This window comes from Zootoca vivipara, chromosome 8 (genome assembly GCF_965207765.1).
Source record: "Zootoca vivipara chromosome 8, rZooViv2.hap1.1, whole genome shotgun sequence".
Classification (NCBI taxonomy): Eukaryota; Metazoa; Chordata; class Lepidosauria; order Squamata; family Lacertidae; genus Zootoca; species Zootoca vivipara.
In genome coordinates this window covers 63,687,657-63,963,363 of record NC_142591.1, presented here as the reverse complement: position 1 = coordinate 63,963,363, position 275,707 = coordinate 63,687,657, and the positions used below count along the sequence as shown (strand labels likewise).

At 44.4% G+C, this 275,707-nt stretch overlaps 6 protein-coding genes and 2 long non-coding RNA genes across 23 annotated transcripts; 3 read left to right on the top strand and 5 right to left on the bottom strand.

Moving 5' to 3' along the window:
- Positions 1 to 20,805: 20,805 nt before the first annotated feature.
- Positions 20,806 to 42,594, bottom strand: NDUFAF6 (NADH:ubiquinone oxidoreductase complex assembly factor 6). 2 transcript variants are annotated; one of them, XM_035124494.3, is made up of 9 exons: positions 42,363 to 42,594; positions 39,527 to 39,630; positions 38,284 to 38,406; positions 31,785 to 31,841; positions 30,718 to 30,820; positions 28,627 to 28,760; positions 25,617 to 25,718; positions 21,656 to 21,712; positions 20,806 to 20,950 (listed from the first exon to the last, which is right to left on the bottom strand). In XM_035124494.3, exons 3-9 carry the CDS (start codon positions 38,368 to 38,370, stop codon positions 20,822 to 20,824), a joined length of 669 nt encoding a protein of 222 aa, XP_034980385.1. In that variant the 5' UTR covers positions 38,371 to 38,406; positions 39,527 to 39,630; positions 42,363 to 42,594; the 3' UTR covers positions 20,806 to 20,821. The 2 variants fall into 2 exon arrangements, with proteins under 2 accessions (XP_034980385.1, XP_060133681.1); XM_060277698.2 differs by having other exon boundaries at positions 39,531 to 39,630.
- A 127-nt stretch (positions 42,595 to 42,721) lies between these two features.
- On the top strand, positions 42,722 to 68,276 carry LOC148684877 (uncharacterized). The gene is made up of 4 exons (XR_015951547.1): positions 42,722 to 42,840; positions 64,905 to 65,013; positions 66,823 to 66,935; positions 68,120 to 68,276. It is a non-coding gene; the product is annotated as an uncharacterized LOC148684877 (long non-coding RNA).
- Positions 67,845 to 86,444, bottom strand: LOC148684876 (uncharacterized). Its single transcript, XR_015951546.1, has 3 exons — positions 86,307 to 86,444; positions 70,244 to 70,274; positions 67,845 to 69,650 (listed from the first exon to the last, which is right to left on the bottom strand). It is a non-coding gene; the product is annotated as an uncharacterized LOC148684876 (long non-coding RNA).
- On the top strand, positions 85,958 to 97,582 carry TP53INP1 (tumor protein p53 inducible nuclear protein 1). 3 transcript variants are annotated; one of them, XM_035124518.3, is made up of 4 exons: positions 85,958 to 86,069; positions 91,536 to 91,814; positions 92,935 to 93,355; positions 95,205 to 97,582. In XM_035124518.3, exons 2-4 carry the CDS (start codon positions 91,703 to 91,705, stop codon positions 95,452 to 95,454), a joined length of 783 nt encoding a protein of 260 aa, XP_034980409.2. In that variant the 5' UTR covers positions 85,958 to 86,069; positions 91,536 to 91,702; the 3' UTR covers positions 95,455 to 97,582. The 3 variants fall into 3 exon arrangements, with proteins under 3 accessions (XP_034980409.2, XP_034980410.2, XP_034980412.2); XM_035124519.3 differs by having other exon boundaries at positions 85,958 to 86,103; XM_035124521.3 differs by having other exon boundaries at positions 85,958 to 87,727.
- An 8,777-nt stretch (positions 97,583 to 106,359) lies between these two features.
- Positions 106,360 to 123,034, top strand: CCNE2 (cyclin E2). 3 transcript variants are annotated; one of them, XM_088675721.1, is made up of 12 exons: positions 106,360 to 106,489; positions 109,981 to 110,018; positions 110,178 to 110,280; positions 111,567 to 111,617; positions 112,140 to 112,291; positions 114,785 to 114,920; positions 115,488 to 115,634; positions 117,447 to 117,542; positions 118,354 to 118,488; positions 119,907 to 120,018; positions 121,111 to 121,265; positions 122,042 to 123,034. In XM_088675721.1, exons 2-12 carry the CDS (start codon positions 110,005 to 110,007, stop codon positions 122,138 to 122,140), a joined length of 1,200 nt encoding a protein of 399 aa, XP_088531847.1. In that variant the 5' UTR covers positions 106,360 to 106,489; positions 109,981 to 110,004; the 3' UTR covers positions 122,141 to 123,034. The 3 variants fall into 3 exon arrangements, with proteins under 3 accessions (XP_088531847.1, XP_034980407.1, XP_088531848.1); XM_035124516.3 differs by lacking the exon at positions 106,360 to 106,489 and adding an exon at positions 107,279 to 107,362; XM_088675722.1 differs by lacking the exons at positions 106,360 to 106,489; positions 118,354 to 118,488 and adding an exon at positions 107,284 to 107,362.
- INTS8 (integrator complex subunit 8) lies at positions 121,084 to 148,035 on the bottom strand. 5 transcript variants are annotated; one of them, XM_088675719.1, is made up of 28 exons: positions 147,899 to 148,035; positions 146,855 to 147,037; positions 146,122 to 146,296; positions 145,508 to 145,648; positions 144,702 to 144,773; positions 143,906 to 143,957; positions 141,579 to 141,761; positions 140,901 to 141,008; positions 139,760 to 139,909; positions 138,219 to 138,319; positions 135,882 to 136,023; positions 135,323 to 135,393; positions 134,542 to 134,717; positions 133,208 to 133,341; positions 132,656 to 132,766; positions 131,463 to 131,664; positions 130,956 to 131,077; positions 130,064 to 130,248; positions 129,334 to 129,367; positions 127,888 to 127,944; positions 127,736 to 127,797; positions 125,939 to 126,057; positions 124,499 to 124,602; positions 124,069 to 124,119; positions 123,818 to 123,891; positions 123,676 to 123,740; positions 123,365 to 123,408; positions 121,084 to 123,194 (listed from the first exon to the last, which is right to left on the bottom strand). In XM_088675719.1, exons 2-28 carry the CDS (start codon positions 146,982 to 146,984, stop codon positions 123,078 to 123,080), a joined length of 2,982 nt encoding a protein of 993 aa, XP_088531845.1. In that variant the 5' UTR covers positions 146,985 to 147,037; positions 147,899 to 148,035; the 3' UTR covers positions 121,084 to 123,077. The 5 variants fall into 5 exon arrangements, with proteins under 5 accessions (XP_088531845.1, XP_088531844.1, XP_088531846.1 ...); XM_088675718.1 differs by having other exon boundaries at positions 146,122 to 146,299; positions 147,899 to 147,970; XM_088675720.1 differs by lacking the exon at positions 147,899 to 148,035 and adding an exon at positions 147,608 to 147,840 and having other exon boundaries at positions 146,122 to 146,299; positions 146,855 to 147,033.
- Positions 148,036 to 149,740: 1,705 nt separating this feature from the next.
- Positions 149,741 to 206,375, bottom strand: LOC118090207 (neural-cadherin-like). The gene is given in 34 exon segments (XM_035125620.3): positions 149,741 to 150,084; positions 150,086 to 150,327; positions 153,066 to 153,220; positions 155,098 to 155,351; positions 157,037 to 157,217; positions 158,266 to 158,530; positions 159,874 to 160,040; positions 160,555 to 160,735; positions 160,839 to 160,962; positions 161,865 to 161,992; positions 162,278 to 162,405; positions 163,487 to 163,701; positions 165,587 to 165,864; positions 167,192 to 167,424; positions 169,082 to 169,266; positions 170,740 to 170,833; positions 176,901 to 178,518; positions 179,139 to 179,422; positions 180,238 to 180,381; positions 180,511 to 180,697; positions 182,391 to 182,518; positions 182,619 to 182,868; positions 183,485 to 183,652; positions 183,925 to 184,097; positions 185,898 to 186,068; positions 187,655 to 187,823; positions 188,151 to 188,323; positions 188,869 to 189,011; positions 190,161 to 190,410; positions 191,545 to 191,656; positions 193,143 to 193,347; positions 194,153 to 194,378; positions 196,011 to 196,205; positions 205,292 to 206,375. Coding segments are annotated over 34 exon segments (8,712 nt in total). The 3' UTR covers positions 149,741 to 149,882.
- A 1,261-nt stretch (positions 206,376 to 207,636) lies between these two features.
- On the bottom strand, positions 207,637 to 265,528 carry DPY19L4 (dpy-19 like 4). 7 transcript variants are annotated; one of them, XR_015951545.1, is made up of 19 exons: positions 265,390 to 265,528; positions 228,813 to 228,920; positions 227,306 to 227,430; positions 226,348 to 226,438; positions 225,009 to 225,130; positions 224,285 to 224,430; positions 222,755 to 222,878; positions 221,946 to 222,080; positions 221,592 to 221,723; positions 220,490 to 220,588; positions 220,086 to 220,159; positions 218,743 to 218,901; positions 216,496 to 216,651; positions 215,550 to 215,670; positions 214,782 to 214,838; positions 214,137 to 214,245; positions 213,366 to 213,498; positions 212,605 to 212,763; positions 207,637 to 210,838 (listed from the first exon to the last, which is right to left on the bottom strand). XR_015951545.1 is itself a non-coding variant. In XM_088675712.1 (19 exons), exons 1-19 carry the CDS (start codon positions 265,511 to 265,513, stop codon positions 210,674 to 210,676), a joined length of 2,313 nt encoding a protein of 770 aa, XP_088531838.1. In that variant the 5' UTR covers positions 265,514 to 265,528; the 3' UTR covers positions 207,637 to 210,673. The 7 variants fall into 7 exon arrangements, 6 of the variants coding, with proteins under 6 accessions (XP_088531838.1, XP_088531840.1, XP_088531841.1 ...); XM_088675712.1 differs by having other exon boundaries at positions 214,137 to 214,219; XM_088675714.1 differs by having other exon boundaries at positions 214,137 to 214,219; positions 216,496 to 216,615.
- Between the last annotated feature and the right edge of the window lie 10,179 nt (positions 265,529 to 275,707).

Here is a 275,707-nt window from a genome sequence, read left to right as displayed (position 1 = left end):
GTTTCTGTGCTTGTTGGAGCCGCTTGTGCCCACACATCTATTATTAGCACTGAGGATGGGGATGAACATGAAACACCTTGCCTATTAAGTGCAATACTTTTCCTGATGGGAATTCGCCTCCACAAAGGCTTGACTGCCGTAGCACCTGGATGTCTTTGGGTAAGTCTCACCTAGAATGTGATTGGAAGTGTTTTAGGCTGCAAGTGAAATTTCCTTCGCACCAGCATTACTGCACTAGTCATGGGCATAGCCAGGATTTTTTTTGGGGGGGGGGGATAACGACAAAACCTCAGTTATTCTTTTTATTAATGGGGGGCAGCTGCCCCTTCCTGTCCTCCTCTTGGCTAAGCCCATGCAAAATATTTCGCTACATCCGCCTAGCAAGTGCACTACACACTGGTAGGTAGGCCACAGAAAGCCACAAAACACTGAGGGGTTGAGCTATCCACAGTCCACTGAATCTCCAACACTGGGTCCATTGCTACACTAACTCCAAGTTGGCAAAACCATTTGTCTGTCCTCTTGCACTGAATGGTGTAAGACACAGGGCTGCAGATGCGGCAGTGGCCACCCATCCACTCCATTAAGCCCTTACCAGGTAAAGTAGGAGAGGTTGAATGTACAGAACTTACTCTCTACTTTCAGTGTGTGTGTGTGTGAAATCTTCTCTCAGACCTGTGCATAATTTGATGTAAGATCACATTCTGTCTCTCCCTTTGCAGCCAAGACAAGCATCTACAGTATTTCACATACCTGTATATTCCTGCGTATAAGACTCCTTTTTAACCCAGGAAAATCTTCTCAAAAATCGGGGGTCGTCTTATAAGCCAGGTCATATTTCTTATACGGCAAGTATATCCCAAACTCTATATTTAACTGGAAAAGTTGGGGGTCGTCTTATATGCCCAGTCGTCTTATACGCCGGAATATACGGTACATATATCCACATATTGTTATTTCTGAAGTGGATTCCATTCAGAATGACTGCTGTTCCACACTTATTTGCTGGTTTACTTACTGTATCTGAATTATAGCCTTTTCATGAAGGGATAGATTGTGCTATATCCCATAATACTACTCTTTCAAAAGTAGTAATACTGGGATTGTTAGTACCGGTAGTTGAAATATATCTGGATTCAGACCTAATTCAGACCTTTCTAAATTTAAGAAGTCTAATAAGTTCAAATATATCGACCTTAATATTTAGGGCGTTATGCCGTTAAATTGGTACAATGATAGTCCCTTCCCCCCCCCCAAAAAAAGTCATGAGTTCAACCTGGTTCAGGGTATATGACAATAATTTGATTACTAAGTCAGTTGTCTTGGTGGTCCTCTTGCATTTTACATAAAGGGAGAGCCACTGTCACATCTATGTATACAAGACAAGGCTTTACATAAATACAGAAAATCTTTAGCGGGCAAAACCCTACAGGGACAATCCCCCAAAAAAGGCACCCCAGTCCAATAAGAATTGAAAATGCTAAGTGGCCACAAAATGTTGACTAACTGGGGAAGGAATGGGAAATGGAGTGATAATGGAGTAGAGTATCATGGAGGACAGCATGGCTTACTGGAATACTGAACAGGAGCCCTCCACACTTCAATATTTTGTTGCAGGTCCCACTTATAAACATTTAATATTCAAATTATCCAATCCAGTGTATGTTGTGGCAACCGCAGACACATGACACTGTGGTCTACAACCACAGTGATAAGCCACACACACACTGTGCCTCCAGTCTCAAACCACAGGCAACCCTCACACCACCAGATCCACAACACACACACACCCGTTATTCACCACTCACAAAGCAAAATTCTTAACAGAATAATAGTAATAATTAGAACATCTTTTTAAAGATGATTGTGATCAATACTTGATTCTGACACTCTAGGAAAATGCAGCCTTTCTTTCTCTACTAATTCATCTACCTAGCCTCAATATTATTCAGCCTAAGTTGGGCTTCTTGTATCCCCTTGTTTCCACTAACTGATTTTGTCCTGGCCTTTCAATGCCTTTATGTTGCTCCGTTGAGTTTTCATGCCTCCACCCCTCAAAAAATATGCCTTTCAACCTTTTCCCTAAAATGAGACATCAAAGTTTGCTTTATAATATATCCCCTTGTGCTCGTTGTGACTCTGGTAATTTTATTTTCATTTTCATTTGCCCTGTTCATTTTCTTTTCATTTCCATTTCCTCAAGCAGGATCAAAAGGAATGATTTAAACGTTCTTTTCCCCCGGGGGTGGGGGTGGGGGGTGGGGTATGCACCTTGATGTTAGGTGGCTCAAGTTTACCTTGTTTTTATGATCGTAATATATTCTTGTTATGGTATTTAACACTGCTCTTTCCACTCAGTTGTTTTACTGCTCATACAGCTACACTTTTTGTTTCTGGGAAACTAAGTGCTTGAACTTCAAATCCAAACTGCATATCAAATGCAAGACAAATCTAACGAGCAATCAATTTTTGTTCTGCTTAATCCTCCAGCAGAAAGTGGTGGTTGGGCTGCCTAAACCAGATGTTATAATAGTTACTTCTATTTTCAAGCTTCAGGCTGTATCACTCTTATGTAGCCAAAATGACACCACCTACATACAAGAAGTGGGGTATCAGCAGGCTCAGAGGAACCCAGAAAACAGTTCACTGAGAAAGAACCATGTATGCTCAGTAATTATGGAATGCTCACTGTACATTGGGGAGAAATAATGGAAACCTGATTGGGGAAAAGGGAATGGAATGGAGAGTCCTGAACAGAAGCAGTCCATGTAGCAACATTAATTATTATCAATAATTGTTAATGTTATTAAAAGCAAGACAATACAACATACAAAAATAATCGACATTACATTGTACAAATTATGTCACTTCTATTATGTTCTAGTGCCCTGCTGCAACAGTTAAGTCTTACTGAACATAGTGTGGAGGACAATTTGATCTCTTCAGGGAGGGAGTTCCATAGCCTTGTCCCTCTGAGCCATATTGCCTGAGGACAACACAAAGAAAGCATTCCCTGCAGATCACAAAACTCAGGCTGGCTAGTTCTAGGCTGGGTTCTCCTTGAGTCCTAAGTCATGTATGGCTTTGCAAGCTGTTTGCAGTTCCCACTTGTAACAGTTTACAATTACCGGTAATTACATATTCACATAGCTTCAGTTTGTATAAGAACTTCTTCCTCATAAAGCCCAGGAATTCAAAAACCTTGTATTAGATGTGTTGTGTATTGAGTCAAAGGATTTTATATCTGCATTACTATTGTCTGTATGTGCTTTAGGGTAAAGTAACCCAAGTAATTGGGTTTATTTAGCCCGCATAAACACCTCAAATTTTGTCCCCACGCATGCTCCAATGGTCCATTTTTTTGAATGGCTTCCAATACGAACTGTGTCATGTGAAGGGTAAACTGTTGTGCCATGCGGATGCGCTTAGCCGTCTGCCTCTGCCTGGAACGGTTGATGACGACCCAGCCCCGGCCGAGCATGTGATGATGATGGAGGCACTTCCCGGACCACCTGTGACAGCTACTGAAATTGCTGAAAGAACGAGAAAGGACCCTGTCCTCACCCGTGTTCTTGCTTGGGTGGGGAGGGGATGGCCCAGGGGGCCACAGGAAGAGAAATTCAGACCCTTCACGGCAAGACAACACGAACTGTCACTCCACAAGGGCTGCATTTTGTGGGGCGACAGGGTGGTTATTCCAGGGCTCTTACGTAACAAGATACTGGACACTCTACACATGGGACATCCGGGCATGGTGCGGATGAAATCATTAGCCAGGTGCTATGTGTGGTGGCCAGGCATGGATAAGGACATTGAACAATGGGTGCGCACCTGCCAGGCATGCCAGGAGGTGCGCCCAGAAATGCCCAGGGCACCTGTGCATTGGTGGGAGCGGGCCCGGAATCCGTGGAGTCGGCTTCATATAGACTTTGCGGGGCCATTTCAGGGGAAGGTGTTCTTGATCGTAGTGGACGCCTATTCAAAATGGCTAGAGGTCTCACTTGTGCCAAACATGACGTCAGCCGCCGTGGTCAAGGTCCTCCGCAAATTGTTCGCGACCCAGGGGCTACCCGAAACCATTGTGTCAGACAACGGGGCAGCATTTGTGTCCCACGAGTTCAGGGCGTTTTTGGCTGATAATTTCATTAGAGGGGTCACTTCTGCGCCTTTCCACCCGTCCTCGAATGGACAAGCCGAACGGATGGTGCGCACAGCCAAGGAATCGGTAGCACATCTTCTGGAAGAGGATTGGTCTGCCCACATTGCAAGGATGCTGTTCCTGCAGCACACAACACCGTGTGTATCCACGGGCAAGTCACCGGCAGAACTATTAATGGGAAGAAGGCTAGCCACAATTCTGGACTTCGTTCACCCCGACAAGGTGCCCGCCCGCTCTGCACGAGAGCCACCTGCCATTGAGGCCGACAAAACACGATACCTGACATCGGAGGAGTTGGTTTGGGTCCGGAACTATGCCAGGGGGCCAACATGGGTACCAGGTGTGGTTACGCGGCCCAGCGGGCCAGTGTCATATTTCGTAACCTTGGAGGATGGCAGGGTTATGCGCCGCCACATTGACCAGCTGAGGCGCCGGGCTCCTAGCAGGGTTAATGCTGGTGGGGAGGAGTCGCAAACAACTCTGCCTGCGATCAGTGAGTCACCGCCGCCAAGCCAGGTAGGCCCAGGGCTACAGGAGGTGGAGGACTCAGAGAGTCAGGAAGCTGAGACCACCACAGGTGGACCGGACCCAGTGATAACTAGTGAGTCTAGGGAATTGACTAGTGAAACCGTACCCACTGAAGTACCGGAAGTTGCTGGCGAGGGAAGCCTGACCACGGATAGGCCTAGGGATGCTACACCGGTGGTCAGGCGATCCAGCAGGATTCGGAGTCCACCGCAACACTTGAACGATTTTGTACATAGTGTCAACATGGTGCGGGGGGGGGTGTTGTGTATTGAGTCAAAGGATTTTATATCTGCATTACTATTGTCTGTATGTGCTTTAGGGTAAAGTAACTGCCTTTTGGTTCAGCTACTATTGGTTCATTTAAGCTGCTGTATTTGGATCCTCTGTCTTATTGGTTCCCTCCAAAAGGCAGCACTGTGATTGCCTGATATTGTTCCCTCCAAAATGTATCCCTTTCTAGCTAGTTCCCTGTCCCTATAAATGTAGCTTTCCTGCCCTCAGAGTCAGTCCTGTTTTGCCCTGAATAAAGAACTGTTCTATTGAAGATGCGTATCTGGACTTCTTAAGCCACGACACAACAAGATGCCTCACAGTTTTGCTTTTTTCTGATCTTATGCTCTCTTCCGTTTCACTTCTCCTCCAACTTCCTTTGATGGTTTCCTTTTGAAAGCTCTCAACTGGCAAGATAAAATGCTCTGTCAACCTTCTATAAACACTTCCACCAGCACACTACTTAGTTGACTGTGCCTTAAATTTTACAAAGCTTGTAAGAGCATGGTGCCATGAATATGGTTATTTTTATGTCAGTGATTTAGAGGTCAGCTTTCTTGAGACTGGCATATGTTTTTTCACATACTTCATCTCCTTTTATGGTTCCCTCCACCACCACCACACCTTTTTAACTATGTTTATCAAAGTAGTGTGCTGGATACAACAGAAGATATGCAAAACATAAATTCAGCTTTAAAAGTCAAGCCAAAAAAAAAATACATCATAGCATATAAATTATACAGCTTTTGGCAACAGCATACTCTTTACCATTCTTTTTTACCATCTACATGAAGCCGCTGGGAGAGATAATCAGGGGGTTTGGGCTGGGTGTTCATGAGTATGCAGATGATACCCAGCTCTACCTCTCTTTCAAATCGGAACCAGTGAAGGCGGTGAAGGTCCTGTGTGAGTGTCTGGAGGCGGTTGGAGGATGGATGGCGGCTAACAGATTGAGGTTGAATCCTGACAAGACATAAGTACTGTATTGGGGGGACAGAGGGCGGGCGGGTGTGGAGGATACCCTGGTCCTGAATGGGGTAACTGTGCCCCTGAAGGAGCAGGTGCACAGCCTGGGAGTCATTTTGGACTCACAGCTGTCCATAGAGGCACAGGTCAGTTCCATGTCCAGGGCAGCTGTCTACCAGCTCCATCTGGTACGCAGGCTGAGACCCTACCTGCCCGCGGACTGTCTCACCAGGGTTATCTCCCACTTGGACTACTGCAACGCGCTCTATGTGGGCCTACCTTTGAAGGTGACCCAGAAATTACAACTAATCCAGAATGTGGCAGCTAGACTGGTGACTGGGAGCAGCCACCGAGACCACATAACACCAGTCTTGAAATACCTACATTGGCTCCCAGTACATTTCTGAGCACAATTCAAAGTGCTGGTGCTGACCTTTAAAGCCCTAAATGGACTCAGCCCAGTATACCTGAAGAAGCGTCTCCACCCCCATCATTCAACCTGGACACTGAGGTCCAGTGCCGAGGGCCTTCTAGCAGTTCCCTCACTGCGAGAAGCGAAGTCACAGGGAACCAGGCAGAGGGCCTTCTTGGTAGTAGCACCCTGTGGAATGCCCTCCCATCAGATGTCAAAGAAATAAACAACTGTCTGACGTTTAGAAGACATCTGAAGGCAGCCCTGTTTAAGGAAGTTTTTAATGACTGATGTTTTAATGTATTTTTAATCTTTTGTTGGAAGCCACCCAGAATGGCTGGGGAAACCCAGCCAGATGGGCGGGGTATAAACAAAAAATATTATAAATTATTATTTCCACTGATCCAGAAAACAGAAAAATAGAACAATATAAAAGAGGATCAAATAAAATCAGAATGGAAATATTCAGCAGTTACTTGTTTTATGATTTAAACTTTGTGTTTGTGTGCACCCCCACAAAAATGTATTTTTCAAACTTCAACCTGGATATTTATCACAGGATGAAATATCTGCATAAAACGATTTCATTGTTTTATGTCACAACCCACATTGAGGTGGTGGTGGTGGTTGTATTTTGCATAATCAGTGGCTGCATTCATTTAAAAGCAATTGTTTCATTGTAATTTTATAGAAGTTTCCCCTTCAATACTAATGTACTATATTACAATACTAATTTAGTGGCAACATTGTGCGCTTCTAACCAATATTGCAGAAAAGTCCATTTTTATTGGTGACCTGGGTCCAGAACATTTGAATTCAGAAAACTCTTATGAGATATATGTATCCATATTTCTTGCATTCTTTTTAGCCTTTTGAATTATAAGAGTTGGCATATACTTCTGTTTTACAAGGGCGACACACCACCGACTTAAACATTTATACTGCATTTCTTTTAAGCCAAGCTGAATGGAAGGAAATGAGAATATTATGGATTTAAAAGATGAATTTAGATTTGGGGCATTCTGCCCTGAAAATTTAAAAGTATTCCAGTGAACAATAAACTTCTGTAGAAATGAACAAAATGTGCCTCAATTCAAGATACTGATAAAGAGGAAGATTCACTATGTGAGACAAGTATTTGAACTTATCAAACTCCATGGCACTGAAAGCAGAAAGATGATGTAACATTTTGCGTAATTTTGCTGAAAATCCTTGAATCATTTCTTCATAATACATTTCAGAAAATAACACTATTGTTATAAATAGCTATGTGTTTCTCCCATTTAAACCACATAAGTAAAGTATCCCTAACACTCCAGTTTCATTAAGCTTTATTAGGTAAAACAAATTCTAAAGGCGTTACTCTCTTATTACTATCTTGCAGCCAAAGCAACACAAAGTTTTATGGCACTTTGGAGACTTCACAATTTGTACAATCAAATAAAGACTAATGAGGTTATTTACAATCAAGCAGTGTATAAATTTTATGAAATAAATAAAAACAATAAAGCAGATTACTTCCGCCTTCATGGACAAACCCACTTTGCCAGGTGAGTGAAGTGAAATCTATGTTGGCAAGTGCATAAAGGAGAAAATTGTACTGTGGGAGCTGAATGGCAGTGAGATGCAAATGTCATTAGTAAACTGGCACAAAGCCACACAGAGTGTCTCTAAATGATGAATCCCAAATTTCATCTCCATCCTTTCTGTTACTAGAATATGTTCTGAGCTGGCCCAATATATTTTGCCGCTTGGAGCAAAGGTATTTCGCTTCACATCTGCCATTGTGGCAATTTGGTCTTATTTCAGCACTGTTGACAGGAGATAGTCCTCCACAGCATTTGAGAGTAGCAGGCTAGCTAAAGAGGGTGTAGGCTGGCCACCCACGTGGTATATGTAGATCTCCCTTCTAACTTTACTCACTGACTTCTCTGCTTCCTGCTATCTGTTCACTGCCTGTTCCAATACTGCAGTGCAGCACCATTGTGCAACACATGAATGGAGGAGCACATGACCTGGGCTGGTTGCCTCTGACTGACTGACTGACTGACTGACTGACTGACTGACTGCTTGCATAGGCAACTTTCCTAACAGTGTGAGGTTAGAGCATGTCATTTTAGGGGGTGGATCTTAATTTTTGCAAATTTCTTCAGTGACACGTATTAAAAATATGTTTTTGGGGGGGGGGGTAAGGAATTCAAATCTGCTTTTTTGTGAATGGACAACATTTAGCTTCGTAAGCCGACATTTGACGAAGAAGCACATAAACTATTCTTGGAGAAACAAAAGAATTTTAATTTTACCTTCTGAAAGTGTCAGGTAATATAAAATATGTATAATATATAAATGGAAAAAGTAATATTAATATATAATACGACTGCAAGTACTTGGCAATCATTTTTAATTATTTCTGTGCAATTTTACATACATACTATTTACCAAGCAAAACTACCATTATATTAATGTAACCAAAATATCTTTTGAATTCCCAAGTCATGTTGCAAACTTTTTAGCACCCCTCATTTTTTTGCAATTTGAAAGTTGAAAAATTCAACACACCTTACAGGTGGTGGAGAAATGTGACCATGCAAAACAGAAAGCCCAGCCTGTAACAGGAAAGCAACACTGCTGCTGAGATACCAGTTCAGGAAAATGGCAATACCTGTAAGGAGGAACCCGTAGAGAAGTGGCCATGGGCAGCCACCGTGTCCTTCAGCATCCGCCACATGAGGAAGCCCTCTCAATATGCCTCCAAGAGTACAGCAAGACCCAGGTATGAGAGCTCTTGTTCTAGATAACATGAAGTATTTTGGTTTTGTCGCTTTCATCAATGGAGGCCACCACAAACTAAGAACATGCTAGGTAAGCAGTTTATCTGAGCTGTTCAACCAAGCACCCTTGCAAATTGGTGCTGGTTCAGCACCGGATCATAGTCTAGCATCCTGTATGATCTTAGATTATTCCCTCAGGCGCAGTTCTTCAAGTTATTAATGTTATTCTTAAGAACACATTATTATTATTTTAAAAAATTCACTTTCTTGTACCACTATCCCTGCCCACATTTTCTCAGTGAGCAGTCATTTGTTGTTGTTTTCCAGAGAAATTAACTACATCACCATTTCAGCTGTCACACTCTCATTGCTTGCCTTAGAATCTGGCTTGGAATTTCTGCTGTATTCTCAAGTTCCTTTTCACCTAGGGTTGCCAGACTCAATAGAGGACAGGACTTCTGTGCCTTTAATTGCCCTGCTCTCTTTTGAGTCTGGAAACCTTAAAGATAAACCAGCAGGCCCTTTGTTTAATTTCCAAGCAAAGGGTCTGCTAGTTTCCAGACTCAAAAGAGAGCAGGGCAATTAAAGGCACAGAAGTCCTGTCCACTATTGAGTCTGGCAACCCTATTTTCACCTGTATTTGGGGCAGCCTTTTTAGGTTCAAGGCCTACATCAGAAACTGAAGCCATGTCTGATGCTTTAAGAGAGTCTTGAAAGTTTCTGGCAGCAAGATCTTTGGTCAATTCTCAGCAGGGCTCTTCTAAAGTTAATCATTGGCATCCTGTAACAAATAACCAAGGTGGTTGTATATGTGTGGTGAACTATAAATCATAGTACTAGTTACAGGTAGGTAGCCGTGTTGGTCTGACGTACTCGATATCTGAAGAAGTGTGTATGCACATGAAAGCTCATGCCTATGACAAACTTAGTCGGTCTCTAATATGCTACTGGACCAGAGCACGCCAGGCACTCCTGTCTTCCACTGCCTCCCGCAGTTTGGTCAAACTCATGTTCGTAACTCCGAGAACACTGTCCAGCCATCTCGTCCTCTGTCGTCCCCTTCTCCTAGTGCCCTCAATCTTTCCCAACATCAGGGTCTTTTCCAGGGAGTCTTCTCTTCTCATGAGGTGGCCAAAGGATTGGAAGCTCAGCTTCACGATCTGTCCTTCCAGTAAGCACTCAGGGCTGATTTCCTTCAGAATGGATAGGTTTGATCTTCTTGCAGTCCATGGGACTCTCAAGAGTCTCCTCCAGCACCATAATTCAAAAGCATCAATTCTTCGGCGATCAGCCTTCTTTATGGTCCAGCTCTCACTTCCATACATCACTACTGGATGTGCTCTGGTCCATGCTCTGGCGTGCTCTGGTCCATGGGGTCACGAAGAGTCGGACACGACTAAACGACTAAACAACAACAACAACAAGGTGCTACTGGAAGGATTTTTATTTTTGATTTTTTTGTTTTAAATCATAGGTCAGAGTGTGACCTAGTACTGGCTTAACTCAGATTGTGTTGGATTTGAAAAAGTAAGGCTGTGATCAATCATCCAGTGGGTCTTATCAGCATATATACAGCTACATTGAGACTTCCCCATTCATTTCTGTTCATAGAGAACTGCTGCTGCATTTCACACAGACTGCTTCCCTTCAAGGGGGAGAACAGCGAGCCCTTGTGTATGCAAGGGACTTGGGACTATGGCCAAGGTCCAATGTACTTACATCTACTATTTGTGCCAGAAATTGTGTTTGCAAGCACAACTGACTTGCTCATTTGCTGGAACAAGGAACTATCTCAGAAATGAGCTCAAGAAGTCACACAAATTATCCCAATCAACAATTTATGTCACATTTCCAAACTCAGCCTATATCAATAACATTGTCAGTAGAACTGCCTCACCCATACATGTTACTGCTCCTAATGTATTTCGATGCTCTAAATCCCTGAGAAGGCTTCAGCTAAAGTATCTCCTGCCCGGGTCCTCAACCCTGACCAATGGCCATGCTGGCTGGGGCTGATAGGACTTGGATTCCAACCACAACTGCAAAGCCACAGGTCGCCCATCACTGATAACCATATAAAGGGCCTTTGGACAGAAGGGGAAATTATTGGTGAAAAGAGTGCGGGGGGTTACTGGTTCTGTATGCCTTCTGTTTCCTTAGAAATATTTGCATAACATCCTAGAAAAATGAGCATAGTCTCTCAGGAAGAATATGTTCAGTAGGCACACATATGGTGTTTGGTTAGAAGAAGGAAAGGCAAACAGTTCTGAATTTAGAACAATCCAATTAGTATAAGCTTCTCAAACGTCCACACATCCAACTGCTGGCATTTGTCTACAGGTACACCAAAACAAAAACAAAAAAAATTCTTACAGGGGAAGTACTTTGATATGAATAAGATGTAACCGACATGTGAGTGTAAATCTAAAAAATGTATGTAAACGTGTGTATGTGTGTAATACGACACTATGCAGGATGCACTCTTGTTTCCTGTGCTGATGTATTCTCCATATATTGGTTTTTCCAATTGCAGTGTAGCTAAAATGCTCTTTATGGTAGGTTATACATTCTATGCACACTGCCTCGTTGCTTGTATGATTTTCCCCTTTCATGAAAGACAGTCAGACAGATTGGGAAAATCCCGTTTCCTTGGTTCATACAGCTCACCAGATAGCCTTGTGCCAATCCCAATCTTTTAGCCTAATTTACGTCTCGGGATTGGCATGGAGATAACTCCCATACACCTCCCTCAGATCTGGATCCAAACAGGATAGACTAAGATTAAAAGGGAACCTGTGCCCTGTCAGATGTTATGGACGCCAGCTACCATGAACTGTATGGTCAGTAATCAGGGGCAATGGGAGCTGGGAGTTTGAATGTGGGGTTCATAATTTGCCCCAGTAAACAAGGGAGTTGTGTACAGAGATAAACAGTCTAAATGGATTTCTGTTAGCAACAGAAGACCAGTGAATGCAATTTAGTATGTGAAAGATGTAAGCATAGTCCACAAATAATGTCAAAGGAAAATCAAAATAACATTTTACATGAATTAATTTTGGAAGAAGAGAAAATATAAGAAGCTGTGTATACAAGAGGCAAAAACTGTAACACAGTGATTGCAGGAGAAAATGTGAAGCAATCAGGCAAACTGGCTTTTATGTAAGATTGCAGCATGCACGATTAAAATTAAATGTACTCTCGCCACCAACCCACCTAAACTCCAACAACCTTCTAGTTAAGGTTTATACACTGCACGCTGCATAGCAGATAGAAATAAAGGTTAAGGAAGGCAGGTTGATCCCAGTGTGATATTTTGTATAAATCAGCCCAATATATGACCCAAGAAAAATTAATTCAGTGGAAAATTAAAAATAGAGGGGTGAAATTTTCACAGGGAATAAATTAAATAAGGAGAAGGGGGAAGCAACATAAAAATTAAACTTATTCAAATCTGTCTATAGGCCAAAGCCCAGAAAAAAAGATCACAAGAAGCAGTTCAGAGAGGTTAAAAAGAAAACCACCCAAGCATTAAAAAACTTAATCCAACCTGCACAAAGGACTATGGAAAGCTCAGCATAGATGCATGTAACCTAGTGGAAAATAACTACAAACGGCAAGAATGAAATGTAAAACCAAAGCTTTCTTTGAAATGTAAATTTGAAAAATAAACTTTGCTTTGTGTTGCTGCAACTGATGAGCTCTAAAGAACTGATCACTTTATGTATCTCACTTTGTATATTATTCACACTATAGGTCATTCTAGCATAGCATGAATAGTAAGTAGCCCTTTGTCCATCCTTCCCTCTCATTTCAAAATCCAGAGGCCCAGGGTGAGAAACATACCTGTCCTCTCTCCTGCAACAGGCAACAAGACTGAGCTACTGTACATTTTCGAACCAAAGATCTTCCATGCCATTGATCTGGCATGGACTCCCCCCAAATTAGAGTAGACCTACAACATCTGGAGGACCACAGGTTCCCCATCCCTAGTCTAAGGCACACAACACTGAGCAATTTAGTTGGTTCAGAAACATACCGGTGTTTGTCTTTTTCTTCTGGTGCATGCAGCCCAAACTGTGCTTTTGTTAAATTGTACAGTGGGACATAAGATATATAAAGCATATTTACCTAAGTTTGAGCACAAAGAACATCTGTTGATGAAACGTCTTGAATAATGTTTCCAGGGAAGCAGCCAGACATTTAAATCTGAGAATAGAGCCCTTTTAACAGTACGGTATGAATTGTCTTGACTGTTTCTGTAAACAAATATGCCAAGTTGCACTGGCATCCTTTTAGTCACTAGAAAATGAGCAATTATGTCTTAATTACTCCCCTACCCCTGTATTCTTGCATTCCTCGCATGCTTGCTGAAGGGTGACAGTCTCAGCTGAATGAAGATGGATGGTTGAACATATTATTATACTATGATGACATGTGCTAAGAATACACTGTTCAGTTGCACCTTTCTGCAACATGTAACAGCAGCTCCTCAAATGCATACACATACAGACACTTCCATCCTTTTATGAAATTAATGTCATGCTTTCATTATATTCCCATCAAACTCGGTTCCAAAAGCTGTACCACAAACAGAAGCGATGTCCAAACATAAACAAATTCATAGCTAAGTGTACAGATATAAATGTCCATTTTGGCCTACCTTGCACACTGCAGTGCCTCATGTCCTCGCCAATTGTAAGGTCACAACCCTCACTTTTCATACAAGTGGTTGTGGGTTCGAATGCTTTGAATCCGGGAATTCACCACATGCCCTGCCCTGTCCCTGCATCTAAAATAATTATTTTAAAATCCGTCCAAATCACCTTAAGGGATTTCGTGGAAGGTACTTGTATGGGAGAAGACGAAATTGTGTCCCATTGTGAACATACAAAATCTTTTGAATATACATGGGTTTTTTCCAAAAGGCCTATAATTTATACTTCAACTTCCTTAATATAGTAGCCAGCCACAGCCCTATCTGTTGTCTATGCTCTGGTAACCTCTAGGTCAGATTACTGCAACGCATCATACTTGGGACTGCCTCTGAAGACGGTTCAGAAACTTTTAGGTGTTGCAAATTCAGCAGGCAGCTTGCTCACTGAGGCAAGACACTTTGAGCATATAACGCCAATCCTCGCCCAACTGCACTGGCTGCCAATTAGATTCCAGACCCAGTTCAAAGTGCTGGTTTTGACCTATAAAGCCTTAAATGGCTCAGGACCACAATACCTAAGGCATTGCCTTTCCCCATATGAACTGGCCCAGACTCTGCAATCATAATCTGAGGCCCTTCTTTGTGTTCCTCCTCCATGAGAGGTCGTCCAGAGGGTGGCAACACAAGAATGGGCCTTTTCTGCAGTGGTTCCGCACTTGTGGATTGCTCTCCCCAGGGAAACTCACCTGCAGCCTTCGTTACACATCTTTAGGTGCCAGGCAAAAACATTCCTCTTCTCCCAAATCTTTGGCTAATTAAACTATGGCCTTTCAACTGGGGTGTGTGTGTGTGTGCTGTTTTTGTTTGTTGCTATGTTGTGTATTTTTGTGCTTTTATGTTGCAAACTACCTTGTGATCCTCAGGTGAAGGGCAGTGTAGAAATTTAATAAATATACAAAATAAATAAAGGTTGGGTTCATATTTGGCCGCTCTAGTTTCAGTGGCGGCCGGAGGGACTGGGAGGACCAAAAATTAAAAAGACTTAACAGTGGGACCTTGGTTCTCAAATGGCTTAGCTCCCGAACAAATCGGCTCCTGAACAGTGCAAATCCGGAAGTAAGTGTTCCGGTTTGCGAACGTTTTTCAGAAGCTGAATGTCCGACGCGGCTTCCGCTTGAGTGCAGGAAGCTCCTGCAGCCAATCGGAAGCCGCGCCTTGTTTTTCGAACCGTTTCAGGAGTCGAACGGACTCCCAGAATGGATTAAGATCAACAACCAAGGTATTACTGTACTTGCAGGGCTTGGTGGAGGGGCCCCACTCCTGGTGTAAACCTTGAGTTCACTTAAAGTGGGTCTCCTGGTTACCAACATCAGTATGACTGTGCTGTAATGCAGATTAAAACATATATATATATATATATATATATATATATATATATATATATATATATGGATAGTATTGTGCTGAAGATAATCAAATGTTTTTACTTTCCAAATGCATGTTTTAATTAAATACTGCAAATAGAGAAAGCACAGAGGCTTTTGCATATGTGGCTCCAGGGGGGGGGGGGAGAGATGAGCGATGACAGCGTTGCCAGAGGACAGGCTGACTCACTCGAACAGAAGGGGCTGATGAGTTAATGAATGAACCAAGGAGGTACGGTACAATCGGTACATCCTCACCTGTCACATGCTGCCTACAATGCAATCTAATCTAATGGGAGTTCTATACATCACTCTCAGAAAAGAAGTACTGTAAAATGTTTTATTTGGGGTAGAGCAGCACGCCTTCAAATCTCACAGCTCTGTTGTTGACTATTATAAGATTGTCGTGGCATTCCCCCCCCCCCCCAGCATACTATACTGTATGCAGAATGAGAGGTTATGCCTGAGTGCACTATCAGGGTTTTAGCATATTACCATATGACCTCTATGACCATATAATTGCACATGGTGATTGCAAGCTGTTGTAACTGCTTACATCCTGTTTACTTATTCCTCAGCATTCTCTCTCTCCCTCTCCTCTGCTTACCACACATTTGCTTCCTGACATCACAATAGACACCCCTTTTTTTTCTTTTGCAGCTACATGTCTTCCCATAGCTGGATTTTACGCACCTGCTAGATGTTCTCCATTAGCACTGGAATGTTTTGTCTGCTTTTCCTCAGTATTATATAAGATCCACACACCTTCCACCATTTATTTCTCAAGCCACAAGCTAGTTTCTCAAGCCAAGTTTCTCAAGCCAAGCTAGTTTCTCAAGCTAAGCCAAGGTAGGAGCACACGGAAAGCTGCAATTCTACAGTCAGGCCATTTGTGCTTGCAGCTCAGAATTGGCTAAACTACCAGCAGCTAGCCTCTGGGCCCTCCAGATATTGTTGGTTTGCAGCTCACAAACCAACTAAGGTGGCTGGGGCTGAAAGCAGTTGCAGAGGGACCTTCTGAATGCAAAGCAACTTCTGCACCAGAACCATTCACCAAATTACACATGACCAGAGTGAGGCAGTTGGTGGGTGTAGTTTCACGGAACAAGTGATATGATTATTCTCTTGCATCAGCTAGTGTTTTCACAATATTGGAAGTGGGCTTTTGATTTATACAAAATTAGTTGTCAGGCATCAGCTGTCAAAGCAACGTATTTGATTTTAACATGCACAGCCCAATGCTGAGCCTTCTTTAAAAGTAAGTAAGTGCATAGGGGAGTTTAAAGCCGGAATTATATTAATTGTATTCTTTTTAAACCACCATTTATTCATACTTCCTGGCTTAATTTTTCTCAACAAATTCCCCTGTTGCAATTTGTTATACTTCATTTCTGAGCGATCATATAACTGGAAGGACAGCATCGACTTATCATTGTTCCTGAGTAAATTTCCTACCCCCAGTGATTTTTAAAAGCAGGCTGGGCATATAATACTTTTATTTTTGCTTTGAGCACATATGGAAGAGGCCTGTGTCACTGAAACACTTGCATCCAGTATCTTGGACATTTGCCTCTCCGATAAAATAACTGTTGTTGTTTAGTCGTTTAGTCATGTCCGACTCTTTGTGACCCCATGGATCAGAGCATGCCAGGCCCTCCTGTCTTCCACTGCCTCCTGTAGTCTGGTCAAACTCATGTTGGTAGCCTCGAGAACACTGTCCAACCATCTCATCCTCTGTTGTCCCCTTCTCCTTGTGCCCTCCATCTTTCCCAACATCAGGGTCTTTTCCAGGGAGTCTTCTCATGAGGTGGTCCAAGTATTGGAGCCTCAGCTTCAGGATCTGTCCTTCCAGTGAGCACTCAGGGCTGATTTCCTTCAGAATAGATAAGTTTGATCTTCTTGCAGACCTTGGGACTCTCAAGAGTCTCCTCCAGCACCATAATTCAAAAGCATCAATTATTCGGCGATCAGCCTTCTTTATGGTCCAGCTCTCACTTCCATACATCACTACTGGGAAAACCATAGCTTTAACTATACGGACCTTTGTCGGCAAGGTGATGCCTCTGCTTTTCAAGATGCTGTCTAGGTTTGTCGTTGCTTTTCTCCCAAGAAGCAGGAGTCTTTTAATTTCGTGACTGCTGCCACCATCTGCAGTGATCATGGAGCCCAAGAAACTACCCCATGCTTTATCAAAGACAGTCAAAGCTGCCTCCTTGATGACCAGCACAACATGCTAGTAATTCATCAGACTATCTCTCCCAGCATTGATCACTGGTGGGGTTTGAACAGCCACTGGGTCTCACCTTGATCTCAGCTGTGTTATACCAGTAGCAGCACACCCATCATATCATTTCCTTGTTAAAGTTTAACAGAAAAACAAGCAAAAGCCTAAAAAGCTACCTTACACATCTCAGACACTTTGCCATCTCTACTATGTACTTAGGCTCCGACTGGCAGCGACTGCCCACAGTCTCTGGCACAGGTCTTTCAGATTTTTCTGTTAACTAGAGATGTCAGTGAACAAACTTTTCCTGCATGCACACAACATGCTTTACTACTGCTACTGTGTTTTGACCTCTACCATGAAAACAGTGGTAGTGAACCACAAGGAAGGGTGAGCATATATGGGGGGCAGGGAATAAGATGGAGCCCATGTTCCACTTCTGGGTTAATAGCTGGATCTCCACATTGCAAAAGAAAAATTGAAGCTTAGGAGTGTAGTCTAAATGTTTAATTTGCTACAGTATTCTGTAAAATTCTCACTCTACACCGATAAAATGCGTGCCAGCTTGTGTTTGGCAGGCGGTGTACACATTACAAGTTTAGAATGCAGGTAGGTCATCCCTTTTCTCCCTTTGGAACAATGTTGGTTTTGAGGGAAAGAGTATTTCATAAGAAACAAGATAGGCATGGATTGTGGCTAACAGTCATGTGTACACCGCTTCCCAAGCCAGCAGGAGGAGTACACTGAAAGTAAAGTGAAGGGGCCTAAATCATACCTGGTGCAGGCAAAACATTGGGACACCTGTAGTTTCATATTTGGAGTATTTTTTAAAAAACTCTATGGAACACCTTTCCAGACGAAAGCTCATACCTATGACAAACTTAGTTGGTCTCTAAGGTGCTACTGGAAGGTTTTTGTTGTTGTTTTGTTTCGACTACGTCAGACCAACACGGCTACCTACCTGTAACTAGACCTGTAACATGCACCGATGTCATCTATTGAAAGAATTTTAACATTTAGGCTACAATCCCAACCAATCTGCAAGGATTATAATATCACCTACCTATTTATGAGCCTGTATTTGGGGGAAAGAAAATGATACAGGATTAATTTCTAGCCCAGTGCGCTTTCTTATCCGAAATCATTTTGAAAGTGATTTTGGCCAAAAACAACAGCTATACTTAAATAATAATAAAAAGTTCAACAACGTGTACCAGCCAAAAAAGTTTTAAACTATTCTGAAGTTAAAACAACAGCTAAGGAAGTACTTGTTTCTGCAGGCAATTTTGTTAATGATATTGAAGAGATCAACAGCATTAAAAAAAAACAGTCCTTCAGGGAGACCAAATGCACATGTGGCTTGATGGCAAGGTGTCATGGCATCCTTCAGAATACATCCTCTTTCAAACTAGCGGTGTGCCACATGAAAGAAGCACATCCCTATGCACCTATGAGCCCCAGTGAGACTTGCCTAGTGGGTGCACAGTGGATACTGCTGTACATCCCACTGAGTTCAAAGAAACTTGCTCCCAAATAAATGAGTACAGTAAATATGCATAGGATCGCACTGAAAGTGTACATTTTATCTTTTCACTATAGACACTTGAAGAGTGGGGAACCAATCCAGCTGGGGCCCTCGCTATTCCAGAATGTCAGGAAAGCTCTTCCTCACAAATCGACCAGGATTAGCACATTCCAAACAACGTAGAATAAGCAGTTAAATAACTCCTGCAATTAGCCATTTCAATGAGATACAAATCAGTAGGCAACAATGCATTAAAGCACCGGTCCCCAAAGCGCAGCTTGTAATGGCCTTCACATTAAGTTGTTATTTTGGGATTTTCCAAGTTTCCTTCGGTGCAATAGGCCCTCTGATTGAAACTGCAGTAGGATCTTCCGCTTAGACAAATTCATTATGTGGCACACTGTTCACTTAGAGCACTGGATGATGTTACACAACAAAGCAGCTGTGGGGATTACTTCTGATTAAAGTGGGGGGGGAGGTAAGAGGGGGATTACATGCGGAATTTCATTCAACAACTCAACGATAGCTACAAAGTAGTAAGGTGGAGAAGCAGATAGATGTCTGGGTGAATTGTGTTATACCAAATTGAGATATTTTGCGCATCTGGGGCTTTGCTACAAACTGTTCTACTGCTCATTTGCAAGATACAAGGGCACCAATTCTTCCCTCCACCCCTCCTATTGTGACACTACGGTACCTTCAACTCACTATGGGTAGCTTACATATGAAGGAGGGGCAGCTTTGCTGCAGGAGCAAGTCAGCTTGGTCCCAAATAAGCTTCCAGCCCAGTCCATTTAGGAGAAAGAAATTACTTTCCATATATATTTTTGTAAATAGCATATGGACCATGGCCAGGTTATGGTGTAGTCGAGTGCTGGGGAGCCTGTCGTGTGCCAGAAGTTGTTGAACTACAATTCCCAATACCTTGCTTGAACCATTTGCTATTCTGGCTGGGGCTGGTGGGACTTGGAATCCCACAACTTCTGAAGAGGTTTGGCCTAAACACACATGATGGAACAGGTGGCAAAGCTCTGCAGGTCTGGCTCTGGTGAATGTGGCGCTTTCAAAGACGACATATCGTTCAAGTTAATTGTTTGAGAAGACTCTCCTCTTGTCCTCCTCTTTAACAACCTTCTGACAGATGGTTGCACAGCCATCAGCAAATGCTCAATTAAGGGTTTACTTTTAAGATATTTGTTTTCACTGTTAAATAAATTTAGCAATCCCATTTGGGGGACTTTTATCCACTGTCCGATTGGAACGTTTTGCATTACTTCCAAATGCCCTCTCTGTGAAAGCAGCTACCTCAGGACAGGTCCAGTACACATAAGTGGTACATCCCAACGTTTTGGCAGCTTCTCCAGAATTTGTCTCTTTTTAAAATCTTGTTTTTATTAATTTTTGTAATTTTGTTTTTTATCTGTTGCTATCCACAAAAGGAAAGGCAAGACATGATTTAAATAAACAAATAGCTAGCCAGGGTGTTAAACATAAACAGCACATATGCTAGGAAGTCAGCAGTCAGAGGGGGAGGCAGCTGGCCAATGGGGGGGGGTCGGAGGCCAGGCACCCACAGCAAAAAGTTTGTGGGTGCCCATGGGCCCCTAGGAATTTGCTCCCCTGCCAGCAATCAGTCTAACCTAGAAATACAGCCAGTGTGGTGTAGTGAAGCATGGTGGACATCAATGGGGAGACCTGGGTTCAAATCCTGGTTTAGCCAATAAGTTTACTCTGATACTAGTTCAGTCTAACTCCCCTGACATAATTGTTGTGATCGTAACAGTGGGCAGGGAAGGAGAAGAGGGTTAAAAACTCGCTGCAAGGTGAGTGAGGCTAAAACTCAGCCAACAATAACCAGAAAGAACTCGGAACTCATGTAGAATATACTTTAATATGTTTTTTTCCAGGATCTAATATACAAATGCAAAGGTAGTAAAGTGCTCTTCCTCTGCAAACTTGGATGAAATATATCAAAGTCAACTTTCTGTATTTTATTCAAATAATCCTCAACAGCAACCTGGAAAAGAAATGGATTTGTTGTTGTTGTTGTTGTTGTTGTTGTTGTTATTATTATTATTAAAGTGAAAGGACAAGAGATTAACAGCAGCAATGGATGGGGGGGGGAATCACATTGATGGCAAAAAAAAATCACATTGATGAAAGTTAAGATGTCAAAAGCCAAGCCTGCACCAAAATGTTGGCAGTGTAGACTGTGCCTGATCAAGATAAATACTTTTCTTCCACCCCTCCTCCTGGTTTTCTACCCTACCCCCCCCCTCCCCATGTTGTGCTGGGCATCCACTGAGTATGCTCAGTCTTCACTGGGATTTTTTGGTGTCTGTTCCACTCTCTTTAGCACACTCCAAAGAGATTTTGTACTTTTGCAAACCCTGGGATACTCAAAGCCTGTGGTTTCCTCCCTCTTGTGCAAAAATGGTGCCATTCTTGTTACATAACCAACAGCACCCACAGCCTGAACATTGGCTATAGAGAGAATGAAGCTATCAGAAGCAGCACTGCAGAACACATCAAATTCCGATGTGCATCTAAGAAACAGGAGGTCTGGATTTCAAAGAAGGCCCTGGGGCACACTTGGGGGGGGAGCAGAGCCACCCAGATTACAAGCAGCACCCCGACCTTTCTTGAAGTATCCAGGGAAAGATCCATATTGCCAATTGAAAAGTTATTTTCAAGGGGGTAAAAATGCAGTAGCCCCACTTACGGTATAGAGAAAGGCAGGAAATGCTTTAACAGGAACATTCTTCCTGAAGGACCTAGCCTGCAGACAGACAGAAAAAAACACATTAGATTTCAAGAGGCAAGTCAAAATACTGAGCATACCGCAAGATTTTTCACGAACTGGGCACTGTCATGCCATGCACAACCAGGTTTATCATGTACATCAAAATGTAACAACAGACCCGGGAAAACATGTCAGTCCCTGCAAAATCTAACTGTGCTTCTTTACACTCTCTGTAACCTTTTGACTGCCAGAAACATGATCCTGTAGATTTTCCCTCTTCTCTGGACTATGCCATCACCATAGAAACACAGGAAGTTGTCGCACACCATTAGAACATCGAGCTCAGTATTGTTTACACTGACTGACAGCAGTTCTCCAGGCTTTCAGCCCAGACACAGAGGTCCAGCTCCGAGGGTCTTCTGAGGGCTCCCTCACTGTGAGAGGTGAGGTTACAGGGAACCAGGCAGAGGGCCTTCTCAGTAGTGGCGCCCGCCCTGTGGAACACACTCCCATCAGATGTCAAACAGATAAACAATGATACAACTTTTAGAAGACATCCGAAGGCAGCCCTGTAAAGGGAAGTTTTTTATGTATTTTTAATTTTTGCAGGAAGCTGCCCAGAATGGCTGAGGCAACCCAGTCAGATGGGCGGCACATAAATATAATTTTTTTATTTCAGGCAGGAGTCCTTCATAGCAGTAGCTAGGAATACCAGGAACTGAATCTGGGACCTCCTGTATGCAAAGCAGATGCTCTGAGCTACATCCCGCTCATCTAACAACAACAGCAGCAACATCAACAACATCAGTTAATTTCTATTAGTGCTGTGGTGACAATCCAAGCTTTGAACAATGAAATAGGCCAATGCCTGATCTATGCATGATCAAAGTTGTTGACTCACACTCTTAACTGTGTTGCTGGATGTAAAAGGAAGTTTAATTCTGAATTAATTCATTGGTCGCCACAAAAAACATGGCAAAGAATTGCACTACTCTCAAGCTCTAACTGAGGACCAACCACCAAACACTTTTGCTTGATTTGGAGTTGCCTTGAAGGTTTACAACCAAAATGAGAATATGCTTCACACATCAGCTGCATCCCAGGTGTAAGACGAGCACATTAAGTAATGCAATAAGACAGAGGTGCCATTTGCCCCCCCGACTCAATGGCTCAGGTAAGTAACCAAATTCCAACACACCCACAAGGCCAAGCTGAAAAGAGCACTGTATTTTCTCCTTAAGTGCCAATCTTGGAAGACTGACAGAAGCAGCCAAATGTCAGGGCAAAAGAGCAAAGCCATAATACTGCATGCTCTCTCCCATGCTTGACAGGAAAGCATACAGAGGCTTCACAGCACTGAACTGCTATTTCTGTGCTGGAACACAGAAGAAGACTATTTCAGCTGTCCAGGCAGGCAGCTGAAGAAGCATGAATGACTAGGTTGTGGTGTGTGGGCAGGAAGGACATCAACAAACAACAAGAAAGAGTGGGAAGCAATGGACTCTTCAGATTATTTGCATGGCTGAAGTAAATATTTCAGCGTCATCTGGATTGCAAGTGCAATTTTTTAAAAAAGGTTTCCACCAATCCCTTAAACAAAATCTTAATACAGTGGACCCTCGGGTTACGTTACCTTTAGGTAACGAAACTTTCGGGTTGCGAACGCAGCAAACCCGGAAGTGTATACTTCCAGGTTTCGCCGCGTGCGCATGCTCAGAAGTGCTCTGTCATGCCGTGTGCGTGCGCAGAAGTGGCGCCTGTAGATGCGGACTTTTTGGGGTACGTTCGGATCCCCAGAATGAATTAAGTTTGTATCCAGAGGATCCACTGTATCAAAGAACAATGACTTGCTTGGTTTCTAAGAATCCCTTTGTAGGCCAAGTTCTCCAATAACAGGAATATTTAACATGTCAAAGCTAAAAGACAGCCAATCATTACTGTCATTGATAAAGCACCATCAAAAAGACTACGTCTGAGCCCCAAGGAATTCACAGAAATCAAACTGCTCAAGCGTCCCTAGTCAATTTGCCTTTTCCAATATTGTTATATTTGTTTGGGGTAAAGTATTGTTAATTGCTTTGCCCACCCCCACCCCACCCATTCTTTTTTTTTGAAGGAAAAACAAGTGTTAAGAGATGAAATTAATAGTTAATTGAATTTCAAGGTCTGGCTGACAGCACATTATTTCACTTTGCAAACACAGATAGAAGTTAATCAATCAAGTGACACACAGAACTAAATCAGGATGCTAGCAGGAGTTACAACATTTCCCCCGGTTAAAGTCTGCAATTCTGAGGACATCAAACTGAAAGAAAATCTGAATCATCTTACTCAGAAGGTTCATTTTGCCCCCTGCTGGCCATAAATGAAGATTCTCTAGAACACCAACTTTCATCAAGCTTTGCAGGCACCCATCCATTTAGTTCAATTTGCATTTACCACGGTCAATAATTTCATCCCGGTTACAGCTCAGTATATTGCCTGAAAATACAGTCCAATCTTGCCTCAGTTACCAAAAACATGAACTGGCCCTTCAAAGCTCACTCACTGTAAATCATTTTTTCCCCATCCATTCTCAACAGAATTAACACATAACCTTTATGGATTATGGATTTGTATACCTAGCTATCGCCTTTGTCTGTGTTAGTGGGTGGGTGGGGAACAGGGCTGGGACGAGAGAGGATGCCAATTTATTTAATGGTTTGCTGAGAAAGGAGCCTTCGTCCAACCGTGGAAGCAGCAGCAGAGCAGCTTGCAAGTGGAGACAGGGGGCATCCAACAAAAGTGCCAGCTGAGTCTTCAACAAAAGGCCCTGTCCACACCGCATCGCATTACCGTCAAACAGGACAAGTAGAGACCGCAGGACAAAAAAGAAATGGGCCTCGTGGTTTAGGCTATGCTGCCTGCGCCATTTACAGCGCCTTCTCTTTTGCTGTGTTTTGTCTCGCTCAGTTTGCCACTCGTTATATCGGGTGTTAATGACAGCGCAGGCACCAAGAGGAGCACAAGAAAGCCTGTGCCTCTTTCCATTGGCTTTGCAAAACCTGAAAGTGACAGCACTAATCAGGGATACCACCTGGGCTGAGCTGCAAGACAGCACCAGCTGCTAGTAGGAGCAGGTTTCAGGAGGCATCCCTGCGAAAAGTATCTGAGCAGGTGTCACTTTTGCAGGGGCCAAGATACAGGCCGTGTTGTTCATGCTTTTAAAAACATGTAATTATACTGGGCATTTATAATTTTGAAGGGAAAGCATCTATGGGGGCCCTGATCTGGAACAAAGCCATGCATCAAAAATCTATTGACACCCCCCCCTCCAACCCAACTGCTATTTGCCCCTAATGGGGTTGTTTCCAGCAAAACAGCACCTCTGGGAACAAATAGCAGTCAGGGAGGGGACTATTTCCCCCAGGTTTCTTGAATACTCTGAATTGGGGCTCGAAGGCTGCTTTTTCTTCAAATGGAGGTGGCTCACTTAAACACAGGACTCAGCTATACAGCTGCAAATAAAACGTTTTAAATGTGCCGTAAAGTGCAATATACAAATGTGACCCTAGATGGCAACAGTGAGCTACGCCAAATTCAACGAGAAAAGCAGTTTTTCACAGCGTTTCTCTATGTGTGTGTGGGTTCCACCACACTTTTAAAAAAAACATGAACATTTATTTATGAGAATATTTCCATGGCACCCTATCATAAAATATAGAATATCATAAAATATCCATGTAAGACTTCTGATCACATTCAAAGCTCATTTTTCAGCCCCCATCCTAGGCAAACAGGGTGGGATCCATCGGCTCAAAGCCACCAACAACCAAAGGCTATACTGTCTACCATCAAAATGCTGGATGCTACAAAAGTCTAAAGGGAGGAATTGTTTTGCACAGCCATTGTTTACAATAATGTTCTTACAGAGATACCAGGGGAAAGGGCAGAAACTCACGTGCTCCAGATGTACGTGGGCCTGACTGGCAATGTCATATATTACATCTCTCATTTTCTTCTCCTGATTACGTCTGATGAAATCCTCTTGCGAAACACCATGCTAATACAACCAGGAAGGGGGTGAGGAGGAGAAAACATCACAAGTTAAAAACATTTCTGGTAAATAAATTAGGAATGGCCTGCCTACACAATTGCAGCACGATTATCATTTTTAATTTGGCACTTTCAATCGCATCATGTCAGCACATGATCCCACACTCTTCCTCTCTTATGAAACATCCTCAGGCTTTGCATACCCTGTACAGAAATGTCATTCTACCTGCTTCTGATCAGGCAAAAATAGCAAAGGAAAAATAAATGCTTCAAGTCAGCAACCATTTTTTAAAGAGGGGGCATTTGACAGAGGAAGTGGGGCAGCCTGATGGCTGTGAGTGGCCTAGTGCAGGGACGCCCAACTCCCAAGAGACTGTGATCTACTCACAGAAAAGAACCTGGCTCAGTGTTGAGCTTTCTTTAGGGGAAAAAGGGAAAAACACTCACCAAAATATCAACCAGGAAACATACAGCCTCCCAGAGAAAACTCAGTCTTCTGTTCTAGTGATCATGTGCGAATTGAGGACGGGGCGAGGGGGCAGGGCCGGAAAAAGAGCCCACGATCGACTCAAACCTCCCGGGGATCGACCAGTCGATCGTGGTCGACCGGTTGGACAACCCTGGCCTAGTGGGCCCAATTCAAAGCATTGGCGCTAACATATAAAGCCCTAAACAGCTTGGGAACAGGGTATCTAACAGAGTCCCTTCCCCAGTATTAACCATCTTGGATCAACAGGTGAGGCCTTCTGGGGTTGCCCTGCTGGCGTTGTCGCATGACAGGAATTCCTCATTAGCGGTTCCTCGCTTGCAGCGCATCCTACCCTGGTGAGGCCCACCTGTCTTACCCATTATTGACTTGCAGGGGAAATTTAAAAACACATTCGTTTACTCAAGTATTTGATGGCTGAAAGGCATGGTTCCTGACAGCCCTGAAGTCACCGGGCTGAGAGAATGTGATTGTTTTAAAACTGTTCCTGGAACGTTTTTAAAGATATTGTTCTAGTGGTGTGTTTGGGCTGTTTGGGAAGAAGGGTGGGATATAAATTGAATTATTATTATTATTAATAATAAGTGTGCGCCAGTCACTCCAAGGATCAAGCCAAACCTCCCCACCCTCGAGTGTAAGTTACAACAGAGGCTTCCTGTTGCCCAAGGTCACACTGTGACGGAGGCCAGTTGTGTATTTAACAAAGCACCTGGCTGCTGCAGGAAACTAAGGAAGTCCATTCAGGCAAGTGACTGGGTTGACAGAGAAGGGACAGGCCATTCCATCCCTCCTGCATGGCCAGCATGGAAACTGGCGGGGCAGGGTGCGTGATCCATCTCTCTTCCACCAGCCCTTTGGGTACAAGTGGCTTTGAAAACTAGCCTACCAAGAGGCTACCAGCCCACATTCCCAGCTGGCCTGCAGAGACAGCAGCCCCCCTTCCTCCATGGCCTTTTAGCAAACTAGGGGGTGGGAACTGCAGGCAACTGTGGGCTCTTTATGGCACTAGGTCAGTGGTTCCCCATTGCTGTGGACTCCCTGTTTTTCAATGGCCAAGCCACAGACCCCCACTTTTGAAAATGTCAAAATCTCCAAGGTAGTTTTTTTATTATGTGAACGATGCCACCGTACACACCACTGTACGAGGCTGTGACAAAGCCAAGCCACATGTTTAACTGAAACTGTCACATCTTGCCACCCTGTTTCCCCCTGCTTACCCTTCCTCTGTAGTTTTCCTGTGTCAAATTATAGGTTGCAGGTACGTTGGTAGAGAGGTTCAATTGTGGGGAAGGGTTATAGCTTAGCAGTAGAGTATTTGATTCCCATGCGGAAGGATCCGGTTTCAGCCTGCAGCCTAGGTAGGGCTAGGGGAGACCCCTGTCCAGAACTCTGGAGAGTCACTGCCAGTCAGTGTAGGCAATATGAAACTAGATGGACTATTGGCCTGACTCAGTATAAAGCAGCTTCCTATTACTGGAGGGAATAGTATTCCACACAGATTTTCTTCCCCCTCAACAGGTAGCACTGCACTCCACGGGTATCAGCAAAATATCATCAAGAAGCAATTTGTTCCAAAGATTAAATAAAAAGCCTGCCTTTCACTTCTTTCCTGCTCATTATCAGAACAGAGTCGAGCCACATGACTAAGAGAAGCCCTTTCAAGAAAGGAGCGATACTTGAATGTATGATAATAGAAGTGGATGCTAATAAGCTATCACATTTTACATCAATGCCCTGATCAAATACAGATGCTGTTACAGTACCACATGTCATCTTAAGGGGGTGAAACTTAATTTTTGCAAATTTCTTCAGTGAGGGGGGTCTTTAAAATATGCTTTTGGGTATGAGGAGTTCAAATCTGCTATTATTTTTGTGACTGGGCAACATTTTGCCTGTTAAGTCTATGTTTGATTAAGAAGCAAATAAACTGCTCTTGGAAAGCCAAAGAATTTTAATTTTATCTTCTGAAAGTGTCAGGTAATATAAAATATGTATAATATAGAAATCAAATAATAATATTAATCTGTATTATAAGTACTTGGCAATCATTTTTAATGATTTTTATGAAATTTTATGTGCATTTTATTTACCAAGCAAAACGAAATTATATTACTTGCAACCAAAATATATTTTGAATTCCCAAGTGATGTTACAAACTTTTTAGCACCTCTCATTGTTGGAATGTGAAAGTTGAAAAATTCAATATGCCCTACTGTTACAGTCTGGAGCAAGCTTCCTCAAACTCGCCCCTCTGGGTGTTCTGAGACTACAATTCCCATCATCCCTGACCAATGGTCCTGCTAGCTAGGGATCATGGGAGTTGTAGGCCAAAAACCCCTGAAGGGCCAAGTTTGAGGAAGCCTGGTCTAGAGGGAAAACGCAATTGTGATTACTGCTATGAGTTTGGATCCCAGCTGTATTGCCTTACCAGCATACATATGTCCAAGGGCAGAAACACCTTCCCTCTGCTAGCATGGAACGGAGTCGCTCTTAAGCAGGTTACAATGCCTTGTGCTTTCCCGATGTGACTGGCAGCGTGGTCGGCATGGAGGTCCTTCACACCTGTCCTTGCAGAAACAGAAGATCAAAACCACCTTGTGAATGAAATCCTGAGCAGTTACTGGAAGGCATGCCCATTTGCAAAGCTAAGCAGGGTCCAATATGGTTTGAACCAGGATGACAGACGACAGGTTTGTTGGAAAGGCTGCCGGGGCTAACGCCAGACTGCCCCAGGCTCCAAGAGCTTTCCAGTGGCCCGTCCCTGGCTGCCGCTACCGAGGCAGTCCAGAGGGCCGACAAATACGCAATCCTCCTCCTCTGAGAAGAACACACACGATCCATGCATATTTCAGCAGGAATGAAGAAGCCAAAAGTAGTACTAAAGCTACTTTATTGTAAGGCTAATTACACAGTCCAGTCTCTTGTTTCTCTGCTCATAAAAACTCCAACAGAACAGAGCTAGGCATCTTGCTTCTTACTCCATTGAGAAGCAGAAACAAAAGAAACCAAAACATCACATGATCAGGAGGAGATAACATAGACTTCCTCTCTCATGCTGTAATCACTGTGTGAAAACCAACAGGCACATATGCTGCTGCTGGAGCAGCAGAGGTTATATAAAAATCATAACATAACTCCCCCATTTTTAGGCAACCGATGATGTGAAAGCAAAAGCAGCATCAAGTGACATAAACAATTGTCAAGGTTGAGATTCCTGCATTGCAGACAGTTGGATCAGATGATCCTCAGGATCCCTTCAAACTCTACCATTCTGTGATTCTACGTTCCACCGCACCCAGTGGGAACTCACTTCTAAGCACAAATGATTAGCTGCAAAACACAACTAAAGTCACAAGCAAACAGGAGCTGTCAGAGGACAGAGGATGTCATAGAGCAAACGCGAGGTTTCCCTACTCTACGTTTGCTTAGTGGGAAGTGGGGATCATTTGCAAGGAAGTTCAGAGGGGAGCAATGTTCAGCTGTTCCCTCACCCAGCAATTCTGCCATACAAATGACACACCCGCGTTTGCAAGATCTAAGCAAATGCAGGTTTGGAAAAGTGTGTTTACCAAGGTGGCATGCAATCCCACTGCTGGCAAAGTAGCACGGCTTGGGGAGAGATCACATGCTTTGCATGCAGGAGGTCCCAGGATTAATTCCTGGTAGCTCGAGCTAAAAAGATCAAGCGGCAGATGATGGGAGATGCCTTTCCCCAAAGCCCTGGAGAGCTGCTGCCCGTCAGAATAGAAACTTGGGTCTCCAGCTATTGTTGGAGCACCTCCCATCATCCTCGACCACTGGTCCAGCTAGCCTGGGATGACGGGAGTTGTAGTTCATCAATAGCTGGAGACTCAAATTTGGGAACCCCTGGAATAGACAATACTGAGCCAGATGGGCAAATATCATTTCAGCATTAATATTAGAATATTTTCAACACAAAGATTCTCATTTTGTATTGATAGTAAATACCAGGGCTAGTCTCCAAAGACTGCCCTTAAGACCTGACAGTAAAAACAAAACCTTTTATCCTTATGATTTACCACTGTACCGGGCAATGCCTAGGACAATGGTAGGCTCATAAACCAAGAGCTCAACCCCTTCTTTTGCTACACTTCTTCCATGCAAAACAGCAGGAATTAGGTTCTCTGTGTAAGCAATGAGAAATATGAGTGCCTACGAGACAACTGAAAAATCATGAGCGAGGTGGCTCCAAAAGCGGAGGCTGAATTCACTGTACCATATTTCTCTTGTGCTAACTGCAACTTTTGTGATTATAGTGCTGTGTGAAATCAAGTGTCAACACCAAGTCTATATATATATAAGCCAATTTTTCAAAAAATGCTGATATGCCTCACCAGCCTTATATCTGCACCATATATCTAAAGCACATGGCTTGCCCCAAAGAATCCTGGGAACTGTAGTTTGTTAGGGTGCTGGGACCTGTATGCTACGGTCCCCAGGAATCTGCACCCATTGATAAAAGGCTATTGACAGACATGGCAACTAAAGAGGCACTTACCAAGCATTTCCAACGTCAAATAAAGGATAGCACTTTGGGTGTTTTCAGCATATGCTTCAAGCTCACCGATATCCCGATAGGCTCTATCATCCATGTTTTTTTCCTAGGAGTTTGAACACAGAAAACAAACACTGGGCTAAGTTGGTTGAATGGATTGCTGGTCTCAAAGCAAACTCTCATCACGGAAAAATAGCGAATAGAGAGCAACAAACCACAATCCCTGCTTCAGATGAAATGGGAAATCAAGGCTTCCTGGTTCGTTTTATCCTGTTCATTACAGGAGAGGAGCAGAACAGGAGCAAACAGGCATGCTGCTCATTCCCAATAAACATCACAATACGCCAAGAAGTATGGCTTGTCATTATGTATGAACACAGCTATGGTATGAGGTGGGCTTAATTCGAAACTAATCATAGCTCTCATCGCAGTTTAGGGCTCGGGGGGGTGGGGGGTGGCGGCGAATAATGGGTTGTATCCAATGTTGCCTAACAGAGTTCCAATTGCATAACAGGACTTCTCCTTCCTGTCCCAATGCACCACCCAAACCTGCTCCAGTGGATCTCCCAACCCTCTAGAGCAGTGGTTCCCAACCTTTTTTTGGCGATGCCCCACCTAAGCATCTCTAAAATCCTGGTGCTCCCCCCACCCCCAGTGACATATAATTCTTATTCTTCAAAAAGGGAATTCCTATTCACATGGAGGAAGACTAAAAGGCCATTAACTTGGTCTAAACAAGCTTCCATATTGCCCCCCATAAAAATCAAATTTACCCACATTGGTAAGCACGGCTCTAGAGCAAATTTGGAGGGTGTGAGGAAGGGATGTTTCATTGCACAAGTGGAAAAGCAGAGCTGGATACAAACAATGACTGTAACTCAAATGTAAATACGGTATGCTCATTCATAGTATAACGAAAAATCCTGTATAAAAACTTTATTCCTATGTGGAGGGGGTATTTTGTTTCCCACAGGCTTTCTGGCAACACAAGAACACAGGCTTTCTGGGCAGAGAATCAAGTAGAATAAAAACTCACATGGATGAACATTTTAAATGGGGAAAAACCTTACCCTTTCATCAATAATCTTCATAAGCCACCTTTTGGTTAACTTTTGCCTCTTGATTGCCTGGAAATGATGGAACACAATGTAATCGTTTGAGAACAAGGAAAAGCCAAACCAGAATATAGTTAGGTCAGAACAGGGAGCACATGGGGAAGAGCAATATTGACAATACCAGCTTTTATCAGAAGGTCATATTTTATTTGCATGTTGTTTTGTTCTCATGCGTCTTAAAGCTACAGTACTACTGATTTATAGGAAGTTCCCTTTCCATCATCCTATCATATAAATCAGCCACTAAATAAAGGATTGTTTCTTTTTAAAAAAGGAGGAAAAAAAGCCAAACCTTTCCCCATAATCCTATTTACTCCAGAGAGACATCTTGAACTCATCAGGTTTTCTGCCAGATGCGTAGCTTAAATTGGGATTTTAACATTAACATCCAAGCTAATTTAGAGAAAGAATGGAGAGTGAAAGCATGGGCTGAGACAACTCTCTTGCTCATCAGTGATAGCGGCTGAGTGAACTATCAATTATGACAATAAGAGATAAATATCAGAAGTATTGATTATTGCACCACAAGCTGCTGGTGAATGCCAACCAAGATATTAAAGAGACATATCCTATGAGCATCCATGTTCACCTCTGTAAAGGTGAAGAAGTGTGCATGCACACGAAAGCTCATACCAATGACAAACTTAGTTGGTCTCTAAGGTGCTACTCGAAGGAATTTTTTTTTATTTTTTGTTTCTGTAAAGGAAGACAGACTCTAACATGATACTGCTGTCATGTTATGTTGTTTCTTTTTGTGTTAACTGGCTTATACCCTGTTTCTCATATTTTAAGACATACCCATAAAATAAGCCATAGCAGGATTTTTAAGCATTCAAGGAATATAAGCCATACCCCGAAAATAAGACATAGTGATAGGCGCAGCAGCAATGCTGGCCGCAGCAGCAGGAGGAGGAAAAAAATAAGACATCCCTTGAAAATAAGCCATAGTGTGTTTTTTTGAGGAAAAAATAAATATAAGACATGTCTTATAATATGAGAAACACGGTATTTTATGATGTTTTAAAATCATTGTTTACGCTGCGGTCATTGGAGCTTAGTTTTATGGGGTAAAAGGTAAAGGTACCCCTGACCATTAGGTCCAGTCGCGGAAGACTCTGGAAGGAGCCGGCGTTTGTCCGCAGACAGCTTCCGGGTCATGTGGCCAGCATGGCTAAGCTGTTTCTGGCAAACCAGAGCAGCACACAGAAACACCGTTTACCTTCCTGCCTGAGCGGTACCTATTTATCTACTTGCATTTTGACATACTTTCGAACTGCTAGGTGGGCAGGAGCTGGGACCGAACAACGGGAGCTCACCCCTTCACAGGAATTCGAACCGCCAACCTTCCGATCGGCAAGCCCTAGGCTCTATGGTTTAGACCACAGCACCACCCGCATCCCTTTTTTATGGGGTGGCATCCCCTAAATCTGCTCCGGAGGGTTGGATGAAACCCGAAAACATATTCAGGGGGGGTGCTGGGAGAGGAAGTTCTGCTGTGTAGTGAAAACTGCTTGCACTAGCAGAACTGCTTAGCTGCGTATCACCCACAGACGTTATTTTATTCTGTAGTTAATATTGTAAGCCACCTTGGATGAGCGATGGCCACCAAAGGAGGGATGTAAATACAGGTACTTTTATAAGCAAAAAACAGACTTGGAGGGTAGGGAGAGAAACTTTATCTTGGGCTCACTGCAAGTTGCATATGAAAATCAGGAACCCCAGGGAGTTGCAGAAAGGGTATCCTGCCCCCTTTACTTTTTTCTTTACAACCCCCTCATAAGAAGGCAATCTATTTTGATGTGTGCTATATTATAATCTGCTTTAAGGTGCCTTGGAGATGATTTGATCAAAAGGCTAAGTATAAATCTTGAAAACAAATGCCGGGAAAGACACAATAAAGACTGGCAAGCAGAGACATGATTTTTTAAAAATAAAAATAAAAATAATCTGTGTGTCAGAAAAACGTGAATTACACCCATTTTAGAAGTGTATAAAGTCTGGTACGCCAACCAGCTTGGAGGAAGAGTTGGCCCCACTGCACAGTAAATACTTTGACTAAACAATAAAATGCTTATCAATAACACATGCAGAGTATCAAAAATATGGTGCGCAATCTGCAGCAGCAGAAGAAATGTTAATTGCTTGAATAACACCACTCTTCTGAGAGACTCTCTTCCCTCTCTGACTCACAAAAGAATAAAGTTATGACTCATCTATAAGGGGCACTCAGAAAAACAAGTCTGGACAAGTCCATAGCCAAAAAAAAAAGTATAGTAAACAAGCTGTACTGGACTTGGAAAGGGAAACAGGGGACAAGAGCCAAGCTCACGAGGAAACCATTGAAAAGGAACTTGGCACAATTATTCCCGTCCCTTCCTGGAGGGAGACACCAAGGACTGGAGAGAACAATAAGCATTCTGCCATCTGTTGAAACTTGTACACTAATACATGGCAGCAGCCTAGTAGAGTGGTTAGAGTGTTGGATTAGAACAAGAAAGATCCAGATTTGAGTCCCTATTCAGCCATGACCTTTTCAACGTCTCTCAGCCTAATCTATTTTTTCAAACACACACACACACACACACCATTATTTATATTTTTCAGATATATATATTTCACTGGTTTTACAATCACTTTGACATTTTAAAACTTCCTTCCCCTTATTTCTGCGGTTCCTAATTTTTTTTTTTAGTATCTTCTGCATATTCAAATCAACTTTTCTTACTCATTTATTTATCTTCTTTAAATATATACTCTTATGTAACTGCAGGTTATAACAGTAATCCTGCCAGTGTTTTTATCTGTTTGAAAAATTATCTGTAAATATTCAACAAACCATTTCCAGTCTTGCATGAAAAGTTTGTTATCTTGATTTCTTATTATTATTCCGGTAAGTTTCGCCATTTCTGCATATTCCGTAAGTTTGTGTATCTCAGCCCAATCTACTACCTCATACGGTTCTTGTGTGCATAAAAGGGGAGGGATACTTATGTACCAGAGATCTTTGGAGAAAGGGAAGGGGTTTAATTGGGGAGGGGGCATCCCTCTTCAACCAGGCCTTTGGGGTTACTGTTCTGTTGCTTCTGTTTTGAGTATTTATTTGTGCTTTTACCTTGTTTTTATCTTGCAAACTGCCCTGAGATCTTTTGATGAAAGGCAGTATATAAATCTAATAAACAGATAAATAAGAGGCATGTGTGGAAATGGATGCTCTGGAAATGCTTCTCTGAAAATTAATCCAAAGCATGCATAATCCTCTCTACAAGAGAGCAAGGAAGGAAACCTTTAGTACTTTCGAAGACTATTCTGCTGATTGGCCAAACCCTCCTCATATGAACAACTGGCCCTTTGCACCCCTATATCAGTTATGCCTTTAAACAAAAAGGTGTACTTAAAAAGAAATCAAGATTAATGGACAGACAGATAAGCATTCACACTAAAAGACAGGAAGTCTGCCAGAAGCATAGTGGGAAGTCTGCCAGAAGCATTGTGCAGAACCCAAGACAATGCCTGATTTGCTGGTATATATTCCGTTGCGGAGCCAAGCTCACCTTGTGGTTGAGGGACACAATACAACATCTTTTTTTCATACATCTGCCTTTACCCGCAAAGTAGTATAGAAACTTGAATATCTAGCCAATAAAAGCATTCTGCACTGAAGATTTGATCACTCATACAGATTTGATTATTCTTCTATTATTCTTGACTTTAATACCATTTACATACATTTAAAAAGCAATATGGCCAGCTTTTATAGTAATTGCTTTCTAGTACAACATTGGATTTAAAACACTGTATATTGACATGCAAGTTAATTAACTAGGAAGCAAGTTTCATCTTTTTAAAAACAACAACAACAACAACAACAACTGGGTGACTGTCAATAAAGAATGCTTAGAAACACAGCCTTAATCTACGGTACTCCTGAACTGCACCAGGTGGAGGTCACATTGATTTCAATGATTTCAAATTCACACCTGTGTTTTGTAATTTGGTTGCAAAAGCCATAGCTCTATGGCAGGCCATAGCTCTATGGCAGGCATCCCCAAACTGATCTAGCCACAGTGATCCATGCGATGGTCACCTCTAGGCTTGATTATTGTAACTCGCTCTACGCGGGGCTGCCCTTGAAACTGACCCAGAAACTCCAGCGGGTGCAGAATGCCGCGGCGAGGCTCCTTACGGGGTCCCGGCCGCGGGATCATATTCATCCAGTGCTTTACCAACTGCACTGGCTCCCGGTGGAGTACAGGATCAGGTTCAAGGTGCTGGTTTTGACCTTTAAAGCCTTATGCGGCTTAGGACCCTCGTACCTACGGGACCGCCTCTCCCGGTATGACCCACAGAGGACATTACGGTCCACAAATAATAACATATTGGAGATCCCAAGTCACAAGGTGGTTAGGCTGGCCTCGACCAGGACCAGGGCCTTCTCAGTACTGGCCCCGACCTGGTGGAACGCTCTGTCTCAGGAGACTAGGGCCCTGCGGGATTTGTCATCTTTTCGTAGGGCCTGCAAGACAGAGCTGTTTCGTTTGGCCTTCGGACTGACGCAGTCTGACCCCACGGTTACCCTCCCCTAGGGTTTTATTTATAATGGTTTTATCTTATTCGTAGATTTTTAATTTTAAAATTGAATTTTAACATTGTATTATTCTGTTGTTTTAACTGAATTGTTTCTTTTATATTTGTGTTGATATTATTTGTTGTTAGCCGCCCTGAGCCCGGTCTTGACTGGGAAGGGCGGGGTATAAATAAATTTTTTTAAAAAAACAAACAAACTGCGGCCCTCCAGATGTTTTGGCCTACAACTCCCATGATCCCTAGCTAGCAGGACCAGTGGTCAGGGAAGATGGGAATTGTAGTCCAAAACATCTGGAGGGCCGAAGTTTGGGGATGCCTGCTCTATGGCAAACCACAAGCATCAGGGTCCAAGTTCAATTCCTGGTATCCCCAGGTAGGACTGGGAAAGATTTCTGTCTGAAAACCCTCGTGAATTGCTGCCACTATGGTGTTTGATGGTCTGGCTTGGTAGAAGGCAGTTGTTTTTTTACTGTTCCTCTGAAATTTCTGGGAATCACGTTGGGGGGGGGGGGACTAAGCCAGCCTTTGGGAAGGGTACTCTGCTCACCAGTGACATTTGCCACTGATGAGTGGATTTGTGAGCATCTAGAGATCAGCAGAAGTGTCTCCTTGGCCATTTCCCCTCCAGATTGGCAGGTGATTTCGTGGAGAGCTGCTTAACTTTTAATCTACTTCACTTAAACCAGATGAATCATTCTGCAGATTTCCTAAATTGGGGTATCTAACTTTTTTCAGCCTGATAACATTATTGTCCCATTGCAACCCCTCTGGGGCAGATTCTAGCAGCAGGTGTGGCCACACCACACTCTCTCACACATGCAAGCACGCATCAAAGCAGACACACACCAAACACAGCATTCACTGATCAGCAGAGGAACGGGTGGGATGGTAGCAGTAGTAGTAGCAGTAGCATTTTACTCCACATCACAGCCCTAGGCTGGGTGGAAAGGTTTTAAACCATTCTGCTAAGCCCCATGGAATTACCCACCAGCCCCTGACCCAATTTACCATTTCCGGCCCTGAACAAAGCACCTCTCGTCTACTTGCTGCAATCAAGAGCAGGTTGAAGGTCTCCAGAAAGAAGAAATTACACCCCAACCTGCGGCAAACGATTCCTTGCTGTTTCTCAGGGCTCTCAATGACGAAAAGTAGGGGTGAGGTGGGGGACTTCATTCAGCGCTGCCAATGCCACCATTGGCTTGGTGGGCCTGGATCTGGCTTGTGGGCCAGTGGTTCACTGCCCTTGATTTAGATCAGGGGTTCCCAAACTAAGGCCCGGGGGCCGGATGCGGCCCAATCGCCTTCTAAATCCGGCCCCCGGACGATCCAGGAATCAGCATGTTTTTACATGAGTAGAATGTGTCCTATTATTTAAAATGCATCTCTTGGTTATTTGTGGGGCCTGCCTGGTGTTTTTACATGAGTAGAATGTGTCCTTTTATTTGAAATGCATCTCTGGGTTATTTGTGTGGCATAGGAATTCGTTCCTTTTTTTTCTTCCAAAATATAGTCCAAGTCTGAGGGACAGTGGACCGGCCCCCTGCTGAAAAAGTTTGTTGACCCCTGATTTAGATGCTTGAAATAAAGCAGGCCCAGGGTATCTGACTGAAAAATGCTGAGCTTAACAGGTCAGTTAAAATGCCTGGCCTAATCTTCCCATAACTTTCCAATGCAAGAAAATACCAAAATTCCCACTCAGAGGCAAACCACAGCTGTGCTTATGTTTCCTCTTTTAAACATCTGCATCACCTTGAATTCAAGCTGCTTGGACCAAGTGCATCAAAAATGGCTGGTTTGCCAACAGCATGTCCCGAAAGATTAAAAGAATGGCGAGCACACGTGAATTGTAGTACAAATATATACTTCTTACCTTCCACAGCTCTACGGCTACTGGCTGTTGTGGTGGGTTGTCATGATACATGTCTTCCACAGCCTTCCTCCAAAACTGTATCCTCATCAAGCCGATTGTCTTCTGAGTTACGGATTCTTTAATCTAGAACAGCAGCGATGTTATGTTGGCAGTGAATGATGCTGCAATGTATTGATCTTAAAATAATCAAGCCAACATTTCTTTCTTTGCGTATACCCAATTCCTTGAGTGCCACCTGCTACATTTATTCACCGCACAATCAAGCTGGCTATCAGCACTGCACAAAACAAAGGTTTTAGACATTACAAAGGGACAGTCCAGATCATAGAATCATAGAGTTGGAAGGGACCACAAGGGCCATCCAGTCCAACCCCCTGCCGAGCAGGAAACACCATCAAAGCATTCTTGACATATGCCTGTCAAGCCTCTGCTTAAAGACCTCCAAAGAAGGAGACTCCACTACACTCCTTGGTAGCAAATTCCACTGCCGAACAGCTCTTACTGTCAGGAAGTGCTTCCTAATGTTTAGGTGGAATCTTCTTTCTTGTAGTTTGAATCCATCGCTCCGTGTCCGCTTCTCTGGAGCAGCAGAAAACAACCTTTCTCCCTCCTCTATATGACATCCTTTTATATATTTGAACATGGCTATCATATCACCCCTTAACCTTCTCTTCTCCAGGCTAAACATACCCAGCTCCCTAAGCCGTTCCTCATAAGGCATCGTTTCCAGGCCTTTGACCATTTTCGTTGCCCTCATCTGGACACGTTCCAGCTTGTCAGTATCCTTCTTGAACTGTGATGCCCAGAACTGGACACAGTACTCCAGGTGAGGTCTGACCAGAGCAGAATACAGTGGTACTATTACTTCCCTTGATCTAGATGCTATACTCCTATTGATGCAGCCCAGAATTGCATTGGCTTTTTTAGCTGCTGCATCACACTGCTGACTCATGTCACGTTTGTGGTCTACCAAGACCCCTAGATCCTTTTCACATGTACTGCTCTCAAGCCAGATGTTGTGAACTCCGACTCACAGACAGAATGGCCAATGGGAATTGTGGTCCACAACTTCTGGGTGACATCATGTAGGCTACCCTTGCTGCAGCCACTCAAGAAAGAGATGTGGGGTACATTATGGAAAGTTCACTGAACAGATCAGTGTAACATGGAACTGGAAAAAGGCAAATTTAAATGTCACTTTTTAAAAAAGAATTCAACATTTTACTAATGTATAATTTAATACCTGCCTGGGCTAGTTCTACATTGAAGGCTCTCAGGGCAAAAGCAGAGCGACGGCACTCTGCAGGCAACAGTAACGAACAGAGGAACCCTTCATAATCACGTTTCCTAGAGAGGAAAACAAAAATAGATACAAGCGTTATGTTCCACTACAAGCTCAATTAAACAAAAGCAAAGTAAATACAAACTTTCCCCAGTTCAGGGAAATCATGATGCAATTTCAAGCACTCTTCCTGTCAAGACCACCCACACATACATTAGCAAACAAACCCCCTGTGGGAGAATTTGTGGTTTAAACTTAGAACCCATGGAGATGTTTGCAGTTATATTCCCCATCCAACCGCTCCTGCCTAGAACACTGCCATTCAATCAGCCCTTGGAAATACAGGAAGTGGTCTTATACCAAAGGAGACTATTGGTCCATTTAACTTATTATTGTCTACACTGACCGGTAGTGGCATTCCACTGTTGCATGAAGGAGTCTCTTTCAACCCTACCTGGAGATGCTGGGAATTGGACCTGGGAGCTCCTGCACGAAAAGCATATGCTCCTCTTTCAATCCCTACACTGGCTTCCTGTTCAGTCCAGGGTGCAGCAGAAACTCTTTGTTCTTACGGCATCTCTATGCTGTCTTATCCCAATATAATGCTGCCAAAAACCTTTGCTCCTGCTCTTTCACCATTGAAAAAACATAATCTTCTCCCAGTGACCTCTGCTTCCTTCTCCCTGTCCCCCCTGTATCAATTTTCAGGCTGGAAGTTCCATAGGGCAGGAATCTCTTCTACTCTATAAAACAGGGGTCAGCAAACTTTTTCAGTAGGGGGCCGGTCCACTGTCCCTCAGACCTTGTGGGGGGCTGGACTATATTTGGGGGGGGGGAGAATGAACGAGTTCCTATGCCCCACAAATAACCCAGAGATGCATTTTAAATAAAAGGACACATTCTACTCATGTAAAAACATGCTGATTCCCGGACCGTCCGCGGGCCAGATTTAGAAAGCGATTGGGCCGGATCCGGCCCCCGGGCCTTAGTTTGCCTACCCATGCTATAAAAGGAGCAGTGCACACTCATACCGGTAGTAGACTTTTACACTACCAATGCTGAACTCTGGGCTGCAGTGCTATGCAACGTCAGGGGTTCCCAATACTATTTTAAAAATCAGCGGTGTGACAGGATTGGGCATTTTCCTCTCACTCCGTAATTATTTCCATCAAGTTTTGGGGAATCACTTGAAAGCATATCATGGACCACTAAACTAGCAATATTGCAGAAAATCACTAAAAAGAAGCAGCAGCAGCAGAGATTATACTGTATACAATTCTTCCACCTGCAGTATGGAGTGGTGGCAGTTCATTCTACCACTTCAGCACTGAAGCCTCCTGCCTTTTGCAACATGAGACAGAACAGAAAAATGGCTCATTGCCACTAGACCCCAAAGTCAAGGTGAATAATCCAAGGCTGCCCAAGTAATTTTGGCAGCCAAGGTGGAAAATTCCACAAACACCTCCCCCAGGGAGTAAAACTACTGTAACAATCAATTACAGTACATAAGTAGCAACTTGCTTCACCCTAAATCAGCCAGCCTCAAGCCAGCATTTCGCCATCTCATTCTGCTGTACGTGTTTTGAAAACTTTGATTCTAAAGAAAAGCTGTGCCTGCCTTTGTTCATAAGAACATCGGCAGCTGTTTCATTCTGAGTTAGGATTTCATGCCATGGTCTTGCAGCCCCACCTGGAGATGCTGAGGATTGAATTCAGGACCTTCTGCATGCAAGACAGATGGCTCTACCACTGAGATACTGCCCTTCTCTATCAATCTCACTGTCTGGTAGGTTAGTTCAGATGCAGCATCAACTAGAGAGCGAAGAACTTCTGACAAAGCTCTTCACAGAGCAACAAACTTTATTAAATGACTTCTGGAGTAAGGATTATGGTGTCATACAAGGACTGGGGAAACCCAGTTTCAGGTCTCCACTTAGCCATGGAGCTCAGTAAGTGAGCTTGGGCCAGTCAGCAGCAGCTGCCAGGCTAACCCAGCTCACAAAGTTGTTCCAAAGCAGCCATCACCAACCTGGTGCCCTCCAGATGTTGACCCTGACCATGACCTGGGTCCAGCAGCTCACTAACAGCCAGCACATTGCTTTTGAAGGTAAGCATAACATGATTCCCCATCTTGTCCAACACATTGCTTGGGCAGAGACAGCATTCTGTACCAGCTACAGCTTCTGGACTGCTTTTAAAAAGGAGGCCTGCATAAAGTGCATTCATTGCAGTAATCCAACCGGAAGGTTAACACAGCTTGGGCGGGCAGCCAGTGTGGCCTAATGGTTAGAGTGCCAGACCAGGACCCGGGGAAGCCCAGAGTTCAAATCCCCCCCCTCTGCCACGAAGCTCGCTGGGTGACCTTGAGCCTGTCACTGGCTCTCAGAATCGTTGTGAAGATTAAAGGAGAAGCGGACAGAACCATGTTCATCCACCTTTCGCTCCTGGGAGAGAGAAAATGGAAAATAAATATTAACTCCCACCAGGCCCAGCCAGCACATCTGGAAGGCACCAGGCTGGATAGAATTGGGGTGGGCTGGAGGGGGAGACACCATGTGCTCCACCAGAGGCGACCCCCAAGGAGGGAATGTACACGGGTCTCCCTCTTTTCACACGATCGCAGCCCAAGGTCGAAAACCCTCCTGGGGGCCCCGAGCAGGCAGCGCCGAGTGCGCTGCACAGATCACATGCACCAACAGCACATAGGCACCAACATATCATCGGAGCGTTTCAAAAATAAACGAAACGAAATTTCCGAGCCGCGAGTAGGAGGAATCTGGGCGGGGCAGCGACTCACCGCAGCAGCTCCATGCAGTAGCGCTCGCCTTCCCCGGCCCCCGACTGGTGAGAGGCAGCGGCCACAGCCGGCGCGCCCCCTCCGCAGGCGGCGGGGCAGAGCAGCCGGCTGCGGCCTGCGAGCGGACCTCGGAGCTGCCAAGCGGAGGGAGACGAACGCAGCCCTCGGCCCAGAGCCGCCGCCGCGACTGCAGCCACGGCCGCCGCCATTCTGCTCAAGCCCCGCCCCGCCTGTCAATCAGAGAGGGATTCTCCCGGGCCTTCTCCTCGCTCCGACCAATCGGACGCTCCGCTGGGCAGCTCCGCCCCCTCCTGTTAATCAGCGCCAGGCTAAGTCCCGGCCTTCGCTGCTTTCCGTACTTAAAGGGCCAGGGTCCTACCACCGCCTCCACCTCGTGAAAAGCTGCAGTGTGTTCTTGTGCATGACTCCGCAAAGGTTAAGTCCTGTCGTGCTGTGTCCCACGGGGCTTATTCCACAGGTAAATGTATCTAGAATGGCAGCCATAGGCTACCCCACCTGCGAGCGCTGAACTCAATATGGGCTTACCTCTGAGTAGACCTGCATAACATAGGATTGCGCTGCTAAATGATTGGCTTCACATTTCTATTGATTTCATAAAAATTATGCGCCGTTTGACTGTGTTTTTTTTTAAAAAAAACACACCTCAAAGCGGTTTACAAAAAGATAAAACAATACCATCGAGATAAATTTACAACTATACTTTAAAATATGCAGAAGTAAAAATACAAAAGCAGATTAAAGTTGTTGTGACGTGGGGTTTGTGATTTCAGCTCTCTTGACAAAACATGCTGGAGACAGTTCTCTAGTAACAGCTCTTTATTAAAGTGAACAAGACTGAAGACTGAGGAGAGGAAAGCTACATTTATAGGAACAGGGGACTAGCTAGGAAGGGATACATTTTGGAGGGAACAATATCAAGCAATCACAGTGCTGCCTTTTGGAGGAAACCAATAAGACAGAGGATCCAAATACAGCAGCTTAAATGAACCAATAGTAGCTGTACCCTCTGGAACCAAAAGGCAGTTACTTTATCCTAATGCAAATACAGACAATAATAATACAGATATAAAATCCTTTGACTCAATACACAACACCCCTCCCCCCCTAGTGAGCACAGCAGACGTAATCCCTCAGGTACTGTGGGGTCCTACAACTTCTACCTGATCTCCTGACAACAGGTGTTGCAGGTTCTGGATTGGGTGTTACCTGTGGTGGAGGGGCTGCTATAGGGGTTTCATCAGGAACAGATGGAGTCCCAGACATCTCAGGGTCCCCGACCTGTACCTCGTCATCATGAGGACTAGCAGACCCTGGTTCATTTGCTGAAGCCCCTGGTGACTGTACCTCTGGACCATTTTCACTCTGGTCTTGCAGCTGTGCGTCATTAGCCAGGGATGAATTATCTGACTCCTCCCTGCTGAGCGCCCGGCGCCTCAGCTGATCTATATGTCTCTTCCAAACTTGCCCATTTTCCAAGGTCACATAATAGGACACAGGTCCACTTGCCCGGGTGATCACACCGGCCACCCACCGCGGACCTCGTGAATAGTTCCTCACCCAGACCAGATCTTCAGGGGCGAGATACCTTGTTGTGTCAGTCTCAGCCTGGGGGGTTGCTCTTGAATTACGGTTTGGCATTTTATCTGGGTGGACATAATCCAGCACCGTTACCAGTCTTCTACCTAAGAGCAGCTCGGCTGGCGACTTGCCCGTCGCAGTACACGGCGTCGCATGCTGCAAAAATAACATTCGCGCAATGCGAGCCGACCAGTTACCCTCCATTAAGCGCGCAATGGATTCTTTGGCTGTTCTTACCATGCGCTCAGCCTGCCCATTGGAGGATGGGTGAAAGGGCGCGGATGTGACCCCTCTTATAAAGTTATCAGCCAAGAATGCCCTGAATTCTTGGGATACAAAAGCTGCCCCATTATCTGATACAATGGTCTCAGGTAACCCGTGGGTAGCAAACAGCTACCTCAACACCTTGATTACGGCAGCTGATGCCATGCTAGGGACCATCGCCACTTCTAACCATTTGGAATATGCATCAACGATAACCAAAAAGACCTTCCCTTGGAATGGCCCAGCAAAATCTATGTGCAGCCGGCTCCAGGGAGTCCTGGACTGCTCCCACCAGTGGATTGGTGCTCTGGCCACTTCTGGCCGCACCTCTTGGCATGCCTTGCATGTTCGTACCCATTGTTCTATGTTCTGGTCCATTCCAGGCCACCACACATAACATCGGGCTAGCGACTTCATCCTGACCATTCCCGGGTGTCCCATGTGAAGCGTCTCAAGAACCCTGTTTCTCAGTGGTGCTGGGATTATCACCCTATCTCCCCATAGGAGACAACCCTTATGCATGGACAATTCGTGCTGCCTTGTCGCATAAGGCCTGAATTTTTCTTCATGCGGACCACCTGGCCACCCCCTCCCCACCCAAGTGAGCACACGGGAGAGAACAGCATCTTTCCTAGTTTTCTCAGCTATATCCGTAGCTGTTACAGGAGCCCCCGGAAGTGTTTCTAGCATCATAATGTGCTCCGCCGGAGCAGGATCCTCATTGCTCCCGCCAGGAAGGGGCAATCGACTCAGCGCATCAGCATGGCACAACTGTTTCCCCGGCACATGGGTCAATGTGTACTGGAACCCATTCAGGAATATTGACCAACGCAACATTCTGGGGGAGAGAATTTGTGGCGTTTGTTTGTTTGGGTTGAACAACCCTAACAGTGGTTTGTGGTCCGTTTCAATGGAGAAATGGCGACCGTACAAATAATCATAGAACCTTTTGATTCCGGACACAATAGCCAGTGCCTCTTTATCAATTTGAGCATAGTTGCGCTCTGTGGGCGACAACGTACGGGAATAGAAAGAGATGGGCTTTTCCGACCCATCCGGTTCCCTATGACTCAGCACAGCCCCCAGACCGTATTGAGAGGCATCACATGCCAGGACCAGCGGCTTTGACTCATCATAATGAGCAAGGACGCTCCTGCTACTCAGCATTCCTCGCAAGGAGTCAAAAGCCTTCTGCTGCTCCCGCCCCCATCGCCACACATTCTTTTTCTGCAATAGTCTATGTAATGGTTCAGCTACCGAAGCTTTCTGGGGTAAGAACGAATGATAAAAGTTAATAAGTCCCAGGAATGACTGCAACTCAGTCTTGTTCTGTGGTCGTGGTGCCTCGATGATGGCCTTAATCTTAGCATCTGTGGGGTGGATGCCTGATGCATCAATTTTAAACCCCAAGAAATCCACAGTTGGCACCCCAAAACTGCATTTTTCTTTTTTCAGTTGCAACCCCACCTCCTTGAACTTGAGCAACACTGCACGGACACGCGCAACCAGTTCCTGTGGGTCTTTTCCAGCAATCAAAACATCATCAAAAAATGGCAAGACCCCCGGCAGACCTCTTAACAGGCGTTCCATGAGCCCTTGAAAAATCCCTGGGGCCACACAAACTCCGAACTGTAATCTGTTAACTCTGAACGCCCCTTTATGTGTGACAATAGTCTGTGCTTCTGCTGATTGTGGGGTTACTGGCAGCTGTTGGTAAGCTTGTGCCAGGTCAATTTTGGCGAACACCTTGCCCCCAGCCAGTTTAGCCAACAGATGTGATACGACTGGAATGGGGTATGAGTTTCCCCTGAGTGCCTTATTGATAGTACATTTGTAATCTGCACATATCCTGACTTCCCCATTTGCTTTAAGGGGTGTGACGATTGGAGTCTCCCACTTAGCAGAGTCCACGGGTGAGAGAACTCCCTGCTTGACCAATTTATCCAGCTCTGCCTCGATCTTGGGTTGCAGTGCAAATGGCACTCGCCTTGGTTTGAGTCGGATTGGAGCCACCCCGGGGTCCAACTCGAAGTCAACTGGGGGCCCTTTATAACAACCCAGTTTTCCATTAAAGAGACCAGCAAATTCCTTGCATAATACCTCACTCATCTCAGGGCAGGTTTGGATTGAATTAAGCCCTGAGATACTCAGTCCCAGGGCAGGGAACCAGTCAGTGCCCAGGAGACTGGGGCGACTGCCCTTCGCAATCACCAGTTTGAGTACAGCCTGTTTGTCCCGGAACTGTACTCTCACGGCACACATTCCCATAACATGGATGCGGCCTGCTGAGTACGACTGCAAGGTTGCCGGAAAGGGCTCCAGAGGGGGCAACTTACCCCTGGGGAAGAATGTCTTCGCGGTCTGGTCCGACACGATGGTGAATGCGGATCCGGAGTCCACCTCCATGTCGCACTGCTGACCCTCAATCTTCACCTTGACGTGTGCCTTGCCTTGCGCTGGAAACTGCACGGCCCTCCCGTTGATCTCCGTTACGTAGTGGCAGTCCTTTAGAAAACGAGTTGCTGTGGGCGGTCTGCGATGCTCCAGTCTAGGTGCTCCTGTCGCTCCCGACGCCGCCGATCTACAGACCCTGGCGATGTGACCCGTCTTTCCGCACGTCCGGCAGATAGCATCCCTGAAACGACAACTCTTCCTTTCATGGTTTCCGCCACAACCTGGGCAACTGCCTCGGCGATCTCTGTGCACTGTGCAGGCCTGACGCACCGACTCGACCCCACGGACTGGGCTCTGGCTCGGAGTAGCCTCTAGCTCGTCCATGGCATGCGCAACTTCTATCTGTGGCTTAGTGGCCTTGCGACTGGCATCAAGCTCCTCTCTTTCATAATTCTCCGTGGCGGTGGCCTCTTTCAAGGCTGAAGCAAGGGTAACCTCTTCTTTAGCCACGATGCGTCTTCTGGCTTTCTTGCTGCTCAGACCACCAATAAACCGATCCAGGAGAGTCTCTTCCAGATTTTGGAAGCCGCAGTGCTGAGCGAGCTTCCGGAGTTCAGCCAGAAATGTGGATACAGACTCCCCAGCATGCTGCTGCCTCTTATGGAACTCCATCCGCCGGGCCATCTTGGTCTCAGTAGGCGCCAAGTGGCTTGTTAGGCAGGCAAGAATATCTTTGAGAGATGTCTCACTCAGCTTCGCTGGAGCAAGTAATGCCTTGGCCAGCTTGAAGGTCTCGGGCCCACAGTAGCTCAGGAATGTGGCCCTTCTTTTGCTGGCATCGGTGATCCCTTGAGCCACTGCAAAGAACTCGAAGCGTTCGACGTAGTCTTCCCAGGTGTGGGGCTCTGATGGCTGGAAGGGCTCCAATACCCTTGGACTCTCCATTGTCCTAGCGGGCAGGGTCGTCTTCTCAGCTGGCCAGTGAGTCTTGTTCTCAGCTGCAATCCGGACTCTGAGGCAGGGTTGTGTTTAACCGCTCCTCAGCATTCCGGATCCCATCCTCGTCGCCAGTTGTTGTGACGTGGGGTTTGTGATTTCAGCTCTCTTGACAAAACATGCTGGAGACAGTTCTCTAGTAACAGCTCTTTATTAAAGTGAACAAGACTGAAGACTGAGGAGAGGAAAGCTACATTTATAGGGACAGGGGACTAGCTAGGAAGGGATACATTTTGGAGGGAACAATATCAAGCAATCACAGTGCTGCCTTTTGGAGGAAACCAATAAGACAGAGGATCCAAATACAGCAGCTTAAATGAACCAATAGTAGCTGTACTGTACCCTCTGGAACCAAAAGGCAGTTACTTTATCCTAATGCAAATACAGACAATAATAATACAGATATAAAATCCTTTGACTCAATACACAACAAAAATCACCTCAACTTTCTAAGGACCTGGGTAAGGTAAAGGTAAAGGGACCTCTGACCATTAGGTCCAGTTGTGACCGACTCTGGGGTTGCGGTATTCATCTTGCTCTATTGGCCGAGGGAGCCGGCGTACAGCTTCCAGGTCATGTGGCCAGCATGACAAAGCCGCTTCTGGCGAACCAGAGCAGCACACAGAAATGCCGTTTACTTTCCCGCCGGAGGTATTTATCTACTTACAGTATTTATCTACTTGCACTTTGACGTGCTTTCAAACTGCTAGGTTGGCAAGAGCAGGGACCGAGCAAAGGGAGCTAACCCGTTGCGGGGATTTGAACCACCAACCTTCTGATCGGGAAGCCCTAGGCTCTGTGGTTGAAACCCACAGCGCCACCCGCGCTGGGTAGGATCTGGGTAGGCTTGTCTAAACCAGAATGTTTTAGCAGGTGCCCAAAAGAGTACAATGAAGAGGTGCCTGTTTGCTCTCAATAGGCAGGGAGTTCCAAAGTGTAGGCACAGCTGCATTAGGGTAACGGTAAAGGACCCCTGGATGGTTAAGTCCAGTCAAAGACGACTATGGGGTGTGGCACTCATCTCGCTTTCAGGCTGAGGGAGCTGACGTTTGTCCACAGACAGCTTTCTGGGTCGTGTGGCCAGCATGACTAAACTGCTTCTGGACACTGTGACTGAAGCCAGAGCGCACAGGAACACTGTTTACCTTCCCACCCTAGCAGTACCTATTTATCTACTTGCACTGGTGTGCTTCTGTTGGTCTGTCCCAGCACTTGCCAACTGCTATGTTGGCAAGTGCTGGGACAGACCAACAGAAGCTCACCCCCTCGTGGGGATTCGAACCGCTGACCTTCCAGTTGGCAAGTCCAAGAGGCTCAGTGGTTTAGACCACTGTGCCACCTGTGTCCCAGCGGGTGTCCTGCATCCCGCGTCACAGCTGCATTGAACGATCAAGTTCTTATAAATACAGAACAGGTGTTATGTGGCACCTGTAGGAGTGCCGGTTTTGCTGATCGCTGCAGTTTTGTGGGTGCATATTGTTATCTCATGGGTAAACTGGCCCCAAATTGTTAAGAGCTTTATATACTAATAGAAACACCTTGAACCTGGCCCAGTAGCAAATTGGCAAACAGCAGATCTCTGAGCACGGGTGTTATACGCTGACAAGGCCTCACTCCTGTCAGCAGTTGTGCTGCGGCATTCGGTACCAATTGCAGCTTCAGGATCAAGTACAAGGGAAGCCCCACATAGAGCTCATTGCAGTAATCCAGTAACCGACACATGAACTACTGTGGCAAGGTTTTCCTGGTCCAGGAATGGCTGTAAGCTGTCGAACCAGCCACAGTTGGTCAAAGACACTACAGGACTTGAACCTCCAGTGACAGAGCTGGATTCAAAAGCACCCCCAAACTGCAAACCTGCTCCTTCCAGGGTTGGCAGCTGACCAGTTTCTCAGACACAGGAGCTACTCACCCACAGTGGAATCAGATGTTAGCACTCTCCCAACTTTGAGAATATATTGCACTGAATTTAGGTAATCTCTGAATGCATCCAGTTGCCAATGTGCTTGCTAAAAACTCCTGATCTTATTTTCCATGTTCCATACTAAATTTTCCACGTTACATTTTACACGCCCACATCAGACACTGCAATCCTTTGCATGTCTTTTGGAAGTTAGCTCCATTGAGTTCAATGGGACTTACTCCACTCCTGTGCATAGGGACTGCACTATTAAACAAATGATGGACACTGAATTATTTTTCTTTATATTAAAGTAAATCTATTCCCTAAATTCACCCTATTTCAATAAATTGAGAAGGGCCGTAAAATGATGATACTGGCATAACATTCCTTTTGTCATCAGTTGCTGCTTCCTGCATGTCACATAATGTTCCTGTCACTTTATTCTAAGCATATTAACTGCCCACACACATCACAGGGGGTGATATAAGACTTCCCAGCAGTGTTCCATAAAACAATTATTCCAACGGATGGCATGTGTGCTGTATTGCATGTTTTGCCAAGGCAAAGGTATGAGCGGAATGGATAAGGGGCTGACATTTACCTACTACTGCCCAAAGTAAATTTTGAACCAAACGCAACCAAATCATTCATTCCTGCCATCAGAACACAGTCGAAAGATTCATGTTAGCACAATATGATTTAATGTATGTTGGCCCCAAGCCAATGCATAAAAATAAAGTCCATCTCAGTTTAAGCCTTGAGACACCTCAAATCAAACACCCCCTTTCAGATATCTTAGCACAGCCTTCTCCAACTTGGGGCCCTCGAGATGTTTTGAGCATGCTGGCTGGGCCTTGTGGAGCTGTATTCCAAACCATCTGAAGGGTCCCAGATTTGAGAAGACTGTGCCCCAGCACTTCTTCCAGCCTAAAGCTTCATCATTTTATTTTATGTATTCAACTTACATGTTGCCTCATGGAAAGTATTCTCTAAAAGATAAAATCAAAACAAACCCTACAACAACTCCATAAAACCATAAATCAATGAAAGCCAACCTGGCAATAATATAACAATAAAATCCGGCCATAAAATCCCATGTAGCCAGACACAAATGAAAACCTTAGCAACCAGTCCTGCAAACCTCAGCCTAGCTGCAAAAGCTAAGAAACGCCCAAATTGCCCTTCTGCAGAAACTAGAATAAAATTAATTATTCTGCTTACTGCCTCAGGTGACATGGATGACATATTTAAAAGATATTAAGGCCTGGGAGAACTCCATACCACCAAATGAATTTGTTACCACCAAATGAACTCCATACCACCTGAGATTGTGTGTGGGCTTGTCCACATTAAAGCATTGTTGAGCTATTAAAATTCATTTACCCTCCACAGAATTAGACCAGAGTAGTCCTCACCTGCACCTATTTGAACCTATATGAGGAGCAACTCATACTTCTCTTTTGTGTTTGGCTCTGCCTTCTAATTTGTTGATATTGTTATGTTGTATGACTATTGGCAGGGTACGTGTATGGATAGCTGCTTGCACACTTTGAGTTTTTTTGGGGTTTTTTAAACCCACCCAGGAAGTGTGCAAAAACAGATAGTCAGGCAACTGTTTTAAAAAATGTGCATTTTTCTGGTTTTGTGAAAATATAAGGGATCAAAAGAATAGTATGACTATGTTGCTAGCAATTGTAAATTTTTAGCACACATGATTTTTTTTTAATTGCTGCAATAACTGGTGCAGAAATTTTTTTAATGCACTTTGCTTGTACAATTTTCTGGTTTTGTGCAAATCTGAGGAATCAAAAGAATATAAAATAAGACTCCATTCAGGACCGTGCTGGAAATATGAACGATGCTGGAAAATAATTATAAGCATAGAGGAAGTAGGGGACGTGGGAAGAGGCGTAAACCTGAATTTACAGGGGGAAAACATGGAGACTGGTGTTGTTTGAGGGAAACATCGTGTGGATGACACAATCCTGCAGGAGGGCAGGGCAGAGATGTTTTACTGCCATATTGTGATGTAAGAAGTTCTTTTATCCCACGCTGGTTCCCAAATTCTGCTCCCACAGAACACTGAGGTGTTTCACCACTAAAATCAGGCAAAGATTGGCTTTTCCCAGTCAGCAGAAAAAATAGCTAATGGCTAGATTTTTTTCCCCAAATCTCATTTTTTCATATGATATCTTAATATATAATAATATGACCATAATATAATATGACATCATATTATCTACTATTAACATTTTTCCTAGTATGAAAGATGACATTAAAGAATATTCCTTGTGTTTTGCAGAGAGCACTATGCTATCCAGGTGCTCTGCAAACTGAGAAAGTTTGGGAATCATTGTTGTAATGTTAATTGTTGTGACAGCCACAACTAATGGGAATCACATGAAAACATTTTGGGGGAGGTTTTTTTTTATAAAAAAATTAATAAATCTGACTTTTAACATTATTTTTCTTCCTGTCACTCTCTGCAGGAGTGCAGTAAGTGAAGGATATGCTGTTTCGTTCCCTCTTGTTGCCTGGGGAGACATGGCATAAACAGCAGATGGAATTAAAGAGAGCACATGAGTGGCATTTACACAGGTTCTAATGAGATAAGAGTCATTCTGGCTGTGTTTGATGCAAATATATTCATTGTTAATACTGTTAATGCTCGCTTATCCTGCACCTGGTATTATGTATTATAAAAGTTTTGCATAAATGTTTGCAGGTGATCTAGCCAAACAACACAAACTCTTCCAACAGGGAAAAGTAAGCAAGGCTATGTGCTTCTGCAGGAAGGACTGTGTACTGTATACCAAAACTGAACAATCCTTTGCGTGTTTGTTGAGAAGTCAGCATTGTTAGTTTCAGTGGAACCTTTCCCCTAGGTGTCTGTAGGATTCCAGCTTAAAAGTCCTGTTTAGACAAAGATATATCAGTGCATTTTTGCAAAGCGCAATGAAACAGTGTGTACAGTATTGTGTTATTTCAGAAAAAGTGTCAGTTGTTAGCTGAATGCAGTGGTTCTTGCACAAGAGAGTCAAATTTACCTGAACTGCACAGTGTAAATTTGCTGGTAAATGATTGAACACCACCTACAAAATAGTGACAGTCTGGAAGCAGCACAGAGGTTTTTAACTAGTTCATGAATAACTGAGGTTTAGGGTTGAGCAGTGAGGCCAGGTTTGATGCTGGTGACACCAAACAATTTGGTAAAAAAAATGGGGATTGTAAAGAACTCCAAAGGATTTATGCAAGTGTAAAGTGATGGAGAGTGGGGTAGAAATCCATAAATTCACATAATCACTGATGGAGTGTGTCAGCAGTGACTGACCAGGAAAGTGATCTTGGGGTAATGGTGGCTAGCTTGAAAAAAGTTATGCCAGGCAATGTGAAAAAGGCAAATGCCATGCCAGGAATCATTAGTAAAGAGATCAAAATATAAAACTTGGAATATCACACTTGGAATACTCTGTATAGTTCTGGTTGTTGCATCTCAGAAGCAATTTTGTTTGGTGCCTCCTAATCTCCAAGCAGTGAGAGATTTCAAGGACGCCAGCTCATATTAAAGGTTCAGCTTCCTTAGAACGAAGGTCACTGGAGAGGGTGGTGTCTTTGTTCATATCTTTTGATGAAGTTCATATCTTTTGATGAAGCATGGAGAGAAAGTCCAGGCAGGGCTGTCTCTTCCCAGGGCAGTCCAAGACAGGACTGGCCCCAGATCTTCTCTTTTACTTGCCAGTGACGTGACCTCCAGGGCTGAAGTCCTGTGCCATTTATCACAATCTTGGCTAGAGCCAGAGAGACTGGATTTACCAGTGTAGTACTGTAGTCTGTTTCTGCAGAAACCCATCTTATAAATATAAAACCACAAGATATGCAACCCCAAATATGACATCCAGGCTAACCACCCAGCCTATAGCAATATTATGGAGATGGAGCGGGAAAGGCCAGCCATAGTACTTATGGGGCTGAAACATCTCCCTTACCAGGAAAAGGTACGCGGCGTTTTAGATTAGGAAAAAGGTAAGTAAGGGATGACATGGTAGAGGTGTATAAAATTATGCATAATAAGGGGAAGTGAACATTGGAAGCTGCCTTATGCTGAGCCAGACTACTGGTCCATCTAGCTCAGTATTGTCGAAGGAACGCAGGTGGTTCTGTGGTCTAAACCGCTGAGCCTCTTGGGCTTGCCGATTGGAAGGTTGGCGGTTCAAATCTGCTTGACAGTGGTGAGCTCCCACCCAGCTTCTGCCAACCTAGCAGTTCAAAAGCATACCAGTGCAAGTAGATAAATAGGTACCGCTGTGGTGGGAAGGTAAACCGTGTTTCCGTGCGCTCTGGCACTTGTTACGGTCCTCCACGTGCCAGTGGAGGTTTAGTCATGTTGGCCACATGACCCGGAAAGCTGTCTGTGGACAAATGCCAGCTCCCTTGGCCTGAAGTGAGATGAGTGCCACACCCCATAGTCGCCTTTGACTGGACTCAGCTGTCCAGGGGTCCTTTACCTTTACCTTTTTTAGTATTGTTAGCTCTGACTGGCAGCGGCTCCGCAGGATTTCAGACAGGGTTATCTTCCAGCCCTATCTGGGGATGCCAAGGAATTGAGCCTGGCACCTTTTGTATGCAAAAAAGATGCTCTACCAATATCTTTCCCCAAAGTGGGTAGAGACGTGTCTTTATCTCAGATGATGTCATCTGATAAAGCTGAATTGTGTGAGAGTCAGGATTGACCAAAGGAAAAGCATCTTCACACACTACATGGTTAAACTATGGAATTTGCTACCAATTTAGATGTATTTAAAAGGGGATTGGACAATATTCAGGGCAGATCAGACTTTCAAAGGCTGCTTACTGCCCATGATGACTATATGGCGATTGCTCAGTCGGTAGAGCATGAGACCCTTAAACTCAGAGTCGTGGGTTTGAGCCCCCTGTTGGGCAAAAGGTTCCTGCATTGCAGGGGGTTGGACTAGCTTGACCCTCTTGGTCCCTTCCAAGGCTACAGTCCTGTGATTCTGTCTTTGCATGCCAGTTGCTAGGGAGCTACAGCAGATGAGGGCTATTGGTCTCAGGTCCTGCTTGTGGGCTTTCCAGAGCCATCTGGCAGCTGGATGAGACATGTCTTTCATCTGATCAAGCAGGTCTTTACTTAAAAGTTCACAAGTATCCTTTCAAAGATAGGTGGGGCAGTTTGGAGTTAGCTGTAAGCTGGGACGAGGGAGCTCAATCACGATTTCCAAAGCCTTGTGCACCACTCACTGAAACAAATTAATTAAGCACATATATGCATATTTGTTTAATTCAAATAAATGATGCAGGCTACACATTGTAGCTTTTATTGATGTGATTCATTAAGGGCACTTTTTAAGTCAACTAAGGCTAAGTGCGCATTAGCTGATTAAAATGTAGCAAGGACGTTTCGCCCACGTTGCCTTTGAAGTCACACGGGAGAGGGAGCAGGGATGTCTTCACCCAATGCATATTATGTCATTTGTTTCCTCATGCAAGCGCCCAAAACTATTCAGTGAAGCACTTGTCTGTGCATATTGTTGTCATCTGCACACACACTACAGGTGTCTCAAATGTACACACACCTCAGCTTAACTGCAACTTGCGTTTTCAAATCAGATGGAAGCTGGTTTGAAGGAAAATGCACTGAATAGCGGTGTTTTTCAAGAAACTACAGAATACATATGGATTGTGGCTTATGTCACATGAACACCAGTAGTAAGAGTACACTAGAACTGGAATAAATTGTGATATATGCCTAGCACTGCAATCCTAAAGCCAATTACTGGGAACTCAATGGAATTTACTTTTGTGTAGACGGTTGTGTGAAAATGTTGTAGCAGGAAATATACAGAGCTATTGAGAATATTCTAGCAGATTCTTGATTCAGCACTGCAGTCCTGGTACTTACTGAACCTTCTTTTTCATGTCTGAAACTTAATCCACCACCCCTCTCCACCTAACATAGATTTCTACTAACTGGTGTTAAAGCTTTTCTCAGCATTGTTTAAAAAATACTGGTATGGGATCCCAAGCATTATGCTCTGCTGAATGAGCGTTGTGAATGGCCCTCCAAACTGTGCGCAAGGGTGGGGAGGGGAGGTTCGATAACCTAAATGCACTGATGACAAAACACCCTTAGACATCCCAGTGGAGGGAAGAAAGCATTTAAGTAAACAGTGATTTATGGCGACTCTGTGTGTGCTGCTGAAACAGACAAATTATTGAATGCCTTAAAGGAAAAAAACAGAGGTCTGCTGGGAGATTGACGATTAAAAGCCACGGGGAAGTAAATCTTTTTTCACCAGAATGGGAAACTGTGCTTTTAGTCCCAGGAAGCAGGTCAATATAGGTCAATGCCTGAATTGGAAACATTAATTCAAGCAACTCTTCTGCCCCTTTTGTTTCGTTCGTTTGTCCGTCCCCCCAGCTCCTCGCTTGATCCTCCACCATTGGCAACCAACTGAAACCAGTTTGATATTATTTTGGTATTTGCATAGCCCCCAACAGAGGTTATTAAGTTTGGACAGTTACAGAGTAAGACCCGTCCTCTCGGCTAAAGTCAGGCTGTATAATGTTGCTTGCAGTGTGCTGTTGCAGTAACCTAAGCAGTATTTGCACTGTGCGTGAGGCTGGCTTCTCTGTCAGTAATACTAGCATTCTTCTAAGAAGTTCATTAATTTACTGGGATTTGGTGTGAGCAGTGAGGAAGCCAACTCTGCTTATGATACCAGATTGTATAGGGTGGCTAAAACAGAAAGGGATTGCAGGTAACCCCAAAAAGGATATTTCCAGACTGTGTAAGAAAGTGCAAACTGATGCATATTGGGACAAAAAATAATAATCATCTGATAACTTGACATACACACTAATGGGGTCTGGAACAAGAGCTTGAGATTGTAGTTGTCAGCTGTGAAAGGGACAGATTAGCATGCTAGGGATCGTTAGGAAAAATATTGAAAATGAAAGTCAAAATCATAATGCCAGCATAAAAATACATGGTGCAACTGCACTTGGAATACTGTGTATCTTCTCTCTTGGTGATATCTCATGGCTCAGGAGCACCACTTGTAGCTACTACTAGAACATCGTCCCACTTGAGATTAGACAGGCACCCTCCTTGCTGAACTTTGGGTGTGTGACCAATATTTTCTTATTTCAGCAGGCATTTTAAGGTAGCGTTCGGCTTTATGACGCATTTTTACTGGTCTTTATTGTTTGAATTGTTCGGGTGGTTGTGTTTTTTTGTAATTTTATGTACACTGCTTAGTATTGTTAATAGGTAAACGTAAAGGTAAAGAGACCCCTGACAATTAAGTCCAGTTGCGAACGACTCTGGGGTTGCGGCGCTCATCTTGCTTTAAAGGCCGAGGGAGCCGGCGTTTGTCCGCTTCCGCAGACAGTTTTTCCAGGTCATGTGGCCAGCATGACTAAGCCGCTTCTGGCGAAACCAGAGCAGCGCACGGAAACACCGTTTACCTTCCTGCCAGAGCGATACCTATTAATCTACTTGCACTGGCATGCTTTCAAACTGCTAGGTTGGCAGGAGCTGGGACCAAACAACGGGAGCTCACCCCCGTTGCGGGGATTCGAACCGCCGACCTTTCAATCAGCAAGCCCAAGTGGCACAGTGGTTTAACCCACAGCGCCACCCACGTCCCTAGTATTGTTTATAACTGATACATAAATACTTCAAATAAATAAAGTTCTGCCTCACCTCTAAAAGGAGCTGGGAAAGGTTCAAAAAAGAGCAACCAGCATGATCAGTGGGGTGGAGCAACTTCTCTACCGTGTTTCTCATAAAATAAGACACGTCTTATATTAATTTTTCCTCCAAAAAAAAACACACCATGGCTTATTTTCAGGGGATGTCTTATTTTTTTATTACCTAAGTAGGGTACAGCATTATTAAGTATGGTACAGGGCTTTCTTGCGCCACCCGCTGAGCCTGCTGCCGGGTCCCAGGGCTTCACGCAGCGTGGCTGAGGCTGCTGCTGGCTGCTGCCGGCTCCTGCAGCTTCGCGTGCCGCCTGCTGCCGGCTCCTGCGGCTTCGCGCGGGTCCCAGGGCTTCACGCGGCGCGGCTGAGGCTGCTGCCGGCTCCTGCGGCATCGCACGGTGCGATGCGGCGCGGTGTGGCTGACGCTCCTGCGCCGCCGCCCGCCGCCGGGTCCCGGGCTTCACGCAGCCGGCTGAGCCCGCTGCCGGGTCCTGGGGCTTCACGCGATGCGGCGCGGCTGAAGCTGCTGCCGGCTCCTGCCAGGTCCTGCGGCTCTGCGCGCCGCCCGCTGAGCCTGCTGCCAGGTCCTCCCGGGTCCTGAGGCTTCGCACAGCGCACGCCAAAGCTCCTGCTGGGGCTTCGCGTGGCGCGCATTGAGACTCTTGCCAGGTCCCTGGGCTTCACCTCTCTCTGGGTCCTGCTGGGTCGGGGCTTTGCGCTGCACCGACAGGCATCGTCCTTTTCCTCTTTCTACCGTAACGGGAGCGCCATCCAGACCTGCTCCCAACACTACCCGGTATGGCTTATTTTCGGGGTATGTCTTATATTGATTCTACTCATGAAAAGCCTGCCATGGCTTATTTTTAAGGCCCGTCTTATTTTAGGAGAAACATGGTAGATATCCTACATGGGTTTTTGAAGGCTCTTTTTATAGCACTACGTTCAGTATGTCAACCAAAATACTGTAACACATTGTTTCCTTGTTTACACCTCCACTGTATCAAATTGATTGTAAACCCCATGGAACACAGTCCTCTCCTCTCATGCTCTGTAGGAGGCAACACACAGCGATAGAGCAGTAATTACGATGAAGATAATGTAATAATAATAATAATAATAATAATAATAATAATAATAATATTGTTCTGAAGACATCTCAGTGAATCTGAATGCAAAATGAACTTGCACCCAGAAGTTATATTTTACCTCAGCTACATTCCTCTTTCTGGTTTAAATGCTCTTCAGCTCCCTAATAAAGCTATTAGTTTTGTTAAAACAAGATGAGACAGTAACATTCCAGTTAAATATCACTTCTCAGATTAATATGTTAGTCCATGGTGTACTTTAATTTCCTCAGGGACAAAGAGTGTTGTTAAAAAGCATTATGGTTATATGCCTGTTATGTACTCTAAAAGTATGAGTCAGTAGTCCTTTAAAAAAAGTTAACAGACCTTTTTGTTCCGGGATGTTCTATCTAGGAAAAAAAAATACTGCAATCCAAACAACTGAAACAACTAAATCCTTTGGTATTCAAGCACAATATAATATATCAATCATAAAACAATAATTTGATGCCTGGCATTCTTCAAAGGTAAATTATATTTTGGGAAAAACAATGCAGCGTCTCACACAAGATATATGTGGTTGAAGCTTGTATTGTTTTGGAGGCTAGCCTGTTTATGAGAAGGTTGTAAATGAAGACTAGTTTCAACCATGCAAGCAAAGCTGTAAAATGATCATGGTTGCGGGCTGTGTACACAACCGTACATTTGAAGCACATTTCCTTCCTCTCAAAGGATCCTGGGAACTTTAGTTAAAGGTGCTAGGAATTGTAGCTCTGTGAGGGGTAAACTACAGTCCCTAGGAATTTGGGGGTGGGTGGGTATGCCCTTTAAATATATGTTATGCAGTGCTTTTTTTCTATTAAAAAAAATGTTAAGGGGTACTCTCATTTTCCTACTCATATTGAAATACTGCCCCTCAATGAGGCTAAACTTAGATTCACAAAATGTTTAGGGGGTATGCGTACCCCTGCGCCCCCCCCAGAAAAGAGCACCAATGCTATATATGCAGCCATAATCATACATGGACATAGCATGAGCAAGGGAAAAGCACACAAAAAGCGTGTGAAAGGGTTTACTGTCCATTGATGATAAACGGGCAGAATGAGCAAGCCTGTCTTTCATTTCAAACCAGCTTTCCTGTTCAGTTCTGGGTAATCAGGAGCAGTAAAATCCCAGGCATTCTCCTGTCATGTTAAGTAAACGGGTGGCATGTGTGTGCAGGGATGAACATGTCATCACCACACCAGTTGACATTCTCCACAGTTGAGCAATACATTTATTATAGGGTTGCCAGACTCAATAGACGAGGACAGGACTTCTGTGCTTTTAATTGCCCTGCTCTCTTTTGAGTCTGGAAACCTTAAAGAGAAACCAGCAGACCCTTTGTTTAATTTCCAAGCAAAGGGTCTGCTGGTTTCTCTTTAAGGTTTCCAGACTCAAAAGAGAGCAGGGCAATTAAAGGCACAGAAGTCCTGTCCTCTATTGAGACTGGCAACCCTAATTTATTATAACCAACTGAAATGCCATGAAGTAATGAGCAAGCACTCATTGTCTCCTTCCTTCCTTCCTTCCTTCCTTCCTTCCTTCCTTCCTTCCTTCCTTCCTTCCTTCCTTCCTTTCGGACCAGCTTTGCTTTCTTATAGACCTTTGTTTTGTTTTTTAACATGTCCTGGAAAATCAAGATGCTGTACACTGGTACAGGGGCAGCTGCCTATTTCAGTTAGGTGCCCTCCAATTTATGGAGTGTATAGTTAAACTATGGAACTCACTTCCACAGGAGGCAGTGATGGCCACCGACTTGGATGGCTTCATTTATTAAATAAAATGGAAAATGTAAGCGGTGTGTGTGTGTGCTTGTGTGCGTGTGTGTTATTGGGGTTTGTTGTTGTTCTATGTATTTTGTGGTTTTTATATTGTAATTTTACGTTGCTTACTGCCCTGAGATCTGCAGAGGAAAGGCAGTATACAAATTTAATTAAAAAGAATAAAAGAGGATTAGACAGATTCTTGGAGGCTTTGGCTATCAATGGCCGCTAGCCACAGTGGTTAGGTCAGGGGTCCCCAAACTACGGCCCCTGGGCCGGATGCGGCCCAATCGGCCTTCCAATCCGGCCCGCGACGACCCCCGCCGCCCGCTGCCGCCGCCCGCTCTCACGGCACGCGGCGCAGCGACGATCTAAAAAATCGGCAAAAAATCGCCGAAAATCCTTTGTGCGCATGCGTATGGGCCTCTCCCGACCCGGAAGAGGTCATTTCTGGTGCACTTCCGGGTCGGGGGAGGCCCATATGCATGCGCACAAGCGATTTTCGGCGATTTTTTTCCCGCCCGTGTGCGTGTGCGCATGCGCACGGGCGCGCACTCCCCCGCCCTCCGGCCCGCTGCGCGCGCACTCCCCTGCCCTCCGGCCCGCCGCGCGGTAAGTCTGGGGACCCCTGGGTTAGGTTCTGCCTCTGACGGAGGCAGTATGTGTCTGAATGGCAATTGCTGGGAATCACAAGTGCTGTTGCTCTCAGGAGCTAGCTGCTTGTGGGCTTCCCATCAGCAGCTGGTTGGCCACTGTCAGAACAGGATTCTGGACTAAATGGACCACTGGCCCTCATACAGCATGTTCTCATGATGGTGATGAAAATGACAATCTGGAGGTTGGGGGGGGGATAGAGCTAGCACACTCATCTTTGTGGCCTACTAAGAGAGCTATGGCCTTCCAGGACTTTAAATTGTGTTTTAGGCACAATTGTGTTTTAGGCACAATTGTGTAGAGGAGGCTCGCTTGCTCACACCTTTGCCCTCCAGCTCAGGGTGGGGTGGCACTGAGAGGCAGAGCTTCTTGGCACAACTCACCCCAGCTCTCCTCCACATGATGCCACTTCTGTGGGGAGTCCTAACTCCTGAAGAGAGTTTATGTTTTGGTGGTAATAGCCCTGGCATAGCACAGCCACCTGGCATGGCATGGCATGCCCGCCATCTCTCCTACCCCACCCCCAAAGTCTTTTTATAGAAGACACGTAACAAGTGCTCGCTCTATTTCTCGGAGCCTGAGAAGCAAACGGACTTCCAGATTTTAATGGAAAGCTACAACACGTCAGTGAAACGTAGCTAACGAATGCAGAACATGGCAATTATTGCACATGGAAGTTGCGGCAAGTTTTTTTTATTTAAAAAAAGGCTTTTTTAAAAAAAACACTTGGGAGTGTGAAGTTTTCCTTCTGCCAGACCTTAGACTGCACTTTGCACAGGCTTTTTGTCATTAAAATACTCTTATGTAAGCCTAATTGACACAGTTAAAAGAGCTGTTACTCACAGATGTCTGTTGCTATAGTAATGGGGGAGAAAGGCAGAATGCTCTTCACCCTTCTCAAAATAATAGACATTATCATATGTAAAGGCATTGTGTCTTTTTTTTTTTTGTAAAGCTCCTCTTCAGAAGCCAGGCACTTTGTACATGTTGTAACAAGGATGAACCCTCATTAAGGAGTTCATAATAATTTTTAACACCTGCCAAAATGATGGAGAGGGAGAATGAATGCAAGTGTAAATCATAATGTTCCAGGATATATGCTTTTCTAGTGCTCTCAACTTTTTTTTAATGGGGTTTTTAAGGAAATCGGTATTGTTCCCATGGAATTGAAATTAGTATCAAAAGCTCTAGAAAGAGAAAACGTGGTATTATTTTATGTGGGGTTTTTTTTTAGCCTCTCCTATTCCCCTCACAAAGTGGTTCAACAATCAGTCCCTCTTCCCAAGGAATTCTGGGAACTGTAGCTCTGTGAGGGGACTAGGGGTCTCCTAACAACTCTCAGCATCCTTGAAGTCACAAATGTGGGTGAAACATTGTGTTAAGTATGGCCGCCCTGTGTACATGTCCCGTGTACATGTGAAACCTGAGGAGGCGCAGGACCCTAGACATTTGGTAACTTTCTTCCACCAACACTGCCGCCAACCTGTCTGCTATTGCCCCTGGAATACAGCAGTAAAAAAAAAAATGGATAGCTGTGAATATATTTTTGCTTTCATATTTATTGTCCTGGGGGAACTCTACTGGTGCCCTTCCAGAATGAAACCCAATACCTTCAGCATGAAGAAAGATGCTTTGTTTTTATACATAAGATACTGAAACGCATTTCAGGATCGATGTCAAGTGCAAGTGCCAGGCAGACAATATTGCTTATCTTTTATTTGCAATGCAACCTACTATGTCGCTATTTACTTGTGCAAAGCCTTTAATGAAACGGCTCCAAATCAGGCTGCCCAGCCAACCAGAACATGTCACTCTTGCCTTAACTTTTCTCCCGTGCTACAAATGGGTAAGCTGTTGGAGGTAAATACAGGTTGAGGCAGGCCCCACCCGTCCAGGCTTTTAAATGAGTTTTTGAAGTCTCATCATTTCAGGTTGCTTTTTTTGCTTGAAGGATTTGTTGTGCGGCGTTTTTGAAACCGTTTCAGAATTTGTAATGCCAGCACGTGCTGCTTTAACTGCTTATGTTTATTGAAATGTGAGGTTGTATTTTATTATTGTACAGTGGTACCTCTACTTACGAATTTAATGCGTTCCGAACGCACATTCGTAAGTCGAAAAAAATTGTAAGTCGAATCCCATAGGAATGCATTGGCAGAAAAAATTCGTAAGTAGAAGCAACCCTATCTAAAAATTCATAAGTAGAAAAAATCCTATCTAAACCGCATCCAAGATGGCGGACGGAGCTCCATTCGTAAGTAGAAACATTCGTAAGTACAGTGGTACCTCGGTTTATGAACACAATTGGTTCTGGAAGTCTGTTCATAAACTGAAGCGTTCATAAACTGAAGCGAACTTTCCCATTGAAAGTAATGGAAAGTGGATTAATCTGTTCCAGACGGTCCACGGGGTATTTAAACTGAAGCGTTCATAAACTGAAGCGAACTTTCCCATTGAAAGTAATGGAAAGTGGATTAATCCGTTCCAGATGGGTCCGCGGAGTACTTAAACTGAAGCATTCATAAACTGAAGCATGGGTGTAATTGGTTCCGGAAGTCTGTTCATAAACTGAAGCGTTCATAAACTGAAGCGAACTTTCCCATTGAAAGTAATGGAAAATGAATTAATCCGTTCCAGATGGGTCCGCGGTGTTCGTAAACCGAAAATTCATAAACCGAGGTGTTCATAAACCGAGGTTCCACTGTAGAGTTATTTGTAAGTAGAGGTACCACTGTATTATGTTGTCAGCTGCTTTGCTTTTCCCTGAATAATAATTGTCCTGAGGTGGCCGATAAATATTTAAATAAAGGAATAAAGTAGGGATTTGAACCAGGGATGTAGCTAGGATTTTTGATGATGGGGTAGGCTTTTGTTGGGGGGGCAGAACCTCATATTTGTATTGGTTTTTATTTTATTTATTTTATTTAGGGGGGAAGCCCCTGTCCCGCTGGCCACGCCCATGATTTGAACCTGGGTCTGAGGTAGGACCACTGAGAGGTGGGTACACAGAATGTATGGATGTACTGCAAGCCTTCAGTCAGCTGGACCCCCAGACCCTGAACTCCCCCCCCCTTTTAAAGTAAGTCTAGTCTTCTTGGAAATAAAGTGATGGAACAAACTGTACATGTACCATTCACAGCCATTTCTGTGAGATAAGCCTTCCTGGTTTTGCCCACCTTTCAGTATTTTTAGCTAATGAGTGAAGTTGGGGCTGTGGGTGTTAGCAGCAAGTCAGGTTAATTTTATGTTTCATTTTATTTTTCTTTCTATACTCTCTCTTCTTCCTATAACTAACTAGTGAATTCTCAGACTAAAAGCAAAAAAGGGAAAGGGAAAAGTGATATTATTACTATTTTTAAAGTATATTTTAAAAAATTTCAGATGATGACAATCTGTGTTGTTTTTAATAATGTCTTCTGTGGACTTTATAGCTTTGCGTTAACTCTGATTCTTTAGATGGAACTTGTGTTCTACTTTATCCATAGAAGCTGCATGTGTACACCACCTTCTGTTTATTACTCAGAGATCTAGAAAATGGTATCTTTGTTCCAGCTCAAGTACAATACAGTATGTTCATGCTAAGTCTATACACAGGCCCTCCATTTCAGATACTGTGGTGTATTTTGACCTGGCAGCACCATTAACAGCTTAGTTTGTTCTGATAGCAGGACAATGTTTGCTGTCCTTGCGAGTCTGGCAATTACATCTGCTTACAGCACAGTCTGCCTGGTATTTACAAGTTAATATTTGCTGCTTTCACTTTTTCAGGTTTCACTGCTAATGCTTTAAATTAAGCCACAAGGGAAGGCTTGACGCTGAAGAGCATTTTGCCTAACACCTTTCCCAAGCTGTCACTTCTGCCTTAACAATGCATTCCTGATTTTGCCACAGCTATGCTACTGGTGTTTGCTAAAATCCTGGAAGTAAAACTTCAATTTTTAATTGTTAGATCTGGCCACTAAAACTTTGGCTGAGGACCAGTTTTAACCAGAGGGGTTAAAGGTAAAGTCTCTCTGTGTGTATATGGACCTGGTGTGTCGCTGTACTAATGAATGAAAAAGAAAATATTAAAAATGGCCTTTCCTGCTTTTGCAGGGAGCCTTTGCTTATTACATGTCTCTGTTTTATTTCTTTAAAGTGTTTATTGGCCTCTCTTCTGCTGAAGCTGCCAGAGTGCCTTAAGCATAAAACAACACTGCAACCCAGCAGTTATACCACTAATGTTCAATGAACAAGCTTACTCTCAGGTAAGTTTGCATAGGATCGCAGCATAACAGCAATTGTGTACTGGTGATGTGCTAGCTAAGGGACAATAGGATTTGGTGAGTGCACTGCTACCAATGTTTTGGTATTTTAATGATTGTATGTTTTAAAGTAGGGTTGTATTTTTTAATTGACCTTACTGATTATCTTTTGTAAACCGCTTTCAGGTGTATAAATTTTATGAAAGAATTTTTTTTTTTAACTGAAAAAGCAAACACACCAGCAGAATGCAAAATTCTACGCTGTCATAGTGGCAGAATGCCTAAAGCGGGACAGAGTAAAGGATGGGACGTCAGAGGAACAGGGAAGAAACACACAGGTCTCTTCCACCAGTGTGGTGTAGTGGTTAAGAGCCGTAGACTCATAATCTGGGGAACCGGGTTCGCTCCTCCACATGCGGCTGCTGGGTGACCTTGGGCTAGTCACACTTCTCTGAAGTCTCTCAGCCCCACTCACCTCACAGAGTGTTTGTTGTGGGTGAGGAAGGGAAAGGAGAATGTTAGCTGCTTTGAGACTCCTTAGGGTAGTGATAAAGCGGGATGTCAAACCCAAACTACTCCTCCTCCTCCTCCTCCCCTTCTTCTTCTTCTTCTTCTTCTTCTTCTTCTTCTTCTTCTTCTTCTTCTTCTTCTTCTTCTTCTTCTTCTTCTTCTTCTTCTATGCTGTGGGCACATCCCATCAGTGGCACTTCTTTAGTCCAGATCTGGAAGAATAAATGTCCCTTCCATAGTCTTGCCCCAGGCAGGCTCACTGGGCTGCCTCCCCAATGTCCCCTACTGTTGCTGCTGCTCCTTCGCCATGGAAGGCTGCTGAGCATGAGAGAAAAGGAGCCAACAGCTACTGCTTTTGGCTTCGTTCCCTGGCTCCTCCCAAAATGCCATGTCACATCACATGACATGTGTGTGATGTCACCCGGCGCCTCAGTCTGGTGCACATTGGTGCCTCTGTCCAGAAGTCAAGTGTTTCTCATTGCCTCCTGTACTTGAATTAGACAACACACAGCGATCCCCCTTTCAGTTTCCAACTCTGGCCAAGGGCAAGTCCTTTATATGACCCGGAAAGAAGATTCTAGAAAATATTGGAAATACAAAATGAACTCATACAGGTGTGGATGTTGGGGTGTGTGAGGGTGAAGCAAAGCAAATCAGGTGGGGTAATACCAGCCCTTTAAAACCATAAAACAGCTGTCTGCTCCTCAGCCAACAGGAATGTATGTACAATCTTTAGCAGAATAAGCTGCTTGTCTTCCTGGCCAGCTTGCCTCTGTTAATGTTGCCTTTATGGGAATCAGAGAAGTTCTGTCCACAGCAATCTAGTTGTTGCAACTCTGCAGGGATGGTAATAAATGTAATGGAAACAGGTGTCCAATGGAACGGAGAAGCAGATTCCACACACAGCTGTGTCTGCCTCGAATAAAGGTTATTTGTTTCACAGTCAGAAGGCACTGCTTAATGGACAATTGAAAATGGATCATGGTTAATGTTTCCATTAAAAAAACAAAGAAGAAAAGAGTCTTTAACTGCGTAAAAAGCAAAAAAATCCAGTGTCACCTTAAAGACTGACAAATGTGTTACAGCATAAGCTTTCTTAGACTAGAGTCCACTCCATCAAATGCATGGTGTTATTCTAAGTTGCCAGGTGGGAGGGGGGGAGAGGGAAATAGAGAAGCAGTGAGGTCTGTAGGAAATGAAATTCAAAGAGGAGAGATTGTGACCATTAAACCTTAAATGTACGTAACAATCTTTGTGACCAAACACAAAGCAATGTTGATGAGAGCACAAATATCCTGGCAGAAATTCAACTGGAAATGATGGGGAAAGATTTATATCCGTTGTCCAGAAAGGCTTCACCTGCTTGTTTCTCCACCCTCAACTCTCCTTAACTGTAGGCCAAACTTCATGTTAAGGTAAGGCTATTTTCAGGGGGGGGGACATTCTGAGATGTTCCTGCCATTGATTTTTATGGCCAGTGCATCAGGCCCTAAAGGCATTATTTGAGCTCTTATGCAAACAGGCAGTGCAGTGATTCCACATAAGTTGTATAAGGATGCCAACTTTTTACTACTGTAGCCCTCTGCCTTTAACAGTAGCTTGACACACAAAAATTAAACAGGTGTGTTTTTGTCAATGCAAAAAGGCGCATATATATATCTGAGGTGGGGAACCTGTGGCCGTGAAGATGCTGAGCTATAATTCCAGTCATCCCTGATTACTGGCTGAGACTGGTAGAAACTGGAGTCCTAACAACATCTAAAGAGCCACAGCTCCCCTCCCCCTTCCCTGCTTTAATGTAAGGTAAAGAGACTTACACGAGTCCATATTATAGTTCATATTAAAGTGGACAGAGGGAGACCAAGCATCCTGAAAAGATTCACTGACTATAAATATCTTTGCTGCCAAATCCGATAATAGTGCTTTCATGTATACCAGTGTTTCCCAGACTTGGGTCTCCATCAGTTTTTGAACTACAACTCCCATTATCCCTAGCTAGCAGGACCAGTAGCCAGGGATCATGGGAGCTGTAGTCCAAAAACAGCTAGAGACTCAACTTTGGGAAACACTGACATATACAAATCCATTCAGAGAGCCCTATAGCACATTTCGAGCATTTAAGGGCACTACACAGTCAACTTACCTGCACAATAAGATAAAGCTCGTTTTCCTGAAGTACACTGGCTTCAGTTCTATAATAAGTGTTGATATGGAAAATTGCCCCTAAAATGCGCAGCCTTTTAGGAAGGACAGACGCGGGTCGGAAGCTCCAAAATTTGCACTAAGTTCAGCTCCGCCGGGAAATGACAGAGACCACACGATGCTGTCAGGAAAAACAAACTGATCCTTTTATTACAGAAAAGAAAGAACTACAGCTGTAGGGTCCCTGCCTCAAAGAATGTAGCAAGGAACCCCAGGAAATGGTGCATCTCCCTTTTATACCCTTCTGTCCCCACATGGAAATCCCTGGACTGGGAGGGACGGGAAAGACAAGGAAAATGGGTGCTGATGGGATTAACTGGATGTTGATACGACTTCATATGGTGAAATGTCAATCGCTCTCCTCCCGTTGTTGATGGTTTTCCCTTTGTTTGATCAGTCTAGATGGGAGTTGAGCTGGGGCCTTTCCTGGCGATTGCCGAGGGGTTGGGGTCCATCCGGCAGGTGTTTCCCCCCAGGTCACGCAAGGATGATCCCTGGGATTATGTAAAAGGTGACACTTCTGGAGGTTTGAATAAACTGTCCCAGTTAATCCATCTTTGTCCATGTGTCTTTTGAATCAGGATGGCGATGGGGCAAGGTTCAGGTGGGCTGGGGTCATACACGGTTCAGGCAGCATTTCCTTTTACAGGAGACATATCTAATACAGAGAATTCTATGCAAAATGTAGTAGCCCTGATATATAAAGGTTCTGAGACATAAAACAGCAATTCTAATACAGAGAGATCCTAGCATACGTCATGAATATGACAGCAATTCTAATACAGAGAGAATCTAGCATTTGTTGTTGTTTAGTCGTTTAGTCGTGTCCAACTCTTCGTGACCCCATGGACCATAGCACGCCAGGCACTCCTGTCTTCCACTGCCTCCCGCAGTTTGGTCAAACTCATGTTCGTAGCTTCGAGAACACTGTCCAACCATCTCGTCCTCTGTCGTCCCCTTCTCCTAGTGCCCTCCATCTTTCCCAACATCAGGGTCTTTTCCAAGGATTCTTCTCTTCTCATGAGGTGGCCAAAGTATTGGAGCCTCAGCTTCACGATCTGTCCTTCCAGTGAGCACTCAGGGCTGATTTCCTTAAGAATGGATAGGTTTGACCGTCTTGCAGTCCATGGGACTCTCAAGAGTCTCCTCCAGCACCATAATTCAAAAGCATCAATTCTTCGGCGATCAGCCTTCTTTATGGTCCAGCTCTCACTTCCATACATCACTACTGGGAAAACCATAGCTTTAACTATACGGACCTTTGTCGGCAAGGTGATGTCTCTGCTTTTTAAGATGCTGTCTAGGTTTGTCATTTCTTTTCTCCCAAGAAGCAGGCGTCTTTTAATTTCGTGACTGCTGTCACCATCTGCAGTGATCAAGGAGCCCAAGAAAGTAAAATCTCTCACTGCCTCCATTTCTTCCCCTTCTATTTGCCAGGAGGTGATGGGACCAGTGGCCATGATCTTGGTTTTTTTGATGTTGAGCTTCAGACCATGTTTTGCGCTCTCCTCTTTCACCCTCATTAAAAGGTTCTTTAATTCCTCCTCACTTTCTGTCATCAAGGTTGTGTTATCTGCATATCTGAGGTTGTTGATATTTCTTCCGGCAATCTTAATTCCGGCTTGGGATTCATCTAGTCCAGCCTTTCGCATGAAATCTAGCATAATTTAAGGCAAAAGGTTCTGTAGTGATAATCTAAAGGAGTCTGGGGCAGAGGGGAAGGTGGAGAAGGGAAATGTGTGAGCTTATGCTAACTGTTGCGCATATGCAGATCCTTAAGCCTTCCTTAAGGCAGGGTTGCGTCCAAGCAGGAGGGGTGAAGGTCTCTGGAGTGGAGCAGAGGTGAAGAAGGTGGCGTAGCGAGGGATTCTGGGTAACTTGCAGCTATCAGATTCGGTCACCCCTCTCTGTTCATTAGTAATGGTGTCCTGCAAACACCCCCCCCCAAAAAATATGATTTTATAACAGTGTACTTAAGGAAGTTTGTGGAAAGGAAGTTTCCTATTCCTTCTTTGCCTCAACAGCCAAATCATGGATAAATGAATAAACTCTCCTAGGGAGGAGAGATGGCATCACAGTGAAGCAGCAATACAGTCCCTTAGCTTATTGATGACCAGGCAGGTGAAGTGGGAAAAGGCCTATCCATTTGTCTCTATGGCAACAGGGCAACCTCTTTGGACATGCAAATGGCAGGACTTAACTGGTCAGCTAAGACCACTGCCTTAACAAAGGATCTAGTCGGATTGGTTCACCAGGTTTCCTCTTGTAGATTCTAACAGTCACAGGATCACAGTGTTGGAAAGAACCCACAGGTATCATCTGCACTGCCCACAACCTATTTAAAATACGTTTTAATATGATTTATAAATATACATACTGTACCACAGTTAAGTTTAGAAATTACTGTATCAGGGTGGTTCACATGATGATAACATACTGCTAAATAGGACCATAAATACAGTATAAAAGCACCAATGAAACCCTGGTGGTCTGGAGGCACCTGAAGTAATGTGAATCTTACCATTGGCAGCTGGGTCTTTTCATCCTGGCATCTGGAACAGACAAAGTATAGGTTGTGAGTATATCCAGGAAGAATTGTGTTTATTTACTTTTCTGTAGGTTCAAACTGAGTGATCTTCCCAAAGATCATTCCAAAATGATCTTCCAAAAACAAAAACAAAAAAATCTTCACGACAGCTGAATTTTTATTTCTTTAAAATGTGTGTTTAACAGCGCAACTGTATACACACACACACAAAAAAAAAGTAAGCACCATTGAACACAACTGACTGCAAGCCTACAATATGCATGTAGAGAGAAACTTCTTTCCAATGCATGTGTTCAAGAGAGAGACTCGAGTCTAGGCTGTGAATGATTGTTTATTCCAGTTCACTGACTTGGGCTATACACAGGAAAAGAAAATCCCATCAGCCTCCCTATGCTATGTTTATATGAGTGTGTGTATACAACGACTATTTCCCAATCTGACTGGGAATCTGCCAAAACTATTAGGTATTCAGTGCTGTTTTTTAAATTTATTTTATAAAATTTAAATACTGCATGATTGGTTTTTTTTAAATAAAAAACCCCACCTCAAAGCAGTTTACAGAAAGAACATATAGGACATCTGCTGAACCAGAAAAGATGGGAAAGCATCACAATTCCCATAATGTATTCTGGCCTACCTAAAAAAAAATACAGAATTCTTCTGCAACCTCTTTTGTGTGGGAAAAGCATGATATTTTATAGCCTCACATCTAGAGAAAGTGCCAAACCAGTTGGCTGAAATCTTTGAGGTTTGCAACAGTCCTAGCATGTACAGTGAATAGTCTGTGTTTTCACCATAGTAAATTATGTTCCCAAACTTTTTACCTTTCTTCGTAACAAGGCCACAACGTGCATGTATTAAGAATAGCGTACAATGTGTGTACTATGAACTACCATTCTGGATGCAACTGATCCATGCACACTGTACATAAGCCTGTGATTAGAATTTTGTGGGTTGTTGCTGCTAGTGGGGTTGTTTTTTTAAAAAAACAACAACAACCACAACTGTTTTATCAAAATGTTAAAAGTCTATTGTAGTCAACTTGTAAACACATCAATTGTGCACAAAAGAGATGCAGCAGGGGGGAAAAATAATCCTTTAAGCAGCTGGTTATCTTGGTTTAGATTTGGAACACTGCAAACTGTTTTAAACATGCAAGTCTAAAATGTGGTTTGTCTGCTTGGCTGGGTGTGGGGGAAACAGCTGGATCTAAATAGAAACTCCCACCTGGGCATACACAACTTTTAGTATCCACAATAAGAGTTTTCTGGCCATTTCAATTTGTCAGTGTTTATTCTGGGCACCCAAGCTAAAAAGTCTTCGAATCCTCTTGGACCATATCTATTTTTCTTCTCTTCCCCCACCCATTTTTAGAATGCATATAAAGGCAGAGAATGAATCCACAGGAGGATTTTGGATTTGTTCAGGCATTACTTTCCTCTTGCATGGAAGCCATCTGTATAGAAAATAATTCAAACATGTTTTTGTCTGAAGGGCAACTTAAGTACATGAATTAAGAAGTCACCAAGCATCATCAAGTTAATTTATAAGCCACTTTTCCAACTGGTGATGCTCAAAGCAGCTCACAAGAACCGTAAACCAATCAATAATATATAGGTACGAGAAAAACAGCTGTAAACATATCAAACACATTTCACAGAAATAGTGTTTGGTATCCACATGAGCAATATCGCAAAAGCATTCATGTTAAGGTACATTCGGCAACTGGAGTCTGTGTGCTTAGTTATTATTTAGAGTGAGCTAGACCAAACTGATTGAACTAGTAGACATATGAGTTTCTTGGCTCATTTTAGGCAATCAATCAATCAATCACTTTATTTCAGCTTTAAGCTCGTAGACAGACAAAGACAAGAACAAATACACGGACAAATTGGATTAAGAATTACTAACAATAAAAGACTTAATAGGTATACAAAATTAAATATGAATATAATAAGGAAATTTCAATTTCCATACAGCAATCCATTACGTCTCTTGTATGACAAAACAGAAGTTAAAAATTTTCCCATTTGTAAAGTTACAAACGGATCTATATCTTGCAATAAAAAGGCAAGATGAAAATCTGCCGGCTGCCCAGGAAATTTTTGGATTAATAGTAGCAATAAATTATTCCGGACAGCACAATATAAAGGACATATCAACACTACTGTATGTGCTGAAGGGTTTCAATCAAACGATTATCACAGGAACATAAAACCGAAACTTGGCCCCTAGAGAATCTATGAAAAAGGGAATTTGAAGGGAAAACATTAAAACGCGCTTTAATAAAAGCAAAACGATGAATGGCAATAGGAAGAGATGATAAGTAAGATGGCACATAATTTGGAGGAGTAACGCCTAAATGCCATGGGAAGCATGACCCCCCCCCCCAAGCATAAGATTGCGTTGCAATCTCTATATCTCTATATCGTCCAATCTTTGATTGATAATTTTTTTAGCTATGGTAAGATCGTAATTCAAGGATTCTAAGGCTGAGATTCCGATAAGTGAAAGTTTAGCATGGATCTTGCTGGGGAGCAGGGTTGACTGAGGGACTCTATTGCAGTCAACCACTTTTTTGAGTGTTTGGCACCTCCTGTTTGTGCCTAAGCGGATTGGCTTGCCAGTGGCTGCTAGCCTGTGTTAGTGGAGACCATCCCAAGACATTGGGAGGAGTTGGCCCTCTGAGTTGGCCCAGAGTGACTCTGGGAACAGCTATTTTACTCCAAGCCTGTTAGTGAGAAAACCAGGGGTGAGCATCTGAACAGAACAGGGCTGATGGGGGATTGTCTGTCTGTCAGGGCCGGCCCTACGTATAGGCTGGGTGGCGCAGGGCACCATGGCGCCGGCCTGCCAGGAGGGCGCCGGGAGCAGCTGCGCGCTGCGCCCACCCGCCCACCGCGCTGGGAAACGGGATGGGAGGGCGCCGTTTACCTTCCCGCTGTAGCGGTACCTATTTATCTACTTGCACTTTGACGTGCTTTCGAACTGCTAGGTTGGCAGGAGCAGGGACCAAGCAACGGGAGTTCACCCCATCGCGGCGATTCGAACCGCCGACCTTCTAATCGGCAAGCCCCAGGCTCTGTGGTTTAACCCACAGCGCCACCTGCATCCTTGCAAAGAGCAGTATGTTAGTACAATTACTCACAAAGTGGTCATGTAAGGTACCCTTCCTTTGTTGCAGAGATAGCTCTCTCTCTCTCTCTCTAGCCCAGCTCACTCTCCTCCCAGCTGTGGAATGTGCTTGCATGGAAATTCCCTGAGCTATTAAGGAGCCCTGGAATTTATCTTCTTTCTCTGAAAGTGGAGTGATCTGTTTAATAAACTTGACAACTTACCCAATGAATAGCAGAGACTAAAGGGTGGGTGAAGAAAGTAGAACAGGGGTTCCCAACAAAATTTTCTCGAGGACCCCTCATCGAGCCGCTATTGTGACAAGGACCCCCATTAATTGACTTACTTGCTTGAACATCAAATGCATTATCTTCCTCTTCATCTGTAGGCCTTTGTCGTTTTAACGAACCACTTTTTAACCAACGGTCCATTTTTAACTACGCGAACTGTAGCTTCCACGAAAAACAACACTTTGTTTACAAACACTACTGTTTTGCAAAGAGGCAGCATGCACCAGGGGGGAGGGAGAGGAATGGAGAAGACAGGGTACCTGCGCAGTAGCGCACAAATGAAGCCGACGCGCGCAAAGCATCTTGGGGAGGTGAGCGTTAGTAGAATGCGCGCGCTGCCTCTTTGCAAAACAGTAGTGTTTGTAAAGCGCCACCTAACGGCATACAGCAGAACTACTGCCTCTATCTAATTCTAGTTTTGCGCTAGACTCTGCTCATGCAAAACAAAAAAAATCTGTTATCATACGAAATAAATTTAATATATTTTTTATTCTAATAGCATCTTGCGGACCCCTCTGGCATAGCTCGCGGACCCCTGGGGGTCCCCGGACCACCTGTTGGGAACCACTGAAGTAGAAAGTAGGGAGCCAACCATAACATACTGACTCTAATGTGGTGGTTGTTTTCATTCACATGAGGCACTAAGAAGCTTTGTTTGCCCCACATGTGATTGCTGTTAATGAAGAAGAAAAACAGGTGCAGGCCTGATGTGGGCACCTGCCATCCTTAAGTAGCAAGCCCCACCAGAGCTGACACCTGCCTGCCCCAGAGCTCCCCATTTCACACTACTGTACTGAGTTGGCTAGACTCTATTAAGTTCCCTGCAATAGCATTACTGATGTTCCTGGGCATTGTGGGAATTTCAAACAGCAACTCATAGCCCTCTGCCCCAGTTTGGAGTACTGTTGTTGCCACTGTCAGATAAGCCAAGTGTAATACGGGGCTCACCAGAGCGCACTTTACATGGGGCCTGCGCAAAGCTGGAGCTGGTCCAATAAGTGATACATTTTTTTGTCAACATTAAGACCAATTAGGGGAATAGAATCCAAACTTTGTGTATGAAAGTTCCCTGGGTGCTGAAATTCTGTGTTGTCCAGGAACAATCACAATGCTTTTGGCATTATTTTAGCTTGTGTGAGTTCTCTGGCTAAACTAGCATTAAGCACAGGTCCAAAAGCTGCCTCTGCTGTCCAGGAAGGATTTGTGGGAGAGCACCCTGCAAGACTTCAATTGCAAAATGCTTCTGTCACAATGTATTGATTCCTACTAAAGGCATGGAAAATAACCCTATTGCATTATGGGTTCAAGCCTTAGTTCCATTATTATCTCCAGTAAAAACTTGAATGACAGCCTGCCGACTAGAGATTTATAGGTGCAAACCATTTGTCTTTAGCGGTGCAGTCAGATTGCTTTGCTCGCTTATTAGTCTTGACAGCTCCACTGTGGTGGGCCATAAGTCATTCCCAGATCAATTGTAGACAATGAATGGATTGGAAGCCGTCTAGGGTCAGCATGCCAGCCCAATTGACCAGCTATTATTTGATTGCACTATATTGTCAAATTTTCCATACAGTCAAGAGTGCCCTTCTGTAAATGCATTTCTTTCTTGACTGAGTCGTGGGGCTGTTCAGAATTCCAAAGGCTACCTCACTATAGGCTGGAGAGGTTTCAAGGCAGGGAAGGGAAATCTTATGGCTGGCTCCAGCTCTCGGAATGTGGCTCTTCTAGAACTTGTACGGATTCCTTGAACAAATTAATGTTCAAGCATATACAGTACGCAGTTTCACTGCATTAGTGGTTATAGTGGAAGGGAATGCAGAGGAGTGCAGCTCTCAGATGTTTTTAGAGCAAGGAGTGGTGATGTCATCGGCTGGAGTGCCAGGTTAATCTATAGACTCTCCTTGCTCTGACAAGTGAATGAGGCATTCAGGTTTTGCTTTAATTGCATGGAGAAAGTCTGAGAATAAGGTCACTTCCAGATAACCTGTTTATTGAGCATTCACCCTGATTTGTTTGAACAAAGTTCGTGGGGAGGTTATGCAACATCTAATTGTTTATTGAACAATTGTTCTGATTTATTTGTGGGGAATTTACACGACAAGCCATTGTTACCCACCATTTCCAGCGCATTTTCCCATCAGTTTTCATATTGCAAAAAAATATATATATGGGGGGGGGAGGGTTGGAAGAAGTTTGTTGCACAAAAAACAACAAACAAACAAACAAACAAACAGCATCAAGCCCACTTTAACTGTGTGAGCTGAATCTTCTGGTATGAAATTGCATTCTGTCTGAAAAATAGTGACAATCAAGCAGCCTAAGAAAAATAATCAAGGTTTGGGGTGGGTGGGTTAGGTCCTCCTTAATGGTCACAGTTTAAATGGTAACACTTATTTGTATATCTAATGAAAAGCCAAGGGTTGCATTTCACCTGCCTGAGGATCTCTTGTTAAAACTCAGTGTGGTTTACAAGACAAACGTATGCAGCCAAAAGAAAGTGCCACTGAATGCAATTGAGTGTATTCCCAGGAAATGGCTACTAGTCATGATAGCTCCAGTATGTTCTACCTCCACTGCTGGTTATCTCTTGTGGGCAGAGTGCTGTTGCACTCATGTCCTGCTTGTGGGCTTCCTACGGGCATCTGATCAGCTGCTGTGACTAGATGGACCATTAGCCTCATCTAGCTGGCTTGTTCATATGAAACTATCCATCAGGATTGCAGTCACGCCAGCCCTTATAGATTTGGCATTATGTTATCTACTGCTGTTCTTTTTGGGTGGGGTTGATGGACCTGCATTTTATACTTTCCATGGGATTGTGGCTATGAATGCTGAAATGATGAGCTCCCGCAGGCAGCTCAAAAATTTCCACTACACAACTTTGCATTACATAGATTTTCAGTTTGGACAGAACAGTTATTTCCAGTTTGACCCCTCCAAAAAACCCCTTCTGTACTGGCAAATTTTGACAGACAGACAAGAGAGAGTTGATCTTGTCATTCCAGAAGTACAAGTTGTGACCTCCCCAGGTGTATTCCCTGAAATACCAGACATAGTGCAAACCTTAACTACTATGCAGCCGCTGGAAATCAAGTAACACCAGCCAGACATAAAATAAAATAAATCCACTCCTGTCTTGCAGGGCAAAATTCCCTGTCTCAGTAATGTTGGTTTCCGTCATCACATATTAACTTAAGTTGATCAGAAAAGGCATTGGCTACAAGGGGTGTAGTTCAGTGGCAGAATATATCCTTTGTATGCAAAAAGTCCAAGGTTCAATCCCTGACATTTTCCATTAAGTGTAGGAAAAACTCTGAAACACTGCTGATCTGCTGCCAGTCTGTGTGGATGACACTGAGCTAGCTGGGCCAACAGTCCAACTTAATTTGGTAGCTTCGTATGGTCATAAAATCCACCTTCAGGCAGCCATCTTCTGCCATGCCTTCCCCTCTTTGCCTCTTTGAATATGACTTGATAAGGATTCACGTGAGCCTCAGTCTCTATACTTTAGAACAAAATCTCTGCCCTTTTTGCATCAGGGAACGACACACAGCTGGGCATTCTTTATATATTATACAAATTAAATACATCTGCATTTTTCTTGCTTTATCATAATTCAGTTTGCATCAGGGAATGACACACAGCTGGGCATTTTCTATACAGTGGTACCTCTGGTTACGAACTTAATTCATTCCAGAGGTCCGTTCTTAACCTGAAACTGTTCTAAACCTGAGGTGCGCTTTCACTAATGGGGCCTCCCACTGCCGCCGCACCATTCCTGTTCTCGTCCTGGGGCAAAGTTCTTAACCCAAGGTACTACTTCCGGGTTAGCAGAGTTTGTAACCTGAAGTGTCTGTAACCCGAAGTGCTTGTAACCCAAGGTACCACTGTATATTATACAAATTAAATACACTTGCATTTTTCTTGCTTTATCATAATTCAGTTTGCTTCTGTTTATCCTGGAAAGGGGTCAAAAGAGATGCAGAATTCGAAAGCCCCACCTTCTCACCATCAGAAGTCATGTCCAGACATGTTGCATGTTTTTCTCTCGCCTTCTCTCAGAGATTATAAATTTATACATGGAGTCTGTATGGGGCATTTTCAAATGAGAACATTGAAATGATACATGCTGAGAGACCTAAAACACTTTTATCTCAGTGTGGGTCCAATATATTTCACTGCCTAAAGTCAAGTAGGAAATGGCGTGTCCTCCCTTCCAGGTCAAGTTGCACAAAATTGGGCTTAAAATAATATTTTATTCTAGATCAGTAGGTAGAGCATATATAATCCACACTAGTGTGCTGCTTGTTTTCTCTACCTATATGGTCCCCCAAACCCAAATCACTGAGGTGGAGCCATAGGTCAATATCTGTACTGCATATTCTATGGGTTTATGCATGCTTTGTTCCACCCTCTGTTCTTTTTGGAGAGGGGGCACCACATTTACCCATGAGGAATTTCTGCTGCCAGCCCCTAGCATCTGCTTTCTAAGATGGCTGCTGCATTTGCCTAATGGTAGGACTGGCTCTAGTTAACCTTGAGGAGACACATACCATTTATTTATTGGCGCACAGGCTGACAACCCCTTTTCTGAGGCAATTGCATTCTGATGGACATACTGGTTCCTCAGAGCACCGTTTACCCTCTTGAGTCATCCATTAAGTCTCACTGGACATTTTCCCAGTGAGGACCTGCTGAGGTAATTTCTAATGATTCGAACATTGGCACCAGAGGTCTGCTGAAGTAATCCTACTAAAAATGGGATGGATCATTGCAATCTGTGAATTTAGAGCTCCAGCAAACTCTGCATGTCAATGAAGTCACATTCTGTTCACATGGCCACTTTTAACAGGAAGGAAGCCAAAATATTTGAATTGGATCCCCTCTATGCCCATATCAAGCTGGGTAATGGTAGCTATCCCCTTTCTCCTTAGCAAGTTGGGGGTATCAACCTGCTACAATTACACAGGAAATGTTTAACTGCACTAAATCCAGACATCCTGGTTTCCAAGTTGACTCCTTGGTAATTGCCTAATCCACCACACTTAAAGGGCAATACTGTATGCAAATACCCCTGTAGCCAAAAACTTAATGTTATGTACACAGTGGAAAGCTCAGATCATTATCTCCTTTATTTCCCAATACGTATGGTATATTATGAAATGAGAGAGAAATAGATGTCTGGACTGCTGATTCATGTCCATGATGAGGACGTGCCAATAACGTGTGTCTTCTGTACGATTTGGATAAACATGTTGCCTTTAGAATGATAAAGCTCACAGCAGCATCAGAAAATATTATCCCGCGGTTTGTGCCCATGAATATGAAGAATTGAATGTGAACCTACCAGAAGGCTGGAACATGGGGAAGGCTGGGCTTTATCCAGGAAACTGCTTTACTTGCCAGCCACAATAATGCTCTCTGGATATTGCAACCACCATAAAGGTGGGAGGCCAAGGGGTGGGGGACACAGGGTGGGACAGAACTCAGGCCACGTGGGGCATGCTCAGCAGTAGATCCTGGAGCAGACCTAGGCAGTGGGGCACAGCAGGGGCATAGCAAGGTGACAGAAAGCAGTAGGAGAGATTTCTGTGGTGCCTGGGGGGGTCAGCTGGTGGCATGTGTACTGGATGGGCCTGAGGCCAGAGTACACAAACAGCATGATGGGTCACAGGGGAGAACTGGGGCAGGTAGCATCACAGCCCAAAGATCTCCACAGCAATATGGACATGGGGCAGTGCCAGAAAGGCACGGTCTCCGCATTGTCTCCTCTGGCTCACCCCCTGCCAGTCCCAACAATGTCCATATTTACGGGTAGCTGCCACAGCAACACCATGTTGAGCAGATGGCACAAGCCATTGTCACCTTCTTAGAGAAGCGGGCCATGTGCCACCACTAGCCCAGTGTCACAGAGGCAGCAGAACCACATAGTGAATGTTAAACAGTGTGCCCTGTTGGAGCAGTCCATGTAGTCAGGGAATGAGCTCCCGACTGAACTTAGGTAAGCGCCTTGGCCTCTTGCTCTTAGGCAGCTATTAAAACTTTACAATGAGTAATGTGATGCTGTGGAACTCTCCTTTCCCTTTCCCTGCACCATTTCCTGCAGTATGTATATTTTTAAATGGTGAGGAGCCTAGCTCTGTTGTAGAGCACGTGCTTGGAAGGTCCTGGGTCTTATCCTGGCGTCTCCAGTTCAAAGGATCAGGTAGCAGGTTATGGGAAAGTCCTGTAACCCGAGACCGCCCAACAGCAGCTGCCCATTAGGAGACAATACTGGGCTAGATGGATAAATATTCTGCTCTTGTATAAGGCCACTTGCTGCGTTCCAAAAATGCTGCCCTTCTGCTAGCTGCTGTTTTATTATTATGTTTCATTGAACTTCAAACCACTCCCTTTGTGTGTTCTAGCCTATTTCTGCATCAACAGCAAACTACTTTGCATTCTTTTGACAAGGGCAGGTGTGGTCAAGAGCAGAGCTGCTTTTTTATTTTTGTGGTGTGAATGTCATCACTTATTTGCATGTCGTGCAAGGTTGTTGGGATTTTTTAAGCGGAGGTGGTGGTGGTGGAGTTGTCCAAAAGATTGCGCACTATCAATGTGTCAGTCTGTCTTTTCAAGGGTAATCATCCACAAATAGGCAGGAAGAAAGGGACTGGAGAATGCACATATTGGAGCAGACTGTAGAGATGTGCATGCGCAGGGTATAAGACTGTACACACCCCATACATTGAAACCACATGGGTTCCGCCAAAGAATCCTGGAAACTGTAGATTACAGAGCTACAAATGTCAGCACCCTTAACAATTTAGGCCCCAACAGTTTAGGCCTTGGGGAAAGTAATGTGCTTTAGATGTATAATACCTGCTAGTGTGCCTCACTAGAGCTAGACACACTGGCTAAAGTCGCCTGGATTGCATTTTGAGACTCATACCCATCTTGGAATCTAAGACTTGTGAACCAAGAGGCTGCTAATATTGCCACCATAAGAGTGGGGGGACGCGGGTGGCGCTGTGGGTTAAACCACAGAGCCTAGGGCTTGCCAATCAGAAGGTTTGGCGGTTCGAATCCCTGCGACAGGGTGAGCTCCCGTTGCTCGGTCCCTGCTCCTGCCAACCTAGCAGTTCGAAAGCACGTCAAAGTGCAAGTAGATAAATAGGTACCGCTACAGCGGGAAGGTAAACGGCGTTTCCGTGTGCTGCTCTGGTTCGCCAGAAGCGGCTTAGTCATGCTGGCCACATGACCTGGAAGCTGTACGCCGGCTCCCTCGGCCATTAACGCGAGATGAGCGCCACAACCCCAGAGTCGGTTGCGACTGGACCTAATGGTCAGGGGTCCCTATACCTTTACCTTTAAGAGCAGAGTGGAGTCCCTTAGGCAGCTGGATGGCGCCTTGTACACCTTCTTCCAGCAACTCCTGTGGCTAAGCTGGTGTCAAACACATTGTTCTGCTTTCCTCTGGACCACATCAGTGAGGCCAAGGGGGTCTTGTCGTCTGGGCAGCCCAGGACCTCCCTATGCACTGCCCAAGCTTGTGCCCTAGGGCAGTCACTCCAGTGCTGATGACGCAGCTCTTTGACTTCACCCCGGGACGTGCACTCCGTTGTCTCTCGAGACAGACGGATGCCAACATGGTTGATGCCAATGTCAATGATCTCCTGTTATTAATAAAGGGACTGGAAATGGTTCTAATTTCCTGACATACAATAAAACAAGAAATAAATATATGTATGGATTGTTGATAGCAGAGGCAAATATGAAGAAAGAACTGCGGAGCTGCAGAGACCTAAAGGCAAAATCTCAAGTTTCCAGGTCAGGTCATTTCTTAAACTGAACTTCCTTTTAAAATGTGGTGTTTAATCTTAGTTTGTTCCTGCCAGCAAAACTGCAACACCTCCTAAATGCTTTGTCCTATATTTGTTCCTGTCTTCTTCAGTACCACTCAAAAAAGATTTTCCAGTTCAGCATTCAAGTAGGTCACTGTGACACCAGGTAAAGTTAAGAGAACACTGTTACTACATTGGAATAGAAACGGAGATTCAGCCTTAAGTGATGTAGCAGTTACTACTACTGCTGCTACAGCTGAGTAAAGGCTGCATTCCCCTATAATACTTACTTGGGAGTAAGTCCCATTGAATTCAGTTGGATTTGTGTCTGAGTAAGCATGCGGAGATGTGGGTGGTGCTGTGGGTTAAACCACAGAGCCTAGGGCTTGTCAATCAGAAGGTCGGCAGTTCGAATCCCCGTGATGGGGTGAGCTCCCATTATTTGGTCCCAGCTCCTGCCAACCTAGCAGTTTGGAAGCATGCAGTGCAAGTAGATAAATAGGTACCGCTCCAGCGGGAAGGTAAGCAGCATTTCCGTATGCTGCTCTGGTTCACCAGAAGCAGCTTAGTCATGCTGGCCACATGACCCGGAAGCTATACGCCAGCTCCCTTGGCCAGTAAATCAAGATGAGTGCCGCAACCCCAGAGTTGTCCGTGACTGGACCTAATGGTCAGGGGTCCCTTTACCTTTACCTTTAAGCATGCATAGAATCAGGCTGCCCATCTACTATGACACTGGTTTTCATCTACTATGACACTGGTGTGCCGTGGCACCCTGGGGTGCCTTGAATGATGGTCAGGAGTGCCACAGACAACACTGGCCTCTGTCCCTCTTTTCTTCCCTTCCTCCTCTGATGCGGTCTTGCGTCTCTGCCTTCCAAAGGCTTGCACAGCTGTTTGCTGCAGCAGCCCTGGCTACAAGCTCCGCAGGCAAATGGTGGCTCTGGGGCTGGCCAGAAGGTACTGGTTGCCAGGAGCTGAAGCGGCCTTGGGGTAAGCAAGCAAGCAGGCAAGGGAGCCGAGCCAGCCAGTGCGTCAGCCCTTGCTGTTGGGAATGGAGAGACAAGTGTGAGGCCAGGCAGGCACTGTGTTGGCCTTTCTTCTGCTTGCTGTGTTCAAGGCCTGCCTGGAAACTGAGTCTCTTTCCACCTTGCAGACCCAGCAGTGCCTGCTGCTGCCTCCCAAGGTAAGGTGTTGGCCTCATGTTTACCTTTGGCCAGTCTCTGTTGGGCCACTAAGACTGGGGGATCCTCTTCCCAGACCCCTGTGGGGCAGTGTGAGAAGGCACCTTTCTTTGGGGCAGTGGGGGGGGAGGCAGCTCAGAGACCAGGGGCGGCAGGTTATCTGACCTATTTACAAAAGGTGTTCTATAATATTTACCCTCACAGCACCCCTGTAAGGTAGGAGGAGCTGAAAGCTGGCGGCTTACCACTCAGGGTAACCAAGGTTTTGGCTAACCAAGGATTTGGTGTGATGTCTCCTATGCCCTGCATCCTCTCTACTGTATAACAACAGCTCACAGGGAGCAGGGAGGGGTTCACAGATTGATTAGATGCAATTTGGTCTAATTAAGTCACTACATCACCTCACAGGACCCACCAAACCTGTTTCTCTGGCCAGTCAGATAGAACATGCAAGGTTTCCTGAAGGGAAAAAAAAGGCAGCAGTTATGTTTGGGCCTAAAGATTCCCTTTTGGAGCTGCTCTAGATTTTGCATGCTTTGGATGTTGTTGTTGTTTTGCAGATGTGGGATGAATTTCTACATCTGCACCAGCCACATATAATGCAAGCTGAAAAGCCACAAATCACATCATTGCCTCTGTTCTGCTGGAATAGCCTCCTTATCTCAGATATGTCTCTTCATGGTTCTCTCTCTTCCTGGACAAGAGGCTTACCAGCACAAGAGCTGGAGACTCAGAAGCTATTACATGGGAAGCTACCCAAGGGGGTGACCAGACCATCAATATTCTGCAGTAGAGAGTTAAGCGGGAGGCAGTGCAAGAAAGGAGTGCCTGGCGTGCTATGGTCCATGGGGTCACGAAGAGTCGGACACGACTAAACAACAACAACAAGAGAGTTAAGCACATACCAGAGCACTAGGTTTGTGAAATTAAAGTGGACTGAAGCACTCTATCACCCAACTGCAACAAATCCACTGGACAATATACTACCGAGTTCAACTTCTGGCAGTGCAAGGATCTCTGCTTGCACAATGAACCTTCCCTCTTCCTTTCCCCATGACCCCACGTACCCCCCCATCTGCTCTGAAAGGTTGGGGGGGGGACCCAGTACAGATTTACGGGTGTGCAGGGAGAAGGGAGGGGAGGCATTCCATTGCACAAGTAGAAATCCTTGTGCTGATGGGATGTTGTACTTAGTGCTACAGAGAGAACCCACTTTTTATTTTTACTTTTTTTAAAAAAAAAATCAGTCTTCTGTGGTTTCAAGTGATTGCAAAATGCATCGAAAACTATGGGATGAACAAAAAGACATGTAAACACCATGCAAGCAAACCAGGTAACTAACTCTAGAAAGATTGCCCTTAACTTTCCACTTTTCATGAAAGAGGAAGCAAAAACCTATATTGAGTGTCCTTATATGACCCCTTCCTTGCTTTCTCTTTCTTCCCTGCAGACTTTGGCTGCAAAGCACAAGAATTTTCTCCTGCGAGTTGCTATTTGCTTTCTTTTCAACTGGACTTCTGCAGACGTTCCTTGGTGGACTCTACTTACACAGTAATATTACTCTACATTTAAACAAAAAAAAAACCTCCTGCATCAAAATGACATGTATCAATTAGTATTATTTTATTTTCTCCTCACATCTGCATTTCTCCTCACATCTGCAAGTTGTTGCATCATAAATATAGCTCTCCTACCCAATCCTATTCCCCATCTTCAAATTGCCTCCTTTTAATTCTGAATATACGGTACTTCAATGTAATTCCCCCCCCCCCGAACTTTAATCCTCACCTCCCCTCCAAATCACAAACAGGACTCCTGTTCCACACTAGTTAGAGCCCTGAAAAGGAGTATTCCTGTTAGAGGAATTAATTAAAGCTTAATTAAAAGTTCGTTGTTTTACCAAAAGCGTGCCATCTAGGCCAGCAGAGTCTCAATGTGAGGAACTTGTTGGCATAAACCAGGCATCCCCAAACTGTGGCCCTCCAGATGTTTTGGCCTACAACTCCCATGATCCCTAGCTAACAGGACCAGTGGTCAGGGATGATGGGAATTGTAGTCCAAAACATCTGGAGGGCCGAAGTTTGGGGATGCCTGGCATAAACCAAAGTGAAAGACCTTAAGTCACAGATGAACCCAAACCGGAATGAAACAGACATGAATAAGTTTCATTCCTTGGCCACAACCCTCCTGGGTTAGAGAGGGCTTTCAAATACTAACAATGTTATCCCTGCGGGAGTGAGATGGTAGGCAACAAGAGCCAGTGTACACATCTAGGACACATGCACGAAGGAAATGCAGGCTTTTGATTTAGCACTACAGAACTCCTTTTGCGAGGGTTTGCCAAGAGATTCAGGGCCAGTCTTAACTGACAGTTCTGGGGGTCTCATTAACGGGCACCCAAATAACCCCTACTCCGTTATTTTTAACCACTGGATTTTCTGCCACAGGCATGAAAAGCATATTGTGGTATTGCTGCAAGTGGCTCGTAGAAAAACATACTTAACGTGAGGCCCTGAATAATTGGGGTGCATGGGTGTAAGTGTGTGTTCCCAATCCTTCAAGACCTTGCTCACTTCCAAATTGAGCATGCTCCTAGCATGCCCTCTCTCTCTCTTGGTCAAGAAGACAGGCTGGAAAATGGTGTGGAGACACTTGAGTGCAGGGGACTTTCCAAAGTGGTCGGGCCCTTTGGTCAGAATGACGTCTCCTCCGCTCCCTTCATGTTCCCCCGTCACCGGGGTGGGAAGTGGGTATTCTTCTGAAGACGAGAGGGTAGCAATAAAAGAGGGCTGTGCATTTCCAGGCTCTTTCCCCGCAGCTTGCCCAACTTATCTTATATTTTTCCACTTGGGCCATCCCTCTCCCTCTCCCTCCCCCACCCCTCTCCACATTTCTTTCCGCGCACCCCTTCTCCTCCTCTTCCTTCCCCAGCTCTCCTCTTATTCTCTCCTTCGCCTTGCCTTCCTTTTGTTGCCCGGGCTCGCTATTCCGGACTCTGCAGGCCGCCTCGTCTGGCTCCGCAGCTCGCAGAGACGCGTCACGTGCGTTAGTGACAGCCTGTCCCGGCGCGTCCCGGAGCACCGCGGGGCTCCCAATTGGTGCAGGCGCGGCTGTGTGGCCCGCCCCCTTTCCCTTCCTTCATGCGCCCCCTGCCAGCAGCGCGCCGCGGGGTGGGAATGGCGATGCAAAAGAGGCGGGCGGGGCGGGGCGAGGGGGCGGGCGCTGCCGATCAGCTGTTCGCCGGATTCTATAACAACAAAAGGCTCTGCAGGGAGCGGAGACTGGCCGGTGCAACAGGGCTCGGGGCGCCCGCAGGAACAGCCTCCCCGCCATCTACCTCACTCCGCCGCCGTCCAGGCTCCGGACTTGCCCGGCTGCTTTGCGGACGGTGAGTGAAGGGCTGCGGGCGTCCTTTGTACCGGGTGCGTGTGGGTGTTTTTTGGCCACAAGTGACCTTAGGCGCGATACTCTTGGCGTTGGGTGCGCGTTCCGTTTGGATGCGGCCGGGGGGGGGAAATCTGGTCTATTTTAAGAAGTAGGCAAGGGGGATTCCCATCATCTCCTCCGCCTATAAACTTTAGTATATTTATATACTTTTATCTGGCTGCGGGGCAGAATCGCTTACCCACTGGCCCTTTCCTGCGTTCCGCTTTCTGGGAAGGGTCCGTCTCGTCCCTCTGCAAAGTTGTATGCAGAGATGCGGGGAGGGGGGAGCGAATAACACCGGAGTTCATGCAGGGAGAACTAACTCTCAAAGTCTCTCTCCTCTCCTTTCCTCTTCTCTTTCCTTCTCCCCCTCCCCCCGGCCCTACTTCCTTAACGGTAAATTACTGCGCGATCCTCCTCCCAGCTTTGTCCGTTGCTCGGCAGCGCCTTCCGACAGGGCTGCTCACAAACCACTTGTGGCGTAGTTTTGCCAGCCAGCGAAGCCGCTTCCCTGGAAGCGAGCCCCGCAAAATTCAGTTCTTCCAACTTCCTGGGTAAGCCTGCTGCGGGTTTCATCTGAGACTGAGATCGTAAAAAAGAAAAGAAAAAGCGTCTTATAACTTGCTGTCCTCTCGAGTACCTTAAGGGGTGTTTTCGTTTGTTGATGGTGGTGGGGTTGTTTTATTAAAATTCGCGGAATTAACTCTTAATTTCGCGAGATCTAGCAGTCCAGCCCATAGCCCGTTAAATATAAAGTAGTAGGGTTTTTAAAAAACAAAAAACACAACACTATCCCTAACATACTAACTTGAAAGAAGAGCCCCACTGATTTCGGTGCGACTTTTGATTTCAAATAAACGGCTCCGCGTTGCAATCCTGTGAGCGCTCAGTGCCAAGTGATTTTATCCCGATGTGAGCTCGCATAGGATCGCAGCCTTCAACCTTGCTGTCGCCCGATCTGTAGGATCGGGGCTCGGGATCCCCTTTTCAATATCAAATGCGAATCGGGATCCCCGTTCCGCGCGCGCTCCTGCGGAATAATAATAATACGCAGCGGGCAAACTTTATGTACCCGCGGAGAAGGGCGGAAGCGTTTGCCCGCCTGCTCTGCGCTCTCAGTCCCCGGAGCGGAGTTTCAAACTGCTGGCGTGAGAGGCGTAGGGTGGAGTCCGGCGCCGAGTCGGGCGGGCGGAGAGTAGGGGACCTCCCTTTTCCCCCTAAAGGGCGGGGGTGAAGGTCGTCTTGCGGCCAGGGCCGTGGGGCGTGGACAGCGGGCTCTCCGGCCTTGGAGATGCCCTTTCCAAGCCAACTGCCTACGGAGCGCAGCCAATCCGCGCGCCTTGTGGATCTCCCCGCTTTCTAGCCGGCCTTGCGGTTGTAGCAACTTCCCCTCCCTTTTGTCTCTGTCCTTGCCCGCCCCCTGGAGAGGGAGTGGGGAGACTGAGGCCGTGGAGGAGCTGGGGTTGCCTGATCCGCCCAAGGGGATCGGGTTGCTTTCCCTCCGCCTTTCGCATATCCTGTTTTGTTGACAGTGCGGAGAGACCGCCCTTTCCTTGGTGTAAGGCTTCCGTCTCTTCCCGTCGGGGCGGATCTTGGACTCCGAAGTTGAGTCGGGTTCAGGTGTGTGACTAACCTCGCCGGAGCAGCCAAGCGGCGCCGCCCGGGAAGGAGGCAACTTGCGCGATCAAAACAAACCAGGAACCGGTGACTCACGGCCGCCAAGGGAGGGGAGAGGGGGGCAATCCGGGTCGGCACCCCGAGGCGTGATTGCGGCCGAGGCCCCATCCTGAAGCCCGATAGTACATGAACAGACAAGAGCAAGCTATGTGCTCTGGTAAACACACACAACCCCCCGTGCCAACTTAAATAAAATATTGGGGGGGGCAGGTAAGCCCTGCCCTACATAATTGATCACAAAATGTGGCTGGCACACACCATTTGAATGACAGTGTGTCCATCAAATTTGGGGGGCCCCTGACCCCCTCAAATATTCTATGGGGCCCCGAAGGGACCTCAGGCCTCAGCTCATAGGAGTTGGTTCCTAAGACACACACACACACACTGTGGATAAGCAGACGCACGCACACACACCTGTGGATAAGCAGTTCTGTAAGTCACTCTTTATGTAACTACAGATAGGAAGGTGCCTTTGGCAGTGGTTCCCAAATTTTACACACACACACACTGCCATAGATCACTTGAAAACTGGCAGACCACTCAAGATTTCTCTGCCTGTTTGCAGAAATTGTGATGTGTCATGCTAGATTACTATTATTCTTAATTGCAGTTTAATTGCTTCATATGGTATTACGATTTACGTTTTCCAAAATTCAGATTGCAATGCAATGCAATGTAAAAGCAGCAATAAAAAGCAATGCGGTATGGGCACAACCACAGATCCACACTGTGGACAACCTGGATGAAGCTCTGGTTCATTGACCGCAGTTTGAGACCCCAGCCCATTGGTCCACCCAGGCTCTGCACTGATTGGCAGCAGCTCCTCAGGGTTTTTAGAGGGGGATCTTTTCCAGCTTTTCCTGGAGATGCCACCAGAACAAAGCTGGGACGTTCTGCTTTTGCATGCAGCTGCCGAGCACAGACTTTATGGCTCCTCCCCACTGAGTATAGTGGGCATTCTCCTGTCCTGTGCAACTTTCCAATAGGAGTTCCTGATGCTTTGTGGGGCAAGGAAGTTAGTTGTCCCCCCCCCCCTGTGTGTTTTAAAGTTTCACAAGTATTTATTTTTCCACATAAGACGCTAGTCTTTGGCAAACTGTTCTGGACTTGCATTTGTTTTGCTTTGCAAGAACATTTCACATTTGATGCAACCTCCGAGCATTTGTCTGATGCAACCTCTGAGCATTCTGGTAGGCTTCCGAGGGCTTTTGGAGATGGTTTTGGGTGGGTGGATAGAAAATGCTTGTACGATTGCTTTTCAGCGCTTGCAGTAGGCACTTTCAAACGTCAAAGTTCTCTTTAAGACATTGCCCGCCCATGTAGGTGGAATGTGGTAGTAGAATTCTTCCATGGTAAAATTAACAATACCACTTCAAACTCCACACGGGGCAGGAATCATTTTTTAAAATCCTTCACTATGTTTATTGTAAATGTCATTAGATTTGCAATTCATTTTTCATAGCCATCTTTTCCCTGTCCTTCAACATATCTGTGTCTCCCCTTAATTGGTGTCTGTTTCTGTCTCAGTGGTAACAAAAAACAAAATGCAAATACAGTACTTTTTTTAAAAAAAGATGGCACCCTCTAATGGCAGCCTGAAATAGCACAGCCTCTTCTTTTAACTTCAATCTCCTCCATATGCCATCAGACCAAAGTTGTGCTGATTGGATTAGGGGGAGCCAGCCATTGTTCAAGCTTTTGCAACCTGTTTTCAGTTTTCATAGAGCTGCCTTTGAAAGCAGTGAAAATCAACAAGAAGAAAAGTCCTGAATGGCGCAAACAAATATTTTATCAAATGATTTACCTGTTGGCTGTTGCCTGCTGCTGCCCGACTTTGAATGAGCTATCAGAAGTGAGACGCTCAGCTTTGCGATGAGGTCTCCTCTGAGATGCATCTCACTGCCTTGAGACTGATATCATTTTGGCAGCAGACACAGACATACCTCTTTGCCCAGTCTTTGGTGGAGGGCTGAGGTGTACTGCACATTTGAATTAATGTTGCGGCTGCATATTTGGTTTTATGCTGTTTTAGTAATAGTACTGTTTCATTTTTATTTAGAATGTGCATATTTCTGCCCTGGGACTATCGGGTGAAGGGCAAACAATGCTTTACACTAAATAACCCACTCAAGACAGTGCCCCCTCTCTGAGAGACCTTGGAGAATCTGCCAGCCTGAGCATAGGCTAGATTGGGCTAGAATCTGCCCACCCATGTCTGAGAATCTCTCTACAAGGCTTTTGCTTTTGGATGTTTGGGTGGCTGCAGAGTTAAAAACTGAAGGGCTTATGGGGAAAAGGTGGAGGTGTTAACTGTTCTATTGGTGCCTTTTAATCTATTGTTCTACCAGTTTTTGTGTGAGTTTCTTACTTGGTTTCCCCTCAACATTTTAATACTGCCCATTAACAGTAACTTTGGGAAACATAGATCAGGCCTGCTGAGATTATGTAAACTGTATAATGTGCCATTACTTTCACGTATCTGGCTGTCACATGCCCTCAAAGAGGACAATTTCCATAAGCTAGTGAGATTCCCTACCTGTGCAACTGGAATCTCGCCACAGAATGCTATCCTGATAAAGTGAAGAGAGAGAGGGGGGAGGATGCTACTTTTAACTTAAAAACTGAGCTTCTGAGCCCCCTGCTGGAAACAGTGATATTGCTGATCTTTGAAACAGAGAAGGTGGTATAGAACTACAGTGGTGCCTCGCTTAACGAATGCCCTGCTTAACGAAATTTCCGCTTAATGATTTTCCGAGCGGAGCTTGCCTCGCTAGACGAATGCATTTTACGAAAAACTCGTCTAGCGAATCGCGGTTTCCCATAGGAATGCATTGAAATTCAATTAATGCGTTCCTACGGGCAAAAAAAAAAATTCGAAAAAAATTTCAATGCATTCCTATGGGATTCGCTAGACGAATTTTTCGCTATAAGAAAAGACCCGTGGAACGAATTAATTTCGTCTAGCAAGGCACCACTGTACTGGACTTTCGTTTCCATAAAGGAGCAGGAGCCAGAGCTCATCCCTAGAACACTTAATAAGAGATGAGAAGGAGGGTGATAAGTTTGCCCTTGCAGCTGAGTTGAAACCTCTCTGAAGAAGAATTTTGCATTAAGAACCAGGAGTTTCAGAGCACGGACTGTTCTTTAGATACAACCTTAAGCCCTAGCATTTCCGGGAAACTAACTACTGTTGGAGACTAGAGAGAAGGAAAGCATTCTAATTTGGTGATAGAGCACATGCTTTATATGCAGAATGTCCCGGGTTCAAACCCTGGCACCTCCAGGCAGGACTGGGGGGGCGTGCCTATGGAGCAGTGGGGGTGGCAAGCACAATATGATGGTTCAAGGGGCAGAGCTGATTACTCCTGTGAGCCTGGTTTCACCTGTATGGGCAAGTATAAAGATGAGAGAGATGAGGGGTCTTAATTGCCCTGCAATTATCTCAGATTTGCTGTAGTGGTATTGTTTTCTCTTTTTTTAAAAAAAAAATGGAACTGATGCTTTTGAAAAGCCACTGGGTGTTTTGTACCTGAAGACACAGTTGGAACCAGCTCCCCTGTAGAAATTTGAAACTGCCCTTTTATTGTGCCAGTGAATCTACTTGAAAATGGTGTCTGCAGCTCTACGTGGCTCGGTGGCAAATACAGGTTGCTGCCATGTAATGTGTGGCATGGCCCCTGAACAGTATATGTTTTCTGTGTGTGTGTGTGTCTAGCATTAAGACTTATTTTTTCTTCTATCTTTTTTGCAGGATTTTGTAGCAACCGTTTACAAAGAAAACCATGCCTCCCCATGTTCTGTGCCTAAGCAGATAAAAGTATTTGTGCACTTTAATCTTCTACCTGCGCCCTTGGCTAGTACATTGTGAAACTGTACATACGAAGACGTTCCAGCCAGAGTCTTGTTATTGCCTTAGTAATGTTCCAGAGGCTGAATAATATGTTCGTGGGAGAAATCAATAATTTGCCCAGGCAAGAGCCAGAGTTCAGCGAGAAAGAAGAGGAGGAGTGGATTCTGGTGGATTTTATCGGTAAGATCTCTGTTTCAATATAATTTCTGCATTAGGAAGCAATATTTATTTTCTGTTTACAAACATATTTTTTAAAAATTGTAGGGAATATTTCATGTTAAACATGAAATTGTGTAAGGGGGGGGGAGAATAAAAAAACAGCTTGGTCAAGCTGGGACAGTATCTTGCCCTCATCACAAGGCTTTTTCCTGGGCCAAGTTGCATATAGCCAACCAATTTCCACAACTCAATAATTTAAAAAATGGTTGATCTCTCTTCCCCCTTCTCTTGCCCCAACTTTGTTCAGCTATTGTAGACTGTAAGCCACAACCCCCACACCCTCTGGAAGGATTTGTGGGTTGGTTCAGATGCTTACCTTAGTGTAAAACAATGACCAGTTGACGTGGTTGCTATCACCAACATGCGGGTCCTTTTGGACCCAGAAGAGGAGGGTGGCGGGTGTAACAGGGCAATGCATGCTTATGCATTGGGGCTGGGATTGGAACCTCCACCCGAAATGGTCGCCACCTGTATCCTTATCCCTCTACCATGGAAGGAGAATCTTCATCCCATGTAGGGATCTGAACAGATTTTGTCATTCCTGTGTTTTTACACTGCCTATTGCACTAGTGCCCCTATTCTTGTGCTAGCAAGAAGTAGTGCTAGCACAATGGGATTTCGCCCCCATGAATGTCCACGCCGTACCCAAATCTACTCCAGGGGTTAGGGAAAACCCCAGGACACATTTTGGGAGCATGTGGGGGGGGGGAGAAAAGGGAGAATATTCCATAGCACTACTAAAAAAAATTGCACTGACAACAATAATCATAGGTGAGTACAACCACTTATTATATTTATTAGACACTTGTTACCTAAAAGGTCTCCCAAGCATCCATTAGCGGTATAAAATTGTGGATATTTTGTTCCTTTGCAAACTAAGGCTGGGGAACCTATGGCTCTCTGGGTGTTATTGGATTCCAACTCTCAGACGCGGCCAGAACAGCCAATGCTTGTGGAGTTGTAGTCCAACAACATCTTGAAAGGGGAACATATTCTTTGCACCTACTGTAAAACATCTGAACTCTGGCTGCATCAATCAACCTCGCCCATCCATCTCAATGGCTGTTGTACCTCCCAACAGACACCTGTACTAACTTCTCAATGATTGAAGAGGAGGAGGAAGAGGAGGAGGAAGAGGAAGAAGAAGAAGATATCCATAAAGCATCGCCTGTGGACAATTCACCTGTCTGCTCTTTTCTGCCTCCTTCTTTGGAATGTTTGGCTGATGCCAGTGAATCTTGCTTTATTCAGTTTGACTCGTGCCCCATGGAAGAGAGCTGGTTCATTACACCACCTCCGTGTTTCACTGCGGGTGGCTTGACCGCTCTCAAAGTGGAAACCAGCCCCTTGGAGAACCTTCTGATCGAGCATCCCAGCATGTCTGTATATGCAGTCCATAATACCCACCACAGCCTCAACAAGACGAGCTCTGGTGGTGGTAATGATGAGGAGGAGGAGGAAGAAGAAGAAGAGACAGAGCCTCGTGATATAAACAATCCTAGGTAAGATATTTGCTCCTTGATTTGTACAGAACATCAAATAATGTTCACTAGGGAGAAAATATTCCTTGAAAATTAGCACATTTTGGAATACAGTCAACTTCATCAGACGTATGAAATGTTATCCTCCGTTGGCGGTGGGGTTAGCCCAAGACACCTAGCAAAACTCCCTGTGTGCAAAAGAAGCTTTTCAAACGTGCAGAACGCCCCGCAGATCATCCCATGACTAATTTCCTTAGTATTTCCTCCTCCCCTGATTCTTCCCACTGGTACATTTCCACTATTTCTCTGTATTTGTGACACTACTCCCTCCCCCACCAAATTTCCCATTTGGTATATGCCCATCCTCTCCCCCCATGATTTTTTAATCCTTGGTACATGCAAGGATTTTCCTCTCTTCTCATTATGGTGCACCCTCCTTCCTACCCACCCCTGTCATGAATGCTCCTATTACAATTTCCTGATCTAATTTAATCAACCCTATTTCCTCTTCTGCCTTCTTCTCCTTAACTTTCTGTTTACCTTTCACAAACACACACATGCACAATGCATGTCCCCCTCTCTTTACCAAGCACAATCAGATCACACATCCCTCCCTTCCAGACCATATATGCATACATAAATCCTTCCATCCATCCTTTTGCAGGTACACACAAAGAATACTCTGCCCATCTATCTCAAGAGTACACCTTCACATGATGAAGAAAGAGTCCACCACTAGATGCATTCAGGCCACATGCATCCAGCGCCAGCCCAAAGGGGGTTCACGTACATGGAACTCAATAGCGAACATTAATCTGTGCAGGCCCTTTGCCTAAAGCAGAAGCAGGGCACAGGGTCCTCCATATATTGTAGGATTTCATCTCCCATTCACCCTAGGGAGCTTGCACTAGTAATTCTTTGGGATGGGCAAAATACGAACTGCAAGAATAAGGATCTAATCAGCATTCTTCTGTTAGCAGCTAGTTAATTTTTACAAGATGCTGGAAATATTTGGAAAATTCCACTTTAGAATATTGGTAGGATAGAACCGTGAACTGGACCCTATCTAATACAAAGTTCATGTGTTTACATAAAGGCATAAAAAAAAAATTTAACATGGTGTGATTTTATTAAATATATCACAGAAGAAACAAAGGCTTCAGTAATTCCAGCTAGGTATGGGAATATGTGGCACTTCACAGCAGCAACAGATCACCTCACACTTAAGTACGGTATTTCCCACTTCATTTGCTGAATAGTGCCAAAAAGATGAAACAGTCAAAAATATAAACAAGATTTGTTTAACCTTATTCTTTTATGTAGTAGGATAGGATAGGAAGGGTGTCTTTGTTTTAAACATTTTGTAATGCCAATCCACCATCGCAGCTTTTCTTTTAAAAATTGCCCACCCTCCCTGACCATGGGCTATGCTGGCTGTGACTGATGAGAGATGTCATCCAGCAACCTCTGAAGGGCTCCATGTTGGCTCCCTGGGACCTTTTCATTTGCCTCTCCCTCTGGACCCAACCCAAAGCACCTTTCCGAGGAGAAAAGGCAAAGGCATATGTAGAGGTCTCTTCTCCTTGCTCTCAGGAGCAGCAGCAGGGCCAGAGATCAGCAGAGACGCCCACCCACCCACCCTCCGAGACACACACACTGGGGCAAGGCAGCTGCCCAACTATGCCCACCCTTGATGCTGCCTTTAAGCAGGATTCTCAAACCCACAGGACCAGATCTTTACCACACGACAAAGAGCTACCTTTGTCCCAACCACACACTGACTTGTTTCGCCGTCACCAGAGCGTCTTGACACGCAGACCGTCAATGGTTGTGCAATAACACCTCTCTCTCCTTACGCTTTGAATTCTAGACCAGAAGCCCAAAGTGAAAGGGGTCAACAGATCCGATGCTATTTTGCAGCAGTCACTGCTCACTCAACCTTTCTCGAACAGACCAAGAGTTTTCGTCCTTCCCAGTGGATCAAAGAACACAACGAAAGACAATATCTGAACAGAAACTGCCTCCGTCGCCAAAACCTCACCAGGGGTTGCTACTCTCGGCAACTCAAGAACAACGGGTTGTTTGTTCACCAGCCTTGCCAGCGTCATTATAATTACTGAGGGCACCTTGCGTTGTTGTTTTTCCTTCTTCAAAAAAATATTATCGGTTGACTTGCTCTTTGTATTTTTCACGTGTAGGCAATGAAGGCGAGATCAATCTTAGGCTGATCAACAGTTATTTCTACACAATCACTAAAGTGTTACATTTAGGTTGTAAACCACATTGTTGTAACCGTGTGCGCCTCACAGAATGACTTTTCTACATTTTATTCATGGCTCGGAAACATATCAGTACAATAGTGTTTGTGTGATTGGGGGTTTGCTCTTTTGTTTTTTGTACATGACTTTCTAGAAACTTTTTATGACGGATGGATGGATGGATGGGCGGGTTTGTTTTTATATTGGTCCTTTTAACCAAGGCAGAGCAGGCGACACATCACTTTGTAGTCCAAATGCAGTTACAGAACTTCTCAGGGTCAGCCATACACTTGCAACGATCTGTGTATACTGTATATCCTCTTAACCTAACGTGTGTGGCCAACCTTTGACCTGCCAGGTGTTGCTGGGCCACACCTCCCATCATTCTTGGCCATTGACCAACCTCGCTGGGGCTGATGGGAGTTGCAGGTTAGCAACTTGTGGAGGGTCACAGGTCCCCCCACCCTTGCTGTTAACGTTTGAACACAGCTGTTAAAATGTGATAGACTGTATGGTATTGAACTCTGAATGACGAGAGAATTGTCTGTGGGGCAGGGGAAGAATATTGTGTGACCTGACTTCCTCCCATCAACTTCTACTTAACCTCCATTGCTCAATGTGGTTTAGCCAGCTTCCTCCACAGAGCAGGGCCTGAAGCAGGCATGCAAGTGAGGGTCATTGTGGTATGTTGGACCTTCTAGACCCAAAAGACAGCAGCAAACATTTACAATGTCTCAGGCATAAAATATAAGTATAGAGACAGATGATCACCTGACCAATACTCTCCTTCACTTGAAATACTACCAGCTTAACTAATATTTTAATGAGTTAAAAAAACAACAACCATTCTACTATAAAGTGGTCTAATTTGACCATTTAGTCCAAATAACTTAAGAAGTTTTAAGAAATATGTGGTGGCAGTCTTCATCTGTCTACAAATTAATATTTGAGTCTAATGCTTGATATCTGGAGTTCCTCAGAGCCATTTTTTCTGTTTACTTTCATACTAGGATACCAATTTCAGCCAGTTGTTCATTTTTTTAAGTTACACAAATGTTTTACCTTATTTCAGTGGTTACCCAATACTGTTAAGCTTCTTTCGGTTTCGTGGACAAACACCACAGATATATTTATAAACTCAGGAACGCTTCAGTGTTTGACTGTGGTCCTAGGTATACTTGTTTAGAGGTTTGCCTAACTGAAATAAAGTATTAGCAAATAGCTCTGTGTAGGTTCTTAGCCTTCATCTTATGTCTCCAGAAACCATTCTCCTTCCTGTTAATAGGAATATTAAAATGAAGATTACCTTGCCCACCTTATTTGTGTTAGCAAACGTTTGAAGTTAAGCTTTCTAGTTGAGATATATAAATATTCCGTACCATTATTTTACTGGATAACTTGCTAGTGATGGAAGCTTATCTTTTTTTGAGGTAGACACACAAGCTTGTTCCACAAATATATGTGCTTTTTGGTTCTTAATATTGAAAATAGTACCGTTGGGAAAGGAATGATTGCATTACATCATTATGTTTGACTCTTAATTGTCTTGCATATTTATGTTACTAGTTCTATAATGTGCCTGGAAGTCTTGGACTGTTAGAATTTTTTTGCTTTTCTAATGCTACCATGTGTTTTGTGAGTAGGTATGACTTTTTATATAGTGTATGTTGTTGTTTTTTTTAAAAAAAATTGTATTAACTTGTAAAAGTGGGGGGCTTGTGCTGTGCTGAATGGTGATTCAATAACTTTGCTTAAACTGTTTTTTCATACGTATTGTAAACAAAACTGTGCCTTTTAAAGTGATTTGTATACAGCAGACTTGAAGACTTTTAAAAAAGGGATATTTCTGTTGGGATAAATACTGTACACCAGTCTATGCATTACCAATGGCAGCTTCTTTCTAGAGACATTTTTGTTTTGTCCTTGTAGCAGTTCTTTACGTTTTCAAGGTTCTAGCACCCTGATTCTACAATATACAGTAATATCTCAATGTAGCTTGTGCTTGCGTAGTTACTGCAAGTCTGTTTCCTGTGCAGAAAATGAGACAGATACGCTATTACGGTATTTATTAAAGGGTAACCCCTTTGGTTATTGCAGTATAGTATAGCAGGTGCATACTTCAGCTGGTTCTGTATACCATTTAGTTTTGTAGTGGGAACCTGTCGCCCTCCTGGAGTTGCTGAACTGTAACTTCCATTATACCTGACCATTGCCCATGTCTGCTGGGATTGATGTCCAACAAGCAGCTCAATGGCAACAAGTTGTCTATAGACTTTGATCTGTTTATATATTTCCCCCATGTTCCATCACGTCTATAGGGTCTGGTTTATACTGGGGTGGAGTTGTTTTCCCATTTAATTCCATATTAAGTTTCATTTTCCATTTATATTAATTGCATTCCTTTTATTTCTTGATGGTTATTCATGTTTCTTTTTCTGCATTGATTTCAATGGGAGATCCATCCAATCTTCGGCAGACTGCAACTTTTTGGTGATCTCCTAACTAGCATAGGATTTGCCTTTGTTCATATATACAGACCTGCCACATTTCAGATAGCTTAGACCAGGCACCCCCTAACTGAGGCCCTCCAGATGTTTTGGCCTACATCTCCCATGATCCCTAGCTAAGAGGACCAGTGGTCAGGGATGATGGGAATTGTAGTCCAAAACATCTGGAGGGCCGAAGTTTGGGGATGACTGTGCTGGCGGCTGCTGTTGGGATTGTAATTCAAAACATCTAAAGCAGACCAGGGTGGCCAAAGCTAAAAGCACCCAGTACAGAAATAGCATAAGGGTTAACTACATACAAGGTAGATCTTTACAGTTTGTCTTACTTGATTTCACACGCGCTGTATGCCCCAGAGAGATGCACATATCCATCACATTTCAGACACTGTAGCTAATGCAAAGCAACTTGAAAATGAATGGGGGGGGGGAGCCCTGAGTCAGGCACCCGCAAACTGGCCCGCCAGGTGTTTTGGGACTACAACTCCCACCATCCCTAGCTAACAGGACCAGTGGTCAGGGATGATGGGAATTGTAGTCCCAAAACATCTGGAGGGCCGAATTTGGGGGTGCCTGCCCTAAGTGGATTTCATCCCCCCCCTTTCCCCACTTTGCAATTTGTTTTCTTCCCCTTTCATTTTCATTATAACAATGAAGAGAGCTCATTTATTTCACTGTGAATATCAATGCACACCTCTACACAGAGTGCCACCACAACTTGGCGACTGCACAAACCTACAGTCTGGGTAGGATGGGGAGGGGAGAGAAATCCTTACACTTAATAAACCGGATGGGATGAGGGTTTCCAGCAGAGCCAGTCTTTGGCTGGATATTCTTGTAGTCTGCGCAGAGGGACTTCTACCCCATTACCTGCTGTCTGTTTTGACAAGCTTGCAAGCAAGAACATTCCCTTAATAGCGCCAGCCCATGACGGGACATGGAGTAGAGCTCCTGCAGGTGGTCTGCCCCCTCACATTGAGAACTTGCTTCCTTTGAAAACTCAGGTAAACATGTAAGCATTTCCCCAGTCATTTTGCAAGGGCTTTATCTGTAAGACTGGCTTCAAGTGGTTTGGTGGTGATATAAAACCAGACATTACCTTAACATGCCTCTTGGAACAATGAAATTTTGGTCATGTACCTAATGTTCAGCCATGAGGGTGCTTCTCTAATTTTGGGTGGCGGAGAGTACCGCAAGCTTTGGCCCACAACCCTGAATACACTGAATTTTTTTAAAAAATGCCAACTGAATTGATGGCATTAAAAATGTATTAATGAAGTTTGTATTATGCCAAACAGGAGATGAACCCTGCTGAATTAGAAGTCCACCAGGGAAGTCCACCAGGACATGGAAGGCAAAATACCTCTTCTGATTTTGCTCTGCAGCAATTTGTATTTAGAGGCATGCTGCATTTGGATATTTGCATACTCTGTTCCTGTAAATGGGCGTAGGGGGAAGGGATGGTGTTGCAGAACTGAAACATAAAAAGATGTGTTTCAGATCTAATCCTTTATACTGTTGTCCAAAAACACCAGTATGAATCCATTGGCCTTTGCAAAAAATATTAAATTGCTGCCTGGTTTCCATAATCATCATTGCATTTACTTCACCTGTAGGGCCCTGGGGCAGAGTACAACAATTAAAAGCTAAAACCAGGTGAAACAGATTACAGTCACAAGGATAGGGTGGAAAACACACACCTAGGGTAACAGATAACACTTTTCAGGGTCAAGAGACTAGCCCAGCACAATCCTAACCATGTCTACTCTGAAGTACTCGGTGGATCTGACTGCTAGGTAAGTGGGTTAGAACTGTAGCCTTAGTGGGACTCAGAATTTAATTTATAAGTTGAACTGTAGTAGGGCTTAAAGCCACCTGAAAGTTACTAGCCTTCTCTCCCTTAAACCTCTTAATGTAAGTTGATGGAGAGCCAATTGATGTGATGGTGAGAGGAAAATACTTCAGGCATGCATGCTTATTCTTTCTTCACCTGTTGCCAGCTTTCAAGGATGGTCTGTGGCTGTGGCTGATTCTATGACCTTGTAAAACTTCCACTCTTCCTTTTAACCAGCCCTCTGGCAACCAAGTGACCCCCGGATGTTTTGGATCACAAATCTCATCAGTCCTATGCAGTTGTGGTTGATGGGAGCTGTAGTACGAAGAGTGCCAGGTTTGAACCAGAGCCACACTGATAACTTTTTCAGTTGCTGTTTCTCTCCCAGCTATGAGTCATCACAAGTTCCTTGTAGCGGCTCATTTTTGACAGCGTTATCTTATGATTGGGCAGGCTAATCTCCTTATCTGCAAACTGCACCACATCAATGCACTTCTTATGGCTAAGGCGATGGAATATGGATGGCCTTGCTGTAGTATTTTGGCCACACCCAGGAGCTGAGTTCTGTTGGCATAGTGATGCAAATTGTTCTGATGGGAATGACCTCTTCGCCAGCAGTTTCAAGTGAAATTCAGCTGCTGTTGTATTTTTTAAATGAATATAAAGGAGGGGCAAAAACAAAACAAAAAACCCACATTGCATTTAAATGCATCCCAAAGGTGGTAGGCAATACCTACAGGTTTTATACAGAATACAGCTGCTTTCTGGTCCTTTAGAATTATTTCCTATCTTACATCCAATGCAAATACCAAGTTACTCAATTTTATATTCACAACGGTCCTGTGAGGTAGGCTAGGCTGAGGGAGTAGATAGGCTTAAGCATCTCTATGCTGAGCAGAGATTTGGGAATGGGTCTCCAGGGTTTTGCCTCGATTCTGATCACATTGTTTGGCAGCAAGTTCCACAGAGCTTTAAGGAACTTTTATTTCTTTTCTTTTCTTTTTTGGAAAACAGGTATGCTGAGGATTGCAGCCTCAGCTTGGGGTAGGCTTTGGCAATGCAGCTTTGTGCACTTTCAGCTCAAACTTATTAACCCTGCTTCATTCTCTCTGCTTACACCATCAGCCAGTCCTGAATGCTGTTTAAGCACACAATGGAACTGTTTCTTTAACACAGATTGGCAGTGAAGCAGTTAACAATGATTGCAGTAGGTGTAATCCACACCATCCTACTATGACAAGATTTTCACTGATTGCATTTGCAGGAGGGCTTCTGTCTTAAACCAATTATGCACTCCCTAAGATGCCATAATGCCTTTTGTCTTGCTACAGTAGACTCAACACAGCTTCATAAATGGCATTTCTTTCTCCTCTCTGGGATTTCACATTGGCAATGCCTGCTTTTATATGCCTGTTGTCTTTGTCCATGGAGTTTTCTTGGCAGGGATACTGGAGTGGCTTGCCAATTCCTTCTCCAGGTGGATCACATTTGGTCAGAACATAACTTCTCCAAGTTATTTAAGCCCCTTCGCCACGACAAGGCAGTGATCCATGAATATGTCAGCAAGTTTGGAAAACTCAGCAATGGCCAGAGGATTGGAGAAGATCAGTCTACATCCCAATTCCAAAGAAGGGCAGTGCCAAAGAATGCTCCAACTACCGCACAATTGCGCTCATTTCACATGCTAGCAAGGTTATGCTTAAAATTCTACAAGGCAGGCTTAGGCAGTATGTGGACCGAAAACTCCCAGAAGTGCAAGCTGGATTTCGAAAGGGCAGAGGAACCAGAGACCAAATAGCAAACATGTGCTGGATTATGGAGAAAGCTAGAGAGTTCCAGAAAAACGTCTACTTCTGCTTCATTGACTATGCAAAAGCCTTTGACTGTGTCGACCACAGCAAACTATGGCAAGTTCTTAAAGAAATGGGAGTGCCTGATCACCTCATCTGTCTCCTGAGAAATCTCTATGTGGGACAAGAAGCTACAGTTAGAACTGGATATGGAACAACTGATTGGTTCAAAATTGGGAAAGGAGTACGACAAGGTTGTATATTGTCTCCCTGCTTATTTAACTTATATGCAGAATTCATCATGCGAAAGGCTGGACTAGATGAATCCCAAGCTGGAATTAAGATTGCCGGAAGAAATATCAACAACCTCAGATATGCAGATGACACAACCTTGATGGCAGAAAGCGAGGAGGAATTAAAGAACCTTTTAATGAGGGTGAAAGAGGAGAGCGCAAAATATGGTCTGAAGCTCAACATCAAAAAAACCAAGATCATGGCCACTGGTCCCATCACCTCCTGGCAAATAGAAGGGGAAGAAATGGAGGCAGTGAGAGATTTTACTTTCTTGGGCTCCTTGATCACTGCAGATGGTGACAGCAGTCACGAAATTAAAAGACGCCTGCTTCTTGGGAGAAAAGCAATGACAAACCTAGACAGCATCCTAAAAAGCAGAGACATCACCTTGCCGACAAAAGTCCGTATAGTTAAAGCTATGGTTTTCCCAGTAGTGATGTATGGAAGTGAGAGCTGGACCATAAAGAAGGCTGATCGCCGAAGAATTGATGCTTTTGAATTATGGTGCTGGAGGAGACTCTTGAGAGTCCCATGGACTGCAAGAAGATCAAACCTATCCATTCTGAAGGAAATCAGCCCTGAGTGCTCCCTGGAAGGACAGATCGTGAAGCTGAGACTCCAATACTTTGGCCACCTCATGAGAAGAGAAGAATCCTTGGAAAAGACCCTGATGTTGGGAAAGATTGAGGGCACAAGGAGAAGGGGACGGCAGAGGACAAGATGGTTGGACAGTGTTCTCGAAGCTACCAACATGAGTCTGACCAAACTGCGGGAGGCGGTGCAAGACAGGAGTGCCTGGCGTGCTATGGTCCATGGGGTCACGAAGAGTCGGACACGACTAAACGACTAAACAACAACAACAAATGCCTGCTTGTGCTGCAAAACAGACATGCAGTATTTAAGCAAACCCCACCCCCCACCCCGATTTCTCTCTTTCTCTTTTAAATGCTATGGTATTTTATGATTGGTTTAAATCGCTGTCACCTTTTCTGGGTGGTGCATAGCCAACAGAATGGCAAGATTTCAGTTTTCATATGAATAAATACATTGATGAAGCAGCCTCAGCATTTATCTTTGGCAACTGATTTTAATATCTGTGAAGGGCCCCACCACTAAAAGAGGCTCAGCTGGTGCTTAGGGCACAATAATTGAAGCACCAAAGTGGTCTTCAAGGGAAAATCTGACATTTGTCAGACTTCCTTACACATTTTCCCCTCTTTTTTTGTATTCTCATTACTTAAAAAGGTAAAGGGACCCCTGACCATTAGGTCCAGTCGTGACCGACTCTGGGGTTGCGCGCTCATCTCGCATTATTGGCCGAGGGAGCCGGCGTATAGCTTCCAGGTCATGTGGCCAGCATGACAAAGCCACTTCTGGCAAACCAGAGCAGCACATGGAAACGCCGTTTACCTTCCCGCTGTAGCGGTTCCTATTTATCTACTTGCATTTTGACGTGCTTTCGAACTGCTAGGTTTCCCACCAAAACCAAGGGGCAGACTCCTAATGTAGCCTGAATTAATGCAAGGATGACACGCATTAGCACCTGACATATGTGCATTTACATCTCTGCATATATGTAAATTTTGTCTCATTTGGAAAAGTAATATTTATGTTTTATGTTTTATTTCTATTTTGAATTACCTATTGTGAGGCACCATAATCTTTTCAGCATTTAGGGTCTCTAATGGTCTAAATCCAGCCCTGAATTTAATCAAAAGCAAAGGATATCAACACCTAGTTACGAACACAATTGTCAATTATATAAACAGGCATAACCGGCTGCTGTAACAAGTCATTCAAGAATTTATAAAGACAATGTAAAATAACATAAATAGCACAATCATAGAATCATAGAGTTGGAAGAGACCACAAGGGCCATCCAGTCCAACCCCCTGCTGAGCAGGAAGCACCATCAAAGCATTCTTGACATATGCCTGTCAAGCCTCTGCTTAAAGACCTCCAAAGAAGGAGACTCCACCACACTCCTTGGTAGCAAATTCCACTGCCGAACAGCTCTTACTGTCAGGAAATTCTTTCTAATGTTTAGGTAGAATCTTCTTTCTTGTAGTTTGAATCCATTGCTCCGTGTCCGCTTCTCTGGAGCAGCAGAAAACAACCTTTCTCCCTCCTCTATATGACATCCTTTTATATATTTGATCATGGCTATCATATCACCCCTTAACCTTCTCTTCTCCAGGCTAAACATACCCAGCTCCCTAAGCCGTTTCTCATAAGGCATCGTTTCCAGGCCTTTGACCATTTTCATTGCCCTCTTCTAGACACGTTCCAGCTTGTCAGTATCCTTCTTGAACTGTGGTGCCCAGAACTGGACACAGTACTCCAGGTGAGGTCTGACCAGAGCAGAATACAGTGGTACTATTACTTCCCTTGATCTAGATGCTATACTCCTATTGATGCAGCCCAGAATTGCATTGGCTTTTTTAGCTGCTGCATCACACATGCTGACTCATGTCAAGTTTGTGGTCTACCAAGACTCCTAGATCCTTTTCACATGTACTGCTCTCAAGCCAGGTGTCACCCATCCTGTATTCGTGCCTTTCAATTTTTTTGCCCAAGTGTAGTACTTTACATTTCTCCTTGTTAAAATTCATCTTGTTTGCTTTGGCCCAGTTGTCTAATCTGTTAAGGTCATTTTGAAGTGTGATCCTGTCCTCTGGGGTATTAGCCACCCCTCCCAATTTGGTGTCATCTGCAAACTTGCTCCACATGTTGCGAAGTATCAAAAAAGGACTTAGTCCAACATAAATGCAATATGGACTGTGGACATTGCATTTATGTTGGACTAAGTCCTTTTTTATATACATTTCAACACGTGGTTGTGCTATTTATGTTATTTTACATTGTCTTTATAAATTCTTGAATGACTTGTTACAGCAGCCGGTTACGCCTGTTTATATGGATATCAGCACCAGCATGGGGTAGTTAAAACAGGAAATGCAGAAACAATCTTGTCACTGTGCTGCTGCAGTTTGAAAGGATTATATAGGGAAAGATGATTGGCGATTATAATTTCCTAAATGGTAATTTAGCAAAATGTTCATTCAAAAGCCTTGGGGTGGTATTCAATGAATGATGTTGTTGTTGTTTAGTCGTGTCCGACTCTTTGTGACCCCATGGACCAGAGCACGCCAGGCACGCCTGTCTTCCACTGCCTCCCGCAGTTTGGTCAAACTCATGTTCATAGCTTCGAGAACACTGTCCAACCATCTCATCCTCTGTCGTCCCCTTCTCCTAGTGCCCTCCATCTTTCCCAGCATCAGGGTCTTTTCCAGGGAGTCTTCTCTTCTCATGAGGTGGCCAAAGTATTGGAGCATCAGCTTCACGATCTGTCCTTCCAGTGAGCATTCAAGGAATACACACATTGAAATTAATGAATTTATGTTAGTAATATATATTGACTTCAACCAGTCTATTCTGAGTAAGACTAGCTTTGAATTGGTCTGAGTACAGTACTAAATTTGCTTAAATGATCACTGTTGGGAAGTGTTTTAAACATCTAGGGAGCAAGGCCTGGTTTTGTTTGTTTGTTTTCCTTTCCCTTTGCAAGCTACTTTGAGGTTTGTTTGTTTTTAAACAATCAAGTGCTGTGTAAAATTTGGTAAATAAATGCCAGTTGCAGGAAACTGCAGGAGGAGAGAGTGAGAATCATAGAAATGTTGAGTTAGAAGGGACCCTGCGGGTCATCTAGACCAGCCCCCTGCAACACAGGAATCTTGAGGAATCTTTAATTAATCTTGAGTTACAACGCCTCTAAGATGAAGAGTCTCATGCTCTACGGATTGAGCTATCTCGGGTTATTCTTGCACTCAGGTTCTGCTTGAAGGCTTCCCGCAGGCAGGCATCTGCCTGGCTATTGTGAGAACAGGCCGCCGGACTAGGTGGGCTCACCTTAAGTTCTCGTCCTCCTTATAATGACTTACTAATAATTGTATACGGTACTCGTCAGGATACTGCCAGTACGTACTGATTACCTATAGATCGTATTCTATGACATTCTCAAGGACTTTTTCATTTCTTTTTCTCCCCACCCCTGCGAGAATTCCCCCCCACACACTATTACATCGAACATTTCTCGTGTTTCTGACCACATGCCAAAGCCTGGACAAAGCCCTGCGCGCTGCAAGAAGGTCCGGCACCCCTTAACGCTGCTTTCACAGTCCCCCCGCTCCCTCCATCTTTGACAGCTGCCTTCCTCCTTGCTTCCCGCGAGCCGTGTTTACATTCTGCCGACAGGTCCACGTTGCCGAGCCATTCGCCCTTCTGATTGGCCGCGGCGCGCGGCGCGGCTCCGCCCAGAGGTGGAGCCCGGCGTGGCGAGCTGTCTAAGCGCGCGTGTTGCTAATGGGAGGCCGAGAGCCGTGGCCGGCGCAGGAGCCAGTCTGCTTGCGCGGAATCCCGGGAACGCAGCAACCGCGGCTGTCCAGGGTTAACGAGGTGTCCGTGGCGTGCGGCTGGTATGTGAGAGACGCGCAGCAACGGGCTGAGAGGACGTTTGGGGAGGCGGGGGCGTTTGGGGAGGGAGGAAGGCTGGTTGCTTCCCCCACCTGCTTTGGCGGGGGGCTTCTTCCCTCCCGCCTCGGCTGCCAAAGCCCCATAGGTGCCAACTCCTTGGGGCCCTGGGTGCCCGAGCACCCCCACCCGGTTCCCCATGAAGAGGCCGGGCACCCACAAATTTCGGGGCCAGGGCCATCCATGCGCACTGCATGGCACCCACGGCCCCGGAGAACCAACGATCACGGGGTCAAGCTGGCACTCTTGCAAAAGCCCCGTCGCGTCTGCGAGTCACGGGCACAGCCGGTTGCCATCTACGAGGAGGAGGCCGGGCTCAGAGGCGAGTGAGCATTTGGCGGAATTGGCGGGGGAAGCGGGACGTCCTCCTCTAGGGACACTCTTACGCTATGCGCCCCCGGGGGGGGGGAGACGGATGGGGCGCGGGTGTTGTTGGGTACCTAAAAAGCTGTCCTGCTGTCATTGCATATATTTTATTGGTGTGTGTGTATATATACTGTATATATATTTAGTAGTGTTTCCTTCTCCGAGGGAAAAAAAACCGGGAAGGAACGAGTCGGGGGTTCCTAATGTCTGTCCGCGGCCGGGAATCGGCAAGGTTCGTTCTTTTTGCAAGGCGCGGAGTGCCGGGCGCGCTCCACGTCGGGGTTCCGGGGCGGTCGGGCGGGAGAACTCGCAGCCCGGGAACTGCACAGGCGGCGACGAGAGGGCTGAGCTGGGACCCAGGCCGGCGCATGCGCAGGCGGCACCCTATATAAGCGACTTGGCGCCGGCGCCAGCTGAGAACAGTCCAGGTTTGGGCGGCAGCAGCGGCTGAGGTGCGGTATTGGGGGGTCATCTCTATGGGGCGGGAGGGCAGCGATGCTCGGGAAAGAGCTGGATGGCGGGCGAGGGGAACTCGGGCTGCTCGCGCCCTGCTGCTTTCGGCCTATATGGGGAGGGGGGGCTGGCTTTTTTAAAAAATATTCCCCCTCCCTGCGTGTGGTGAATGTCCTGGAGAGGAGGGGGGTTGGGGGCTAAGGGTGTCGGGGCGCTGCTTAGGGGGCCGCCCCAGAAAAGCGCTGAGGGGGGAAGGCAGCGGGCGGCAGGGCTCCAGCGCCGGCTGGAGAAGGAAGCGGAGCCAGAAGGCGGGATGCCCGCCCTCCCAGCTCGCCGGCCGGGCTTTTTTTGGAGGGAGAATGAGGCGGCGGCAAGGAAAGAGCGGGGATCCCCGACCCATCCGGCCCGGGGGGGCCTCTCGGGGGCCGAGGTGGGGGGTGGCGAGGCGGGAAAGTGAGGTGTCTCCCCTGCAGCACATTGTGGTGGTGGTGGGGGGAAGATGCTCCCAGTTTTTCCTAGGGCGCCTCTGCCTTTTTGGGGGTGGGGGCGATGTGGGTCTCCCCATGGGGTGCAGAGGGAACCCTTTGCACCCCCCACCCCCCGGCAAACCTGTTCCTCTCGTCTGTGTGGTCTGGGAACTGGCTCGGCCGGCCTGCCCTTGCTGGGCGTGTGAGGCTTTTTTGGAGGGAGAGCGACTCCCTCCTCCGGGGCGGGGGGCGGGGAGCCCGCCTGGTGGCTTCCCGGGCTGCCCCGAGAGCACTTGCCTCGGTCTTTCGCCCCCTGACCGTTCGGGGGTTTTTTTTGCGGGGGGGGGGTCTCCACGGAGGAAAAGGTGTGTTTTGGGCGGCGGAAGGGATATTTCCCCTCCCCTGTTGGGCTGGAAGGCGGGAGAGGCAGGTTAGGGTGTGGGGTCCGTCCTGCAGAAGCTCCCCGCTTTGGCTCTGGACTCGATTTATTGGGGGACGGCGGGAAGAGAGGGGGGGCTTCTTGCCTGGGGAGGGGGCTGTGTTTGTGTGTCTTTCCTTCTCATGATGTCTTGAAGGAGGGGGAGCAATCGGGGTTTCTACTCCTATCCCGTACACCCCCTCTGTAACATTGCCTCTTTTGCAACCCCAATATATAGGGGGTCGTCTTCTCAGCATGTGTAAGTGTAGGCGGGAAATGCTTTTCTTAAAAAGAGAGAGAGAACGCTCTTGCCCGCCCTCCCGCCCCCCAAACTCCCGCCGGTATCCCTCCCCCACTTTTTATTAAACACTGTGCTCTTTTCTTTATTTTTTTTACGTTTTGCCCTCTTAGGGCCAGCGGGAGTTTCACCCGCATGCTGGATGGAGGGTGGTGGCAGAGTCCAGCCTGCTGTTGCCGCCTCCTGCATTTACCCGCTTTCTGTAAATTGGCGCGGGCCGGAGAGCCGCGTATAGCTGGCTCAGCAGCTTGGGGGTTGGGGGGGGGGCTCCTGAAGCTGCTGCCCCCCCCCTTCCCGCTTGGCAGGGAGAACAAATGGCAGAAAGAGGAGGGGGCAGCTCGAGTCTTTGTGGTTTTCTTAGTTCATTCGAAACAAAATGTGTGTCTTTGCAACAAGTCATCATAAGTGATAAGGTCCCAGTGAAAGTAAAGCTTGCCAATCTCCTTGCACGTAGGATTTGTGTGTGTAAACTATATTCATGTACAGTGATACCTGTTTATATACATGCAAGTACTCTTGGTTCCTGACAATGCTATGTATGGGGTTTGATTCTGAGCGCATGGGACATGCATATTTGCAAAATATGCAAACCAGCATTGCTTATGATTGATGGGGATACAAAACTTGCACGTTCACAAATCTGACCTTGGGACTACATGCTCATAGCAGAGTTCTCTGAGGAAGCAAATGGATTGGTGCCTGGAGCAAGGCATGAAGTGGAACAAAATGGCTACTGGCATTGATGCTGGGAGGGCAGCAGATGGAAGCTGGTTGAACCTGAAATTGACCAGTGAGCACATGGATGATGAGAAAGGGTGACCTTCAGTTTTGTGTCTGTAAAGAACTGTTGCTTTGAGCTGAGATGGAGGGAATTAACACAGACCACCCTTTACTAAGAGGGATTGCGGGATAATGTACTGCCAGTTCACCCCTTAATTCAGGTGTGCAGGGTTTTTCAGGGACTGGAACATGACTAATTTGGGCAGTTTGCCCAGATTTCCTGTTCCAAGCGCAGGATTGTCATGAGGTAACAGGTGCCTGCCTCCCTGTGGAACACTTGTAGGCTCCTGGCTGTACAGAAAAATGCCTTGCCCACGATGTTGGGCAGTTGCCATTTGGATGTTCTTGGTCTCTGCTAATTTCTGGAAATATCTTTGGGGTTTAGGCAGCAGGCACGCACACACTGGGAGCTGGACTTAATTTGAGGGGAAGGGCTGTAGCTCAGTGGTACAGTATCTGCTTTACACATTCAGTCCCCAGCATTTCCGGGTAGTGCTAGGAGACAGCCCTGCCTGAAGACCTGGAGAGCCACTGCCAGTCAGTGTAGACAGTACTGAGCCAGATGGACCAATGGTCTGGCTTGATGTTAAGTCATGAGCTAAACAGCGCTTTGTATGTACTTTGGGTTAACCTATAGTGTTCTCTCATTTGCAGGCAACTATCTGGAATCCTAATAAGATGTCAAGGCGCAGGTAACATCACTTTTATAATATGCTAACTGTATACAGTCAGACTGAAGCCCATAAATATATGCCATCGTAAAAATGGTTAGTCTTTAAGGGGCCACAGTGTATGTGTAGCAATGCTCTCCACTGCTGTCTTGATGGGAAAATGTATTTACACTTCCACAGCAGTCGTTTACAAGCCAAGCTGCACCAGCCCTGCCAGGATACGTCTCCTCAAGAACTGCAGGTGCCAGAGTCTCTTCAGAACAGAAAAAGGAAAGCAATGCAGGTCAGTAGGAATTTAAGCAGTCTCCTGGAGCCAGATGTAGAATAGTGGTTAAGAATATGAGCGGGATTGCCTTGTTCAAGCTGAGACAAGAATTCACAACATTGATATTGGTAAAACCACCTTTCCCTTGGCGTCATCACATCTGAAATGTAGAGATAATGGGTGGAATTCAGCATCACACTATTACAAATGTTCCGTCTGTGCAAGCATATCAACTTGCCAGATGGGACAGTGGCACACTGTTCTAGGGGTTCTCCCACCCACTCCAGAACCAATTTCAGGGACGTACAGTACATGAGGGGTGGAGAGGGAAGCCCCATTGTGGAAGCCTTTGAGCAGGCCTTCTGTAGATGGGATTTGTTAGGTGAGCCCCCCCCCCCCAATATTTGTAAACAAGGCTGACCTCGGCACCTGGCACTCAGGTGGTTGCCAAGAGCCTGCTGATGTTGACGTCTCAAATTCCTTGGTCTGCTTCTTCCCTCACCCCATCCCAATTTTGGTTTGTGTGGAGCTTCCCCAACATTTTATATTTTCCACTATAACCAAAGCAGCTCATTGTTTCGGTGGTTTGCAGGCACCTGCCACAGATCACAGCTCTGTTGCTGCCTGCCACACTGCCAAGTCAAGGGGAGGGGTGGTGGTTGGTGGCTGACGCTAAGCAGCAGTTTGTCAGGGAAGATTTTAAACCTCGTGCTGGCTCACTTTGCATATCACTTTTTAAGAATTCTGGCATAATCTGTGAAGGATCTGAGCAGCAAGACCACTATGGCTGTTATTTTTTGTATGATGTTGGATGCTATTAAGAGCATTATGTTACTTGCATAATGTTTCCTCCGTTATCCCTTTTTTTTGGTTAGGGCAAGTGTTTGAATGATCACTGTTTAATACAGTCAAACCTCCGTTTGCGACCGCTTCGGTTTCCGACCACCGCGGACCCGGAAGTGTTTACATCCGGGTTCCGTGGCGCTCGGATGTGCAGAAGCTTTCTGTGCAGCGCGCGCAGAAGCGTGCCTTCAGGGAGCGACCCAATTCGGGGAGCAGCCGGCTCCGTGGAACAGATTGCGGTCGCAAACCAAGGTACCACTGTAGCTGTGATCGGTGGTTGTGCATATGTTGCCAATAAATGACCTTCAAAAATGAATAGTTGTGCACTGACTGCTTTAATGCTCCTATTTTTGAGGGAGGGATTTGAAATGGAGGGAGCCCTTGATGTACCAGGAGAATTTGGCTTCACTTGGTTGCTGCTTTGCTCTTAATCAAGGTGCATCTGTGTCTGTTTTCCAAAGGACCCCACGAAAACAGAAGAGATCAACATGAGACATCAGTATGAAATTAAGGTAAGAATGACCTGCATAACAATTGATTTTTAACTAAGTTGGTCTCCATTCTTCAGTATGTATGAGAGTTTAGACTGTTAACATGGTGCCCATTGTGAGCAGGAAGTTCTTCACTTTTTGTCAGGGAAAGCAACTTCTTTCTTTTTAACTAAATACATAAGGGAGAATTAATGCACACACTGCATAGTGTGATTTGTATTCATTTTGTTGTGTTGGCTGCTGCAATTTGTGTTCAATGAATATTTCACCACTGAAAAACTTAACTTTCAACTTCCAGGAATGTATAGTGTTAATTATGTCCCTTCCCGATATCCCACCTAATGTCTTACTGCTGCAAGGGTTTGGATAAAATGCTTTGGGATTTGATTCACAAGGCCTAGTAAACATTAGCTGGTTGATGATCTATTCTATGTGACAGTGAAAAGGTTTCAAAAGGCTGGGACAAATTCTGCTACTCATAAACTATCTTGCTTGGTGTTGTATGTATTTTTCTCATGCTAGCTCTTAATATCTCATTTGTAGAGTTGTTGGCCATCTACAATATCAGGCGGCATCTCCCCTTGTATTATAATAGAAACTCCTCACAAAGAAGCAACAACCACTGATTTTTCCAGATTCAAAAAATACAGGTTCAGAAACCTCTTCATAAATCCATCACCTTTACCGGAACTAAGGTGAGTTACCTATAACCAAAAGCAATTGTGATGCTGCTATACTTTGATATGTTAGCATAGTGAATGTAGTGCAAAACCCATTTCTTATGTTGTTCACCAATTTGTATTGGTGGGTAGTCTTTGACCTGGAGCTAGTGGCATATAGAAAACACAATGAATAAAACCGCTAATATCTGGTCTTGTTTTAGTCCTTGTTCTGAATGCTTTGCCTATCCAAGGGCATTATGTGAGCTGTGAAATTTTGATGGACAAATTATATTCCAATTTGTCATCTGTGTTTGATGGAAATTGCATATAAATCTGGCCCTCCAACTTGGATATACTACCTCCCCATATAGACCACCTCTCCCCATATAAACATACCAGGACTCTGTGATTATCATATGAGGTCCTTCTTTGTGCCCCCCCTCCATGAGAGTCCCTGAAGGTGGCAACACAGGAATGGAAACACCAGGTGAAAAGCGTTGATAACCATGCTGTGAATATTTTATGACCTTTGAAATGGGTTTGGGGGAAGAGGGTTATTGATTTGTTTTTGTTCTATTACGTATTTTCTGTTCTCATATTTTTACGTTGTGAACCACCCTGTGATCTTCAAATGAAGGGTGGTATACAAATTTAATCAATAATGGGGGGGACTCATGGGAATTGTAGTCTGAAACATCTGAAGAGCATTAAATTGGGGGAGACTGGACTACAAGAAGGTGGTGAGATTGGGAAAAACGCATTCATGCACACAGTAAAGAGAAGCCGTATTTCTACCATATTTTTCCGTCTATAAGACGCCCCCATGTATAAGACATCTAATTTTGGGGACTCCAAATTAAGAAGATGGATAGGATTGCCCAGAGTTGTTGAACTTTTTTTGGTGGTGGGGATTGCCGGAAATCGCTCACCTGCCGCTGACAATCGCACGCATTGCCGAAGACACGCAGCTGCCAAATGGCCGCCCTATTGTCGCAGCAGCAGCAGCCAATCGCCAACAGCCCTTCTCACAGCTACCAATCACCCACACTATCGCTGCTGTGTATCTCCTGCTCATGGCTGTGACCAATCGCACAACCCCCTCTGCACTACCCATGTATAAGACGAGGGCTAATTTTAAAGCTCATTTTTAAATTAAAAACCCTCGTCATATAGACGGAAAAATACAGTATGTGTTGGTTGCCATGTCTTTTCTCTCTCCCCGCCCTGCTTAAGTGAAATCGACCAGAAATATTGTAAGTTCCATTGTTCTGAAACTGCCCAGTTGCCAACCTTGTAGTCCTAATATAGTTCTTCATTGTTGTCAGTCAGAAAAATCATCTCTCAACTTACCTGATGGAAAACTTGTTGAAGTGTTTTGCTTAATGACAGAATGACAATAATTTGAAACAATTGTTGAAAACTTAATGTCTTCTGACAAGTCTCTATAGCCACTTAAAAGATCAGTGACTTGATTACTGAGTAATATCTACAGTAGTACCTCATTTTGCGAACGCAATCCGTTCCACCGAGGCGTTTGTTTGCCGAAAGCACGCTTCTGCGCGTATGCAAAGCGCTGATAGAGTGCTTCTGCACAGATTGCTTCTGCACATCCGAGCACCGCGGGACCCGGATGTAAACACTTCCGGGTCCGCAGCGTTCGTAAACGGAGGCGTTCATAAACGGAGATAGGCGTAAACCGAGGTTCCACTGTACCTCTTTTCAGTTTTTGCCCTTGAAGGCATGCAACATTGACCATCCTTGATTGGATTTACAAACCTTAGCAGCTGAAGGAAGAGCATTTATTATGCTTGTCATTGGCATAATTAAATCATAGAAATGGTGCAGGGGTGAAGGATTGAAGCCTCACCCCATAAATACTACCTCAATCTCTTATCTTGCTGGGACTAGGAAGTAGCCATGCTGTGAGACCTTTCAGCTGAAAGGTGCTAAAATGCTATAAAGAAATGTTCTCCCACCTCTTCAGCTCCTTTGAAGTCTGAAAAGTCAGATATAGCCACATACATCATATGTAGTCGGAAGGCAAATGGACTTTTCTTTATCTGTTCTACCTCATTTTTATTTTTTTAAAAAACTTACTTGGCAGCTATGTTTCATGAAATCCAAACAAGCTTTGAGTAGAACCCCTTTGGAAAACTAAGGTCATTAGATCTAGTTACAGGTAGGTAGCCATGTTGGTCTGACGTAGTTGAAACAAAATAAAAAAATTCCTTCCAGCAGCACCTTAGAGACCAACTAAGTTTGCCATTGGTATTAGCTTTCGTATCTGAAGAAGTGTGCATGCACACGAAAGCTCATACCAATGACAAACTTAGTTGGTCTCTAAGGTGCTGCTGGAAGGAATTTTTTTACTAAGATCATTAGAGTTTGGAGACTAGAAATAATACATTGAATGCGTTAAATCCAAACATTTGGCTTCATCCCACTGGTCCAATTTTTGCTGAGACCACACATTTTATGACTTTTTAAAAATAATCTGGAATTTAAAATGCATGTCTTTCATTTTAGCTGGGGAAATTCTAAAGATGTCTGGTTCAACATTCTCAAAAAGGAGAACAAATATTCTCACTGTAAGCATTTCACATCTCTACACTCCAACTTGCAGCCGCACATGAGATCAATCCTATTGGACTGGCTTCTGGAGGTGAGTATTGAACTTATAAATGTAATTTGTGTATAAAGAACAGTCCTGAGAAGTAGCAAGACTGACCCAGAGTGCTTCCTCTCCCCCCCCTTTTAAGTATTAAGCTTGTTTATATTCTGCTTTTCCAAATCGTGCTGAAAGCAGCTCACAAGGATAGTCAGCATATCAATATATAGCAGGGGTCAGCAAGGTTTATCTTGCCTGGGCCAGATCGGTCCCACAGATTCCTCCGTGGGCTGGATTGTGTGTGCACGTGCCCGTGATTTCCGGCGTCTGCACGTGCGCAGACACAATTTTCGGCGCCGCGAAAGCAAGCCTCCACGCTGCATAGCTTTAGCGCAGCACACAAGCGGGTAGCTCAGTTGGGGGGCGGCTTATGGGCTGGTCAAACAACCTCTGCGGGCCACTTCTGGCCCATGGGCCTTAGGTTGCTGACCCTGATATATAGGCACAACAAAAACATAGGCATAAATATATCCCCTGCTGAGTTACAACTTTTTTAAAAATGTTTTGTCTTGCTGTTTGTAGTGTAGTGACCGTGATTAAGCAAAGCTTATTCTGTAACAGGTATGTGAAGTATACACGCTCCATCGGGAAACTTTCTACTTGGCACAAGACTTTTTTGACAGATTCATGCTGACTCAAAAGAATTTAAACAAAACCATGCTTCAGCTCATAGGAATTACAGCCCTGTTCATTGCTTCCAAGCTTGAGGTAAGTAGCTTTCAGTGAAACCATTCTACCGTTGACAATATAGCATTTTAAACCCATATTTGTGCTGCATATCCTTTACAGACAAAGGCCCATCCCAGTATAGCAGCTGAGGAAGAATTGGGTCTTTTTCTTTTGATTAAAGTAGCTTGGCATATTACTGAGGAAAATGGAAGGTCTGAGTTGCACAGTTTGCACACTGATATAGCAGCTCTTGGAAGTGTGTGTGTGTGCTCACAAATGATAGCCCTAAATGCCATTAGCAAATAGCTGCCTGTGTTCTTAACCCTCAGAGTTCTTACTAGGATTCTGATCACGGGGAAATGCATCCCTCAGTAACTGAAGGCTGGAAGTTTCCTAATACTTAGCTGAGACCAAACACTTTATTTTGTATCCTGTCTGCTTTACAACTTGCCTTTTCACCAAGAACCTCAAGATGACCTGCATCATTTTTCCCATTTTATTTCCACAACAACCCTGCTAAGCTGAGAGGTGATGATTGGTATAAGCTCCCGCAGTGAACTGAATGCGGGTTTGAACCCGGGTACTCCCAAGGGACGCGGGTGGCGCTGTGGTCTAAACCACTGAGCCTAGGGCTTGCTGATCGGAAGGTTGGCGGTTCGAATCCCCATGACGGGGTGAGCTCCCATTGTTCGGTCCCAGCTCCTGCCAACCTAGCAGTTTGAAAGCACGTCAAAGTGCAAGTAGATGAATAGGTACCGCTCCAGCAGGAAGGTAAACGCCGTTTCCGTGTGCTGCTCTGGTTTCACCAGAAGCAGCTTAGTCATGCTGGCCACATGACCCAGAAAAACGGCCTGCGGATAAACGGCTCCCTCGGCCAGTAAAGCGAGATGAGCGTCGCAACCCCAGAGTCGTTCGTGACTGGACTTAACTGTCGGGTCCTTTTTGCTCCCAATTCTAGTCAGACACTCCAACCACTACCACACTGGCTTTTGCTAAGACTTGCTAAAAGAAGAGCACCGATACGTATGCCTAGCAGGCCAAACATCTCAACATGTTTTGGGAAGCTTTTAATGTTTAATAAATTATTGTATTTTAATATTTCTGTTGGAAGCCGCCCAGAGTGGCTGGGGAAACCCAGCCAGATGGGCGGGGTATAAATAATAAATTATTTATTATTATTATGACATCATTTGAATAATGCAACATGTTTTGTTTGTAAACTTCAACATCTTTTAATGCACTCTATGGGCTGGGCCTGTACATCTTCATATCTTTCAATTAAGCTGGCAACTGATGAGATCCTTAAAGATTTCAAGCACAGCTTAGGTTGGGGACACGGTAAAGGACTTGAGTCTAATGGTCTGGCTTCAAATTTCACCTCTGACTCCTGCTTTGTGACAGTGGTGCTTTGCAAGTCAGACCTGAGCAAGAGACAGTGGTTCAATGAAGAAGCTTTTAGACTGTCCTGTGCAATTGGCCTTAGGATTTCATGGCGTTGCTAGTGGGCTCATGATATGAGACTTTGCACAGTAGTGCCACTTGTGTGAAGTTTCTTTTCCATGTGTGGGGATCAGTGCATAACTGTAGTGGCTGAGGATCTATCTCAGTGAGTGCTTGGCTCTTTGCTTTTTCAACTGCTTGCCCACTCCTACATGGAAGCGAGGATTTGCAGCTGAGCCTGTAAGTTGGCATGCTATTGACTGCTCTCCCATGGGTGAGAACAGGAGCCTAAAAGCATCTGAATATAATTTGTAAAATTGAAATAGCTGTGGTCTGCAGAATAGGGTTGTAAGCCCTGATGGATTTGATGAGGTCTGTTCTAACATTCTGTCTTTTTCTTTTTCCTTTAAGGAGATTTATGCTCCCAAACTACAGGAATTTGCCTATGTTACTGATGGTGCTTGTAGTGAAGATGATATTATAAGAATGGAGCTCATTATATTAAAGGTAATAAAATGAAGATGCTGACCATTTCAGCACATATTTAAGAGTCTGCATCCTAGGAATTACTCGATTGGATGGGTAGCTAACATGGTGCCTTCCAGATGTTTTAAGTGCAATTCCTATTACTCTGACCATTGGCCATGCTGGCTGCTGCTGATGGAAATTGAAGTCCAAAACATCTGGGGGGGGGCATCATATTGCCTCCTCCTACTCTGTTGGCTTCTTAGGCAGAGCAGATCATGTTTATTTATTAGCAATGTCTCCTAAATCTGGAATCTGACTGATGTGTGCTGTGAAAGCTGCTTGGATACACTCTGAAAAGAGTGGATCCATTTTAAGCTTTGTATTTTACAAAAGATATTTCTTGACCTCGGGGCTGGGAAGAGTTCAGGCAGTAATGGGGAATCTGTGGCCCTCCAGATGTGTTGATGGGAGTTGGAATCCAGCAACATCTAGAGGGCAACACGGGCTCTCCATTCCTGATTTAGAGCATTCTGCAAGGGTTTAGTCTTGCAGAGCAGTAGATGAAGAGACCGAGTGGATTTCTGTATCATAGGATGGCATGAGGGGAGGGCTCACAACTTGAATTCTGCTTCATTCTACACGAAGAATGCTGAGCATGTTGGGGAGAAGGAAAAAATAGAGAAAAGTTCTCCCTGGTGTGTCAGTGATACAGATCTGATTCAGATCTGCACACTGCTGTGTGAGAACTTGTGCAGGGTTTTGGGCTGTGTGAATAAAAGTTTACTTGCTAAATTTGTAGATGTAATTATCATGCTCTAAAGCCTTTGTTATGATGTTCACACACATGTAGGCTCTAAAGTGGGAGCTGTGCCCAGTAACAATCATCTCTTGGCTGAACCTTTACCTCCAAGTGGATGCTCTGAAAGATGTCCCAAAGGTGCTGCTACCTCAGTATTCTCAGGAAAAGTTTATTGAAATAGCACAGGTAAGTTCCTATTCCAGCACATTGGTGCATAAGCGCATCAAAGGATCAATTCAGATATATAGATGCAAGATTTCAGCTCAGATAGGCAACTTGCAGGGTTCATGTTTGAACACCAGGAAGATTTGAGGTACAGGACAAGAATTGTGTGCTGGAAATTACTTGAGTGCTTGATCATACAACTGTCTCCAGTGGTGGTCTCCCGCAGACAACTTGAAAATTGTGGAGGGTCTTTGCAGACCACTTAAATGATTTTTTGCCTGTTGTAGCAATGGTGCTGGATGCTGTATTGTTTTTAATTGTATTTTAATTCTAGCTTTTCTTATATATTGTATTGTAATACAGTAAAATGCAGAATAAGAGAGCATGCTTGTTTCATTGCTCATAAAGCCTGTATGATATAACACACACACACACACACACACACACCGCCCAGGCTTCAGGATATATGGAGGGACCCAGTTCACCTGGTCTCTGGATGATTTAATATGTTTCTCAAAGCAGTGCTTGGTTGCAAACACATAATAAGATGAAAAACCTTTTGTGCAGCACACTGAGCTCTTGGCAAGTGGATACATAAGACAAGTGGTTTGGACTCTAAAATGTGATGAGCTAGGTATGACAATAGATGGTTGGATGGATGTCCTCCTGCGTACTGCCCTGGTTTGCTGGAGCTCCCTGGTGGCAGGGGGGGCTTTGGGGTCAGGGGAGGGGGAGGAGGACAGAAATCCAAGCATAAAATGGATCATCTCTGACTGTTCACCTACATGGGATACTTCTGTGGCAGGGGAGGATCCATGTGGGTGGGTAGGAAGGAGGTGGAAAAGGTGTTTATGTATGTACCGTTTTTTTTTTTGTAGTTTGTAAAATTAATAAAAAGTATGTTTTAAAAAAAATAAAATGTGATGAGCTAGCATCAGTGCAGTGTTGCCCTCGAGGACTCAAGAAGATTATGTGAGACTGTAGCTTGCAAATGTTTTCTAAATGCATTTGATCTTAATTTAGTTAATTTAATAAAATCCAGATGTTAAAATATTTTTGATTCATCCTGTGGATAATTCTACTCAGGCGCAGTAGTCTAAGTGTTATGAGAAACTTCAGTGTATCAGCTGAAGTAACATAAGCTTAGTGAAACTGGTGCTATTCCTAAACTCTAAGCAACCGACAGGCATTATTTGTAATCTTGCACCCTCATAATCCAAGCAATGGACAAGCAGCCATCCATCATGGATGCTTTAGTTGAGATTCCTGAATTGCAGGGGATTGGATTAGATGACCTTCCACATCCCTTCCAACTCTGATTCAGTGAGTTATTTCAGCTTGTAGTGATTAGCTATTAGATTAGCTATCTAATATACCAATATAAAATTGGTTATAACCAAGTATTTATACTAATAAATGTGGGTTTTCCTTCCTTGCAGCTCTTAGATCTATGTATTCTAGATGTCAATTCTTTGGATTTCCAGTATAGAATATTGGCGGCGGCTGCACTCTGTCACTATACCTCAATACATGTAGTTACAAGAGTCTCAGGTAGGATGGAACATCTTTTTTGTTACTCAGGTTTTCATGTCCTGGCTATTGTAAGATGTCTGAGGCTGTAATAAATATGTGGGCATGCAAACTGGCAGTTAAGGTGCTGGAGACCTTTTTATTTTAGAAATAAAGTACAAGCAGGGCTCCTCAACAATATTGTATCACTGGTGTGTTACCCAAAATTGTGGTTGAGGGGGCTGTTGGCTCAGGATTGGAAGGGGTAGTTCTCACTCTCTGGAGAGTTAGTTGTGGAGCCTGCTCACAACTTGTCTGTGTAACTCTCAATAGGCTAATTTTCCTCTGTTTCCTCCCTTCCACCTCTGCCCTTAGCTCATGCTTTCTCATAATTTTCTGCTGCCCTTTGAGCTTTCTCGCATCTGACCCCTTTTTTAGCTTAAACGTGCTACATTAAATTTTGAATTCTAGGGTTACCTCTCACTTTATCCCTGGGCATATTTAAAAATTGCCTACCCAAACAATGGGATTTTTCCTGTCTTTTATACAAGTCTCTTCATCCTGTTCTGTTCCACTTCTCTCTTCTCCATGTGCAAACTGTGATTACTCCAAGCATGATAAGATTGAGAAACAAGAGGGAGTTTTATCTGCAGTTGTCACTAGCTGAGTCTATTGTGAGTTATCCTTGGACATGTTGTGTACTACCTGTACTTTCTCCCTTTGCAATAGGAATAAGAATTGCTAGATCCTCTTGTCAACACACTAGCCGCTACAGTATCTTGGAAATAATATTTGGGAATATCTTGCACTTATGCTCATCTAGCTTCTCTGGGCTATGGCTATTTGTATCTGAAACGAGGCTGAAAATCTTGTCTCTGCCATGAACTCAGTAGTTGGCCTGTAACAAGCCACTGTTCCAACAGATTTGTTCTAGTATTATTGGCTTAATAATATATGCAGAGTGCCATATAAATACTTACAAGCTTTTATTTGTAATCATGTAATTTTATTTACATTCTGTAAGGATTCTGTCAACTGTTTATGTAAAATAGCAAGTGTGTAACTCTTGTATGTTGTAGAGCAGTGAATACGCATTATGAAGACCGGGACTCAAAATTTCTCTTTTATTATTAGGCTTGGAGTGGGACAGTATTGCAGAATGTGTAGAGTGGATAAAACCATTTCTTAAGGTTGCAAAAAAATCACCAGTGAAACTAAAGAATTTTAAGAAAATTGCAGCAGAAGACAGGCATAATATACAAACCCACACAAACTACTTGGACATGCTGGTGAGTTGTTTCTCCCGCTCTTGAGTTTCATGTTGTACCTCTGAGTGTTAAAGTGATGCCATGTATCTTGCCCACTTCCAGTGTAACAAGTTATTTGGGCTGGCAAGACATATATATGTATAGCACTACAGAGATGTTTAAAGAAATTGGTTCAAGGTCAGGAGCTAGTGAGTTCTGGGCCAGATCCAGCTGCTTCCTTCTCCACTTGAGATTGTTCAGGACAAACCTCTGACCATTATCCGTACTGACTAGGGCTATAAAGACAGTGATGTACATTTTTGGCAGTTAATATAGTTGCATTAGAAAGTAAAACTAATCTATAAAGATCACTGAAATTTGAAGATGCAGCTAGTTTTAAATACATGAACACAATAAGAAATAAGCTGTGTTGGAGCAGTAGTACAGTTGGTCTTTTATCGGTAGAAAGACGTATTGTAAACAGAACCAATGTGCCCCCAACTCAGACTAGGTGGGCTACTGGCTTGATCCAACAGGGCTATTTTGGCCAGTCATTAGGGTTGTTTAAGGGCATAGAGAAAAAGGAAGGAAATTCTTGCGTGTCAAGTAAATGCCATTTGCATGAAAGATGCAGACCTTGAGGTGAGGGCACCCCAGCTGTACCAGTTCCTTTGCAAGGAAAGGGGGACTATGTGTAGGAATACAGATGACCAGAAACTCACTCATGAAGGAATTTGCTCTGAACCATAGGGGAATAGCAAAGCAGAAATTGCTTGGTTTACCATTTCAGTGCATTAATTTAAATATTAATTGAATAGGATGAAGTCAACTACGAAGTAGCTGTTGCAGCACCAGGCCAGCTATCACCAGTGTCTACAGGAGGAATTATTACCCCGCCCAAGAGTTCTGAAAAATGAAATCCTTACACGACAGGAGTGTGTGCCAACCTGAACAATATTGTAAGACTGTTGGAAAATGCATCCTGGACTTTTTACACTTGACAAGTGGCTGGGAAGATTATCAAAAGGAAGCTCACATGCAAGTTTCCTGACTTTGCAGCCCAGTAAAGAACAGACTGACTGCTGAACAGTTAAATTCATAATGAACTACGAATTTTAACCTGTTGAATGGCCTCAGGTAACTGAGTTTTTTGATTAGCTATGTATGAACTTAAGATATATTCTGCTGACTGCTGTTGAAAGCACATTGTACAGTCAACTTCTACACTCAACAGCATTAGTCAGATTTTAGAAGCCTGCATAGCAGTGTAATTGTTACTGGGAGATCAATCTTGCTTCTATACTTGTGTAGTATAGATATGAGATAAGGTGAAACTGGTTTTAAGCATTGACATAGGAAAGTGGGGGTGAGAAGAGGCTGCAGTTAAACACTGAAACTACTTCTAAAATCAGCAGGCAACTTAAGCAACCAGCATGTAACTGGAACAACACCTGCTTTACCGTGAATAAATGTCACATACTACCTCTTTCCTCATGAGGTGCTATCTTTCCTTTTATACAAGAAAAGCTGCCAGAAAGCAAGGGTGAAAAACAAGCAGGTGAAGTTAAGACTGTTCTGCAACAGCTTAAGTACAAGGGAGAGTCATGCTTGTCCAAGGTAGTTTACTGTCCCTCTTTATGCCAGCTTGTGTTCTTGCTCAAAATGAATTACAAAAGCTAACTTGCTTCTGTATACTCTTGTAAAAACAAAGGAAGAATTTTTAAGTTTTCTAAATAGGAAAATGCCACACAGTATGTTTATAAATTTGTAAAAAAAAAAGTCTTATGCGTTAAATAAAGTGTTGGAAGTAACTTGCAGCTGCCATCTTTATCTCACTCTGTTAGAAATGGTGCTCTAAAAGTAAAGCTTTGCCATTGCTTGAAGAAACTTCTTTTTCCGTCTTTGAGCAGCGAGCTGTAGCACTTCTTCTGGATTACTGGAATTCAGCTCAGTCTGCCCAATAGCTTTAATCTGAGTATTGAAACAAGCATCAAATAAGTACTGGCAATAAGCAAGTTCGGAGAATAATCTCAATGTTTTATATGCAATGCATATTGTTTACATAATGGCTGCACAGAAGAAAGCACATAGTAGCAAAAGGTACTATTAAGTAAAGAGAAGAAACTTAAACAGCAACTTACTGCTATTTGTTTCTTGTCTGTCTCTCCTCGCTTATGATGAAGGTCTGAAATACAATTAAGGAAACCTGGAAATACAATTATTAAAACAGAACTTCCATTCATAGGAGTATTTCTTATCTTTTTCATATTAGTAAAATAAACCATTTAAACATGTCAAATACGGCACAACAAAATATAAACATGCAATCACGATAAATAAAGTGAAGGTTATATACTTTGATGGAAAGGAGCCTTCTGTGAGCACAATTCAACTGTATAAGCCACACTGGTTTTCAAACCAAGCCCATGTGGCTGTTTTTATAAAAGGATACATGTCAAGTATTCCAAGATGGTAATATCCCAGATGTAGTCATAATAGGAGTCCATAGCATCATGGCTAAGAAAGCAAGCTCTAGTTAATGTATGTCAGTGCATTCACATGCAGAGTATGTGGAAATTTAAAACCTTGCTTACCTGTTTTGCTCCTGAAGTGCTTTAAATGCAGTTTTATAATCTATTTCTCTAAGAAACTGGCACAAAATGGCTACCTAGAAAAATTGAGAGTTGATAAAATGTAACTATGTCACTAACTCCTGATAAGGGAGGCTCATATTTCGTTTATATTATACTGCAATATATATTAGACTATACAAGCCTGCTTTTTATTCTAGCAGACTTATATTGGTAGGACTTGTTTCTAGGTACACAGCAGATATATGCCTTACCTGTGTATGGCAGTTGAGCAGAGAACAACATTTTATCATTCGTTTTATCACCTGGAGAGAAATGGATATACCCTTTTTAGTGAGTCTATAATGTATCCAATCATCTGAGATAATCATCTGCTACTCCAGATACAACTAACCCCTCCACAAAGCACTTAGCCTGCTACTTTTTTTGGCTGAAGCTAAAAATAATAAAGTAACACAGAGCAAATATATCTGGCAACTATATCAATTATCCTTTTGCTCAACATGAATTTCTACAGGCTTCTGGTTTACCTAGAACTAGATTTCTTTGGCTCTGGAGCTGCTCAGAGCCTAGGGAAACCCATCGACTGAACTTGTGTTATCAAACTTTGAAAATCAGAGCCCTATTTTATGTTGAAGCGAAACATCTTTTGCTTGTTCGCTGACATGTAACAATGCATCTCACCTGATCTGTATATACATCTGGCGGTACCATTTTGGTAAAGAAATCCGAACACACGGCTCCTGCTTGAAGATAGTAATGAAGAGCAGCAGAGTACTGATTGGTTGCTGCATTGGAGAGAGCAATAAAAACAAAAGCAGTAAATGCCACGCTAATTCACTAAGCATTTATTTCAATTTATATCCTGACTCTTTTGAAACAGCATGCAGTGGGTAAGATTAATTGAAAACAGAAGTAGTTAGTATTTATTATGGCAACTAAGGAAGCAAGAAGGGTAAAAAACAAATTTTCAGTCAAGAGTCCAGTAAGCCTACATTTCTGTACTGGCCGTGGAGGAAGAAGATTCCTTTTTGCATGAAAGTGCAGCTACAAACCTTTTAAGCAGGCTGGTAACCTGTTTATTTTTGAAGCTGCTGTGCAAGAAAAATGACTACAGTGGTTACCTTGGATTACAAACGCTTCAGGTTATAAACGCTTCAGGTTACAAACTCCGCTAACCCGGAAGTAGTACCTCGGGTTACGAACTTTGCCCCAGGATGAGAACGAAAATTGCACTGCAACAGTGGAAGGCCCCATTAGCGAAAGCATGCCTCAGGTTAAGAACGGGTTCAGGTTAAGAACAGACCTCTGGAACGAATTAAGTTCGTAACCCAAGGTACCACTACTCATGAGATAGAACGCCCCACTTGTGATTCCAGGCATTGCTTCCACAGGAGTCTCAAAAACTACTACAGTGGTACCTTGGTTTACAAACTTAATCCATTCCTGAAGTCCATTCTTAAACCAAATCCGTTCTTAAACCGAGGTGCACTTTCCCTAATGAGGCCTCCCGCCGCCAGTGCCCTTCCACCGTTCAGATTCCATTCTTAGACCGAGGTAAAGTTCTCAAACCAAGACACTATTTCTGGTTTTGTGGAGTTTGTAAACCAAATCGTTCTTAAACCATACTGTTCTTAAACCGAGGTACTACTGTATTCGGGACGTGGGTGGCACTCTGGGTTAAACCACAGAGCCTAGGGCTTGCCGATCAGAAGGTCGGCGGTTTGAATCCCCGCGATGGGGTGAGCTCCCATTGCTCAGTCCCAGCTCCTGCCAACCTAGCAGTTCGAAAGCACGTCAAAGTGCAAGTAGATAAATAGGTACCGCTACAGCAGGAAGGTAAACGGCGTTTCCGTGAGCTGCTCTGGTTTGCCAGAAGCAGCTTTGTCATGCTGGCCACATGACCAGGAAGCTGTACACCGGCTCCCTCGGTCAATAATGCGAGATGAGCGCTACAACCCCAGAGTCGGTCACGACTGGACCTAATGGTCAGGGGGTCCCTTTACCTTTACTACTGTATTCACCAAATCTTTCCTTATATCTTACATAACAAGATATATATGTGTTTGCGTGAAGACAGCCAGCAACACAAATGAATGATAGAAAGAAGTTCATTCAACTTACCAAAATAAATATCTGCCTGAATTATCAACCAGAAGTGATTATTTGAATTTATAGTCAGTGCATAACTGACCAACTCTTTGATAGTAACAGCTACAGCTTCGAAATCCACTGACTGCAAGCTGAAAAGACAGAACATTTTATAACATTTGTCACCTACTTTAAATTTTAAAGATGTAATTAAACTCTCACATCGTCATGCACTATTGAAACACATTTCCTGTGTATGATTATAGTATCCCAGGATCACAGAAATACCATCATTTGGGCATGTTAAGTGTGTTACAGCCAGGCTGCAGCATGAACAACTTCAGCTTTGTCTGCAGCTGGTGCAGAATTTGGCAGCCAGGTTGCTCACCAGGGCAAGTTGGTTTGAGCATATTACACTGATCCTTGCCTGACAGCATTGGCTGCCTATTCATTTCTGGGCCCAATTCAAAGTGTTTGTTTCGACCTATGAAGCCCTAAATGACTCAGGACTGCAATACCTCAAGGACTGCCTCTCCCAATATAAACTGACCCAGACTCTGCATTCATCATCTGAGTCCCTTCTTTGTGTGCCTCCGTCACATTCTACAGCCTTTTAAATGTGTTTGTGGAAAGGGGGGTTATTGGGTTTTTTGTTTGTTTCTGTTTCAACTAATTATTTGTGCTTTTGTATTTTTATTTTGTGAACTGCCCTGAGATCTTTTGAAGAAGGGTGGTGTGTAAATCTGAAGAAGGAGAAGAAGAATGCAATCTCATTACAGTGGTCTAGTCACACAGGAAAGAAGTCACGTGCAATTCTCCATTAATTCTCCTATTCTCCCTCACCATTATCAGCCAGGATTAAATAACTCTCTTTCCAACCATTCAGAATGCATTTCACAGCCATTCCAACAAAACACCTCAACCGGTCTCCACCTCCATCATTCTGCCCGGACACTGAGGTCCAGCACCGAGGGCCTTCTGGCGGTTCCCTCGTTGCGAGAAGCCAAGTTGCAGGGAACTAGGCAGAGGGCCTTCTCGGTGGTGGCGCCTGCCCTGTGGAACGCCCTCCCAACAGATGTCAAAGAGGAAAACAACTACCAGGCTTTTAGAAGACATCTGACGGCAGCCCTGTTCAGGGAGGCTTTTAATGTTTAATAGATTATTGTGTTTTAATTTTCTGTTGGAAGCCGCCCAGAGTGGCTGGGGAAACCCAGCCAGATGGGCGGGGTATAAATAATAAATTATTATTATTATTATTATTATTATTATTATTATTATTACCAGGAGGTACATAGAGCAGTCAGGGATTCCATTATTGGTGCTATACTGTTACCATCCTACATGATGCACTGGCAAAACTGGCTTGAGCCACCCTAGGAAGAATAGGGAATTGCCCCATAAGGTTCCATATATATTCATTTGTCAGAGTCTCTCCTGGCTGATCATTATCCAATTCCACTAACAAACCCAGAGTCCTCCCTCAGGCATCACCCGCTGTCACATAAGCTTTAAGAAAGGCTCATTAACACACGAGAGTAGTTAGTCAAGCACAACCAAAAGGCATCAAGCCCTAAATATTCTAGATTTAACAAACAGGCATTGCTCTCTCCGGGGAAAGCAGAATGGGAGGTGTAGTTTCTTGCATAATTGACAGGAAAGCCATGTTATTCTTTAAAATGGAAGGTGCAGAGTTGCTCCTGAAAGACTGTTAAAATATAATTAACACAAAGACAACCCTTGAAACGAGACACTCAGGACCAAGAAGCAATCTGCAGATCCCCAGAAAAGCACATTTCGCAATTATAACTGGAGCAAAAACAATTTTCTTACTTAGGAATGGATGATGGCCAAATAGAAATATGTTCTGCGGTAATATCATTCACAATGTCTTCCTAGAAGAGGAAAGAATATGATATGGGAAATGAGTCTGAGAGGCAGACATCAAAGTCAAATATTTATGATAAGGAGAGTACTGCACTTACCCGAACATTATGAAGCTTGACAAACAAAGATAATATTGTTGTCAAAACTAGAGGCTCCTATAGCGGAAAAACAAAAGTACATGATACAATGCTTCTTTTCAGTGTCAGGGAAATCCAGTTTTTCTTCGCAAACTTTCAAAATGCTTATACAACTTTGAAATGAAATTTATATACATAGCCTCTTAGATTATTGATAAGGGTGTATTACATGTCGTAGAAAATTATACAACTTCACACACAGGTTAAGGCCATTTTGCAAGAGATGCTTGTCACTCTTTGCATTTCTCAAGTCTAAATATAAAAAAGCTGCATGGACTATGGTGCACACTTGATTAAAATGACTGTCTTCCGAATCTTCCCAACATTTTAAAATATGGCACTGTACAGAACAGGCCAGGGCCTCATTGTGCACAATGCCTCCGGCGCGCGCCCCCCCCCCGCTTGCTAGGCGCCGTTGGAATGGCGGCTAGCAAGCCTGCTCTTGCGAGGGGGCTTGGTGGGAACAGCGCACCAAAATGAGCCCTTTCGGGCGCTGCTCCCGCCACGTCCCCTCGCCTGGGCGGGCTTGCTAGGCTCCATTGGAACGGCGGCTAGCAAGCCTGCTGTTGCGAGGGGACGTGGCAGGAACAGCGCACCGAAAGGAGTTCTCTCGGGTGCTGCTTCCGCCGCCCCCCGCAAGCCTGCTGTTGTGAGGGGGCGTGGTGGGAACAACGCACGGCGGAGGATACAGTTGACCGCTCCCTGCAAGTGCAGCGGCGGAGGGGCAGTGGTAGAGCTAGGCTGCTTCAGCAGCAGCGCCTCACTCGCTGCCTCGAACATGAGCAGCATGCAGGGCTGCTGGGCGCCCCAGCCCAGCGCCCCTGATGGGGAGGCGCCCTGGCGCACCGCGCCAAAAGCCTAATGGGAATTACGGCCCTGGAACAGGTGTTCTTGCAATTACTTGCGAAAACATATTTAAGTAGCAATTCTTAGGTACAGTAAGTCACCCAAACTATTTATCTGTAGGGCCACACCATAGCAAAAAATTATATGGCCAGCTGCATGTTTAGGGTTGGGCTGGTAGTATTCCTTCTATTCAGAACAGGGACCTTTATTCCTACCACAGCACTGTTGTTTCTAAAAAGTCTGGTGCATATTATTGGTAATATACAATATATAGCTAAGCCTGGATAGCTCAGAACATGGTGCTGATAATGCAAATGTTGCAGGTTTGATCCCCACCCAGATGGTATAGCTGCATATTCCTGCATTGCAGGGGGCTGGACTAGATGATTCTCAGAGTCCCTTCCAACTCTACAATTCTGTGATTCTATAATTTTCATTCTATGTACTTCTCAGTTTGTGGAGTCAAAGGCAGTCTCTTTGTTAAATAAATGATAAAACAAGCAACCTAAACAATAGAGGCAGAGTCAATTTGAAAAAGGGGACTTTTAGCTCCAAACTCACCCGCAACTTTTTGATAAAAGAGAGCAGTTCACTCCTAAATAATAGAAGACATATGGTTACTGTATCAATTATTAAAAGTAATTCATTATTTATATTTATTCAATTTATTTGTAAAAGATTTTAAAAGCAAATTTTAATACAACAGGAACTACAATGTACAATCAATCATCAGACCCGAACCAAAATGTTGAAGTGTATCTTCAACCCCAGAACAGAAATGTTCCTGTACAGGATTCCAGCTGGCCCTGCCATCTTTCGGGGTGCTATAAACTGTAAGGGGCTCAAATAAGCAGGCCAGTTTACTCTTTCCCCTGTCCACCTATATATTAAATTAATCCTATGAAGAAGAGAAGAAGAGTTTGGATTTGATATCCCGCTTTATCACTACCCGAAGGAGTCTCAAAGCGGCTAACATTCTCCTTTCCCTTCCTCCCCCACAACAAACACTCTGTGAGGTGAGTGGGGCTGAGAGACTTCAAAGACTAGCCCAAGGTCACCCAGCAGCTGCATGTGGAGGAGCAGAGACTCTAACCCGGTTCCCCAGATTATGAGTCTACAACTCTTAACCACTACACCACACTGGCTCTATGCAATAATTAATTTAATTAGAATCAATTTAGGGGTGGAGCAATGTTGTAGCTCTTCCTAATGTTGGCTACAGGTACACCCATGTTCAGAAGACACCTATTTTGGCTTTGAGTTGTATTTTTAAAAAATTATAGCAACTTACCTGTACATTATGCCTAACGTTGAGTCTCTCTGCTTTATTAAGCTCACTCTGCCATCATTCCCTCGTTTGTGTTGGTTGGTTACACTGCAGATCTGCACAACCACCTCCCAAAGGTCTTTCGCTGCCCGTCTACTTTCTTTGGGTCCAGGAAGATCTTTACATGTGGCAGCCAAAAGCTGTCCAAGCTAAGCAAAACACATCACCAAGAAGAAGGAACAGTCAGTCTTTGAAAGCTTTCAAGGCACGCTGTTTCTTTTTCCAGCAATCTGTGCCTGGTTACAGCTAGGAAATCAAATCTGGCAATGAAATCCTCAGCTACACAACCCGGAGACCTACTTCGGGGAAACCCAAAGTTGCTTGTGCATGTCCAGAATAAAAAAATTCCTTCAGTAGCACCTTAAAGACCAACTAAGTTTTTATTTTGGTATGAGCTTTCGTGTGCATGCACACTTCTTCAGATATGTCCAGAATGTTTTACTCTTTCCTGGCAGCAGACAAAGTCTTACACCTCATATAACACGTGCTTTTGAAATTCAGAATTTCAACAAGTTTAGCACATACCACATTTTGTGAATCTTTGCACCTTTGTCCATTTACTGTTTTTGTTTCCCAATTTGAACTATAAAATGGTGGTTTTCTTGAGTCAAAATGAGAGTACCCCTAAACATTATTTTAGAAAAAAAGCACTGTGTGTATATGTATATGTATGTGTGTATCGAGATCTGTATCTATATGTAATCTATATCTATATCTAGGTAAAGCAAATGTTGTGGAAAAATAAAGTTCCATTAATTTGGGATGCATTTGAACAGAATAACAGGTAAGTCTGGAGACAGTTTAGGATTCATACAATTTCAAATGTATTGGTAGTCAGTTCCAAAACATGCCTTACCTTCACGTAAGGATTGGTCTGAACCAGTGGGAGAGGGACTTGCATTGTTAAGTACTCATTCTCCCTCCAATTCAACAAAAAGGCAACGCATTCCTCTGCTACAACTTGTCGAAGTGGAATATCTAAAACAATATTTTTAAAGAGCAACTGATTAGATACTTTTAACATCCTATATGTTTACAAGCATACAATGTTTATTTGTGTAAGAAAATTTATATACTGCGTTATTGTAGTCAAACCTCTAAGCTGTTTGTTTACAATAAACATTAAAATGATCATTAAGAAGTTAAAATCAGTTAAAACATTTAAATATAATTAAAATCAACAGCATCAGCGTTACTTCAGCATCCTGTTGCCATCCTTCCCCCAAGCACCAGGATTGGGGAATACAGGTAAAATCATTCACTCTGATTACAAGCTAAGATCTATCAGTTGTGGAGTATCTCTCCCCCTCTGGTCCTAAGCTTCTGAAGAAGTTTTCTCACATAATTAGCCAAGCATTCTTACCAGGAACCCTCATTTCTAAGTAGCCTCGAACTCTGCTGATCAGGTTAGAGGGGGGTGTTTCTCCCAAAAGCCCTGCTCCTGCTTCATGGGAATAAATGTCCAGAAGTAGCACCTCGTTCAGCATGACTTGGCGTAACTTTGGAGAAAACTCTGTCACAAGTTCAAGGCAAGCAGCAAAAAGCTGTTTTGCATGGACAAAATCCTGTAAAAATAAAAACAAAAATCAAATGTGAGGAGTTTGCCTATTTCTCTTCTAGTTGCACATATGATTTATTTATTTTGGGGGGTGGGGTGGGGTGGGGGAACAGTAGCTACATTCATGTACTACAACAAAAAGTCTAGAGTCCTTTAATAAAACATTTAGCCTACAGAAGCTCATACTGCAATACGCTTGCTAAAGTGGTGGTTTGTTTTGGTGGAGGCAAAGGGAATAATTAAATTCTACACTCATGATTTGGGTTGCTGCTAAGAAGGATGGGATAAAAATCAAAGGTGTCCATGCCCCCCTGCGGAGATCAATGTGCTGCACAATGACTGTCTACGGGTATCACTTGACTATCACTATCCTGTCTTAAAGGGCTAGTAGGCTTTTAAAATTATTATATTTTGAACCATATAAACTGAAATCAACCCACAGAAAATAAGGAAAGTAAAAGTAGTAGTTTTTTAAAAATCTAAATACTGCATGGAGCACAATGTTTTCATGCTTACAATTGCCTTGCTCTGCGCAGCAATGCAAACTATGCCATGCAAACTACCCCTCTTTCTCAGTCGTGAGAATACATCTGCCCGGAAAAGGCAGAACAATTCCAGAGCACCTATTTCCGATATACAGTGGAACGCCGTCCACCTATCCCACACCATCTGAAGGGCCAGTAGTCTTCAGGCAAAAGGAATATGGAGCAAATTAGGCACACAGCCTAAAATTACAAAAGTCAGCCACATTTCCCTCTCATAAAGCTGGTGGCTTTATGTGCAACTCAAATATGCCATTTGGGCCCTAAGACCAAGACACTGAACATCACAGTGAAGGGAACCACCACGGCGAATAGGAAAGTGGCACCATCTTTTTTAAAAAAATCCCACCTGCTTAATCTCCAACAACATAATACTCAGTCCTAGTAATAGTTATTAGTAGCATTCCATAACATTAATTGGCAATACTCTTATTAGCAAGATAATGATTACCTCACCTTGACTGTACTGCAGTGCAGCCCCTTTGCCATGAGGATGTAGACCAAATCCCTGGTCAAATTATCTTTGATCCCTAGGATTACATTGCCGTAAACATTTGGCACTTCCCACTAAGAAAAAGCAACAAACACAGAAATCAATAACTGTAATATAGCCCACATTTAAACAATTTACCATATTTTTCTCTGTATTAGAAGAGTTTTTTTGACTCAAGAATCGTGTCAAAAAAACTGGGGTCGTACTTTACACGGATAGTTGTGGCATGGTGGGGGGAAAGCTGCGCGGCGCCAGCCAGCTGGTTGGTGCCCGTGCTCTAGGGAGCTTACCGCCTGCAGTGGCATGGGGGGAGTGGCTGCCCACTTTGCCAACCCCTAGCAAAGGCCCCTGCTGGGGTGATGGCGCTTGTGCTATTCACCCTAAAAAAAAGCTCAACAACTTTGGGCACCTCCCCTCATTTTCTTTAAATTTAGTCCTCCAATTAAATTTAGTCCTCTTATACATGGGGGGCATCATAAACACGGAAAAATATGGTAGTCAAAAATAAAAAGTACCTTGTTAGAAACTGTCCAGAACTGGCGTTCTGATGTCATGCCATGCAATTCAATTAAAATTTGGCGGATCCTCCAGGGATCGGCTGATAATATAAGCTGGTGTTCAAGCTGACCAATATTCACACTTGCTGAGGCTGGAAGAGAAAGTATCAAGGAGGTCAATGAGCAATTTATTATACTGAGTTTTCCCTGAACCAAGCTATAACTAACTGGAGGCAACAGACAAAAGATTAACATTTTAAAGATAAGATGGATCAACTAAAGATGCTTTTATTTTACACAAAAATGAAATCACTTTAATTAATGCTATCCGCCATATAAATGTTTGAATGTACAGTGCTATTGTCACTGCCATACATAAGACACAGGCATACACAGAAACCTTCAGGGGGCATCAAGACTCTTTGTAGTCATAGCCCTCAGGACACATTAATTTTGGATTCCCTAAAAATGTACACTTCTGTACCTACCTACCTACCTACCTACCACACATCCACACTGTGTTTGGTCAGCCTTTTCAAAACGGGGAAAATGGAATTCCTGCATTGGGTTAAAATAATAAACGAATAGACTCTTGGGCTCGATAAAGAGTCTCAGAGAGAATCTCAGTCTCAGAAATACTGCATGACAGCAATATCCCACTGTTTCACATACTGCCCATGGTGATGATGCCTCTCTCCTGCTGTAAGCTCTACAACTCAACTCCAAAGTAAATATGGGTCATCTTGGCTGCAGCTCAGAAAGCCATGTAAGTCCAATTCTGTGTCTCCCTGAATGAAGCTGGGAAGACAAGGCAGAAAGATCTCTTTCCTGCTCCCAGGAGCACCTTGAGATCGCATGCTTGGTTCTACCACTCTCATTTCTGCCCTGAAGGGCCAGTAGCCCTTAAAGCAAAAGAAATTAGCACCATCTTCACAACCTAGCAGCAGCTAGTCCCATTGTCTTAACTCTTTTAAACCAGAGCGCAGCAAGCAACAGTACTCTACTGGCTACAGGTGTGCCGTTTAGATTTTTCAGTCAGATGCTTGCCAGGGAGATAATTATCGCAGATTGAGTAGTGAACTGCAGGCCTGTTGATATCCCATATTGAGCTGGAAGCACTAGCACCTGGTAGTCAGAAGTGCATGGCTTCTGAATATGTAGGTTGCAATTTACAATAACTGCAATTTACAATAACAATAATTTACAACTGGAATTTACAATAACTGCCAAAACACATACTATAGCAACTTGTTGCAAAAGCCGATTACTTCTTCGCTCAGGGCTTAACTTACTGCAGGACTGTCATTTTTCTTCAGAAAAAAGCTATGACTATTTTAGGGGGGGGGAATAACCTGGAATGTCATAAAATGAAGTTATAGGCTTAGTGCCTAAGTTGACTCGAGGCGACCTTTTCCTCATTTGATCAATAAGCAGCTTTCGTTCATCATCTTTCAGCAATGCTATGAAGAGCTCGTGGGAGGAAATCATGAAGACAAGTTGGAGGTCTTCCAAACCCAAACAGAGATTTCTGTAAAATATATATACATATATCAAAGGTCTCATTAAGCAAAGATTAGCAGAAAGAGAAATTGCAGCACTTTTTGTAGTTTGTAGTGTAGTGGCATGACATTTGGAAAATTCATTCAAAGATGTTTTTAAACAAGGGGCTATTCACTAATCACTGCACTTACAGTGAAGCATGCCAAGTGACCAACTGACCACATGAGAAGGGTAGTTGTTGAGACACTGGGATCTTGTGTAGCAACAGTTAAGGAAATCAGGAGGTCTTAATTACAACTGCCTTTTGAATCACCTACCTAGAGTGGATCATGGCAAGTAACAAAAAACATTCTACGTAAGAGTTATTTCGCTTAGGTTTGACCACAAATTACACCAGCAGTTATCCCCCCACCTTTTAGAAGTGGCACATGTGGGAATTTGTTGAAGGTGAGAAAACGTCTGAGGGCTATTTAGCTTACAGACAAACACTATTATGTGCTTGTTGTTGTTTCTTCCTTGGTACCAATGATATCTTAGGACCTAATATACTTAGCACTTAACTACTTCCCTGAATGAAATATGCTACTCAACTTTTTAAGAAGTAGTGCAAGTAATCTAGTATTGCATACTTACTTCAGAAAATAGGCCATTTTCCGTTTTGAAGATTCTGAAGCACTTTCTACTTGTATTGATTTTGAACATACCTGCAAAGTTGAAGTATTGAATTGAGATTTAGTGAAAAATTAAGCAAGCTTAAACAAAAACAAAACCACACACATTTAATTTTGTGAACATCTCTTTTTTTTGCATTTTGTGTATACTCCTTCAGAAAATAAACATTTTCATAGGCTCCCTCAAAAGAGTATGCAAAAGAGGAGTAATAAAGATAGCATGCTAGCCACGGAGGAAAAACCATTCTAATAACAACTGTATGAAATATTATAAGATCCCAGATGGATTTGGTGGTTCATGAGAACAGTACTTCTACACAAATGCTGCACGCTACTAAATGCCTGAATCAACCCCATGAAAGAGCACACAAAAAAGTAGCACCCATTAGTTCAGATGCAACGCTGAAAAGCATAGCATTTTAAAAGTGCATTAGGATCAATAAGCTGTGTTCAGTAGCTTTAAAAAGCAGCTTAGAAAACAGTTTAAGCAGATATGCCTAAAACTGAGGACAATTCCATACCTCTAGGAGAAAGTCTATTTTTTCTTTGGTGGGTCTAAGAAACATCTGGTTGAAGTGGACACCGACTGGTCGGCCTTGCATTACATCACAAACACTGTTGCACACACAAACCTTGAAACATATTTCTTCCGAGACATCATTCCTATAAAAATACAGAAAGTTCACGTGCTGTTAGAAGAATAACACATAAAGGGACACAAGGGACAGTTCTTACACTCCAGAATGCAGCTTGACTGCCCAGAAGGGGCTACTGCAGAAGCAAGTTTGAGAAAGGCATTGATGATGGACAGTAAGATACGGAGCAAACCATTCATCCTATGCATTCCAGCCATTCTCTTATTTATTTGATTTATTTCATAAGATTTATGCACCTGATGGTAAAAAACCTCAAAGCACATTTGTCATCAGGATAAAAGACAGAGATGATGACTGTGGTGTCAGGACTGTGGATAGAAACTCGGAGGTGAAACTCGGAAAATTAGAATATCGTCAAAAAGTCCATTTATTTCAGTAACGCAACTTAAAAGGTGAAACCAATATATGAGATAGATGCATGACATGCAAAGCAAGATATGCCAAGCCTTTATTTGTTGTAATTGTAATTATTTGTCGTTAGGCGGGTCAATTATAAATGGAATGTAATTAATGAAATGTAATAGCGATGTTTATTTTTTGTATTATTGTAACTATTTGTTTTATTACTGTGGAATTTCCAAAAGAAAGCGTTTGTAAAAATTAAAAGGAAAATAAAAAATAATAAGTTACATTACTGAAATAAATGCACTTTTCGACGATATTCTAATTTTCCGAGTTTCACCTCTACACACTCACTCTAAAGCTTGTCACCAAAGAACTAGGAAATTTCTTTATCTAGGTGCCTTGATTCTTTTTATACCGTGTCACAACAGTGTACTTCCCTGGAATCACCCAATTTTGCATCTCCTTGCTTTTGGCGTATAAAAACTTTTCCATCTTAAATCTGCACACTTCAAGTCAGAAATTTCTATACATACACACACACGCAAGTCACGGACATAATACAGTCAGGCGTAAGCACTCAAAAAGGGCACAGAGCAGGCCTGTTGAGGTGTGTAGTCTGAGAAGAGAGGGTATGGTCTAGGGCAGGGGTCCCCAGACTTACCGGGCTTCGGGCCGGAGAGCAGGGGAGTGCGCGTGCAGCAGGCCGGGGGGCGGGGGAGTGTGCGCCCGTGCGCATGCACACACGCACACGCTCGGAAAAAAATTGCCGAAAATCGCTTGTGCGCATGCGTATGGGCCTCCCCCGACCCGGAAGTGCATCGGAAATGACCTCTTCTGGGTCGGGAGAGGCCCATACGCATGCACACAAAGGATTTTCGGCGATTTTTTGCCGATTTTGAAGATTGCCGCCGCGCCGCGCGCCGTAAGAGCGGGCGGCGGCAGCGGGCGGCGGGGGTCGTCGCGGGCCGGATTGGAAGGCTAATTGGGCCGCATCCGGCCCGGGGGCCGTAGTCTGGGGACCCCTGGTCTAGGGAGAGTCTTGAGGTTGACACTTGGGCCCTGCACCTGTGGTTCCCTAACCCTGAACTACTAGATAGCAATGACATTATATTCAAGTACTCCTAGGTGACTCACGTTAAGTATCTGCTTCACTGGAATATGTTGCCAGGTGATACGTTTCTCCCTTCTGTTAGGGAAGCTTTTAATGTTTGATGGACTATTGTATTTTAATATTTTGTTGGAAGCCGCCCAGAGTGGCTGGGGAAACCCAGCCAGATGGGCGGGGTATAAATAATAAATTATTATTATAATATCCTCTTTTTTTCATATTCACTCTTGCATTCCCGAGGAAATCCAATCCTTGCCCCATTAACCATATGTAGCAATAACACGTTCGCAGTGCCAGCTCTCCCGTGCCTGAGAGGATTGTTTGTACACCCATAATTTAGTCCCCTAAAAATTGTTCCTCAACATGAAGGTAACATGAAATACAGCTTAACTCTCTTTTTTTTGGGGAAGAAATAAAGACAGAAAGCATATGCTTCAAACCTAGTTTTTTTTCGTAATTCTTTTCACACTAAGGGAATAGTAGGGACCAGACACCTAGGATTATTCAATTCCTGCTTGAAATGCTGTTCTAATAATGAAAAGCAAGTAGCTCAACATTTTAAAAATAATGCAAACTACAAGCAAATCAGGCCAAATTACCTGGGAGTTTTAAGTTGTCAACCGCGAGCTGAAAGTACCAATTGGCTTGGAATTGGTCTGACCCAACTGCTCAGAAATCTATACCTTCTGCCCGGCCTTAACTGTTAAGCAACATGTGCATCCGAATGATTCATTCAAGCTATTTCTCACCCTTGCTGAGCTTTCTGGGAGAGTTCCCTGAGAACTGATTGCCTGAACTGAACGGGTAAACTGGGTGTTCGGTTATCTTCAAGGAAAATCTTCACTAGTTCCTGAAGTACAGGCAGAGAGAAGATGAATCAGTTTGACAATATATAGCAATTGGCACAACACCAAGACAGAATAGTTTCAAAGTTAGGTAAAGGTAAAGGGGCCCCTGACCATCAGGTCCAGTCGTGTCCGACTCTGGGGTTGCGGCACTCATCTCGCTCTATAGGCTGAGGGAGCCGGCGTTTGTCCGCAGACAGCTTCCAGGTCATGTGGCCAGCATGACAAAGCTGCTTCTGGCTAACCAGAGCAGCACACGGAAACGCTGTTTACCTTCCCGCCAGAGCAGTCCCTATTTATCTACTTGCACTTTGAGGTGTTTTCGAACTGCTAGGTGGGCAGGAGCTGGGACCGAACAACGGGAGCTCACCCCATTGCAGGGATTCGAACCACCGACCTTCTGATCAGCAAGCCCTAGACTCTGTGGTTTAACCCACAGCGCCACCTGGTTTCAAAGTTAGCTGGAACTAATTTACTGGACAACTCAAAGTCAACTCAACTTATACAGATATTAAATTAACTTATACAGATGTGAAATGTTATTTTTCATTGTTTTGAACTTAAAAACATGTCAATATATAAAGCGTGCTGCGAAAATCAGAATACGAAAAGGTTTTAAAAGTATAATGAACTGCTTTTTTGTTCTTTAGGTAACAAATTGATTACAATACAAAATTAAAAGAGGGACAGCTTTGGTTCTATCTGGTTTTGATTCTCAGGAGAATAACAATTCCTATACAGCTATACCTCATGTTGCATCTGCTTCAGGGTACGTCTTTTCAAGTTGCATCACCGCTCATGCATGCGCAGAAGTGCTAAATTGTGCCGCGCGCATGCGCAGACATGGCGCTTCTAGATGCGAACACTTCGAGTTGCAGACATGCCTCTGGGACGGATTACGTCCACAACTCAAGGTTCCACTGTACATAGCAGACTACTTAATAATATTCTGGTTACTACTAATAATATACTTGAGGAATAGGGGCGTGGGTGGCGCTGTGGTCTAAACCACTGAGCCTCTTGGGCTTGCTGATTGGAAGGTTGGCAGTTTGAATCCGTGCAATGGGGTGAGCTCCCAGTGCTCTGCCCCAGCTTCTGCCAACCTAGCAGTTCAAAAGCATGCCAGTGCAAGTAGATAAATAGGTACCGCTGTGGCGGAAAGGTAAATGGCGTTACCATGTGCTCTGGCTTCTATCACAGTGTTCCACTGCACCAAAAGTGGTTTTGCCATGCTGACCACATGACCTGGAAAGCTGTCTATGGACAAATGCCATCTCCCTTGGCCTGAAAGCAAGATGAGCGCTGCACCCAATAGTCGCTTTTGACTGGACTTAACTGTCACGGGGTCATTTACCATTTACCTTTTTAACCTTACTTGAGGAATAAACAAGCAGACTAATATAAAGATCACATGCTGTGTAATTCAAGCTTTGCAAGTCATTTACCTGATAACTGCCAGATCTTAAACAACTATGGATTTGACTGTAAGGAGTTGATGGCTGTGAAGTATTGTCAGAAGGGGCAAGAACTCCACAAGCTTGGCAGTAACCAGCTAACCTTTTTTCATCTATGATGAAATGAAGCGAAGAGCCAATCTGTAAGAAATATCCAATTTGTATCAGTAACTTTAAAATAATTCATGATTTAAGACAAATGTCTTCAGAGGCTATATATGATGAACTCATCTCCTAAACGCATATACATTGTACATTACATGTTCCAATGGGGTCATTACATGTTGCAATAGAAAACTCAGCTTTCTTGTACTTAAGACAAAGGATCAGGTAAACCCAAATAGCTCATAGGATATATCTGGTTAAAGTGAGGACTAGATTGCATTGCATGAATGTGAAATATTTGGTTTGTTGTTTGTTGTTTAGTCTTGTCAGACTCTTTGTGACCCCATGGACCATAGCACGCCAGGCACTCCTGTCTTCCACTGCCTCCCGCGGTTTGGTCAAACTCATGTTCGTAGCTTCGAGAACACTGTCCAACCATCTCGTCCTCTGTCGTCCCCTTCTCCTAGTGCCCTCCATCTTTCCCAACATCAGGGTCTTTTCCAAGGATTCTTCTCTTCTCATGAGGTGGCCAAAGTATTGGAGCCTCAGCTTCAGGATCTGTCCTTCCAGTGAGCACTCAGGGCTGATTTCCTTCAGAATGGATAGGTTTGATCTTCTTGCAGTCCATGGGACTCTCAAGAGTCTCCTCCAGCACCATAATTCAAAAGCATCAATTCTTCAGCGATCAGCCTTCTTTATGGTCCAGCTCTCACTTCCATACATCACTACTGGGAAAACCATAGCTTTAACTATACGGACCTTTGTAGGCAATGTGATGTCCTCTGCTTTTTAAGATGCTGTCTAGGTTTGTCATTTCTTTTCTCCCAAGAAGCAGGTGCCTTTTAATTTCGTGACTGCTGTCACCATCTGCAGTGATCAAGGAGCCCAAGAAAGTAAAATCTCTCACTGCCTCCATTTCTTCCCCTTCTATTTGCCAGGAGGTGATGGGACCAGTGGCCATGATCTTGGTAATATTTGGTTACACATGCAGAAACTGAAATGAGCTATCTATTGTTGAATGGCTTACCTTCGAAATCAGTTCCTTTGTTCGAAAAAATTTCTCCCTGGCATTTCCATAAAGAGCAGAATCTGTGGAACCTTGCTGAAAATAGATAGCACCTAAATCATAGCAGACCTGAAACACAAACAAGCAGCATTTCTTTCAAATTTATACTTTTTGTTTCTTACGCTGTGGGAACATAAATCTATGTTGAAAGTGCAGGATATAAATTATCTAAACAAACAAAACTATGGTAGATATATAAAATCTCTGTGTCTGCCACAATCTTTGAGAAAAGCTTGAAGGAAAAGGTTGACCATGCTCAGAGTGTTGAAGACTCTGTGGCACATATTTGCTTAAATATGTGTTTTCCTTCTGTTTCCAACAATTGGGAAATATCCAAATTGAACTTAGTAATAATTGGGAAAGGAACACAGGCCTAGGGATAATTGTGAGACTTCATATTTGAAGCTTACTTTTTGTAAACCACTTTGAGGTTTTGTTTTGTTTTTTAAAAAAATACACATTCAAGTGATATATACATTTTATTAAATAATGAAATGTGAAATAAGCTTAGAAGCCACAGGTAAATCAAGGAAGCTTGAATAACGAATAACAGTGGTGCTTTGAGGCGCCATGAATTGCATCATAAGCACCAACACCACATTGCAGCAGCTATGTTTTCAGGCAAAATGTCTGGCATACCTGACACTGCAGTTCCTCAGCGCTGATGTTGAATCCGGCTGTGGAACCCTCTGTTTCTCCATTAACTGCACCAGGTTCCATGGCTAGCAAATCTAGAGTCCTTATTGTGTGAATATAAAGATCTTTATTTAATTTGAGTGCTCCTTCTAAGACCAGAATGGAATCAGCAGCCTGTTCTTTTAGCTGTAACGACCCAAAGAAATGTATGTATCCAGTTATTAGTGCCACTTATTTATTCAATGTGTTCATTATATTTAGAATATTTAGCAGAAAGTTCTCCTTTATTCCATAAGCAGCATAGGATCAGCCTTAAGATATGCACCTATAAAGGCAGATTCCTATCTTGGTCCACATTTTGACTACGTTTCCGAGCACAATTCAAAGTGTTGGTGCTGACCTTTAAAGCCCTAAATGGCCTCAGTCCAGCATACCTGAAGAAGCGTCTCCACCCCCATCATTCTGCCCGGACACTGAGGTCCAATGCCGAGGGCCTTCTGGCGTTTCCCTCGTTGCAGGAAGCCAAGTTTCAGGGAACCAGGCAGAGGGCCTTCTCGGTAGTGGCACCCGCCCTGTGGAACGCCCTCCCACCAGATGTCAAAGAGAAAAACAAGCAGACTTTTAGAAGACATCTGAAGACAGTCATGTTTAGGGAAGCTTTTAATGTTTAATAGATTATTGTATTTTAATATTCTGTTGTAAGCCGCCCAGAGTGGCTGGGGAAACCCAGCCAGATGGGTGGGGTATAAATAATAAATTATTATTACTATTATATTTGATCAGCTAAAAGACACACAAGGTTTTTATTAGGGGAGCAAGCCTGGTTAATTTGGAGTCTCTGATCTGCCCCAAACAAACACAGAAAGTTTTACTATCTTTCAGGAGTACCAGTATCCTGACAATGTTACAACATGCCAAGTCTATGTTGACCGCTATGGAAGTTTTTCCAACACAAGTTTCTTTTTTTTAAAAAAATTGACTATATTGCCATTATTAGCTAACCCTAAAGCAGCCGGCCGTCACAACAACTGGACACCTATAGGGAGAATTCAAAATAGCCTAAGCAAACATCCCTCAGAGGATTTTATCAACTGCCTGGAATCAGAAGATTTAACCAAAGACAACTGCAACCAGGAGGAGAATTTGAAAGGCTCTTTTAAAGACCTCCTAATGGAAGAGCAACAAGGGATTATCGAAAGGCTTGAACTTTTGAAATCTAGTCTTTTAAAGATTTCTGCAGAGTTTGAAATTCCTACAACGTAATCGATTTTCAATCCAAGGAGTCTTCATGACTCCATTATACTCAATACCACCCCACACAAGGAACTATCCATCGAAATACGAAACAACACAAGCACACTCCAGTCCCCTTCGGCAAGCAACATCTCTGATTCAGTTGGGGGAAAATGTTACAATGAGGCAGGTATGGTCACAACATCAGCCTGGCTCTCAATGAGGGAGCTTGAGGATTGGGAATTGGGTTCAGCACATAAGGCAGTAGCATCACTGCTTGTTGGAGTCCCTCATTTTGCTGCATTTTGCTGCATTGATTCACCCAGAAACTTGGGTGAAGGACTTAGCAGCAGACTTAACAGCACACCTGCCTGCAGAGAAGATGCAGCAACCACGTATAGTATACAGGACACTTAATAGCGGCGTGGATCAGGGACTCAGGAACTGTAGATCCTTAGCAGAGGAAATCTTAAAAACTAGTGTCCAAGAACCTGCCTTGCTGACATCGCCTGCACAGTGACGGCAATCGCTCACTGCTATCTGCTATAATGATAATAACTTTACAGAACAACTTAATGGGGGGGGGGATAAATAACCACCTGTCAGAATGAGTACTGACATCAACATAATTACATTAAATGTGAAGGGACTGGGAAATGCAGTAAAACAGGCCAGAATGGCAACATATTTATACAAAATGGACCCACACATAGTATTCTTACAAGGAACTCATAAAGCAGACAGTTATTTACACAGTCATGGGTTGGGCAAGAATTTATAGCCAGTGTCTCCAAAAAAACAAGAGGAGTTGTTGTGTTAATACACTCACATCTTAATTTTCACTCACATCTTAATGTATTCCTTCCTTTTAATGAGATTGGAGCACATGACGTGTTATTCTATGGTTTTTAAGAGCATGAGAAAGTTTGAAATATATGCTATGGCAAATAAACTATTAAAAAGAAAAGAAAGTTACGAAGGGCCATATTTATCCAGGAAGGGTTTAAATTCAGTACACTGATCCAAAGTTCCACATTTTTTTCCTGAAATATGTCAATCGACTCACATTCACATCTAGCAAAGAAAAAGGCACTTACTACTTTCAGGATATTTTCTGTTACTTCCTTTTCTTGCTGAATCTGATTCATTCTAAATAAAAAAGGCAAAAGCATCAATGAGCGTACCATTCAAAGCACTATTAAATGGAAGCCTCTATATTTCTAAAACAATTTTTTTTTGTTTACAGCATTTTAAATTTCTCCAACAACACTTCAGTAATGGACAATTGATTCAGTTTTTGAATTTTAGGCATTTTACAAAGCTTTTCTGAATATAATTTGCTCTAATAGGACCAGAACCTATTCTCAACTACAATGAATTCAGTGGAAGGGTACTTAAAAACAACAACCCAAAACCCAAAAACTTTAGCAGCACAAGAGCACCCCCCCTTTTTTTAAAAAAAAAAAACACAGTAAAGTTTTAATAGACCATGTAACCAACAATAATATTTAACTGCTGAACAACATTTATTGTAATGATCTAAGACAGGGGTACCCAAACTAAGGCCCGGGGGCCGGATGCGGCCCAATCGCCTTCTAAATCCGGCCTGTAGACGGTCCAGGAATCAGCATGTTTTTACATGAGTAGAATGTGTCCTTTTATTTAAAATGCACCTCTGGGTTATTTGTGGGGCATAGGAATTCATTCATATATTTTGTCAAAATATAGTCCGGCCCCCCACAAGATCTGCGGGACAGTGGACTGGCCCCCGGCTGAAAAAGTTTGCTGACCCCTGATCTAAGATGTTAAACCACTACTATGCCTTGCTAAAAATTAGGGTTAAGTTGATTAATGTATTGTTTGTAAGGGTCTGAAACAGATGCACAAACTTACACATTTAACTGAGGTGGACCAGGTTTCACTTGTTTGACAGGAAAACTGCTTTTGACTATGGTTCTAATAGCCCTATTAAAAGAAAGTCAAATAATAAGCATAGAGTTCAGTCATGGAATCAACCTGATCAGCTCTATCCATTACAGCTTCAAGCAAAAGTTTGTGCTACATCAAAACAGCACTCAAAGTGTGATAGAGTCACAAGTTATCAAAAAGCACCAGCAGCCTATCTGATTCTAAAAAATATGAAGTTGCCAACTTTTTTCTTGCATGGCTCCTATGTATCAAACAGCTATTTTACAAGGAAAAATATGCGAAACTTTATCCATGACTGGATATGCCCCACCCACAAAAAATGGCAACAAACCTCTCCTCCGATTCAATAACTTGACAGTATATCCCTATAATTTTCCTTGATCTTTTATGTAAAGTTACAAAGGGCTGTTATAGTTAGGGATCTACATCAGGCATAGGCAAACTCGTCCCTCCAGATGCTTTGAGACTACAATTCCCATCATCCCTGACCACTGGTTCTGTTAGCTAGGGATGATGGAAGTTGTAGTCCCAAAACTTTTGGAGGGCCGAGTTTGCCTATGCCTGATCTACATACACATTGAAAATAATGATTTATTACAACTGCTGGTTTAAATCTCAAAGAAAACTGCAAACCAATGTGCATATAACATTTTTGTCATAGGGCTATCGAAAAAGACCAGTTTAGTTTAAGCAATATAATCAAGATTAATTTAATCTTAGCACTTTGTATTTGAATTACATCAATGACACTCAAACAATGAAGGTCTCACCATCTATTGTAAAGTAGTATCGCCATTGCTGTGGTTGGAGGTAAACTGGCAAGGTCCACATCTACATGCTTAGTTCCTGGAGGAACCTTACTAATGCACAGCAGTTCATTCAGCAGCATGTTCAATACCGGAACCGATAAACTGAATAAAAGTACAAGGATTGTTGAAGTTACAGAATGATACTTCGTTACAAAATGTCCTTAAAGCAATACAACTTAAGGTACCATACAACAGGTTTCCAAGTGTTCTCCCATGCAAGCCCTGAGCAGACTTGTTTACTTTCAGTAGGCTTGCTGAATCATGATTAATAATTATTACTATGGCATTGTAGTTCCTTTTTAAAGCATACATTTGCATTAGCATGTGCTCCTCTAAGGCAACAAAAACAATAAAAACAAGAGAACATGCACAACAGATCTAAATAAATTTTAAAAAATGAATGCTGTCTAAATCCTGGGAACCTCCAGATGATGTTGGACTACAACTCCCATCAGCCCAAGACAGTATGGCTAATGGTGGGGGATAATAAGATGTCTCTGGACTACAATTCCCAAGAGCTGCAAGTTCCCCATTGATTATATATTAACAACATTAACCAAGAAGCCCACTGATACCTTTTCTCCAGTACATCCAAATCCCACTTCAAATGTGCTGCAACTTTCAGAGCAAGCAATTTTAAAATGCGGTTTCTTTTGTTATCAGGTGGAGGCTGGACCTGGTTCTGCTCATTCACCAAAGGTTTGGAAGCCTGCTCCAAAAACTGAACGATTAGCTGAACAGGTGATGGATCTACTGGGCAGAAAAGACAGGCTTAAAAAAGTTTGGTCTGGATGAAAACGCTAGAGAAAAAGAGGTAACCAATACGAAGCAAACAGCATTCTTTCCAGGATGACGCACAGCCATGATTTTTTCTTTATAGAAAACAAACTTGTCTGATTATTTAATACTGATGAAGATTACAACTCTGCATTTATGGCCCTTCCACACATCACACAAATGCAAACTCAGGTCTACCACCAAATGAACACTGTAACCAATCGTGGCTATGTTTATGATATGTGCTTGCAAATGTTTGCTCTATTTCTATACAATATGATACCTTTTATACATTTTTGCTAAACATGAGCACACATTCGTAATGTGTGGCATTCTTTAGGCTAAAATGCCACTGATTTAAATGGGATTTAAGCAGTTTAACTGTACAGCCACATTTAAATGACAAGTAACAAATTTAGCTCGCAACGAAAGAATTCCTATACATAGAACTAAGGAGAATCCTAACAATTCCAGCAGAAACAACACAGTCAAGCTCTCTTGTTCTCTGTAGATTTTTTTTATATTACTAACCAGGCGAAACTTTTTTCAGATGTTTGTCCAGCAGAGACTCCTCTAGCAAAAACTCAAACCAGGATGTTTGGGGAGGTGTGCAAGGTCGACTTGAAGTGACAGCCTCCCGGTCAGCAGCTTCTGCACTCATCTTCCTCTCTGCAGATTCTTTCCCTTCCTTCGAGCATTTACTGGGCTCAGCAGCTGCACCAGATTTAAAAGCAACATCATAACAGAATGTGGGTGCTCCATACAATGCAATATATTCCTATGACTGCAGAGTATCTAATCCTCACTGAGATCCACAACACAAACACAACAAATGGGGATCCGGGGTGGATCTCTCTTTTGTTTGTTTGTTTGTTTGTTTGTAAAACTCTGCACCAAAGCAATACATCCCAGAACCCTCAAACCAAATGCAAAATAAATAAAATGCAAAACAAATAAACAAATAGCTATTTAATTATTGATTGATTGAATTTGTCTGCAGCCCACGATCCATAGACCTCAGGGGCGGTTCACAATATGAAATACTTCTCATTTCAATTTCATCTGCATCCTTACATGAAAACCAAGAGTTCCTCATTAAAAAACATACATGAAGTGACGCCTTTTTTGTTTTTAAAATGATTTCATTGAGGCCTTTGCTTCTGTGCACCGGAGCTGTCTTCACCATGTGCACTAGAGCTGTTATTATCAGCTGACACGGATACACGTACAAATGTTGCAAAGAGGAGACAAATGTTGCAAACAGTGAGCTTTGCGTAGAAGCGTCACCTTTCAGGTGTGTGTTGTTGGCTACCACCCCGTTGCATTGATTGCATCTCACACACGCTGGGGGGAAACCATTCCTGGATCCAGACCCCGTTTTGGAGGGTCCACGGCAGCGATGCAAAGCGGCACATTCCGGGTCCTGCGGCACCAACATCCTCCAGCGCCTCCTCCTTTGCACCCCTTTTATTTTGCAACACCTATTTAAACATCCCATCCCTTCAGAGGACCCCCCCCTCCGCCTCACCACACCACTGGAGCTCAGAGAAGCGGCAGCCCCTTCGCCCTCCTCACCTTTTTCTTTGCCTCTGACCTTTCACAGGCAAACGCCTCCCCTTCCTCCCCCTCCTACCGCCACCAACCAAAATGGCCGCTGCCTGCGCCGCTTGCTCTTATCCTGCCCGCCCTGCTTCGATTGCTGGATTCCGACCAATGCAGAAGCGGCTGCTGGGCGGGCTCGGAAAGCGATTCGTCGCTTTCCAGGTGGCTCCGCCTCCGTTGCCGCTCGCCTAAGCAAGCCTTTGGATTGCTTGCTCGCTCGCGCAGGATTCCACCCGGGAGGACCACGGAGCTTGCAAGTGCGCGGCGAGAAGCAGAAATTCAACCGGTAGAGCTTCTCCTGGGGCAGCTGTGCGGCGGGTGAAAAGGTTTAATGAGGTTGCTAATCCTGGCCGGGGGGGGGGGAAAGCTGGAGCATGTATGCGTGTATGTGCTTAAAACGGTGGAATCCTGCGCATAATCTTGGCGCGAGGTTCAGGCCGGTGCTGCGTTCCGTTAAGTTGCAGGGATTTGTCTTATCATTTCTACACCGCCTGATTGCAAATATACAGATCCACTATCCAATCGCGGAGGATTTTTATAGTGGGCTGAGCTGACATTGAGCAACAGCACCGACCCGTGGGCGAGAGGCCGAGCAGTTTACAAACGTCTACTGCCTCATTTATAAGATTGCCTACCACACTTCCCCAGGAGGACCCTGGTAATAGTGGTTCACCATCTGCTCTCTCTGACCTAGGTACCTGCAGCCTTTTTCTGATTTTCCCTCTTTCTTCCAAGTGAACTGCTCAGCCCAACAGGAGAGCTCAATACCCCACATTCCCACCCATCAAGCATGTATTTGTCAATGGAAGCCTACCAAAGTCACTACTCTATCACAAACTTAAAAATGAAAAGGTGGTGGTCAACAAAAGAGGTTTAAGGACTCTCTCAATGCAAATCTTTAAAAATGTAGTATAAACACTAATAACTGGGGAACCCTGGCCTGCAAGCGCTCCAGTCGGAGAACAGCCTTTACCAAAGGTGCCATGGACTTGGAAAAAGCATAAACTCAGGGTGAAAAGGAGAAAAGAGCACATTTGGCAAAGCCTCACCATGATCAACTCCTGGCCAGAAACCAATGCCCCCACTGTGGAAGGACGTGTGGAACCAGAATTGGCCTCCACAGTCACTTACAGACTCACTGTTAAGATCGTGTTCATGGAAGACAATCATACTTGGCTGTGAGTGATCGCCAAAGAAGTTATGTGTCAATGGCTTGTATGTTCTCACCAGCTGGCCATTCCCCAGCACTTCATATGTCTGCAAGAATCTAGTCACATACACACCCCTCCTGCTTGCTTCTGGCTCTTACACAGGAATCAACCTAATTAGCATCCATACTTGGGGTGGGGTGGGGGTGGGCTCTTGAAGGAACAATGCCTTTTGGTATCAATCATTCACAGACAGGCCCAACAGCATCAGACCCACCACCCAAAGCAGTGCTTCCCATATGCCTATGTGGAGCTCTAGTTTAATTCTAAACTAATTCTACATTTTATTTGTGGTTCCTGCTGCCGCCCAGCTGTTATTTTCTTCCCCTTATTTAGAAAAATGAGTGAAGATTTTATTGACGCCCAAGTACAAAAAGAGAGGGGCAAGTGAACAAATGTATTTTACAATATCTACACAAAACATTTAGCATTAAGAGGGTTAAATAATACAATATGGTGGAAATTTACTTGCACATCTAGATTATTACTAGAGATTCACACGTTACAGGTACTTTAAAGGCTACTCTTCAGTGCTACAGAATTCCTTCATTTCAAAGCATTTCAAAGCTTCACAACAAATATCCCTCTAATGTTATTTGTACAACAGACACTAAAATATTGTATACAGATAATTTAAGGGAAGGTGAGGAGATCAACCACACTACCGTTCCCAAATAACCAGCATGAATAAATAGAACTAAAATTGGATTGTTAAATAAAATACTAAAATGTTTCTGAAGTGTGCTCTCCTAGGAGTAGGATCCATCACACAGCGATGTGCTAGGTTCCTGTCTCCCATGTTTTAACAACTGTTCAGTTGGAAGTTCATAGAGCTCTTTTAACCTTACAAACTTTGGTCTCCATTCTTGGAGGTAATTATAATTTAGATCTTCTTCTATGCTGGAGAGGTCCAAGGAACGCAAGCTTCCACTCAAAGAGTGTTGGCACTCGGCAATAAACTTGCACAGTATCAGCTGGAAGGCTCTGCAAATCTTTGTCTGCATCCTGTTGTATTTGAGACACATAATACTTGAGGTCTGGGACCAAAGAAGAAGATTCTTTCAGGCATGTGTGATTCACAAGTGGGTTTCTTTGTGGTCCAGAATGTGATCTGAGGAGTGAAGCAGTGTTTCCTGAGGAAAGATGAGGTATACTTTGTAGAGGTTGCTTCAATGCATCTATATTATAAGCACTCTGGGGAGGAAATGGAAAGGAAACATTAAGCAAATATAATTATTACCTTTAATTACTTTATCACACTTCTCATCACTTTCAAATCTTTGTTCTGTTTTCTATCCCAGTGCCCTGGGAGGTCAGTCACTATTTGTCCTGTTTGACAGGTGGTGACCACGGTAGTGAGATGGTGGACTTTCTTGAGGTTTCAATGTCACATTCAGACCATGGTAGAGGAAGGGTGGTCTTGCACTTGTTTTCCAGATCCAAGGCCATCTCTCCATTTGAGTCTTCCCCAATGTGGTGGCCTCCGGAAGCTGTTGGACTCCAACTCCCATCAGCCCCAATCAGCATGGCTGATGGTCACAGGTGATGGGACTTGTGGTCCAAAACATCAGGAAGGAACTGGTTTGGGAAAGGCTGCTTTATCTACTGAATCACACTGATTCTCAAAAACTCAGTCAAATAAGTGACAGTGCTTTACATATTAACCCTTAGCCCCACCCATCAAATACGCACTTCTACATACAATCAAGGTCACTTCATACAGTGTTACCTCGACTTACGAATTTAATCCGTTCCAAACAGACCTTCATAAGTCAAAAAAATCGTAAGTCGAAGCCAATGGGGGATTTTTTTAAAAAAAAATCGTAAGTTGAAAAAATCCTATCTAAAAATTTGTAAGTCGAAAAAATCCTATCTAAACCGCATCCAAAATGGAGGACGGAACTCTGTTCGTAACTCGAAACATTCACAAGTCGAGTCATTCGTAAGTCGAGGTACCACTGTACAAAGATTTCTGCCCCCCTTCTGTAGGTCCACAGACATACTAGCCAATGAACATACAGACTCAAACCTCATGTACTGATGGTTGGGGAGAACCACTCATGCCAGACTTCTTAATTTACAGTGTCTATAGTTTTCCCCACATGAAGATCAAGCTCTAAGAAATTTTTATTATATGAAAAAGCTTTCAGAGACTTCTTATGAGGGAACGTTTTGGCAAAACGTCATTCCTGGAGCAAGACCTCTGGCTGATTCCAGAGAAACAACACCGTTAAAATGCACAACGCCAGTTTTTTTTAAAAAAAGTTAGTACTAATTAATATTAAACACAAGACAGGAGAGACAGTGTTAAGTACCTTTTGTACTCAGAGTTGGTTTAGCCTCAGCTGAAAGTACTGTATTCAGTTTTATCTCTTCCTTTAAATGTGGCGACCAATAAAATTTGCGAGTACTCCAGACCCGGCTCTTGGATTTTGGGGGGCGCTCAGACAAGGCAACCCTGGCCCTCTTAACCTGGAAGAAGCAGGTCATGCAAACTGAGAATCCTCTCGTGCTGCCACTGGGAGGGGGAGGACTCCATACAAAAGGAGAATGGTGGGATGATGGGCCCTTCACCCATCTTGAAGCCTCCTCAGAAGCACACCTCATCATCCCCTGAGCCAGCCCTGGAGTACTCAAAGGGGGATTCACAGAAATGTCTCCGTGCAGTAAAGGACGACATGGAGGGTCTGTGTGGGCTAGCACAGTTGTGCATTACTACCATCACACTCTGTAACATCCATGGGTTCAGTGGCATCAGGAAGAGTTGTGCCCACATATAGATGTACGCAGGTAGAACTCCTTCCAATTTCAACTGAACATGAAAACTTCAGGGGAATGTGGCAGTGACCGATGAGGCTAGGGGCTATGATGATCCCTTCCATGTGGAGGGGTTCATGTGAACCACCCTAAAGGAAAGTGACAATGACAAAAAGGGGAGAGACATGAAACACAAGGGAGGTCTATGGGAACTCACAGTGTTTACCTCAGACAAATAAGTCTGGGCAGGTGAATGTGGTCCAGGATGCTACGAAGTCAGGGCGTGGGGGTTTTTTTTAATCAATGTTCATGAGAATATTTGAGGGATAGGCATCAGGGATAAAACCAAGGGCAAAGAGGGTCTTATCACAAAGGCAACATCTCTTTCCCATTACAATTCTGGAAGTGGTTGTGAGACTTATTTCCTCGCTGACCCACCCATTCCCAGCCTCCCAGTTTTGTTTTTTAAAACTTTCATGACTTACGTCCTGTATCAAACCCACAGCCCATGCTTTGCTAGTCAATTAACCCGTTCCATTTGGAACCTCACAGCAAGAGGCTTATAAAGGATGGACTTCAGTACCTGTTCAGGTAAGCTGCATACAGCTTGGCAGGGGCTGCATTGTGCAACTGTAATTTCTAATCTCTTCCAGTTTTGTAAGAATATAACTAAGATTTGTTTTGTAACACAAAAGCAGTAATAAAAACTAATTTTAAAAAAACGGAAGCACAAATATTCTTTGCAATGATAGTTCTTGTCTGGGGAGAACATTTTTTGGGGAAGGGTGTATGTATTTTACCCCTAATTATCTTCCCCCCTATATTCACTCTTCTTCATCTCCCCCCACCCCACTACACTCTTATCCATATTGTAAACAAAACTTGAAAGCAATAAATAAATATTAATTTTATGCAGTCCTAAACCTGCACACTAGGGCGTAATTCCCACAGAACGCTGTGGGGCTTACTTTTGAGTAAACATGGACAGTATTATGCTTTAGCTATGGTTAAGTATTTCATTTACCAAACTTTTCCCCTGACAAAGCAGTTCGCAGTCATCCCTTCAAAATGTTTATTTTACTTCTTTTTTATGTCCCTGATGCATATTTGAATCTGGCCTATTAAGGAATTTAAAATGCTGTTGTGATGCCATACCAGGTCATGCAAAACCATACCAGGTCATGCTCCCCTCCACCCTCCTCATTATAATGGAAGATGTTTTCTCTAACATCTTCCCAACTTTCGTGTTCCTCAGGGATGTGGTAAATTCCTCCTTTCCGAAATCTTGATCTCCCCCACTGACTCCACACAGTATAGGAAACTAATAAACCTGAGGAAGGAGAAAGAAAGAAGGAAAGAAAAGAAAATAAACTTTGGTTATGAGCAGCCTTCAATCTGCAGAGCATAGCTGTATATAATTCATAAAGAAGAAAAGAAAAGCATTTAAGGTTTATATTCATATGGAGGAAATTCCGTGTTTTAATTTAAGGGTCAAATAAACAAAAGTACATTTTTCAGGAGTGTAATGAATCATCTATATCTTAACATCAAGCTTCATTAAAAGGGTATTTTACTTACCTACAGGAATCCACTAGGACATTTAAATAGAGGGCATTTTGGCCAGTCTCTGGCCTTTCACCAATCCTGAGTAAATAAGATACCCAAAGTAAGTAAAACACTGTTTTAATGAAGATTAAAGTGGTATTATAAATTGAGTCATTACTTTTCTGAGACATGTACGCAGTGGCCGCATTTGTATGCTCGTATCTTGACTTAAGCTGAGGTGCATGAGCTTTTTACTCATGCCTGCAAGCCCATTCCTTCCTCTCCCCTTGCTGCAAACCACGATGAAATGAGTAAGTCTGTAAATAACCATAGTTTTCCATTTCATCTACATCATGAAACTATTGGTGCCAGCTTCAGAACAAGTCAGGATATTAAATCGTGGCTTGAATTTGGTTTAATATATCTTGGCTTGTTCAGTAGATAATAGTCTTTATACAGGCAAAACTCGGAACATTAGAATATAGTCGAAAAGTGCATTTATTTCAGTAGCGCAACTTAAAAGGTGAAACCAATATATGAGATAGATGCATGACATGCAAAGCAAGATATGTCAACCCTTTATTTGTTGTAATTATTTGTCGTTAGGCGGGTCAATTATAAATGGAATGTAATTAATGAAATGTAATAGCGATGTTTATTTTTCTATTTGTTTTATTACTGTGGAATTTCCAAATGAAAGCATTTGTAAAAACTAAAAGGAAAATAAAAAATAATAAATTGCATTACTGAAATAAATGCACTTTTCGACGATATTCTAATTTTCCGAGTTTCACCAGTAGTCTCTGTATACTAGTCATTTGGGGAACAACAGTGGGAGAGAGCAATTGCCCTCATCTTGTGTACTTTCCACAGGCATCTGGCTGGCTGCTGTGGAAAGCAGGATGCTTGGCAGATAGGCTCTGATCTAGCCTGGCTCTTCCTATATCCAAAGAGAGAAGCGAAGGGGCTGCAAAAACATGGGCTTGTGCTTATATCAGCAGAAATATCACCATCCAAGCTGACTCTTTATTTGAGAGAGGCTTTCATTTTGCTTTATTTCCTGCCTTTCCTCCAGGCAACGCATATGATCCTTGGCCTCATTTTTTCTTTCCCGAGTTAACAATTCATTCAAAGCCGAGTTCAGTTTTGCATTTCGGTTTTCAAAGTCCTAAGCACAGGGTTAAATCCAAGGAGGCAGCCTGCATTTGAACAGAGGTTCAAGTGAGGATCTCTCACTGCCAAGCCTCATGCATCTATGGAGCTCCACTGAACACAGCAGGCAAAGAAGGGGAGCCCTGGGTACAGAACCAGCTCTGGATCATAGCTTTAGCAATACTGCTCAGCTGTTTTCCAAATGCACACAGCAAGGGAGTAGAATCATACCCAGTTGCCCTTCCTTTCCCTACAGTGATTGCCCACAGTGCCTAACACAGCAGCGTTCCAAGGTCCTGTGGGAAATGTCAATGCCAGGTCTTGGACCCAGTTGCCCAAATGGTGATCTCAAATGGTAATTTTACAGGGCGCACAGAATGTAGCCAGATCTCCATGGAGTATATTTTACTAACATTTATTAAGGCAGTACAGGAAGGCAGAGGCGTTGCTAAGCATCCTCATTTCAATACAGTATTAAGATGTAGCACAAGAGAGGTGAAACTTTCCTACCTAGAAAAACAAGCAGGCACATGCTGATAGCCAAGATGGAACCAGAGCTGAGCCCCACGGGTCTTCCTGCTTTCACGGGGCCGACTTCGCACCATTTCCCTTTATAACCTTCAGGGCATTGGCAGACGTATTTGTCTCGGGACTGGGCCACACAGGTCCCTCCATTCCTGCAGTTCCAGTGCCCACAGGGCGACGATGTGCACTGTTTCAGGCCCGTGAGATTATCCATCACTTCCACTTTGCCAGCTGGGCACCTGGATAAAGAAAAACCCACCGTTTTTATAAAACAGATACAACATGAAGCCACTCAGTTATTTTGCAATGTTTAAAAATGCAAAGGAAGGATCAGAAATCCCTTGCTGGGGCAATTTAATAAGCATCCACTTTGGGGGACCACAAGTTCCTTAAGGGGAGCGAGCAGAGCCAGTGGCTGAAATAACGGGAGGTAGCTCTTGGGTCCCACCTGAGCTGCTTTTGTCTCTGGATGTCTCCAGGCTCCACTACTTTGTGGGAGGGATTCAAGCATATACCAGAAATTCAGGTTTGCATAATTCAAGTGGATATGGGCACTCTGTTGCCCTAGCCCAGGGGTCAGCAAACTTTTTCAGCAGGGGGCTGGTGCACTGTCCCTCAGACCTTGTGGGGGGCTGGACTATATTTTGGGGAAAAAAATGAATGAATTCCTATGTCCCACAAATAACCCAGAGACGCATTTTAAATACGGTAAAAGCACACATTCTACTCATGTAAAAACACCAGGCAGGCCCCACAAATAACCCAGAGATGCATTTTAAATAAAAGGACACATTCTAATCATGTAAAAACAGGCTGATTGCTGGACCATCCACGGGCCGGATTTAGAAGGCGACTGGGCTGGATCCGGCCCCCGGGCCTTAGTTTGCCTACCCATGCTTTAGCACAACAAACCCAGTTAAAAGCAACCACAAATGCACTGAAAATGTGTTAATACTCCACGAGCAAAGCAGTGTGATTGTTCATTGTTACATAACTGCCGTGTAAATGAATTGGAATGCATGCTCAACAAAGGCCAGGCACAGCGTAAGCTTTGTGCAAGCAAACCAGGATCGGTGCAGAATACAGTGGTACCTCGGTTTGCGACCGCAATCCATTCCGCGGAGGCGGTCGCTCCCTAAATCGGTCGCTCGCCAAAGGCACGCTTCTGCGCGTGCGCGAAACACCGATAGAGTGTTTCTGCGCACGAACGCGCTGCGCAGATAGCTTCTGTGCATCCGAGCGCCGCGGAACCCGGATGTAAACACTTCTGGGTCCGCGGTGGTCAGAAACCGAAGCGGTCGCAAACGGAGGTTTGACTGTAAATAGATTGCCTGGCTGTGTCACTGTGCTCCTGAAATGAATGACCAGAGGCAACACTTCCTGTGGAACCTTGGTGATGTGTGCAGGCCAATAAGGACCCTGGACTACTTGGTGCCCCTCTGTAAACAAGGGATGGGAACGGAGTGATTTTTTGAAAGTGGTGCAATGCTCTCCAGCCCCCTTAAGCCAGTGCTTGCCTGCTCTACATTCCCTCTACAGACAAAATCTGGAACGACAGCAGGAAATGTTCTCGAGAATAGATGACGTCCCAGAAAGTAAGCTAGCCCCAGCTCCCAACTAAAGCAGAGATGCAGGTGGCGAGGTTCCTTTCTTGTCTGTGTGCAGGAGTTCATGCACACTGGTGTTGCAGCAAAAAGACTTTACGAGGGGATGCTTACATTCTGGTGCTACGTATGGTAGGGTTACTGCTGGCTTGTTTCCCTTCACAGATATGACCATAAGAAGAAGAGCCTTGGTGGATCAGCCCAATGGACCATCTAGGCTGGCATTCTGTTCTCACCATGGCCAACCAGTTGATTTCACAAAAGAAAAAAGAATTCAAAAGGAAAAGAGAACAAAGCAAGACAAAGGTATATATATATACCTGCACTCATACTTCCTCCAGAGGTCTACGCAGTGGAAAGGGCTGTAACAGGGTTGGCTGCTGCAAGAGCTGGAATGGCAACCTATGGTGATTCCCTGCTGCTCCACAATGAAGCCGTATTCAGTGCTTTTGCCATCCACAAGAAGAGGCTGGCCATTCAGGCGGACATCCCTCATACAGCCTGCAGGGGGCACCAGAAGGAAGAGAGGCTTAAGTGAGATTCGTTGTAAATGGTCCTCCTTTAACGGGAGTGTGGTGCGACATCAGAAGTGGTGAAAGTGCATTGCACCGATGTTAAGTGAACCCTGGATGTCACTCAAGTCAAGAGCATCATGCTGGTGCAGCAATGCAGGAAACTGCTAGTCTTGCCAAGTACAGCACAGTGCAAAGCTGTCCCATAACAGAGAAATGGGCGGAGACAATAAGAACCACTTCCCAATCTTGAAAGGTTATTCCATTGCTATTGAACAAGCAGTAAAAGTGCAACACCTATTACCTCTTACAATTGGATTCCATTGATACAACATGGAAAAAGCCAGAGTTATGGGGAGGAATCAGCGCCGTCTTAAGCGCCCCTGTCGCCATGGTGCGCCGGATCTCTCCGGCGCCCTATGGCGCCCCTGTCGCCGTGGTGCACCGGATCTCTCCGGCACCCTTCCGCCCCGTTTCCCGGCGCGGTGGGCGGGTGGGCGGGGCACTGCTGCGCGGCGGGCGGGCAGGCACAGCGCGATCTCTCCGGCGCCCTCCCGCCCTGTTTCCCAGCGCGGTGGGCAGGTGGGCGCCGCGCGCAGCGGACCGGCCGGCCAGCGGGCGGGCGCAGCTCGCGGCGCCCTCCTGGCAGGACGGCGCCATGGTGCCCTGCGCCACCGGGGGTCTACGACGAGCCGGCCCTGGGAGGAATGATGATGATAACTATTTTTAAAATGAATGGCTTCCTAGGAGTTATCCTAGGATGGCATGGCATTTTCAGTGGGGGCCCCAAACATGGAAGAAATGGGTAGTGCAAATTCTTATAAGCTGCCTCTGATCTTAGATACACTGTACAAACCAGAACTGGTATTACTATTAGATTAGTGGGCCCATTTCTGGTCCTGAGGCCCTGGGAAATGCCCAGTGTAGCTACCCTCTGGAGGAAGTTCTGAGCTGCACATCCTTAGTGGTTCTACAAAGGACATGAGCACTTTTTACTGGTTTTCAAATTTTCCGAGTCCATCAGACACACCACCTACCTTGGAAATCACTTTCTGAACCGTTAGCAAGGCGGTTTCCGAGCACAATGCTTGCCAAATTCATTTCAAACTGTCCGCTCGATCCCAGAATGGCCGAAGTCTCGTGATCGCCTCCACCATCATTGATACGCAAATAAAATTCATTGTGATACCGCTGTAAGGCTAGTTCAACCCACTGACCATTGTCTATGTGCACAGTGCTTAATTGAAGCGTGTGGTCTTTGTCTCCCAAATTGAAGCTCACACCAAAATGTCCACCAATTACCTGCAGGGAGACATGAGAATCATGGTCTTGATATATAATTTTATGGGAGACGCATACAGCATACTTAAAAGATCTGTGTTTAATGGGAGCAAACTGTTGTTCTTTGCACTGGGAAAAGTGCTCTACTCCAATTAAGTTTTTATAAGATTAAAGAAACTTTTAAACTGGAAACCCATTAAACTGGGAAATTAAAAGAAAAATAATTGTTGTGTTGTGTCTAACATAGTCACAGGAAAAAACAGCTGTAGAATTATGGAATATGTAAAAGCAACTTTCTTTGTTAAGTATCTGGGATGGTCATGTAATTAATCCAGAATGCGACAGCTAGACTGGTGACTGGGAGCGGCCACCAGGACCACATAACACCGGTCCTGAGAGATCTACATTGGCTCCCAGTATGTTTCTGAGCACAATTCAAAGTGTTGGTGCTGACCTTTAAAGCCCTAAATGGCCTCGGCCCAGTATACCTGAAGGAGCGTCTCCACCCCCATCGTTCAGGCCAGACACTGAGATCCAGCACCGAGGGCCTTCTGGCGGTTCTCTCACTGCGAGAAGCAAAGCTACAGGGAACCAGGCAGAGGGCTTTCTCGGTAGTGGCACCCACTCTGTGGAACGCCCTCCCATCAGAGCTCAGAGAGATAAACAACTACCTGACATTTAGAAAATACCTAAAGGCAGCCCTGTTTAGGGAAGTTTTTAACCTGTGATATTTTAATGTATTTTGATGTGTGTTGGAAGCTGCCCAGAGTGGCGGGGGAGACCCGACCAGATGGGTAGGGTATAAATAAATTATTATTATTATTATTAATGCAATTTGTGCTTGAAAGATGGATGCTGGCTGCAGCCAGAATCTCAATAGCACAAAGGCAGCTGGATAGCTCAGCTGGTTAGAGCATGGTGGTGATTGAAGCCAAGGTTGCAGACTCAATCCCCGTAAGGGACAGCTACATATTCCTGCATTGCAGGGGGCTGGAATAGATGATCCTCAGGGTCCCTTCCAACTCTATGATTCTATGAAAGGTAGAAAACACTGAAGGCCTTATAGCTAACACATTGTTATAGAAATATCCATTTCTGAGAGGATTACCCACAATTTAAAGGTCTCCAATGGGTCAAAAGACCCAGATTGTTTTTATGCTTTATTTCTTGCAGTTTTGGAACTGATGTGAACTATTCTCTACCTGCACTGATGAGGGAAATCTGGTTTGTCTTTTCCTTAACATCGATGTATGATGTGACACTTACTTTTACTTAATTTTTATTTTCTGCTCCTGTAATCAGTTTTTTTTTTAAAAAAATTAAAATAAAAGTGTTTGTGGAAAAACAGTGGATTAATTGCTTACCTCCACTCTAATGTATCCGCTTCCATCCGAAGATGCCATACTGAGAAGGGTGCAGAAGGACATCCTTGTGCGTACTGCAAGCTGGACACGTGTGTTGTATGCATTAAACAGCGTTTTCAGTTCATAGTGAATCCAACTATCCTTTCCAAAAGTCCATTCTGGAAGAGCTAAATGTGAAAGGACAGACGAAAGTCATACTGTGTAATAATTTGGACTTTCCCACCTCCCTTTTACTTCCTAAGTGTCTGGTATGAATTTATATTTTCTTAAAATCAAAGAGCCACAAGGTTTTGTGGACCACAGCCAACGACATTGCTGCAGGAAGGTGTTCTAGTAAGCTGGCAGGCATAAACACAACACATTTATTGACTAAGAATATTGCATTTTATTTTGGTTAGGGACAAAAATGTATCTAGTCCTCAGCACCTCCATGCTCCATTTACCAAAGGTCCCTATTCCTTGTTATGGAAGCAGAATAGATTATGCAGCGCTTAAATAAAAAAATACACAAAATTAGGGGTGGGAGCATGGTGCAAAATGCACTCCTAAAGGAAAAACTAACAAATCCATCTCATTAAAATCAAAACCGAAACCAACTCTACTCCGTGATGAGTCCACTGCTTTGTTGCCAGAGTCTTTTCCTTGGGATTACTGAGATTTTCCCCACAATGCAAACCGAACCTTTGTCACATCTTGCTCCTGTGTAGCCAGTGAAACAGTCGCAGTTAAAAGACCCCCAGTCGCCAATGCATTTGCCATGGGTGCCACAGGAAGACACCCCAGCTTTCTGGCACAGCCCATCAGTCAGAGAGCAGCCTGGCGCACTGTTCAAGGACTCTGCAGGATGCTCTAAATTGTATACCTATAGAAAAATAGATAAGCGAGAAGAATGGCGGTAAGCAGCTGCAGGTAGACTGGGATGGCAGGGAGCTGGGGAAGAATGTGCGATGCCTTGATGGTCTTACCTGGCTATCGAGGACAACATTCCGGATGCAGCCAACAAACCCTCTGAAATGCTTTTGTGACGTATGGTAGGGCTGGGCCTTCTTTACTCCACCCAGCTGGAGAGGCTGGTGAACGTTGAGAAATCTACCAACAGCAAATGAATGAGAAAGGTAGAAAGCAAAAAAGCAAAATACACCCCACAATTCTAACAAGCCTACAGCCAACCTAGATAAGGATAACTGCTAGCCTTTGAGGAAGGGAACACAGGAAGATGCCCTATACTGAGTCAGACCACTGGTTCATCTAGCTGCCAACACTGACAGGCAGCAGCTCTCCATGGATTCAGACTATGGCTGCGTACACACCATGAATTTTAATAATAATAATAATAATAATAATAATAATAATAATAATAATAATAATTTATTTGTACCCCGCCCATCTGGCTGAGTCTCCCCAGCCACTCTGGGCGGCTCCCAATCGAATATTAAAACAATACAGCATTAAATATTAAAAACTTCCCTAAACAGGGCTGCCTTCAGATGTCTTTTAAAAATAGGATAGCTGCTTATTTCCTTGACATCTGTTGGAAGGGTGTTCCACAGGACGGGTGCCACTACCGAGAAGGCCCTCTGCCTGGTTCCCTGTAACCTCACTTCTCACAGTGAGGGAACCGCCAGAAGGCCCTCGCCGCTGGATCTCAGTGTCCGGGCTGAATGATGGGGATGGAGACGCTCCTTCAAGTATACAGGACCGAGGTCGTTTAAAGTACATGGCTTTCCCCAAAGGATCCTCAGAATGGTAGCTAAGTTAAGAACCCCAAGACAGAAGGCAGGTTGTTGACAACTGAACAGTATGATATCTGAAGTGGCCCAAAGAATCAAAGGCTATCTTTAAACAAGTCACTAACCTGCATGTCTCGCGGCATAATGAAATTTGCTGACTTAGCCCACGACCCTACCGATTCAATTGGCCTGCATCAATTAACCAACCTAAACTCAAGTTGATTGATCTACCAGTCAAAGCTTATACTTCCAGTATTTTACCTCTCACTTCCTGGAGTCTCGGAAGAAACTTTACAGGCAGATTTATCTGCCTTCGACACTCCCTGCAGGGCACCGATGCTGTTCATAATAGAGACATTTACACAGTGGTCCAAGATCAGCTGTACTTTCTAAAGTGGAAAAGATATTTATGTTGACTCAGATTGGAGCCGGAGCACTGGAGATTCCTCTCCCTTGCCCCCTGTGCCAATTCCCCAACCAAATTATTCCACCTGAGAAAAAATGCATCTACCCATGTAGCATCTAATCACAAATCTAATTTCCTCCCTTAGTTACTCTACAAATGTGACTTCCATCCAGGATAAACTAACATTAAAAAAATGCTATGCTCAAATAAAGATTGGGTGTGAAAGCTCAAAAACTTCTAGTCCTTTTGGGGCACACTTTACACTTGCCTTTCCATCATTTATTATGTTTATGTTATGCCAGCGCCGATCCGCAACATTGACTTTCTCCGACAGCTGCAGAAGCAGTGCCCCCGAGCCATGGCTCAAAGTTAGCAATGGAACGCCCTCCAAGAGCTCTGTTTAATGAAAGAGGAAAGCATATTGGGTGGTTTTCTTCCTTGAGAATTACAATTCTGTATTTTGCATGGCTGACATGCACTTCTTGTACCATCTAAGAGTACAAGAACTCACATTACCTTCATGCAGGAGCAGCTCGCCCAGTGGAAGAGAGTCGGCTGCAGCAACAGCCTCCCAAGGAGAAGCATCACTGTCGCTAACCAGCAGGGGATACGACTTAGAGGATGCACACCAGCAGGACTGCTCAGTTGGCTCCACCAGTGCATCTGTGCAGCCCTGACCTTGCTGCTGCCTCGCCCCTCCCTATAAGTAGCAGGGATACTACTTTGGAGAGGCTATTCCTGTGGCTGCACCCCACCAGCCAAGCCAACACCTGGCTTTGCATACCCTCAGCTGGGATAGCTCAGTTGGTAGAGAATGAGGCTCTTAATCTCACATGTCGTGAGTTTGAGCTCCACGTCGGGCAAAAGATTCCTGCACTGCGGAGGCTTTCACCCTTGCGATCTCTTCCAATTCTATGATTCCAGTATAAATACAGTTGGAAGAGGAATATACCTTAGGTGTACATAACAAAATGAGAAATAATAAGTTTGTCCCAGCCATTCTGGGCAGCTTCCAACAGAATAAAACACGGCAAACAAATATCAAACATTAAAAACTTCCCTATGCAGGGCTGCCTTCAGATGTCTTCAGAAAGTTGTGTAGCTGTTTATCTCCTTGACATCTGGTGGGAGGGAGTTCCACAGGGCGGGTGGAGCTACCCAAAAGACTCTCTGCCTTGTTCCTTTCAAACTTCACTTCTCACAGCGAGGGAACTGCCAGAAGGCCCTTGGAGCTGGACTTCAGTGTCTGTACTGCCATAGTCCAGAGGCCTTTGGAATCACTTCCACTGCTCTACTCATTTTGCCTCTGGCCCTACCCATCACTAGCATGCGGCCCTGAGGGAATGCCGGGGTGGTGGTAGTTCCCAAACCCTGCTTTATGACCCAGTAGTACAGAAGGGTTGGGTCTCTCTCTCTCTCTCTCTCTCTCTCTCACACACACACACGGGGTGGGGAGAGAGAAACAGAAGTCTTTTACCTAGGGCAATGAAATCCTCTGCTTCCCCTGGCTTCAGGCGTGCCATGGGCCCGTTGTAGAGCAGAAGTCCATTGGCTGCTTCGGTAATGAAATCGAGTGAGATACGGCTCTGAAAGCAAGGCTTGAGGGTCGGGAACCAGGCATATCCATGTCCTCGGAAGGTGTGCTGCGTCTGCTGGCATTCAGGCCCATGGAAAGCCATGGGGCACTTGCAGCTGCAGAAATAAATAAGGCGTGTTAATCCTGCCCCTCTCTCCACCCCTAGGCAGGCACACATTGCAAGTCAGCAGCTACCCTTTGCCATTGGAAGCATGGTTTCTAAGACTCACCTTATTCTTCCTGTTGGTTAGTTGTTTAAACTGATTTTAATATTTTATTTGTACATTACTTAACCTGCCTCGAGATCTTCTGGTGAAGGGCAGGCAACAACCCCCTTTATTTTTTAAGATTATTGTTAGTACAGTAGTAGTAACGTACAGGTGGAGTTATTCACACAGCACATAGTTAAACTATGTAACTCACTCCTGCAGGAGGTGGTGAGGGCCACTAAGATGGGTGGCTTGGCTAATGTCTTTGTGGCTTGCTGATGGGAGTTGTAGTCCAGCAACATTTAGAGGGCCACAGGTTCCCACCTTGGGTTATGGCAGGCATCCCCAAACTTCGGCCCTCCAGATGTTTTGGACTACAATTCCCATCATCCCTGACCACTGGTCCTCTTAGCTAGGGATCATGGGAGTTGTAGGCCAACAACATCTGGAGGGCCGCAGTTTGGGGATGCCTGGGTTATGGTGTCAAATGAGGGCAGGGAAGAATTCTCCTCAGTCGTTAAGCTCAGGCTGAGGTTGATGACTCTGAAACAGCAGTTATTTCACAGGATTATCTACCTCACAGTGTTGTTGTGAGGATTAAAAAAGGGGGGTTGGGGGAAGGGACTATGTACACTGTCTTGAGTTCCTTGGAGGGAAGGTGGTATATATCTCCTACATACACACACTAAATCTCTAACAAAACAAATTTTTCCTAAATTCTTTAGAGTAAGGGTAGATACTCGGCTGTATCTAAAGGGCCTAATGGACATCCACAAATAAAGAAATGGGAAAGTTCACCGTACAGTGAGAAGTACTCAAGAGATGGCAGACAATGTTTCAGGAGAAGAAAGGAGACAAAACCCCGAAACTTTTTTTTTCCCCCCAGGGGAATAATTTCCTTTCAAATTTAATGGGTCCACTTCTGTTCATTGGTTGTAGGAAAGAGTTGATCAGGGGAGGCAAGAGGAGCTATCCTTAAGCTTGAAACCATTGAGATTTAACTTCAAAGCCCAACATTGCCATCTTGTGTCTCGGAAAAATATGACAGCCATGAAGCCATTTCAGAAACAGGTCTGCAGTCAAAGATGTATATAATTCTGCAAACCCTGGGATTCTCCCAAGCTTCAAGATCAGGCATCCCCAAACTTCGGCCCTCCAGATGTTTTGGACTACAATTCCCATCTTTCCCAACCACTGGTCCTGTTAGCTAGGGATCATGGGAGTTGTAGGCCAAAACATCTGGAGGGCTGCAGTTTGGGGATGCCTGTTCAAGATACTTCCCTCTTGTGTGCAGATGGTGTTGTTTCAGCTACGTTAGAATTGGTTATTAGCATACAAGGTGACCCGAGTCATAACCTGTGAATGGTATTTCCTTTATTGCGCTTTTAGTTGGAATTTTTGTAATGCACCTTGAACATTTCTTCACTAATAAAGCCTCTGAGACTTGTCCGGTCTCTAAGGGCGGGTCACTAGGTCATTTTGTGTCAACCGCACCCACATTTTTCAGACTTGATGTCAGGAGCGGGAAGTTCGTGATGCAAACCTTCAAGCTGTGGCTGCAAAGGAAGGAGGGGGAGCCCATTCTTCCTTTGCAGCCGTTCAAATCACATGGCTTTATATGATGCCAAGTGATTGGCAGTTGGGTGGCCCACCCACCTGTCAAAAGAGGCCTGCAGACTTTCAGGCTACTTTCAAATTCGGAGCTCTACCCTGATCCAGTTCCCCACCCCTGTTATAAAGGTTGGCACTTTTTTAAAACAACAACAACACAATCATGAGCCAGTCTACTAACCTGTAGCCCAGGTCTGTGTCCGTACAGGTACCACCATTAAAGCATGGATTGATCCGGTAGGAGGAACAAGAATGGTGCTTTCTCTCCCGAGCTTCACAAGTACACTGGGCACTGCTCAGTACTGTAATGGAGGCCAGCAAAACACTTCCGGAAGAAGTAATCGTGGGAAGAGCACTGAATTCATTTTTGCTGGTGCATCCGGCGCTATGAGAGCAGTTTTCAGTTGCACATTCATCTATGCCAACTTGTGTGATGCTGATATTCAGGATGGTTTCCAGCTGTTGTGGGTTAGATCTAGTTTTCAGCCTTTTTTTAAATAAAGGAACCCCAAATGCGCAAGAGAACTAGACTAAAAATACCTCTTTGAAGACTCTACAGGTGCCTTCACAAATGATACCTTTTGGGCTCTGCTGCAGTTGTCTCATAGCAAGCAGTGCCCTGGAATGTATTTGTTCTTAAAAAGTCTCCTCTGGACTGAATTGGATTAAACCCAATGTTCAGTTTAGTCTTAAGCTGGTGCAGCTTTCAGCAACCCTGGTACCCTCCAGATGTTTTGGACAACTACCACCAGCTCTCCTCCAATAACCCACTGGACCCACCCTGTCAAGACTCCTTCAGCTAGCTCTAAGAAGCCAAGACGGGAAAGGGTCAAGGGGGCAGGTGAATGACCTCGCTTCTCCAAGCAGCTTCCCCACAGCCTCAGGCTCCAATAACTGAAACTGTCTGTTCACTGGGCAAGCTATAACTGTGGTGTCCAGCTCTGTGTGACTCTGAGCCATTTTGTCCCTCAGGAATTTTTTATTTATTATTGCATTTAGAAATCTGTAAAATTGTTACAGCAGGCTGCTGAGGACGTAAGAGCAACACACTCTTGGCCACATGGCAAGAGTCCACTCACCACTTGGAAAAGTTTTGCTGGATGACTTTTCCTGCTATCATCACCCTACGGTAAGAACGGCAATACAGTCACACCTTGGAAGTCAAACGCCTTGCGACTCGAACCTTTTGACTCTCAAACACTGCAAACCCGGAAGTGAGTGTTCCGGTTTGCGAATGTTCTTTGGAACCCAAATGTCCAACATGGGTTCTGCAGCTTCTGATTGGCTGCAGGAGCTTTCTGCAGCCAATCGGAAGCCACACCTTGGTTTCTGAACCTTTTGGAAGCCGAACGGACTTCCGGAACGGATTCCATTCAATTTCCGAGGTACGACTGTATACCCTCAGGTTGAGACTGGAATTCACACTACCTATGATCCAGCTGCCCCCTCCCCCACACCATTTTTTTTTTGCCTGCACACCACCAGGTGTTTAGGAAACCATCAGATTCCACCAGTCCCCACAGGCGGGCCATCTCAACAGGTCCACCCCCCCCCCTGCAGAGTGAAGTTCTTGGAGGGAAAGACTATCTTCAACCTGTTTGATCATGAAGTAGCTGACGTGTTTTTCCCATGTAAAATTGCACTCTCAAAATCTGGAATAAAATTTAGAAGGAAATCCACAAAGATTCCATCAGATAGGTTCTGTAGAGACTTCATTAAAAATGTTGCCTAGAATTGCAAGTTGGGGGGGGGGGCGGAGAGAGAATGACAAACAAACACCACTTACCCGTGCTTTGGACACAGCGACATTTCCGTTAAGTTTTTCTGCTTTGTAATAGGGTGATCCATGAATTGCAAACCACACATCTACTCCTTGTGTTTTGCCTGGGCTGTTCAAGACACTGAAGATGTGGACATTTTCGAGTTGGGCTGGTATGATTTCCGAAAAAAGTTTCTTCATTTGGTTGTACTTACTTTCACTCTCGGATGACTGATATATAAAATCCTCCGCAGTGATATCTGTAAATATATATATACATACATACAAATTTCCAAGCCTGACACTGAAGCAATGGCGAAATAAAAACCTTCAGGCATCTCCTCTCTAAAATGCAAGACCACCTCCAGAAAGTTCATACGAATTCATCCTTTGAAAATTTATCCAATTGCACACCTAAACCTTAATTTTTTTAAACACATACTACTTTACCAACATCTTGGTACCCCATGGTTACCTGCGGCCTCTGCCAAGGGGCAAGACATGTTGCAGGGAACTTTGGGCTATTAAACTGACCTGAAATCCTGGATTTGGGGGATGCCATGACTAGGTATGGGGGAGATATTTGATTCAGTTCATATGTAAAGGAGGACATGCCAAATTTTGCACGCACAGAAAAAATTCACTACCTGAAACACAGCCATCGTTTTAAATTCACACTTCTCTGAATTTTTGCAATGCAGCTTTCTAGCCAAGTGATGTATACAAAAATGCATAAACCAGGGTAATATTTGCATAAAAATGCGCTCTTATTAGGTAAACTGCTTTGCAGTTTAGGCAAAATTGCATACAAACACGGGCATAGAAAAATGTACCCTAAAATGCTGGTGAATTTTCATAAGAAAGTTTTGTTAAGAAGGAGTGGCAGCCCGATTTGGAAATGAGAATGGAAAAAATGTGAACTTGACAGAAACCATAATTGACAGTTTTCCCCATCACTAGTCATGGCAGCATCTGAGGGTGCAAACCCCTCTCCTCCTACTGATACTGGGGACCAGTTGTGTTAGCTTGTGCTGGAATCCAACCAGGGAAGGTTGCTGACAGTGAGCAATCACTTTCTGTCTTCTATACCAGGGGTGGGGGACCTCCGGCCCTGTGCAAAAGCTTCCTTTGAAGCAACGTGCCTGCATTAGCTACCTCAAAGAGGCTTTTGCAAAGCTTTACGACAGCTGCTCCACTCCTGTTTGTTTGAATGGCTTTGTCAAACTGCTCCCTGAAGCAGCCTTCTTTGCTCTTTAAACATCACTGCAGCAATGTTTACAGGAGAGGGAGACCCCTTCGGAGAGCAGCAGCTTCGCAGATGTCCTCTCTCCTGCTGCCGCGCAAAGTTAGAGGGGGAATCTGCACTTCAAACTGCAGGCTCTTTCCCTCTCCCTTTTCAAAAGATGGCAGCAACCAGGGTGGGGGAGGAATGTAGTAAATAAAGCCTTCAATTCCCCATCCACACACTTCTCCTTTAAACACATGTGGAGGTTTGAAAGAGAAGCATAAAGGGGGATTTATCTGAAACCCCTTTGTAAACAACCCAGGAAAGCCAAATGGTTCACCTTAAAGTATCGACAAGGTTTCAAGGGATGCCGCTATGTTGTCAGGTGGCTGACATGTCAGAGGTCCAGCCCGCCTTGTCAACATTGGCCCGCCAGAGGTGGGGTTGATAAAGATCGGGCACTCCAGCCAGAAAAGGTTCCCCACCCCTGTCCTAGAATATCACTCTTCTGGGCCCTGGGTCAACTACCTTCCACCAAGAGAACAATGATACCCTTGTGAACCTGTTACATTGCAACCTTTGATACCCCTGGTCATGAGTTCTTAGTGACTCAGCTGCAGGCTTTGGTGGGCACTCAGGAGTCCCAACAACGTTAACTGATCTCCAGAAGATGCTTACAACTCATCTTTTACCTCTTATTCGGATAGATCCTGCATTGTGGGCAGCTTCTTCCTTGATTTCTTTCACAACCACCCTTACAGTGGAGACCACATCAGGCCAGATGCCATCTGTAACTTTCACTCTTATGTCATACGTTCCTGAAGGAGTTCCTTCTTTGATACTTAGTAAGCCAGAATTGTCATTCAGGATAAAATACCTGAGAGGAAGAAACCATTCATGGTATCACCCCATCAAATTGTGGCTAGAGCTCTCTGTTGACTTAAGTGGTGTATAAATTTTGTTAAATGAAATAACAACAAATGCATGCATTCACACCATCTGCTTAATTTTCATTGCTGTGTTGGCTCGTTGCATTTCATGTGAATTTACCCTCTGGAAAATTCATCTGCTCCCCAGTATAATTGGTTATGCTCGCCTGTTAATCCTTATAAAATAAAATAAAATTGTCCAGGAGCAGTAAGTGAGAAGGGGTGGCACTCACGCAAGCTGACCTCCTGGCAGCGAAGTTACTGCCCTCCTGGAGGGAAAGGAACCCAAATCACCTTGAAGTATGGAATTTGCATATCAATGCACTGCAAAAACACACATCATCTCTTAAGGACTTTCCTTCTAAAGAAACCAAACCTGTGGTACATACTTGCACCCCTAAAATCTCTCATAGTTTGAAGCCTGGGGTGCACATATTATTTTTTTAATAGGTAGATTATATTGTCTTGTGCAAATTGCGCCGTAAGTGAAGCATAGTGCACAGCAATTTATATTTAAAAATCTCCTCAATAGTCCTAATAAAGATAGCCAAAATATTTTCCTATGTCCACCCTTTCACTTTATGCATGTCATACTTAGTTGGTCTCTAAGGCATAGCTGCCAAGTTTTCCCTTTTCTCGCGAGGAAGCCTATTCAGCATAAGGGAAAATCCCTGTAAAAAAGGGATAACTTGGCAGCTATGCTCTAAGGTGCTACTGGAAGGTTTTTTTTTTTTTTTGTTTCGACTACGCCAGACCAACACGGCTACCTACCTGTAACTTAAACTATAGCATAGTGCAGGCATCCCCAAACTTTGGCCCTCCAGATGTTTTGGACTACAATTCCCACCATCCCTGACCACTGGTCCTCTTAGCTAGGGATCATGGGAGTTGTAGGCCAAAACATCTGGAGGGCTGCAGTTTGGGGAAGCCAGTTTGGGCAAGTGGGCACTATGCCTCTGGTTACCCCCTACCTTAGCAGCCTACCTTTAAAACAAAACAAAACCCAGAAATAAAGTGTGCATACATTTCACATTTCTAAGAGCTGGGTAAAAGTCAGATTCAGCAGAATCCATCTGAGCCTTGAAAACATATAGAGCTGAAAGAGGAAGTGGGAAAGAGATTCCCCTCCTCTAACTTCCTTCTTCAGCTCTATGTTGTTCTTAAGGTAGAAAAAGGAAACCACTCTTGCCACCTTAAGACAATGGGGATAATGTGTGTGTGTGTGTGTGCGCGCGCGTGCTCAGAGGTATCAGCCACCATGTTGGCAACCCTGATTTAGTATGATGTGTGAATGCAGCCCATGTGTTCTGTGTGCCATGAAGCTATACTGCATTAGTTTTCAGAACACCTACCCATTTTTGATGCTCGACTCTCTCATTAAGAGAGAGTTATTTTCAAAAACATAAAAACTTGACATTTACCTGGGTGCTTTCCCTTCAAAGTGATACGTCTTGTGGTCCCAGTCATCATTATCTGGGGCATGAATCTTACCCAATACAGTTGTGGGTAGGATACCTTTAAAAAAGAGAAGAAAAATGAGGTGGGGGGGAGAAGAAAAGCTACTACTTATGTAAATGTGAGAAGGCATTCTGCACGTGTAAAAAATTACTATTCATTTTATTTTCCTATCATGTTTGCTTTTCAGCTATTCTGGAAGCATGTTGCGCTGTTGAGATATCAGCGCAAGATATCGACACCTGCAACCTGACACACACCTGTCATCCAGGCTGTGCAGGCTGCATGCCTACGAAAACAAAATTCTGGTCAAGAAAACTCTTGTTCCAAGGTGAACCAACGAACATCAAGTTTAGTGAATTGAGACAATCAAGAAAAATTTGCATATGCTTGCTTATAGCAGGCACCTGTTTTAGAAACCCAGGTTTTTTAAGTGAATGGCGTGTCTCAGCAAAGGAAATACAGAGACTCAGAAACCAGCCAGGTAAAGACCATGGGAACTATGCCGAGCTCATCAACCACCAAAATTCCTGTTCAGGCCCCTATGCCACCTGAGGCTTGGATCTAACAATTCCTAGGGAAGAGCAGAGGGACCTGGTTTTATGCCTAGTCGGACCACTGCTCTCACTATTCTCTACACTGACTCACCATTGCTCTCCACAATTTCAGACAACAGAAGTCTTTCTCAGCCCTACCTGAAGATGCCAGGGATTGTACCTGTGACCTTCTGCATGCAATGCATGAGCTCCACCACTGAGGAATGATCCATGCACTGGGGGAGGGATGTGCCAGTTCCAGCTACCCCCCCCCCTGTGTAAAGTCCTCTCATCACCATCTGGAGTGGCTTTTCAGAAGTTGTAGCATGCTCTGCGGCTAGTGGGGGGAATCAACAAAATACCCTGCACCTTCAGAAGTGCTTTCCACTTGCCCACACATGGATCATTGGTCGCAGACCAGGATTTCAACATGCACTAGAATTAGATCTATGAAGAAGCCCGGATCCTTCTCTCCTTTAACTCTCGTGGGCCAAATTTGACAGTCATTCAAATTTGACCTGTCAGTCACTTCACATGACAGTTATGCCAGGTGATAGGGGCAATCTTGCAGAGAGCCCTGCACGGTGCATTGAAACACCACCCACCAGCCAATTATCACACATGATGTCAGGTGTAAAGGGAGGTGGGTGTGGGTTAAGGGAAAACAGCCTCATGGGTCAAATTGGGACCTAATTAGACCCATGAGGAGGAGGAGGAGGAGGAGGAGGAGAAGGAGAAGAAGAAGAAGAAGAAGAAGAAGAAGAAGAAGAAGAAGAAGAAGAAGAAGAAGAAGAAGAAGAAGAAGAAGAAGAAGAAGAAGAAGTTTGGATTTGATATCCCGCTTTATCACTACCCTAAGGAGTCTCAAAGTGTGTTATGTACTGAGCTGAATCCTAGAACAATAGGATTCAGAATCAGCGGGAGCTACCCAATCCAACTCCAGGTGGAAGTGAATCCTCAACCTGATTGGCCTGCTGGAGCAGCCAATCAGGCGGCTGGCAGAAGTGAATCTGCTACCTGATTGGCCTGTAGGAGCAGCCAATCAGGCTGCAGGCAGAAGTCAATCCACAATATAATTGGCCCACAGGTGTAGCCCTGAAGTAGCCAATCACGCAAGGCCCATTGTGTAAATAATGTATATAAGCAGATGGTTTGGGGAAAAGAGCCATTCGTCTTCTCTTCTCCTCCTTGATGACTATGAGCTGAATAAAGAGCATGAAATTCACTCTTGACTCCGAGTATATTTCACTGGCGACGAAGGTGGGATCCTGCTGAGCTGACCGCCACCACGCACTGCACCGCAGCACCGCCACCTGCTGCACCGCTGCATCGCACCGTGCATCCAGGCTTCAGCTCCAGGACCCAAGGAACCCAGAATGGCAACCGACAGCAGCTTCTCGCCATTCAAACCAGCATCAGGAGACTGGGAAGGGTACGCCGCCCGTTTCAACTTCCTCCTGCAAGCGAAAGAAGTCACCAACGATGCCATGAAGAGGGCAACATTCTTCAGCGTCTGTGGAGAGGAGACGTTTGAAATCGCCCGGGCTCTCCTTGCACCTAGAGATGTCGCTACCGTCTCTTACAAAACAATAATGGAACGGCTGAAGGAGCACTTCTCACCACAGCCCTCGGTGGTAGCTTGCCGAAATGCCTTCTACGCAAAGCGGCAAGCCCCGGGGGAAACCATAACTGGGTTTGTGACCTCCCTCCGCCACGCCGCCCGGTTATGCAACTTCTCAGAATTGGAGAACATGCTTCGTGACCGCCTCGTCGGTGGCCTGAGGGACGAGATGTTGCAACGACGCCTCTACGCCAAAAAAGACCTCACGTTCCAGATTGCTCTGGAGGAAGCCCTGGCAACCGAAGCCGCCGAGAGGTCAACGCAAGAGGCACGACCGGCCCCGCCATCCCAACCGAGGGTCTACCACGAAGACCTCACCGACGAATCCGAATCTGACAGGGAGGAAGTACACCGAGTACAGCGGCGCACTCAAGCAGCACACACACCACAGCAGCCTCGACGAGAAGGAGGGAACTGTGCAAGCTGCGGGGAGAACCACGAGAGGAGGACCTGTCGTTTCCGCAACACAGAGTGCAGGCAGTGCAGAAAATTGGGACACATCGCCCGGGTGTGTCGGGCTCGACTCACCCGTCGACAAGCATCAGATGACCGACCCAGGAGCCCCAGGTCACACGGCACCATGCACCAAGGCAACTCGACGGAGATCACGGACTACCAGGTATTCCAGTTGCCCCATCCCGGCACAGAGAAAATTTATATAGAGGTACAGATAGAGGGAGCCCCATGCCGCATGGAGCTGGACACGGGTTCAACTCTATCCATAATCTCGGCCCGAACATTAAGGGAACTGTGCCCTAATGGGGGTCCCAAACTAAGGCCGGCCCCATTCACCCTCCGGGACTTCCAGAAACGTAAGGTCCCTACTATGGGGGTGGGGACCTTCAGGGTGCAATATCGAGGGCGAAAGCAACAATTGGACTTGCTGGTAGTTAAGGGCCCCTACGTTAGCTTACTGGGACTGGCATGGTTTGGACCTCTGGGGCTAGCCGTTACCGGGGTGAACCGCACTAGCTTACAAGTGGACGTGGACGCCATATGCAAAGAGTTTCCAGGGGTTTTCGATGGGGCATTGGGACGATATACAGGACCCCCCATTGCCCTACAGCTAGACCCCGCTGTACGACCCATCAGGCACAAGGCCCGCCGGGTCCCGTTCGCCCTGAAACCCCGCATAGACGAGGAATTGGACCGGCTCGTGGAGCAAGGAGTGCTGGAGCCGGTGCCCAACGCCCCCTGGGAAACTCCAATTGTCACACCCGTCAAGCCTAACGGTTCGGTCCACATCTGTGCAGACTACAAATGCACCATAAACAAGGCTCTCACGGCCCATGCATACCCAGTGCCAGTGGTCAGCCATGTCCTCGCCACCCTGGCTGGGTCAAAAATCTTTGGCAAACTGGACTTGGCCCAAGCGTATCAACAGTTGCCTGTGGACGAAGCCACAGCAGAGGCTCAGACGATTGTGACGCACAGAGGGGCATTCAGAGTTAAGCGGCTGCAATTTGGCGTTAGCGTGGCACCAGGCATATTCCAGAATCTAATGGACTCTCTCCTTAAAGGGATTCCTGGCGTCACCCCCTTCTTCGATGATGTACTGATCGCCGGGCCCACACCAGAGGAATTTGAGGACCGCCTCCGCTCCGTCCTGCACCGTTTCCAGACGGCGGGCCTCAAGGTGAAGCGGGAAAAGTGTTTACTGGGAGTGCCGCAGGTGGACTTTCTGGGATTTAAGGTGGACGCAGAAGGGGTCCATCCAACCGGTGACAAGGTACGGGCCATTTGTGAGGCCCCAGCGCCCAAGAGCAAGCCCGAACTTCAGTCATTCTTGGGACTATTGAACTTTTACCATGCCTTCCTTCCCCATAAGGCAGCGGTAGCGGAGCCCCTACACAGACTCCTAGATAAAAGGGCCCCTTGGGTGTGGGGCCAGCGACAAAGGGCCGCATTCCAGGCAGTCAAGGACTTGCTCGTCTCGAACTCGGTCTTAGCACACTTCGACGAGAGGCTGCCAGTGGTGCTGGCATGCAACGCCTCTCCCTATGGCATCGGCGCTGTCCTGGGACACCAACTCCCGGATGGAAGAGAGGTGCCGGTGGCATACTTCTCCCAGACGCTTGCTGCAGCCGAACGAAACTACTCACAGATTGACAAGGAGGGTCTGGCAATCGTGAAGGGCGTAAAAAAATTCCATGATTTCTTGTACGGGCGGCCCTTTACCATAGTGACTGACCACAAGCCGTTGCTTGGCCTGTTTGCCCCTGAGAAGCAGACCCCCCAAGTGTTGTCTCCACGTGTCCTCAGGTGGTCAATTTTCCTTGCCGGCTACCAGTATGCACTAATCCACCGCCCTGGGAAGGCGATGGGCCACGCAGACGCCCTCAGCAGGCTACCACTACCAGAAACAGGCCCCGACCCAGCGCCTGCGCAAGAGGTTATGACCCTGGAGCTGCTTCCCGACCGACCCATTCAGGCACAAGAAGTTGCGCACCATTCCACAAAAGATAGGGTCATCTCCCGGGTCCTGGACTGGGTGTGGCGAGGATGGCCCAGCAGCAGCCCCGGGCCAGAATTCGCTGGCTACACAAACCGCAAACATGAACTGTCGGCCCACAAGGGGTGCCTGTTATGGGGAAGCAGGGTTGTTGTTCCCCAGCCCCTCCGCAAAAGGGTCCTCACAGCCCTACACGAGACACACCCAGGGGTAGTGAGGATGAAGGCCCTTGCCAGGAGTTATGTGTGGTGGCCGGGGATTGACAGAGAGATAGAGGCCTGGGTCCAACACTGCCAGACCTGCCAAGAATCCCGCCCGGATCCCCCAAGGGCCCCAATCCAGCCCTGGGAGTCCGCCCGACATCCATGGTCACGCTTGCACGTGGACTTCGCTGGCCCCTTCCAGGGAAAAACATTCTTCATAGTGGTGGATTCCTACACCTCTTGACTCCGAGTATATTTCAAAGTGGCTAACAATCTCCTTTCCCTCCCTCCCCCACAATAAACACTCTTGTGAGGTGAGTGAGGCTGAGAGACTTCAAAGAAGTTTGACTTGCCCAAGGTCACCCAGCAGCTGTGTGTGGAAGAGCGGAGTCATGAGGTTCACCAGATTACGAGTCTACCGCTCTTAACCACTACACCACACTGTAGGTGTAGAACAGGCATCCCCAAACTGTGGCCCTCCAGATGTTTTGGACTACAATCCCTATCATCCCTGACCACTGGTCCTGTTAGCTAGGGATCATGGGAGTTGTAGGCCAAAACATCTGCAGGGCCACAGTTTGGGGGTGCCTGGTGTAGAAGGTTCCCCAGGCCTAGTTTACACTCATTCACACTTCTCTTAAAAAGAAGGGCTAAACATATGCTTTTTAGTAAGGATAGATAGCCATAAAGCCAAACACCAAAGCAGGTGCGAGTCCCTGCTTGCATAACAGCCTGATGGACGTGACAATCACTACTGCCATGTGATTTAAGGGGAAGATTGATGGTAGCAGGCAAGCTGCCAGAGCAAACTTTGGAAGACACTGCACGAAGGAACACATTCAACTCACCCAACTTTCTTTAGTATTATTTTTACTCCTTCCCCCGAATGCACCCAAATTTACAACCCACAAATCTTTGGGAAGAACTCATCAAGCTAAAACCAACAGGAGATGTAAAATTGGGAGGGGATTCACCAAGAACACCTCTGTATGCATCCTAATGTTCTGAAGGTGTTCTGAAACGGATTGTGAACAGGGAATGCAGGCTATAAGAATGCAGAATACAGGCATGACTGTAGATAGCTTCATGGCAAGTCACATGCTCTGCATGCAGAAGGCCTCATATTCAACCCCTGGCATCAGAGTTTCCGTTTTGTTTGTTTTTTAAGGATTAGCTGGTGGGAAGGATGAGCCTGAGACCCGGCAGAGCTGCTGCCAGTTTGAATAGACAATACCAAGGTAGGTGTACAAAACATGACCTGGAATAAGGCAGTCTCCTTTAAGCATGCAAGCCAGCTCCATCACCATCAGCTTACCATTGTAGCTGTAGATGAGGCACTCCATGAAGCCAGCAGCATGAGGGTGGTCATTTCGGTCTCCGATATTCACGGTTAATGTGTTGGTTGAGCTCATGGGGGGGCTCCCGCTGTCAGCAATGAGAACCCGCAGTTCAAATACCTTGTGCACCTCCCTGTCGAACGTGTGCAATGCAGTCAGCATTGCACTCCCGTTGCTGAAGTCTTGCAAATTAAAATAGGTCACGCTGCCGAAGTCGCTCAGCAAGTGAAAGGAGAAAGGCGCCCCGTTTGCTGGGCTGTCCCTGTCCTTAGCGTACAAAAGCGTCGAGGTATCGTTCATCTGGACAATCTGAGGAGAAGGAGTGTTTTCCCAAACTACTGGGCTGTACTGCGCCTCAAACTCAGGTCCATTGTCGTTTACATCCTGAAGAGCTACGAGGACTGTGGCACTGCCGCTCAAGGGAGGCTGCCCCATATCCGTAGCGAAGACCACGAGTTGGTACTGTGCCACAGTTTCATAATCCAGAAGACCTGCCACAAGGACCCAGCCATCAGTAGCCACAGAGAACTTCCCATTTGGGTCCGACTTATTTAGCAGGCGGTAAGAGAACCGCCCATTCAGCCCAGAATCTAAATCGACAGCAATAACCTGGACGACTTTAGTTCCGAGGGGGACATCTTCAGCTAGGCCTGCTACCTCATAGAATTGTGGGTAAAACAGAGGGGCGTGGTCATTGGAGTCCTCCACGTAGATGACGCAGTGAGCTATGCTGGAAAAATCCAGGTCCTCTGCTTTTATGGTCAAGTTAAACACCCTCTCGTGGGGTTTCTCGAAATCTATCCGCTTCCTCAGTTGAATTACACCGCGTTTGTCTGCTTTGTCTGTCTCAATGAAGAATTTGTGGTCCTCATCTCCACCTAGGATGCTGAAAGCCACCACAGCGTTTTCTCCTTCATCCCCATCAGTAGCTGACACCACAGCAACCTCAGCGCCGAGGCTTGCACCCTCGGAGACAAAGGCCGTGTAGATCTTTTGCGTGAAGGTTGGCGTGTGGTCATTTACGTCAGTGACCAAAATAGTGGCAGTCCCTGTTCCAGTCAGGCCTCCTCCATCCTTCGCCTCAACCACCACCAGGTACCGGTCTTCTTTCTCCCTGTCTAAGGATCCCAACACAGTGTAGATTGTGCCAGTAGCAGGGTTAACTGAGAACAGGTTGAGGTTAATCTCATTTTGGACATTCTGAATAATACTGTAGGTTAACACGGCATTCTTCCCAGCTCTGGGGTCATCAAGGTCTACCGCCGACATCTCCATGACGGTGGAGTCAGCAGGGGCGTCTTCTGGAATTTGCCCCATAAAGCAACCGTCCGAGGTGCAAAGGAAAAGAGGCGGGTTGTCGTTCACGTCTGTCACTTCAATTATGACGTCGGCAAAGCCGGTTAGACCCTCCCCATCCTCATCCGTAGCAAGAACAAGGAAGCGCCACACGGACCGCTTTTCCCGGTCTAACTTCTCATTTGCAGTGACCTCGCCTGTGTACTCACTGATAGTGAACTCTGCTTGGGCACCCTGGCCGTGCAATGAGTAGCGAAGGGCACTCTGGTCAGCTTCCTGGTCGGGGTCAGTTGCAGAAACCTGAAAGCAAGCACAAAGGTTAAGCACAAAACACCTAAACTTTGGGATTCCCTTCCTGTGGAGGCCTATTTAGCGCCTCCCACGGGTAGTCTTCCGATAACAGATACATTATTTACAAAGGTTTTTAGCCATCAAGCTCACCTGGGGTGTTTTCCTGCTGCTTTTAACTGGCTGTTTCATTGATCTGGGTTTTTTTAAAACTTGTCTTGTATATCGTTTTATATTCGACTATGTTTGTTTGTTTTATGTTATACTTTGTTTGTTCTTAATCACTTTGCACATTATCTGGATAGGTGGTGTATACATTGAAATAATAAAAAAGCCCGGGCATGATAGTTGTATTGCAACCAGCTGAGATCGCTATGGAGTCTGGTAGAAACCCAACAACGATGGCATGGTGTAAATGTACAGTTAGTATCCAGAAATTCACATTACTTGAATTAGGCTGCAACCCTAAGCGCAAACCCACACTTACTATGGAGAGTAAGCCCCACAAAGCTCCTCAAAACTGTTTTCTGAGGGAATATGCTTTGATTTCAAGAACTGCAATTATTTTAAGTTGTTGGTATTTTCCACCAGCGTCATTTGTATAATTTTGAACCCAGAATTACCCTGCTTACCCGTAAAACAATTACTGGCAGATCAGTAAGTTCCTCCAAGACACTGCTGTGGTATTCGTCCTGGGAGAAGACAGGGGCTTCGTCATTCTTATTGACTACATTGATGATGACAAGGGTATGGTTTTCCCATTTTCCATCAGAAGCTACCAACTGAAGCTCATAATGCTGTTCTTGTTCATAGTCAAGACACTGGGCAATCAACAGAGTTCCCATCTCAGGTTCCACGTAAAAATCTCCTCGCTCATTTCCTGAAGTGATCTGATATCTGAGCTTGGCGTTAGATCCTAAAAACATGAGGTTGCTACCATATTATCCTCATCACAGCCCGGGAGACCTCTGAGCACTAGGGTCTATCCCAACATTACTTTCAGAAGAATTTTGCCCCATAAATAATAATTCTGGCACGGAAATAACAAGTCCCTTTGTTATTGTAACCAACTCTTGATGGGTGTCAGTCCAAAATTATAATCCATCCTATTTAAATAAAAAACCTTGAGAATGTAAGACAAAGATACTAACCAAAAACGTTTAGCTTGGCTATATCCTAACTCAAAAGGTCCTAGTCTACTTTCTATTATTTTTTTCATTTAATTATTTTTATTAAGGATTTTCTTGGGTTACAAAGGTAGTGCAGTGTCTCATGCATCATTTTTACACATCAATTTTACTTGTTGAGACATTAGGAGGAAGGGGGGAAAGAGGTGGGACGCCGAACCCCTACACATATCACGAAAAACAGGAACATTGGCAGTCTACTTTCTATTTTTTAAAAAATGGGTGGATATAATTAGCTGATGAGAAATACTTTTTTAAATTATCATGGTTCTCTTTGCAGAACATTAAAAAAAGGTCTGAATGAAGCTAGTTTCCAAATAGTCGTATTCTGAAAAGTACATGACATGCCATTTTTTTCATTACTGTTATATTCCACATTCTATAAACCCGCTCCTATACCACATGTAGAAAAAGTTCCTTTGAAGACAGGACAGTTGCCACCACATCTTCTGGAACAGCCTGCCATAGTCTCACTACTGCTTCCAAATTAGAGAGGTTTCGGTCAAGACTGTACAACACATAAAATAAACCTATGTTTGTGTACCTTCATCTTTGTCATCTGCTGTTGCCGTCAAAAGCGCATACCCGACATCCTCATCTTCATCTATATTAATTTCATACACCGAATGCAGGAAAGCAGGGGCATTGTCGTTTATGTCGCTAATTAAAATCCTCACATACGCAGTATCTGAAAAGCCAATAATCAGCTATTTGCCTTTGGAGGCTCAGGCTACCACAACAGCAGCACATCGTTCTGAACACTCTTTTGACCCAAGGGAACCTCTTTATGTTCTTTTTGAAACCCACTGAGGTTTACCTGAGTTAGGCTGCCCATATAAACCAGGCCTGGCTGATTCAGAAGAATCCTGGGAATGAACTTCAATCAAGTAAGATCCTCTCTTCTCTCTGTCAAAAGATGCCTGGGTAGAAATGACTCCCAACTTGGAATCAATGTTGAAGTATTGGTAATCTTCACTAGCATCCTTCAGTATTGAATAGTGGACCTGCAATTGAGGAACATAGGAGTGGGCTTTATACTCTATCCCATCTTCGTAACAACTCAGAAACAGGAACATAACCACTCTCAAGGACATCCAACTTAGTTCAGCTCCAAGACCATAATTCAGGCTTCCTCAAACTCGGACCTCCAGATGTTTTTGGCCTACAACTCCCATGATTCCTAGCTAGCAGGACCAGTGGTCAGGGATGATGGGAATTTTAGTCTCAAAACATCTGGAGGGCCGAGTTTGAGGAAGCCTGCCATAATTATTCGACAGTCACAGATCTATGCCGTTTGTAGCACTTACAGAAAGTTAGGTAGCAGCACAGTTTGTGTGGAAGGGAAAGGTCTGTGTAGTCACAGTTTAGCCACAAATATGTGGACTGTGGTTTTCTACCCTCTATAATTTGAACAGCTGTGTGGCCTTGCCACAGAGGGCATAGCCTTTGAAGCATGTCAACGACTGAACAATTCAGGACTCTCACCAATTGCTGCAATTTAGATTCACACACTGGTCTTTAAATCTTTGCACTGGGGAATCAGACATTCTTATGTTTGTGAATCTGCTGTTGGTTGCCGTTGATTATTGAGTAATGTGAGAACGGCTTCAAGGTCTGACTGAGGTTGCCCTCAGCAAAGTGTCTTCTGCCAATAAACCCTGCAGGCAGCAACAGCAGTTCTGCAATCAAATCTGAGTGCCATAAAGTCCCCGTTTTAATTTGCCACAATGTCCCCGAGTAATGCAACCTCAGAGGCATTGTGGGAAGTTAAAATGGAGACTCACAGACCCATCCACTCAGCACAAAGTGTGTGTGTGTGGGGGGGTGAAGTGTCACCACAGTCGTCCAAGGGTGCCCCACAACACACTAACATGAGGTCAAGAGTAAGCCATCAGTTCAGGCTCTAGCCAGAGTTAATCTATTTCTCCCATGGAAAGAAGAGAGCGAGAAAGGGGGAAGGAGGGACCCACAGAGAGAGAGAAGGGAAGGACGGAGACAGGGAAAGAGGTGGTCTCACCCACTGCCAGCATGCAGCCCCTAACAAATTAACCCCGAGAAGAATGCAACCTTTGGCAGAAAATAAGAATTATTCCATTCTTGTCTTAAATGATGTACAGTCTACACAAGTGCTTTAATGCATATTGGCATCCACATGTTTTAACGCATGCAAGAGATGGCATGTGGCGCCAGCTGAAAAGAATATGTATACTGTAACTTCCTACTTCAGGAGGCTATTACTGTCAAACCTCAGCTTTCGGATGTCTCGGCTGCCGAACGTTTCAGAAGCCGAACAGCGAAAACCCGGAAGTGAATGCTTCTGTTTTCGAACACGCCTCGGAAGTCGAACGGCTTCCAAGGCGCGTTTTCCATTCCCCCCCCCCATTGACTTTGCAGCCAGCCCACTGATCCTCGGTTTTCGAACGTTTTGGAAGTCGGACAGACTTCCGGAACGGATTACATTTGAAAACCGAGGTTCCACTGTAGTACAAAAAGTTAGGGTCTTAAGTCAATTAAATGGTACTCAGCTAGATTTTACTTGGAGTGCATGCACTAAAATTAATGGACTTAACTTAGTAATGTTCAATGGGTCTACTCTGAGCAAGACTTCGCTGACCACCACCCAGAAAGTTTGGGGATACAGAATCGCATGTTGCATTTTCTCACTCGTTTTCAGTAAAGGGAAAGGTAACAACGAACCTCTCCGTGGAGCCCCGAGTCTGAATCCGTAGCAAGAACCTGCACAACAGAGGTACCAACTGCTGCTCCCTCAGGTACAGAAACCTCGTAAGTAGAAGATGTGAAGAACGGTACGTTATCATTGACATCTGCAGAACAAAAAGGCAGATTTAGCGGTACATGGTCCGCTGACATCAAGTACTTGTGATTTCAGTTTGATATGCTGATATTAACAAACGGATAACCAACCTGTGACATTAACACAAACCGTGGTGAAAGATGCCAATGGGATTGTAGCTACATTCTGAGCCTTGATGCTCAGTGCAAAGAACTTGGTGGTCTCAAAGTCAAGAGGTTCAGCAACCAGAAGTGAAGCAGATCCATCTGCTCTGTTCGGTTTGAGGTAGAAGCGCACAGGCATGTTTGTCTCTGGAACCTGGCCCTCCTCCAGGGTATAGGTAACCCTTGGGTCACCAAGTGGGGACGTTGCTTTGATAGTCTAGGAACAGGAATAACCAGGAACACCATTCAGTGGGGAGATGCATTTACATGGGCAACCCCGATCCTTAAGTGTCGAAATGGGGATGATACTGTTGTGGCAAACAGCCCATGGCATCAGAGCTCTAATCCTGCAGGTGTTTAGGACTAAACATCACATTAGCACCAGCCAGCAAAACTGGTGGTCAGGGATGATGGGAACTGTACTTCAAAATGTCTGGAAAGCCTGGGGAAGGGTGTTCAAATTACTGCCATGCACATTCCACACAGGAATCCACACCCAAGGAAGAACAGAAATTAGCTGTGAAGCAAAAGGAGCCAATTCTTCGGTGGCACCTTTTAAAAAAATAAAAATCAGAGATGCAGGCATATGTATTCATTTGTGGATACCAGTGTCCAATAGGAGCAAGACTTGTCTGCAGAATTTCAGAACAATTAGGGGAGGGACCATGACTCATAGACAAAACCCATGTCCACCATCTTGAGCTCCTAGGAGGAAAGGTGGGATACTAACAGCCCCGCTCTATTTTGTGTCCAGTTCTGGACACCACTCAATGTAAATCGGCTTCCTTTTATCCTGAAACAAATACGTTTCCATTTTTATTTTTAAAGCGTACCACTATCTTGGTGTCTCGAATCGTGCTCTCCGGGATTGTGACCGAATAGGCACTTTCCTCCCACTGCGGCGACTGATTAAGTGTGTTTGTTACAGTGACGGTCAGTTCCACTGTGCTGCTCCGGTTCCCTCCATCTGTGGCCACGATGTATCTTGTGATCTGAAATGTCTGCAAAAGACATTTTTAGCAGCTGTTCACCAAAACACGAATGTTCGTTTGCTACAACAAAGGCTGAAAAAAGCAGGTGTGGCATATTCCACCTGCCAGATTATATTCCATAAACCAGAGCTTTTAGTAGCAAACCGGAGGTTAAACTGAGCCCTTTCCCGCTCTGGGAGGAGCACGGGGAGCGTTCACGTGACACACCTACACACTGCAGCCAGCACACTAATGTGTCACGGCACATAGTTTGAAAAGCTCTGCTGTATGCAGAAGCATACCTGGGAGATTACGAGATTCACGTACACCCAGCCTGTGCTGGGGCTGACTTGGAAGTATTCTGGCTCCTGCAGCAACATGGAGTACGTGATGGCGGCGTTTACCCCCTGGTCGTCATCATAAGCTGCAGCATGGAGGAAACTTGTCCCCACTGGGGTGTCTTCACGAAGGAAGTCTTTGGAAAGATGGAAGCACAGAGTTCATTCTGACCATGCCCTGGCCTACGTAGTTAAAGTGGCATTTCACTGATGGCAATCACGGCACATAAAAATGCCCTGCCAGATCTAGTCCAGCATCCTTTATCTGAGTGGCCAACCAGATGCCTCTGTAAGAAGCACGGAAGCAGAACATGATGGCAATAACCTCTTCCTGCTGTTTCTCCCCAATGGACTGCTTCTCAGAGGCATGTTGCCTTTGATCCTGGAGGCAAAATTTAGCCCAGTGACAACTTGTGCCCGATGTGATTGGTAAGGCAGGAGGCAAGGAGACCAACAGTAGGCGGAGCCAGAGCCAACAACAGGTAAAGCCACCCTTTGACTGACTGTATGTAAGAAGGCAGGTAGGTAGGGGCGGGCTAAGGACAGACTGAGGTTGGTGGGGCAGAGTCCAACTTGCCCTAATGGATCAGCAACTGCGGACAGCCACTGTGTGCAGCCTGGGGGGCATTTTGGACTCTCAGCTGTCCACAGAGGTGCAGGCCAATTCTGTGTCCAGGGTGTCCTCCATCTGGTACGCTGGAGGAGACCCTAACTGCTTGTGCACTGCCTCGCCAAAGTGGTACATGCTTTGGTTATCTCCCACTTGGACTACTGCAATGTGCTCTACGTGGGGCTACCTTTGAAGGTGACTCAGAAGCTACAACCAATCCAGAATGTGGCAGCTAGACTGGTGAGTGGGAGCAACCGCCAGGACCATGGAACACCGGTCCTAAAGGATCTACATTGGCTCCCAGTACATTTCCAAGCACAATTCAAAGTGTTGGCACTGACCTTTAAAGCCCTAAATAAACCTGAAGGAGCGTCTCCACCCCCGGACACTGAGATCCAGCTCTGAGGGCCTTCTGGTGGTTCCCTTACTGTGAGAAGTGAAGTTACAGGGAACCAGGCAGAGGGCCTTCTGGGTAGTGGCACCCACCCTGTGGAATGCTCTCCCATCAGATGTCAAGGAGATGAGTAACTATATAACCTTTAGAAGGCAGCCGTGTACAGAGAAGTTTTTTAATGTTTGATGCTTCATTATGTTTTTATAGTTTGCTGGAAGCCATCCAGAGTGGCTGGGGCAACTCAGTCAGGTGGGTGGCATATAAATAATAAAATGATTATGATTATGATTATTTACTTCCCACTTTTCTTTCAACTTGGAACCTAAGGCAACATACATTTGCTTCCTAACAAGTAAACCACCTAGGCCAGTGACCAGAAATGTACATTTCCCCATATAAAACAGTCTTCACATAGCTTTAGTATAGCTGGCTTCTGCACTGCTGCTCACACAGATGAGGTGAGTATAAGCCACAATCAGGGATGTTGCAGAATTCCAATAAAAACAGAAGTGGAAATTGCCAACGTTCACTCAATCATCCCATGCCAAGAACGGAAATTAATCCAGTGAATACAATTGGAATTTGCTGCTGTCCCCCCACCCCCAGTTTGCAAATAATACGTAACACAAACAATATGTATTTCATGATGTTATCCCACTTCCCATTTGCCTAGCATTTCCTATACAATGAAATGAATGGCCTTTGAACTGGAACGAATGGTGTGGAATAATGTAATGATAACTTTTTGCCAGAAACTGAAATGCAGTGGAATGGAAACACTGCTGCGTGTGATGAACATGGGTTTGAAAGGAAATTTATGCCTTCTTACAGCCCTACAGAGAAGGAATCTGAACTGAAGGCTTCTGGGCTCAACACGCACTTCGCAAACCTAAATTAACTCTCACAGTGCAACAACAGTTTGTGCCTACTCACACTGATAGCGGCTGTTCTCAAACTTTGGATCGTTGTCATTCATATCAGCAATGAAGATGGTGATTTTACACACTCCAATCAGTGGCTCCTGAGCTTGATCTGTAGCTGTCACAGAGAGAGTATACTCCTTCTGTTTCTCTCGGTCAAAACTCCGAGTCGAAACGATAACACCTAAACAGAAACAATACTATCAAAGAGTCAGAAGGACCACCGCTGGCTTTAATCAGACGTTTTCACAAGTCTGCAGCAACTCACTCCCACCCTTCAGGCTTATTAAAAGCTTCTCTCTGGTAATGTTTGCCTGCACAGAGGGGCTCCCTTTTTCTTCCACGCTGCAATTTATTTTTGTTGTGTCTCACAAAATAGCTCAGATGGTATACAAACATTTACTGAAGAAATTGCCCAACTCCTAATGTGTTTTGAGCCTACTTCTCTCTTCCTCAGGGTAAAGGGCTATTTAAAAGAAATGATGTAACTACAGAATGCATCACGAGCTTCTGCTGAAATAACCAGAAGATGAGTAGTCAGCTTGAAATGCACTGAGAGTCTGAAAACAAAAATTCAGTAAATACTTGTGCACCCGAAGGATTTTTCATCGTTATTTAGAAGCACAACACCGTGAGGCTTGAAATAAATACAAGGATATACACTTAAAAGCAAGTGACAGTAGACCAACAACCAGTTTAGATGATGAAAAACTATTTCCAGTGGGATTGTCAGGGAGGAGAGGGGTATCTACCCCCCCACCCCAAATCACCCCTTCAAATGGTTCATCTCCATTTAAATTTGAGGATATAATTTATTGCTTTATTTCATAACAATAGTTATGAAATTTCCCATCCAAGGGTCCTGCAGCATTTATAGCAAGCACTAAAATGTTTTTTAAAAAAACATGCAAAATAAAATGAATATTAAAATATACATAAAATCTCAGGGCAGTTCACAGGATAAAAATACACGATAAAAGCACAAGACAACTAGTTAAAGCAAAAACAAAGCAATAACCACCACCACCCTTTCACAAATATGAATATAATGTCAGGAGCAATATCAGGGTCAATGTGCCAATTATTGAGCCAGAGAAAACATGAGCAAACAAACAGTCTTTGGAAGCACTCTAGTGCAAGTGCCTCCTATATAGGGAGGCTGTAGAGCTCAGTGGGTGGAGCACCTGCCTTGCATCCAGAAGGTCCCAGGTGTCTCCAGGTAAGGGCTGGGAGAGATCCCAGCCATGTGAAATCCTGGACAGGCCCTGCCAGTCATGGCAGGCAACGCTGAGCTACACGGACCAATGGTCTGACTCTGTATAAAGCAGTTCCTCATGTTCCTATAGTAAGGACAGGAATGAACGCCATGGACAGAATAATTGTCACACACAGGAAGAATAAGGATGTAGTCTGAATGTTTCACCTCTAGGCTTATAAAACATTTAATGTGTTAAGACGAATGGATGTCGCTAATATTGCAGTTGTTGTATAAGGGATTGTTATTGGGACTGGAGTGTAAATGAGATGAATAAGATTTTGGAACGCAGAAACAAAGTAAATAATCAAACCATCCATTCTAGCACATGGGAGGCCACCTAAATTATATAATTTGCCATCTGAATGGTTGGGATTAGTAATTGCATTATAATTTGGCATTGTTATAATGACGCTATCATTGGATTGTTGTAATGGAAAACTAATAAAAATTATTGTAAAAAGAAAAGAAAAAAAGAATGCTGGGCTAGCTAGACTACGAATGGCAATTCTTACCTGAATCAGCATCAATACTGAAGCCTGGTGAAGCTCCTTCTCTCTGCATGAGGCCATACTTCACTTCTCCATTCACTCCAAAGTCTGCATCGTAGGCTTCTACCTGCAGAACGTAGGTTCCTGGAGGCTGGTTCTCTAGAACCCAGGTACTGTCACTGTAGTAAGCACACTGAAATACAAGAAATCAGCAAGTTAACTTGAGCAACTAGAGAAATCCGTTATCATGTTATCATCAATTAAGTGCAAGATAAAGCAAAAGGAGTCAGAGGCATTTATCCGAAAGGAAGAGAGAAAACTTTAAGCACGAGTTATTTAGGGAGAGAATGACAGACTTCAAAGACTGACTTAAAACTGGACAAAACTTTACAGGTTTGAACTTTTCAAAATCAGCAGCAGCCAATCCTGCAAGTTTGACAAGCAGAAGTCAAAACTACTAACAACTCTGCTGCTACATAAAAAATTAAAAACACACGAACGGGGCAGCAAGTCAACTCACCTCCCTGAAAACAGGCTTGTTGTTGTTAATATCATTAATTTCCACCACGACTTCTGCAAAGCTGCTGAGAGATCGTGGTCCCCCCGAGGAATTGTCATCTATGGCAGAGATATTTAGAACATACTGCGGGCTTTTCAGTTTAGGCAGGGGGGTTCTGCGAAGTCTAAGGATACCTGGATTCAGAAGATTGAAGGCCAAGAAAAGAAAGCAGAAGAAAATTAAGTATACCTGGATTCAGCAGTAGGGAGGGAGGTGGAGTTACCAACAAGGAAAAGAATAAGGCCTCTCTCTTTACAGGACATAAGGGTCTTAAATGTGAGAACAATAGGTCCCCATAGATTTCTGGGAAAGGTGGCTTGTTTTATATTTAGAATGACACTTCTAAAGGGAAATGTTTGTGGGGATGATCAGGCAAATTCATCAGTGGAGCAATTTTCTATTTGACAGAATGCCTGGTTTTTATAACTATTTTAGCTGTGTAATATATTTTATCTTTTACTTTTACTTTTGAATGGCTTTGGCTACACAAATAAATAAACATTACAACTTCATTTAAATGCCATAAATTTCTTCTGGCATTGCCAGAAAAGCTATACTGAAACAATGAAGAGCCTGCATGTATTTGCAAGGATTTTCCTATTTAGGTTTATCAATACAGGCAATTCCTACAGTGAGGAAGAAGATGCCATAGACTAACGTTCAGCATCTCTTTCCTTACCTTTATGGCTATCCAATTCAAAATTGCCTTCTTCGTTCCCACCCGTAATTAAGTACAGCACTCCATCTCCATCAGGATCTTTTGCGTGAATGGTAGCGACTAACGTACCAGGGCCGGCATCTTCTGAGAGGAAAGTTCTGTAACTGGTGTAAGGAAAGAATAAATGCATTCTAATTCCTAACTCACCCAACCATTTCCCATTAAACAGCATTGCAGAGTTCTTTAAACTTCATACGGAGTGGGCTGGGCATATAGCAAAGCACAGTGCTGGTGAAACTCCCAGCCACCACCTTTATTTCCCAGAGGCATATTTATACCCCCCCCCAAAAAAACACCCCCACATATGTAAATCATATGCAAATGTGTGTTATGGGACTAAGCACCTAGCAATGCCTCTGGGGCTAGGTGGGCAAGCAGGTTGACCACACCATAAAATGAAAACACTTGGCTTCCCCCACAAAATCCACAGAACTGTCCATTTACACCTCAGAGAGCTACAATTACCAGCACCCTTAACAAACAACAGTTCCCAGGATTCTTTGCAGGAAGAAATGTACTTTACAGTATAGGCATGGTGTTTGCACAGCCCTGCTATCATTGATTTGGCCTGATTTCACTTTGTGACTAAACAGCTCTTCAGGAAAGGAGAATTTTGGCTTATAGCGTGTGGACTTTGTGCGATGCTAGAATTATTTGTACATCATTCGAGTGCCAGAAGCAAGGGAAATGTTTATGTCATTTGACACTGAATAAATGTCATATATTGTTTAGCTCTGAGGAATGGAAGAGAATGCATTCTTGAATTTTGAGAGAATTTTAATTTAAAACCTGCTGTAGGAACTAGCAGGAAATGGTCAGGAACTAAAGGCAAGTTAACTGGCCTCCATCTATCACATAGTCACGCCATTGCTGATTCTATGTCCCCCATAATATGTGTGACTAAACAGGCCTTTACGAACCTGGTCCACTCTAGATGTTTTTGGACTGCAACTGCCATCAGCCCCAGCCCACAGCTGTAGTCCAAAACATCTACCTCAAGCTGTCTTTATTTATTAAACAAAAAACAAACAAAAAAGCAGCGCCATATTTTTACATATCCTAATTGTCCAGAAAAATCAGATATTGCAGCTATTTTGTGCAATGCACCTTTAAAACACTGCATTAGTTTCTGCAGGCAAATTTAAGACAGTTTAAGGCAGCTGAGGGTTAGGCCCCAACAACCATTCTGACTGGCACAATAGCTGCAATGTAGGAGTGGTACCAGCGCAAAGGAAGACTGCAGCTCTGCTTACACTGACTGGGAGAACACCGGGGTTTCGTCATTCACATTTGCCAAGCGAATTCGCACGGATGCCGTCCCTGTCCGAGGAGGGTGCCCTTTGTCCACGGCAATGACCACAAACTCATACATGTGGTTGGCTCGCTCATAGTCCAGCCGCTGATTGGAATTGACGACACCCTCGGGCGTGATGGAAAAATCCGCACTCTGGATGAAGTAGAGGATCTCGGCGTTGGATCCAGAGTCACAGTCCACTGCAAGAACTGCAGCCAGGAATGTTTAAAAGGGTAAAAACCAATGAGGACAGATGAGCTGGGTCACAATGCAGAAGACTAGTAGTCAACACAAGTTTCAGTAATTAACAAAGAACTGCTCAGACACACATTCACTTTCCGAGACCTTAAGGGTGAAGAGCAAAAAATAAAGGAATTAGTAACAATAGTAATAATGCTTCAGGCAGGAGCCCAGGTAAATTTGGAGGCTGATTGGTAAAGGGGTAGCCTCGTGGAAATAATTAAATCCTTGTCTGGTGGCAGCTGGTCTTTAAAGCGGGAGAGTGAACAGAGGGGTACACTTTGTGTTTGCGGGGAACTTAAGAAGGCTGGGAGGAGACCATCACACTCTGTCAAACGCAACCTAGCAAAAAGCTGGTGTTTGCATTGGGGAGTCAAACATGACAGGAAGTAGAAGAGCTGTTCTGTGCTGTTTCTAACACCCAAGAAAGATGTTTTCACAGCTTGCCAACAGGGAGAAAACCCAGTGCAATTAAGAGGATGGAAACTCACTGAACTTTGGGCATTCATTCAAGATATTGAGGGCAAGAGACCAAGAGGTGTCCAAATATTCAGCAACAGGTTCTTGGTGGGTTTTTTTTTTTAAAAAAAGCAAAATATAATAGTGACTGCTTATTTGTTTGAAGTGTGATAATAAAGGGGGGAGGGGGAATAAGCAGAATGCCAGAATGAAATCTTATTATACATGGATGTATTATTTCCAAGTGCCGTGACTATACCATCAGGCTCAGCCCCAGTATGAGAGGCTCTGGAGGAAGATGAGGAGGGATAGGAGGCTGGTACAGATGTCCGCTGAGCACACACACACCTCGCACCCTGCCTGGCTGTAGCGGGAAGGAAGATAGAAATCCGGAGCTGGACAGAGTGTTGTTGTCATCCGGGAATGGAGGGTCCCCAGGTGGGGAGGAGGGTCCCCAGTGCTCCATCCTAGGACCAGGGAAGAGGCACATGTGCCCACTTTCATACTAGCTGCCCAAGCAGGGACAGAGACTCTTGTGAGTAAGGGCTGCACCCGTCTCTGCTTAAAGTAGATCGCCTGCAGTCCTCGGCTCACCATGTGGCGCTTTGCAAAGACAGGCGGGGGGAATGATGGCTCTGGTTTACCTTGCAATAAAGACGTGCCTATAGGGATGGATTCAAGAATGCTTTCCCGGCTATAAATAGATTGCTGAAATTCAGGAGAGCAGTCGTTTTCATCCGTGATATGAACTATGACCTACAAGGGGACAGAAGAGAAATGCTTAGTTACATGGGATCTGAGCACATGCATATTTCTTTGCCAGGAGAAATTCATTCCATTTCCCATAGTCCCTGGAAAATGTACAACCAGGAGTCCTGGTTCTAAAGCAACTACTCAAGGTGGCATACATAACTTAGATCAGGCATCCCCAAACTTCGGCCCTCCAGATGTTTTGGACTACAATTCCCATCATCCCTGACCACTGGTCCTGTTAGCTAGGGATCATGGGAGTTGTAGGCCAAAACATCTGGAGGGCCGCAGTTTGGGGATGCCTGACTTAGATAATTAAAAAATTCTAGATATCTGCTCTATATTGAGTCTGACCATTGGTCCATCTAGCCCAGTACTGTCTACACTGACTGGCAGCAGCTCTCTCCAGGGTTTCACACAGTGGTCTCTCCCAGTCCTATCTGGAGACACTGGGGGTTGAGCCTGGGACCTTCCCCATGCAAAGCAGATGCTCAACCATTGGGCTATGGCCATTTCAATTATCTTACATGACAAGGTAATTAAGCAAATTATATTTTAGATCTAAAAATATAAAGAACTGAACTTAAGACAACAACAACACTGATTATGAGGCAGCGGATAAACCAAACAATAAGGAACTAATGAACACATCACCTCAGGCATCCAGATTTTGGGAACTATTAACTGAAAAATGGGCACCTTTTGATTCTGTTTATTATTGTTGTTTATGCTATTCAACATAGCATTAAGCAGACTGCTCCACTGCACAAGGAGAAATCCACGCACTGATGGAATCACCCCTCCTCCTCTCTCCAAGTTTCCTAAATCTCTTCAGGGGGGCTCCCTCAACCCTTCAGAGCAGATTTGGGAATGGCCTGGGGCGTAAAGGTAAAGGACCCCTGGATGGTTAAGTCCAGTCAAAGGTGACTATGGGGTTGCAGCACTCATCTCGCTTTCAGGCTGAGGAAGCTGGCATTTGTCCACAGCCAGCTTTCCAGGTCATGTGGCCAGCATGACTAAACCAATTCTGGCGCAACGAAACACCATGAGGGAAACCAGATTGCACGGAAATGCTGTTTACCTTCCTGCTGCAGCGGTACCCATTTATATACTTGCACTTTGACGTGCTTTCGAACTGCTAGGTTGGCAGGAGCTGGGACAGAGCAACGGGAGCTCACTCTGTCATGGGGATTCGAACACCTACCTTCTGATTGGCAAGCCCAAGAGGCTCAGTGGTTTAGACCACAGCACCACCGCTTCCCGGGGTAACCAATGCACGGGTGGAGAAAGGGAAATCCCCTTACACAAGCGCTAATGCCTTTTTTAAAAAAATCCATTTGGGGATGCCATTCTGATTCAATACCCAAACTTTTTCGGCTGTCATTGGTGGACTGGTATTTCAATAGGTTCTGTGTAATGATCTTAACATGCAACCCCCCCTATATTGAAATGAACAGATCACCAAGTACGGAAAGGAAAACCCTGGCTCTACCTCAGTGACGCTGCTGAGCAAACTCTCGGCTTCCATTGCTTTAACTAAAAAATGGTAGAGGTGATGCTCGCTCTCGTAGTCCACTGTATGAGTCAAGCTTAGCTTGCCGGTCTCTGGGTCCATGCTGAACAAGCCACTGGGATTCATCAGCAGAGTGTAACAGAGAGGCTGGCTTTGGAAGGAGACTGCTTCAATAACGGCCACTCTGAAAAGGAAAGATTAACCACGAGACAGTTTGTTACCTGGGTAGGCAGAAGAGATGAAAGAGGTGAACTAGAATCACTTGCCAAGTTACCAGTCACTGAATAATTTCTCCTTGCAAATTTCATTTTTACACTTTTGATGCATGGATTTAAAAGTAACTCCTGAAATTAGACTTCAAATTAGGCCGTTGCACTCAGTCCAGGTGCTCCCACTTTGCTCTTCCCTTAGTTGGGTGGGAAAACAGAGCACGGAGGCAGCTGGCTTAGCAATTACCAGCACCTATGGTTTGTTCCTCACCAAACCAACGGCAATCTGTTTCTCCCAAACAAACCATAATTGGGGAGGTGGTTGGGACATCAATGCTAAGCCAGCTGCCGCGTGGTTTGTTTCAAGCAAAGGAGGAGCAAAGCAGGAGTTGCAGGGCTGTGCCCACCACCATGCAGACTGTGCAAAGGACGATTTGCTCAACCATAGCTAATGGCCTGGTGTTCTGTCTGATGTGGCCACTAGGTTCCTGCAGACACAAACGGGGCTCAGAAAACAAGAGGAAGCCACTAGAGCACTACTGTAGCAGGCTCCCTTGACCCATTCGCATCGAGAAGCAGATTTCCACATTTTTCACCAGATGAAACTTCAAAGCAGCCATCAAGGGTCGCCCCACGTAGAGCGCAGTAGAGCAAGCTAGACCCAATTACACATTGAAAATATATTTTGGTTCTACAATGCAAGCTTTTATGTTCAAGCAACGTATGTAAGTATCTACGACACAGTCTTTTAGTACAGCAGGACATTAATTCACCACTTACTTTTCACCTGCTGGAGTATTTTCTGGAACAAGCATACTGTAGGACATATTTGTGAACTGAGGAGGCCTGGAGCCAGCCAGGATAGAGATGTAAGCATATGGGCTTTTGCTGCCATATTCATCAATGGCCAGCACGGTGACCACATACTCCTGGTTCAGAGTTAAAGGCAAGCCAGTTGTCAATATGACCCCTGTGTCCATATCTATATCAAATCGTTCCTCACCACCTGTTGGGTGAGAAGAGTACAAAAAAAATATGAAAAGAGGTGGCGCTGTGGGCTAAACCACTGAGCCTAGAGCTTGCTGATCAGAAGGTCAGCGGTTCGAATCCCTGTGGCGGGGTGAGCTCCTGTTGCTTGGTCCCAGCTCCTGCCAACCTAGCAGTTTGAAAGCACATCAAAATGCAAGTAGATAAATAGGAACCGCTATAGCGGGAAAGTAAATGGCGTTTCCATGTGCTGCTCTGGTTTGCCAGAAGCGGCTTTGTCATGCTGGCCACATGACCTGGAAGCTATACGCCGGCTCCCTCGGCCAATAATGCGAGATGAGTGCGCAACCCCAGAGTTGGTCACGACTGGACCTAATGGCCAGGGGTCCCTTTACCTTTACCTTTACCACCAAGCTCCTCGCTTACACAAATTTCTTTCTCATTACTATTTCCCACCAACACTGACTCTTATACATTGCAGTGGACAGAACCAGATGCATTTGATGGATGAGTGGCAGCTAAACCAGCAAGCAGGGTGGCTTAGCACATTCACCAAACTTGGTGCTCCACTTATAATACCTGGGAAGGAAGACTTTGAGCTGCCACCATCAGTGTTCTGAACAGGAATTCTGTTCTATTCCTGGGCCAAAGTTAGTAGCACACATGAGCTGCTATTGTCTCCTGCACACACCAGTGGCACAGGAAAGAGCAGTATACACATTCCTGTGTATACTCTGAGCCAATTAAAAATCCCATTTATGCAAAGCAATTTGGCACTAGTGATTAAATCAAGCAAGTCCCTAACCAATTTACCTCACTTGACTATATTACGCTATCTGCTCTGCTGTTTCTACCAAGCATATGGCACAGAAGAATGAAGGGCATAGGAAGGGAAAGTGAATTATAGGGGAAGGCAACAGCAGTAGGGAAAAAAGACCATTTGCAGAGCATTGATGCTTCAAACTAATCTAGGACGCAGCACAGAAAGTAGTTTGGTTGTGGCTGCAGTGGGGCTTGTTGAGGTGGGGACATAAAATGAGGCAGGAAACACGCAATCCCTTAAATAAACTAGCTGGGGCAGTTTAATCTCCAGAGGTGGGTCAGTAGGGTGTGTCATTTTAAGGGGTGAAACTTAATTTTTGCAAATTTCTTCAATGAAGGGTTTTAAAAACATGGTTTTGGGTGTGATGAATTCAAATCTGCTATTATTTTTGTGACTGGACAACATTTAGCTTGGTAAATCTGCAAATTTGATGAAGAAGCACATAAAATGTTTTTGGAAAACCTATGATTTTAATTTTACCTACTGAAAATGTCAGGTAACGCTAAATAAAATAATAAGACAAATATAAAAATAAATTAATATTTAATATAACTGCAAGTACGTGGCAATCATTTTTAATGATTTCTATGCAATTTTGCACACATTTTACTTGCCAAGCCAAACTAAATTATATTAAGTTAACCCAACTATCTTTTGAATTTCCCCAGTCATGTTACAACTTTTTAGCACCACTCATTTTTGGAACTGGAAAGTTGGAAAATTCAAAGCACCCTAGTGGGTCAGGGCTTGAATTCTGGTAATGCATCAATGGGTTTCAAAATAAAAAGAGGAAAAATTCATTTCAGACAGAAAGCAGCACCTATTTACCTGCAATCAGAGCATAGGATATCCCAACACTGGAATTTTCATTGCTGCTATAATGGGCAACAAGCTGATAGACTGATGTGCCTGCTCGAGCGTCAGGATCAACACGCGCCAGATAGGGGTATGGATACATTTCCCAAGAGATGAGCTCCTCTTCAACAGCTATAATCACCACACGGCACAAATACCAGTCATTGTCTGCAAGGGATTCAGAAAAAATTAAAATAAGTAAGTAAATAAGAATTTGGGCGCTTACACAGGGAGGTGCAGGGGGGCCCAGCAAGGCCCTCCGCCACCACAGATATATATTGTGATATCAATATATTTAGCTGGTTTAATAATAACAACAACAACAACAATAATAAATTTTTATTTATACCCCACCCTCCCCAGTCAAAACCGGGCTCAGGGCAGCTGACACCAGTAAAATTACAATAAGACATAAAAGAAAGAAAAACAATTAATTAAAATACGGGTTAACATACAGCTTAAATTTTAAATTTTAAAAATGCAGCCTCATTTTAAAGTAGCCCAAATCAAAACCACAAGGGAGGAAAACATAGGGGCCAGACTGAGTCTAGGCGGAACAGCTCCGTCTTGCAGGCCCTGCGGAAAGATGTCAACTCCCGCAGGGCCCTGGTCTCCTGATGATGATGATGTTGAAAACCAGGTATCGCCCAGCCCTAATCTTAGCTGGCAGGAGAACATGATAAGGTGGGAGCTGTCAGTAATCATTAGAGCTTAAGTTCAGCAGGCACATCTTCAATCTTTTACAGCAGAAGATTAGTGGTTAACTGCCAAGATGGCTGTAGTAACATCTTTAACAGCACAAAAAAAAAATCATTTGTCAGGAACAGTCATAAATAGCACCAATATCTTGGCTAATTAATTGGACAGCTAATTAACACAAATGGTGTGACAAGAATCCTTTGTCTTGGTTTAATGCATTCCTTTGGCTGCTAGGAAGGACCCCATGTATTTCAGTGGGCATCTATCTTAGCATGAAGAGAAGACAGGTAGCTACTGAATAACTATAAATTGCAGGTGTAAGAAAAAGAATTTCATAAGGAAATGGGGTAGGCAGGGTGTGCTGAATTCTTTCTCACCTATACTCTTTCCTGAAAGCCCCACTCCGTTTTTATTTTGACCAGAAGAGGGACTGCTTCAAGGAATATCAAAACCAACGGTGGGGTTTTTTTTTGGGGGGGAGAACGGGACCTCCCTGTTGCTCACAGAATTGTAGAGCTGGAAGGGAACCAAATGGTCATCTAGTCCAATGCAGGACTCTCAACTAAAGCACCCATGACTGATGGCCACCCAAACTTTGCTTTAAAAACCTCCAATGAAGGAGTCCACCACCTTCCGAAGTTAATAAGTGACAGATTTTGTTCCCATTGCAATGCAAAAACCCCACAAGGCATTAAGCCCATCATGACAGCATACAAACAAGCTCTCAGAAACCACTCACGGAGCTCACCCACTAATTTGCACATAGGTCACTTAATAGCCAGAGGATAACAAGCTATAGCAATCGATGCAAACTGGCTTACGTTTGAACTTGAGCCATTCTGCAGGGAAGGACTTTGGTAATATGGTGCCCTGAGTGAGGACAAAATTTGGCGCCCACCCCCCAATATTTCTTATTATCGCAATAATTCATTTATTATTTTGTGCTACCTCTTACTTCCTTTTCCTGATTTGTTCTAATCCTACTTCGACATAATACCCCAATAGGGCACCTTGCCGACAAAGGTCTGTATAGTTAAAGCTATGGTTTTCCCAGTAGTGATGTATGGAAGTGAGAGCTGGACCATAAAGAAGGCTGATCGCCGAAGAATTGATGCTTTTGAATTATGGTGCTGGGGGAGACTCTTGAGAGTCCCATGGACTGCAAGAAGATCAAACCTATCCATTCTGAAGGAAATCAGCCCTGAGTGCTCACTGGAAGGGCAGATCCTGAAGCTGAGGCTCCAATACTTTGGCCACCTCACGAGAAGAGAAGACTCCCTGGAAAAGACCCTGATGTTGGGAAAGATTTGAGGGCACTAGGAGAAGGGGACGACAGAGGACAAGATGGTTGGACAGTGTTCTCGAAGCTACGAACATGAGTTTGACCAAACTGCGGGAGGCAGTGCAAGACAGGAGTGCCTGGCGTGCTCTGGTCCATGGGGTCACGAAGAGTCGGACACGACTGAACGACTAAACAACAACAACAACAACAACAACAATCGGTCACTTGTGACCAAGTGAAGATGCCCGGGCACCAGGATGGCGACTGACATCTCTACCATCTGGAGGTGCCATGCCTTGGATCTTGACTCTTCACACACTAGCAACACATGCTGGAGAATTCTATCCATTATATTTTATCTGCACAATCAAAATGAATTTCAGGAACCAAAAAGTCATATTGAAAAATATGATTTTTCAAGCTGTCTGGCCCCAAAATGGCAACTAGGCATTCCATTTTGGTGACTGTAACTCTGGTTTAAGGAGCCTAGCTTATATAGTTGAGTTTCTAACACTGGCTGGCTACTTACACAATGCTGCCAACTTTGATGATTGTGTTGACGGGGCTTTTGGTGAAGAAACAATTCCTGTGGTTTGTGCTCAAGACATGGCTTTTCAAATGGAATAAAAAGCCAACCAAATTACCTTCTTGTGTTTAGAATGTTACATACTACTAGCCAAAAATCCAGAAGTACCCAAATACTTAACATCAGTGCTACATCAGGCGAGCATTTTACAGACTATGAAGTGTGCCTCCCTGGCTCCCAATTTTCAACCAAGCCCCCATCTGACAAAAAGAAAAAAGATCAGACATACAAAAGCGTTCAGCTAGTGCTGAATCAATATGACCACACAACATTTTGTTCCGTTGACATAAACAGCTTGATGTTACAGCCAAGCTATTTGTCAATACCGATCTGTCACCACAATAAAGCGATCTGGCAAGACACAAAATCAGCAGGATGTTAAAGCCAAACTGATAAAAAGGAGGGCGGGGGCCCGGGGGTATTACTACCTACTTAAACCACACATGTCTGGTCTGGGCAAGTTTACTCAGCCCAAAATAAAGTGTTGAAAACTGAATGCAAACCACTGCTGCTACACCTTCATCCCACCAACTTATTCCAAGAGTATACAAATCAATAATAAACGTAAGCTGCTTAAAGAAGAAACATATATTTAGTTCATCATGTGAGGGTCTGCCAGTATTTGGAACAAATTCACTGAAATAGTTCAAAAATATCTCTGAAGTAGTTCCTATACTGTAACTTATGGGTGAACTGATGAAAATTAAATTCCTCTGGCAGAACGTGGGCCATTTTAAATTAAGTTCAATTTTAATTCAAATGGGTTTTCATTGCACTTAACTCTGTATTTGATGGTGGTCATGGTATTTACTACTGTATTTTTATTTATCTGAAAAGTGCATTTCTTAGAATACACACTTTTAACACTCAGAGAACATCCGTTATGGGCTCTAGGATAAATGTTACACATAAAATGAGTTGATTTGTTACACAGTGTTCAAGGACAGTCAGCAGCCACCCTTCAGAAATACAAAACATATACCAGTAACCCACCCACCACTTTTTTACACCCTGTTCTTTTAGGCTTTCCATTTTGCTAAGAAATAAGGCGATGGAGCTCTTAGAACTCCTCTCAAACTCTCACAAAAGAGAGCCAGTGTGGTGTAGTGGTTAAGAGTAGTGGGCTCGTAATCTGGTGAACTAGGTTTGATTCCCTGCTCCTCCACATGCAGCTGCTGGGTGACCTTGGGCCAGTCACACTTCTCTGAAGTCTCTCAGCCTCACTCACCTCACAGAGTGTTTGTTGTGGGGGAGGAAGGGAAAGGAGATTGTTAGCCACTTTGAGACTCCTTAAGGGGAGTGAAAGGTGGGATATCAAGTCCAAACTCTTCTACAAAAGGTGCTTTTTCCCGCTTTCATAAAGCCGTGGCAGAGTTCAATATGCAGCTTAGGGTCACTTTGTCTCTCAAGTAGGGCAGACACCAAGAGCCTCAGCTAGATCAAGCGAAAGGACACAAAGGATGGATTTATACTGGAAGGAAAGGAAAAAAATAACGACCAGTACAAAGAAGCAGTCCTGGGGATTTAATAGATTTTGTATTTTCCTATCTTTAAAAATTTAGACTAATTTGGAGATTGAATTGGCTTTTGTAATTATCTGTTTCCTTTGCTAATTGGGACCCCACAGACTAAATTAGACTGCCATGGACAAGGAGGCATAGAAAGCGTATAGCCATTCATGACTGGGGGTGTTCTGAGATGACAGAGCAACATACACAGACCTTAAAAGATGACGAGAATAGCACACAAAATAATGAAACCAGAGACAGCAAAGCATCAAACCTACTTTTTCTCAATATCCACGGTGGGACATAACATTGCCTGAACTAGTTTATCCTTAAACAATTCTGCAAACTGGGTGTATTTCCATTTTATAGGTAGGAAATTGAAGTTGAGAGATAACTTCCTCAACATGTGGTTATTATGGGAGTTGTTTTATTCCGTTTTCATTATATAGCTTATTTATATTTTGTTTTTAAATGTGCTGTGAATCGTTTGGAGACCTCTGGGTAGCGAGGGATGAACAAGTCTAATAAATAAGTAACAACCACACAGGGTGAACTTTGTACTGTCTAAGTGTAATCCTACTCAAATGAACGGCACTAAAAAAAATTACAGAATTCTCTTTACATTTCCTTCATCTTTATAGTCCACATAATGTATGTTGGGAAAGGGCTGTTTGCTCCATGCAGTCATGAAACATATCTGGGTCAAGCTTGGTATTCCATAGTATTCTACCAATGGGTCGGTTTTTGCCAATTCTTCCTTGTGCATTTGTAAAACTTAATAGTTCCTGGAATTGCTTAACAGTTATAAGCAACCACACAGACATTTTTCCAACATGTTTTATTTTGAAGTTTTCTGAATGCAATGTAATTTTGAACAGCTGCTCTAAAGGAAGTGCAGCTATGACCTTGTCCTACATGATCACTGGAATTATTTCCACCCCGAGGCATGTTGTCTTGTCGATACTGTTATTGGGCACAGGATGAAGCAGAACACAGCTTTGTAAAGAGGATCATAGCGGAGATCATAATAAGCTCTTTTTAAAGAACAACAATGCAAAAGAGCAGTACGCCGACTGTGCTGTCTGCTTCACAAGTTAACACAGCAATACCCTTCATCAGTTTGCCTGCTTTTAACTTAATAAGCTAGATCAAACCTGCACAAAAAGCCTTGTCTGGACTTTTAATGCAGTGGAGGTGGATGGGACTCAACTGTTTGAGGGGCTGGAGGGGGAGGGACGACCACAGCTCAATATTTTATTATTGTACATTTCATAAAATTTAGACACCACTTTGCATATCTTTACATTACCTATATTCTGACTCTCTTCCCCCCCCCATCCCTCCCAACTGACTTTCTAACAACCAATTATAATTTCTCATTACCCCCACCTACCTTTCCTTTTACTTTAAGATTCCTTATCATTGTAAATAAGTTTCTAATCTTAACTGCTAGAGAGGAAAATACTGGACCAGATGGAGAAATGGCCTGACTTCTGTTTGCAAACAGAAATGTACACAGTAAACATGGGAAAGACCTCCAGATGTTGTTGCATCAAACCTGCACGAAGACATTGTCTAGATCAGTGGTCCTCAACCTTGGACCTCCAGATGTTTTGAGACTACAATTCCCATCATCCCTGACCACTAGTCCTGCTAGCTAGGGACCATGGGAGTTGTAGGCCAAAAACATCTGGAGGCCCAAGGTTGAGGACCACTGGTCTAGATCAAGCATAGACAAACTTGGCCCTCCAGGTGTTTTGGGACTACAACTCCCATAACCCCTAGCTATCAGGCCCAGTGGTCAGGGATGATGGGAATTGTAGTCCCAAAACATCTGGAGGGCCGAGTGTGCCTACGCCTGGTCTATATTACGGCAATGGAAAGAGTCATATGAGATGGAAACTAAGCCACTTGGAGACGCTCCACAGCTCAGTGTGGCCCTCCAGATACAACTCCCATTATCCCTAGCCATTGACCATGCCGGCTGTGAGCTGCCATATCTGGAGGGCTACAGGCTACCCATTCCTGCTGCAACAGGCACAGTGTTAGCACCTTGAGAACACAACTGGCTTCCTCATATGACCAAAATAAATAAATGAAGGTATTGGTAGCCCTTTGTGAGTGTGAAACTTCAACTTACACTGAAGTCCAGAGATGGGAAACAAGGAGGAATCTTTAGAAGACATATACAAAGTGTATCTAAATATGTTCAATCTCTATGACCAGTAACACACCCTTTCAATGATAGAGCACATACTTTAACAGTACCACCTGCATGTAGATAGCAAGAGTAACTCCCAGGCACAGTCAATGGGCAAGTTCAGCAACAGCTGGAGGGCAGAGAACTTCCTATCCCTGATATAGGCCCTTGCCTCTACATAGAGAAGGAAGGTGCCACTACTGAAAATCCAGACACCATGGCTTCAAAATCAAAGCAGCTCTCTTATCACCGATCCCCGTCCTTCCCACTCCGCTTAACATCCAGCATGATAAAGAGTTTTGCTGGACTCAAAGAGCTTGTGCACTTTTTGTGACATTTTGGTTAAGTCATAATAAAGGGACTTGCTCCACTACAGTCAGTTGCATCTTAGAAGTCTTGAAGACTAGAAACTTAATTTTTTCCCCAGAAAACAAGAAACAAGATTCTCAAGATGTTGAATCAATGTGCTTTCACCGGGGTGGGGGTGGGGTGGGGGTAGTGGTGGTTGCAATCAAGGAATGTAAGCAATGAATATCAATACTGCACTATCACATATTGCGGCTGCACCTGTTTAATGACCTCTCTCTTTAGAAAGGAAGCTGCATTTATTCAAAAGCAAACTGCATATTTGAAATAACTGTGTTGTTGTTGTTTGGTCGTTTAGTCGTGTCCGACTCTTCGTGACCCCATGGACCAGAGCACGCCAGGCACTCCTGTCTTCCACTGCCTCCCGCAGTTTGGTCAGACGAAATAACTGTAGTTTTGTGCAAACAAGCAACCATTTTCACACTGGTTAGGAAGGATCCCTCAGTCCACACACTGTTTGCCAAGGATAATAGGATGTACAGCTTGAAATGTGCTTCAGCAGGTCTTGTTTGCTTGTGAATATTTGCCCCATAACTCAATATTCTACTCCGAGCTGTAGAAATCTTTACAACTGATGAAACCACACAGCTAAACTATAAAATACAAAGCTTAAGAAAAATCAAAATGTCTACCATCTGGGATCAAACAGTGTGACATAATGTTTACCTGTCCTGACTTTTTTCTTTTAAAATAAGAAGGAGCCTCTGGAGGCTGAAAGCTCAAGCAAAGAACTGAGGAAGGAGATGGAAGAGCCTCTCAAACCATTTTTCTAATCAAATATTGCTCTCCCATGTCTTTCTTCTCTCCAAAGGGAAAACATGAAAGGATTGTGCAGGGCCGTCTTAAGCATATGCGGCGCCAGGGTGCAAATATCCGCCCGGCGCCCCGCCCCCCCTGTTGCCCAGAGTTGTTGACCTTTTTTTAGGAAAGGTTCCCCAGAGTAGTTGTCAAGTGTTTTTAGGGAGCTGACTCCCTAAAGGAAACGGACCATGTGGGGAGCGGGATTTAAATCCACACTCACACGCTTAAAAAGAAGAAATCCCCCCGTAAATGTAAGTACTTGGCGAATAAATTACTATTCTATTCTACTACTGTATTCTATTCTAAATGCTGCTAATAGAATTCCCTAGCATTGCAGTGGGTTGGAGTAGATAATCCTTGGGACCCCTTCCAACTCTACAATTCTGTGATCGAAGTCAGACTTCTATGATTCCACACTTCCCCTGCGGCTGCTTTGAAGTTTAAAAAAAGAATTGAAGTCGGGAGATCCCATTGCGCCTATTCCGGTCTGCTTTCCCGGCTGCCTTCACCGTCTACCACTACGAGAAAGGGGCCGCTTCTTCTCCAGGAAACCCCCTCCCCCAGCAGGTGGGGGCAACATGTTTTGGCGCATCCCTCGTCCTTCTCCCCCCCCCCCCGCCTCGCCTTCCAGGTTCCCTCGCTCCCTCCCCCGGCTGTTTCTGCGGAGGCTTAGGATTGCTCTCCTCCCGAGGAGGCTTGGGAGGCAAGCTGCACGCCCGCCAGCCATATATGTTTGACGGGGCGCAGCTGGCGGGCATGCACAGAAAGGGGCGGCCGCCGGCAAAGCCGCACAGCTCCCCCACTCGCTGGGGTGCCCTTGAGAGGCCAGCGCCCTGGCGCAACGAACCACACTAAGCCGTATGGGAAAGATGGCTCTTGGGTTGTGTACTTTTCCCATCAGGAGAACTGGCCCAAGCAGAAAGAGTGAATCACCTCCTTCCCACCCACCGGTCCTGTGGTCATTTCATTCAAGAAAAAGGCTGAGCAAAATTACGAACACTTGAGCACGATGTGTAGTTTTGAAGCATTAGACAAGCCTCATTTATGGATCGTAGCTGTATCACAAGTCTAAATAATGAAGAATAAGGAGGCAGAATTTCTGCTCAGTAGGTTTCTTTACAGGCTTGAAATCAAAATAATTTAAAAGGGAGTGAGTCGGTGAACTGCAGCATCTCTTTTGAAATAATCACATGAATGCAGGCACCAATCTTTCAGTCTGCATGCTGCTTCAGTGTTGCTCCCACAACACCGCAAAAAACGCTGCTATCTGAAGAAATCATTTGGGCTGCTTATGCAACTAGAACAGCCTTAGTGGCAAAGCAGTTCTCTGACCGGCTCCACATGGGACAATTTACCACACAACCCACCGATCTGGCACCTAACACTGTGTTCCTTCAGCATCAAGCCTTCTTATTTGGCCAAGCATTTTAGAATGTGCTGCTTTTAGATAGTTAAGATGGTTACATTATTCTCAATCTTATTGCATCGCTGTGATGTTTACCTTAAATTTCTGTGTCTACTCAAAGTATATCTTTTGGGGTGGTAGACACAGAAATTTAAGGTAAACATCAATGTGATGCAATAAGGCCTGGCTTATAACTGTTGAACTTGTTTTTAATAAAAAACCCCGGCCTAAGATGTCACCATAGCTGCCAAGTTATCCCTTTTTTTAAGGGATTTTCCCTTATGCTGAATAGGCTTCCTCGCGAGAAAAGGGAAAACTTGGCAGCTATGGATGTCACTGCACCTGCTCCGCACCTGCTCAGAGACCCCCACAACTTAGCAGGCTTCCCACCTGTGAGGCAGCCTCACCTTGCCCGTCTGTCCGATGCACCTTGACCACCACCTCCGTCCGGCCTCCCCTCTCCAGCTGCCGGACGAGGGACAGTCGGCCGGAGCCCCTGTCCAGCTCCACCGGGAAAGCCCCCGCCGCGGCCGGAGAGACCATCTCGAACCAGCTGCCGCCGGCCTCCTGGTAGCGAGTGTCCGGGACGGTGAAGATGAGCTCCCCCGCCGGCGCCCCGACGGGGACGCGGACTTTGTAGCCGGGGCTGGAGTAGCCGGGGCTGGAGGAATCGGCCAGGGCGCGGACCCTGCGGGGCGACGGAGCAGCGCCTTGGGGCGCGGTCGTCGTCGTCGTGGTCCTCTTCCTCACCGCCAGCTCCAGGCGCCTGGCGGGGCTGCGCAAGGGCCGGGGCAGCCCGTGGTCCTGGGCCGAGACCCAGAGGCTGAGGCTGCGCAGGCCGAGCAAGGAGCCCACGGTGAGCACCTGCCCGCTGCGCGGCACCACGAAGAGGCGGCGGCCCGGGTCGGAGGCGCCGGGCCACGAGCGGTAGGTGAGGCGCGCGTTGGCGCCTTCGTCGGCGTCCAGGGCGCGCAGGCGCGCCACCTCGGAGCCCAGCGGCGCCAGCTCGTCCACTTCGAGGGGCGGCGCGGGGCCCGGCGGGAAGCGAGGCCGGTGGTCGTTGCGGTCCAGCACCCGCAGCCGAAGCAGCAGCGCTGCCCTCGAGGGGCCCGTCAGCGACAGGCTGTAGCGCGGACGCGCCTCCCGGTCCAAGCGCTCCGCCGTGCGCAAAAGCAGCAGCAGCGCCGGCCGCCGACGGGGAGCCCCGGCCGGGAGCAGCTGCAGGGCGAAGTGCGAGGCGCCGTCGCCTTCCAGGGCCCACGCGGCTCCCAGCGTCTGAGCCGGCGCCCGCAGCTGCAGCCTCCGCAGCGGCACCCGCAGCCCTTGCACCCGCGTCCCCGGAGGGCTGTTCTCGGGCACCTGCCCATAGAAGCAGAGAGCGCGCGGCGAGGCGGGCCAGCGGCACGGGGAGCCGCCCGAGCCGGCCGCGAGCCAGAGGAAGAGGAGCCATCGGCGGGAAGGCGACAGGCCCCCGGCCGGCGGTTCCCTCATTCTCCCCCTCGGTGCGGCGCCGAGCGATTCCCGGAGACGGGGAAAGTTCTCCAGCAGCCCCAGACTGCGCGCCAGCACCGCCGACTCCACGTGGAGGGATGGATGGGACGGACGCTACGCCCTCCGCGCAAGAGCCGCCAATCGGATGAGAGGAGGCGGAATGCGTTTGCCTACAAACTTGTTCCTGTGGGTCGACGGTGTGAAAAAACGGCTCGCGAGTCGCGCTTTCTCCAAACCTATACGTGTTTGCAGATTCTGTGCGTAAGATCACTCTCGCAGAAGCGATGACCAGTGATTTTTGGGATGTGATGCCGCCCGCAAGGCAGAAGGAAGGGTCAGGGCAGACTTGAGACAGCCAGGGGAAGGCGCGCCAGATGTCGCAGAAGAGAAGAAAGTTCAGCCAACCCACCTTCCCCCGCCCCGCTGTCATAGCTGCCAAGTTTTCCCTTTTCTCGCGAGGAAGCCTATTCAGCATAAGGGAAAATCCCTTTAAAAAAGGGATAACTTGGCAGCTATGCCCGCTGTCTCCTAGAACCAAGAAGTGCTTGAAGGGAAAAGCGCAGCAGCGCCTTCAATGCAGAAGTCTCAGGTTATGGCTCAGGTTGCAGCAAGTGCTCCATACGGCCCAGACCATGTACCTTCCTGGAAGGAGAGTCAATCACCTGTCATGGGAGTCCATTCCACTGTCAAACAGCTCTTATTGTCAGAAAGTTCTTCCTGGTGTTTAGTCTTCCTGGTGCTTCCTCCATGTGACAGCCCTTTAGATACTTGAAGATGGCTATCATGTCTTCTCTCAGTATCCTCTTTTCCAGGCTAAGTTCCCTTAACTATTCCCTCTAAGGCTTGGTTTCCAGACCCTCGATCATGTTGGTTGCCCTCCTCTGCACACATTCTAGCTTGTCAATATCCTTCTTAAATTGTGGTGCCCAGAATTGGGCACAGTACTTCAGGTGTAGTCTGACCAAGGCAGAATAGAGTGGTACAGTACTATTACTTCCCTCGATTAGGACACTATAATTCAGTTGATGCAGTCTAGAATAGCAGCAGCTTTTTTTACTGCTGCATCACACTGTTACGTTAAGCTTGTGGTCTACTAAGACCCCTAGATCCTTTTCACGTATACTACTGGCAATCCAGGTGTCCCCCATCTTATATTTGTGCAGCTAGTTCTTCCTGCCTAAGTGTGGAACCTGACATTTGTCCCTACTGAAATTCAACTGTGGATTTTAGACATAAAAAGAATCAACAAAATGTGCAGAGGTTAGTTTTTGTTTCTTTAATAAAAAAAGGTTTACAAGGCACATGTTCCAACCGGACTGCAACATCGACAGCAAGAGGTTTGAATGCTGCTTTTTTTTAAAAGGACTAGTTATTTCTCCATTCATTAGAACCATCACAGGTTATGCCCGAAAAACACTTGATTAGAGTGATGCTTACAAGCTTTCCAAATACCGCCTTCAAAGTCCTCAGGGAATGTTAGGAAAATGCTGCATTGTGCACAACTAATAAAAATAAAGACCTCATCCATCTCCCACTTCTGGCTATTCAACAGCTAGTCCAATAACCAACATTAGATTTGCAGTTTAAATTTTATTATTATTATCTTTGGCTACTTTTTTCTCTATAGGGGAAAAAATACTATAATGGTTTGTGAAGGTTTTATCTAACCAGAGGCCATGAGAACCACCACCTCCTTCCACAGCTGCAAGTCTGTTTTCAAAAGCTCCCAGAGCTCACAGAGAAAGCTTACAAAACAGAGCAATCCTACTGTACATTTGCGGCAGGGAGAATAGCAGCTGTCCTCATCCATTGTCCTGAGATTTTGCTGTGGGCAGAGCAAGGGACAGCTTTTTTCTTCTACCTTCCCACTGGCTACTGTGGGGAGGAATACATGCTTGTTCCCACCATGTCCTGTTTCCCTCTTCTCTACAGGCATGCAGGGGACTTCCAGGTGGAGTACCTCCATCTCTATTAGCAGAGCGGCACTTTCCACCTCATGTTTCTGGAACTTGACAGCTATCAGATTTCATTTCTCTTCAAGCATGAGGAGTGGGACACGGGTAAGCAACATCACTACTTAAAAATCAGGTAAGGGCTTATGCGCTGCATGCTCAAAACAACATATAAAACAAAATTTCAGGCTGGAAAACAAGCTCATCTTCAACTGTGTGGACAAGCTTAAAGTTACTCAGCACTGGAGTAAATACTCAAAAGGAGCCCATTTCAGAAGCGGAGATATAATTGCATTTTGAGCAAGACTGCAGCGCAGAAGTGCAATAGTTTAGGAGTGGAATTCATGAACATTAGAGACTACCATAGAGGTTGCTGGCTTACCTCCATTAATGATATTGTATTAGAGCTGGCCAGACATATTGATGTTACTGCATGACCTGCATCTATTTCCATGGAAGCCTCATAGAAATCAAAGGTGCCTGGTGAAGGGAGGTCGAGTATTCGATGCCAGAAACCTGTCAAAACCGGCAGTCCTTCAATCATTACAAAACAGTATTGAAGCGTAAATTCCCTTGCAGTAAATTCAAGGTAAGTGCATCTGATGCAATTTATTGCAGCATCGGGGGGGGGGGGGGAATTCAATGCAGAGGCATAACTGCATTTGTAAAGCAACACAGAGAATGACTGCGACATTAAAACAAAACCTCGCGGATACAGACATTGTCGAATTGAATGCATCTCAAGGCTACTGTCATAAGGCGTTTTACATCCAATCACTCAGCAGTACAATATACACCCTCTCAGAAATCAAAACACCAATATGATTTTAAGTTATATGACCTGGAGTTCTTCATAAGAAATTCCTTTTCAAAATATTATAACGAAGTTGTTTGACCTGCATAAAATAGGCAGCAATGAGCACTGCACATAACGTGTGTAATAAAATATACACATACTAAATCTGCTTTGCCTCCTGGTTATTCTCATGTTTGTGTACCTTGAATGAAACAAAATGCCAACATCTGGAATTTCAGTTCTAGTCAGTGGATAGAAGGCTTTGCATGAAGCACAGAAGGAATGCTCTCACAGCTTACACATAAAAAAAACCTCTCCAGGATTGTTGTTTTTGAAAGACCATAAAAATCAAGCTCAGAGGGATTGGGTCACACAGACACTAAAAAAATTTTTTTTTAAGAAAATTACCAAGAACAGCAGCATAAATACGTGGAGAGAAATTGCTAAGGTCCCATAACAATATTTAATTTTTTAAAAACAACTCAACCCAAAATACAACCTGCTGTTATAAGCTTGGTCTTCAGTGTGTGTTTTTTTAAAATCCAATTTGAGAAATAACTTTTAACAAGACTATAAAACCAGATCAAAATGATTAAACCCCATCCATCCTGTTAAAGCAGACGCACAGTTCTGCAAAGTGGCTGAAATCTGCAAAATAGTTACGTCAAACCTCTTCAAGCCCTTTCTTGTTTAGGGACTAAATTGTATATTTGAAACAATTAGAAGGTCACCATCGTAATATTGGGTGTATATTCCTAAAACACATCTACACATTTCAAAGGAAATTGTACATATTAAGAGTAAACTCTTATTTGGGACACTGATTTTTTTAAAAAATAAATAAATACATGTAATCCACTGTGTGCTACCTTCTTAGGATATAGTCTTTCACCAAACGTAGGGTAAAATTGTGCCCCATTGAAGATCAATGACAGATCTGCCAGTGTCTTGAACAGAAGGCAGATCATAGCTAGCAACCATGATTAACAAGAATCAATCTCAGCCAAGCAATACCCTGTATACAACTCATTCCCCACCCAACCCAAATAATTTCCAGCAATCTCCAAACCCTCCCGCTCCACTTCCATTCATTAAAAAAAAATGTGGGAACCTGCAGCTCCAAAAAGGACTGAATATCCTCCCACAACCCCAGATAAATATGCATAGCTTCAGGATCATGCCCAGAAGGTTTACATGTTCCTTTTTTATATATTTAACCAAGTAAATGAAAGTACTTAAAGGCAGCAGTTGCTATAAACAATGAAAAAAAGAAAATCAATGCACATTAAGATAAGGTTAAAACTGGAAAAGCTGGGAAGAGGTATTTCAAAATATGGAAGACAGTCTTCTACTCTCATGGCCTTGCAGCATATCTCTCTTTCACTGTGTTGTAGTCTGTCTGCAGTATTCCAGTCAGGTACCGCTTTGCCTGTTCTCTAGGATGTGTGTGTGTGTTTATACTGTATATGGGATATAAAAAAGTATGTTCGTAAATGACCTCTTCCCATTTAGGAGTTCTGCCAACTCAAGTCAGTCTTCAAAATGGCGTCTCAGGACTGGAAGGATATCACAGTGTTGACTTTGTATACGTAATAGGATCTGTTCCAGTATACTCGAGTGAAGTAGTTCACGTATGGAGAATAGTTCATTTTGATCTCCTGACAAAACCGTCCATATTTAGAGTAGCCATAGCTGTCGTTTTCTTCATAATACACCTGGGGAGAAACAAGGAAAGTGTGTATTTTAACTCAATGCACACAAAGGACTGACATGAACTGATTTTTAATTTCATGATGTGAGAAACTGTCAACATCACTAGTCTAGCCGTGCTGTAGAAAGAGAGAGAGGAACATTTCATTTGTAGAGCAACAATTCTTTCTAAAAGTATATTGCAGAATGTAGGAGCCACTCATTAACAGCACGGGATCTATTGTCCTATATGAGAAAATTCAATGCAAGCTACCTGTGTCATGTATTACCTAGTTGAGATTCCTGCATTGCAGGGCGTTGGACTAGATGACCCTTCCGACTCAATGATTCTATGACTAATAATATTCAAATAATCATATTCTGCCTGAAGTGATTATTAGCACTGAATGAAGTTACCTAGTCCTGCAGTAGCAACAAGCAAAATATATTTTATCATTAATGCGGATAAGGAAGAAATGAACAAAAAGAGTGTGCATTTAAAAAACACCTCTGACTCAGTCTAACCTATAAAAAGAGATTTGGGTTCATTAGCATGAGATTGGATCAATGTGCATGGCTTTGGAGACATAATTGGTATCTAACTGATAAAGCATGAAAGACAGAAAAAAAGATGTCCAAAACAGAAATAGAAGTTTGTGCACACCACTTCCTCACAGTGGTGCTTGACCACTGCCTTTGAGGCCCTTGTACTCAGAGAATGGTGTTGTGATGGTCAAATAGCTACTCCAAACCTACAGAAAGAGAGTCATGACAGATCAGAGGCTCCAGGGGTCAGCAAACATTTTCAGCAGGTGGCCAGTCCACTGTCCCTCAGACCTTGTGAGGGGCCGGACTATATTTTGAAAGTAAAAAATGAACGAATTCCTATGCCCCACAAATAACCCAGAGATGCATTTTAAATAAAAGGACACATTATACTCATGTAAAAACATGCTGATTTCCGAACCGTCCGCGGGCCTTAGTTTGGGGACCCCTGGATCAGATCAAAGATCCATCAGACTTCTGGAAAGCCTATAAGTAGGACATGAAGCCAATAGCTCTGCTTTGTTGAACCACATCCCTGTGGCTATTAGGTGTTGATAATCCCATCTTCCAAGAATTTGTCTAATTCCCTTCTAAAGCCACCTACACCAGTGGCCAGCAACACATTTTGTGGCAGGAAACTCCAGTTATATAAACATGGTTTTAAGGTGTAATGAGTGAAGTCAGAAAGAAATGATATACATAAAAGTACAGATGGTTATAATTACATTCTTAACAGTGGCCGTTAAAAGAAAAGTAGTTGTGTTGAAGATAACAGACACTCTGTGGCATGGACAATCCGATTCACCCACAAAGTGTGACATAAATCCATTGTGCCAATTTAGTCCCCAAGTACCGTAATAGCACTGACAGAATTTTAATTCTACAATTTCACACTGCCGTCTCCCTCTGATGTTTCATTTTTCCTAACACTTAACGCGTCTGATGAAGTGTACAGCAGTTCATGAAATCTTTCCCATTACGAACTGGTTAGTCTTTAGCTCATGTTTTTGCTGCAAGAGACTAACATAGTTACCCCTATGGAAATTAGGCACTTGTGTAAGTGAAGAAACAGGCTGAAATCCTATAGACACATTTGTAAGTGAGTAGTACTGAATACAATGGGACTTCCTTCTAACAAGCAAGCAAAAGCTTAAACTGAATGTAGTATAAAGCCCTCCAGGAAACTTTATACCTTCTAAAAGGAAACTTGCAAAAGAATTTTGACAGAACTCAAGGTGCTACTTACATGGCCGTTGGCAATATCCAGTAAGTCTTTGACCCGGCATCCCCTCACAGGCCCCACCTCATTGCAAATGGAATCCTCTATAACCAAATAGGTGGCTTTGTATGATGTGAGTATCTTGTAAATATCTTCAGCTGATCTTTTGGAATAGATCTGAAAAATCTGTAGGATTCAAACACGCAATCGAAATTTTAAAACCCTATTCATTATTTGGGGGGGAATACAATTCAAATGCAAGAATTTTAAACAAGACTTTTCAGCATGTGTCAAACAAAAGCAGTCACTCTCAAGAATCCTTCTCTATAAGGGTGAAACGGCTGATCAACTTCCACATTGGAACTAGAGGCAAAAAAACACATATTGACTGAACTCCACAAAGGTATTTGGGTCAGAGCCACTTAGGCCAGTAAACAAAGGGTGCAATCGAGTGTAAATTAGGCTCATGGTAAAAAACCAGTGAGTTTTACTCCTGAATCCTACACAGACTTATGCCAGACCCCATTGAGTTAAATGGTTTTTATTTCCACTTGGAAGAATCATCAGCAACAATAATACAGTGTGGAGTTTAAATTTCTGTTGATTTCAGTGAACTTAACTTTCTAGCTTTCTCAGCTTGTATTTAAAATACATGAGCAAGTTTCAGCTTCCATTTCCTGCCTGTGGAATGGGAATAACAGCAACATTATCCCCAGCTAAAGATTTCAAGGTACACTACAAAAACATGAGAAGCCCTTTAAAAATGAGACAAAGCAAAGACGACTCACATTCTCATTCCTCTTTTGCAGGTCCTCCTCATTATACAGGGGCAGGTTGGTCACCATCCAGCCAGTGCACAACTTGATCGTGCCCATCAGCTGCGGACTGCCGGCAAACACAGCAGCAATAGGAGCCTGTCTTCTGCGGGGGGAGAAACCATGCCCTCACTTATGTAATCCTATAAAATTATATAGTACGGCCTGAAAATGCTCTTGGGACCTGGCTGTGCTCCCACATAGCAGCCAAGGCCAGGGGTGCTTAAGACTGCAGTGCTCACGGCGCCTCTTCCTAGCGAGGGTGTTTTGGGCCACAGTCACCACCCTTTAGTTCCATGAGGATTGGAGTGTGATAAGGCACTCTGTGTGTGGCTGCCTCTGAAAAGTATTTGGCAACTTCAGCTGGTGCAAAGTGCAGCAGTGAAGGCAGGTCCAGTCTAAGACATCTAGCTGTCTGAGGCAAGAGACAGATGGCGCCTCAACACATCACACCACTCCAGGCTGCGCAACAGAGGGGTCCTGCACAGCTGCCAATAGCAAAACATGGAATCTAGATGGGTTAAAAACTCACACATTCAATTCCCCAAGGTTTCTTCAACCGGGCAACAGTCCCGAGTGCAAACCCCAAAAGGTGAGTGGCAAGGCCACATGGAGCTTGGCTAGAGGCATGTGCGAGGGAAACAACCAACCGCTGCACTGACAGCAGCTTAGGTTAGGTTACAAAAAATACCCTGCGCTAAGAAGAAGGAACACCAAAAAAGTATGCAAAACGGGATGGCTTACTTGATCCAGGTCATGAGTCCGACTGTGTCAGGGTCATAAAATTCCTGCAGTTCTGAAAGTTCTGCCATGATCCTAGGAAAAAACTAAAAGGAAGCACCAAGGCTATGAACTGTGGGGAAACAAATTACAGAACTTTAAATAATGCAGGGGAGCAGACTAAAAACCACCTTTCTAGCTTTACTATCAAATCGCAGCACCATCAGTGCTCAAGAGCCCTTTGCTACACTATTAGGCTAGCTTCCATCACAGTGGACAGAATCCATTTTATTCTTCATAATGCATTAGTAAAAAAGAAAAGAAAAAAGGAATCCCTTTGACTCAAATACTCCCAACAAAATTATCCTCAATTTATTAATAAAGTGTTTTGTTAATATAAAGTTTTTGTTTTTCTTATGAGTTCATCACCGGGCTAGATTCATTTTTATTTCTATTTATTTCCTTTAGCAAACCAACCAGGCCTGCATTTGAGACTCACAGTGCTACCTAGTGGCCATACACTTTTGCTGCTGCCATTTTAGCTGTGGATTTCTGGCCAAGGAGATACTGCATCTACCTGCTCACCCTCGTCGAGTCCCCTTTAACCAATACTCCAACTGGATAATGCTGACTGCTGTTAGTAATAATGGGAGTGTCGTATTATCTTACCTCTTTCCACAAGCTGAAGCCTATGATAGTTGGAACTGCCATACTCAGAATGAGAGCCTGAAATATCGATCAGACACACCATAAAAGATTACGATTTGCTCTTTTAAGTCCTCAAATATGCAAGCGCCGATACCTTCTTATCACAACAGTTCACTCGTTGAGACTGCAGTAATATACACACATTTGCCTGGAACTCCCATTGGACTCAACGGGACTTACCTTGAGTAGGCATGTACAGGATTGCACTGAAAAGTTCTAAAGACTACAGTGGTACCTCGGTCTACGAACAGCCCTGTTAACAAACTATTCGGTGAATGAACTCCGCAAAACCGGAAGTACAGTAGGTGTTCTGGTTAGCGAACTTTGCCCCGGAAGCCGTACGGAAGCCGAACGGTGGAAGGGCACCGGCAGCGGGAGGCCTCAGTAGGGAAAGTGCTCCTCGGTTTAAGAATGCTTTGGTGTAAGAACGGACTTCCAGAACGAATTAAGTTCGTAAACCAAGGTTCCACTGCACTGCCGGTTAATCAGCTTAACAAAGAATCCTATACTTACATTATGCCAGGACCAGAGATAATTGTAATGGAACAGGCACTGTATTCAGTGCGCAGGGTTCCTGATCATTGGGGGTGACTGAAAGCAGATTCAGCTGCATATGCTTATCAGTCCCCTTCAGGCTTTCTCCCCCATGCCGTGGGGAAAAGGTTGCGGGTGGAGCTGGAGTACACACAGCTCCCACATGGATACAATTAACTAGAACTAGGAACTCACCAGCAAAATAGGGTGCACAGCCTTCAGTCGGAGCCACTTGAAAAGAGTCATCCAGAGCTCCGGAGAGCATACGCCAAACGCAGCAATCATGCAAACATAGGGAGTCCACACGTACTTCATTCTAGAAAACCACCATGCAAATCCATAAAGAGATGAGTTCCTACACATATTGTTCCAGAGTGATTGCAACAGCATCCAATCCCACTACCAACTCCGAGTGCCTTCGCGAAAAGCTTTGTAAGCATCTAGAACTAAAAAAGACACCATCGAAGACTGCAAAGAAACCTACAGCGATGTCTCTGCGTCCTCCAGCAAACTACTTCTATGTGGGCTTTCTTTAGACTCAAACCCATTTCTAAGCCTGTTTGAGGCATCCAAAATAGGCACTTGAAGCTGCTTTCATGTGAACGGAACTTCCAGAGGGTGCAGGAGTACATAATGTTCCTCGCAGACCCCTAAGAATCCTATTCAATCATGCAATGTGAGTCTGTCCGAGGGGGTCTTTTTGCCTCTACAGTGGTACCTCAACTTATGAATGGGGCAAATGGCCGCACGCTTATGAATTTCTTGACATCCGAACGGAAACCGCAGCAGTTTTAGATAGGGTTTTTTTGACCTACGAATTTTTAGATGGGGTTGCTTCGACTTTTTCTGTTTCCAATGCATTGCTATGGAAAATCGCGTTTCCAATGGCGCTTTTCGACTTACGATTTTTTCGACCTACGAAGGTGCCTTTAGAACGGATTAAATTCTTAAGTCGAGGCACCACTGTATTTCCTAAGGTGCAGATAGCCCTATTCTCCAGTTAAAATCTGATTCTGAAACTGAAGCCCATTTTGATCCATTTGTCCAAAAGAGTTCCTCCATCCACACCCAGAAAGAAACAAAAGCTAGTTAAGAGTAATTCCTTGCCACTTCCAGTGAAAACAAACCTAGACAAACTCACCCTTCCATCATCATTGCAAGCAATCCCAGCGAAAGTGTGTGAAGTACATGGTACACAACCTCTGGCCTTTCTCCAATCCTCCCGCCCTCAAGCTTCGCTGTGTCATTGACTGGTTCACCACTGCAGCATGTGGAAGACAAAGAAAAACCACAGAGCCTGTTGACAATTAAGCAGTCCGTATCAGGTCCCAAGATGGGGTTCTTCCTTATGCTCATCTGTCAGAAGCTAGCTTGCATTAAATCACACCATGCAAGTTGAAGGTAACTTTTTTTTTTCATAGCAAAAACACGATCTGCAAAGATTTGGCAGAGCGTCAGACCTAATGAGCACAGCAGCCCACCACTGTTAAGTCTTGCCCCATGGATCAGATGCAGAGACTGAAAGTCCCTCCTCTCCAGGGTTTTCCCCAAGGAATCAGAGACTGTGCCTGCATGAAGCCAACCTCTCCTCCACCCTTTTCATGCCTCGTCTGGTTCTGGGAGACCGGGAGGGAGGGGAGCTTGTCACAGCAGGAGGGGGAGACACCTGTGACACTTCACCAGCCTGTTAGGCTGCCAGAAAAGCCCCTCCGTCTTGGGGTAATTAACTTTATTGCTCAGTGACCAAGGAGTCAGCACACAGCACATTATTCAGATAAGCATGTCAGTTGCAGAAGCTAAAGTTCTGTCCTCTCTCCCCCTTATTTATACCTCACTCCTTGCATTTTTTTTGCTGTGACTCACCTTTTCTTAATTGTTCTAGCCTTTTCTCAACCCTTCATTCCTGCACTGAGAGTTGGGGAGGGGAAGGAGCTGAACCAGGACTGTATTGCAGAGGAAACACAGCCCCTGCTCCTTCTGTATCAGTGTCTGTGGCTACCCCAAGCCTTTCCCCTTCACCCTCACTCTCTGCTGATGATTCCTCCCTGTCACACAAGTCTGAACCTGCTTCAAAGTCTCCTTCCCCCTCAGGTGCCTCCTGGACTACTGGCTGCCACCACTCTCCCTCATCCAGCCAGTCCCTGACTCATCTTTGCCTCTTGGCCTCCCCACTCTCAGGTTTCAGCTTCAGCTTCCGCCTCTGATTCTAGACTGCTCTCTGCCACAGACTCTTCCAGCTCACTAAGCCCTGTTACCTCTTCAGCTTCTGACACCTCCTCTTCCCAGTCTCCTCCCTCTTTCTGACCGCTCATTGTTGCTCCACCACTCCTCTCTAGGCTCTGAGCCTTCTTTCCCTTGGCGGTTCCCCAGGTGGTTCCTCCCACCATTCTTCCAACCAGTCCATGATATCAACTTAGAGCCTTACAATAACCCAAGAACAGACCTCTTAAGTTCCCCCTCCTCTTGGAATGTTCCCCCCAGCCCCGCCACCAACCCCTTTTGCAGCAGTATCTTTATTCAGCACAGCCACTGCTTACCCAAAACCAGCTATGATTAAAACATTAAACATATCCAATATGACAATTTCAATCTCTTTCAGCTCAGTCTTTGAGCAGATTCACACAGCTTCCAATGCTGAAGCACTCTAGACATGATGGTGGGGCAGTGAACTAATGTCACCACTGTAATGTCACCATCCTTAGCCAACCTGATGTCCTCCAGCACATGTCGGCTGGGGCTGATGGGAGTTGTAGTCAAAAACCTCCAAGGGCACCAGAGTTAGCTGAGAGTTGTATATATTCTATGTCGTGTGCAGCACATACTTGCCCACAATCACACCTCTACATGCAACAGCTCAGATTTATACTACTATTCTACATAATTTTGTCAGATGGAAATACAGAAGAGGGTTGGGCATTCAAATGCAAACATATATGCATGCATCATATATTATGTCATATGCAAAGGAAGGGGGAGTTATATGTACTACCTCAAAAACAGTCTTTTCCAGCTTGGAAGTTCTTGTACTGCAGCTGGTGTTTGCTGTTGAAGGTACGTCCATTACATGCAGCAACTAACACGTAAGTTACTGTAGTTAGTGGAACGCCCTCCCACCAGATGTCAAAGAGAAAAACAACTACCAGACTTTTAGAAGACATCTGAAGGCAGCCCTGTTTAGGGAAGCTTTTAATGTTTAATAGATTATTGTATTTTAATATTCTGTTGGAAGCCGCCCAGAGTGGCTGGGGAAACTCAGCCAGATGGGCGGGGTATGAATAATAATTATTATTATTATTATTATTATTATTATTATTATTATTATTAATTATTATAAGGTCATAAACAAGCTACAGACCATGCAGTTGAGAACAGAGAGAAGTTACCTTACCTAATTCTCCTGAAGGTGGCCTGGCCAACAGACACGAGGCAAATGATTAGCACTAAAATGTAGAAAGGCAATAGTGAGGACTGAGTGAGCCGCAGAAAGAAGTCTTGGGATGGTGTCTGAAGGGACTCTTGACACAGCAGCCAGTTGATTGTGAAGTTCCTATAAATTGCAAAAGGGAGGGGGGCAGTCATGAGCTTAGCCAGTCAGTATAAGTCCTATCAACTGCATTTTTTAATATACCGTAGGTAATCACCCAGTTAAAACTCTTAAGGAACTTGCTGGATCAGACCAAAGACTCGTCTGCTCCAGCACTCTGCTCCCACAGTGGCCAATCAGATGTCTATGGGAAACCCAGAAGCAAGGTCAGTGCTGCTTTCTAGGCAGAATGGCTCCGCTGGTGCTTCTGCACTGCGCCAATCTATCTGGTGTTCCTGCCACTGTGTCTGCCTCCCCTTCTCCCTCCCAGTTAAGTGGCAGCAACCCTGTTGCTGGGAAGCTAGGACTGCAGCTCCTCCCTACTGGGTGACTTGCTTCTCTCCACAAGCAGGACATGAGCTCAATTGCACTTTTCTGCCCGTGACCCTCAGCAACTGGTATGTAGAGCCATACTGCCTCTGATCCTGCAGATGGTAGACAGCAGTTACATTGGCCTTATCCTCCATATGCTTTTCTAAACCCCTGTTCAAGATGTTCACCAAATTGCTGGCGTTCACCAAATCCTGTGGTAGTGAACTCCACAGTTTAGTGTGTTGTGTGAAAAAGCACTTCCTTTTGTTCGGAACAGCTATCGTTCAACTCCATTGGATTACCCCAGCTTCTAGTATCATAAGAGGAAGAAAAAACTCTCTACTTTTTCCAAGTGCCATGCAGAATTTTATGCACCTCTATCATGTCCCCGTTCCCTTCCCTTGCTTTTTTTTTAAAAAGCTACAGAGCCCCAAATGCTAAACCTTTCTAGTTGCTCCAGCCCATTTTGACTGCCCTTTTCTGCACTTTTTAAAGCTCTACAATATCCCATTAGAAGTGCAGCAACCAGAACAGTATCATTTTCCAAATGTGGTCTCATTACGGTATCGGGAGCTTTATTTTCAAATGGTTCCCAACACTGAATTTGTCTTTCACAGCAGGGGACATTGGCTGGCATTTTCATCAACCTTCCCTAAGATACTGAAAATTAAGTAATAACAAGTTCTCCCCGTCTCAGTGTGTAAAGTTCTGCTAGTAACCCTGGACAGCTACCACTGGATCAGAGCTGATAAGATTCTCAAACAGACACTATGCTCTCCTCCAGTGACCGTAATATACAACTCCTTGCATTTTGTAAAATATCACTTCATACTTACTTAGTTATGTTTAAACCCAATTTTACTTCAAGCACTTTCATTAAATGTTCATTTTCTTTATGGGGAATAAAAGTCTGCAAAACAAACAGAAAGGAAATTGTGTTTTAGCACCACGCTTTTGAGACAGATCGTTGCTACATCTGACAAACATTTGCAACCGTGAGAGATAAACAATCTTTCAGTTAGCAGCATCACATTAAAACTTAGCCAGGTTGAGAGTTTCAAAAGATGGGTTAATTCTTTACCAGTTCTATCCATTATCTTTTTCCTCTAGAAAAAGCACAGCAGGAAGAGGAATTTTGAGATTATTATTATTTTCCTAGGCAACTAACACTTGGTAAAAACAAACAAATGCTTTCATTATCCTGTACTATTAATTTTAAAAAATAAAAACAAAACCTTACCTTCACTACAAAATTCAAAGTCACTGTTATTGTGAATACCAAATAAAAGTAAATGGCTTTCAGCATCCTTGAAAGAAGTGTCCCCTTTTTTGTATTCATCTAAAAAACAAAAACAAGAAAGTATTAACTTTATAGAGGAGGGAGACATGGAACATCAGGCCTGGGGGTCAAATGGAGCCCTCTAGGCCTCTCAGAACCCATTCAGGCCACATCCGCCCCCTGCTTCCTAAACCATGGCCCTCGCCTGCCCTTCTCCACACTCTCCTCAAGTGCTTCTGCCTGGCTGGAATGTGTCCCTGAACTCGCTTGCCTGCATGGAGAGATGTGTTGTGCTACAAAACACTCTGCCCATTTCATGGCTGGAATGCATCCTACCTAGGTTGCTCCGCCCACTTTTGCCTCAGACCCCACTGACTTTTGGCCATTCATGCCCCACATGCAGAGATGTCAGGAGTTAGAAGAAACAAGGGTGGCTCAGTAGTGCCAGGCCTAATGACCACAGCAACTCTTCTGAATGTCCCCGCCTCCCCACAGCTGCCTAAGTCTCCTCCTGTCCTGGGTCTTTCCCAAGCCATCTGAGATTATGCCGGCATGCCTGTCTTTGTTCCTTCCGCTTCATACCTCTCCTGGTTCTGGGAGACCGAGGAGGAGGGGAGCTTGTCGCAGCTGGAGGTGGAAACATCCTGGCTTCTTCACCAGCCTGATACATCTCCGCCTCTTGGCCTCCATCCTTTCTTGCTTTTGATTCTGGACTGCTCTCTGCCACAGCTTCCTCCTGCTCACTAAACCCTGTTACCTCTTCAGGTTCCGACACTTCCTCATCACAGTCTGCTCCCTCTTCTCCCTCTTACAACGCATCGCCATCCCACCACCAATCCCCTGGCTCTGGGCTTTCCCCCCGGGTGTGTGGGTGTGGGTGTCCCCAGCTGGTTCCTCCCACTATTCCACTGTATCCAACCAGTCCATGACAGGAGACCATGGAAGATTGTCCATGGTGGAACACAGACCTCAGGCTGAAAAGGATTCACTACCTCTGCTAGAGAGAGAGAGAAACATCAGTACAGTCAGAGGTAAAACCACCCAATGATTTCCCAGTTATTACCTGGAGGTATTTTGCCAGCAGCACCGCTGCAACAAGGCTGAGGAGTGGAGACACTAACAGAGCTGGATTCTCAAACTGTAACATGTATCCCAGAAAGAGAGAAAACAAGTAGACCTTATACACTTCATGTACCTGCGGAAGGGAAAAGCAAAAAGGTATTGACTCTCAAAGCAACCGACGATCGTGGCTTCAAGAAACAACCATCCTCTATATTTAAACTTTTTGCTGCCCGCCTTTTATCTGTGCCTGTTAGCAGAAGGAACAGTTCACGTGTTTAGAAGGCAGGCAAAAAGAGAGCGGAAGCCAGCCATTAAACTGGTACTAAAATGAGTAAGTTTTCAAGTGCCAAAATACCTTCTCTGTCTGTGTGAAACCCACAGTGTCCAACAAGAAGAGACACACAGCCTGGACAAACAGCAGATAGTGACTGTACTCCCACATCATCATGAAAGTGTAGGTTGAAGCACTCACCAACAGGTAGCAAAACCTCTGGGAGAATTGAAAGGGAAGTCATCTTAATCATCATGTACTTATTTTCATACAAAGCAAGATTGGAAAAAATATATAGTATCAGTAACTGGCAATCCATCTTTAAACGTACAATCCTGCATAACTCTGGAATGCATTTTTTCCCATCTTAATATGGTAGTAGCAAGAAGAAGAGTAAGCCTTAACAGTTCTGGAAAATGATTTTTATTTTTGTCCATTACATTTCACCTTAGGCAAAACCATCTCCTTTTTTAAAGCAGGGTGGGGGCTCCCTTTCCAGCCAAAAAGCTGCATTTGCCTCCGGGCAATTTTCCGTGGGCCACATACCAGCGCTGGATTGGGCCGGGGGAGTGGGCGGAGCAATTCATGTAAATTTATACCTTTGTATGGTATGAACGCTCCTCTCTTATCCTCCATCCACGGAAACAATAATGCATTATCGGGGTCTAAGAACACATGCCAGCCAGGCAAAAGTACTCAAGATGTGAAGGAATGCCAGTAGAAAGTGTGTTTATGGAGGGGGTGTGGCCCGGAGAGAGTTCAGAGGGCCAAACACAGAAGCTTGCAGGGCCACATTCAGCCCCTGGCCCTATAAAGCTTATTGGATCAAGGTTCTCAAATTTGATCAGCCTATTTATACTATTATATTTTGATTAAAAACATATTCATCTTACCTCAGCAGAAGGATTTATGTTGTTCTTTAAATAGCCAGTAAGAGCTGCTACTTGACAAGCAAAATATGGCAATGCCCAATTTTCTCTTGACGGGATAGAATAGTCTATTTTTGTGGTATCTGCCCTGGAAAACATACAGGGACAACCCATTAAAATATACCAGGTTACTTTAGAACATAAATATAGGCTTGACTATTGCTCTTGACAGAAACAACATATTAGCAATAAAGCCTTAAGTGATCAGCAGTTTTGGAAGGGAAGTTCTAAAAAATCCCCTGTGGCCAATGTAAATGTCCCTGCAAATCTGGAGAGGTAGAATCGATAACTGGTGTCCTTACGTATTGCTCCTTCTCTCATGATATGCATGGTTTTTATTGACCCATTTAAAACTGAAATTCCCAGAGGGTTTGGATGCATTTAATGCTTTTTAACTCCTTTCTGATAAGAACACATCCATCTCTTCTAGGATGGCTCAATATTGTGCTGCTGTGTGTAAAACTCTCCAGAGACTAATTTTAGCAAACTGATCATTTTGTTCTCTGTGCCGGGCATTTTATAGTATGACACTTATGGTTCTCTATTTTGTTTTTATTGTAATGGTTCTCTATTTTGTTTTGTTTGGTATTCTTTTATATATTCATTTGTATGACTTTTTTTCCTGAATATTAGTCACTGACCACAATGAAGAGCCTTGGAGTTTTAAGCGATTAGAACTTTTGGGGGACTGATCATTGCTATTTAATCCTAGATGTCATTTTTCACCCTAACCCAACCTGGTGCCCTCTAAATTACAACACATATTGGGTCCAGGCAACATGGCCAATAGGCCTGAATGGAGCTGCAGGCCAAAAGACCTGGTTGGGAAATATTGCCTTCTACAGATAGAAGCATACTCTAATGAAAGCAAGGGCAATGAGCTTTTACAATAACATTTCAATTTCTAAATTTTAAAAGCAATACTGCAAAAGCAATGGTTTATGCAATTGGTTCCCCCCCTCTCAGATGTATATATTAGATTTTATAAACAACAAAACAACACAAAGTATAGCCACAAAACAGAGTATAAACTACATATACAATAATTTAATACCTTGTCCCATCAAGAAACAGCATGTGGAAAGTGATATGCTCCATCAGGAATCCATATGCCTGTAACCTCTCCACAGAGAATTTCATACGATGGGCTTCAAGGCACTTTTCCAGACATTTAAAGCCCAACATGCAAATGTAACCAACAAAAACCACAGGACAAAAAGTATGGGTGTGTGGGTGTGTGAAATAGAAACGGCATAACCAATTCTTATTCACATGATCCATTCCCCGCTCTTATAGTATTTCCAGTTACAGATAGAATCTTTCCTGGTAGTGTTATACATTGGCAACTAGAAACTTTCATAAAAGTTCCCTTTGGAAATAGCACAGAAGGGTAAAAGGAAAAGAAAGAATTAGGAATACAGTTGCTTGTTCAGTTCAAGGCAGGGAAAGAACAGCAAATGATGGGGTGGGGTGGGTAGTAAAGATTTGCTTTACCTGTTAATAATGAACCAGACTACAGTCAGCATCCCTGCCAGCCAAGTCCCACTCATAAGCCAGCTGGTTACGAACAACGCAGTCACATAGATCCCCTGCAGTCCAAATACTATACCAATGTAAAAATATACTGGCTCAATAACCTCCTGAAAATTAAAGACATAAATATTTTCAAACACGCAAGACTAGCAGCTGAGCTACAACAATAAAGCACCGTTTGAAATTCACAAATGGAAAGAGAAGCCCATGAAGCTGATGGGGTGGAAGATAATAACCAGGGGTGGGGAATAGCAGCAGCAGCACCTTATTGTTGCCGAGAAACACTAACCCCCTTTATAGACTAAAGGCAAAGGCTATTTGCATGGGTCATTGAGAACTCTCATAGCAGTAAACTGCAGCCATGCAGCTTTCAGCTTTTCAAAATGTAAGATATGGACTTCCTTACACTCCTCAAGCTACTCTTAGGGGTTCTTCCATTAACTGAGACCCCACGCCCAGGTCTCAACTTAAGGGGCTGATTACACGCAGAGGGGGTTGCACTTTCTCTGGGCACACAGAGAACCTTCAGTGCAGAGTGTGGCAGTCCTCCAACACATATTCGTTGGGCGTCTGGATGCACAAATAATGCTCTGGAGGAAAACAAGCTGCTTGCTTTTAGGGCAGCACACTTCCCAACTACTTATCCCCCAGGACTGTAAAGAAACAAGAGGGGGGCAAAGCATACTTCACTGCCAGATGCTTGGTATAAGAGGCTGGCGATCAATTCTGGATACAGCGTCATTTGCCGCACAACATTCATGGTCTTCAGCGAGAGAGTCCTGTTGTCGTGGGTTAATTGATTAAAGCCTGAGAATGAGATTTGGGTGGGAAGAAGGGATGCCAGCATTCTTTATGCAATTTCTCGAGATCAAGAAAAGGGAAGAGTTCTACAATGTTTGGTTTCTGCAACTCGAGCCCTGTTCAGGAGTCATGCCTAAGAATGGAACATCTACATGAGTTGAGGCCAAGCCAACTAGCCTCGCCTCCAATGCCCTTGCATGCACTGGCCCCACCCTTCCCACATTGAGTAGGAAGGTACAAAGGGTATTCAGCTGAGCAAGCTCTGAAGGCTCCTTGCAATTGGGACCGCAGATGGCACAGTATTCCCAGGTGGCTTCTAAGCATGTTCAGTTGAAGCAGACCTTCCTGCCGAACAAGGAAAGATTGGAGGTGGATGGAATAGATGGAACACCATAGGCAGGACTGATGTGTGCCTGCCAAATCTGCTACTTGTGTTGCCATTCCCTAAATGCTTGAACAGGACTACTGCGGAGGCTACTTGCAAAGGCGTAGGGCATCTCCATGGGGTGAAATACTGTATAGGAATAGCCTTTAGGATTTCAGGGATATTGTGCTTCGTGAAAAGCTGCTAGATGCCATCTCATAACATAACAAGCAAGGTTAGACAGATGTATTGGAGAGCATTTACACCCATTTGCTTGGGAGGCTAGTAACTCCCTTCCAGAACTAGTTCTGCTACAAAGCCTGCATTTGCTGCCTGATGATGAATTTGATAGGCAGCCTCTGGCTCTGCCACTATACAGTGAACACTGCAGCTCCTTGGACAACACAGTGTACAAGCTTCATTACGCCAGTCCTGAAATCTAGCTCTTTATTTACAATTCATTAGCAGCGCAAGCCCTGCTCTACTCTACAGCTAGCAGCACAATCCAGAGAAAAGAGTTTTTGATGGTGGAGTGAAGTTCTGTGGCTCATAGGGGATACTCAGCTGTCTCCATATTTCTCCTTTGCCTGACCACTGGGTTAGGGTTTTCAGACCACAAGGCCTAATAGGATTAGAAGTAGATTACCCAGAGAACAAGGGTATAATACAGAAGTGGAAGTTTTGATGAACCAACTTTGCCTTGATAAGAAGATGTGCAAACGGAGTTACATAGGCCTGTGCAACAGCTTTGTGTAGTCTAAAAGCTTACACACTTTCTCTCCTCCATCCCAAGAAGCTACTCAGTACTATCTTTTCTGATTTTATCTCAATTGCTATTTAGTAAGTGTATGTGTCTTACCTCTTTTAAACGAGGGAGCTCTTAATAAGTCTTTGTAAAATGAGTAGTAAATGGCACCATCACCCTGAAATGTGATTTCTCGTTCAAGCTCCTAGAAAACCAAAATCAAAAAACCAAAATCATATTCTCATTTTATATTCATTTGCCTGGATGACACAACCATCCAATGAGAAAGGATACATCTTTAATAAATCATGGGGGAAGTTTGACTGGAGTGTCATTTCATTAATAATCCTAACAACAATAATGGGTGATATTCAACTAAGTCATACTCACAGCAAACTGAGTGCAGACATGTCCAACAATTTCAGTGGGTCTGCTCTACTGACGAATGTTGGATATCATCCAATAATAGTTATAAGATTTATTGAGCTATTTGCCAATAAACTTCCAGAGTGGCTCACTACAAAATGTCAACAAGATGTAAAAGCCAACAGTAAAGCACAGCAAAAGAACAAAAAACATCTCCTCCTTGCACAGAGGCTGTGAAAAATATTTCAATGGAAAAGACCTGGGGCAGCACAAAACCCCAGTTGCAGCTTCTGCCAATTGCAACAGCACACTTGTTCATCACAATAATAGGAATTAATCTGGAGTATCTATGAGCTATAAGGAGCTGCCTTTATGTTCTTTCAGAATGACAACCTAACTAGCTTGATACTGGTACTCCATCTGGTAGCAGCCCTTTTCCAGTAAAGAAAGGTGTCTGTACCCACCTGTCCCACAATCTTCTCCATTCTAGCAAGCGAGATGCTTTATCACACTTCAAGGACAGACCAGCCCAATAAAGGGTGCGGAGAAGGGGGGGGAGGGGACATGGCCTGGGGAAAGTTCTGAGGGCCAGACAGAAAGGCTGAGAGGGCTACATTCAGCCCATTGCTAGAGGCTCCTCTTCTCCGAATAAGGTAAAGATAGAACATTTTCCGTATTGTTTGTAATTATGACTCTATTTCCTTACCGGCCTGCCAGAGAACCAGAATTTGCGCTCATGGTATGTCGAAAGGTACATGGCATACATCATTCCACTTATGACTGCTGCAAGACAGCCAAAGAAAAGCTTTGCGAAACGTGGAATGAAGACATCTGTAAAGGAATGTTATGAACATCACATGAAGCCACCAGGAAGCTCTAGGTCTTGAGCACAAAGAACAAAGCTGAATGGTCCGCCTAATCCTGTATTCCTATATTCAGCTAGTTTCAGTGACCTGATCAAGAGTTTCCAACAACAACACAGAAGCTATAGGCCACAGTGTGGATAGTCCCATTATATACTTTAGTCATTATACAGTTCAATCCGGAATTTCCTGTTGCTGTTGTTCCTATCTAGCTTCCTGACTAGAGTGTCCTAGTCTAAGCCTTCCAATGCCATGACCTCCCCCTCTTTGGGGGATGAGGACTTGGAGGAAGAATTGAAGGAAGAACAGGGAACTGTTCACAGGGCGAGACACACTGGTTTCCTGTTCTCCAGAACTTCCAGCACAGGAGGAGTCCATTCTGCCAACATCTCTGTGGCCTGAGGAAGTCACGTCATCACCCTCCAACTCTGCGGACTCCAGTTTAGATGCTCCAGCAGAACTACTATTTCCACCACTCTGTAAGGTGCTGAAATGGGCACACGAACTTTAACCAGGAAAGCTTCTCTCACTGAAGACAGAGCTTGCCACCCAGACTGAGCTGCAGCATTATTTAAGGGGAAACTGCAGTTCTTGGAGTTCTTGAGGGAAAAGCATAAACTGAATCTGTTTCCAGCTACTGTACATTTCTCATGTAGATGGCCCACTAGCAGTACCGCTGTAGGCAAAGGAAGCGATGCACGGACGTGACTGCTTTTCAGAAGAGGAACACCAGCATGAACCGCAGTCTCAACTGCTAAGACAGCCTAGCCTTTTGTCTGGCAGCCGTTCCATGGAGGAGGAACGGTGGATCACTCCATTCCTCATCCAACATCCCACTAGCTTTCCATACTAGCCACAGAGGAAGGGAAGTCTCACCTACCACAACCAGCAAAGAAATTCAGCAGCCTGGCAGAGAAGAGACAAAATGGTCCACCCTTCCAGTAACTGACTGCTATCCCAAAACTAGCAGTCAATTACTGAAAATCAAATATCATTTACTAGTTTAAGAGGTTAGATAATATGTGTTTTTCCTGATGGTCTTAAAGAAGAGGGCTTCTCTCTTCCACAGCCAGCACAGAAATGCAGACTCCTAGTTTTGTAGTTGGCTAGTATTTTATCCTTTTACAGGCTAGTGAAACTTTTGCATGTTGATTTACAAGGCTGCACTATTACATAGTGTGCTGCAGCCACAAGTCCCCCCCCCAAAAAAATGTAAAGATTTTCACGTGGTCCAACAGAAGAATTGCAAAGTGAATTTGCAACACAGAGAAAAAAATCTTAACCCATATACATGATTTTACAATGAAGGAACTGGAGTGCCACGTTAAAAAAGGGGGGGGCACAACTTACATCTTGAAGATTTTTTTGACTTTTTCGTTTCCTCATCGTTTTCTTCAGGAGCTTTTCCTTCAGCTTCTGTGCTGTTTGGCTTCTTTCTCTGCTTCAGATCTTCAGCTCCTGACAACAGAGCCTGAAGTTATTATTGGGCTGCAATCCTACAAATACACATTCTCTCTCTAATCTGGGAGCGAGTCCCATGGAACTCAGTGGGACTTATTCCAAACAGGATTGTGTTTCATTCAGTTTTCTAATTAGGTGTGGTGCCCATGTATTAGCATAATGCTGAACAACGGCAAGCATCAGCCCCAGTAAACTGTCTGCACCCAGGGTATTCAAAGGACAGCCTTCCTACATAAGGAGCCAGCCCACCCACTGTCATAGTCAGAGGCCCTGCTTTGCATCTCACTGACATCAACAGCAGGCTGGCTGGCATTTTCATTTTTAGTGCCCATGTTGTGGAACTCACTAACCTGGGAGGTCCAAGTGGACCCCTTTCCATGGCACTGAAGAGCACCGAGGAACAACCCCGTTAGTAAACAAATTGTAAAATAACAAATAATAGGTATCATAAGGCAAGTGCAGAGTGAGGGCACTTGCAGGCAGATGTTTTAATCCTTCTCCCGCTGTGCCAATTCTCCCCTGCCAATTACTATCACTATCTTGGCTGATTTTAAACTGTTTTTAATTCATCCAGATTCCAAGGCCAGAAATAAGTACATGGGGAGGGAAAGAGACGGGGGGGGGGGCAGAATTGGCAGAGAGTCTTCAGACACAAGGCTTCTGACCACTGACACTCCTACAAACTCGCACCAACACATTCACAAGAAAAAGTATTTTAAAATAACTGGGTATTTTTTTGGGGGGGAAACCCCTAAATTGGGGGAAATTCCCCAAAAGGGCCCAACGAGGACTGAACATGCTGAGTAGGCACTGACTGTTGTTGAGGAGGGGGGGCTGAAAATCAAGGCAGGGGGAATGGAATGGCAGAACCCTGAACAGCTCCACACTACAACATTTTCTTACAGATTCTACTTGTGGTCTCCTATGAGAAGGCCTCCTGCAAATATCTGTGTGCCAGAGGGAGACTTTTAGCTAAGTAGAGATCATTATTCCAGACTGCATCTGTACTGGAACACTTTTAAACTATTTTTATATGTGAAGCTGTTTTTTAATCATTTTTACATTTTTCTGGTTTCACCATTGTATCTATTTTCTTTGTTTTTATTGTTGTAAACTGCCTTGGGACCTTGTGGTAAAGGGCAGGTAAGTAATCTATTTTAAAAAAGATACAGCTTTGAACACTACAGTTGTATACCACTGGTTATTTTACCGCACACAGACAAGACTATGCAAATTAACATTTTTTCACATAGTTGAGGTTTAAAACCTTCTTTATAACAGGAAGTTCTAAATAAAAAGCATTAAAACACCCACACTGTAACACAGAGAAAGTCAGCTAAATGACGTACATGTTGATTTTACAGAAGCTGAACTGTGACCAAAACACACAAGCAAACTGCTTCTGTTTAGTTTCCTGCTGCTTTAAAAACAAGGAAAACATTGTTTTCACTCCTGAATACCTTTTACCAAGGTGAAATGGAAAGTTGAGCAAGGTTAAGTGCTAAAAATAGATCTACTGTACGATTCTGACGCATAATTAGGATGGTTAGCATTTCAAAGGACCCCCATTATGGGGACAAGGGAGGGGACTAGAAGCTATTAACCACAAGCTACAATACCTAAATGGGATCTCCACATCTCCAGGGGTGAAACACTTCTGAATACCAGATCCTTGGAAAAACAAGGGCTTCCAAGAGGCACCTGGCTATTCATTGCTGCAACCAGGATACAAGGCCCCATCTGCGCTATACATTTAAAGCAGTATCATACTAATTTAAACAATCATGGCTTCCCCCAAAGAATCCTGGGAAAAGTAATTTCTTAAGGGTGCTTCGAGTTCTTAGGACATCCCTATTCCCATCACAGAGCTAAGATTCCCAAAGCGGTTTAACAATCAACCGCAGGGAACTCTGGGAAAAGTTAGCTCTCTAAGGGGAACAATGGTTTCCCAAGGTTTCTCAGCACCCTTTAAAAAAACTACAGTTCCCAGGATTCTTTGGGGGAAGCACTGACTGTTTAAAGCGGTATGATACTGCTTTACATGTATGGACGGGGCCACAAGACTCTGTGGGTCTTGGCCAAATTCAGCAGGACTCTTCATGCGTTCTTATGAAACAAGTTTGTCAGGCTCAGGAAGCCCAATAAATGTTACAAACCTCTTGCCACAGAGAAGATAAAAATCTCACTCATCTGCAATCACTAAGAACAATCTAGATAGTCAACACTGTAGTCCCTTATCTAGAATTTTGGAGATTTTCAGAGATACAAATGACATTCTGAATTCTGAGCTGGTCTGTCCAGATGTTTAGGATATCTAAAATACTATATAGTGATCTTTGAAGGTAAACACATTCACAAGACCAAACAAACCTGATATGAGCAGCACTATGTTGTGCAACAAAGCCAAGAATGTTATGATGTGATACGGTCCTATCTAAAGCAAAATGTTATGTTTCCTTTCAAAAATAAGTATCTGTAAAGGAGATAAGGAGATTGTCCAAGGGTGCAAAAACAACAGTTGCTTAAGGTCACTGTCCCGCCCCACTTCTGTTAATCCTTTTCCAGGTTGGGGAGTGAGCAGAGTGGGTGAGTAACAGAAATGGGAGGTGGAAGAGGGCAGGTGGTTTGTGACTGCAGGTGTGTATGATGGTGGATGCATGCACTGGGGAACAGGGCACATTAAACAAATTGCAAAATGAGATACAAGCAATTTTGTTGTTGTTTAGTCGTTTAGTCGTGTCCGACTCTTTGTGACCCCATGGACCATAGCACGCCAGGCACTCCTGTCTTGCACTGCCTCCCGCAGTTTGGTCACACTCATGTTCGTAGCTTCGAGAACACTGTCCAACCATCTTGTCCTCTGTCATCCCCTTCTCCCAGTGCCCTCAATCTTTCCCAACATCAGGGTCTTTTCCAAGGATTCTTCTCTTCTCATGAGGTGGCCAAAGTATTGGAGCCTCAGCTTCAAGATCTGTCCTTCCAGGGAGCACTCGGGGCTGATTTCCTTAAGAATGGATAGGTTTGATCTTCTAGCAGTCCATGGGACTCTCAAGAGTCTCCTTCAGCACCATAATTCAAAAGCATCAATTCTTCGGCGATCAGCCTTCTTGATGGTCCAGCTCTCACTTCCATACATCACTACTGGGAAAACCATAGCTTTAACTATACGGACCTTTGTCGGCAAGGTGATGTCTCTGCTTTTTAAGATGCTGTCTAGGTTTGTCATTGCTTTTCTCCCAAGAAGCAGGCGTCTTTTAATTTCGTGACTGCTGTCACCATCTGCAGTGATCAAGGAGCCCAAGAAAGTAAAATCTCTCACTGCCTCCATTTCTTCCCCTTCTATTTGCCAGGAGGTGATGGGACCAGTGGCCATGATCTTGGTTTTTTTGTCAATGTCAATATGTCAATGAAAAAGACGCCAGCTTGCAACAATGGCAATAATAAATAAAAGTTTCTCTAGGTGCCAATTGCTCAACTACCTTAAAACAAGCATGATATAACCAAGCCAGTGTTTCAAGGATAACAGTGTTAGGGTAACAGGCAGCCCACTAGGTAGTATTTTTTTTCTTTAATGCAAACAGATTTGGAGGATGCTTGCAAAGTGCGTGCATAGACTTTACCTGTTCAGGTAGTAGTTTAGCACATGTACTACATCTAAGTTTTTTATATTGCAAAGACCACTGTTGCATTTGAGCCACATGGAAAACTCTCATTATCTATACATATGTTGAACCTTTTACCCAGAAGTATGTTCCACGAAATTATTATAACTTTAAGACAGTATGCTTCAAAGAATGAAAAAAAAACCCTTAATAATATTACGTTTAGGCCATGTAAAGGTAAAGGGACCCCTGACCATTAGGTCCAGTCGTGACCGACTCTGGGGTTGCGGCGCTCATCTCGCTCTATTGGCCGAGGGAGCCGACGTACAGCTCCCAGGTCATGTGGCCAGCATGACTAAGCAGCTTCTGGCGAACCAGAGCAGCACACGGAAATGCCGTTTACCTTCCCGCCGTTTACCTTACCTATTTGTCTACTTGCACTTTGACGTGCTTTCGAACTGCTAGGTTAGCAGAAGCAGGGACCGAGCAATGGGAGCATCGCGGGGATTCGAACCGCCGACCTTCTGATCGGCAAGCCCTAGGCTCTGTGGTTTAACCTACAGTGCCACCCGCATCCCGTCTTAGGTCATGTAGCTTGGACCAAATTCTGCTAATCTAACTGAAGGAAATGGGAAAGAAAGATAACAGTAAGCCAAATACAAAAATCTGGTGGTGTGTTAAATTAAAGTTTCTGTTTTTACATTAGTTTATAGAATTGTCCTTATAGATATGAGTGTGGTTAAATATTGTAGGATTATTTGGGGCACATATTTTGAGGTTGGGATGTCACATGATACTTAAGACATACACATGCACTTTAGTAACTCCCAAGCTGGGGTACTACAATGCACTCTACATTGATCTGTCATTGAAAACTGTTCAGAAACTTCAGTTAATTCAAAATGTGGTAGCCCATTCATTCAGCCATTGAGAGCACAGTACAACCATGCTAGGAGATCTGGCACTGGCTCCCAATTGGCTTCCTGACACAATGTAAAGCACCAAAGCACTAGTTTCAACCTTTAAACCAGAGGAACCGATTTCAGTCCAAGGCCCACTTTCCCCTCTGGGTATAAATTTGACCTTTGTAAGGTAGGCTAGTTTCCACATATGCTCACACACCCCTCTCTATCCCCCACACAGGCAAGCAAGAAACATTATCAGAGTTTCAGGAAGAAACAAAATAAAAATTAAAAAATCCTTCCAGTTGCACCTTAGAGACCAAGTAAGTTTGTTATTGGAATGAGCTTTCATGTGCATGCACACTTCTTCAGATACACTGAAACAGAAGTCACCAAACCCTTATAAGGTGCTACTGGAAGGATTTTTTTAATTTTGTTTTGACTACGGCAGACCAACACGGCTACCTGCCTGTATCTTTAAGGAAGGTGCAAAGCAGGGCTGGCTAACAGTGTGGCCAGGGTGGGTGTGCAGCCTGCAGGGAGTCCTGAGGGGCAGGCATGAAGGCCATTTCAGTCCCAGGCCAGAGATTTTTCTAACCCCACTTTAAGCTTAACTCAAAACAGCCTTGGTCCAAGGGAGTTCTGGGAGAGCTCAGAGTCCTATCTTTGCCAGAAGCTAAAGAGCAGGACTTCACTTTCATCAATAGATCTGGCAGGCCATCTTGCTTCTGTTTCACAAGGTTAGCGCAACAATATTTTTGTTGCAACAACCGTTGGAGATGGAAAGGCAAGATCTTGCTGAGCTGACGTATGTCTCTCTTTCTTTCTTTCTTTCTTTCTTAAAAACAAGAACCAGATAAAGGCTGTTCTGCCAGATAGAGGCTGTTCTATTTTTGTTCTGCTCCTTCAAATGTCTATACCTGCCAACTTTGGTACAAGATATGCTGTTTATTTGTGCTTTTAATACAATCTTGCTTAAACCTTGTTTCATCGGAAGCCACCCTGAGGGTGCCATCAAATCATACCCGGCGGCTTACTTTTCAAAACTTTAAAAAGGCACGGAAGACAGAAGCAAACAAGTATGAAAGCCCATTAAAACAAACATGGGTTATACCTCCTCACACAGAAAGCTCTTTCATGTAGGAAGATGCACAAGAACCCTATATAACGCAGAGAGCATCAAAACCATCACACACCCGTTGGGCGCCTGCAGATTTTACTTGTCCCCCAAGTGCTTCCTGTGCAAAAAACTCCTTAACAGGCAAAGCACATTCCTTGAAAAAACCAACCGCTTACTTTTGTCACCTGCATTTCGAAAAGCCTGGTTTCACCTGTGTCAGAATTGTTTGCAGAAACTGAGAAGCCAAAAGAGAGAGGGAGGGGAAAAAAACCCACATACACACTCACTTGTACAGGGACGAGGAGGAGCTAAATGCCCACCTGGTCGTCCTCGCGTTCCTAACTCCGTCCCCACGACCCCTTTGGCTTCCCAGTGCCCACATTCCTTCTTGCATTTCAGTGAGCCCGACACACACACACACGCCCCACATCCACGCCCCTCCTAATCTAAACCCGCAGCGCCTTCCTCCAGCCCGGCCGCGAAGCCCTGCAGCCCCCGGGCGAGAGGGGTGAGGGGGGGGGCTGGGAAGGAGAAAGGGAAGCGCGCGGCACGTCCCAAGCGCCCACCTTCCTTCTCCATCTCCAGCCGCTGCCGCGAATGACCCCCCCGGAGGTGTGGAGCTGGCCTCTCCGGAGCTCAGGGGCCGGCCGGGGTCTCTCGTTCCTTCTTCCCCCCCGCGCCCGGCCGCACTCGAGCCCCACACGCCCCGCTCCGGCTGCAGACGAGGCGGCCTCTCGCTTCCCGTCAGCGTCCCTCTCGCCCAGCCAGCATCTCTCTCTTTTTCTCCTTCAAGGCGGAAGCGGAACGTCCTGCTCGGGGATCGAGGGAGCAGGAGGCGCGTATTTCGGGCGCGCACCGAGGCAGAGAAGCGTCTTCGCGCACGACTTCCGCCCTGGTGCCAGCCTCGGCTGCAAAGCGCGGAACAAAGGCTTCCCAGCCTCTCTTTTGCTCTGTATTCCTTATGATGGTGATGCAAGTTCATCCGCACGCACAATTGCAGGCTAGGAAGCGAATTCTCCACTGTGTAGGATGAGATTTGTTCCTGTCTCCTGTTATTACAATTTAAGCCTCAGGACTAAACCTATGCTCACATCATTGTTATTTTTTTAAGGAACATACTTGCATTTAGTCTTTCACATTCCTAACCTCCACCTAAGACAGTTCATCTGAGTCACCCCATTTTACATCAAGCCCGTAAAGTAGATTAGGCTATAAAAGTTGTTGATTGGCCCAGGATCACTCAATGAGCATCAGTAGTGAGCAGGGATTCAAACTTGTAGTCCCAATTCACAGGACTCTTTTAACTATACTGTATATGACACTTTGTGAACTGCCTAGTTAGTCTAAAAAGGGAAGTTGTCTGTAGGTTCAAAAGACAGCAACCAAAATGATCAAGGGAAAGTTGCAACATTTGATGCTTTTCACTATGTGGGAAAGTGAGTAAGGAGGTATACATCATGGCATTGTATAAGATACTATGCATGGTTTGGAGAAAGTTCATAGAAGTTTCTCTCATAATTTAATTATGTATTCCACTTTTCTAACAACAATGTTGAGTTTGCAGCAGCTCCCATTAACCACAGCAGTACAATGGCTAACACATTTGCAAAGCTAAGCAAGGTCTGGTATGGTTTCAATGTGGATGGGGAACTGTGTGTTGAGATTCCCACATATTTTGTTGTGTTAATGTTGGTGTTTATGCTTTTAAAGTTATTGTACACTGCCTGCAGATTTAATGTGAAAAGCAGCACAGAACTGTTATAGTAAATAATTGCATACATTTTACCTCTCAAAGCTAATGTATACAGATCACACACCCTCCATTTAAATGCCAACTATGTTAATCTTTGGCACTGCAGCAGCTGAAGCAAAAGCAAAAAAGGAGTGCTATGGCACCTTTAAAACTAACAAATGTACCATGGCATAAAAGTCCACTTTGTAAGATGCATGAGGAGGGGGAAATTATTTAAAAGGGAGGCGGGAAGGCTTAGCAGTGCAAAGGAGCTATTGCTTAGCAGACAAGAGCCAGGAAAGGGGCTAAAAGATTCTATTGGAGTTGGTGTGTGACCCACTCTCCCAACAGGTAATGAATGAATTGGCAAAGAGCGATCATTAGTGTACATGAATGACTAACAAGGGACAATAACCTTCTATGGTGAGCTAGTCACTCCCAGTCTCTATTCAACCCAACTTTGATAGTGTCAGATTTGCATATGAATTCCATTGCTCAGCAGTCTCACTCAGTAGAGTAATGCTCCGAAAACAATGGGGAATCATTTCAATCTCTTTGGGCATTCAGTGGCAGGCTTGAAAGTGGCCATACTTCAGCAGCAAAATGTTTCAAAGGGGGAACCCCAGCTTGAAGCCACTGAATCAGAATTCATATGCAGATTTGGCACTATCAGACTTGGAATAGAGTGCTAACTTACCACAGAAAAATAAAAAAAATTCCTTCAGTAGCACACTTCTTCATGCACACGAAAGCTCATACCAAAATAAAAACTTAGTTGGTCTTTAAGGTGCTACTGAAGGAATTTTTTTTATTTTACTTCGATCCAGACCAACACGGCTACCTACCTGTTACCACAGAAAGCAACTGCTGCTAGTTAGATCTTCATTTGTGGTTTATATCTTGCTTTGCTAGTCTAGAGCTGGTCACCCCCACCCTGATGGATTCCTTTACCCTTTTTTTTCACCCGATCTTGTTTCTGTTTGGCTCTGTATAGACCTTTCCCCCTTGCTCTGTTTGTCTGCTGCACATCTGAAAAAGTGGACTCTGGCTCACAAACACTTCTGCCATTATCAGTATCTTAATCTTCAGGACTCCTTGTCGTTTTACTGGGAAACATATTTTTTATTTTTCCTTCAGACACATTTAAAGCACATTCCCCGCCCTCCAAAGAATCATGGGAACAGTATCTTACCCCACGCAGAGCTACAGTCCCCAACACTCTTAACAAGCTAGTTCGCAGGATTTTTTGGATGGGGGATTTGCTTTCAGTGTGATTTCAATGTATGAAGTGTATGCAGCCACACAACTTACGATACACTGAGTCAGACCATTAGTCCCTCTAGCTCACGGTTTCCCAAATTTGGGTTTCCAGCTGGTCTTGGACTACAAGCAGTGGTCAGGGATGATGGGAACAGTAGTCCAAAAATAGCTGGACACCCAACTTTGGGAAACCCTGCTCTAGCTCAGTATTGACAGGAGTGACTCCTAAGAGTTTTAGGTAGGGTCCTCTCCCAGCCCTACCTGGAGATGCTGGGGGTTGAACCTGAGGAAAGAAAGCTGACTCTGCCTGCTTCAGAATGCACAATGTAAGCATTTGTAAATGTGTTTCTAATTCTTATTACAATGCCTTTCCATTTAAGCAGATTTCTTAGTTCAAATCAGAGGAACCACCCCATGTAATTATTCATCATACAATCGTAGCTAACCCATTGCTTCCGTATCTATAAGGCCAAGTATTTATTGCTAGTGAACAAAGGGCTTTCCCTTTATTTATTTTTTAACTTGTTATCCCATATTCCCTCGAGTTCAGAATTGCATGCAAGTCTTTCCTACTGCCTCCTACTTTATCCAGGCTGACAACAGCTCTGTGAGGTAGGCTTTCAGATATCTGAAAGGCTGTCACATGGAAGATGAAGCAAACCTGTTTTCTCCTGCTCCAGAGGGCAGGACTCGAACCAATGGATCCAAATTACAAAAAAGGGGATTCAGACTAAACAGTAAGGAGAACTTTCTGACAGTAAGAGCTGTTTGACAGTGAAACCAACTCCCTTGGAAAGTGGTGGACTCTTATTCATTGGAGGTTGGATGACCATCTGTCAGGGATGCTTTGGCTGTGGTTCCTGCATTGCACAGGGCTGGACTATATGACCCTTGGGGTCCCTTCCAACTCTACAATTCTCTGATGCTCTGAAATAATGATTGATGAAAGATGATCAGGTAACAGGATCAGGAAAGTATTGTTGCTTTTGAGTAGCTCACCTGGTTAGAGCATGGTGCTGCTGATAATGCCAAGGTCACAGGCTTGATCCCCATAAAGGACAGCTGCATATTCCTGCATTGCAGGGGGTGAGACTAGATGATCCTCAATGGTCCCTTCCAATTCTGATTTTATGATTCTGCCTTTGGGCTTTCCATAAGCATCTGGCTGGCTCTGTAAGATCAGGATGCTGGACTGAGATGGGTATTTGTTAAGGGATCCACCAGGGTTCTTCTTAAACTTCATGGATGAGTAGGGCTTATGAACCATCTTCTCACCCTCCCCGCCCAGTCCAAAACTCCACTAGTAGTTGTACATGCCCAAAGCACAAATCCCATTGTGATGATGTTGGGGAAGAGTTCCTGCTTGTCCTGTATTGGTAACATTGTTATCATTAATATGGGGCATACCAATGCAAACACATCAAATGAGAAAACACACTTCTTTGCTGCATCATTGTGATCTTGAGCATATCCAAGGAAGGGCATTTAAACCTTTCTAAGAATCCTAACCCTCCCCTTCTTAAATCTGAAATAAATTATCCTCAGGAAGATGTTGCTGCAGTTACTGTTTATGGCATTTCATTTCATGTATAACTTTGTTTAGTCTCCTATTTAAATGAGAGAAAGTAACATCTTGGGAGGCATGGGGCTTTAAGTGCTTCCACATGATTCAGGCTGCAATCCCATTCACACTTAAAGTAAAGGGACCCCTGACCATTAGGTCCAGTCGCGGATGACTCTGGGGTTGTGCGGTCATCTCGTTTACTTACAAGGGGGTAAATCCAAGGGAAGTTGGTGCAGTTTTGCCTTGGAGTAAATGGGAAGAGCAACCGCTTTGCATGTGGAAGGTTGCGGGTCCAATTCGCAGCATCACCAGGTGGGGCTGGAAAAAACTCCTGCCTGAAAGCCTGGAGAGCTGCTGCCAATCAGTGTAGACAATACTGAGCTAAATAGACCAATGGTCTGACTCAGTAGAAAGCAGTTTCCTATGTTTCAAATATCTACATACTGTACTAACTACATTGTCCAAACTTGAGAATGTTGTTTTGATTCATTTGGACCTTGGCTGTTTATTTAAAACTTGTTTTTGTTTTATGCCTAGTAACCTACGGACCATTTTCCCGCACCCTCATTTAATTATTACTGCAAAACACTATGTGTATGGCTATATCCAGTAAAGTTGGCCAAGAATATTCAAGCACGAATACATATTTATGCATAAGTACATGCATGATATAAAATAATATAGGTTTGCTGTCATTATGACAAAAAAAAATGATGTGGCTTTTGTTGATTATTTCATAGAGACGCTCCAAAATGCCAAAGGCTGCAAGAAACCCTTGTGCCTCTAGAGGGCATGGTTGCTGCTCTTCCCTTCTTCCCACCTTTGTATTCAAAATATCACAGTAGAAAGCAGAATGTGGGAAAGCAGGAGGCAGGTTACCATTCCTGCGTCCATAGCACCCAGCTGATTCCTACTAACACACATAGTAGCTCTGTCTCTCTATATCTGTCTCTCTCCCTCTTTATTAACAGAAGCAGGGATGGGGAACCTTTTTCTCAGCTCAAGGGCTGCATTTCCTTGAGGGCAAGATTCCTGGAGCTGCATGCCAGTGGTGGGCAGGGCTAGAGCTGGCCCACCTATGAGGTAGGGTAAAGCACCTGCCTCAGGTAGCAGAAGTGCAAGAGGTCCCACTGCTTCCACCGCCAGAAAAACATGTTCCGGTGTGCAACGTAGAGCCACTCGTTTCCTCCATCCTCGAATGGAGACGCCGAGCGGCAATGCTTTGTGGAACACTCTGGCTCTCGCCAAGTTTGGTGGCAGCCAGGAGATTCCAGATGCAGAAGTGGGGGAGCACAGGAGGTGGGGGCATGAAGTGACAATTCCCATTTTGCCTCAGGTGGCAAAATGGGACAGGCAACTCGTGGGTGCAGCCAGAGGCAAATGTGGGTTGGCCGGTGTCCATAGGCTCCGGCTCCTAGGGGCCAAGGCAGCTTTGGGCCCTCCAATGTTCTTTTGGATAGCAATACCCATCAACTTTTTTGGGGGAGGGGCTCGCTGAGCCAGTTCAGAAGTAGTTCTATGGGGAAAGGACACAGCTTTGTTCAGGGATTCAAGGAGGTTATGTGACAAGAACAACATGGTGGATTAGGGGGCAGATCTGGATGGCTACTCAAGCAAGAGCAGGGAGCTGCTGAACTGACCCTGTAGTCATCAAAGCCTGTCAGCTTCCAGAGCATCTCTTAGTACTGATATGTGACTTCTCCCCATCCCTCGTCCTCCAAAAACAATCCTATGCAGAATGCAGTGACTTCATCTATTAAGGGTGGAGTCGACGGAGGAGAAAAGGCTTTTCCTAGCTGACCATGCACCTTTTAAATGTCAAGAGTAAAAGGACAGAAGTTGCTCCTTTATTGCTTGTTGTCAACTACCCCCAGCTCCTATTAAAATGAGGGAACATGGTAACCCATATACTGCAGAGCAAAACCGCCTAATTGTTCAGAACAGCAGGCCACATCCTGAAGCCTTTACAGCAGCCATCCCCAAACTCAGCCCTCCAGTTGTTTTAATCAGGGATGATGGGAATTGTAGTCCCAAAACAGCTGGAGGGCCAAGTTTGGGGATGCCTGCTTTACAGCATTGGGAGGCAGATTTCAGCTTACTTTGGTTTTTTACTTCCACCAACCAAAACGAGATGCGAAAAAGTGGATCGGGGCAGCCAGGTGGACATACATTTATGGTCAAGGAACAGGACACCTTTGTACAATCCACTCATGCCCCCCCCCAACTCCTGCTTTTTCTATTATGGCAACCTAATGAAGTATTTTGGTGGTTAGACAATCTTGGCATCTACTGCAACTTCCCCAAGGTCTGTCAGGAGATACTGCACACCCTACTTTATCAGAATGGGGGGGGGGAATCCACCTGGTGCAGATAGGTTAATTGATGTTAGGAGGTCTGTTGGTGTTTGCTGGAAGCTCTTCTCTGGGTGGGAAAGCACTGTAGCTCTGTGGTAGAACATCTGCCTTGCGTGGTCCCAGGTTCAATTCCTGGTGTCTCCAGGTAGGGCTGGGGAAAGCTCTTCCCTGAAACTCTAGGGAGTCACTGCCTGTCAATGTAGACAGTGCTGAGCTGGATGGATTCAGCATAAGGCAGATTCTGATGTTCAAGTTCCCTACTTTGACAAAAGCTGGACAACATAACTCCTTGACTTCCAGCACTCTGCAGAGAGGCAAAGCAGCGCTATTCTATTGCCTCTGCTGAGAGACTAGCTACCCCTTAACTGTCACTTGGTGGCAGCCTTTCCCATCAGGCAACCTGAATGGGTTCAGTCCCAGTTGGTCTTTATACGGTGTGACACATTAGAAGAGAAGTGGTGCATGATCTTGCTTCTTTTGTTCTCCCTCCTCATCCTTTTTTCCTTATGTGTCATGTTTCCTTAGGTTGTAAGTCCGAGGGCAGAACTCTTACTACTTACTTCTAAGCCTCTCTGGAGCCTCTCTGGAGCGGGCCAAAATGCTTTAAATAAATAAACCTGAATGTTCTGGTTCAAAGCACACCATATGACCAAGCCCTGATATTTTGGGGGAAGGGGGAAAGAGGAGCTTCTGTGTCAGAAAGAAAACTAGGCCAGATTCAGCCAACAGTTTTTAATATAGTCATCAAGAGAGTGACATGTTTGTGTGCTTGCCGACCCATTCATTCCAAGTATGAGGTGAGAGAGAATGTCAGTCTAAGAAAAGTATTGAAAGCTAAAGTTCCACAGGATGTGGTGTAGGCCTCACCACATTGAAGAAAGCAAATTTAAAAGAAATAGGCAATATGTGGTGGATAAAAGTCAGACATAAAATGGTCAGGCACACAGGATACAAACATTTTAAGTAGGTGGATTACAAATTCCCACATAAAATTTTATGTATAGCCAGCCACTCACCGATCCTTTAAAAAATGTAAATTCATGGGAGCACCTAATGTCTCAGCATTGGTGACACCAACTTGGTATGGATCTTGTCAGCCCATTTGTGTGGGAAACCACTGCAAGCATACGTGCCGAGTTCTGCCCAACATGGGGGGCTCGTTGCATGAGCGTGATGTCACACTGTGACACACACATGATGTCACATGCATCAGGAGGAGGCTGCAAAGCCTGGAGGGGCCCTCTGCCACTGCATGGAGGCCGGATGATGCCCTCCGCCACCTCAGTCCTGTCCCCACATACTTTGGGGGCACCTATAACATTAGAAAGGGCCATGAGTCAGCTGCTGTTTTCAAATAATCCTATAGGATGTAGACACCCAGTTTTCAGGCAGCTTACGAAATCTTGTGTAATTTCTGAGAAGCAAAAGTAGGTTAATAAATCAAGGTGTGGCTTTGGGAACACTAGGCAGGAAATACATACTATTTCCACACTTTCTGAATCACGGTCAACATGGCACCTGAGATCAGCTTACATTTGATGTTGTTGTTGTTGTTGTTGTTGTTGTTGTTGCTGTTGTTGTTACCCTTACAAGATCCTCAAGTTAAGTGATATTAGGAGAGAACTGGGAAAGCAAGAAAGTGGGTGAAATGACGGGTACAAATGTCTGCCCTTTGTAAATATTATGAGAATTGGGTTGCAATGATGCAAAGCCGCCCTGTTGCATAAAAGCTTTCTCCTGGGAAATTTCCGGCCGTAGGTGCATTCTTTGCCTATCGTGTGTAAACTTGCCAGAGAGATGATTCACAATATTTTGCTTCCTGCTTCTCATGCCATAAATGGATTGTTGCTACCTACAATTGTTCTCAGCTTTGACAGCAATTCCCGTAATTATTAACAGAAGAGAGCAAGTGGATGTATGACACAGAACCTGACAGTTGAATAAGAGTCAGGAAAGCTTCTGAAGTCTAATCTGCACCACAAATTAGGGCACTTCTGTTTTAAATCTCACCTTTACTATGAACTCAGTAGGAGTGCAAGCCTATGCACACTTATGCAGAAGTAAGTCCTATTGAATAGAGACTCACTTCTGAGTAAACATGCAGAGGATTCTGCTGTAGTCATTTGGACCTGATGACCTCCAAAATCCCTTCTAATTACCCGGTATATAGTTCTAGGTTTCCCTTGGCAAGCCTCCACAATATGGGGATAACATCCTCTTCTCATATACAGCATAATCAGAAAATGATACACTACTATCAATAAGGAGTCCAAAAATAAATAAATTAAAAGCCATTATGAAGAACATACAAACACTATGTTGTTGGCATCTGTCTGTCTCTGGAGACAATGGAAGAGTGAGCCTCAAGGAGTAAAGTCAAACCATTGGACAGTTACAGTTTCTGCTGCGGCTGTAGAGACCAACACGAGAGAGACATGTTTTATTGCAGGGGGGGGGCAGATGAAGGTTGCTGCTACAGGTGTACCGTGACATTTCTTCTCTCTGCACTGCTCCTAGTGGTCATTCCTCCTCTGCTCACAGCTGTGGATATACGACCTGCCTGTAAAAGCTAAGTATTACTATTAAAACTGCTACCATAGGTGCCAACAAATGGTTGTTCAACATCAAACGTATGATGCAATGTGTTTCTTTTTTATCAATCATCCATTCACAAACTGACACCTTTTTCATAACGGTGAGCTGGAAGCACTCAGCCTATTCCTCTGGTCTGACTCATCATCACCACACAAAGAGATTCTGTTTGGGATCTGAGAGCTTTGAGCAGCAATGTGAGAAGTGAAAACTAGTGGTGGCAGAGGGCATGGTTCACTGGTGGGATCCACCTGCTCCTTCTGCATAGTGATCAAGGGACGAGAAAAACACCAGGGGAGGAAGAAGGTGGCTAATTCTGCACCATGCAAACATGCAGTTGCTGACTGGCTAGCAGGTCCTCATGTGGACACTGATGTCAGCACTGGATGTAGACAGTCAGCAACCATACACCTGACTGGTGTGGACCAAGCCTTCACCTCCTAAACAACAAGCAAAACTGAGCCATCTATGCATAAATGAACAGAGATAACAGGTAGCATCCAACTAATGCATCCCATCAGTGCAAGGATTTATGCTTGCACAACGGAACATTTCTCCTCTCCCCCTTGCCCCTCAAATCTTGAGGAGTTCCTCCAACCCCTTCGGAACTGATTTGGGGAGGGCACGAGGTACATACAGGTGGAGGAGAAAGATACACATTCCACTGAGCAAGTGTAAATCCTTGTGCTGATGGGACACATTTGTGGGATACTAACCAACATAGCTTTCACATCTGCATTATAGATCAAGGAAAAGGCACAAAGCATTTTTAGCATGGGCGTAGCCAGGAGTTATGTTAGCAGGGGCAGGACACCTACCTGTCATCATCCCCTGTCTGCCTCTGTTTAGCAGATTCAGAATGAAATGTCTCAACAACAGTTGTTTAAATTACTTTCTTTTGACCCCAAGTGCTCAGAAAAATCTGTCAAAACCTTCAGTCACCTAAAAACTAGGAAGTTAAATAAACAATTAACAACAGGGAGTACCTTTCTTGCGGTTAACAAGCATATTTTGCAAAATTACAAGGAACATGCCTTTTTTCATCCTTTTTTAAAAATCTAAACCAAAACAAGTTTTCTTGGATTTGCTGGAAATCTTTTTACCACTCCCTTCTCAAATTCCTCCTTTTTCCAATGCAGTTTTTCAGTGCACACTCAGTAAGCATAGCCTGTTGAGACACTCTCCTGCCATCATAGACCTTAGCCACAAGGTACTGAACGACCACTCTATGGTACAAGTGGTGCATGGCTGAGCATGAGAGATGAGCAGAGCCTTTTTGTGGTAGGGTAAAAGACCTCAGCAAACATTTCAATTTCAAATATTCTGATTATTTCTACTTTTAGTTAAGTATTTTTATTTATTCACTTGATTGGGGGGGGCAGCTGCTCCCCCTGCCTCCCTCTGGCTACACCCATGATTCTTAGTGTCATGTATGCAAACACACTTCTTATTTTCCGCCTTCTTTGTAATGCATGAAACAGCCCAGATTTGGTATTGTCTGAAGAACTGACAGTGGAAAATTCCTTCATGTTTGAGCTTATTTTCCCCAAGGAGGATTACAAGTAGGTTTATTAATTTTGCCACTGGTTTTTGAATGACTTACACACAGATAATTAAGAGGGCGTTGAAGGACAGTCATTCTTGTAGTATCTTTGGAAACCCATTGTAATAAAATAAACGACTGTACCATGAGTAGATCTCATGCATATTATTTCATCTCTGTGAACATCACTAATGTGCCGCGTTCATTATGGGAATGCCAAATATTTACACTGTTACTAGGACAGGAGGACCTTGAGATCAAGGCTTTGTGATAGGATTTAGTTGCTGTGCTTCTGTTCCCTGTACACATCAGCATCAGATAATAGGTTTAGACATGTTCTCAGCCCTCCCAGGTTTATATAACTTCACATTCATAATTTGAACAGGTTGCTCCTGCCCTAAAGATCACAGAAAGAGTGAACAGAATCTTTTGACCCGTTCTGCCAATCACTTTCTTTTTCATTAAATTGCTCAGACATAGAAACTTGCAATCTGGCAAGTGAGAGTCAGAGGAAGGTACTTTTTGAGAATTTCCACCAAGGGGCCTCTAAGGAATTGGTGCCAATTTTGAAAGTGGTCATTCATTTACTCCCATTTGCATATAGGTTGCATTCATGCAACATTTTATTCTAGAATCAATGGAGATCAAGAACTCCCCCCCTCTACATAGTCCATACACAATCAAGATCTACTGCACATATTTTTGCCCCTGGAAAGTGCTTTTTGATAAATTGGTTTTATGCTGAAAATAAAAGCTCATTGTAGATTGATTCTGCATTACCCCACAGTGTGTTTGAAAACAGCTGTAGTTAGTCTCAGCAATAGGAGTGGAGGTGGGGTGGGGTGGGGTATTCACACCTACCCATGTCATTGTGATTAAGCATATATCTAGATCGCAATCAGCATTTCTTACTTCATTTGCCTGGGGCATGTACAGGGAGGAAAAGGCATGGATAACCTAATCAAAGGGAGAGTTTTGAAATGGATATCAAGTTTTCACATGTACCCTTGTGGATGGCAGGATCCAGAATTAGTATGGATTGAAAGCATCACACCGAGGACAAGCACAATAGTAATTCTAGTAAGTAGTAGGTATGATTAATAGCATACAATATTATCAAACCTTTGTTTGACTGTATGGAGTGCAAATATCTTGAAGGCAACACATGGCCTCAAAACTGATTTTTAAAATGAGAATGTGTGGTTTTTAATTTAGTTAGTTGAATTAGTGTAGCGTTTGTGGCGATCAGCCTAAAGTTAAGCCAGGTTATTAAGGGTTAATCCAAATAGAACTGTTAGAACCCAAGGGGGAGGGCTCTGACAGAGTATAAAAACCCCACCCCTGGAGTTGGTAGTCAGTTGGTTGAGGTAGTCGGTTGGTTGTTGGTAGAGAGAGAGAGAGCTGGTTTTAAACATTGAGGTGAAGCATAGATGGTGGGTTATAATCAGTCAGGATAGAGAGTTTGTGTTCTTATGTACAAATACATTTAGTTGTCGTTAGTGGTAATAGGCCGGTAATAGTATTAATTAGAGGTAATAGGCCGGTATAGGAAACATCTGTTATTTGGAACATTCTAAGACTTATACTGAAACCATTACGCTTATGTACGCACAATAAAGCAACATCTTTTTACTTTCACATTATCCTGGTCTGAAGTGTTTTGAGTGACAGCAGATATTTATTTTGTCGTTGCCGCAGTCATCAATAGACCGTAAAATGTCCGAGGTCACCGTGACAACGTTCAATATAAAAATCTTAAATGATATACCTGCCGTCTATCCAACCCAGTACAGTACAGTATTGTGTACTCGAACTGTCTGTCACACCCAGGGGCAGAGGCCTTTCCTATTACTTACTACCGTACTTCATGCTGTTTTATAACCCAGGCCCTTCTGCAAGGTAGGTGTGTGATTTGCCATTGAACTATTGTCCCTCCATTTCCAAATAGCACTGTCCCTCCCCATCCCCCACGAAAAGAATGCAGTTTTGGAGGGAATCATGATCAGGAGTGTCCTGCTTCACACCCAACACACACACAGAGGCTCTTACATATAAGTAAGGAGGAGATATTTATTCAGGCAAGTAACTGTACAGGCTTGAAAGCAGAGTTCACAAGTCACAATTCAGGAGTTCAGGGATCAGGCAAGATGTTCAGAACTGGATGGAATCAAAGAAGATGTCCTAACAGTTACCACAGCCTGCCCACCAAGCTTTTTAATGAGGAGACTCTCTAGCTTTTGTGAGAATGCTGAGATTGTAAATGTGCAGACATCTGGGGTAGGTGGGCCTGCTCCCATAGTGCACCCTCTTGTTCAGGCTCCTGATCAGCTGCACGTGCTTCCTGAGTTGCCTCCTGTCTTGTCTGGCCGCAGCCTCCACTGAGATTGCCCACTCTGCCGGGAGGTGGACGGGAGGATCCAGCATCCCTTCTCCCCCTTCCAAAGCAGCTGAAATCAAAGCACAATTTGCCCTTCCCTCAGGGCCGGCTCACCCACAAGGTGGACTGAGGAGGTTGCCTCAGGCAGTGGAATCCCAAGCGGCAGCACCCCTGCAGGCACCCTGCCCACCTAGGGTCTATTGAAGGAATGTTGATGGCTATTATGTGGGACTTGCTGGAAAGTAACAGTAGGTGCCTTGCCACCAGGGGCGTACCCAGGATCAAAACTTGGGGGGGGGCAAGCCATGGTCGTTCAGGGGCAGGACCAAGGCACGGGAGGGGAGGGGCCATGAAGTGGGAATGTGGGCGGGGCTACAGGGCCAGCGGGCCTGATGACATCGCAGCGGCAGCGGCCACCTTGTGCTTCTGGGGCTGGCAGTGTCGGCGGCTACCCTGCTTGGCTGGAGAGGACGGGAGGGTCGGGCAGGCGAGAGGGGGTGGCAGGGCGAGGCAAGGCACGGCCGCAGTCACGACGGCTGCGAGGCGTTGCTGCATATCAGCATAATATTTCAACCATGTCATGGGTTCAAGCCCCACCTTAGGAAAAAAAATCCTGCATTGCAGTGGGTTGGACTAGATGACCCTTGTGGCCCCTTCCGACTAAAATTCTATGATTCTATTGATATATTACCATAGCATATGCATCATTCTGCTTTCTTGAATTGTCCTAGGCATAGTAGCCAACTCCTAGTGGCCTAGGTGCCTCCCCCCCCCAATTACTGGTAAATACCGTATTTGAAAGAGTCATCCCCCCCCATGTTGATGGAGAACAAAGGTCAAGGAGGAATCAATGCTTTATTATGCAACAATACTACAGTACTAAAAGTGAAACAGATAAATGAAAGCAGATTACCTGAACTGTTGTGTACTGAATGTACTGTAACTGTTGTACGCTGAGATTAATTTTTTGCTTCTGGGGGGGCAGCTGCCCCCCTGCCTACGCCCATGCTTGCCACCAGGCTCAGCCAGCACCAAGACTCTGCCCACCCTTCTTAAAGTAGCCGTCTGCTACCAAGGTTTATATAAGAACATGAAAAGAGCCCGCTGGATGGCCCATCTAGTCCAGCATCCTGTTTTCACCGTGGGCAACCAAATTCCTGTGGGGAATCTCAGCGTACAACAGTTACAGTACATTCAGTACACAACAGTTCAGGTAATCTGCTTTCATTTATCTGTTTCACTTTTAGTACGGTAGTATTGTTGCATAATAAAGCATTGATTCCTCCTTGACCTTTGTTCCCCAGAGTGTTTGTAGTGTATTGAAAACCAAATGACTGAGGTAATAAAATTACTCACTTTTTTCTGCAGAATTGCTAATCTCTGAAAGGCAGTGCTAGATTTACAGGCAGTACATTTACAAAATAGATGATTTTCAGGAGGCACTAATGCCCAACATCCAAATGCTTTTTGAAATACCTTATGAAGGCTTCTTACTGGGTAAAAAATCTGGGCCATCTCATTCCTGTACTTGAAAGGAAAATTAAGGAACTAAGTTTGAAAGTATACATGGGGTGGGAAACCCCCATGAGTGTAGAACACGCCTAAAATTATGAAACAGTTTGCCACTGTCAATTAAAGTACCCATCCGAGAAAGCAAAATAGGCGTAAGTTGTTCATGTAATGTTCCCAAAGGTGATGCAACAATTAGTAAGATTCTTGATTCCTGCAGGCATTCCTTCTTAAGGAAATCAGCCCTGAGTGCTCACTGGAAGGACAGATCCTGAAGCTGAGGCTCCAATACTTTGGCCACCTCATGAGAAGAGAAGAATCCTTGGAAAAGACATTGATGTTGGGAAAGATGGAGGGCACTAGGAGAAGAGGACGACAGAGGACGAGATGGTTGGACAGTGTTCTCGAAGCTACGAACATGAGTTTGACCAAACTGCGGGTGGCAGTGGAAGACAGGAGTGCCTGGCATGCTATGGTCCATGGGGTCACGAAGAGTCGGACACGACTAAACGACTAAACAACAACAACAACCCATTCCAGTGTAACTTTTCCATGTGTACAGCTCCCTCAGTTTGTAAAGTGGGTGCAAGTACTGCATGGGTGGGGTTTGGGATCATGCTGACCCAACCTGCCTCCATGTTTTGATTGGAGCTTGTTCATTAAGCCTCTGTGTCCCTGTGGTCTCTTTCGTGTGATATATATTGAGTTGTTGGGGTGTAACACTGTACACTTAGTGTCAGTAAATGCTCCCAGGAATAAAGAAACCCATTTGCATAAGCCATAGAGGTCAAATTTGCAAGCGATAGGAACCATAAGAACCTAGGGAACTGCTTCACACCAAGTTAGACTATTGAGCCAATCAAGCTCAGCATAGTCTACCGACTGGCAGTGACTCTCCCAGGTTCTCAGACAAAGACACTCCCAGCCATACCAGGAGATGCTGCGAATTGAATTTGGGTCATTCTAATTCCTGCATGCAAAGCAGATGCTTTCCCACTGAGCTCTGGCTCTTCCCTATATTCAAGAGGTATTTAAGGTGGCCTAAGGCACCTCTTCGGGACAAGGGTGGCGCTGTGGCTTAAACCACAGAGCCTAGGGCTTGCCAATCAGAAGGTCGGCGGTTCGAATCCTTGCAACGGGGTGAGCTCCCATTGCTCAGTCCCTGCTCCTGCCAACCTAGCAGTTTGAAAGCACATCAAAGTGCAAGTAGATAAATAGGTACCACTACAGTGGGAAGGTAAACGCCGTTTCCTTGTGCTGCTCTGGTTCACCAGAAGCGGCTTTGTCATGCTGGCCACATGACCTGGAAGCTGTACGCTGGCTCTCTCAGCCAATAACACGAGATGAGCGCCACAACCATTAGGTCACGACTGGACCTAATGGTCAGGGGTCCCTTTACCTTTACCTTTAAGGCACCTCTTAAATACATCTACAACACAAAGGAATTTTGATAAAGCTAAGTTCTTATGGTTACATTCTTAACAAAGGACAGTCCCACATAGAATCATGTAAGCATAGCATGATGGAGAGTTTGGGCAAACTTTGAATCTCAGAAGAGTAAATGCCTATGTCTAAGGTCTAACTAAATGTTTGTGTTGAACACTTTTTAAAAAGCTGTGCTTACCACTGGCCTCTTTACTTTTGCAAGAAAAAGCAGTCATGTCCCTCAAGTGATGCAGGTGATTTGGGGTTGGGGGCAAACAGCAGCCAAGTTGTTGAGAAACCAGTACAGGGAGTAGTAAATAGTTAACCCCCTCTATCCACATGCTTTGCTTCCCATTTGGATTGTGTAGAAGACACATGCCTGCTTTTTCTTGAAAAAGGAAGTGGCCAGGGTTGAAGGCTTTTTAAAAAGTTATTCTTATTAAATGAAAAAGTGCTTGACGTAAATTGTAGTTCAGCCCTTGTGGAGGAACCTCTGTGAATGGTTCCATGGGTGGAGAGGGCTGTGATGCCTTTATCCAGGAAAGAGACATGCCAGGGCAGAGAGTGCTGGCACCTGCTTGAGCTTGTTCTGCAAGTTTAAGCAGCCAAAATGGCACCAGCCACACGAGAGAGGGAAGTACAGTATCCTTATGCTCAGGGGAACCTTACAGTTTGCAGAAGTACCAAAATCCTTAGGAAGAAACTTCAGGAGAGCCCCCAAACCATTCCAGGGAGGACTGAGCATGTTCAGCAGCCATGGAATGCTTACTGACTGGTGGGGAAGGAAAGGGGAAAGAAACATGGGGCTGGAATGGCCGAATGGAATATCTTAATAGATATCTTAAAAGGAATATCTTAAAAGATGGCTGGCCAGAACCCTGAACAAGAGTGCAGGTTCCGCTTGTTAACACCAGCAGAGAAAGATGTTTCATAGCTGCATCCTCGAGCAGCCAATTTCTTGTGCATTCCTTTTTGTTGTCGTTTCTGATTTATTTTTTATTGCTTTTCTTCTTACAGGCTGAACATCACTTTGTTTGCATTCCAAGATGGTTTGGGGTTCAAAATAGAACTTGGGTTAATGTGCCTAGCAGACAGTTGTACACTAGCAGGTCATCACACCACTAATCAGCACTGCACCTTGCAAAAAGCAATTCCATGAGCACCAAACCTGACACTTTGCTTTGTTTTGCTTCATGTGGTGATGACTGAACATATATTGTGTATTTCCTAGAAAATCAACCCCATGATCCTCCTGGTGTTGTAAAAGGATGGCAAATAATAAGGAGTGCCCTCTCTCATCATTAGTATTCTTTGGCCTCTGTGCAATAACATTATTTAAGATATCTTTCCCAGTAATGTTTAGTCCTTTTACAACTTTCAACAATCCTTTTATTGAAGCATCTATACACAATAAATCTGTTTAAGTGTTTATTGTTCCATTTTGTGTTATATAAGAGCTCTGATTTATCTCATATTCTTGAATGGTGACAGCACCCTTGATACTGTAATATATTGCTTCCATTTGCAGTACAGTACTTATCTGTTTTGATAAAGGTCACTTTTTCAGTTTCCTTTCTTTCTATTTTGAAAAGTAAGAATCTGTTTAAAGTCAGTAGCAGAAAGCTTTGGGCCTGGAGTTTTTGAAAAGAAACAAACAAGCCCATCCTGCATAAAACAGGCATAACAGAAGTACTCTCTTAATCCTCTCCCCAAAAGAAGCATACTGTAGTAACATCTACCATATTTACTTGAATAATGCAATTAAATGCAGTTAAAAGTCACACAGCATCTAGCACAGTGCATCACAATGTATGCTACAACATTCTATGCTACATAGCAAAGTCATTAATGGGTCCACCAATTCTCCCAGCAAATTTCAAGTTGTCGTAGGGGAGGGGGATGTTTCATGACTTCTTCTGTAACCAAAGACAACACACAGGCAGTTTGGTACAAGTCCAGCGAACACAGAAGAGAAAAATTAGACATAACTGTTATGTTTGTTTGTTTTGCCTGACCTTGTAAGAGTTAACAAGACCAAAGATACCATGGTAACAAGCCATTCCAGGATGTTTAGGGCCTAAGTTTCTTAGAATCGGAATGCCACTCTTTTCACAATAGCACTGGAGTGAGGGAGGGTGGCTAACGGAAATGAGTCCTTTGGAAGGAAGAACAAGGTGAATATAGAAGGAAATCTGTCATCCTCATGCCAGCTACATGAAAAACATCTACATCTGGCACTGTTCCCACTTTTCACTTAGAATGTCATGCTCCCCATGAAGAAGTGCTACCATTTTGCGATGTGTCATTGCATAATGCAATAAGGTCCCTTATTTGTTATGATAGGATTCCATTAACGCCTTTTAGTGTGTCAGTGAAGCTGACACTTCACTCCGTTTTATTAAAGCAGTGTAATTATTGTAATGCCCAATCCTGTCTCAGTAGGTGAGGTTCTCTCGTCAATGCAATTAAAAGTGCATCTCTCCCTAGTTCGGAGTTTGGCTAGCTCTGGTCCTGGTGTGACACCGTCAGGAGGATCTGGCTGACTGGTAGTGGAAACCGGATGATGGACTAGAGAGGGCCTTGGTCTGGTCAAGCAAGGCGATTCTTAGGTTCTTATGTGCCCATACTGTTGAGAATCTATGGTGGCACAGTGGCGCCAGGGCTTGAACTGGGAACTCTGCATCTGTGTGCAGCAGCCCTGATCAGTGAACCACTGGACTGTATGATGCAATGTCTGCCTAGGCCTTGCACTAATCCTGCCCACCCAGGCTGGATTCACCTAGACAGGAGGGACTATCACAGACCACTCTTGTTCCAGGTAAGCCTTTGTGTTCCTGTCTCCTTAGGGCCCAGCTTCCAGCTTAGTTCTTGATCCTGCCTCCTGGTTTGTCATTCAGTCCAGACTCCGGACTACTGGTTTGGGCCCCAAACTCCTCAAGATGAGGCAAAAAATGCAGGCAGCTTTGCTGATCTAAATTTATCTGTTGCTCACACCACACATCAGCCCTGCCCTGCCTTTGGTGGGGTGAGGAACCATTTTGGCTCTGCAGGCCAAATTTGACATGTGGGTGGGACCTCCCACCTGTCAATCAAGTGACATCACAAATGACATCATACTTTGAAATCCCAAAGTCTCTACTTATTTATTATTGGCATTCGTATCCTACCTTCCCTCCAATAAGCTCAAGGTTCTCCCCCTTCTCATTTAATACTCACAGCAACTTTGTAAAGTACCGGTAGGTCGTTCTGAGAGGCAGTGACTGGCCCAAGGTCACCCAGTGAGCTGAGTGGAGATTTGAACCCTGGTCTCCCAGGTCCTAGCCCAACACTTTAACCACTACGCCATACCAGATCTCTGCTTCTCTTTGTCTCACACCCAATCTCTGTGAATCTAACATTAGCTTCAAGGAAGAGGGGAGAGCGAGGGGTTCAGGAGGAAAGGGTTAAGCACTTTCTCTCAAGAGTGCCCCTTCGATGATCTTCAATTAATAGAGAAAAATGCTTTGGGCATCACAGATCTCCCACCTCACATCTAGTTTAGGCTGTGCTGCACAGTCATAAAACAGTTTTCACAGGACCAGCCACCAGCCAAGGGTAGAATTACAGTGTAATGTTAAAAGATCTGAAATAGTCACATTCTCTGGCTCGTTAAACAAATAACAGAGCAGGCCTGAACAAGTGGCTTCTGAACTGTGCATCCTGAGTTCATTGAGCACAAAACCCTCAGGAGCTTCTGTGTCATATAGTTTTATGGCAACTATGCTGCAGTTTGGCCTTGATTCCAGGAATGAAACTGTGATTCTGCGTTAATGAGCTACAAAGGTGTCCCATCCTTCTCATTAGTAATGTTGGCATTATGTCCATGTCCCAGGGGCTGTTTACTGTATTCTTCAAATTTTTATTAAATGTCAGGGTTAATCCTGTGGTTGAACTTTTGGAGCATAAGGGCAACCTTTCCCTAGTGCAACCATCAGCAGTTGCGCACTGCACTTCTGCATCATGCTTCCAACACTGGGCAATTACCAGATCAGCCTTTGTTATAATGAACGGCAGTCTTTGTTATAATGTACAGTCTTTGTTATAATGAATGGCATATTCCAGTGCCTGAGCCTTCATTTTGGAAAGTCAGTGTGGTGTAGTGGTTAGTGTCAGACTACAGCCTGGGGGACCAGAGTTCAAATCCTCACTCAGTCACAAAATTATCTTGGTGACCTTGAGCTACTCAGCCTAACCTGCCTCATAGGGTTGTTGTGAGAATAAAACTGGGAAGAGGAAACTATGTCTGCCAATTTGAGCTTTTTGATGAAAAGATGGGATAAAAATCTGGTAAATAAATAAACAAGTATTATTTATAGGTAGGTAGCCATGTTGGTCTGCCGTAGTCGAAACAAAATAAAAAAATTCCTTTCAGTAGCACCTTAGAGAACAACTAAGTTTGTACTTTGTGTATGTGGCAGCAATGAACCAATCTATGCAAGAAAGACAGCCACCCAATCTTAAACAACTCCTCACCCACAAAAATACAACCACCAGACTTAACATGGACACTGGTACCAGAGCCTGCAATAAACCCAGATGCCAACTTTGCTGCCACATACACCCGGATAACACCATTACTGGCCCCAACAACATCAAACATACCATCTCAGGACTATTTAATTGCTCATCTTCTAACATTGTGTATGCCATCAAATGCCAACAGTGCCCTTCAGCTCTCTATATTGGACAATACAGGCCAAACCCTATGCCAAAGGATAAATGGACATAAATCTGACATCAGGAATCACAAGACAGAGAAACCAGTAGGAGAACACTTCAATCTCCCAGGACTTTCTATACAAGATCTCAAAGTAGCTGTCTTATTACAAAACAATTTCAGAAATAGACTAGAAAGAGAAGTTGCTGAATTGCAACTTAATACCAAACTTAAAACCATTGAGACCTGGTCTGAATAGAGACATTGGATTCTTATCTCATTATACATGATTCAGCTATTTTTAGCCATCTCACACCTTGCTTTTTCCTGCAAGACCAACTGCAGTCATTAACAGGTTTACCACAGCTATCAGCCAATCACCCATTCCCACCACCCTTCTGAATAATACCGCTCCCCACCCTCTCACTATATAGAAGGGTCTGGTGACTTCTGTTTCAGTGTATCTGAAGAAGTGTGCATGCACACGAAAGCTCATGCCAATGACAAACTTAGCTGGTCTCTAAGGTGCTACAGGAAAGTTTATTATTGCAGGATATGGCTTGAGCTGGGTGGGTGGGTGTTATTGTGACCAATTTTCCTCAGTAGCTAAGGAAACTGGTCCTGGTATAGCCTAGTGGCTAATCATGTGAGCAAATGTGCAAATTTAGAAGTAAATACTATAATTTGAATAGAAATACATCTCACCAAAGTGGGGGAGCCAGAGCAGGTGACCTGTGCTAACTCAGTTGGTGGGCACCTGCTAGGCACCTGATCCTTATTAATTTTTATTCTTATGATGAACTTTGACTGGGCACTCTTTGAAATAAAGGGTGCCTTCAAACAGAGGACTGTTTTGGCAAAGTAGAGCACATGGCAACCCATTTAAGCACCTGTAGCCTGACATGTTTTCTAATTCAAAACAGACCAGTTGATAACAAATTCACCCCAACACCCACACCCACACCACTCCATCACACCATGGAATTCAATGGTGCCACATATACTTCTGGAAGTGGCAGACATATTGCAGTCTTTCATTTGCTAGAAGTATTTGGTTTAAGTCTGGGAATTAAGAAGTCAATATCATAATTACAGGACATTCCTTTTAAAACATTACCTATAAATTTTGACCCAACATTAAATAAACCTGGGGGGGGGCAGGGAACATTTGAAAGAAAGAGTGATTGGGTGGGGGATGAACCCAAGGCTTAAAATCTAAAAGATCTAGAAACCTATTTGGTATGTTTAAAATATTGCAATTCTACAGTTCAGCCATAACTCTAATTAGCGCTAGGATATATTTAGAAATGTCTTGAGAAAACTCTTGTGATCTCTGGAAGCAGGATAAAGTGTGAACCAGCCTTCATTCAAGACTGTGCCTTCTCCCTACCACAAACAATATCAGTTAAAGAGAACCATTTAAAGAGTTGTGCAGCACATTTTTATCCTGCTGGGTCCTAAGGCTGCAGTCTTGCACCCACTTACCTTGGAGTAAGACCCATTCAACTCAGTTGCACTTATTTCTTAGACATTTATAGGACTGTGCTGCTAATCATTCTATGAACTTTATATATAAACACGAAAGTGTAACCATCTCTGGAATGGAACTCAGCATCCAGCTGGCATATCCTGGTAGTTCACACAAATAAGGGAAGGAGATATTTTTGGCCAAGGACATCAGGACAAGCCCCTCTTATTACAGAAAGTGCATTACAGTGGTACCTTGGTTTACGAACTTAATCCGTTCCGGAAGTCCGTTCTTAAACCAAAGCATTCTTAAACCAAGGCATGTTTTCCCAAAGCAGCGGGGGACTCAATTTACAAATGGAACACACTCAACAGGAAGCGAAACACGTTCTTATTCCAAGACAAAGTTCACAAACCAAAACACCTACTTCCGGGTTTGCATATTTCTTAATCAAAGTTGTTCATAAACTAAGCTGTTCTTAAACCAAGGTACCACTGTACAGGTTTTTATTGTACAGGTTTTCCCCCAACCTGAAACCCAACCCTGAAAAAATAGCTCTCGCTTTTGACATTTACGTATTTAAAAACTTGCCTATACAGCTTCAAATAAAATTCCTAAAGTCATGTATGTGCAATTTTAAAGACAGCAAAGTCACAAAAGCAATTTTAATATATTAGCTAAAAAATACCCAAAATTTGCTTTACTTCTTTCTCCTTTTCTCATATTTCTTTTCTTTAAAAAAAATAATAATACGTATTTTATTGATTTTCCTTTTCTCCGATTTCTGTATGTATAGATTTACAAATTTAAATGTGTTTTAAAAACAGAAAAGAGAATAGTAAACACCCACACCCATCAAAATGGAAATCCATTATGCTGATTCCTTCATCAAATGTGCATTGAGTTTTATCCAATGCTAGTCCCTACTCACAGTAGACCCATTAATGAACATAAGCCTACTCTGAGTAAAACGTACTGGCATACAACCCAAAAGCTTTAGAATGCCGCCTGTGGACTGAGTAATCTCGGCATCATAAGGACACCATGTTATTTCTGTTCCTCAAACCAGACTTGAATCTGGTTTTTACCGTAAGAATCTTTTGTAAGTGAAGAGCCCCTCGGGGCTATAAAGTGGAATTTCAGTATTCTAAATAAGGACATAAAATGGCTGTTATTCTTGAGGGTGCAACTCCCCCCCCTTCCAAAAATTTTCAGTCTGCAGTGGTTTCACAACCAGGTGTAAGGTGCTTGGGAAACTATCAGCAGGGCCCTAACATTTCCTTATCTCTGCATTACTCTCAAGCAGCCGGAGTTATTAATCTGATAATTGCTGCTCCACAGTGCTGCCCATAGAATGAGTATAGAGGGGATCTACAGCTCATTAGGCCAGTCAGACCAAGTGATCTGGAGAGCCAAAAGGGTTTAGGCAGGCTTTATAGCAGGGTAACCTGTGCCCTACTTTACAAAGGCATTATCCTCTATTTCAAGGCGTCCTCTATTTGAAGGGCTTTATACTAAGTCCAATTTAGTATAAAGAACCATAAGAAAGGAAAGCAGGAGCCTTGAAATTGCCCAGCAAACGTTAGTACCTGTTAGATGGAAAACTGAGCAAGTACATGGCCATAGTCTTTGCCATTACAATGATATACAGTGGTACCTCGTGTTATGTACCATCCCCCTTATGGAGCCCCCTTATGCTTCGGGTTACGTGCTCCGCTAACCGGGAAGTAGATGCCCCTTATTGTGAACTTTGCCCCGGGATGCGAGCGGAAGTCGCGCCATTAGCAAAGGTGCACTTCATGTTACGTGCAGTTTCTGGTTATTAACGGAACTCCGGAACCAATTAAGTTCGTAACCAGCGTTACCACTGTACTGTAGAATCATAGCAATGGTTGCTACATTTTTGCATCTACATGAATAGATGCAAAGGCAGTTTTTATGCAAATATGTGCCCCTTTTTGACCTCCTTTCCCCCTTTTTTAACAACATCTGTTGCCTCAGGCCTGGTTCCTCATTCTGTGGAATTTGTCAAATGCAACAGTTGCTCTTGAGATTCCTACACCTTACCTTGCCCTTTTTGGAACTTGACTTGAATTCAAGAACATAAAAAGTTCAGACGAAAGGCCTATCTAGCATTCTGTTCTCACAGTGGTCAACCAGATGCCCAGGGGAAGCTCACAAGTGGAAGCTGAGTGCAAGAGCACGCTCCTCACCTGCAAATCTGTCTTTGGGTTCCCTGATCTTGGTTTGCTACTCTGGACCTTGACTTCAGGTTGACCTGAACTATATACTGTTGCACACCACCCCAATTTCCAAGCGGTGCAATATTCCAGGCACTTACCCAGGGCTCATGTTTCATTTGGAACGAGACACAACAGAGACTGTGGCGTCTTTTTATATATATGTCTTATTTACACATATATACAACCTGAGCCTATGATGGAGTTGCAGCCTTGGATTCAAACAGAAACCAAGCATTGTTCTCTCTTCAGCTTGCAGCTTTTTCTTCTAGCTTGTATCACTGCCCCAAACTCTCTGCTCTCAACCCTGACTTTCTCTTTCTAACTATCCGCAAGTTGAGGAAGCGGTCCCACCCATTTGCCATCTTGCACCCCCCACCCATGTGATGTCTCACACAGAGCCTCTTTTCCTTAATGGCCCATCACGCAAGTGATCACCTCATCAGGAACCTATCCAGGCTTATATTTTAACACTTTCCAGATTCAGAGGTTAGAAGGGTCTCGGCATACAGCCTACCCCCCACCCAAATTCATAACAATACTCTTCTTTGACCCTTCCAATTAACCATGTGCGGGTCTGCCTGTCTGACTCTCCATGGTCCTGGCACCAGAGTAACACACATACACCTGGAAGCATGTGGAGAAAAACAGCAAATAAGGTAGCAAGGTAGTCCCCTTTCCACATCCCCTCTCCTCCAAACTGCCCCCTTGAGAAACAGTGTTGCCCTAATATCAGAAGCCTTTGAGGTTTTGTTGCATATATTCATATGTAAGGTAATTCCTCCCTCAACCTGTTTTGAAGGGCAGGCCAAGATATGCCTCAAGTGTCTTCAAAACTGCTTTGATTAGTACTCTTGAATGTTTGACATCACTACTGCTACTACCGGTACTTCCCTTTGCAAGGGAGGTTTCTCCCACTGTAAAAGTCACCCCACCCAACATTAGCTTATATAGGAGAGAACACTCTTCCAGTTGTGTAATCTGGGAAGCACACAAATATGTAATTGTGCTGAATGGATAACTAACCATTCATTAGGCTGAGCACATTGGTTCATTCATCAATATAAAGCATATAAAGGCTGACATGTAAATATAAATATGTATTTAAATGCGGAGAAATTCCTTTGCTGGATGGATCAAACAAAAGCCCAGTCCCTACTCCACTGTTTCCAACAGTGGTCAGCTGCATAACTTTTGGTGCTTCTATGCAGGGGTCTGAGGTGATGTTCCTATTTGTTTCTAGCAACTTTACACCTAGAGGTATCTTGTTTCTCTGTATACGGAGCATCCACTTAACTGCCATGCCTAACAGTTTCCTTTTTCATCAACCTCAGTCAGTTTAAAACCTGGGTTTCTGTGCATTCAAAACTGTAACTCTAATTGTCACTCAAAAATGCACATAAATAGCACAGGAGAGGCTAACAGGCAGAAATATGGTTTCTATTTTGTTTCCTACATTTTAAACAGAATTGTGAGATGGCACTGAAAACATGAGGGGGTGGAGTGGGGATCTCGTAATGAGTTTCACATGCTATGGAGTCTGCACGGCTGGAATTTATTATGAAAAACTTATTTTTACTTTTTGGCTAGACGTCTGCTATGAATTCAAGGAAAAGGCTGTAAATAAATATTGCAAAGCCTACCGAAATGCTGTACTGAAAGGTATGAAAACATGTCAATACCAAGCAAACAAAAAGAAAGGCTAGTCCTTAAAGTTTCAGTGAAAGTTTATTTGTGTCTAATAAACTATGCTGGATTCCCCATAATGAATGCTCTTCATATGCTGTGCAGTGCCCTGAGATCTATGGATGAAGAGTGACATACAAATTTAATAAATAATAATATTAATATTGACAAAATCTGAATTTGTGGTCCCACTATCAAGCATGGAGTTTTAGGCTGTTGCCATAATAAATAATCTCTAATACTGGCTAGAAGTTTGAGAGAACAATGCCTCTTTCAAAGTGATCAAGTACTTCAGTGTATGGATGTTAAAAAAAAAAGCTTGCCTATACAACACTACAAGTGCAGCAAATGCAGTAAATGTGTCCCCTTTTGATCTACGTTCCACTTAAAATTGCTGGAAGAGCCTTCTTTCCCCCTATAGGTCAGATCGTTTCCAGCAAAAATAATAGGTAAGTGCTCATTAATTTCATGAATCCTTGACCCAGCAGCATTCAGTTGCTTGGAAGCTGCTTAAGATTCTGTGCACAGATGAGGCCAAATTCACACACACTCAAAAATCAGTGTCATGATCTTTCTCATTCATTTTATAGCCTTTACCAAGTTACCTTTATCTATATTTCCATCTCTCCCCACCCTAAACTGTCTGGTTTTTCATATTTTCTGGGTTAATCCATTATCTCTTTCATCAGTTCCATATAGCACCAAAAAAACTAGGAGGAGTCTGGGCCATGGAAGAATAAGAAAATACAAAATTATTGTACAGTATTAGACAATGATGTCACATAATTTTACTGGCTCCTGCCCATTTTGTGTGGTCAAAAACGTAGGCTGCAGTCCTAACCATGTCTACTCAGAGTAAGTCCTACTGAATTCACTAGGGCTTACTTCAGGGAAAGTGGGATAAGGATTGTAGCCTTAGTGGATCGTAGCTGCCCTTAAAGGTAAAGGTAAAGGTACCCCTGACCATTAGGTCCAGTCGCGGACGACTCTGGGGTTGCGGTGCTCATCTTGCTCTATAGGCCGAGGGAGCCGGCATTTGTCCACAAACAGCATCCGGGTCATGTGACCAGCATGACTAAGCCGCTTCTGGCGAACCAGAGCAGTGCACGGAAACGCCATTTACCATTTGCCTTCCCACCGGAGCGGTACCTACCGTGTTTCCCCTTTTTTAATACGTAGTCAAAAAGTAAGCCAGGGCAACAATTTTAAGCATTTGAGAAATATAAGACATACCCTGAAAATAAGACATACCCCCATGCCTGCCAACTGGGGGCCTGGAACCAGGAGGTAAAATGGCGTTTAAAAACGCCGTTTGAAGTGATTTCAGCTTGCCTCCCCGCCGCCTGGAACCGGCTGCTGCAGCGCGCAGCAGCGCCGGGCGGAGCGCCCAGCAACACGGACGGAGCGCTCAGCAGCACCAGGAGGAGCGTCCCACCGTGCCAGGCGGCGGGGTGGCAGGCCTCCTTGGCATGGCGAGGAAGAGACGAGGCCGCTGGCTCGGGCGCTCCTGAGTCCTGACCCCAGCCGCTTCTACGCGGCAGCAGCAAAAGAGACGTGCGGCCACATGGAGAGGCGAGCGCCCGAGCGGGAGACGCGCTCTCTGCAAAGCTCTGCACTCACTTCATCCGCCCGACGGGAAAGCGAAGTGGGGAAGAGAAAAAGAGAAAAAACCGAAGCGGCTCTTTTTCTCTTCCCCACTTCGCTTTCCCGTCGGGCGGATGAAGTGAGTGCAGAGCTTTGCAGAGATCGCGTCTCCCGCTCGGCCACATGGAGAGGCGAGCGCCTGAGCGGGAGACGCGCTCTCTGCAAAGCTCTGCACTCACTTCATCCGCCCGACGGGAAAGCGAAGTGGGGAAGAGAAAAAGAGCCGCTTCGGTTTTTTCTCTTTTTCTCTTCCCCACTTCGCTTTCCCGTCGGGCGGATGAAGTGAGTGCAGAGCTTTGCAGAGAGCGCGTCTCCCGCTCAGGCGCTCGCCTCTCCATGTGGCCGAGCGGGAGACGCGATCTCTGCAAAGCTCTGCACTCACTTCATCCGCCCGACGGGAAAGCGAAGTGGGGAAGAGAAAAAGAGAAAAAACCGAAGCGGCTCTTTTTCTCTTCCCCACTTCGCTTTCCCGTCGGGCGGATGAAGTGAGTGCAGAGCTTTGCAGAGAGCGCGTCTCCCGCTCAGGCGCTCGCCTCTCCATGTGGCCGAGCGGGAGACGCGATCTCTGCAAAGCTCTGCACTCACTTCATCCGCCCGACGGGAAAGTGAAGTGGGGAAGAGAAAAAGAGCCGCTTCGGTTTTTTCTCTTTTTCTCTTCCCCACTTCGCTTTCCCGTCGGGCGGATGAAGTGAGTGCAGAGCTTTGCAGAGATCGCGTCTCCCGCTCGGGCGCTAGCCTCTCCATGTGGCCGCATGGCTCTTTTGCTGCTGCCGCGTAGAAGCGGCTGGGGTCAGGACTCAGGAGCGCCCGAGCCAGCGGCCTCGTCTCTTCCTCGCCATGCCAAGGTGGCCTGCCACCCCGCCGCCTGGCACGGTGGGACGCTCCTCCTGGTGCTGCTGAGCGCTCTGTCCGTGTTGCTGGGCGCTCCCCCCGGGCGCTGCTGGGCGCTCCGCGCTGCAGCAGCCGGTTCTGGGCGACAGGCTAAAATCACTTCAAATGGCATTTTTAAATGCCATTTTCCCTTCTCAGGGCTGACTTCGCTGGGCGCGCGCTACACCTGAACCAGGAACAGCTGATTTCAGCGCTACAGCTGATCTGTATCTGCATGTGCCAGAAAGTGTCATGTGTGATTGCACAGAGCACCAAGCCTTAAGACATCCCCTGAAAATAAGACACCGTGGTTTTTTTTGAGGAAAAAAAGTTATAAGACGGTGTCTTAAAAAGGGGGAAACACGGTACCAGTATTTATCTACTTGCACTTTGACATGCTTTCAAACTGCTAGGTGGGCAGGAGCTGGGACCAAACAACGGGACCTCACCCCGTTGCGGGGATTACGAACCGCCGACCTTCTGATCAGAAAGCCCTAGGCTCTGTGGTTTAGACCACAGTGCCACCCGTGTCCCTTAGCTGCCCTTAGAGCTGTGCAGATAAAAATACTTGCGGGCCACTCAGCATTACTAGTTAAATATCTGTTTCTTCCATGCAATGGGGAAATTTCACATGATATTATGTTGGCAAAGCACTCATCTGTATCTATGTATATCTATGAAATCTACCTATAGGAAAGAGCATGGTTTATGGGTCAGTGATGTGGGTCACAGAATATGGCTAAGCTTGGGTCTCCTTTCATGTTAATTAATTCAGTATTGTGCATAAGTAGAAGATAGGAGTAAACTTGGGGCCACATAATCAGATGTTTACAAACTGTTTGCAATCCTGAGTAATACTCAGAGCCAACATGTTACATTTCCTCGTCTGTGATATAACAAGCCTTCTGACTTAATTCTGTTTACATCTAGATCTATTGTCAGTTGTGTTTATCATCCAACATAACAACCTGGGCAGAGCTGACTCATTGTTTCTGCTTGGTGGCGTAATAGTTGTCTGTACTGTTTTTCCAACACATTGTGTTCCAAATAAAGCCACCTGTACTGCACTGCTTTGGTTTGAGGTCATTGCTTTTTTAGTTTATTTTCATTCATTAAAAAAAAATCAGTCACTTAATAACAAAACAGAGTGGGACACTTACATGAAACTAGGAGAAACTGATTTCTCAAATAAATATCTCTTTCACCCTCCACTTAAGTTTATTTATAGATCAAGCTGCCCTTACATTTGATACCGAACACAAGACATTCCAGTTCCTTTAGCTGTGTTAAATCACTCAATCAGGGATTAGTGAATGGACAGGAAGTTATAAAATGTGAGGATTTTTTGAGATGTTATAAAATGTACTCCGAATCTGGCCCAGCATGGGAATATCTAGGACAATTAATATATAATATCTGAATTCTGAACAGGATTGGAGAGCAAGGGAGATGATTTATTTTGATTTTTAAGGAAGCAGAAATCAAGTCTGGCTGCAAGCCATATCATTTAACCTAGAAGTTTCCCCACCCCCACCCATTAAAGATACATATTGGTAGGCAGTCCATGTTAAAAGAAAGGCATACTGCACATGCTCAGAGGCATCCTTTTTCTTCTTCACAGTAAATTGGAACCACTTGCTGAACCTTCACCCCGATATGTTTATCCAAGTTTTGACCATTTAATTAGTAAGTTTCTATGGGCCTTGGACTGCAGGATCAATGTTTTCCCCATTGCTTCATAGAAGCAAGCTATGCGGTGCTCTGTGGTATTAGAGCTGTGACATCAAACAAGGGAGCAGAGCCAATTGCTCAAAGTACCAGACTTACAAGGTTAACAAAGACCCTCTGTGCCCCCACAAAGGACCTGAAATAGCTGACCTACCTGTTTGTTGAGAGATAGTTTTCCCTTCCCTTTTTCTGTCCCATTTGCACACATGCAGCAAGACTTCATAACTGCAAGAGTTTTGGTATGATGGATATCTACAGTCGTCTGATATTATTACCATTTTGAAAAAAAAGATACTGAGGGTTTTAAAAAATGCATTTCTTACAAATATGATAAAATCTCTAACATTGGGAGGATGTTTGGGAGAACCAGTGGCTGTTATCGCAGGAGTGGCACCCAGAACGTGGGAGTAACTTCCCAATGTGTAAAAAGTGCCGTTGTTGTTTGCTCCCATAAGGAAGCCTGACATTTGCAAAGCCAATTGCTTTTCATAAATCAGGACAAGTTCTGCAACTTTTCCCCAGCTGTAACTTAACAATTGCCAATGGCAGGCAGTTCAGCTGCATACCTTTAGGGTGGGAAAGTAGACTTGGGGGGAAAAGATGCTTTTAAAAAACATAGTCTGCTTGTAATATGCTCATTTTAAACATGCTGTTGAACCACTTGCTTGAGCAACTGCTGACACTTATTCAAGCACATACCAGACCATAAATAATACCTGTAAGTTAACACTAGCTGCCTTTTAGGTACCTTGAGCCATATTTAAAGGCCTTATGTCCTCCTCTCCTGTTTTATTTATGTCTCTATGATCTAGGTGCCTAACATCAGATATGTAGGACTGAAAGCGTCGTCTCTGCCCTTTACTAGCTCTGTTCTGTGCTGTGCTGAGTTTTTCCTGTGAAGTTCTGACCACAGTGTAATACTCTTGAGTCCAACATGAGGATGTGAGCACAATATGAGTTTGATGAAGCTCAGGAACGAGTCTTTACCTGAAAACAGTCCTTGCCCCTTATGTTTTCCCAATAGTTGTATATTCCCTTGTCCCAGGCTGAGGCACATAACAGAAATCATTAGTTGCAGATGACACATTAGTCTCAAAATGTTTGTTACTGAACTGGATATTTTCAGGAAGTAAAGAGAATTTCCTTTAAAATATGTTCCTAGGAGCCCTTCAATCCAACTTCCTTGGGAATGTAGCTGCAGTAAACAAGAAAGACCAGATGCTTCCTCAAATCCTCCAAACATCAAGGGGGGGGGGTAATATATGCAATCCCTTCCCAAATTGCATAATCACGGGAACTTGCTGGCTTTTCACATCACATCAAAATGAGCCGGGAACACTTAGGTTAGGTAAAACTGCCATGTTCTGTTCACTTAAGAGCAAGAGAGAAAGGTGCTGGGGTCAAACCTGCCTTTATCTACCGGTAGTAAAAAAGTCTACTCTGATAATATCCTGATCCCCAATGTATGGGGTTAGCTTAACTACACAGTAGTTAGTAGCATAGGAGAGAAACATCCTCAGTTTGCGTCCCATAATCTGGTTCGATCCTTTATTGTCACTGCGAAGTACGGAGGCAGGGGAGAGATGGGAAGGAAGAAGTTTAGAGATGTACCAGTGTGATGTACGGTATTGTGAGATGAGTGATCACACCGAAAAAATGTTACATGTTACATAATTTAAGGTAAACCTTGATGAGCAGGAGCAATGGCATCACAGGATATGATGTAACAGCACGGGATATGATGTAATCAATGGTTAGAAGTCCAGTTCTCTCTAAGGTGAGTTATGTCATTGAATTATGCCATCCTGGGTGATGATACTCCTTGTCCCAGTTGGCGAAGGAAAAGCGTGAGACAAAGGCAATACAGACATATTCTTCTAGATTTCTGGGCAGCAAGTATGCAGGTTTTAATTAATCTATTGCAGCCTTCCACAACTTAGTGCCTTCCCAGCATGGTCAACAGTCAGCGATGTTGGGAGTTAATAGTCCAAAACATCTGGAGGGCACCAGGTGTGTGGAATGCCTGGTGGCCTTAAGTCGTGGCAACTGTACCAGAGCTAGAATACAGGTCTATATGTTCCCGGATCCATGTGAGCACATCAAAAAACAATTAAAGATCCAAATATCGAGATTGCTCTGGATCTCCTGACTTCCCCCCATCCCTTCCATGGGTCCTAATGATAATATTTATAACTGCATATCAACACTTGTCCAAATTTTTGTCCTTCCACATCAGGCATAGGCAACCTTGGCTCTCCAGCTCTCCAGATGTTTTGGAACTACAACTCCCATGATCCCTAGCTAACAGGGCCAGTGGTCAGGGATCATGGGAGTTGTAGTTCCAAAACATCTGGAGAGCCATGGTTGCCTATGCCTATTCCACATTATCCATACTTTCCGTTACTTTACAAGAGTGGTTAAAATCCTGCTAATGTTTTAACCTGCCTACAATGGTCTTGTAAGTAGATTGTGAACTTTTCCCATTCTTTTTAAAGTTTTTGTCCTCTTGATTTCTGAGCTTCCCAGTTAATTTTGCCATTTCAGCATAGTCCATCAACTTGGTTTGCCATTCTTCTCTGGTCCAGGTTATTTCTTCTTTCCATCTCTGGGCTAATAGCATCCGTGTGGCTGTTATCAAATGTGAGCACAAATTCTTTTATGGATCTCTCCACAGGCAGCCCTGAGCTTGGTAATATGTGTTCCACAATTCCTCAGTCATGCCACTGCATAGGCATAGAATCTGGTTTTGAGCACACAATCCATTATTCTAAGGCTGTGTACACATTTATAGCACAAAAATGTCATTTTTTTTTCTCAGTCCAGAATAATCCGTGCTTGTCCTCAGCATACTGCTGTCAAGTTAGATTGAGTCTAGATCTTGCCTTCTACAAAAGGACTCAAATATTCCTGTCTATGTCCAGTTCTCTAGTGCCTACTTTCTCCAGACTGGCTGTATAAGCCATCCTTCGCCAGGAGACCTTTTGCTAGAAGCAACAGCAGCTTTAAATGCATGTGTAAAAGTATGAGGAAGTGGAAAAATCAAACACAGGGATTCTGTGGAATAAGTAGCCTACTGATGGTGAGAGAGAGAGAGAAAAACCATCAAGGATGCCTGTCATCTTGGCAGGCAATCATAATATGATCCATTCAAGCCCAGATCATTTTACAGTAAGCAGAGAAATGTGATGGGCAGAAGGCAGTTCCTCTCCTGGTGACCTAATAAGAGATGAATGTGTGCTGGCCTGGTTCTGCATACTGTATATGTCCTTGCTAAATTAAGCAGCATAAATAACTGCAAGGGCATTAATACTTTTTTGGGGAACAACTATAAACATGCTCTGGTGGCTTCAAAAGAAGAAACTAGATCTGAATGCTTGGCATTGTAGGATTTGTGAAGGATCAATGGGAGGAATCAAAGCCTCACAGGAACTTCTTCTTTTTTTAACCTACTTAGTTTTGAACTTCATCTGTAATTCGTTTCTAGAAACAGTGAATGGTGCACAGAACATCCAGGCATCAACCGAAAACTGTTTTTCATGCACACAGCTGTATAAGGAAACATTTTACCAAGCCTATGGAGAGATGATGACAGAGCACGCAGCTTGAAGCAATGTTTGATTGTTTGTTTTTAATTTGTGTTTTGTTGATTTTCAGTTACAAATGAATTTGATATCCGGTACAGCGTATATTTAAGCTGCCTTGAACACTATATAGTGGGCAGCAGGGGTATAAATCAAATAAATAAATAAATAAAAACCTTAGCAGCTCATTCTTGACATAGGAAAAAAAGCATGGCATGCAGCACAGAGGAAAAAATACTAATATCCATTTTAAAAAAATAAAAAACCCTTTCAATAATAAAATAGGTTAATGAGCCATGTGCTGCTTAAGAAAGAAATGGCATCAACTTGATCCATAGCCTGTTAGTGGAATGTGTTTCCAAGGAAAACACACCTGGCACTACTGCCAGTTTTTAGGTGCCAGCCTAAGACATTTTTATTAATCCAGTCCTTTGGTAGTAAAGCTACCCTCTACTGTGGTGCTAATCTTTTAAGTGGGTGGAGTAAGACTTGTCCTTCTTTGTGTGTTTTTGGATGAGCATTTTAATTTTAATAGACATATATTTCATGGTAGTGCTGTTCAAGGGCACCCTCAAGGCCCCTGATCCGCCTATTGACTGTTCTTTACCTTTAAACTAGGCAGTGACTTAGAGAGCCCTTCAGACAGAGGACACACAGTCACCCTAGTTGGCAGAGACAGAACAAGATGAGGGAGGACCATCAATCCACACACTCCCTCCAACACACAATCTAGACCTGATGACTGAATATGACAAGATTGATGCTTGCAGATGAGGAAGTGGCTGGCTGGTTCCAATGGATATGTTAAATCCAGCATCCTTTGCTACTGAAAGGGCATGGAACTGGCAATGATTTCATGCTCTATATCTAAACTGGAGCTGCCTGGCACACAATCCCCAGGATTATTCCCTCTTTATGCCTGGAACTGAGCCCTCCAACAGAGGAACTCCTAATAGGGTGATTGGGGTAATAATAACAACATGTGTGGGTGCATTTTGGTGTTCCATTGACAGTTAAAAATTTCCCTTCTTTCTGGCATGCCAGCAGGTTTATCTAGCAATTTGTCTGAACAAAAACTGTGGGTAAGGGACAAGGGTGTGATAAGTGCATACAATCTCCACCCTGGCATCCTTGTGCCTGTTTTCCCACCATCTCAGTCCACAATTTTCCTTGTGTTGAGTGGGGGAAGCTTTGCAGGGAACTTTTACTCACCACATTTACTTCAATTTGAGCAGAATGCCTTGTGCAATTAGGAAGGGACTCCCTGCTTTATCAGGGTCCCCAGTCACACAGAGGGGTCACACACATGCTCAAGTGACCTTGAGTAAAAGTTGCAGGCCTTCCACACTCAACATAGGGAAGGCCGTGAGATTAGAGAGTGGGACTATATGCAGGGGGTACATTGGGGGCAAGGGTGCCAACTTGGAATGAAATAGGGGAGCAGGTTAAGCTCTGTCGTGCAGATGTGGTAGACACAAACCATTTGAATGGCAATGCTCACCAAATTTGGGGGGTGGCCTCCTCAAATATTTTATGGGGTGGACCTCAGCCCCTAAGAGTTGACTCCTATGATTGGAATGATTGTGGGCAGTGCTTCTGTCCACAATGCACTTCCCCATCCACAGATGCACATTCGTGTTTTGGGGGCATCAGAAGCAGGAGACTCCTTGGCTTCTTCAGCAGCCTGCCTCTCATGGCCCCACTCCTCCCCAGCCCGTTTCTGCCTCAGTCTGAACTGTGATCTGCCACAGCATCTTCCTGTTCACTTAACCCTGTTACCTTCTCCTCCCAATCTCCTCCCTCTAACCAATCCACATTGTCCCACCACCACCAATCCCCTGGCTCTGAGCTTTCTTCTCCTGGGAGTTCCCAAAGGGCTTCCACAGCTGGTGCCTCCCACCACTCCTTGGCATCCAACCAGTTCATGATGATGCCCTGGAGCAATAATGGCAGATGACCCTCAGTGCTGATGCTTCTGCTGCATGCCACCAGTAATAAACCTGCCTTGGAGGGGGGAAGCTGATGTTCCCCTCCCACCTCGGGCTGGCCTTGGCTTACCCTTGAGATATGACCACCACCACTGAGTATCACTTAAACCATGAGTAGGCAAACTGAGGCCCAGGGGCTGGATCTGGCCCAATCGCCTTCTAAATCCGGCCCGCGGACGGTCCAGGAATCAGCGTGTTTTAACATGAGTAGAATGTGCCCTTTTATTTAAAATGCATCTCTGGCTTATTTGTGGGGCATAGGAATTCGTTCATTCCCCCCTAGATAGATAGATAGATAGATAGATAGATAGATAGATAGATAGATAGATAGATAGTCCGGCACCCCACAAGGTCTGAGGGACAGTGGACCAGCCCCCTGCTGAAAAAGTTTGCTGACCCCTGACTTAAACCACTTGCAATATATTCTGCCACAAGGCTTGGTGGATGGTCTCCCTTGCTAAAAGCTATTAGCAGAGGGGAAAGTTCTTTTGAATGCTGTGAGAGATCGGATCTGACTGGCATACTGTGGGTGGCAAGTCAAATTAACGGTATTCGGCTAGTCATCAAACATTACTTTTTAAGACTATTAAATATCTACGCAATTACACAGAGAATCTAAAGGATAAAATTACTCACATCAGACTACATAATGCAATGACTCTGAAATGCTACAGAGGAAACCTATGTTATTTATGCACGGCTATGAATATGATTCACTGATTTTGCTGAATATGTATGAGGTGGCTGCTATTTTTTACCATCCCTTCTTTTGTGCAATTATATAAGAGTCTCCCCAGAAGACAGTCTTTCATTATGGCTGCCTCCTTTGTTGCCTTTGGAATGGGTAAGCGGCAGTTTCATACAGTAATACTGTATATTCCTGCGTATAAGACTACTTTTTAACCCAGGAAAATCTTCTCAAACGTCGGGGGTCGTCTTATATGCCGGGTCGTATTTCTTATACAACGAGTATATCCCAAACTCTATATTTTAACTGGAAAAGTTGGGTGTCGTCTTATACATCCAGTCGTCTTATACGCCGGAATATATGGTATATTGTTTGGGCACAAACAGTAGTTTGATGCTTTATTCAGTTCCCCAGTCGTAAGATACAGACATCCTTCTTAAACGTCAGGAGGGAGAGAGGTGGGTCACTAGCAAAAATTTAGTAAAACTTGATGCAGATTGAGGTACCCAGAGTGAATTGGGGGGGGGGGAGGAAATTAATTTTTTTTAAAAAAAAATATCAAGGTGTAGAGAAAGTAGATATAGGTAACAGTATAGGTAACTTGACAGAAGAGGAGCTTAGCTCTATCTAGTAGAACACTCTGCTTCCTACATTGGCTGATGAGATTTAAATGTCATTTACACAGCTACCTGATACTTTTTAACAGAATATGCCAAGGACAAAAGCCTGGGACTTTTTGCAGGAGCTACCAATGTGCTATGGCAAGAATGGGGAGGATGTGGCCCTTCAGATAATGTTGGACTCCCAACTCCCATCAGCCCATGGTCAATGGTCAGGAAAGATGGGAACTGTAGATCAACGACATCTGGAGAGTCAAAGGTCTTGAGAGCCACTAGTCTTAAAGGAGGAATTAGACAAATTCATGATCTATCAATTACTATTTACCATGATGGTGATATGTAGCCTCCATCTTCTCTGGCAGTACTATACACCAGTTGCTGGATATTTGTGGACAGCTCAAGAGGCATCTGGTTGACTATAAATAGAATGCTGGGCTCAGTGGAGATCTGATTTAGGTCCTCTTACAATCTGGATACCATGATTGGACCAATGCATATTCAAGATGTTTTCTTATTTTTCTATTGAAACAACTGTTTCTGGAAATGCTCCACCCAGGTCTACCAATTACAATTACAATTTTCCTTTATTATTAAATTGTTGTTGTTGTTAATTAAATGTCTATACCACTCTTCATTAGAGAATCACAGGGCAGTTTACAACATAAAAACACAAAACACATAACATAGTACCAAACCAAAACAATACCCCCGCCACACACATTATAGAAAGCATAGCAAAATGTTGCTTTAACTTTACACCTGTATTTATCAACCTTTAGCCAATTGTTTATTATTTATTTAGTCTAGTTAGTTATTTAAAACTATTTTTGTATACAAATAACGTATGCAGTATTAACTTATGAGTATCTTCCTTTACTTTTTGACATGTATAATTCACCATTGAATTATCAAAACATAAATGGTGGGAATAAATGCAGGGGGCCATTAGGGACAATATATCAGAGTCACTAGAGAACACTGGGCATGGGCCCTCCACCTGCAGAGAAAGAGGTTGAGAAAAGTGGGTGCATGGGGATTTAAGTTTAGTCCTGTAAAATAAGGTTGAACTTTAAAATAATGGCAAAAGAACTTTTTTTGAGAGAGAACAGGTTAGTATATGAAAAGCTGCAATGTCAATCTGTCCCCCTTTCATAGCTGCCAAGTTTTCCCTTTTCTCCGAGGAAGCCTATTCAGCATAAGGGAAAATCCCTTTTAAAAAGGGATAATTTGGCAGCTATGCCCCCTTTCATCATTCAAAAGAATACAGTAAATGCATCTAAGTATCTGTAAGAATTCAGTCTGATTATCTCCTGGGATGCAAAACAGTTCTCTCAGATACTGAGAGAAGCTAGAATGCCCAGTTGCAACATAAAGGAAACCTACCTGGTTCTGCCTCCAGGTGTTCCTTGCTCACTGGTATTTTGAAACTTTGCGTCTGCCTTGTTTGAGTGAAAATGCCTTATGGCAAATTGCTGAAGGAGCAGCCACTGAAGAATGTCAAACATCAGTCATTGCTTTGTGATTGCAGGTTTGTGCATAATCAAACTATCAACTGCATGCGGGTTCTTCTTGTGCTGATTGACCTCTTTCCATCTGAATTCCTCCCAGTAGCACAAAGGACCCTACACAGCAGAAAATGTAATCACCAACCTCTGTTTGTCTTGATTGTTTACATCAGAGAGTTTTTCTTCCCCACTTGGACCTCTGGGAGGAGAGTAACTGCAGCTGCCTTCAAGAACAAAGCAATCTTCTTTTTCATCTCCACCTAGATGGAATTAGAACACGATCAGTCAGCATCGGAAAGGTGACATGAGCAATTAATTTATTGTTTGTTACTTAACAGTAGCAACATGCTCAGAACGACAACAAATGCGTAGCATCTTTGAATTACAAGCCACTGACGTTTCATTTCTGAACTGTAACGTATGATTAGGAAGCTGGGAAGTTGCGTTCTACTGAGTCAGAACATAGTCCATCCAGCTCAATATCATCTACTGATAAACACACTCTAGGCCCTGGGTTTCAGGCAATTGTCTTTTCCATCTCTACATGGATATGGAGGGGTTAGGCCAGGGGTCAGCAAACTTTTTCAGCAGGGGTCCATTGTCCCTCAGACCTTGTGGGGGGCCGGACTATATTTTGAAGGGGGAAAAATGAACGAATTCCTATGCCCCACAAATAACCCAGAGATGCATTTTAAATAAAGGGACACATTCTATTCATGTAAAAACATGCTGATTCCCCGACTGTCCACGGGCCGGATTTAGAAGGCAATTGGGCCGCATCCGGCCCCCGGGCCTTAGTTTGGGAACCCCTGGGTTAGGCACTTTTTGCATGTAAAGCATGTGCTCTACCACTGAGATGTTTCCCCTCCCCCTAATACAACAAGACTTCAGGGATGCCCAATGTGATGCCCTCCAGCTGTGGTTGAAGTACAACTCCCATTTAGCCCAAGCCAGGAAGACAAATGATATAGGATAAAGGGAGTTATAATCCAACATCTGGGGGACATTTGACTAGGTGTGTGACTAGGGACACCCATCTAATTTTCTATCCAGGAGTGCTGGCCTCGTTCACATCTGGTCACACTTTCGTCCATTCATTCACATTTCTATCCTAGCATTTTCCCAAGGATCTCACAGCACAGCATTCTTTTCCCCTGCTATATTCCCACAAGGTAGCTTAGGCTAAGGGACAGGGATTCTCAGTGAGATTCATGGCTGAGTAGGAGTCTGAACTTGAAATTTCTCACTCCTGGTGTGACATGCTAACTCGCAGTGCTTTTTTTTCTGGGGGTAATCAAGGATGCACAGTACCAGCCCCTTTCTCCCCCAAATGTTAAAAGTGTGGCACCTACTGTAACAACTTCATGGTGAGTACCAGCACCTTATTTTCTTTTCTTTTTTAAAGCACTGTTAACTACTACCCACTAACTATTACCCACACCAGCAGTCCCAGGGCTAAATGGGGAGAGTATGGTTTAGTGAGTTAGAGTGATAGATTTTGATTAGGGAAGCCCAGGTTCAATTCCTTGTTCAGCTGTGAAATTCAGTGGGCGACCTGATCGTTATATGTCAGGGAAGCAGAATCGGTGGCCTTTCAGGCTAAAACTACCGGTACCCTCAACCTATGGACACGCTAGCTGAGGCTGATGGGAGCTACAGTCCAACAATAGCTGGAAGATGACAGGTTCCCCTGTATTCTCCTATATTCCATCTTCAGTTCCTTGGGGGAAAAGTGGAATAGAAACCAAAGTCCAGGGGTTAAACAAAATGCATATCAATCACTACAAACATCTGAGTCCCATCCCTGGGCTGTTAATTTATTTGTGAGTCTCACCAAGACTAGAGTTGCTGCCGTCTTTTTTTTAACAGAAGTTTGATACATTTAACAGCTAGATAACAGGCAAAAGTTCAAGAAGTGATGACTCCTCCCCCCCCCTTAACTACGTTTCTGGCTTGGGAAATGGCTACATCTGTTGAATTTCTGCCTGCCACAAAGCTGCAAGCTAGGGCTGTCTACTTTTTCTGGATAAGCCCTTGTGTTTGTATCATATATCTCAGATTAGATGCAGAAATGTAGCTGGTACAGTGTT

Coding starts and splice junctions, on each gene's coding strand:
- INTS8 (XM_035124513.3), bottom strand. CDS start 147,761: ATGTTGGTGCCGCAGGACCCGGAATGTGCCGCTTTGCATCGCTGCCGT. Junction 145,649..146,121: donor TTGGATGTACTGGAGAAAAG/GTATCAGTGGGC, acceptor ACTTTTATTCAG/TTTATCGGTTCCGGTATTGA. Junction 131,078..131,462: donor CTTAGAAATGAGGGTTCCTG/GTAAGAATGCTT, acceptor ATATTGTTTTAG/ATATTCCACTTCGACAAGTT.
- CCNE2 (XM_088675721.1), top strand. Junction 115,635..117,446: donor TCATTGCTTCCAAGCTTGAG/GTAAGTAGCTTT, acceptor TTTTCCTTTAAG/GAGATTTATGCTCCCAAACT. Junction 121,266..122,041: donor CAAACTACTTGGACATGCTG/GTGAGTTGTTTC, acceptor TTAATTGAATAG/GATGAAGTCAACTACGAAGT.
- DPY19L4 (XM_088675712.1), bottom strand. CDS start 265,513: ATGGTAATAATATCAGACGACTGTAGATATCCATCATACCAAAACTCT. Junction 214,839..215,549: donor CTGTGCACCCTATTTTGCTG/GTGAGTTCCTAG, acceptor TCGATATTTCAG/GCTCTCATTCTGAGTATGGC. Junction 210,839..212,604: donor TGGATATTGCCAACGGCCAT/GTAAGTAGCACC, acceptor GTTTCTCCCCAG/GTGTATTATGAAGAAAACGA.
- TP53INP1 (XM_035124518.3), top strand. CDS start 91,703: ATGTTCCAGAGGCTGAATAATATGTTCGTGGGAGAAATCAATAATTTG. Junction 91,815..92,934: donor GATTCTGGTGGATTTTATCG/GTAAGATCTCTG, acceptor ACCTCCCAACAG/ACACCTGTACTAACTTCTCA. Junction 93,356..95,204: donor CGTGATATAAACAATCCTAG/GTAAGATATTTG, acceptor TTTGAATTCTAG/ACCAGAAGCCCAAAGTGAAA.
- NDUFAF6 (XM_060277698.2), bottom strand. CDS start 42,571: ATGGCGGCGGCCGTGGCTGCAGTCGCGGCGGCGGCTCTGGGCCGAGGG. Junction 28,761..30,717: donor TTTGACGTTGGAAATGCTTG/GTAAGTGCCTCT, acceptor CTGCAAGGACAG/GTGTGAAGGACCTCCATGCC. Junction 21,713..25,616: donor CCCACGTACATCTGGAGCAC/GTGAGTTTCTGC, acceptor GTCTGTCTGCAG/GCTAGGTCCTTCAGGAAGAA.